Raw genomic sequence first — 288,358 nt, forward strand, 5'->3', positions numbered from 1 at the left:
GTCAAGAAAGCTTTTCGGCCTTGAAAGACTTGGTACGCTCCCCTCGGACTGCCAGTAAGTCTGTTAGCCACCCCCCGTAGGGGTCGGCTCATTATCACGGCGTGTGATGGTTTTCGGCCTTGAAAGACTTGGTACGCTCCGCCTAGGACTGCCAGTAAGTATACTAGCCACCCCCCGCAGGGGTCGGTTCATTATCACGGACCCGCGCAGGGTACCAATCTTGCATTTTGCGAGTCGCAGCATCATTACAAAGCAGGGACCAGTAAGTATACTAGCCACCCCCCGCAGGGGTCGGTTCATTATCACGGACCCGCGCAGGGTACCAATCTTGCATGTTGCGAGTAGCAGCATCATTACAAAGCAGGGACCAGTAAGTATACTAGCCATCCCCCGCAGGGGTCGGCTCATTATCACGGACCCTCGCAGGGTACCAATCATGCATGTTGCGGGTCGTACCATCATTGCAATCTACCCTCGCAGGGTGGCTTTTTGGATCGACTTTCGAAGAGTCGCCATTATAACCTTCCCTCGAAGGGAAATGGTAATCACACTCACGCTGAATGGCGTGTGACGCAAAACTCTAAAAGCTCCCTTGGGATATCACGAGTAAATTACAATAGGAACCATGTCCAACAGAGGAAACAGAAAGCGTCCAGGACCGCAGGCGGACTTTGATGCGTCCAACAAGGCACGTAAGTTATGACTTTCCAGGCGGGTTGCCTAACATTATATCAAGACTTTGACTGCCTCGTTGGTCTAGTTGTCGCAAGTGTGGCTGCTGAGCACGAGGTCTCGGGTTCGATTCCCGAGTCGGGCCGAAATCGCTTTGTGGGTTTTAGAAGACTTTCACAAAGCAGCCCGAAGCCTGGTAGTTGGTGATTGATTCACCCGTGCATCGGAGAGCACGTAAATGTCGGTCCTGCGCCTGATCTCTTTCCGGTCGTGTCGGATTCCCGTCCCATCGGGCTATGAGAGTGAAGGAATAGGGAGTGCACCTGTGTCTGCGCAAATGCTTGTGCACTATAATATGTCCTGCGCAGTTGGCTAATCTCCTTACATGAGAACAGCCGCCGTAGCCGATAATCGGCTAGGAGGACATCATCATCATCATCAAGACCAATGGAAAGAAATGGGAGCTCCGCCTTTCTTGTTAAAATAATAACTGGGTATCGCATACCATTGGCCAAAAGCCACCTTTGATATATAATGCCAGATTTGACCAGAGAGTCCAAAGAGATGGATGTCGTCATATCCCAAATGATAAAACAAAAAGTTCTATTGATAGCTGCAAATTCTGCCAGCTTTCTTTCCAATATGTTTCTTGTGCCCAAAAGGCGACGGAAAGAACCGTCCAATACTCAATCTCAAGGTTCTCAACAAGTTCATAATTACGGAACCCTTCAGTTTAATAAATGTTTTTCGGGTGCTAGAGTTTCTTCAGAAAGACGAATGGCTGTGCAAGTGGATCTCGCCCAGGCTTACTTCTACCTTCCGGTAGCCGAAGGTCACAGATATGTTCTTCGACTAGTATACAGAAGAAGACTGCTTCAGATTACGTGCCTACCATTTGGCTTAAGCACGGCACCCAAGACCTTCGCCACAGTGACCAATTTGGGTGGCTCAAACTTTGAAAACTCAAGGGTTACTTATAATTGTGTATCTCGATTTTCTGGTGGCTCACCAAGATATATTTGCCTACTTTGGGATCATTTGCACCATGTTTTGGATGGCAAGTGAATAAATCGCAAGCATTATCAACAAGATAATGACAAAACGCACTACGTGACAAACAGCACGACAAACTTAGAAGACCTGCATAGTATGATAGGACTTTTAAACTTCGCAAGTTTTCGTTGTTCCATACGGCAGACTGCATTACCGGGCTCTCCTCACTTTCCTCAATGCAGTGTTGAACAGCAATCTATACCTACCCTATTCATGGAACCGTGAGCCAAACGGTGAACAAACCATAAAAAGGGTTCTTATAAGTCACGATTGAAGTAATGATCATATTTTATAAAAATAACTACGAAAGTAATATACTGACAACATTAGAAATGATATTTTAGAACGATGTCTGTGGAACTTATGCAATCTTTTCAAACATAATTGAAATCAAATATGTATAATAAATGCCGTAAATTATTTTCTTAATTTTAATGAAATATGTAGTGAATCGTTTACATGTTAAATGAACCTAGAAGTCTTGACTGTCATACATAGAACCCTACTTAATTGAAGACCACAGATACTAAGAACATTTTACATAAAAATGTGACGTTTTTGTCATCGGTCGGGTTATACCCACCATTTTGAAAAAGTGTCATTCTTTGGTTACATTGTGGGCTCACGGCTCGGTGAATGGAGTATAGCAATGTTGAACCTACCAGCAGATACCTTAGCAGATCTAAAGTGGTGGCTGGTCAGCTGCCACCAAACCTTGGATATTCATTCGCCACTTCCCTGTCACCTTATAACCACGGACGCCTCCGATGTAGGATGGGGGCACAACTGAACGGAACTCCCGTAATGGGTTCATTGAACGAGAGAGAAAAAGGCTTTCACTGCGATCTGAAAGAGATGCTTGCAGTATTAACTGGAAAATCACGGCAAGTTGCTAAAGAGATCAACAGCCATTTTTCAATGCAGAAATGGGACTGTGGTGTCATATCTAAGAAATCAAGGTGGCACCCGATCAAGGAGCCTACCGAACTTAACGTACAGAGTATTCAGTTATCTCGAGCTGTATCAAATCTATCACGTCGTGAATCATATACCAGCCCTATTCAACAGTCAGGCAGACCATCTCTCCCGACACAAACCTCCACCGGAATGGCATCTTGTATCAGCAGTGGACCTATTTGCCTCGAAGCGAGCCCAGGGACACATAGTTGTGTACTACGTGCCCCTAGATCTGAAGGACCCGAAAGCGGGGTTCCACGATGCATTTTTCTCAAGTTTTGACTTACCCGCTAGCATGGGTATTACCGCCACCTTACCTTATATCGTAAGTCCTCAGTCATCTCAATTCAGGAACGGGAGTTAATCTCATAGTAGTTCCTTCGGTGGCACCAGGTATTTTGGCGAGCAGATTTGAAGTCCCGATCATTAGCAGTACCCTACACACTGATGAACCTCGAGCAGAAACCGATAGACACAGCAACGGGGATACCCCCTGCCAAGGTCAAGGAAATTGGGGGGGGGGAGGGACAAGGAGTCTCTCCGACTGAAGTCTTCTTCAATCCACACGCAACACTTATCAATCAGCTTGGAGTCGATGGTTAAATTGGGGCGAAAAGTATGAAATTGGATCCTATGAATCCTTGAATCCCTATTTGGACCTATACTTACCCAATTTTTAGCGGACTTACACATAGTAAATAAACTAGCATACAATACTATTTTATTACACAAGTCAGTTATAGCTACACTATGCAATGCAGAAACCACTCTAGAGCTAGGTTCACACGTTCTAGTCGGACACATTTTAAAATCAATAGCGCTGAGCAAACCTGTTCCCCGGGAAGCCGTCCATCTGGAATATTGACCAATTGGTAACCTACTTAAGTGCAGTAAACGTAGACGAGAATAATCCATTTGCAACTTCCAGGCACACTGCTGCTCTTTCTTTTGCTAGCTTGTTTCGGAAAGGCGAGTCCATGATCTTTCCTTGCTTGCAATAGACCCAGAACATTTCAAAAACAACAAAGATAATTTAATCTTATGGCCAGTCTTTGGCTCTAAGACCGACAGTTCTAGTCATAGGCAGTCGGGTTGTTGTTTGATGGATAATCAGGAAAATATAAATCTAAGTCCAGTGTATTGGGTCAGAAAGACTAAAGCCTTGTTAAAAGATAGACGGACATCGGCTAATTCCTTAAATTTATTTATATCCGTTAGAGGCCAACCAAAGGCAGGCACCCGAACGATGATGCGGGTGGATTAAGACATTGTTAAAAGGGGCAGGAATAACTACAACCCCAGGAAGCTTCCACTCGGCGGTAGCGTCAAAATCTGTGTTGACAATATACCTTTGGACGATATATTAGCAAAGGGTAATTGGCGATCAGGCAATACATTTGCCCATTTTTACAGAAGGGAAAGATACCCACTAAATAGAAGTAGCAAGTTATCTCGATTATTTAATTAATCCAGCTGATTAATGTCTATATTTTTGTTACTATTGTTATTAAGAAGTATCGCAATGTTTTTGTTAATTACTATTAGAAAATGAAATCAATTTTTGCTTTTGTTCTTGCATCTCTCTTTTAATTTTTATTACTCATCCTTCGAGCCCCTTTCCCAACTATGTTGGGGTCGGCTTCCAGTCTAACAGGATGTAGCTGAGTACCAGTACCAGTTAACTTTGATTACATTAGTATTCCAGGACGCAATACACATACTTACATGTGATTACTCGTGTACCTAAGTACCTATTTACATACACAATTTCATTGTGCTTTTGCTCACATTGGCGTCCACTTCCACCAGGCGATAACAAACACGTCTCAAACTAGTAAGCTTCAAATAACGGTCAAGAATTTAATAGCAGCGTTTTACCTGAAATAAAACGCATATTAAATACTTACCTTATTTGAAGCTTACATTTTAATTTCTGCCTGGTGTTTTCGACTCAATGACGAACTGTGGCCGCCGAGAACACTCGTCGCCTCCTGCCTGGTGGGGAGTGAAACTGGTCGGTGTGCGAGAGAGATGCAAGATATGGGGTAGAAAAGGACAGAGATAAAAGCGGAAAACACGTAGGTGCCTATCTCAAACTAGTAAGCTTCAAATAAGGTAAGTATTTAATATGCGTTTTATTTCAGGTAAAACGCTGCTATTACCGAAAAACATTAATTTTGAGAAATCTGATGATAATGACCAATTAAAAGAATGATAATGAACATTTAAAAGAATACTTTAAAAATGTTCAAGCACCTAACAGTGTACAGGAACTATATAATCTATTAAAGCAAAACAAAATTGAAGACACATTTCCTAACGTAGAAATTGCATTGAGAATATTTTTAAGCATGATGATAACTAACTGCAGCGGAGAACGCTCCTTCTCCAAATTGAAACGAATAAAAAATGAATTAAGAAGTAAGTACAATGCTTCAAGAGAGATTAACTAGTTTGTCGCTGATGTCCATAGAATGTGATATTCTCAATACCATAGATTTTGAAGAAGTGATTAACGATTTTGCTCATCTTAAATCTAGAAGGGTACCTTTGCAATCAACATAGAGTTAATCTAAGGATTTTATGCAAAGCTAGTTACTTTTGTAGATTATTTTTTATATCATCATCATCATCATCTCAGCCATAGGACGTCCACTGCTGAACATAGGCCTCCCCCTTTGATCTCCACAGATACCTGTTGGAAGCGACCTGCATCCAGCGTCTTCCGGCGACCTTTATAAGGTCGTCTGTCCACCTCGTTGGTGGACGTCCTACGCTGCGCTTGCTAGTCCGTGGTCTCCACTCCAGCACTTTTCGGCCCCATCTGCCATCTACTCTGCGAGCAATATGGCCTGCCCATTGCCACTTCAACTTGCTAATCCGGTGGGCTATATCGGTGACTTTGGTTCGTCTACGGATCTCCTCGTTTCGGATTCGATCACGTAGAGAAACTCCGAGCATAGCCCTCTCCATAGCTCGTTGAGCGACTTTGAGCTTTGAGATGAGGCCGATAGTGAGAGACCACGTTTCGGTGCCGTAAGTCATCACTGGTAACACACATTGGTTGAAGACTTTCGTCTTGAGGCACTGAGGTATGTCGGACGAAAAGACATTGCGTAGTTTCCCGAACGCTGCCCAGCCGAGTTGGATTCGGCGGTTGACCTCTTTCTCGAAGTTGGACCTACCTAATTGGACTACTTGTCCTAGGTAGATATATGAGTCAACAACTTCGAGTACCGAGCTTCCAACAGAGACTGGGGTGGGCTGAACATGGACATTTGACATAATTTTCGTCTTGTCCATGTTCATTTTCAGGCCCACCCGTTGTGAAACTCGGTCGAGGCCCTCGAGCATCATACTGAGTTCCTCCATCGACTTTGCCATGACTACGATGTCGTCGGCAAACCGAAGGTGAGTGATGTATTCGCCGTTGATGTTGATGCCAAGTCCTTGCCATTCCAGGAGCTTGAAGGCGTCTTCCATTGCGGCAGTAAACAGTTTCGGGGAGATTACGTCCCCCTGTCTTACGCCTCTTCTCAATGGAATCGGCTTCGTGCTATGCTCCTGTACTCGGACCGACATGGTGGCGTTATTATACAAACACTTCAACACCTCGATGTACCGATAGTCAATATGGCATCGTTGGAGTGACTCAAGTACCGCCCATGTTTCCACCGAATCAAAGGCTTTCTCATAGTCCACAAACGCTAAGCATAATGGCAAGTTATACTCCTCGGTCTTCTGTATAACTTGCCGCAGCGTATGGATGTGGTCTATGGTACTAAAGCCTCTTCGGAAACCGGCTTGTTCGGGAGGCTGGAAGTCATCAAGCCTGTGCTCGAGACGGTTCGTGATAACCCTTGAAAACAGCTTATAAACATGGCTTAGAAGTGTGATGGGTCTGTAGTTCTTCAATAGGCTGTTGTCACCTTTTTTGAAGAACAACACCACCACACCCCTGCTCCATGCTTCAGGCGTTTTGCCCTCGGACAGGACGCAGTTAAAGAGCTTCTGGAGGACTTTAAGTGCCGGTGTTCCACCCGCTCTCAGAAGCTCTGAAGTGATTCCGTCCTCACCCGGCGCCTTGTTGTTCTTAAGCTGCTTCAGGGCCATCCTAATCTCGTACAGACTGATGTCCGGGATATCTTCGGTATAATGTCGGGACAGCTTGGCTCTTGGATCTCCTGCCAAGCTGTCAACGGACTTTGCGACCGAAGTGTATAACTGTCCATAGAACCTCTCGATCTCGCCTAAAACCTCTGCCTTGGTCGACGCTATGCTGCCATCCTCCCGTTTCAGCTTAGTCATCTGGCTTTGCCCAATAGACTTGTCCTTTGCGAACACTTTGGAGCCTTGGTTTCGCTGTATGGTCTCTTTAACACGATTCGTATTAAAGAGACGCAGATCGTGTCGCAAGGATTTGGATATTCGTCTATTGAGCTGCCTATATGACTTCGCATCATGGAAAGACTGCAACTGTAGCAAGCGTCGTTCAGCCATGAGGTTTAAGGTTTGCTCGGTTAGTTTTTGAGGCCTATTTTTACGGCAGGGTCTAAAAAACTTAGACCCTACCGTGCGGACAGTTTCCACTAGTCCGTCGTTGATCTCGTCCACTGACACTAAGTTCTCAAGGCAAGCAAAGCGATTAGAGAGCTCGAGTTGAAAGCTTTCCGGGTTTTGAATATGGGACCGAGTAGGTCGGAGCGTAGACTTCATCAGACTGGACCTTTCAAGTTTAACATTGATATTCAGTGAGGCTCTTACGATTCGGTGATCGCTTCCGGTTTTTACCCTGTTGATCACAGAGACATCACTGAATATCCGTCTCTTGTCGGTCATGAAGAAGTCTATCTCGTTTCTCGTGAAACCATCGGGACTCAACCAGGTCCATTTCCTGTGAGGCGGCTTCTGGAAGAAAGAGTTCATCATGAAGAGTTCCTCTTTCTCCAGAAAGTCAGCCAGCCTCTGTCCCCTATGGTTCCGTTGCCCATATCCAAATTGCCCCACTCTCAACTCATCACCGCTTTTCTTGCCCAACCTAGCGTTAAAATCCCCCATAACAACAGTGAAGTGGGTTTTGGAACTATGTATGGCCCTACTTACGTCCTCATACATAGTCTCCACCTCATCATCGGAGTGTGACGAGGTCGGTGCGTATACCTGAATGACCTTCAGCGAATATCTTTCGGATATTCTGAGTATTAGGTATATCACCCTGTTCGACACACTGTCGATGGTTGTTATGTTGCTTACGAGGGACTTGTGAACGAGAAACCCGACACCACCTTGGGACTTTTGGTCTCCCTCCCGGTAGTAGAGCAAGTTACCAGACTTCAGGGTTACGGTGTCCTCTCCCTCTCTACGGACTTCGCATAACCCCATAATGTCCCAATGTAACTTGCTCAACTCCTCTTCCAGCTCGCAGATCTTTTCGTCAGTCCTCAATGTGCGTATGTTGTGTGTTACCAGGGCCAGTCGTCGTGGGGGTGGGTAGCCGGATCTCTTCCGGAGATTCTTAGCACCCCCTGCTCCGCCGTTACCTTGACCGCTACCCGCGCCAGGGATAGCGGAGCTGCCGGGGACTGGGGGCCTGGTTTCTGTGCTTCTCATTGGGGGGTAATTGCCTTTAATCGCCACGCTTGGCAGGCGGGTTGGCGATCGCAGTGAGGGTATGCAGTACGCGGAGGACGCTGCTGCCCGACCTCCGGTTTGTCCCTTAGTCGCCTCTTACGACACCCACGGGATGATTTGGGGAGAGCGCAATTCTAAGCCGGCGTCCCACGGCAAATTTTTTATATATCCTATTTTTTTATAAACTCTTTTGCAAAAAAAGCGGGCACCTATGCGAAATCTTCGTTTTAAGGACTTTACGTGCATTTGAAAGGGTTTTAATGACTGAAGTATGCTACTAGCATCAAAAGGGTCATCCAGGCATGCGTGAGACTGTATTCTAAATTTAAATTTTGGATAAATGCTAAGAAACTGGTTAAACTTTGCTTGGGACAAATTCCTGGTAGAAAGTTCGTACTGATACACTCGTAGTACTGATACACCTCTTAATCATGTTTATTTATTAGGAAGGGATATTTAAAACCACCTGGGTACAATACCTAAACGATCGAAAGCTTTACACAAAAATACCGTAACTCTTAATATTGAAATCAATCATCAGTATGTACCATTTAGAGCAGGTGAAAATTTTATCAAAGATGCATAGTTCTTAAAAAATGTTTTGATGTAAAAGAAAGGTTCATTAATCATTCATTTAAACTACATTATCAGTTTTCTGACAATCAGGTCAAAAACTTTTCAAAACGCCGACGAACTTTCTACCAGGAATGAATCCCAAGCAAGGTTTAACCAGTTTCTTAGCATTTCTCCAAAATTCAAATTTAGAATACACTCTCACGCATGCTTGGCTAACTCTTTTAATGCTAGTAACATCCTTCAGTCATTAAAACCCTTTGAAATACACGTAAAGTCCTTAAAACCAAGATTTCGAGTAGGCGCCCGCTTTTTTTGCAAAAGAGTGTAGTTAGTAACTAAATAAAAATAAATTTAGAACCTTGTTTGTCTATTTTCTTTATATATTATAACTAAATAGTGTTTTCTCAAGGTCACAGGGGCCCCATGATCCTAATGTGCCCAGGGCCTCAAATAGTTTAAAGACGGCCCTAAACATATACCGATGTTTTAACAAAATAAATTATCTTTTATCTAAAACTGATTTATTTATTTATTTATTTATTTATTTAGGCACACCAACAACTTATTTACAAATACTTTCACATATATAAGTAAACTATTGTAATAAGTCCTGCGTAAATATGTTAATTACAGGTGCGCACAACGTTCAAATTAAAAATAACTTAAATTAAACTAAACCAAACTATGCATAACAAAAATAATAATAAAAAAAAAAAGAAGAAGAATCGATAGAGGTAAATGACAAGGTACTATTCAAATTGGTCAATTTTGTGCAAACTAAACTGATCGTCCTTACTCATAAAAGTTCGACTGCGGCGCCATCTATTGGATTCGATGGTATCAAATCATACTGTAAAGGCAGCATCACTCAAAGGGATTTTTTGATCAGTTGGTTGAGTCTTTTAAGAGCGAGGTTACAAATAGAAACTGACTCATGTAGATTCTAGATGAAATTCTAGGCAGCTAGATAGAGAAGAAACTTTTTTAAGGTTGAAAGAGGAATTAAATAGGCAGGCCATATTATACTGAATATGCATGTAGATTGAGAACCTATTACTGTTGAAGAATAAGAACCGCCCTCGTACTTAGACGCTGGTACAATATATAAGATACTTCTATTGTCAGAATAAAACAATAAAAACATTACAAAGTGAATTTATTGAACAACTAGTTACAATGTTCACGCTTAACGTTGCAGCTCAGCAGACATTTAACTAAATATAGTAATATGATATTGTCGTTATAATAATACACTTCATTTGATATACTTTGCTTATAATAGGCCACACAACATTACACATAGCTTCTTAGTTTTTTTAATAAAGCTTGGTGAAAAATGGTAGAAATCGCCCTTTTGATGGCAATACCGCTTTTTAAATGTCATCGTTTAAGAATTTTATTTTTGTTAGTAAAAAAAAGTAATGTTGTTATTTATTTATATTTATGTTACCCAACGATCTACGTATTTATTTACCTTATTCCGAGCAATATTTTAGTAACAATTTTTCTCCAAGCTCTACTGAAGTCCATACAACAATTTAAGACCTAAATAAAATCTCTACGATGTAGAAAACATGAAACAAACACTTTGAGGTTTCGTTAGTTAAAGCTCTCGCTTTCTATATAAAGCAGGACAGGATTATGTACTAGGAAATCATAAAACCAGCCGATTTAAGCACTTTGCCTACTCCATGGAACATGATAGACTCCATGTAGCCCCGTCGGACTCTCGTCTGATTAACCGGACTTAGTCTATGTTATAACGGCGGCACTTTCAAGGTGATGCTGTCAGTTTGTAAGTTGCAACTCGCTTGCACGTTGACCGTCGATCTGTTATGCCTCATATGTGATTTTACAAGATCTGAGTTTACGAGAGCAGCCATTAAACTGAGCTCTCCCGCTAAAACTGTGGCGCAGATCAAGGAAGCTAATCGGGCAGAATTTTCTGCTGGCCGTGCTCCGGCGCCTTTAACCCCTAGAATATCCAAACAGGCACCCTGACCTGTGAGGATAGTCCCCCCACCTACTGTGCCAACTTCCAAAGAAGGCATGGTACAAGTCACATACAAATCTTCTCCATTTTCGCCACAAACCTCCATGTTTGTCGAACAATTCGAGCTGGTGACGTTCTGAGCCGGGTCTTGGCCTGTAGCTATGTATATAGCTGTCACCATATTTGCTGCGTGAGCGTTATTCCCGCCTATGGAACCAGCAAGAGCAGATCCCGAGAGATTCTTTATCTTGTTGCACCTAGCCAGAGTTTTGGCATCAGTTTTAAAGATCGTTCTTAAACTATCGTGGGATATCGTCGTTTCACAAACCACTCGTTTCCCTCTTCCCTTAACCCAGTTAATAGCTGCGGCTTTTTTGTCCGAGCAGTAGTTACCAGACAAGCTTATAACTTCCATGTCTGGGAAGTAGTTTTTGAGGAGTTTGAGAGCATTTTCAGCGCCTTTTGAGACCATGTTCATACCCATAGCGTCCCCTGTGGTAGCCCTGAATCTTAGGTATAGTGTTGCGCCGTCAACTCCTATGTGAATTTCTTGGAGTCGAGCGAAACGCGATGTGGAGTCGAAAGCTTCTTTGATGAGTGCGTAGTTGTCTTTATTGTCTATCCACTGTCGGCATTCGTGAGCTCTGACCACGTTAGGTAATTTTATAGCTGGTGCTCTTGTCATGCCCACATCTTCAACCACGCTTGTAACTCCTCGGGAACCGATGGCCTTAGCTCCTCTGTTTGTCGAAGCTACTAGAGCCCCCTCTGTTGTAGCCATAGGAATCATATACGGCTTACCATCAACGACCAAAGGCCCAGCATACCCGACTGGCACACCAACATAACCGATCACATTTTCGCAGCAGGCGTTCAAAACTTTAGAATAATCATAATTTAAGTAAGGCAGTTGTTTTATAGCTAATTCAGTCTGGAACCTAGACCCGACTACTTTTCTACGCAGTCTTACGCCACGTAAAGGGTCTCCTAAGACCGCTTCGAGTCTGTGTAAAGGAATATGGGATTGTTCAACCAACATTACGACTTCTTCGTCACTCAAAGAGTTGCAGGCTCCCTCAGATCTGTATATTTCGAGGCATTCCGCCATTGGACGCTTTTTGGAGTTTAATTTAGCAGCGGAAGAGCTCGGAGAAAGCGTAGGCCATTCATCTTCCAATACTCCCTCCGTTTGCGTGGAAACCTCAGAATTCGAGTCATCTCCTACTGAGAATTTAGGCTTACTCCGAGCTGGTTCTTGTACTACTTCTTTCACCGTCATATCATTCATGTCAATAACCCAGTTTCGTTGCTCCTCAAAGAATACAAACTTTATAATCAAGGCACAGAGCAGTGTCGCTATGACTATGTAATCCGCAGAAACGGAAAACCATTTGATATACGAATGTAATAAAATATTATCATTTGTGGAAGGAGTTAATATGTCTATGGGACCTTCGATGATCCCGTTGTCATTGCTCCAGGGCCATCTGCTGGTGAGATGAACGCACAGCAGCCCTGCAGCCATTATCATCTTCACTCTCTGAACCACTGGGTTCGGTTTGAGATCGGCTTCAGAAAACGGACTGTCTGGCGACATTTCTTTGCGTCCTGAAGCGAAATCTGCGACTAGAGAGAGGCAGGCTGGGTAGAACGTCACGAAGACCAGATAGTCTACTAATAGAGCTAGACAGGCGAAGGTGCACATGTGTTCTAGTCTGGGAACCCCAGATAGGGCTCCAACTCCCACTAGTAAGACTGCTAGCAGAGTATCGAGGGTCGCTGTTGGCCCAAGCAAAGCCAGCGCCCGTCCAACCCTCTTTCCTTGGTCTTCTCCAGCCGACCATCCTGCCTTCGCCATTCTCGCCCCCCTAGCCACATCAGCGACTAACAGAAACAAGAAGGGGGCATCCTTAATACTCGCCAGTTCGCTCCAAAACAAACTGGCGACAGCTGAAGTGAAAATAAAGCTTGCAAACGTGGAAAACACCCCGGCAATGATGAGAAGATACTTAGAAGCTATTTTGTGAAGATTTGAGATTTGATAATAGGCGTATAAGAGGGCTGCGCAGCGTACGAAGGTCATGATGACGGCGTCAGCGGCTTGGTACTCCGCTTCTAGCCCGGGACAGGCCCTGGCCCAGCCTGCGCAGTGTTCCGACCTGTTCCCAGGGCCATTCCTCTCGACGCTGGCTGCGCAGGCCAGTAGGGCTAATGTGGCCACGATGACCTCCCATTGGTGACGAGCGCAGAACTCCCCGTGAGCTCCCCAGACTTTCATTTCTACTGCTTAGCTGCTGGACAGCTGATATCTGGAAGGAAAGAGAATACTGTGGTTTAGATCAAAGAACATCATCATCTTCAAAGCCTTTTCCCGACTATGTTGGGGTCGGCTTCTAGTCTAACCGGGTCCAGCTGAGTACCAGTGATACAAGGAGCGACTACCCTATCTGACCGCCTCAACCCAGTTACCCGGCCAACCCAATACCAAGAGATGGTACGACTGGTGTCAGACTTACTTTGAGTATGAATTTAAGATAACATAAATAATAGGATGTGTCATATAATGTAACGTCGTAAGTATTACATGCTCAATTCAGATTTTGGTTGTATAGCTCATTTATTTTTTTTCAAAAATGTTTGTTATTCAAAAACCTAGGACAATATACATTTTGCTGAATTTTTAAAGACACTTGACTAGTTAAAATAAATTGCAAAACATTAAAAAATACATTAATTTATCCTTGAAGTATGTCACGAGAAGGTCCAATGATACACCTACAATATAATTTTCATTTCAAATTCAAACCTTGAAATAAATGGAATTTGTAAAAATTATAAGTAGGTTCTAGTAGTTACCAAGTAGGTACACAACTAAAAAAATAGTAGGTAAGTAGTAAAATCTGCTGTAAATGATAAAATATTTGACTAGAAAGACAAGTTTTTGGAAACCGGAAAGTTTTCAATCTAAATATAGAAACTGGGTAACTCAGAACTTGCTAAAATAAGACTTATCTAAACAGTGATTCCGCTAAACAGTTACGTTTGTAAACATCAGTTCTGAGTAAGAATATAAATGCGTGTGAATTTGTTTGTTTACAACGCTTTCACGAAGCTAATGAACCGATTTAGACGAAGTTTGGTGGCAAATTAGACCTTAAAACACTTATCCCACAAGCAACGTTTTTTGGTGTTATATTAGACCCCTTTATCCTAAAGTTATAAGCGTATTTTTTTCGCAAAAGTTTAATTTAAAGAGTATCTGAAGTGACAAGTTTCCGTCAGCAGTTTCACTTGCTGAGGAAACTACTTTTTTACAGTTTACAGTTACAGCCTTTTTATCGTCCCACTGCTGGGCTTTTTTTTTTAACGACGTCAAAAATCATCAAATGGCCCCTCCCGCTGTGGGTTAGCAGCGGTGAGGGAGTGTCAGACTCTTACTGACTAAAAACCGTCGTGTTCCGTTATAGGCCTTTTATGTACCAGGGCCGCGGTATCTCTTTCGAACAACCCGCAGCCCCGGCAGGCCTTGGCCCTGCTGGGCCCCGCTAGGGTTGCTGACATCTCTTTGAGGAGCGCGTGGAACAACGCGCGCCGTTGACACGGGTCTGTCGTCTAAGCAGACAGAGGGACGATGAGCCACCCGAACTCACCGCCCAGAGACCCACGCCTACGGTGGCCGGGAGTCATCACGCGACACCCGGCGCCCATGGTGTCTACCTGGTCCAGCGCGGCGGCCGGGATGAGAGGTGCGTACTCTCTGGCGTTCCGCCTCCTCCTTCTCGAGCATGACCGCTTCGCAGAAGGAGGCAACGGCATCCCATTCCCTCTCGCCCCGGACCATGGCCTGAACCAGGGCCGGACGCGAGAGGTCGCCGCCGCCCAAAGCCTCGACGCCCCACTGCTGGGCGGCCTCCTCTCACACGGAGAAGGATTGAGCGTTAATATAATATAACTACTTTTTTACTATTTTTTATTTATTTATCACAAAATACATCTATTATTACAGGGGAACCTAATGCAATAGTTTCAACCAACTTCCTGCACCCAGGTAAAAAGAAGCCTATATGTCATTCTGATTTACAAGCTACATTATTGGCAAGTTTCATCAACATTCATTTAACCGTTTTTTGCCTGAGAAGACCCAACATATACATACTTTCGCGTTTATAATATTACCTACATAGTAGGATGAATTGATTAGGCTAACTAAACGCAAGAAAATCCGCGATCTAAACCGCATATACAAATAAACAGTTACCCTACGATCCACATACACAGTTTTAAGACCATCCACATACCGAGTGACCCAGTGAAACCGGTTACAACCAACAGCTGACTGGCCGTGACAGCTTTCTACAAACCGATGACATTTTAAAGGTATTTTTATTAAAAAAACAAACGAAAGTTATATTCTGTTTTTAAGGGTTTTTAAAACATCTGTTTTTGATGTTGCTTTTCCGGGATGCGATGAAAATTTCTTTAATCAGTAAATCACATTTTTTTTGATTGTCTGGGGACCGTATTTTTTGAATGTTAAAGGTTGCCAGAAAGACCTATCTACTTTTACTATGTATAAATTCCCAGTTACACTTTTGATTATGTTTTCTAGGTACCAAATTAGGTTTACCAACTGCACTGCAATACGTAATTAAATAGGTATCAAATATTATACAGCTGAAGAATTTGTTTGTTTCAAAAGTTATCTCAAAAACCGATTTGAAAAAAATCTTTCCGTGTCAGATTTTTCACATTTGCCCAATATACCTAAAACCAATTGACGTCAATACAGGAACCCTTTTGAAAATCAACCACTATAAAAATATGCGCAGACGCAAACTATAATACCAAGCAATAAAACATAAAGTACCCTCATTGCATGCGAGTCACGTAGTCTCCGAGACGATGATATTAATCGAATTCAGTGTAGAACTGCGGTCTTACGAATGCTGAATTGGTATTCTGCCCATGTGGATAATAGGAGTACAAGACTGTATGACAATTGTGATGATTTCTGATAAAATATAAGTAGCTTTAGGAAGAAATAGAATAATACAGGTACTAGTAGGTACTACTCATGTCGTTTTATGAGGATCACCGTCTACCCTTTTCCCAAGTATGTTGGGGTCGACTTTTAGTCTTACAGGATGCAAATGAGAACCAGTGTTTGCGTGGAGCGACTACCTATCTGACCTCCTCAGCCCAGTTACTCGGGCAAATCGATACTCCTTGGTAAGATTGGTAGTCAGACTTTCTGGCTTCTGACTAAGTACTCGTAACGACTAAAGATGTTCAAATGGCAGCTGAGATACCCCAATTTAACGTGCCTTTGAAAACATGGAGGAACGAGTCGTGACAAGATGGTCACCCATCCATTGACGGATTGCACCAAGCCTTGTTGAATTTTATGATCGATCTATCCTAGATACTCAGCCATGAGCTACAATGTATAAATCTGGATCACAGACAAAAAAGCAGAACTTAAAAAACGAGTTACACCTTTAAAAACATACGATAGATACATAGTTTCTCTGGAAACCAAATTAGCAATACCATAAAAACTAGACAGTTGATACCCAAATCATTTTCGACTTTACCAACTAAGTTGTAAAGGCGAAAATTGTGTGTACCATTGAATAATGTATGCGCAGTATTTCATAATGGATGTATATGTGACCTTGCTAGACGTTGGTAAAGAAAATTCTGTTTGAATAACCTTAAGACCTATATTTTCTATGATTTTGAGGTTATGGAAATTAATATAGAAGGTATCTTCTGCCTAGCCTTTTCCCAACTATATTGGGGTCGGCTTCATCTAAAAGGATGTAGCTGAGTACCAGTGTGCCACATGGAGCAGCTACGTATTAGACGTGCTCATTTCTCAACTCTTTTAAAAGTTCTGGTTAAAAGAAAAAGTATAGGGGTTCTAAAGTATCCTGAAGTTATCCTGACCAATATAGTTCGTTTTTTGGACAACCATAATTACACATTAATTGCAACCTAACAGCAATGTCAAAGGTTAATGAAAAAGAAAAATATCATATTAAAACTACGTTACTACGTTAGGGGAGGCCCGGCTGCGGGCTTAACATTGTAAATTAAAAAATGAGTTTTTATGTCTTAAACCTAATTGCCACGGAGACAAGTAACCTAAGAGAGAGATATAGGATATTATTTATCCAGATGCAATCGGTAGTTCTTCTCGAAATGCGGTCGAAGTCCAAGTAATGATGATGAAGATTGCTCAAACTAAATCATTACAAAATTTGACTAATGCGCTATATATCTTGTAGCGGTCAGCCAAACGAGAAAATCTGGTCAAACCGGTTTGTATTCAAATAGACCGCTTAACAACAGTTTGTTAATTTTTCTAAGTTGACCTTTATTAAGTATTAGTGGTTTACGGAGACTTAACTCTGGTTTTAAAAGATGTACTTGATTCACCTGCATAATAAATTATCAATATTTTACATACCCTTCCTCGATAAATGAGCCAAAACACATTTTTTTCAAATGGCTGTAAAGAGAAAAACAAATGCCATATTGTGGCCTAGCTCATTCCTAATAATAATATTTAGGTGGTTTCCAGTCTAATCGGATGCACCTGAGTACTAGTGTGCCACATGGAGCGGCTGCTTATCTGGCCTGCTCAACCCAGTTACCTTCGCCAGGATTCAATCTATATTCATAACTTTTATCCAAATCCAATATGTATTTTTTGTATAAAAAGGTAACTTTGCACATTTTCTATTTCAAAAATACATATTTATATCTTTAGCCCAAACATATTCAACTCCCTACTAGATCTCGTTCGCGGTTTTCATCAGATTCCCATAGCAATCATATCGAGGGTACAGTGCTAAAACCCAATATGTGTGAAATTGTTACTTTCGAGATAATCAATGTTAAAATGCTCAAGAACAAAAATACATATTGAATTCAAATAAAAACATTAAAATTACTATTTGTTTTAAAAAGCATACGTAAACATTGCCATAGCTTCTAGCCTGCCCTATCAAGTCCTATGGCGTGTAACGGTGTAAGCGTATGGTGAGGACATACGTGTGTGCCATAGGAGAAAGTTGTCAACATAGTTTAACTGAGTGCGCAGTTATCCTGACTTCGTTTTCGAACTTGGAGAGATAATACATAGTAATATGTAATCCTTTCTGAGTTTTGAGTTTGTAAGGGATGATTGAAAGAATATATGGTTAAAGCAAGCTCTGAAGTATGATTGTGCGGATTCGAGGTCAGGTAATGCAACTTTTTAAGTATATCTTGGACACCAATAACTAAGTAAAGGTGAAGGAATAATATACATCCTGAGAAAACTCGAGATTTTAAGGTCTGATTTCGTCATTTATCTTTTTTCAGTTATATGGTGGTGATTAACGCTCAAACCTTCTCTGTGTGAGAAGAGGCTTGAGCCTAGCAGTGGGACAGTAGAGAGGCTGATGGGAATGAGGCATAGATACAACACTACTCGCTTCATAAATACCGTGATTTGTTTTATGGAAACCCATCTAGCTCTATAAGTACATACTTAGTTTTTGATGACGCTAGCGAATTTACAGCAATAAATCCTCTAACACGATTAAAAGAAGCTATAATTATTTTAAACGTTACACACAATGTAGACTGTATAGTTAGTCTAGCAATATTTCAAACAAAACGCAGTAGAGAATTTCCAAGTAGAGAATCTCCTTATTTTTTAAGTCGGTTGTTGTTGTTACAGCCTTTTTTATCGTCCCACTGCTGGGCACAGGTCTCCTCTCACACGGAGAAGGATTGAGCATTACCTAATCACCACGCTAGCTCAATGCGGGTTGGTAATTTCAGACTTTATAGTCCAGGTTTCCTCAGGATCTTTTCCTTCACCTTTTTATCAGCCATTGGTGTCTAAGATATACTTAGAAAGTACATACAAACTTAGAAAAGTTGCATTGGTAGGTGCCTGGCCTGTGAATCGAACCCACACCCTCATACTCGAGAGGTTGGTTCTTTACCCTCGAGGCCACCACGACTCAGATATCGAAATACAAGGAAATACTTCAAGGTTGAAAGTTAAAAGGGAGTAGCACCTTGACGTTCAAAAATGCTATTTTTAAACTTCACTGTTTGATTAAATCTGTGTTGAAGTTATTTTTAGGTGCAGACAAATAGTTTAATAAGATAAATGTGAGTTCGATAGTGAGATAACTTGCTTTAACGTCAACGGAAACAATAATGTATTGTCATTCAAATTTTTCGGCGGAAGCTGGTTTACGCATACATAGTTGGTATTTCTTTACAGAGCCATTTTCCCGCGGTTTCACCCGCGTTCCGTGGGAACTACTGCCCGTACCGGGATAAAATATAGCCTATGTTAATCGCAGATAATGTAGCTTTCTAATGTTGAAAGGATTTTTAAATCTGTGCATTAGTTTTTGAGTTTATCCATTACAAACAAACGAAGATACCTTTTTCCTCTTTATAATATTAGAATAGATAGATATGTATGTATGCAGTTCCTGACATAAGCACCTTAAAGTAAACAAACAAACCCCAGCGAATCAAAAACTTAACATTTTTATGAAAATTCGTCGCAAACATAAAATAGGAATACACTTTTGGTGATGCGTAACACATAATATTATCAGTGGCCCAATTTTAATATAATATGAATCACGCGCATATGATAAAGTCAATGATAAAATTTGAATATGAGACAAATCTTGTAGCTTAAGTATTTTTAAGATTTGCTGTTTGAGATGTTGCTATTTTTTACATCATCTGCCTAGCCTTTTCCCAACTATGTTGGGGTCGGCTTCCAGTCTAACCGGATTCAGCTGAGTATCAGTGCTTTACAGGGAGCGATTGCCTATCTGACCTCCACTACCCAGTTACCCCGCCAACCCAATACGCCGTGATTAGACTGGTTGTCAGACTTATTTGCTTCTGACTACCCGTAACGACTGCCAAAGATGTTCAATGACAGCAAACTTTTAACCGACTTCCCAAAAAGGAGGAGGTTCGACAGTTTTCACAAAGAAAAAGAAAGCAGCAAGACTATCATCATCTGGCTTGTCGTTAGCCTGTTTTAAAGTCATCAAAGTGAAATTTGGAAAAGTATAATAATAACTCTTATCTATAAAGCCTTAAATGACGAAAGTTTTTGTAACTTCCAAAGTTTTTAATCGGGGCTTCATCTTATATCTGCAACTGTTTAAGATATTCATCCATTTACTTTTTAGCCATTTCATCTTTTATATTTATCTAACTTTTTATTTCTGCGTTCTTATCTTTACGTTCGTACTCAGAACCTTATTTGGCGCTGTTCCTCAAGCATAGGGCTGCCATCCGTCCGGGTTTCCCCGGATTTGTCCTCGTTTGGAGGCCGTCCGGGGGCCGTCCGGGCGGGGTTTCAAGAAGTGTCCGGGGAAAACCCGGACACTTTTCATGTAAGGAAGCACCTCATTGAATTTAAGTATATGTTAATAGTAAAGGGATTACAAATTAGGTTCGGGGGAAAAATGCGATTTACGCCAAATGTCCGGGTTTTTTTAATGTTTGTCCGGGTTTGGCGAAATTCGAGATGGCAGCCCTACTCAAGCATCATATTTTGGACACCAATGGCTGATAAAAAGGTGAAGGAAAACATCTTGAAGAAACCTGGACTATAAAGTCTGAAATCACCAACCCGCATTGAGCAAGCGTGGTGGTGTGAGAGGAGGCCAGCTTCTATCTTCCGTCAGCGATTTCATTTGCGTCCCGTGGGTACTTCTTCGCGTTTTAGCATGAAAGTAGCTATATAGCCCTAGTCGATGAATAGCCTATCTAATACAGAGATCCTTGCCCAAATCGGGCCAGTAAACAAACTTTAAGTACTTTAAGTGTAGTTTTACACAGTTTTTTTTAATGGTTTATCCATAAGTTTTCAGTTGTGAGCGTGGATAAACGTATTTTCTTTTAGGATAGGCATAATAATCCCGAAATTCAAAATTACAGGTTTATTTTGAATATCTTGAACTTTGGTCATTGTTTACAATTCAATAAACGTATCTCCATTCAGTTAGTTTCGAAATGTTAACTCATTAGTAGTCAATTAAGAAATGTTGACCCCGCATTTGCTAAATGAATGAATTAATTACCATTTAATCCGAATAAATATTGTTGTTGTTTATATTTTGAATGTTTGGTAAAAACATACTTTTTAGCCGGCTGCGGGAAGTAGGTCCGGACGCGGATGGCCATCAGGCGGATTTGAGAAAACTATGATAGCGGGCTAGCTAGGTGATTAAATCTGCAGACCACTCAATATGAACGGACGCGGGTGATTTTTTTTTTCTCCAAAAAAAGAAAAAGAAAATTAAGATTTCGCAGAAATTGCTTACTATTTGCTAGGTATATAATTTTAGCAACAACCACATAGGAACGGTTTCGTAAAAAATCACTAAAAGTAAATAAATCATCTACATAAATTAAGTACATTTGCAATTATAAATACTCGGAGCAAAGATCTGATTACAAATTCACGTAGTTTTTTATGGAGACTGTATTTATTGTTGTAAAATGTATAATTTAAACATCACATGTACATACTTGATATTTATTATATGTTCAGATTTCCATGTATGGCGTGACAATGTATTTATTTTGGTTCGGGAAAAACCGCGGGTTTTTGTTTGTATGTACAAAGGTAAATGAAGGTTTTCTAGGTAACTGGGTTGAGGAGGTAAGATAGGCAGTCGCTCCATGTGGCACACTGGTATTCAGCTGCATCCAGTGAGAGTGGAATGCGTACCTCAACATCCCAATTTTATTTGGTTTGGGCAGCATGTCTTCTTCTTTCATAGTCTTCTATCTGCCGTCATCTAACAGGTAACATTCAACCACAAAAGAGTGGGAAAAGGCTAAACAGATTATGGGTAGTGCAGGATGCAGGCCAGTTAAAACCAGTCCTCTTTGGAATCATGTACAGGTGAGAACAGAAATTTTTGAAGTAAAGAACACGACGGTATTTAGTCAGTAAGAGTCTGACACTCCCTCACCGCTGCTAACCCACAGCGGGAGGGGTCATTTGATGATTTTTGGCGTCGTTAAAAAACGAAGGTCGAACAGCGGGAGCCAGCTAGTAATGTATACTTGTATGGCTTGAAACCAAAATAATCCTGACTCAAACTCCTATGTGCTAATCAGTTAAAACGCAATTTTACATCAATTAGAAACTACAGGTAATACTGTGTTAACTACTGAACAGCCAATAAATACTACTATACTAATATAAAAAAGAGGAAATATATATTGTTTGTATGTATGTGAAGAGCTCTGAAACTTTGTTTACAAGTTAAATAGTCTAAATTCTACGGCAACACACAGACATTTCATTCATCATCATGATCTCACCATAGGACGTCCACTGCTGAGCATAGGCCTCCCCCTTAGATCTCCACAGATACCTGTTGGAGGCGACCTGCATCCAGCGTCTACCAGCAACATTTCATTACAAGGTATTAAAATTTCTGCTATTTTATAGAATTCATTTTAAAAATGATTCATATGTTACATGCAAAGATAAGAGCATGATATGATGAAATAACATGCCATAATTTTGATTATATTTTGATATACTATAAAAACTATGAAAAATTATGGCATAAAGACTGTTTGCCGGAAACGGCAGGTGTTCTCATATTATGAGATCAGCCAGCTGTGCAGGACCTATGATAGTGCACAAGCATTTGCGCAGAAGCCAGCTGTGCATTCCCTTGTTTAATATTTTACTATTTAGTATCCTTAAATCATGAGTTCAGACTAGAGAATCATACTTTTTTAGTTATCAGAAAACTTGAAAATGGTAATGTGGGCTAAAATTAAAAATTCCTACTTGTTATTTTAGTAATTAGAATTATTGAACAACATTCTACTTTTGGTATGTTGTATTTCTTAGAAGTTTGCTAAATTCTTATTGGAATCCAATTGAACTAATATTTAATTTTTTGACAAAACCTCATTAATAATTTCCTCTATACTTTCTATTCAAGATTCCTTTGCCATAAGAAAAATAAATAAATAACAAAATTGTCTATGATCTAGAAAGTGTGTCAAGAATCAAGTACTTCCGCACGTTAGTAGGTCACTACAGTTCACTATTTATCAACAACGAAAACCGTATTTTCTGTTAATATTAACTTACGTGATAATATTTGCCGGCGGAACACACTGTTTTTCTGCACGTTAAAACCTTCTCATGTTCACTTCGAACTGATTAACGTACGCACACACGCAATCTTTTATGTAAACCATTGCCATCGAACAATGTAATTTTTCATTCATTTCAGAGTGAAAAAGAACTGAATACTTACATCTACACACTGATAAACGTACGTAAATAGTACCAGAACATATCGCAGTCGAGATCTCTCTTTATTATTCAAATTAATTGAATAAATACACAACCCGTTTCCTCTCAAATTTCACTTTTTTGTAATAATCAAATTAAATATTTTTACTCACCAGTAGAGTATTTTGTTAAGCTGGTAATTATTAAAACTTTGTTCACGATTTTTGGTGTCTGAGCAATTGATTTTCGCTTTGATTTATAGCTCAGATTTATTTAAAAAATAAAAATATTGTCAGCGTAACACACTTCTCGCCATTTTCGGGGTGACTGACGTAAATAGAGATACGCAAGAACTGTCGGTCGATACCTTAACAGTATCGATAATTTTGTCCGAAATCGAGTAGTTCTGGTATCGATACTTTTGTGTAGATGTTAATCAGGGATCGATATTTTACGAAGGTATAGAAACTAACGTTGAATTGCTAAAGTTTTGATAAAATTTAATTCATGTACTATCGCATTTCAACCAATTTATATGTTCCATCGTTAAGACAAACAGTTCTTAAATAAGTCTTAGATATCAGCTTTATGAAAAAAAAGCGTTTGGTTGTTATCACAGTGGCTGATTATCACAAGCAAATAGTACAGCTTAAATAAAATCACGTAGTACTTTGATGTAAACATTTATATTAGAAAGTAATCGATATATATTCAATACTCTTCAGGTATAGATTCTAATGAAACGATACCCGTCTCGAGTAAAATATCGATAATTTGGTAATCCCTCTGGGTGCAACACTTTTTTCTACCATTCCCTTACTGTCAATGTCAAAAGTGGTGAAGGTAATGTTGCTATAGTTTTTAGTAATTTCTACCATTATTACAAAAAAGGTTTGCTTCTTTTTGTTGACAACCTACCTACACATAGACATTATGTCCTACACCACTAATATTATGTGTGCATGGATGTATAAATACTACGGATGTGTGTCCATGGCACACCAACTTCCAAAGCTATGTAAAAAATATTTTTCTTAACTTTTTAGCCTTCTAGAAACCGATAGTTATTACTTTCAGTAGGTAGGATACCTACGCTAAACTACTTAACTTATTAATTATTCTAAATGACATGTATAAAATAAAAGCCTGCTCACAAGATACAAATTGTGTATTACCGAAGAATATCGTTCACAAGAACTTCTATTAACAACGTCATTATTGTAGCAGACCGACTTGGTAAACTCAAAAACGAGCCATCAACAGGAGTATCAAAAATTTCCCCTTTCCTGAAACAGTACTTCCTGAAAGACATTCTCGTTCTATTCTTCGCTGAAGCTTTGTTTGGCATATCTTCTACGAACGCTTCGTAAAACGCGTAAAAATATGGTATGACGACGGTCCTTCCGAACCAATGCCAAAGCAAAATAAAAAATGCAGTTAAAAGAAATACTTGGCAGAAGACATAGAAGTAGTATGGAAATATGATGGGATCCGGCGTGGTTAGGCGAGTAATCTTGCAGACAACCCATTGTATCATCATCCAGTAGACCAGGCACTGGTTTGCTCCCGCGCAGATGGAGCAGCAGCAGTCCCATAGCCGTGCGCATAGTATGTAAGGAAAGCAGAACACTTCCCACCAGTTATATCGGAATACATCGTCCGTCTGCGCGTGGAACGGCTCGCCATGTAATTGAGTTTCATCATCACACCGAAACCTCTCTACACGTTCCCTCGTCTTTGGCGCCATATTAGAATTTTATCCTCGATTTTTCAGTCCTTACAAAGCACTGGTACTCAGCTGCATCCGGTTAGTTAGTTATCCTCGAACTAAAATTTCAGTCCTTGTAAAGCACTGATACTCAGCTACATCCGGTTAGATTGGAAGCCGACCCCAACATAGTTGGGAAAAAGGCTAGGCAAATGATGAAACTTAGACTAAAATTTATCTTCGCTATGAGTACAAACTCATAATTTGGAATGAATAAATTTACATTTATTCATTTGCTCTTGGTATTTAGAACTAAAATATTAAAATTTTAGACTGCAACATAACTTATCCTAACGTCGTACATTATTGACTGACTAACTGACAACATAGTGACATTATCTGCACGTAAATCTCTAAATAGTTGCAAACAAGAAGTTCATAACATAAACTTTATGATACAGGTAATGTAAGTACGGATTTCATCTATGTTCACTGCAAAACAGCTGGCCAATATGAGATAAGGTTTGGAAATGAAAACGGTGCAAAAATTACAGGTGAATAATGTGTTTCCCTCGGCAGGCAAGTGAAACTGCGGAATAATTATATTAGCTTGTAATTTATCTTGGTATGCTTATGGTGAGCGCTCAGAGCACAGATGAAGTTTTTTTTTGAAGAATCAGTGAAGGCAAGCCTGTTTACATCTGAAGAGTCGTAATCTATATAATAAAGAGGGACCATTTCTTGTTTGTACAAAGGCTCTGAAATTACTGGATCAATTTGAAGAATTTTTTCACTGTTAGAAAGCTACTTTTCCTGAGTAGCGTAGGCTCCACGGGCAGTAGTAAATAAATGAGTATATTTCTTTGCACATTTTTATTGAAAAACTTGGTTTAAAAAAACTTCTATTAAAAAAGTTATCACAGATGAACCGGTTGTCAAAGGCGCGGAGTTTTGAGCTATAGGCGTATTGAATACTTCACCTTTCCTAAAACAATACTTTCTAAATGACGCTCTTGTAGTGTTTCTTATCAAGTCTTTCGGTGGGAAGAATGCTTCATAAACCGCTCTTAAAAACGGCAAAAATACACTTTTACCAAAGAAGAACCAGATTAAAAGAAATCCAACGGTTAAGACAATGACTTGACAATACATGTAGAAATAATACGGGAATATGATGGGATCTGGTGTAGTTAGTCGTTGTAGTTTGCAACAACAGTACTGGATGCACATTAGGCAGATCATGCATTGGTTGGCGCCGGCGCAGATGGTCGAACAGAAGTCCCATACCTTCGAGCACATGGAGTAGGGTAAACATAAGATTTCCCATATGCTGTAACTGCCTGCATCGTCAGTCTGCACGTAGAACCTCTCTGCTCCCACGTCTTCGCATTTCATATCTGGCTGTTTTCTTTTCTTCTTTTTATTCTTGTTTTTCTTCATTTTGGAAGCTAATCGTTTCATAAAATTGCAAGATTATTCTTTGGTAAGTGTTGTCACTGTTAAAAACAATAGATGAGTGGTAGTTTTATTAGAAAGAATACTGTATGAAGAACGTAAGAATAGTAAAGAACTGTAAAGAAATATAACACATGTTTAACCATAATTGCCCGGGTAAATTGGTTGAGAAGGTCAGATAAGCAGTCGCTCCTTGTGGCACACTGGTACCCAGCCGCATGTGGTTACACTGGAAGAACATAGTTGGGAAAAGGCTCGGCAGATGATGAAACGATGAACGTAATCAAATGCATCAAATCTGCCAGGATATATGTAGGTTTGTTGATGATAAGGCTTGCCTTTTTCAGTATAGAACTATTTCATTGAAATATTGTAATTTCTTTTTTCAGTTGTTCTTTGAGCAAGTTTACAAGTGCAAAAATCGTTCAGTAAAGAATGCCTAAAGAGAGAATTGAATATATAATTCCTCAAACCAACCTGGATTATGGTATAGTTCTGCGCAGTGAAACTTACTGAAATTAATGGAAATATCACTAAGTACTTAGTATTTTATACAAATTGGCGATATCTCTGGTAATATATAATATAGAGACTAAGTTTTGTGTAAATAAATTAGAAATAAAACTACAATAAACAAGTTCATGTCACGCATTGATTGATTGACATAAAATACAGATTATCGTATTTTGACTTTGAAGCTCCATACGCTCATATACCTTTGTGAATAAAAATGAACTCCTTGTCTTTTGACTCCATGACAGGTCAAGTCAGTTGTCATTACTGTCACGACAAACTGTCACTTATCATTGTCTATGGTTAGTTGCGTGTTTATCATGGTGGGGTGATGTTACGCAGTATTTCTAAGAAAATAATATTACGTTTATTTAACGTAATTGTAATGCTACGGACTTAGAAACTTCACAACTACTGCAAAATTTTGCGTAATCCATGTTGAATCAAGGATTGAGTGCAGGTATTGTGTTTAAAAGTGATTTATTATAAGTGAAAGTTTTGTCATAGTTCGCGAAGTAATTAAAGTTTAGTTTTCAAAGGAATTTGTGATATCTATTGCTAGTAATTGCGCTTAATTGGACAGATATATAGTGTTAATTAATATCTATTCGTTGTAACACTGTATTGTCGCTTAGTATTTTAGTTAAAACTGGTTTTATATGACCTTATAAGTTGTGAACTTTTATGAATAATATAGTATTGTGCCTGTGGTCTTGTTTTGCAGCCTTGAAGCGCGTTTTCTACTCGTCACACTGTCCTTTAATTAGTAACAGGTTATTCTATATTTATTTAATACCGTAGATTCGAGTGTACGCATTTACTACTACTGTAAAGAAGAAATAAATTGTATTTTGGTTTGTGATGTATTAACTCAAAAACTACTGGACCGATTTTGAAAATTCTTTCACTGTTGGGAAGCCACACTCTTTCTGAGAAATACAGGCTATATTTTATCCCAGTACAGGCAGTAGTTTCTACGGGACGCGGGTGAAACCACGGGAAAGCAGGTATTTCAAATATTCTTTTGTTCAAAATTTGCTGATAAAGTTTCCAAAGTTGTGGTGTATGAAATATTTATTTTAATGCAATACTCGTTTTAGTATTTAAAAGTTTATTGTTAATTTATAACTTCAATAATATGCAAGTAGTTCTTGGATGTTTGCAAAACTGTAGGAAATAACCACCATGTATATTTTACTAGCTTCCTGTTGAAACTACTTTGCGCACCCGGATAAAAAGTATCCTATAGTCTTCCTTGATAAATGGGCTATCTATCACTGATATAATTTTTCAAATCCGACCAGTAGTTCCTGAGATTATCACATTAATACAGCAAACGCAGCACTCGACGAGCTAGCTTACTAGTCTTACCGAAAATTAGAACCAACTATGGCAAAAAAAACCTGACTTTTGAAGGAGCACAACTTTACAACAAGATACCGCCTTGTATAAGAAAGCTAAACTCTTTTAGTGCATTCAAAACCCAACTTAGCAAACACATAATTGCAAATCAATCACTTATGGGGAAATGATTGCATTAGATGGGTGAATTTGTTCGTTTATATAGTCTGTACCTGATTGATGATGATGAACTGTATATAAAATTTATTTTCTTAGTATTGTTCTCAAGTAAGTGACATTGTATGTTTTTATTGAGAATAAAGTTTCTTAAACCCGAAACAAATAAATTCTTTCGTTTTATAATATTAATATACCTAGATTGTATTGGCATTGAAAGTCAATAAAAAGTTCAAGATATGTTATCAGCATGTAATTGTTTATTGTTTATAATAAATTAATTACCACTTTTTATGTGACTCACAGTAGAACTTATAAAAAAAACTATTCATAAAAAATAGTTTTGAAAGATTACCACCAGCATTTTGGAAATTTTTCAAATTCTTATCAATTTTTTTTGGAATTTCATGTAACTTTTGAGTGGTTTACATCATGCTGTTAACTATAAATACTTTGTTATATTAATTACTAGCTGTTTCCTGAAGTTTTACCCATGTCCTGTAGATATTACTTCCCTTACCTTGATGAACTGTAGTGAAACAATTTTTCACATATCGGTTCAGTAGTTTTGGAGCCTTATGGCCTTACTACAAAAACTTTAACCCCTGTTTTACTCTTGTCTAATAAAATTTTGGCTGCAAAATGAACCGTATGTCAACGTCATAATTTGACATTTTTTTAGACAAGGCATAAACTGACGTTTAAAAGTTTTTGTGGTAAGACGGTTAGGGGCTAAAACAAAAAAATATTCTTTATAATATTACTAGCTTCTGCCAGCGGTTTCATCTGCATGCCATGGAAATTTTTTCACGAACCCGGATAAAAGTAGCCTATAGCCTTACTCAGTAAATGGATTGTCTAGCATTGAAAGAATTTTTCAGATGGGACTAGTAGTTCTTGAGATTAGTACGGTCGAGCAGGCAAACAAACTCTTCAGTTTTATAACATTAAGTATAGATAGTCTAACATTCCAGAAAACTTAATAAAACTAATAATATTTTCCATATCATTTCAGATAACTCACCCACAAAAATGGTAACAAAAATTATATTCACTCTCGCAACACTGCTGACCTACACAAATGCTGAATACATACCTCCGGGTCCCGTCTACCCTTGTCCCAATGACTCGAAGACCACGTTACTGTACCCGTGTGTCTGTGAGAAGGGGTCGGACACCGGGCTGTATATACGGTGTGAAAATACCGGGTTGGCTGTGTTGAGCGTTGGGTTGGGGAATATAGCTGGGTTGGGGTTACCGGTTGAACGATTGTTGTTGAAGGAGTTAAAGATTTGTGAGTATGGTTTCTTTTGTATAAGTTTAATTGCTTTTTATTTATTATTTTAGTTAACTAACATAGGTGTCAGCCTGTCTAACTGTTAAACAGATTTTAGTCAAATTAACAGATATAAAAAACATAAATTAGCTATTTATCTGCATATAGTATTTTACTTTTAAGTTAACTTTAACTTATTATTTGTTACTTCTTATAATTGGAACAAAGATTCTATTAGAGGTTCCAAAATTGTTAAAAATAGAAGAATGTTTTCCATTGAATTATAGTTCTTAGTTTTGAACGAATATAAATTTTATCTATCTTTGTTACTTGCACGTTGTGTGAACTTGAACTTTGGTGCTCACATTTTTTTTTTATTAAGTCAGAGAGCGTTCACAGTAAGTACCTTAACAATCGATTCTCCACCATAATATTATTATATTCAGATAATTTATTTATTAACCAAATCTACTAATGATTACATTAAAGTTAATTAAAAATAAACCATTGTAGTAAAAAACCTAAAACTTAAAATAACTAGATATTACTATTACGCTTTTCCAGCAAATCTCTTCGGCCCCCTCTTCCACCGGTCCACGATCAGAGTACTCCAGATAGAAGACACCCCCATCAGGACGATAGACCAGTACGCATTCGCGGGAGTCAATAGGACACTCCAAGAGTTGTACATGATTAACACTCAAATTGATGTCTTCCCGAAAGATGCTTTTATGGTAAGATGTCTTTAAAATTATACTCCACTAGACTTTTGATCTGAGTTACCCCGGGAAATAGTTCCGGGGTAACTCGGATCAAAAGTGTTTAGTATTACTGCCAACTTTCTTCAAAACATGTACAGTCATTTGATGAAGTAACAAACATACACGAGCGTATACATAGGTATAGATTAGAAGCTCGTTGGTAAGTAACAGTCGCAGGGGAAGTTCGATCAATTTAGCGCTTGGCGCGGTCGGTCGTGGATGGGTGACCATCTTGGGATGGAGTGTTTAGATGGCACGTTTTTGTAAGTCCCGGCTAATATGCATATTGTGTTTCCCGGGTAACTGGGTTGTAGAGGTCAGTTAGGCAGTCAGATATCAGTGGCAACAGAATAGGAAGCCTTTGTCCAACAGTGGGACAGTCAGGGAAAAAAGCATTCATTTAATATAAAATATTTTTTGTTATTGGAGAAGATTTTAATTACTTTTGTTATTTTTATGTTACTAAATATTTAATTTTAATACCAACAACTTTTTTTTTTATCATCATCATCTCAGCCATAGGACGTCCAATGCTGAACATAGGCCTCCCCCTTAGATCTCCACAGATACCTGTTGGAGGCGACCTGCATCCAGCGTCTTCCGGTGACCTTTATAAGGTCGTCTGTCCACCTTGTTTGTGGAAGTCCTACGTTGTTTTTTTAATATTATGCCTTATTTTTACCCGAAGTAGGCAGTTTTCTTACAAATCTTGTATGTAATATTTTTTCTCCCATTAAACCTACATCTTCCTACAATTTCAGATCCTAGGCAATCTCTCAGTGTTATCTATAGATGGGCACAAAATGACTAAGCTAGCTAAAGACATATTCGCTGGCAGTGAGCTGGTCGGCAAGTTGGAGAGATTGCATCTATCTAATGGGCTCATTGCTGATATACCGCCGGAGGCTTTTCAGGTGAGATTCTGAATTCATTTATAAATCTATCTTTACATTATTAAGAAACATGAAACTACTAAACAGTGTCGAAAAACTGGTCCTCATCGTTGTTTATACAAAACTATACTCTATTTGAGTAGTTTCAGGGGGCACGATAAACTGTAGGTCCCGGCTGTCATTTGAACATCTTTGGCAGTCGTTACGGGTAGCCAGAAGCCAGTAAGTCTGACACCAGTCAAATTAAGGGGTATTGGGTTGCCCGGGTAACTGGGTTGAAGAAGTCAGGTAGGCCGGTGGCTCATTGTAAATAAAACACTGCGTCTCTCAGGCAAATGCGTCTCGATAAATAGAACATTTAACACTGAAATATTTTTTTTTAACTGGTCCAGTAATTTCTGAAATAATCGCGTTCAAACACTCTTCAGATTAATAATATTGGTTCTTATGTATGTAATTATTATAGTCAGGTAGGTAATAGTGTCAATGTGGTCTATTGACGCTCAATAAGAGATTTTTATTTATATATTGTCTTTTATGGGTTTTTTTCTTCGGAAATTGATAATAATTTATTTTTATTTATTTATTTAAGTCAGGCAAAGTCAATAATATTTTTGCTGAACAATTCCAGGTGCTAAAAAAACTAAAAAAGCTAGATCTTCACGGCAACAAACTGGTCACGCTGAAGAGGAATCAGTTCAAAGGATTGAGAGACACTGAGTTATTGGATTTGAGGTAACTTTGTCATTTGATATTTTCATAGGCAGTGACTGTATTAGTATCCTAAAATTTTGACTAGCCTTGAGAAATAAAGAAATATAGTGTGCAAAATATCGAATGGTAAGTATGTATATCGCATTCAGCTTCAAATATACCAAAGCGTATAAAAGAGGCACTACTCTGTCTGTCTGTCCGTCTGTTTGTCCGTCTGTCGCCAGGCTGTGTCTCGAGAACCGCGATAGCAAGATGATGTTATAATGTTGCTGGTATAAAAATAAAAAAATCTGCAAACTATTACAAATATTAAATCGATATAGGTCGATATACATGTGATTTTTTTGCCGATTTTTCGTTTGATGCGTCCATGCATGAGTCCGACTCACACTTGATCGGTTTTTTAATACGTAATTATATCAAGCACAAATATTAGTTCTGTCCTAGTATTAGAATCAAAGTTATTTATATTTTTGACTTCATAAGTGCTTGTAAAGACCTGAGTGAAATAAAATGATTTGACTTTGAATTTGATCCTAGTTCTAACTATAATATTGTTTTTCTAATAATTTCAGTCATAACAGCATAACAAAGTTGGATGGTAGTCATATCGGAGATTTGACTAAACTAGGCTGGTGTAATGCGAGTCATAATCAAATTGGAGAAATACCGAGGTAAGTTCATTTAAAGAAATAAAACTTAGAAAAAGACTTCAATAGTATCCCTACCATAAACCATCTTCTAAATGCTGAAAACTTCATCAAAATCGGTTCAGCCAAACGCGAGATAATCGTACAAACGTACATACATACAAGTCAAACTGAGAACCTCCTTTTTTTGGAGAAAGTTAATTACAAAGTGGTAAACATAAATGGCCTTACTACAAAAACTTTAACGCCTGGTTTACAGTTGTCTAAAAATTTTGTGGCTGCAAAATGAACCATATGTCAACGTCATAATTTGACATTTTTTTAGACAAGGCTTAAACTGACGTTTAAAAGTTTTTGTGGTAAGACGGTTTCTGTTTGTTTGTACCTCTAGGAGGCTCTGAAAGTTTTGAACCGATTTGAAAAGTTATTACACTAACCCCTATGTTTCACAAATAAACACTATTTTATTCTGATTCTGGTTGGAAAGCTACACTATTCCCGGATAAAATAATAAATATAAATTATAACAACAAACACATCTTGGGGTAGAAAGTTTATTGTAATTAGAATAGAGAAATGGTAATTAGTTACATAGGTAGTTCACAATCACACGTCGTACTTAGCTAGATAGCCACGGTCGCGAGAGCTACTACAGCGTCGTGCGCCGGACTGGCGACTCAGCGAGCGTCCCCGCTCGTGAGAGTAGGCCCTCGCTCCCCGCACCCCTCTGCCGGCCGGCCACGTATTGGTCGGCTCGGTGATCATGCGATTGCCTTATATGGCCATGGACTCGACCACGGAAAAGTAGGCGCGCGTTACAAAATATAATAAATAAATAAAAATTACCTGGCGACACAGGTGAAACCGCAAGAACCATCTAGTTTTTTTGTTATATTTTTAATTAATTTATATATCATTTTTATTTCCAGAGGTATGTTCGCAAGGAACACAGTTATAAAAGTAGTACATTTGGATCACAACAAGATAAAGAAATTGGACACCAACAGTTTTAGAGGAATGAGGTTTTTGAGGTAAGCATTTACACAATTTCTTATATATTGTTTTTGAGAAATATTAGGAAAAATGATTGTTTTTGTGGTACAAAAATTAACTAATATAATTGGTGTAATATTCTGCTGTGAAGTTGCATGCTTCTGATAAAATAAATGAATGAATACTCATTTTTTTACTTAAGTTTTTAAGTAAACTATTTGTACTTGTAATGTTAATTTATACATGATGTGACCTATTTTAAAGATATACACAAGCAAGTTGATTAGGCCTTATTTAATTGAAATCTTATAATTATTAAGCATCGAAAAATCGAAAAAAAAAAATAATATTGTATTTATTATATTCTTTATTAGAAATCCAAAAAAAAGACTCATCGAGCGAAACACCATTTCATATCACGGCACATTAAAAAAATATATATTTATACAATGTTTTTTCTAACCCTTTTAGGCGTCTCTACCTCCAAGACAATTTAATATCAGACATAGGCCGAGGCACGTTTTCAGCAGTAACCAGAATAGGTACCGTGGACCTCGCTAGGAATCAAATCAAGAAAGTTGACTTCCAAATGTTCCAGCAAGTGAAATATGCTGAGGTAAGAGTGCTCAAATATTTTGATTATGTGCCTAGCCGCTTCTCTTAAGGTCGGCTTCGGTTTGGATGCAGCTGAGTACCAGTGTGTTATAGAGTGATTGCCTATCTGATCTCTTCAACCCAGTTACCCGGCCAACCCAGTATATAGTCGATAGTAATTCAGTGCATATGTTACAGGCTTTTTATCTGGGTAGGGGAAGTAGTTATTTTAGAAGCATTGGAACTCTGGCGGGACAGCTAATTAATTAATAAAATACTACCGGCAAAAAATCTACAAGAAATAAGCAAGTGGGTTACCCCTTGACAGGGCTCTGGTATAGATTTTTGACCTCTGACTGCGTTACGATTAGTCAGAAGCCAGAAAGTCTGACAACCAGTATTATTACGCGGTTATTGGATTGCCTGGGTAACTGGGTTGAGGAGATCAGATAGACAGTTGCTCCTTGTAAAACACTGGTACTCAGCTGCATCCGGTTAGACTGGAAACCGACCTCAATGTAGTTGGGAAAAGACTAGGCAGATGATGACACTAATTAAACTTTATAATGAATTATGTAATAATTATTTTTTCCAGATAATTAACTTAGCAGAAAACAACATTACTATAATAGAAACGCAAGCATTTACAGACTTATATCAAGCAGTAGTAAATATTTCTCACAACGCTCTCTCGACCATAGAGACAGGAGCGTTTGTGAATTGCAATAATATGACGTTGCTAGACTTTAGCCATAACCAATTGTCTATGATCAGTCCTAGAGCGTTTGATGAAAATAGTTATGCGTATGAATTGCAAGTTTCGCATAATGAGTTTAGGAATTTTTCGCAGGTAAGATTTTTGATGGTTTTACCCCATTTTTGACTTTGATGGTAGTTACCCTTTGGTAATGTTACGCATTTGATAATATAATCTTCCCATTTTGATATTATCAAAACGGTAATGTTAACATGGAATGGGTAAGATTATCCAAATCTAAACATTATTAAAAGGGTAAAATACCCTTTTGATATTGATATTGTTACCCTTTTGATACTTTTTGAAAAAATTACCCTATCCTGTGATGTTGTTACACTTTTGTTAATGTTACCCTTTAATGTTGATTGTGTTACCCTTTTGATAAAAGTTATAATTTGTCTTTCATGTTTATTAATTGATCTTTTGACTAATGTTACCCTATAATATATATTACCATCATGACAATATACTACCTGATGTAATACTCAAGTAATTCAATTATATTTTTGTATTTTTTTAGATACCAATACAAAATATGACAGGAATCCAAAAATTAAATGTATCACACAACAAAATAGAGTCTATACCAAAACTAGCATTTCCGAAATTATACGAACTACATACAGTTGACATGTCTCATAATAATTTGAGCGAAATATTTAACGCTGTCTTCCAAAATCTGTTTTCTATAAGGTATGTTGTTATTTTTGTTAATATCTAGTTGGTACGGCGTTTTGAGGGAACTACTTCCCGAAGGTGGGTAAAAAGTAGCCTATATCCTTTCTCAGTCTTTAGACTTTCTGTGTGTTATTTAAATTGGTTACGTAGTTTTAACGAGAGAGTCAGAGTTATTTTCGTATTTATAATGCTGAAAAGTTTGTTTGTTTTAAAGTACTAATCTCTGGAACTACTAGACCTATTTTTAAAAAATATTTCAGTGTTAGATAGCCCATTTAACAAGAAAGGCTACTTTTTACCCGGCTGCGCGAAGTAAATCCCACGAAACGCATTTGAAATCACTAGCAGAAAACTAACATCAATATGAAATATCATCTTTGTCCATATTTGTGCGATTTTTTCAAATAAAATATTTTAATTTTAAGTTCATTCACTAAAGTCCACCCAAACTTGCATTTTAAGTAAATTGTATTGGTAAACCCGCTCTAAATAAGCGCCCAAGATACAGGCTTTATCTAGGGGCTAACAATAATATAAAATGTAATATTTTCAACTAAAAATATATTATTTTCTTACAGATTCCTTAACCTAAGCTACAATTCACTAGAAACAATTAAGCCAGCGACTTTCGGCACTATTCCCACAGTGTTAGAGTTAAATTTGTCTCACAACAGGCTTAGAGAGATCTCCCGAGGTAGTCTTGCGAAGTTGGTCAGCTGTCGCCTTATAGATATCAGTTATAACGTACTGGAAAAACTGTTTCAAATACCTATTAGTTTGGGGTAAGTAGTTTTTAATATAATCTTTATCCTCCGAGCCTTTTTCCCAACTATGTTGGGGTCGGCTTCCAGTCTAACCGGATGCAGCTGAGTACCAGTGCTTTACAAGAAGCGACTGCCTATCTGACCTCCTCAAACCAGTTACCCGGGCAACCCAATATACTGGTTAGACTGGTGTCAGACTTACTGGCTTCTGACTACCCGTAATGACTGCTAAGGATGTTCAATGACAGCCGGGACCTACAGTTTAACGTGCCATCCGAAACACAGTCATTGGTGTCTAAGATATACTTAGAAAGTAAAGAAAGTAGTTTTTGATATTTTTTTATTTATTGCAAAATTTTCCAAAAGTAAGTAGTAAGTAAAGTTTCAAAAGCTTGTTAGGGTAAAGCAAATTGTATTTGGTTATTTATTTATAACATTATTTTATAAAGAAAAAGCCACATTTTTCGCTGTGCTATAATATCTAAACACACGGCAGTGTGTCCGCCAAGTTCGAGCAAAAAAAAAAAGCGACACACCGGCCGTGGGTTATATTACACGAACCATTTCGGGCCAAATTCGACCCCCCTATAACTCAAAATCTATTTTATTTACGCATATCAAATTTCTAGTATCTGTTGAGACCCCCTCACTTATCTAAAATACAAAATTTCATTAATATACCTATTGTAGGTCTTGAGATATTGACGTCAGAAAATCGCTATTTTTACTATACACTCACTGACTGACTGACTGACTGACTCACTCATCAAAAACCTAGACCACTTCCAATGGTCGTATTGACTTGAAATTTGGCATGGAGGTAGGTCTTTATATCAAGGTAAAGGGAAAAATCTGAAAATGGCCAAGTGTGAGTCAGTTTCAAAATAATGAAGGTGTTTTATACACCTAACCGGGTGGTGTAAATTTATACACCTAAGGAACTAAAACGAACTAAATTTATCTATATTTATATAATATATCTTCGAATGGTCGTACCGATCTGAAATTCGTTACAAAGGTTTGTATTTAGTCAAAGTAAAGTAAAAATCTGAAAACGGCCAAGTGTGAGTCACTTTCGAAAATAACGAATGTGTAACTTTGATCCACGAACATATTATATGATAACATGTCATGTCAGTCAGTTGGTAAATCTAGTGGTCTAGTTAATCTAGTTCATTTCTTTGTAAGAAGCATAGTGCATATTCAAAAATCTGAAAGATAGTATCAATGAGACATTTTCTTAGCTAACTTAATCATAAGAAAAAAATATAATAAACAACCTTACAAAAATAAATGAAATCTCACCCAAAACAAAAATGTGAAAGGCTGCCAAGTTCGATAATATGGGAATGCTTCGCCTATAAAAGAAGTGAGATCTGAATAAGTACCAAGTTCCATACACATACCTCAGTTAAAAATAGTTACTTTTTAATGATGTTACTTGGCACGTTTTAATAGAAAATTTAATAGAAAATTAAATACTTGATTCATTGCGTTTAGTAGGTTTATAACAAGGTGTGTGAAAACGTGCCAAGTAACATCATTAAAAAGTAACTATTTTTACAACAGAAATATTTATATATAATATATAATTACTAAATATGGCATATTTTTTTATTTACCTATTTATTACTCATTTATATCTATTTATTTACTTTATTGCACAATATTTATATCACAAAACGTACATTTCATACATACAATTAGTTACATTATAGTTCGCTAGATGGCGTTGTACGATTGTGGTCGATTCCTGCATCGCGCTATGGTTTCGTTACATGGAAATAGCTAAGATGCACGGTTCATAGATTTGAGCTAACTTAGAAAGTTGAAATTTTCTTATTTTTGGATATCGTTCATAACCGCTCCGGCTGGTTTTTCGAACGATTTAAAATAAATAAAGTAAATGTTAAGAATAAACATATTTTTGTATTGGGTACATTTTATTAATGTAATATGACTTATGTTGTTAGTAGGATTTATAATATTGATAACATTTATAATGTTAGAAGAATAAATTAATACTTTTCAACCTGTTTTTAGGGTTCCGTACCCAATGGGTAAAACGGGACCCTATTGTTTTCGCTCTCTGTCCGTCCGTCCGTGCATCCATCCGTCCATCTGTCACCAGGCTGTATCTCATGAACCGTGTGGTTAGAGAGTTGAAATCTTCACAGATGATGTATTTCTGTTGCCGCTATGACAACAATTTCTGAAAACTAGAGTAAAATAAATATTTTGGGGGCTCCCATACAACAAACGTGATTTTTTTGCTCTGGTACGTAACCCTGCGTGCGCGAGTCCGACTCGCACTTGGCCGGTTTTTTTTACTAGGATAGTTTTTTGGGAAGCCGACCCCATCATAGTTGGGAAAAAGGCTTGGAGGATGATGATAGTTTTTTATCTTTATTGTATTTTTTTGTAAATAAAATTTATAAAAAGATTATTTCTTTTGTATTTATGTGCATAAAAATTTAAAAATATCAATTGTTACAAATGGGTTTTTTCTTGTCTTTAAAAGTTAAATATTTCAAAAGACGTCGGAAATACAAAATTCTCGTTTTAGTTACATTATAGTTCGCTAGATGGCGTTGTAAGATTGTGGTCGATTCCTGCATCGCGCTATGGTTTCGTTACACGGAAATAGTTAAGATGCACAGTTAAATTAAACTAAAAATTTGAAATTTGAAACCTAATGTTATTTTTGGATATCGTTCTAAACCGCTTCGGCTGGTTTTTCGAACGATTTTTTAATTGTATTGTACGACTATTATGTTGTAATTCTTTAGTAGGTATAGTTTATAATATTGGTAACAATTATAATTATAGTTCGGCCATTCAGAGAATGCGTTCCTGACACGTCGCGATTGAACTGACGACGTAACTACATTCATTGATTATTGATATAATAATGTTGTTTTAATGCTCCTCAATTGTTAAAACGGTAAACAACCAGCAAAAATATTTTTATCGTAACTGCAACGCCATTGCAAAGTTACGTCGTCAGTTCAATCGCGACGTGTCAGGAACGCATTCTCTGAATGGCCGAACTATAATACTTTGCACCTTCTAGTTTTAGTTTTTTTTTACTAGGATAGTTTTTATCTTTATTTATTTTTTTTAATTTGTAAAAAAATTATTATCTATACAAGCTGTTGATTTGCATCCGTGCCATATTCAAGGACGTAATTATGCTAATGATTCTCGACATGATTTTTTTCGGAATTCCGTCCTTTACCTAGCCGTATTTAAATTCGGCGCGTGTGTTACTGGTCTTAAAACTGCACGGTGGTCTCACACAAGCGCAAACACAAAGCATACGCAACGATCATTCATAAATTGCATTACTTATGAAATACTACTACAATACAATGACAAAAAAAGCAGTGCATATTAGCTATTTCCCGTCTACTGTAATTCCAATCGATTATTTACGTATTTTATGTCCTCCCCCTGAAATATGGCATAAAAGCAAATCAACACCTTGTATAACCAAAAAGGACAATGCCAGGGTCTGGGCTCATAGTTTGCCCAGCAGTGGGAGTAGTTCCAGAGGGTTCCTTAGTGCACTCTGAACACGTAATGCAAATATTTTTGAAATCGCTCCCTGGGGTCCCGAGGAAAACCAGTTCAAATATTCTCCATGAAGAGTCACTTGACAAGGCCTGAGCCATTTGCCCAGTAGTAGGAGTGTTTGGAATTGGTTCTTTACTTCACTCTTAACACGAAATTATAGTTCGGCCATTCAGAGAATGCGTTCCTGACACGTCGCGATTGAACTGACGACGTAACTTTGCAATGGCGTTGCAGTTACGATAAAAATATTTTTGCTGGTTGTTTACCGTTTTAACAATTGAGGAGCATTAAAACAACATTATTATATCAATAATCAATGAATGTTATAATTTTGTGCCAAACTGAGTGTCAAATAACTTGGTAAACAATATTTTTCTAAATCTATACTGCGCTATTACAAGGTTATGTCAGCGGTTTATATTTTGTAGTGCTGTGCTAAAAATAACAGGCAAGTATCGTAATCTGTTCTTATACAGTTATAATATAAAATAATACGTTTTGATTTTCTTTTTAAGAATTGGAAAATAATGGACTATAAGACTTAATTATAACTTTTATGAAATATAAAAATAAAACTATGACCAAACCGCATTTTTATACTTAGATTAAAAATGGTAACCCCAAATGGCGTTATGGGCCGCCATTTTGTGACGCTAAAACAGTCGTCCGTTGTCGTTTCGTGCGCATAGACCACGTTTTTCAAGTGTTTTCGATCTGTTTTTATTTGATTACCCGGCTTTTGTTAGACCGAGATATCAGGATTGATTCTGTTATTGATAATAATATAATTATACATGTAGGCGAAGATGATGATGAAGACACCACCTCCTCAAGCAAATCGGAGTCTGATTAATATTCTGTTCGCACATTCAATTCAATGTACTTGTAACAAAGAATAAATAAAACAATTTTATTATATGAATATTACCTTTTTTTGGTTTCCACTTAAATAACTAAAATATAAAACAAATGATTCCGCCAATTTAAAACGAAAATAATCTTAAAATAATGCGGCGGTTCATTTTGAAGGAACGGTAACGAACTCAGTGTTATGTTGTGCCCATCACTAGTCGTGACTAACTGATAGGTGTCAGGAACGCATTCTCTGAACGGCCGAAGTATAAAATATTTTTGAAATCGGTCCCAGGGGTCCCGAGAAAAACCGATTCAAATGTTCTCCTTAGATATTCACTTAACAAAGTCTTTGGCATTTGCCCAGTAGTGGGAGTGGTCAAAATAGGTTCTTTACTACACTCTTAATATGAAATCCAAATATTTTTGAAATCGGTCCCTGGGGTCCGGAGAAAAACCGGTTCTAATATTCCACATGAACTGTCGCTTTACAACGCCTATGTCATTTGCCCAGTAGTGGGAGTGATTGAAATAGGTTCCTTACTTCACTCTTAACATGAAATTAAAATATTTTTAAAATCGGTCCCAGGGGTCCTGAGAAAAACCGGTTCAAATGTTCTCCTTAGATAGTCACTTAACAAAGTCTTTGGCATTTGCCCAGTAGTGGGAGTGATTGAAATAGGTTCCTTACTTCACTCTTAACATGAAATTAAAATATTTTTATAATCGGTCCCAGGGGTCCCGAGAAAAACCGGTTCAAATGTTCTCCTTAGATAGTCACTTAACAAAGTCTTTGGCATTTGCCCAGTAGTGGGAGTGATTGAAATAGGTTCCTTACTTCACTCTTAACATGAAATTAAAATATTTTTATAATCGGTCCCAGGGGTCCCGAGAAAAACCGGTTCAAATGTTCTCCTTAGATAGTCACTTAACAAAGTCTTTGGCATTTGCCCAGTAGTGGGAGTGGTTAAAGTAAATTCTTTACTTCACTTTTAACATGAAATTAAAATATTTTTGAAATCGGTCCCTGGGGTCCGGGTGAAAAACCGGTTCTTATATTCCACATGAACAATCGCTTCACAAAGCCTGTGCCATTTGCCCAGTAGTGGGAGTGATTGAAATAGATTCTTTACTTCACTCTAAACATGAAATCAAAATATTTTTGAAATCGGTCCCAGGGGTCCCGAGAGATTAATCTGATAAGACTTTTCTGCCAAATAAGTCTTAGGATCTCGCTGTCAGGATCCAGTGCTGGAAAATGTTGGAATGGGTTTTTTTTACTGTGATTTTCAAATAAATTCTAAAAGCGTTGGATTCTAATAAGAACTGACAATGATTTTCTGAAAAAAAAGGCAATTACCGCAATATTTTTGAATTTACGGTTTAAATCTACAAGGTGCCTGCGCAATAAGCTATCTTCTAGAAAAATCTTATCAAGAGGAATAAAATAAGCTCGAACATGAGGTAGTTAGTAGATACCGTTGAGGAGTTCCCTCGTCTCTCTGTCGTCTCCATTGTCAGGTCAGATCTTAACCTTTACAGTTTTGTGGTGTCTGACACATATACCCGAATGACAAGGTTTTACTCGATATGTGTCTACAATTTTTCGAGAGTCGCTCCCGATTTTTTTAGAGGTTCCATCACCAGACCCTGGGCCGGATGACAAATGAACCATTGAGGAAGTAAGCCCTTACAAACAATAAAATAATTGTTGAAATCGATTGGTAAACGACGGAGTTATGCACGTACAAACGTAAAAAGAATACAAATGAATTAAGAACCTCCTCCATTTTTGGAAGTCGGTTAACAAAAAGTAGTCGTGTACAATACCTCGTATTTGTCAATGAATATAATTCATTTCAATTAAGGTAATAAAAGTGGAATAGTTAAGAGTTTGTAAGCTTATTTTTATGTAATATTGAATAAGAGTCAAACCAGTTTTTCTCAGGACTCCCGGGATAGATTTCGAAATGCTTTGGTCTGGGACCTAATATAAGCCTATGGAACATAATACACTATGCAGTTACTGTGGGCAACACTTGAGCCCAACTTCCATACAAAGATTAGCATTGTCCTTTGTACCTAATATCTGTCCAAAATTATGAAAAGACTATTTCTTTTTTTTTTTATTCACATAAAAAAGCTTTAAAATATTAATTGTTACAAATGGGTTTTACTTGTCTTTAAAAATTGAATATTTCAAAAGACGTCGAAAATATTAAATCCTCGAATTAGTTACATTATAGTTCGCTAGATGGCGTTGTACGATTGTGCTCGATTCCTGCATCGCGCTATGGTTTCGTTACATGGAAATAGTTAAGATGCACAGTTCATAGATTCGAGTTAGGTACACTAAAAATTTGAAACTTTTAGGATTTTTGGAAATCGTTCTAAATCGCTTCGGCTGGTTTTTTGAACGATAATTATTATTAGTTATTTATATTTACAAGGTATGTTTATATCGATCGGGTGTGTCGTACCTAATCACATTCACATAAATATACTTTATGATATTCTAGGGCAGTGGTTCTTAACCTTTTTGACATGAGGGACCATTTTAACTAAAGTTTGTCTTGCCGGGGACCACCCCATCGGTTTACCTAAAGGGAGAGGCTTTTTGATAAATTCGCGAGCGAAGCGAGCGCGAAATTTTTATCGGACTTAAACTAAATATTACGCAAAATTTAGCCCAAACGTACTTAACTTTTTGTTTGTTGACAAATGCAAAAATAAGGCCATATAGTTTCTGAATACGCGAGCGAAGCGAGCGCGAAATTTTAATTATTTTTTAAGACTCAAAACCAAAATTACGTAAAATGTTGCGAAAACCCGCGCGCGCATAGATAAGTCGATAAAAATAAAGTTAGATAACGTACAGCAACGTTGCGAAGCAAAGCTTCGCGGACCACTTGGAATGCCTCCAGGGACCACCAGTGGTCCGCGGACCACCGGTTAAGAACCACTGTTCTAGGGCGAATTGTAAAAAAATAACCTAAGCCATTCGGTGGTTTGGCCACAGGAGTAACTTTTAACCGATTTCCCGAAAAAGCGGAGGTTCTCAATTCGTCGGGAATTTTTTTTATTTATTTTTTATGTATGTTCACCGATTATTCGAAGACCGATTTACAAAATTCTTTTTTAGTTTGATAGGGTATACCTCACAGGTGGTCCCATAATCATCAGGTCAGGATCTGATGATGGAAACCCTTTGAAATCGAGGGCAACTTTCGAAAATTGTAGGCATGCATAAGTTAAACACTTGACAATGAGGTGTACCTACGCCTGATAACACTGACTGACACTGATGGAGACCAGAGAAGGTCGAGGGAACTCGACATCTGAATGTATAAACTACCTCGTGTTTGGGCTTAGATTATTTGTATTGATGAGAACTTTCCAGTTATGCGGATAGTGACAACTATGCTTGTCACTGAAAAACACTTGTTACAGAAAAATAAACCGACTCCCAATAACACTGAAAAGCAAAAAAAAAAAAAACTATTCTTAGGTGCACCGGCCTAGAAGCCGGTGGCGAAATAAACTTAGGTACATCCATTAGATACTGACTTCTAGGCTGGTGCACCTAAGAATAGTTTTTTTTGCTTTTCAGTGTTTTCTGTAAAAAGTATTTTTTTTCTTTTTCATAATTTATAACATCATATTGTGTGTGATGAAGTTTTAGTAGTATATTTTTAACAATATATTTTTCAATTTTCAGCGAATTAAACGTAGCCCACAACAACATAACTTCAATAAAACCGAACACTTGGCCGACAATGAACGCTCTACTTCGGCTGAACCTATCGGCCAACCAGCTGGCTGATTCGCTGCAATCAGACAGCTTCTCCAGTCTACTAACTCTTCAAGCACTGGATTTATCAGCCAATGGGTTAACTAAACCGCCTTGGGAAGCGTTGAGTAGTCTGACTAGTTTGCAATATTTGTATTTACAGGTAAAGGTTATATTACATTTTTATTTTAAACTAGCTTTCGCCCGCGGTTTCACCCGCGTCCCGTAGCCGGATGGTGACAAAACCTATACTAAGACGTCGTCCTAATTGACAGCGATTGTACGATGACACGATGCGTTGTCGTCGTTCGATGAGTTCAAACATACAGATTTCATCAGTGTCCTATTTGAACCTCGCAAGTGAGATAGTGAGATCGTGAGATGAAAAACGCATCGCGCCATCGTGCGATCGCTGCCAATTAGGACGACGCCTAAAACCTTCTCCCGGGTCTAAGTTACGTCCCCTCTGATTTTCAGCTAAATCGGTCAAGCCGTTTTCATGTTATGTCGTGACAACGGAAAGCGGGTTTCATTTTTATATAAATATAGATATAAAATAATAAAAAAAAACATTTGAAAAATATAAAAAATAGATGGCCACCGATATCGGGATAGGGTCCAAGGTACCGGTGGTTAGGGTCCCAGAGACAGAAACCTCCTCACAATACGCGCCGTATCAAGGAGTACTGCCTTCTGAATCAGTTTTTTTTTGTTTTATTATTATCGGCCTAGCCTTTTCTCAACTATGTTGGGGTTGGATTCCAGTCTAACTAAATACAGTTTTTAAAAATTTTGCTTAAAAAAAGGAATATTGTACAAAATTAAATATATTTTTTACTATTTACTAATAAATTAAAAATTAAAAAATATTTAAACTAGAATTAAACCTTACTGAGGTCTTTATGTTTCATGAAGAGGGTTTTTTGGTCAATTATGAAATTAATTTCAAATGCACTTATCAATAAGTAATTTATTTTATTTTTCTTTAATGAAATTTCAATAAATGGATAGTGGATTTGAATATATTACTATTACAATTTATAGTTATTTGGGAAAAAAATCACATTATTTTTTAATTCATTTTGCATGCACACTTTTACAAAAATTGTATTTTGGAAAGCAAGCAATAAAAACTTTTTATTTTTTATCATTTATTATAAACCTATTTAAGTACACTAATACTTTTTTATTAAATTCCAGGAGAACAACATAACGGAGCTAAGCCGCTCTGCGTTCGGCAACCTACCGACAACTTTCAAGATAGACTTGTCGCGCAACCAAATAGCAACCGTTGCTCAGAGGTCGTTCAATGGGCTGCAACAGTTGCTTGATCTGTCGTTAAGCGGGAATAGGCTTGAGAGTGTGCCTAATGAGGCTTTTAAAGGATTAGTTGCTTTAAGGTACGTAGATATTTCTCTAGAAATATTACATAAAAATACTTCTGTTTTTGTAAACACATACCATATTCTTTCTTTCCTGTCGTGTTTCTATGGCGGGTGTGTACAAAAATTCATGAATAATTAAAATAGTATTTAAAGGGTGATATTCAAAATTCATAGTTAACCAGCTAAATTCTTATCATATTCATTTGGTAAAGCAACCATGTTGAGCGTTTTAGTAGATTTTTTATTATTATTTTTATTTAAGTCAGTAAAATAAGTATGCAGCTCTAACTGAAAAATCAGAGATATGTCATAGTTCGCATTTTCATACAAATTATTTAAAAAGGCGCCTTTTTCGACAGTTATTTTAAAGTATTGAATTTGATTTTTTATTTTAGGTCAACTACCATATTTGGAGACTATCAGGAATTTAATCAGTTTTTTTTTTTATTACAGGAAGTTGGATCTGTCACATAATTTCTTAGAAAAGATTGACAATAAAACAAACGGGTTGCTAGACGACTGCTTATCTTTGGAAGAGGTAAGTGTGATAAATTTTATACTTTAATAATTATTTACAATCCATACTGAAAATTTATAATGGGATAGTCGTGGTGGCCTAGTGGGTAAAGGACCAACCTCTCAAGTATAAGGGCGCGGGTTCGATCCCAGGTCAGGCAAGTACCAATGCAACTTTTCTAAGTTTGTATGTACTTTCTAAGTATTTCTTAGACACCATTGACTGTGTTTCGGATGGCACGTTAAACTGTAGGTCCCGGCTGTCATTGAACATCCTTGGCAGTCGTTACGGGTAGTCAGAAGCCAGTAAGTCTGACACCAGTCTAACCAAGGGGTATCGGGTTGCCCGGGTAACTGGGTTGAGGAGGTCAGATAGGCAGTCGCTCCTTGTAAAGCACTGGTACTCAGCTGAATCCGGTTAGACTGGAAGCCGACCCCAACATGATTGGGAAAAAGGCTCGGAGGATGATGATGATGACTGAAAATTTATAATGGGAACCCCAAAGTTGTATCTAATGTAAAGTGTTATAAACAGTTAACATTTTCAATGTTGTATTTCTGTTTGCCACTACAATAACAAATACTGAAAACGAGAATAAAATGAATATTTTATAATCTCCCACTACTACTTACAATAAACGTGATTTTTTTTTTTGCTCGTCTTCTAAATAACGGCCCGATTCGCACTTGACATGTTTTTTTAGTTATTCCTTTTTTTTTCAGGTAAACTTAAGCCACAATAAAATTGGGTTTTTAACAAAGAAAATGTTCCCCTCTAACCCGTGGATACCTTACCGACTGCGGGATATTGACCTCAGCTACAACGAGATACCAGTTGTGACGCACGACTTGACACTCGGGGCGAAGAAAGTTAAAAAGTTGAATTTAGCTGGCAATTATATTAATGATGTTAGGAATAGTAAGTTCATTTTTACAAGCTTTTATTTAACTTGCAAAGTAAAGGTAACGGTCAAATTCGTTTCTTCAAGGTTAAAGTAACAGCAAAACTAATAGATAAAACGAATTTGACCGTAACTTTTACTTCATGACATTACTTTGACTTTTACTTTTGATGAAGAAATTGGCTGTTTGACTCGACTCGACTCTCCATTACCTCGTTGATCTGGTGTTCTCGGGTTCGATTCTCGAGTCGGACTGAAATCGCTTTGTAGGCTTAAGAAACTCACAATATACCCGTGCATCGATCTCTCCGGTGGTGTCGGATTGTCGTCCCATCGCGCTATGAGAGTGAAGGAATAGTGAGTGCACCGCATGTAATGTGCGTGCACTATAATATGTCCTGCGCAGCTGGCTGATCTTCTTATATGAGAACAGCCGCCGTAGCCGATAATCGGCCTTTCTATTTCACTACATGACTTTTTTTTCGTGAATATTTTTTTAGATTGAAACAAGTGCGGATATGTTGTAATCAAATATTAATTTATTTTTTATACGTTTTCAGATGTACTAGGCAATCTGACATCGTTGGAAATACTAGATTTGTCTCATAATAATCTGAAAGATTTGGTTTCGAGAACATGTAAGTATATTAATTTAAGTACCATAACAGTTTTTTAGTTAAGAAGTAATTAAGTTAGGTAAAAAGTGGTAAGTAGTTGATTTAATAAAAATAATTCTGCCTTAAAAAAATCGACGAATTTGAATATTTGAAAGAGTTTAAATTACATTTTCATATTTACAAATATTGATGTCAATTTATCGTTATTTTAAAACACCATAGATTACCTTTCATCTATTTATTATTAAAAATTGAAAGAAAATATTAATTTGAATTAAAAGTGTACCTAACTTGCGTATAAAATGATACAACGCAAAAATAACCGTTATTAATACTTACTTTTTTACATTTTCAGCTGAAATAAAATTCACATTACCAGAGAACATTACAGAACTAATTCTAAAGAACAACTCTCTAGGTTCTCTACCGACACCAAACATTATGTCGTCGAAATACCTGAAACTATTAGATGTAAGAAATAATCAATTAACTAGCTTCGAACCTGAGTTAGTGAGGAAAATCAAACATGAAGGATTAGTGGTGTTATTTCAAGGTAAACTGTTAAAAATTCTTATTTATTCTCAGTTTTAGTAAGCACTTAAAAAAAAGGTAAATAATCTTCATATGACTTTTTACAAAGAAAAGTCGTGGTGGCCTAGTGGGCAAAAAACCAACCTCTCAAGTATGAGGGCGCGGGTTCGATCCCAGGTCAGACAAGTACCAATGCAACTTTTCTAAGTTTGTATGTACTTTCTAAGTATATCTTGGACACCAATGGCTGACAAAAAGGTGAAGGAAAACATCTTGAGGAAACCTGGACTATGTAGTCTGAACTCACCAACCCGCATTGAGCAAGCGTGGTGATTAATGCTCAATCCTTCTCCGTGTGAGAGGAGGCCGCAGCCCAGCAGTGGGACCATAAAAAGGCTCTAACGGTAACAGTTACGGTTTTTTCTCAAATACATATAAAAAAATAAACTTCCGCTTGAAACAATATATAAAAAGTCATATTGAGATTGTTTACTTACCTTTTTTAACTGCTTACTCAAACGCAGTATATGTGCTAACGTTATTTCGGGTGTGTCGTACCTAATCACATTAAAGGAAATACGTTAATGTACTGGTTAGTATAAGTCGATTAGAACAAAGAAAAAAATAAAATACGTAAAAAAAGTAAACAGACTAAAAATGTGCAAAAATTAGAACACCATATAAGAGTCTGTTATTACAAACAACGGAATTTCTCCCTTGAAAACTCACAGCTATCAACTGGTCAAAACATTCGTTACTCCTAACTTTATCTCTGCTTTACGCATGATATTGTAAATTATAAAAACGAAAAATGACTCCTGTGGTTAAACCACTGAATGGATTAGGTTTTTTTATTTACAATTCGCCTTAGAATATCATGAAGTATAATATGTGAATGTGATTAGGTACGACACATCCGATTAGAGATGGGTAACTCAGGAGTGATAGATAAAAAAGATATGTATCTTTCCGTTCTTATCACTCACTCTTTGTATCAGTTCAAATCCGAATGTATCAGTGTATCTTTAACAACTCATTCAATCCGTCGTCCGTTTGTATCTGTGTTGCACTCGCACACACAGCGTTGAGCGGCTGGCGTCACGGTTTCTCATCGGAAAGACCAGACATCTCTTTCGCACTTCCCTACTTAGAATGTTCTGTCTCACTTTCTCGATACCGAGAATAAGTGTTTGACCATTATTTTTATTTATTTATTCGATTTACACGGCTTTAACAGCCAATTACATAAATCGTAAACTTAAATTTAAAATGAAAAATAGAAACTTAAAAATATTATAAACTGATATACGAATCTATCTATCCTAAACGAATCTATCACTCTTAGTTCGTACTGATTTAGTGATACATTGGATTGAATTGAACGAAGCGAGTCACTCTGAGCAACAGTACAATGTCACTCACGGATTAGAAAGGATATAGAGATACAAAAGAGTGATACATATCCCAGTGATCAAAAGATACATATCAATCTTTTCTTTTCAATGATACGTTTTTCCCATGTCTACATCCGATTGATATAAACACATACGTTATATATAATATTAATTATTAAATCGCCCATAAACCAGCCGAAGCGGTTTAGAACGATTTCCAAAAATCATTAAATTACAACTTTTCTAAGTTAACTCAAATCTATGAGCTGTGCATCTTAGCTATTTCCATGTAACGAAACCATAGCGCGATGCAGGAATCGACCACAATCGTACAACGCCATCTAGCGAACTATAATGTAATTAATTGTATGTATGAAATGTACGTTTTGTGATACAAATATTGTGCAACAAAGGAAATAAATAGATATAAATGAGTAATAAATAGATAAATAAATACACAAATACATATTAAAAAAATAAATTCTGCTTAAAACAAAGATTCAATTGATTAAGTGGCAATCATTATTGTTTTAACATTGAATTTTAGTGTCATTTTATTTTTAAGGCGAGTTTTTATATAAAAATTCGTACCAAGATTGTTTACCTCTTTTCAAGTGCCTACTCAAACGGAATATATGTACTTACATTACATATTTAACCAACTTACCATAAAGAAGGTTGTCAATACGGATGTTTGTATTTTTGTTAAACATCTGCCCAGTCTCTATCCACCTATGTTGGGGTCGGCTTCCAGTCTAACCGGATGCAGCTGAGTACCAGTGTTTTACAAGGAGCGACTGCCCTCTCTGACCTCCTCAACCCAGTTACCCGGGCAACCCAGTACCTACAAGGGGTTAGACTGGCGTTAGACTTCCTGGCTTCTGACTTCCCGTAACGTAAGATGTTTAAATAACAGCCGGGAACTACAGTTTAACGTGCTATCCGAAACACAGTCTTTGGTGTCCAAGATATACTTAGAAAGTACATAAAAGATATACTTAGAAAAGTTGCATTGGTACTTGCCTGATCTAGAATCGCACACATACTCATACTTGAGAGGTTGGTTCTTTACCCACTAGGCCACCACGACTATTATATTTTCCATTTATTAACTTTAATTAATATTGATTTATATAATTTTTCAGGTAACAGCCTAAAATGTGATTGCTTCACGCGCCCTCTAAAACACTATTTAAATCATATTCGTCCATCATTATTGAAAACCGACGAAAAATACCAAAATATAACATGTGCGGAACCAGTGACTTTGGTCAACGAGAATATTTTGACCATAGACGAAGATAGATTGTTGTGCAGTGGCAACACTGAAATTGATGCTAAAATTTTAGAGCATAGCAACACTGAGGGGGAGAGTGCTTTTGATTTCACTGCGGAACCCGATTTGGCTTTTAGAGATGTGCAATAGTAAGTATTTTTTGGATAATTCTTATTATCACTAGTATTTTTGCGGTTTTTGTAACATTTCGAGGGAACTATGGGACGTAAAGGGATATAAAATAGCCTGAAATATAAGTTATATTATTACCAAGTTTTATCAAAATTTATTCGGTAGTTTTTGTGTGAAAGAGGAACTAATATTTTGAGATTTAATGTAAGCAATTTGGTCACTATTTTTGCTGTACTAAGCAAGTCTTCGGTAGTATAGTGGTAAGTATCCCCGCCTGTCACGCGGGAGACCGGGGTTCGATTCCCCGCCGGAGAGATAGTTTTTGTAGTTTTTTTTGGCCTATACACAAAAGAAAATTTACTATAACTTAGGTTATTCATAATGATATTTGAATAATTTCGTTCGATAATAATTTTTATCAGACTCCTGCTACCAATATTATAAACGTGAGAGTAAATCTGTCTTGGTGTTGATAAAACATAATTAAATATAAATAAAATATAAGGTTAATTGGCTTGATCGATGGAAATGCAATTTGGCACAAAGTTAGGTGCTAGGTCCTTTCAGACACGGACATAGGCAAAATTTTTTGACGGAAAAAAGTGCAAAAGATTACACAGAAGCAAAATTATTTGAAGACAACATGATTTTATTATAACATGCAATATAAGGTCCTATATTTCGCCTTCGCTATTAAGTCTTCGGTAGTATAGTGGTAAGTATCCCCGCCTGTCACGCGGGAGACCGGGGTTCGATTCCCCGCCGGAGAGATACTTTTTGTCATCAATATATATTTTATATGTCCATCTTATTAATATCTAAGCTAAATGAGTATCCGGGGCTGCGGGTTGTTCGAAAGAGATATCGCGGCCCTGGTACATAAAAGGCCTATGACGGAACACGACGGTTTTTAGTCAGTAAGAGTCTGACACTCCCTCACCGCTGCTAACCCACAGCGGGAGGAGTCATTTGATGATTTTTGACGTCGTTAAAAAAAAAAAAGCTAAATGAGTATGAAAATATTTTATTTAATGTGTAATTTTTTTATAGAAGCTCCATTTTGTTTTGCTTGGCTTATATGGTCTTGTATTTTATAATGTTTGGCCTGAAATAAAAAAAATAATAATATTTCAGTTAAATTCATTCCCACCTTGTAAATTCAACTATCAAATGCAAATATATGGATTCAAACTGGACGTCGTTTACTTATTTATTATTTTAGATCTATTTATTTATTTTAGATTTTTTGATTAGTCAAACTTAATACATTAGCTAAAACCTTAACCACTATTTTATTATTTTTATCACAATTTTATTATTTTTTCAGTTCACAAACATCAATATACGCCCATTGGTTTATAACTACGAACGAGGATGTCGGAGATTTCATACTATACATACGCGATGCTACAAACAAACTATTATATTCATCTGACGTTGCCTATAACTTGCGTTCTTTAACCATACCTATAGACGAAACCTTCAAAATATCACTACAGGATAAAAATACACACGAAATATGTATACAAGCAAAAAATTCTAATAATACGCCGAAAAAATGGCACCCAAATCAGTGTCAAAAGGTTTTGGAAGATTTTAATTCGTGGCCAGTTAAACTGGTTATAGATAAACGCAGGTTAACGAAGAAGAAAGTTAAATATAGTTGGTTCGGTAACAGTGTGTTAGGGCTGGTTAGCGATTCGATTCTGATTACGCTGTGCATATTTTTGAGTGTTTGTTTGAAAATTACTGATGATTTGTGAGATTTTTTGGTAGAAGAATGATCGTATTATTATTTTTTTGACTTTCTTGGATGGTAAATAAATCTTGGTATATTTTTTAAAGAAAAGTTTTTCCTAATTTAAAATCGTACCTATTTCAAAGCGGGATTACATTTAGTTGCTCTCGCAAAAATAGAAATTAATATGCAATGTTGGCAATTTTGAGTTCTATACTTCATTAAAAAAATAATTAAAGAATTTAAATGAAGTTTTTTGAATTTCTCTTTATATTGTTATTTATAAAAATATACCAAGATTGTTTACCATTTAGGAAGACCACTTAGAAGAGTGAAATAAACCTACATTTTTTTAGTGAACTTTTACTAAATGCAAGCTACATAAACTAAAAGTTGTGAGTTATTTAAATTTTATAATCTAGACAATCTAAACTGTTATTCAAAAGAATCTCCTAAATACTAGAGTTCAGACCTTTTGTCGGCTACGGCGGCTGTTCTCATATAGGGCGATCAGCCAGCTGCGAAGGACATATTATAGTGCACCAGCAATTGCGCAGATCTTGAGGTCTTGAGACTCATATTTAACATGAACAATATTTTTAAATTATTATTTGCAATACTCGATTTTTTACTAAAGAAACTTGACAACGAATTTTTGACAACATTTTTTTTATAATTTATGTTAAAAATATATAAATGACAAAGTATTATCACTGCCATGTGTAAATATTTTATATTTTTGAAATTAGTCATAAGTTTTACACAAAAAACTAAAACTGTTTTTTTTCCTTAAAGGGATAAAAAATCGCTTTCTATGTCAGTAAAAATGTGAAGGTAAAATATTTTTTATCAGAAAGTCGGCTTCTTATTATAGATCTATCAGAGTAAGGAAGGCCTTATTTTCTATTTAAATGACTGTAAACTATAATAACAAAAATCGTCCATCACAATTTTATTTAGCTTTAATTATTTTCATAAGTATAATGTGTAAAACGACTCAAACTTGTATTGTAAACAATATACATACCAACTATTACTATGAACTATTATTATTGAGTTGCACCATTTAACTATAACGATAACCATACCATTTGCCAGCAGTCTAACCAAGGGGTATTGGGTTGCCCGGGTAACAGGGTTGTGGAGGTCAGATAGGCAGTTGCTCCTTGTAAAACACTGGTACTCAGCTGCATTCGGTTAGACTGGAAGCGGACCCCAACATAGTTGGGAAAAGACTCGGGAGATGATGGTAACCGAACCATTTTCAGTTGTCAAATCGCCGATGTGACCAATGGGCGGCAAGTATACGGCTGGTTATGGTTTGGTTATCGTTATAGTTAAATGGTATTCACTCTTTAACTAAATGGATTTTTTGAAAAAAGACATCAAAATTAGGCAAAAATAATTTGATGTAACAAAAATAATATTTGTATATGTAAATAAAATTGTAAAATGATCTATAAATGTAACAATAATGTGATGAAATGAGCTCAAAAACTATTTTTTTTTATACAAAAGTTAATGTTTTTTTATAGTTTTTGACAAACTTTTTATCTATATTTTTTTATTTATAAATATGTGTAAATAATATTTTAAGAGACTTAATAATTGTATTTTTGAAAGAATCTCTGTATCCATTCCAAAATGAGCTTTATTTTTGTAAAAATTGAAAATATTTTTGTAAATTTTAAGAAAAAAGAAATGAAAGTCCGTCCTTTTTTGATACTATATGTATTGTACGCTCATTTTATTATGTTAATCGACTCGCCAACGCACCACCACACAGGTCGACAGTCTGACAACGACTGACTCCCCACCGCTCGATCCGGTATTTATAACCGAGTGACGTATGCGCACGAGGCGTCATAATAATGACATAACCTATACAATGATGCACATGTACCTGCATACACTACATCTCTCCCTTGTTGTTTTGATTTTAACCTTGTTTCAAAAAGTCCAACAATCAAACTCATAAATATTTTGGTAATTTCTTAAAGATCTATCAAACACCTGCAGCACAACAAAACCACGCTATCAGATCAGTCCACCGATCACACTGCCATCAAACTGATTTACTTTGTTCCGTTTCCATTTCATTTCCCTTTCCATTTAAGGAGACGACAGATATCGGTGATACTGCAGGACACTACATCCCTTCCCTTGTGAAATAAACATAAATAAAAATCCGTCCCTTTGCAGACGGTAACATACCAGCATCTGCTTCAGGCTCAACAAGACAAATTCGTAGCAGTGATATCAGGCCGGCAAGTTTAACTTCAGGTTTTGTAGCCGCTGTTCCGGCCCTGTATTATATCTACACTAGAGATGATCCGTCCATTTGGCAGACATCCCGCCAATCAGTCCATGTGAAATCAAGCAAGTCTGAAATATTGCTGTGCCTTCAGATAATGAGCACTCATCTTGCTTGGTTCGACTTCACTTAAAACTGATACAGAATGCATTGTTCCAAGGTAAAAGATCGGCATTAGGGTACCTCATCAATGCTTTTCACTCATTCAAAACCGTACGAGCCGTACGAGGAAAGTAATCACATAAGATCGTCCCAATTGAATGGTGACCTAGATGGACTGTTTCCAATTTGATGATGACCATATACTTTGTCACCCATTTAATGGCGACCACATACTTTGTCTCCAATTTAATGGTGACTCCATACTTTGTCACCCATTTAATGGTGACCACATACTTTGTCTCCAATTTAATGGCGACCACATATTTTGTCACCAATTTAATGGTTTAAATTGTAGTTCTATGTACGAGTTAAGTACTTTGTGTGCCTTGTAAGCAAGAGAATGCTAACTCAACTAATTTTGGTAATATGTAGTTTTTAATTTGAGAGTGGAATATCAAAGCCTATCATTATCTCAGCAATGTAACAAACAATCTGGTCTTCAACCCTATTGATCAGCGCTAGTACTTTGCACGTTTCTGCTAGTACACTCGCTGAAATTCTGATATAGGCTTTAAATACCCTACATCAATGTATGTCCAATATCTAGTCAAGAAACTGTAAGCTTCTTAGCATTCAACACCCAACATATGAATACCTTACTGCATATAATAGTTGGAAGCGACCTGCATCCAGCGTCTTCCGGTGACCTTTATAAGGTCGTCTTTATAAGGTATCTGTGGAGATCAAAGGGGGAGGCCTATGTTCAGCAGTGGACGTCCTATGGCTGAGATGATGATGATGATGATGATGATATAATAGTGCGATAGGAATACTTATATTTCGGTTAGGCATCCAAGAACACTATTATCACCGGACATTGCGTTCTGTAATGTTTGTTTGCTTTTATTAATGTGGTTTTCAAAAATTAAAGTAGTCAAAGAATTATTATGCTTTGATGGTAAGCTTTTTAGTGTCATGGTTACATATTTAACTAATTATATTATTAGATTTTAACTAATTAGAACCATATTATGTAACGAACGCACTTTAACAGGTGTCACTAACTTTGCACTATATATTTTGAAGCTGTGACATTCTGCATCACCATAAAATAGAAGAGTCCCTGACCCTCAACTCATGCTCTTCTTCCTTTCAACAAGGTGACAGCAGCTCACAAACAGTTTTCTAGTCGATGCAATTTTCCTTTTGCAAAACAACCGCTAAACTTTCTAAAACATTTGTCTACACATAGATAAATGTGGGATTCTAATTCTATATCTCAATTTCATGAGCAGCTATGCTGCTCTCATGTCATACTTGACCTCATCAATTTGATGATCAGCTTTGTGCTGCTTCCATTTTTAATATTTTACGCTTTTCCAATTTCATGACCGCGTATAGGTAACGTAATATATATTTTTTTTTTATGTAAGTATAGTTGGCTGCATAAGTATGTTTATAGTTTTCGTTCAAAAGCGCTTACCCTTTATTGCAGCTGACTTTATCTACGTTGTTTTAGTTAGACAACCAGAATATAAAAATATTATTATCTTTTATAGGGAGAGCACCCCAGTAAATTTTTAAACGATTTGGTGACTAAGGGCAATTTTACTTCCTATACTTTAAGGAACACTTACTCAGATTATATTTTGCAGTAGGACTTAGGAACTTAATAATATTTTAGTTATTATTAACCAAATGTCGACGCAACTGTGTAGTTTAATTAGCACAAAAGAGTAATAAATGTCGATAAATGTAAATAGTGATAAAGTTCTTTACCTCTCATGCGAGTCCAATTGTCTTACGGTAACCTAAGATTGGTGTTCTAAGATCAATTATTATTAACCCTAACGCTATGGACACAAGACATTATTTTGTTAATAGATATCCATCCCATCACCCATATGGATCTTATCTTATGGGATGGGTTGAGGAAATTACACAACTTTATATTACAAGTAGGTGTGCACTTCAAGAATATATTAATGTGATGATTTATTAACTTGAGATCAATAAATGGATTCTATTTCATATATGTTCATATATGGTTACGTTATTCGCTCCTATGGAAGCATATTCTTCCACAACTCTCAATGTACTTATACTGCTTATTGGTACTGCAATACTGTAAAACATAATTTGCAAATAACAATATTATAATGAGGGCCACTTTGTTAAACTATTTGTAAACACCAATGTAAATCAATAAAAAAGAGGCTAAGATACCAATTAAAATTCATTCAAGCCTGAGTCTTGAAGGTTTTAAAAGCACACGCAATCATCAACTTTTGAGAACTTGATTGCAACAATCATCCATGAGCTAATCATCATTAGACAGTTCCCAGAGTAAGTATCTACATTGGAACTCCTTCCAGGTATCATCCTTAAAAGATTTTTTTGTCACAGATGAGAAGGCCCAGTTGGGTAAATGATGATGATGTCCTCCTAGCCGATTATCGGCTACGGCGGCTGTACTCACGTAAGAGGATTAGCCAACTGCGCAGGACATATTATAGTGCACAAGCATTTGCGCAGACACAGGTGCACTCACTGTTCCTTCACTCTCATAACCCGATGGGACGGCAATCCGACACGACCGGAAAGAGATCAGGCGCAGGACCGACATTTACGTGCTTTCCGATGCACGGGTGTATCAATCACCAACTTCCAGGCCCGACCCGGGAATCGAACCCGAGACCTCGTGCTCAGCAGCCGCGCTTGCGACAGCTAGACCAACGAGGCAGTTGGGTAGATAAAGTAGCATTGTCAAATAAATCACAGATTGCTCCAATGCTTAGTTCCATATTCTTTTGATCTAAGAGTTTTATATCAACCTAAAGTACTGAAATTACAATTGTGAGCTAGCATGTTTACCAAAGATTCTATCTATTGAATACCAAAATTTTGATCCACATTTTCCAGCTAGTATTGCTGCTTGTATGCTGTTCTACTGTTCTGTATCTTCTGGAATATCTCTGTTGTATAACAACCTCTTTAATACAGCAAAATAAAGTAAAAGTATTGAAATTATACCTAGGGTGACTGAGCAACTGTTATAATTAACACTATTATGGGTAGGCAACCCACTAGAGGTGTTGATGGACTTGGATGTTGTGCATAGGTGAATACATACCAGTATACCTGGGCGAGTTCTTCAACATACATGGCCAACCTACTACGGTCCCTCAATGTGCTGTTTGTTTAACTAGATGCCTAGCACATGTTTGTCATTTGTAGAACCGTTGAGTATATAACCCACCAGTTTGTTCTTGTAATATCCTCTATATTGCAAGCACTTGAATTAAGTTAGTTAAGTACCAGAACAATATAGCAGGTATAAGTTGTTGACTAGACTCTGAGAAGTTAAGTTTGGAAGCTTTTTATGATCCAAATCACCGGGCACAGAAAATATAAAAATTATCAAGATTTACTATTTAGTTGTTGCAGTAGTTGACAACTATCGCCAGATAATTTATGCGTGTACAGTCAATTGAATGACCAGTAGACGTTCACTACCGTTAACTGTCAAGCTGTCAATTTAATGACCAGTAGATATAGACTACTGCCAACTGTCAAGCTGTCAATTTAATGACCAGTAGATATAGACTACTGCCAACTGCCAAGCTGTCAATTTAATGACCAGTAGATATACACTACTGCCAACCATCAAGCTGTCAATTCAATGCCCAGTAGATATAGACTACTGCCAACAATCAGGCTGTCAATTTAATGACCAGTAGATACACACTACTGCCAACCATCAAGCTGTCAATTCAATGACCAGTAGATATAGACTACTGCCAACAATCAGGCTGTCAATTTAATGACCAGTAGATACACACTACTGCCAACTGTCAAGCTGTCAATTTAATGACCAGTAGATATAGACTACTGCCAACTGCCAAGCTGTCAATTTAATGACCAGTAGATACACGCTACTGCCAACTGCCAAGCTGTCAATCTAATGACCAGTAGATATACACTACTGCTAACCGTCAAGCTGTCAATTTAATGACCAGCAGATTTTTGGAATAGAATAGGTCTTTATTTGCTTAGAATGCAGGCACTTACAAAATAGGATTGTAAACAACATAATAAGATCCGTGTACATTCCGCCTTGTTGGCATGCAAGCACAACAATTATTAAACACAATTGATTATAAGGCAAATAGGTTATTGTATTATATCCTCTAGGAAATCCCACCACTGCTAAAATCGTCTTGACGACAATTCAACAACCAGCAACTTTATATTGCTTCCAATAAATGCCTATTATTGAATAAGCTTTGATGCAGGTTTAAGAATGAGTAAACTGATCACCAAGTAATGATTTTGTATTATAAATTACTCATTTGATAAATATTAACACCTGCAATAAATATTGCTACTTCCATTAGAATTGTAACAAGGTAAAATTAAACAAAGAATTACGTAAAAAGGTTAAAATTTGTTTGCAATTCGGGTGATACATACATGAACATAAAAGTTATGTATACTTTGTCATTCTACTCTCTTCCCTTCCTTCTTTCCTTTTGCTCTTTTTAATATGATTGAATATTAACATCGGTCAGAGGTTACTTGTTGTCAAAGCTTATTTAGCATACATTAATTTGGTATAGGCATGAATAGGACAAATTATTTAGTATAACCTTGTATATCAAATATTTTTCTGGATCACAGAACTAATAGGTAGTTCAAAATTATAAAAATTAGATAATAGGTAACTGTTGGTCCAAACACTCACGGTTTTATCCTCGTCGCCAATGTATTGTACGCTCATTTTATTATGTTAATCGACTCGCCAACGCACCACCACACAGGTCGACAGTCTGACAACGACTGACTCCCCACCGCTCGATCCGGTATTTATAACCGAGTGACGTATGCGCACGAGGCGTCATAATAATGACATAACCTATACAATGATGCACATGTACCTGCATACACTACACTATATTTTTATTGAAATAAATCAAGTTACCTTATAATTAATAAATCCAGTTTTACTTAATTAACTCCTTACGTAATTTTATGTAAATATTTATATCTACTAAAATAATGATGTTCAATCTAAAGCTATTTTTGTTTATAAATATTTTTTTAGATTGCTTAGGATTCAGCATCATTCTGAATTATCTAGCTATTTTAAACTACACATTATACACTAATAAAGTTCTGAACAGTGAAAAAAAAATAATTATTATATCTATTTACATCAATTAAGTTTTAAGTAGGTGATACTAGATGATATGATATGTAACATCTATGCCGCTTTTGACGTGTTTTCTAATTGAAGGATTTATTTAGACTCACGCCACACATCTAATATTTACCTGTATAAAAATGATTCCCTCCCTACATCCGTTAGTCATGTGAATGGCTTTACTCATTGAGCCAAAAATTATAGGATAGTTTTGGCGCTAACCGGCTACGGGAAGCAGTTATCTGGGGACGCAGGTGAAACCGCGGGCTGGCTCGGTTAAGTAGTCTATTTTAACTTAACTATGGGATTTATCCTCGTTAATATCTTCGTGTTCTATACCGTCACTACTCTTGTACATAGGTATAGTTTTGTATGGCGATGTGTGGCTGAATTCAGGCGAGTACGAACTCCAATCCACGGCGTGATACACTGAAATAAGAAAAAGGTGTAAGTTTTTAGATATTTTTTTAAGTATATTACTGAAAATTACAAGAAAAATCTTCCCCGAGAAAGCTGGGGTGGTATAACATTACTCAATTATCTTGGTTACCATACCACAAGAAAACAAGAAAGTTTCAGGAAAGCATTAAAAGTAGCTGTGAAAAATATGGTAAGTACCTATTTTCGTGATGGTTTTATTGTTTACTAGCTTCTGCCAGCGGTTTCACCCGCATCCCGTGGGAACTACTTCCCGTACCGGGATAAAAAGTAGCCTATAGCTTTCCTCGATGAATGGGCTATCTAACACTGAAAGAAATTTCAAATCGGACCAGTAGTTCCTGAGATTAGCGCGTTCAAACAAACAAACAAACAAACTCTTCAGCTTTATAATCTATACTAATATTATAAAGCTGAAGAGTTTGTTTGTTTGTTTTCATCCGGGTTCGTGCAGAGGTTCCCACGGCATGCGGGTAAAACCGCTGACAGAAGCTAGTATTAGTATAGATTTATGGAATCGACAAAATCTTATTTATTCACCAATATGCTTTCAGCGGTCCATTGGGACGGGTATTACTTATTAAGATCGTTCAAAAAGAATAGAAATAATAATAAAAAATCTTACCGAAATCCGGTAAACTTCTTTCAAACCCTGCAATGAGAAATTATAAATAAGATTTTGATCAATTTTATAAATTTAACTACCTACGTAAAATATAAAGTCGAGATTCTCCAAAGTAACAAATCGCGTGAGAACATGACTTAAATGTCTAAAATTGCAACCCTTTTGCGCGAACGCGGCATTATTCGTTCAAGAACGATTATGATGGAATATCGTCATAAGAATAATAAATAATCAGTTTTGTTAGTATTATTCTCCCCCAACTAACAATGTATTTAGTTAAATTAATGAAAACTTGTATAACCTTACCGTGGTGTTCTGGGGAGTGATCGTGGTGACTATGTTTAGCCTTCAAACTCGTGAAAAACGACGCCACCTGAAAATATAATAATACAAATAGAGTACCTATTGAGTATTTAGCTTGCCACGCCGCAGGTAGCGGGTTTGATTCCCACATATAGTTACAGCCTTTTTATCGGCCCTCTGCTGGCTGGGCACAGGCCTCCTCTCACACGGAGAAGGATAAGCGTTAGTCAATTGATTCCCGCATAAGTCAAATATTTGCATTTAACAAGAGCGTTTGAATTAATTAGAGTGTTCACCGTATTTACAAAAGAATAGTATGAATGGAATCGGCAGTCACCCTTGTGACCACTAGTAGAAGTATATGGTATGTATGACATAGAGGTTCGGTTGGGTACCTAACCATTGCCGGTCGGCACCTTATGTCGTGCGGTGTTCCGCAGGGATCGGTCTTGGGACCCCTCCTGTGGAACATCGGCTACGACTGGGTGCTAAGGGGTGAGCTCACGCCGGGCGCCGACATGACGTGTTATGCGGACGACACGCTTGTCACTGCCCGGGGGAGCTCGCACAGGGAAGCGACGTTGATAGCCACAGCTGCGGTATCACAGGTGGTGAACCGCATCCGGCGCCTGGGCCTGGAGGTGGCCCTAAACAAGTCGGAGGCCATCGTGTTCCATGGTCCCCGACGTGCGCCGCCGCCGGGATCACACATCGTGGTCAGCGGGGCCCGGATCGCTGTCGGCCCCACCATGAAGTACCTGGGCTTGGTGCTCGACAGCCGATGGGGATTCGGGCCTCACTTCCGGCGGCTGACGCCCAAGCTGATGGGCGCTGCGGGCGCGCTATCATCGTTGCTTCCCAACTTGGGGGGACCGAGCACCGCCTGTAGGCGGTTGTACGTGGGAATCGTGCGGTCCATGGCCCTATATGGGGCCCCCGTGTGGGCGATGGACATGACGGTCGGCACGCTCGCCATCCTGCGCAAACCGCAGAGGGCGATGGCCGTCAGAGTCATCCGAGGGTACCGCACGATTTCCTACGAAGCGGCTTGTGTCCTGGCCGGATCCCCGCCCTGGGACCTAGAGGCGAAAGTACTCGCGTCATTATACCGATGGCGCGAGGAAGAGCGGGTACGGAGCTCGAGGCCGGTGCAGCGGGAGATCGAGCTGCGCCGAGAGGAGCTCCGTCGAGTCCTAGTGGCGGAATGGCGGCAAAGGCTGATGCGCCCTACCGCCGGCCTTGCTACCGTCGAGGCGATCCGGCCAGCACTCGACGACTGGCTCGGGAGAAGGCACGGCTCCCTGTCATTCAGGGTGACGCAGGTACTGTCGGGGCATAGGTGCTTCGGCAAGTTCCTGTGTCGCTTAGACAGGGAGCCGGACTCTCGGTGTCACCACTGCGTCCATTGCGGGGAGGACACGGCGCAACACACGCTCGCTGAGTGTGTAGCTTGGGAGGAGCAGCGCCGTGTCGGTATGGTGCGGAGGATGGTCGGCAGTGCGGAGTCGTGGGACGCGGTGGTTTCCTTTTGCGAGGAAGTGATGTCGCAGAAGGAATCTGCGGAACGTGAGAGGTAGATTTTGACTCCCTTCCCCGGTCGCAGAAGGCGTACCGGGCGCAGGAGAAGGGCGGACAACGCCCTCTTCCGTCCTCCATGAATGGGTTCAAGGGACGTGGACCCGAGGCAGTGGCACGCGCGTGTGTCGGCGCGTACCCCTGAGGCGATGCACGGGGTAGGCGAACACCTCACTACCTTGTGCAAGAGACGAGGCCCGTGCGAGGGCCAGCACTAGTGTGGGGCTGCGGAAGAATCTGGATTCCCGCGGCCCCGCGCACACGTGCAAGGAGGACACAAGGGGATTTTAGCCGGTAGGAGTCCGGCATACCCCTCCGCCTCTCCCCAGGCGGAGGAAGTCCATGAAGATTTCCCCCTCCCAAAAAAAAAAAGGGTACCTAACCATCAGTGTACCGTCCGCGCCAAGCGCTGCTTAACCTTATCTATAATCGATCGACTCGTGCGGCTATTTCTGTACAAATATTTATATATAGCAATAGTAAAATAATTAAGGTCAAGTTTTAAGTAGATCACAAAAGCTAAATAAAGTATGTTGATAGAAAAAACTGACAAAAAATATAGTGAATAGACTAGATACTCAAATAACTTTTTAGCAATTTTTAAGGCGTGGTGTGAGTGTTAGCGTATCTTTTTGTTGGGAACAGTTTTCATAATCTAATATTATAATATAATATAATATATTAATATTAATATTATACTATTAGATTATGAAAACTGAAAACTATTAATATATTATATTATAATATTAATATTATAATATTAGATTATGAAAACTATATATATTATATTAATATTGGGTAGGTTTGACCTTCTCGACTTTATGCCGGTTTTAATAGGTATCCCGTTCCGCAGCCCGCGGAAAAAAAGATACCCATGTCCCCCCTAGTCTTTTTATTTAGATTTTATATAAGTATTTTGTATGTATTATTTATTATATAATGTGTATGTATTATGTAGTTGATGTGTTTGTTTGCGTTGTTCTTATCCTTCTTCTTCCTCTTCTAGGCTGTGATGATGACGAATGTTCGGTGTTAGATGGTGGCTGTGTTCTGTTCCTGGATGGCTGGTCCCGCTTGCGTGCTTGGTGATGGATGCGTGTTTTGTGTGTCTGGTGTTTGTGTGTCAGTGTGTGAGTGTTGTTCTTCTGCTGTTCGTACGAATACTGTGTCTCCTAATACTTTGCTGAGTATGATAGATGAATGTATGGCTGCTTGTTTTTGGAGTATGTGAATGTTAATTGATGCGTCTAATTGGTCTATGTATTTTTTTATGCTTTTTGCAACGATTATATATTATATTATATTATAATATATATTATATTATATTATAATATAATATATATAGTTTTATTATAATTATTATATGTATGTCTCTTTCAGACCTCGGGACTACAGAGTCCCGGATTTTTGGGAGGCGAACGTGGGGCCGAAGCCAACACGCTGAAGCCCTTTTGAGACAACTTTAATGAAATGGTGACACAAAACCGACGATTATCCCTGTATACACTATAGAAATGTACCCAAGGACAATCCCCGGTTCTGTGCTAAACTATTGCTAACTATGGATGAAAACTATTTGGGCTATTGTGATGGGATGCTAGTGGACTAGGAATGGGGAAACTACGGGAACTATGGCACCTGCCGATAACAATGTAATAAATACACGTAAAAATGGCAGGTGGAGACTCGCCAACTCACTTACTGGGCCCCCGGGAATCAGTCGCTAAATCGCAACAAGGGGGCAACAGGTACATGAGCGGCTGAAGGGTGAGGATACCTCGGCGGACTTTAAACGCAGATCACGCGCTCCCTGTGGGTCCAGCATCACCGGCCCACTCGCCACTTACCACGAGGCACCTACCTTCCGAGCGGGCTGCTAACCCTACTCTAGCGACTCCACTCTGACCGGCCGGTGAAGGCAAGCCAAGAGGCGGGAAACCTATCCCCCGTCATGCTTCACTCCGGCAAGCCGGAGATGGGGAACAGTATACTCTCCCTGGAGCACTCGAATATATAGCCCCGCGGGGTCGCTACTCCCCGTCATCCGCCTCAGATGTTCTGCGGGGCTTATATGTATTATAATTATGACATATCAAAACTGTTGGAACTGGACATGGACTATAGGAAATAATTAATAATGAAAATCGATTTTCTTAGGAAGAAATGTGTCTTAACAAGGGATAGGTACCCGGCTATACCTAGTTTGTGAAATGGCCGTGAAAATCTTTACAAAGAAAACAAATTTAGTATCAAAAAACATTCTAGATATTATGTAACTATATTCATGTGAAGAAGTCCCGCTGTTTCTAGACATGCACCCGTTTATTGTCACGGACGTATAATTAGCTAGACACATCTTTTATAAAAATACTATTGTAGCAGACCTGCTGATTGAATTCGATTTCACGTATGATGAGAAAAAAGAACAAAAAAACTAGTGTTGTGCCTTTGTAGTGAATCTGTGAATATATGTATCTGTCGATAGTTTGATTCCTTGCTACGAATATTTGTTTCAGTCCGTCGCTCCTTGTTAAACATTGGTAGGTATTCTACTGCATATGGATAGATGTATATTTGATTTAGTAAGGCTTAAAGATGTTTAGATTAGTGATAAATGAACAAAACATTGATGTATAGGGTAACGCAAAAGTCTCAAGAAACATACACTAGGTACTAATGAAGGTTTGTATACTGTATTATGGAAAGTGAACTTATTAAATATCGATATTAAAATTATCGAATACGCCACAAGACTAGATACACGAATTTGATACGAGTAGACAGCCTTCTATCTAGGTCAAATTGAATATATTTTAAAGTCTATTTTTATTTTCAGTCTGGTAAAACTTAGGCCTAAGTATCAAATACCCACGAATTATTTTTAAAAGCTTTTTTGAATGTATGTTTCTCATTTGAATATAAACTTTCGCCTTTCTTTTTCCATTTTTCTTTATTGTTTTTAACGTTTGTAGATTTTTAACAGACTAAAAATCTACCAAGACTGGGTCGGGCAACGCTCAATTTAAGGTTCGGTAGTTTCCCGTAAGGCGTTATAAGTGTCCCTACTTTAACAGTTTGTGCACAAAATGCGGCGTACACTTTTTATTTAACTAAACATTTTTCCAAAAAAGCGGTTTTAACTAGATTATATTTAGGTACTTGTCTCAAAAACGGGACCTTGTGTTTGGTAGTATTTGGCAAAAGTGAAAAGGTTTTTTATTCAAGTATACGCGTACTTTATGAAGGTAGAGTACATTAAAAAAAAATTAGATACGTATCTAAAAAAACTTAACGAAAGTGTGTTATAACAAAATAGAAGAATAGATTTAACATAGGTAGTTGCTATGGAAATAGCAAAAACATAGGTAGGTATCTACATAGACAAAAAGTAACGTTTCGCGCCGCAATTTTTTTTTTGTGAACTTTTTTGGTCATTTTCAAATCGGTAACGTTAGATTGTTTTATTTCTCCGTTGCTAAGCAACGTGATTTTGAAAATTATCGTAAGTGGAACGGGAAAATTGATAATTTTTCCTTATCCTACGTATATTATAAATGTGAAAGTTTGTGAGAATGTATGGATGTATGTTTGTTATTCAATCACGCAAAAACGGCTGGACCGATTTGATTGAAATTTGATACGTAGATAGGTGATACCCTGGATTAACATATCGCACGCTTAATCATATACTGACATAACTAAAAAATAAACCGGCCAAGTGCGAGTCGGACTCGCGCACCGAGGGTTCCGTACAAATGCTGTATAGATAAAAAGTGAGTTTCGCGCCAACCGTTCAGTTTAGAACAATCATAGTTATGGTAATTTCGTGAGAGTCAAAATAGTTAGTAGTTTTTATTTTATAATATAACTAAAATAGTAGGCCAGTACCTTGTAAAAGTTATTTTATTGAAGTTTTTTATATACATACAACATTTTATAGTCATCATTCAGAAATCTGATTGAAAATAACTAATTATGTCTTAAAGGTCATGGGGCATATCTGACCCGCTTTGTAAAAAGTGGCGGACATGAATCAAAGTAGTTTTAAATCGTGGAGAATGGTATGACGTTTCTTTGAATATAAATATTTTATTAAAATTCCATGGAGACGAATGTCCAGGATCGTTTGAAAAATATAAAAGACAAGCAGTTTCAGAGGATTGTACAGGTTGCAATGCTAGTTTTTAATGTTAAAGACATTTCATAAAGAAGGAAGGTGCCAATCCGGATGACCAGGATCTGATGAGGATCTGGAAACCCTGAGAAATCGAGGGCGACTCTTGAATATTGTAGGCACGCATCGAGTCATAACCAGACATGTGAGTGTATTTTTGAGGGTACTGGTAAACAGTGAAGGTTTGGAGCTGATTTGATTATGGAGACTACAGAGAGTCAAGGGAACTCCCGAACGGTATGTTGCAACTACCACGTGTTTGGGCTTATTTTATTCGTATTGGCGAAGACTTTCCACAAAGATAGGTTTGACTGCCATTGTGGGATCGACAGCTAAGATCAGATATAGTTATGGGAACTCCTTTACAATTTATAACGTAACCTTGTGTTGGAGCTTATTTTATTTTAGGTGATGAGAATTCACTACTATAGTTCGGCCATTCAGAGAATGCGTTCCTGACACGTCGCGATTGAACTGACGACGTAACTTTGCAATGGCGTTGCAGTTACGATAAAAATATTTTTGCTGGTTGTTTACCGTTTTAACAATTGAGGAGCATTAAAACAACATTATTATATCAATAATCAATGAATGTTATTACGTCGTCAGTTCAATCGCGACGTGTCAGGAACGCATTCTCTGAATGGCCGAACTTTAACTTGGGTTAAAGCAGCCATTGCAGGAATGGGATCTTTTATTTTTGAGGGATTAATCACCTAAAGAGCCCCAGTTTCAGGTTTTTTTCGAAACCGCCTGACGACTTGTAGCTGTCGAATTGTAACAACGACTTCTAGAGAGTAGGATTCGGGGCTGCTTTATAAAGTTCTTCGTTTATAAAGTCGGCATTATTTTATTTTGTAGCATTTTACAAACAAATCCAACTTCAAACATATAAAAAAGCAACAAGGAAACAAAAGCAAGAAAGAAATTAAAAAGATGTTCGGTGCATCGGTCTAGAAGTCGGAGTCTAGAGGATGCATCTATATTTATTTAACCACCGAGATCTAGACCGATGCATATAAACAGTTTTCTTGTTGTTTTAGAAGTTGTTTTTTTTTTGTAAAAAGTTTTTATTTTTAACTTTTGTGAAAAGTTCTCGTCAATACGAAAAATATAAGCCCAAACACGACGTAACTAAAACATACCGAGTTCTCTCGACTTTCTCACGTCTCCATCATCAGATAAGCTCTAAACCTTCACTGTTTGATAGTATCACCAGACATACATCTGAGAATCAAGTTTTAATCCTATGCATGCCTACAATTTCTGATAGTTGCCCTCGATTTCTCAGGATTTCCATCATCAGATCCCGACCTGATGACGATGGAAATAAACGGCGAGTATACTCTTTCACTACAAAGAAATGATTTCTCAAATCCGTCAAACTTGGTCGTTTAAATTCCCCATTGAAATGAGGAAAATATTTGGGGCCTTACTACAAAAACTTTAAACCCTGTTTTACACTTGTCTAATAAAATTTTGGCTGCAAAATGAACCATATGTCAACGTCATAATTTGACATTTTTTTAGACAAAGCATAAACTGACGTTTAAAAGTTTTTGTGGTAAGACGGTTGATGTTTACACCTGATTTTCTCTAGATTCCCATGGTTCACATTGATGCGACTAATGCCATAGTAAATCAGAGCCTTTATCATCTGTGCTATATTTCGTTCGTATCTGCCGTGGGTATGGTTTTCATACTAAGGTGCCCAATGACCTTTGAATGATTTAAAATTTTTCACAGTTTAGAGGCCATTATATTTAAGAAGTGTTTGATATGAATTTCACTTTTTATTCAAAACTTTAATATCTCTACGCGTTCATGTGAAAAAGGGTAGGTAGTAAGTTTATAATTATTAAAAAAATATTTTATGTCATGTAAGCAAAAATAATATTTTAATATTTTATGTAACTTCAAATTTATCATTTTCGCAATTTTTCCTTTATCTGTACTATATAACGTTGCTTCGTGCCGAATTTTAAGATTCTGAGTTCACGGGAAGTACCTTGTAGGTTTTGATTCCCTAGCGTGTGACGGAAATTCGTCTAAGGTGTCGGTAAAACTGCTGTATCTTTTGATCGCGTTAACTTAGAAGTTTGATTTTTTCATTGCTTAAAGGGACAATAGACCTAGGTATTTGGTATAAATTTCAATTTGGTACCTTTATTCGTTCGTGAGAAATAAGGTAGTAAGTTTCATTTTATTAAAATATTTTTATCATATTATATAACAAAAAAAATGAGATTTTCGCAATTTTTCCTATATTTGCATTATATAACAATGCTTCATGCCAAATTTCAAGATTCTGAGTTCACGGGAAGTACCCTGTAGGTTTTGATTCCTTTGCGAGTGTCGAGAATTTGTTGAAAATATCGACATAATCGGTTGTATCTTTTGATTGGCTTGGCTTAGAAGCTTGATATTTTCACAGCCTAAAGGGACAATAGACCCGAGTATTTCATGTGAATTTCAGCTTGATACGTCCACGCGTTCTTAAGATAAAGGGTCTTGACAGACAGACAGACAGACAGACAGACAGACAGACAGACGGACAACAAAGTGATCCTATAAGGGTTCCGTTTTTTCCTTTCGAGGTACGGAACCCTAAAAAACATCTATAATATACATAGATCGCCAATCACCTGAGTAGTTCTGACGTCAATCGCTATTTCCGTAACAATTATTGTCTGTACGCACCTACTTACTATTTTATCTACTTAAAAAAGTGCAGAAAACAAGAGCATTTTTTATCACACAAATAAGTATATTGAATTTCTAATGTATCGAGACTAGACATATAAAAACGTAAGTGTTGAAACACCACATTTTATGTACATATATCTAATGGTAAGACTAGATATCAGTTGACTTTCTGGCTTCTGACTATCTGTAACGACTGCCAAAGATGTTCAAATGACAGCCGGGACCCACCAAAGCAACATGCCTTCCGAAACACGGAGGAACTCGTCATGACATCGTCACCCATCCACGGATCGACCGCACCAAGCGTTGCTTAACTTTATGATCGATCGAACTGTTAGGTACTTAATTATGAGCTTTTTATAGTGTAACTTTCCCCTTCTATATAAAAATACTAGCTTCTGCCAGCGGCTTCGCCCGCGTGGTGTTTTGATAAAAAGTAGCCTATATCGCACGCTTAATCATATACTGACCGATTAGTGTTTCGGTCAAAGTTTAAATAAGTGTACCAAGAAGTTTATTTTAACGCCTTCTTTCGGCCGATCTCGGAATTTTTTCGATATCTTTTTTCTAGGCGGAGTTAGACCCATATCTGTCCCTTTCGAACTCAATCGTTTCGGCAAACTTTTTTACGAGACAGAGACTGATATCAGATTATGACTCATTATCATAATAATAAGAACATACATTGAACAAAACACGGACTCATTTCAAAATATGTCACCAGTATCAAAATCATACTTCATAGTATAAGGACCCATACCTTAATAATGAATATTCTTTAGTTATGTATTAAATAAAACACGGACTCATTTCAAAATGTGTCACCAGTATTAAATCAATGTAACTATATATTTTATATTAAATTGACGCATCTTGAGGAACAATTTTTTTACAATAACTCACTTTATCAACTATCCCTACAATACATTACTTCATTATATAAAGTTATTTTCTTTGAGTAATAAGCCATTTTGTAAGGTAAGTCAGGTTTGCTAAATCGTTTTTAGCGATTTCTTGAAAAACATATTTTTTAGGGTTCCGTACCTCGAAAGGAAAAAACGGAACCCTTATAGGATCACTTTGTTGTCCGTCTGTCTGTCTGTCTGTCTGTCTGTCTGTCTGTCTGTCTGTCTGTCTGTCAAGACCCTTTATCTTAAGAACGCGTGGACGTATCAAGCTGAAATTCACATGAAATACTCGGGTCTATTGTCCCTTTAGGCTGTGAAAATATCAAGCTTCTAAGCCAAGCCAATCAAAAGATACAACCGATTATGTCGATATTTTCAACAAATTCTCGACACTCGCAAAGGAATCAAAACCTACAGGGTACTTCCCGTGAACTCAGAATCTTGAAATTTGGCATGAAGCATTGTTATATAATGCAAATATAGGAAAAATTGCGAAAATCTCATTTTTTTTGTTATATAATATGATAAAAATATTTTAATAAAATGAAACTTACTACCTTATTTCTCACGAACGAATAAAGGTACCAAATTGAAATTTATACCAAATACCTAGGTCTATTGTCCCTTTAAGCAATGAAAAAATCAAACTTCTAAGTTAACGCGATCAAAAGATACAGCAGTTTTACCGACACCTTAGACGAATTTCCGTCACACGCTAGGGAATCAAAACCTACAAGGTACTTCCCGTGAACTCAGAATCTTAAAATTCGGCACGAAGCAACGTTATATAGTACAGATAAAGGAAAAATTGCGAAAATGATAAATTTGAAGTTACATAAAATATTAAAATATTATTTTTGCTTACATGACATAAAATATTTTTTTAATAATTATAAACTTACTACCTACCCTTTTTCACATGAACGCGTAGAGATATTAAAGTTTTGAATAAAAAGTGAAATTCATATCAAACACTTCTTAAATATAATGGCCTCTAAACTGTGAAAAATTTTAAATCATTCAAAGGTCATTGGGCACCTTAGTATGAAAACCATACCCACGGCAGATACGAACGAAATATAGCACAGATGATAAAGGCTCTGATTTACTATGGCATTAGTCGCATCAATGTGAACCATGGGAATCTAGAGAAAATCAGGTGTAAACATCAAATATTTTCCTCATTTCAATGGGGAATTTAAACGACCAAGTTTGACGGATTTGAGAAATCATTTCTTTGTAGTGAAAGAGTATACTCGCCGTTTATTTCCATCGTCATCAGGTCGGGATCTGATGATGGAAATCCTGAGAAATCGAGGGCAACTATCAGAAATTGTAGGCATGCATAGGATTAAAACTTGATTCTCAGATGTATGTCTGGTGATACTATCAAACAGTGAAGGTTTAGAGCTTATCTGATGATGGAGACGTGAGAAAGTCGAGAGAACTCGGTATGTTTTAGTTACGTCGTGTTTGGGCTTATATTTTTCGTATTGACGAGAACTTTTCACAAAAGTTAAAAATAAAAACTTTTTACAAAAAAAAAACAACTTCTAAAACAACAAGAAAACTGTTTATATGCATCGGTCTAGATCTCGGTGGTTAAATAAATATAGATGCATCCTCTAGACTCCGACTTCTAGACCGATGCACCGAACATCTTTTTAATTTCTTTCTTGCTTTTGTTTCCTTGTTGCTTTTTTATATGTTTGAAGTTGGATTTGTTTGTAAAATGCTACAAAATAAAATAATGCCGACTTTATAAACGAAGAACTTTATAAAGCAGCCCCGAATCCTACTCTCTAGAAGTCGTTGTTACAATTCGACAGCTACAAGTCGTCAGGCGGTTTCGAAAAAAACCTGAAACTGGGGCTCTTTAGGTGATTAATCCCTCAAAAATAAAAGATCCCATTCCTGCAATGGCTGCTTTAACCCAAGTTAGTAGTGAATTCTCATCACCTAAAATAAAATAAGCTCCAACACAAGGTTACGTTATAAATTGTAAAGGAGTTCCCATAACTATATCTGATCTTAGCTGTCGATCCCACAATGGCAGTCAAACCTATCTTTGTGGAAAGTCTTCGCCAATACGAATAAAATAAGCCCAAACACGTGGTAGTTGCAACATACCGTTCGGGAGTTCCCTTGACTCTCTGTAGTCTCCATAATCAAATCAGCTCCAAACCTTCACTGTTTACCAGTACCCTCAAAAATACACTCACATGTCTGGTTATGACTCGATGCGTGCCTACAATATTCAAGAGTCGCCCTCGATTTCTCAGGGTTTCCAGATCCTCATCAGATCCTGGTCATCCGGATTGGCACCTTCCTTCTTTAAGAAATGTCTTTAACATTAAAAACTAGCATTGCAACCTGTACAATCCTCTGAAACTGCTTGTCTTTTATATTTTTCAAACGATCCTGGACATTCGTCTCCATGGAATTTTAATAAAATATTTATATTCAAAGAAACGTCATACCATTCTCCACGATTTAAAACTACTTTGATTCATGTCCGCCACTTTTTACAAAGCGGGTCAGATATGCCCCATGACCTTTAAGACATAATTAGTTATTTTCAATCAGATTTCTGAATGATGACTATAAAATGTTGTATATAAAAAACTTCAATAAAATAACTTTTACAAGGTACTGGCCTACTATTTTAGTTATATTATAAAATAAAAACTACTAACTATTTTGACTCTCACGAAATTACCATAACTATGATTGTTCTAAACTGAACGGTTGGCGCGAAACTCACTTTTTATCTATACAGCATTTGTACGGAACCCTCGGTGCGCGAGTCCGACTCGCACTTGGCCGGTTTATTTCTCATGAAAGCGGTTAAGCCTTACTTGTGTGTGTTAATGTACATGAATAGTGTGTTTATATATGACTCGGCGACTGGACTACTACTGAACGCTCTCAAGCTAACGCATAAAAAGACAATGTCAAAATCGTGTAATCAAACTGGGCTGAAAATCAGCACCAATTGAACTCTAAAAAACCCCAAAATACTTGCTCTTTATAACTTCCTATGTGTTATTGCTTAAGGATTCGAAAGGCACGATAAACTGTAGGTCCCGGCTGTCATTTAACATCCTTGGCAGTCGTTACGGGTAGTCAGAAGCCAGTAAGTATAACAACCTGCCTTACATGGGGGTAGGTACTGGGTTGCCCGGGTAACTGGGTTGAGGAGGTTAGATAGGGCAGTTGCTCCTTGTAACGCACTGGTACTCAGCTGAATCCGGTTAGACTGGAAGCCGACCCCAACATAGTTGGGAAAAGGTTCGGAAGATGATGAAGAATATCTTACCTTAGCAGAACTGACAGCGATCTTAAACACCAGCAGTACCAGGCCGATAATGACAGACTTGACAGCCATGATGCTGGTCAGCAGCATCCAGGTCGAAGTGGCTCCCACGTGGAATACCAGCGGCATCATTGCCATACCCATCTTCTTCATGCTTTTGCCTTCTGTGGGAGAAGTGGGAGTGAGGAGTTGAAGGAAGATAGTTTTCTATGAAGTAATTCAACAAATTATTGTTTTTGTACCTAATCATTGAGAATACCTAAGAAAACTTGCTATGCTATATGGTTTTTGTGTTTTAGTAAGAAAATAACAGGAAAATTGATTTTATTCGAAAACAGAGTAGGGGAAATGTTTTACTGTTTTCAGTAATATAGGTACGTCATCGGCTTATTTTTTCTAAGTAGGTAAAAATTGTCGAATTAATGGGAAAATTAGCAAGGTGTTGTTTTGTCATAGAGATTTAGAAAAAGTGAAGAACGGCTTCTTAACTAGATACTAGGCCACCTCAACATTTAACACCAATTTGAAAAAAAATATAACTTGAATTTACAATGCTATAATAAACTCTCTCAAAAAATCTCACCAGCTTATTTTTTATATCTAGGTTCTTTAAAAAATTATAAAAAGTATTTATATTTACTTAAAAAAACGAAGTGACAACGAAAACAAACTTACTTCTATTAACATCCAAATCAGTCTTAGGTTTCAATTCTTCATAGTGCACCATTCTGCCCATCTCCGTTCCACCCAAATGTCTATCGTTAAAATTTTCCAAAAAACTTACAACAAAATTACTAAATTCACTCAATTTCTCAAAACTTTCTTCTAAAATTATTAATATATTATTTTCTAAACACATATTTGATTTTATATTCCAAAAAAGTATTAAAAAGAAAATTAATTTTGACAGTGACGCCATCTTAATTTTTTCGGAATTGCGCGCGCTCTCGCGATCCGTTAAAGACTGTTTTGTGAATAGATTAAAGTCACATTGAAAGGCGAAAAGGTGAAAAAATGGACGCTTTAAGTTACCTACTATACTTACTTTACATACTACTAAGCATTTGGAAAAGTGTTCGCCCAGCATCTTATAGGCAATAAGTACCTACATACTTTGATTTTTATGCGTGCAATTTTCCCGAAAACGCATTACTTACATTAACCTATACCAATAATATTGGTCTTGTCTTTGTCATAGATTATGCATCATAGATGCCATAATTGTAACTAGATGATGTTTTATTCTGATTAGGTGTTTGATGCTGATACTGATTTGGGAACTACTTCCCTACTAATTAATCAATCAATGAGCTTTCCAACTCTGTTTTTTTTTTTAATCAGGCCATTAGTTCCTTTGATTAGCGTCTTCAAAACAAACTCTTCAGCTTTATAATATTGGTATAGATTGTTTTTTCCTTAATGTGTATTTAATAAATAATAGTCTCACTGCATTCATAACCATTGAAAAAATACAGTTATGTTTGTGTCTTCTTACCTATTGTCCAAAAAAGCAATGAAGTGAAGTTGACAAAAAGCCTAATCAGTTCCCACGGTTCTTTTGATTGTCACGATAACGTGACGAGGCCGACACGATTGCATTTGTTTATAACCAGGAGAAGAGTCTTTATCAGATATCAGACAGTCTTCTTTCAGCACAGAGGAACAGTCAGAAAGTCAAGGGTAACTGGGTTAATGAGGTCAGTCGGATGGTTGCTCTATGTAAAACACAGGTAGGTACTCAGCCGCATGCAGTTAGACTGGAAGCCGACCCCAACATAGTTGGGAAAAGGCTACGTAGATGATGATGTTTTCAGACTTCAATAGAAACTTGAGTAAAGGAGAGGTATGAAAATAAAGAGGAGTAAAAACATTGACTTTGAACTGCAATGCCAATATCATACCGTTCACGTATCGTGAGATATAAAGCATGTACTATTACCTTTTCAAATATTGACGTTTTAAGCTTTTGTATAGTATTCCATTATTTACTTACCTACATAATAAGCTTTCTTTTCACCGCTATTTAATACGATAATTACTTTTTAATTAGTTATTAATGATAGTTCAAGTTCGATTGTCACAAACGATAAGGCAGTTTAAAACGAAGTAAGTTCAAGTATAATTTTCGCAAAAGATGATGGCGATGGCGGTTCTGCACCTGAAAATTTTCTAAAATCTCAAAATTGCATCTTTTACCTAGGTAGACAATTGCTAATGGCATTGTAAGCCATTTGAACCGCAGACAGACATTCTAGTTTTTTGCTTTAAATATTTAACTATATCTAGTTCTCAGGTTACACGGCTATTATTTTACTCATCTAGTCTAGACCGAGTTATAGCCTTTTTATCGTCCCACTGCTGGGCACAGGCCTCCTCTCACACGGAGAAGGATTGAGCATTAATCACCACCCTTGCTCAATGCGGGTTGGTGATTTCAGATTTTATAGTCCAGGTTACCTCAAGATGTTTTCCTTCACCTTTTTATCAGCCATTGGTGTCCAAAATATACTTAGAAAGTACATACAAACTTAGAAAAGTTGCATTGGTACTTGCCTGACCTGGAATCGAACCCTCACCCATATACTCGAGAGGATGGTTCTTTACCCACTAGACCAAGGTATGCCTAGGTAATTCAAAATCGCTCAGAAAGTGACCTTCCTTCATACACTTTCACTTCTTCAAACAAAATAAATAAGTCTTCGAAAGAGTTCAAAATATTTTGGAGATTGTCCACCTAGTCTTTTATTTTCATTTCGACATAATGTGCACATGAATTTTGAATTAATTTCGTTCCACTTATTTTGGCTGTCATTCAAAATGGAGTAGTTAGGTTTTTAACAAAATTATGGCATCTTCCTAGCTTTTTCCAACGTGTGTAATGTAGCTGAGTACCAGTGTGCTACATGGAGCGACTGCCTATGTGACTTCTTCAACCCAGTTACTCGAACAACCTGTAGGTACCTCTTAGTAAGACGGGTTATCAGACTTTCTGACTACTCGTTACGACTGCTAGAGATAGTCAAATGACAGCTGCCAATTTGTCGTGCCTAAAAAATTAACCATTTTTGCTCAAAAGTGAGTTATAAGTTTGTTGCTTCCTGGTGTGTTTATGTAAATAGTAAATAAAATTTGAATAAGTATTATTCAAAATCTGACTTTAAGAAGAGAATTTAAAGCCCATTACACATATTGATTTCTGTCACTTAAGCGATTATTAGACATTTAAAACAAAATTACTTTAACGGATTTTATCGCCGTTATTTTATATTATTTGTCTTAAATTAGTCTGCCCGTGACCATGGATGCTGTAAAGGATCCGAAACGTCAGGATTAAAGAAAACGACACATCCAAAATACAATATATTTCTTAACAACGTTTACACCACAATACAAAGTACACTGATGATCAGTAGATAGGAGCTAGCACTCCCCCCCACTCCCCCTCTCTGGGGAGCGAACAACGCGACGTCGTGGTAGTTAGAACTCCATCCTATGAGGGGCTCGTCTCGATTCTGGACTCGAAGCCAAAGTTCTAAAGGTCGGAAGTATCTGGGAAGAAAATACATTAAAATGTAAAAAATAGCTTGACTCTGGGAATGTAGCTGTGAGCGAACTCTGAATTTTTTTAACCCTATACTTAGTCTTTACTGTACTTCTCTCTTCTGTATTCCCCCTAAGTACACCCTTATGTACTTACTCCCCCCCGAGTTCTCCCTATGTATTCCCCTAAGTTCTCCCTTTCATACTCCCCTAAGTTCTCCCTTATGTACTCCCCCTAATTTCTCCCCTATGAACTTCATTATGAACTACCCCTATGTGCTCCATTATACTACCCCTATGTGCTCCATTATACTACCCCTATGTACTCCATTATACTACCCCTATGTACTCCATTATACTACCCCTATGTACTCCATTATGTACTTCATTATGTACTACCCTTATATACTCTCATTATGTACTACCCCTATGTACTCCATTATGTACTACCCCTACGTACTCCATTATGTACTACCCCTATGTGCTCCATTATACTACCCCTATGTACTCCATTATGTACTACCCCTATGTACCTACTCCATTATGTACTACCCCTATGTACCTACTCCATTATATACTACCCCTATGTACTCCATTATGTACGCCCCCTAAGTTCTCCCTTATGTACTACCCCTATGTACTCCAGTATATAATATATATATATAATCCAGTATATAATGTATATAATATATAAATATACTAAACCTATGTACTTCATTATGTACCACCCCAAAGTTCTCCCTTTCATACTCCACCCTAAGTTCTCCTTTATGTACTCCCCCAAAGTTCTCCCTTATATACTTCCCTAAGGTCTCCCTTATGTACATAATCATCAGATCCCCGGTGGTGTCGGCTTGCCGTCCCATCGCTCTATGAGAGTGAAGGAATAGTGAGTGCACCGCAGTCCAAGCAAATGCTTGTGCACTATAATATGTCCTGCGCAGCTGGCTGATCTCCTTATATGTGAACAGCCGCCGTGGCTGATAATCATCAGTACTTACTTGACGAGAGCTTCAGGTGATATCCTATTGGTTTTGCCTCTGGTCATGGATTTGATGATTTCCGAAGCGGGTTTAGAAGAACCGGCTTGCATTATTTCACTGAAAATGAAAATTACAGATTATTTTCTTATCTACTGTTTTTCAAAATTATGGATAGATAGTTTAAAGAAATCTGGCCGGCGTCCCTGCTCCTATACACGTCGCACTCGTACAAGTGTCCGGTGTGTCCGGACACTGCACCGGACACACACTGTCCGGCTCGCTACACACCTGAGCACGCGGCCGGCGTCCCTGCTCCTATACACGTCGCACTCGTACAAGTGTCCGGTGTGTCCGGACACTGCACCGGACACACACTGTCCGGCTCGCTACACACCTGAGCACGCGGCCGGCGTCCCTGCTCCTATACACGTCGCACTCGTACAAGTGTCCGGTGTGTCCGGACACTGCACCGGACACACACTGTCCGGCTCGCTACACACCTGAGCACGCGGCCGGCGTCCCTGCTCCTATACACGTCGCACTCGTACAAGTGTCCGGTGTGTCCGGACACTGAACATAGTTGCTCGAAGATTTGGAATTCCAGGATTGTGGCTAAGAAGTATTTGATGTATTCCTGAAAAAAAAGAAAAAAAGGAAATTTCAAATATTGATCAAACAAAAAAACTAGCACTAAATTCATTCATTCAAATCCATCAGAGACCACCTGTGAAGTTAATTCGTTTAAAAAAAAAAATTCAGGCCCCAGGCGTCTTTGAGTAATCGGTGAAAATATGTACGTTAAAAAAACATTCCCGCGACGAATTGAAAAGAAAAGGTACCTCCCAGAAAGGATTATGGGAAGTCGGTTCATAGAAATAGGTTCATCCATTTAAGAGCCACAGTGCCACAGACAGACACAAAGTAGTCAAACTTTTGCTTCGGAGGGGTTAAAAAAATAAGTTCATCGGAAGCCACTACAAATCTTACGACTTTTCCCAATATTCTGTCTACATATCTATGATATGCTAACTAAAGATAGAATTTAGACATTAGCCCCCTAAAAGTACATAATGTTAAATTCCTATCTCTTGTAAACAAAGAACGGATAGATTTAATATTGGGAACGATTCTTAAATAATAAATTGGTTTACCTGATCAGAAATGATGTGGTATTTAGAGCCCGGATCAAAGTCACTCTCATGTCTTGGTATTGGTGGAATTACTCCCTGAAAATGGACAAAAGTTTTATCATTTTAAATGCAGGAAAATCCGCAGGGCTAAAGTCTCCTTGAGCCTAAATTCTAAGAAAACATTAACGACCGTTTTACTAACAACAATTATGAAGTTTGGAAATATTTTAACATTAATATTGCAATATTATATAGTACAGATAACTAGCTACAAGTATATACAAACTCCTATTTACACACTATATAAATATTTTTTTTCAAGATATTTTTTTTTTATTATAGGTAATACACATTTTATAATTGTTTTTAGTTGTATACATCGGGTGTGTCGTTCACAATCACATTAAATCCTATCGCATATACTTTATGACATGATATTTATATCTATGGCATGATATTTATGTTATCCTGCATAAAAAGTTTATAACAAATTAAATCTACAGAATTCTTTAGTTTAACATGAAAATTCATAGTTAACAGTTATTTAAGAAAACTGATGTTTATCTTGACGATAAACTTTTGCCTTAAAACAATAATCAGTCATTTGACCGACTTCAGAAAAAGAAAGCTTCAAAAATTTTACCTGATAACGTAACTTCATTTGCCACCATCTCGAATTCATATTTTGGACGCCATCTTCAAAAACTGACCACCTCCACTGTAACACAAATTCACGAAATTTTTTACCGACTTCAAAGAAAGGAAGTTCTGAGTTTGACTAGTATGAACCTCGAGTTAGGGGGAGTACATAAGGGAGTACATAAGAGAGTATATAGGGAGTACATAAGGGAGTATATAAGAGAGTACGTAAGAAAGTACATAAGAGAGTACATAAGAGAGTACATAAGAGAGTATATAAGGGGAGTATATAAGAGAGTAGGTACATTAGGGGAGTAAATAAGGAAGTACATAAGAGAGTACATAAGGGCGTACATAAGAGAGTACATAAGGGAGTACATAAGGGAGTACATAGAGGAGTACATAAGGGAGTACATCGGGGAGTACATAAGGGAGTACATAAGAGAGTATATAGGGGAGTACGTAAGGGAGTATATAAGAGACTACATAGGGGAGTAGATAAGGGAGTACATCGGGGAGTACATAAGGGAGTACATAAGAGAGTATATAGGGGAGTACATAAGGGAGTATATAAGAGAGTACATAGGGGAGTACATAAGGGAGTATATAAGGGAATACATAAAATAGTACATAACTTCACATAAGGGAGTACATAAGGGAGTATATAAGGGGAGTATATAGGAGAGTATTTAAGGGAGTATATAAGGTGAGTACATAAGGGAGTACATAGGGGAGTACATAAGAGAGTACATAGGGGAGTATATAAGGGAATATATAGAGGTAGTACATAGGGGAGTACATAAGGGAGTATATAGGGGAGTATATACTGGTAGTACTTAGGGGAATATGTATGTATAGTGGTAGTATGCATAAGGGAATAATATAGGGGTAGGAAGAGTATATAAAGGAGTACATAATGTAAGTAGTGGACTAAGGAATTACATAAAAAGAATAAATAAGCGTGGCGTCACAAGTACCACTACGGTAGATCCGTAACTTAAGAGAAAAGGTCAGACAGGCAGTCACTCCATGTGACACACTGGTACATCCAGTTAGATATAGCGAGAGCATAGCTGCATCCAGTTAGGCTGGAAGCCGACCCCAACATAGTTGGGAAAAGGCTAGACAAATAATTATTTGTTACCTGATCCACCATGAACGCGAAGGGTAGATAAGCCACCTTCTCCAAAGCCATGGTCATGAGGAAATTCATCCCCACCTCGTAAGGATCGTGACTCCTGAAAGGTTAAGCAGTTTTAAAGTGGATGGGTGACCAAGTGGGAAATAAATGTGAAACTTGTGTACTTGTTATTAATGCTTGTTTCTGGCAAATTACTGAACAGATTTAGATGGAATTTGGTGTGGTGAGTTTTTGTAAATTTTTGACAAAATTCTGAATGTATTTTATCCTATATTATTCCTTAATTTAGTTGTGGAGAAAAAAACTAGGCTGATTTTGATAAAGTCATAAATTTTGGAAAATTAAAAAAAATATGACCGGTTTTACTGAATATCAAGTTTAATATTTATGTATGTGTAGTATTATGTACTATATCATGTACTTACTTATTTTGATAAAGTCCAACTCTCTGCAGGTGGGGAAGATTGTAGACCGACAAAGTGGCGGCGTTCGCAACCGCTTCATGAAAAGCTGAAAAAAAAAAACAATATTTTTAACTTAAATAATGTTATTTATTAACAAAAAAATAAAATAAAAAGTAATTTCTTAAGTATGTTTTGGATGAAAAAATTACAAAAAGTATCTCTCCGGCGGGGAATCGAACCCCGGTCTCCCGCGTGACAGGCGGGGATACTTACCACTATACTACCGAAGACTTGCTGTGATAGCTGAAATTAGTGATTTGTTAGTACAGACGCATTGTATTTTGAGTTAATTCGATGGTAATTAATGTTTAATCAAGTGTGATAAGCTCAATTATTTAGTTGAAATTGAATTTTTTGATTGTTTTATATGTCTGGCTAATGTAAATATGTATGTGTACTTTCCTAACAACTAATTTATAGGTAATATGTATAATATGCGATAGGGTTTGGTTGGCAGTTATTTCTGCATAATATGCTAATACTTACTTGAATACACCAATCTCATTAAGGAACCAAATACTACTGGTACGATTTGCAAAAAAAATATTCCAGTATCAAATAACCGCTGCTATTTATCGAGGACGACTATAAACTACTTTTTTATCCAGTTGCGTGAAGTAGTTCGTACGAGAGACTAGCGTAATATAACTATAGAAATATACTTCTTACTGGATACCAGGTCTGTACCCAAGTCCACCTTTGTCCAGGTTGGAGTACTGTATGTGTGCCGTCTCGTGGTGAGTGGACACCAGGTCCTGCATCTATTCTATAATATAACTATAGATAGACTGGTTACCAGGGTTAGCTCCGTCTCTGAAGAGTTGCGGCTGCTCGGAGTACTGCAGGTAGTACTGTATGTGTGCCATCTCGTGGTGAGTGGACACCAGGTCCTGCATCGTTACTTCTGTGCACTGCTTTATCCTGGAACCAGAAGAAAGTATGTTCTAGAAATTAACAAAAATAGTAAGGCTGACTACAAAAACTTAAACATCTGTTAAACACTTGTCTAAAAAAAAGTGTGGCTGCAAAACGGACCTCATTTCAACCTCATAGGTAATCTGACATATTTTTAGACAAGTGTTCAACAGACGTTTAAAAGTTTTTGTGGTGCGACGGTAAAAGTTTGAGGACTAGTTATCAAGGAGTAGGTAAGCTACTGTTAAGCTTATGTTATGGGAGCTAACATATTAAGTATACTACCATCATGATCTCCCGAGCCTTTTCCTAACTATGTTGGGGTCAGCTTCCAGTCTAACCGGATACATTGTATGTACTTTCTAAGTATATCTTGGACAACAATGACTGTGTTTCGGATGGCACGTTAAAGTGTAGCTCCTGGCTGTCATTGAACATCCTTGGCAGTCATTACGGGTAGTCAGAAGCCAGTAAGTCTGACACCAGTCTTACCTAGGAGTATTAGGTTGCCCGGGTAACTGGGTTGAGGAGGTCAGATAAGCAGTCGCTCCTTGTAAAGCACTAGTACTCAGCTGCATGCGGTTAGACTGGAAGCCGACCCCAACATAGTTGGGAAAAAGGTTCGGGAGATGATGATGATGATGACCTGTAGTTGATCCTATTGCAGAACTCCGGAGGTACTGGCTTCAGACCCATGGACCTCATCAGTACACTCACCTGTACTCGATCCTATTGCAGAGGTCCCAGGCGCTGGCCGTGCACTGCACAGTCCGCTGTGCTGGTCTCACCAGCATGGACCCGCGCCAGAACTCCGGAGGTACTGGCTTCAGACCCATGGACTACAACTCCTCATTAGTACACTTACCTGTAGTCGATCCTATTGCAGAGGTCCCAGGCGCTGGCCGTGCACTGCACGGTCCGCTGTGCTGGCCGCACTAGCATGGACCCGCGCCAGAACTCCGGAGGTACTGGCTTCAGACCCATGGATTACAACTCCTCATTAGTACACTCACCTGTAGTCGATCCTATTGCAGAGGTCCCAGGCGCTGGCCGTGCACTGCACAGTCCGCTGTGCTGGCCGCACTAGCATGGACCCGCGCCAGAACTCTGGAGGTACTGGCTTCAGACCCATGGATGTGTAGAATTCTTCGGCCATTTGGAACATTCTGGAAATTGAAAGGGAATTTTGCGGTAGTAGCTAGTTTTTTTTTTAGCTTTTTGAGACTTAAATTGAGGCAATATTTAATTAAAGTTTTTTTTTTAATAACATCGAAGAAAGCTCGAGCATCCAGTTTTTAAATTGAATGAATTTTTTCAAATATTTTTTCCAGGTCGCTGAGGTGACTGCAATTCTTCACCATATTCCTTAGTTGTTATTTAAAATAAAACATCGGGAAAAACAGCCTTAAATAAATTAAAAATCGTTTCTAAAAATTATTCAACATTGTAATATTGTGACATTAACATTTTTCACCTTAACTAACGTAACGCATTCACTCTTCACCATTTTAACACATCTTCTGAAAAGAAGAAGATCTTACAAAATCATTCAACATCTTCTGAAAACAAGAATTTCTCACAGTCTTACCTGAGCGGCGTGAAGCCTTGCCTCAACATCTCAGCTGTCACATCCACGTTGGGAGACTGAGGAAACGGCATCACCAGATCCATGATCGACTTCCAATTTTGTGCCCACATGTTACCTGAAGATAAGAAGAAGTTTGGATCAAAGACTTAATGGGTTCTCCATCAAAATCTTCGATGACTGACAGTTCTGGATATACTCTCTTGAAAAAAGGCGAGAACAATGGAAAGGCTGTGCTTTCTTCTCATATAGAGAAGGAATGAGCGCTTTTCCAAGGATTGGCGAATAGCATATTTAGGAAGAACATCCGAGCTGAGGACTGGCAATGACGCTTAATGGGCACGATCAATTTTGGATTTCAAAATAGTATACATGCCGTTGCTTGCAAATTCTCCTCCATTAGACCAAATTTTAAAGATCCTGTCTTAATAGCTCTTCCAGGAACCAAGACATCCCCCATTTCCCTGCATTTACCAAGTAAATGAGCAGGAATAGGCCCATCAGACCTTACACTGGTCTCCCCATACCTCTGCACCAGTCTTCTTCTGACATACGTGAAGAGTTGCTTGTAAAATGGCTGTATTTGATGACGATGATGATTATGTCCTCCTAGCCGATTATCGGCCACGGCGGCTGTTCTCATAAAAGAAGATCAGCCAACTGCGCAAGATATATTATAGTGCACAAGCATTTGCTTGGGCACAGGTGCACTCACTATTCCTTCACTCTCATGGTATGATGGGACGACAATCCGACACCACCGGAGAGAGGTCGGGCGCAGGACCGACATTTACGTACTCTCCGATGCACGGGTGCAGGTATCAATCACCAATTTCCAGGCTCCAGGCTGCTTTGTGTAAGTTTTGAACCCGAGACCTCAGGCTCAGCAGCCGCGCTTGCGACAGCTAGACCAACGCGGCAGTTAAAGCGGCTGTATTTAATTACTTACCAAGTAAATGAGCAGGAATAGGCCCATCAGACCTCACGCTGGTCTCCCCATATCTCTGCACCAGTCTTCTCCTGACATAAGTGAATAGTTGCTTGTATAATGGCTGTATTTGGTTGTACATCTCTTCGACGCTCGCCCTGAAAGATGGGTCTTCGTACGCTGCTCGCATTTGGTCTCCGGCGTCTCTGTAGCCTAGAGAAGATTATGAGACCTTAGCCATTATGGAAAGGAGATGGCCAAATTTTCATAGTAAAAAAACCCAGAATCGACAGCAATGAAATGCTTACCAATAGGTTCATTATGATAGACCTTTGATGGTGCCAAAAACTCCAGCCTGAAATCCATGGGGCATAGGAGCTATATCATATTTTCACAAAAATAGGTCGTTGAATTTATATTGATTTTAAAGATCATTTACATCAGGGAATATAAAAAAAAATCTATGTACACTAAGATTATACTTGCCAACAGTAATATCCCCATAGTTACTGAGATTGCCTGGTGATTAAAAGGTCTTATATTTAACCACTCCAAACACGAAAGCACCGACCTTACATACTTGGAGAGGTTTCGCAGTTATATGCAACCTTCACAACTGGCTATGAAACGTCTTTTTAAAAATTGTCTTTGAAAATCGCGCCATGTGACATTGTCAAATGTAACAAATGACTTAGCGATGCAAAACGGTTCAATCATGAGTCTGCATTCAACTTCTAATGAACATGAAACAGTAAAAGTAAACTTTTCTGTGAACTAAAATCATGATCGAAAAAACGTTATAAAAAGAGAACCCCATGGTTTTTAGATAATATGAAATACTTTTTTTAATCCTTACATTATACTGAATCCAATCGTACATATGAAGTTTCTGTCGACTCTGGGTGTTTTTTTGGCCATCTCCTTCGTAAGTTTTATTTTTTATACTTCGTCATCCTCCTGCCCTTATCCCTTTCTATAGATATGAATGGTAGTGGGCATATTACAACGATTGACTAGGTATCCGGTCGATATCAAACCGGCTACAATATTCACGATAACCTTCAAAATCTTGTCAGTCAACCATCGGCCGACACTCGGATGTCAGATTAGTATACAGTGTGATTTTTTTTAACGACGTCAAAAATCATCAAATGATCCCTCCCGCTGTGGGTTAGCAGCTGTGAGGGAGTGTCAGACTCTTACTAACTGAAAACCGTCGTGTTCCGTCGTAGGCTTTTTTTGTACCAGGGCCGCGGTAACTCGCACGAATAATCCCGCAGCCATACGGTGTGCCCTCAATTACAGTATTAATATGATTTTGCTTTCTTTTGTTTCATGATGGATCATTATCATATCATATCGCTTATTGCATTCTATAATGTAAGTACATTAGGTGGAAAATACAAAATGGTAGTCACAATAGGCATGATGACAAATTTTTAAATTCCTTTGTATGATGTAGGTATACGTCTATTTTATATGAAAAATTATTAATTTTAAGAAAATGCGAAGTTTTTTTATCAAATAATTGCATTTTTCTCTGTCCACTTTGAATCCGACGCGAAAACGCTTGTCAGTGACATGTCGTCAATTGTGACGTCACGACTGAAATTACAAGACGCAAGTAAACAACGCTCGTGCAATAATTAAGTTTTTTGTGTTATTAAATATGAATTCGAAAGGGCATAGGTCTTGTGGGGTCCCCCAGTGTAAGAACATATCCAAAACAACTCCTGATAAGTTATTTGTGTACGTTCCTCACAATTAAAAAATACGAAACAAGTGGCTTAAACTTGCAAGGCGAGATTCAAAAGCAATATTGCCCAGGGTACAACTTTATTTTTGTGAAGATCACTTTGATGTAAGTTATTACATAGTTCTCTAGATTCTAGCATAGTTTATAATGTGAATAACTATTTCGAGGTTAGGTTTCATCTCATTGTTTTTTAATTAAACTAGTATACTTACATGGAAGTTTTAACATTTCTATATTCAGTTGAACAAAAATCTTTATTTGATGCCAAAAACTTTCCCAGCATTATGATATCAATTCTAGGCAAATTAGCGCTGTTTGCCTTGATAAATCCGGGCTCCATAACTCGTGTTATAAACAATTAATTAATTAAAAACAAAGATCGCAGTGGAAGTTCACAATAACGAAATGTGACGTTCGCGCGCTTTCGCGCGAGTTGTTTTGAGAGATGACGTCACGAGCTCTGATTGGTGTTCAAGATATCATGGCGGATTGCCTTATTTGGTAATTTTATTTTATAAAAATACATATTAATCACATTATTAATAAAGAAAACAATGCGCGTTTTATATTCCAAGCTTCAAGTTTAATTTAATAAATATATTATTTTAATGATTTTTGATTACTGTCATCATGCCTATTATGGACCCTGATGTGCACAACAAAATAATTAGAAGAGAGGAAGGCGTTTAATTAAAGATGGTAGTAGTATATTATTTACTTAGTTAATAGCTTTCTTTTATAGTGTAACAGTTTCTAGAACATTATTCCTGCAATCTTCAAAATCGACCACAACCGACCAATATTTTCTTACCAGTATTCTCAGCAGCCTGATTAGCCAACTGCACATATCTCATAAACCGATTCTTCAATTTCGGTCCCGTCTGCTCCCGAAAGCTCTTCCAAACATACAGCAGTTCACTCTCAATCCTCGAATGTGCCAAAATCCTCGAAATCTCAGGGTCCAATTGCATATCACAGTAGTTGGATTCCGTAGATTCTGTATAAGGTTGATAGTGCTGGTAAGGCTCATTGGCTAGTTGGTAACCCTGAGGTATGTCCTGGAATTCGTGGCTGTAAGGGACCCTGGGTATGTGAGGATCATAAGGCTTCTGACCGTAAGGACAGATTTTTGCAGAGTTGTAAATTTCTTTCATTTCTGATATTAGTTGTTGGAGCTGGAAGAGATAGGAGGTTGAATAAATTATTTTTGTATACCAATATTATAAGGCTTGAGTTTCGTTTGAATGGGCTTATATCAAGAACACTGCTCCGATTTGGAAAATTCTTTCAATGTTAGATTCTGCTACATAGAGGAAATTCTGATATGTCATCATGTCTATAGGTACTTATATTTTAAAGCTGAAGAGGCATTTCATTGGAAGGCTATTTTTAAGAAATACCGGTCCGATTTGGAAACTTCTTTCAGTCCTCTTTCCATATATTGGGAAAGGCTATAGAATACGTTTATATGGATGCACGACGTAGTACACACAAGCATGTAGAACCTAAGCAGGAGTCAGTGAAAGTATTTTCCTCCTTTCTCTCAATAAATAACATAATTTTCGAAAATTCTTCACTATTTTCACCTCTATCATTAAATCAATCAATCAATCAAGATATTTGTGAAACATGGGCAAAGACAAATCTTAAGTTAATAAAGATACCATTCACCTCAGAATACTTATCATCAGGCAACGCAGCTCTACTAGACTGCACTATCTTCTGCAACTGCCTCCTCCCCTGAGGGTCTGACAGCCTCGAGGAGTCATAAGCAGCAGCCTTCCTCCAGGAGAGCCTCTCGAACTTGGAGCTGAGGGCTAGTTCCTCCATCATCCTCCGTCGATTGTATTCCGTTATGTTCGTCACGAATTTCCATTGGGACATCGTGACCCTGGAATTGAGAGGAATATATTTTTTTACCACTACATAGTATAAAACAAAATCGTTTTCTCTGTCCCTATATCCCTTAAATCTTTAAAACTACGTAACGAATTTTTATGCGGTTTTCATGAATAGACAGAGTGATTGAAGAGAGGAAGGTTTTGTACCTGTGCGAAACCGGGACGGGTCGCTATTATAGAATATGAACTTTTTTATGCAACGTAAACCATCTAATAATGTCATCCATATAAATTGTTGATCGCGCTGTGTAGATACAGGTGCACTCACTATTCCTTCACTCTTATAGCGCGATGGGACGACAATCCGACACCACCGGAGAGAGATCACAAGCAGGAATGTAAGCTTCTAATGGCTTTGTATATAGTTTGCATTTGCCCGTAGGTACTGTTGCCAGTACGAGTCAACAACTAGCATGTGTTCGCGCACAAAGGTTGCAGTTTCGAGGACTTTTTGGAAATGTTCGCACGCAATTTTGTTACTGTTTGCTAGAGCGAGTAGACCAGAAGAAACATTTGTGTGCGTTACAGGGCTTCACATAGGTGGAATTTCATCATAAGGATAAACAAAGAAGGGTCTTACCTATAGCACATTCCCGACGCTTCTCTGTCATACTCGCGGAGGAACTGAGAGGCCTCCGCTGAGTTTGTGTTCACCCCCTGAAAAATAAACATTAATGATTATTTATAGGCATATAGAGGCCCGGGTGTGTCGTGCCTAATCACATTAAATAAAAATGACTCCTGTGGCTAAACCACTCGATTAGGTATTTTTTTTTACAATTCGCCATAGATCACTCCTCTTCCTCTTCTTCTTCTGGAGTGATTTATGGAGTCATTTTTCGTTTTTATAATTTACAACATCATGTGTAAAGCAGAGATAAAGTTAAGAGTATTGAATATTTTGACCAGTGAGAATTTCCGTTGTTTTTAATGACTGACTAGTGCTCTAATTTTCGCACATTTTTATTCTATTTACTTTGAAAAAATCATTTTTTTTTATTTTTACGTATTTTATTTTTTCTTAGTGCTAATCGACATATATTAACCAGTAGGTATATACACGTATTTTATTTAATGTGATTAGTGTACGACACACCCGATATTTTACGCTTTACATGCACGAGTCTATTGAGATACCAACAAAACCTATCTGCGAACAAAATAATTGTACGCGTCCCAGCGCGAATCCAAAGCTAGCATAAGTGTACGCGCACATCATCTGCGTAATTAGTGCAGTCATTGAAGCGAAAAATACGGTCTTACCTCCGAATTTTTTTACTGTGAACCGATTTGCATGAAATTTTGGAATTAGGTTCATCTTACCCTTAACTTCAATAGGGAAAATGATTTGAACTCCGCAACCACCCTGGGGGTGGTTGCCACCCCTTCTCGGGGGTGATTTTTTTTTCGCTAAATGACCTCTGATACCGATAGAAGACCTAACTTTAAGCAAAAGTTGTCTATAAAGTTTTTTGAAAAATCCAATACTTTTCAAGTTATTGGCAATTGAAAATGCGCATTTTTTTCACGTTTTTCATCGGTTTTTTGCAAATATCTCCAAAAATATACGTTTTATCGAAAATGAATAAAGAACAAAATTGTAGCAGGTAAAACAATGAACAATTTGATTTTTAGGGTTCCGTACCTCGAAAGGAAAAAACGGAACCCTTATAGGATCACTTTGTTGTCCGTCTGTCTGTCTGTCTGTCTGTCTGTCAAGACCCTTTATCTTAAGAACGCGTGGACGTATCAAGCTGAAATTCACATGAAATACTCGAGTCTATTGCCCCTTTAAGCTGTGAAAATATCAAACTTCTAAGCCAAGCCAATCAAAAGATACAACCGATTATGTCGATATTTTCAACAAATTTTCGACACTCGCAAAGGAATCAAAACCTACAGGGTACTTCCCGTAAACTCAGAATCTTGAAATTTGGCATGAAGCATTGTCATATAATGCAAATATAGGAAAAATTGCGAAAATCAATTTTTTTTTAGTTATATAATATAATAAAAATATTTTAATAAAATGAAACTTACTACCTTATTTCTTACGAACGAATAAAGGTACCACATTGAAATTTATACCAAATACCTAGGTCTATTGTCCCTTTAAGCAATGAAAAAATCAAACTTCTAAGTTAAAGCGATCAAAAGATACAGCAGTTTTACCGAAACCTTAGACGAATTTCCGTCACACGCTAGGGAATCAAAACCTACAAGGTACTTCCCGTGAACTCAGAATCTTGAAATTCGGCACGAAGCAACGTTATGTAGTACAGATAAAGGAAAAATTGCGAAAATGATAAATTTGAAGTTACATAAAATATAAAAATATTATTTTTGCTTACATGACATAAAATATTTTATTAATTATTATAAACTTACTACCTACCCATTTTCACATGAACGCGTAGAAATATTAAAGTTTTGAATAAAAAGTGAAATTCATATCAAACACTTCTTAAATATAATTGCCTCTAAACTGTGAAAAATTTTAAATCATTCAAAGGTCATTGGGCACCTTAGTATGGAAACCATACCCACGGCGGATACGAACGAAATATAGCACAGTATAATGATAAAGGCTCTGATTTACTATGGCATTAGTCGCATCAATGTGAACCATGGGAATCTAGAGCAAATCAGCATGTCGATTCTATAAAATATCACAACTCACTTCGACATCACTCTCACTTCGACTTCGATCTAAAGGTAGAATTCCGTGGACGCGACAATAGTCAACCTTTGAAAATGTATGGCACCGTTGTCGAGGCCCGTGACAGTCGCGCGCGGCCGACGAATTTCGTAAGCTGCTCGCGGCATTGTCAAAAATTTAATTCTGGTTTTACTAAAATTCTATAGATGTTATTAAGCGCTAGACCATGTTGAGAAGCGTACGGCCGCGAGCGGCTCACGAAATTCGTCGTCCGCGCGCGACTGTCGCAGCCCTCGGCAGCGGTGCCATACATTTTCATAGGTTGACTTTTGTCGCGCGCGGCTGCGACAATCGCGACCCACGGAATTCTACCTTAAAGTTTCGTGATTGACATTGTCAAACTACACTAGCGCTTCACTATCGAGCGTGTTGACAAGTTGAACTAAATCAAAGTCGAGATTTTGACAGATTTGTCAAAATCTGTCTATCTATAGGGGAGGTAGGGGAGAGATGGGCAGTTGGGAGACATGATCAAATCAGAATAAAAGGGGGGTCCTTTTATTCTGATTTCTGATCATAGTTTTGTTTTTTTTTAATTGGGTAGTTTACGTTACCGACTGGTAACGGTGTTCATCCATAGACTATCTGTCATTTCTGTGAGTTGTCAAGAACAAACACTCGTAAAAGTACTTAAATATTTTGTTGCGGTTTCGGATCGTTATAAAGAGAAAACTAATGAAAGGTATGTGTATTTTCTATTATTAATTATTGATTGTCAAAATCTCCAGTTACAATTATAGTAAGTCGATGCAATCCACACCTATTATACCTTTAGAAGAGAGTACTACAGCAATAGTTAATGGGCCCCACGTTTTTATTTTAGTCTAATATGACCGGGACCACCTACGTAGGTTGACAGGTAAGTAACTATTTTTTATTTTCTAGTTTTCAGTGCACATAAGATAAAACCGTTTAACTTAAAAGTTTTTTTACCGATTTTTTTTTCATAAACTAAGTCAAAAGTGTCCAATGCTCTCTATGGTAACATCATATTTAGCTAAAATTCTGTGTCAAAACTGATAAAATTAAAAACTGATTAATCTCGGTTGACATTTTGTCGAGTGGGGAAGTCACTAGCACAGCATTGGTCGATGTCGAGCTCACTTCACTTCGCAAGTGATTAGGTGATGTTTACAGAATGCAAAATCAAGGTCGTTCTGAATCGAATGCGAAGTGAGAGTGAATAGCGAAGTGAAATGCGAGTTGTTGTTCGAATTTTATAGAATCGACGTGCAGGCAGGCCTTGGCCCTGTTGCGCCCCGCTGGGGTTGCTGACAGTATTCTACTTGTGTAGCCCTTTCATTTGATACCCATATTGAGGGGGCTGTGCCATTTTGTGCCGGCGGCCATATTGGATTTAATTAAAGGTGTATACAAAATTTCAGACCAATCGGTTGACAGGAAGAGGGTGAAATTTGAATTACTAAATTTGATCCAAGAATAAATAATAAAACAAACGGGGTGAGCTAAATAAAACCGTTTAAATATCTCGTAATGTTGAAACTGATTGTAATTTTTAGGAAAGCTCTTTCATTATATCTAGCCGAATATAAGAAATGGCAATAAAAGTTGATAATGATCTGTAAAATCTGATTTTTTATGCAATAAATTGTGAAAAAGTGCCCATCCCTCCCCTACCTCCCCTAAAGTATGAAATGACATTACGAATCGAAGTGAAATGCGAGTTGTTGATCGAGTTTTATAGAATCCCAGTACAGGTGTAAACATCAAATATTTTCCTCATTTCAATGGGGAATTTAAACGACCACGTTTGACGGATTTGAGAAATCATTTCTTTGTAGTGAAAGAGTATACTCACCGTTTATTTCCATTGTCATCAGGTCAGGGTCTGATGATGGAAATCCTGAGAAATCGAGGGCAACTATCAGAAATTGTAGGCATGCATAGGATTAATTTAATTATTGATTCTCAGATGTATGTCTGGTGATACTATCAAACGGTGAATGTTTAGAGCTTACCTGATGATGGAGACGTGAGAAAGTCGAGAGAACTCCCTAACGGTATGTTTTAGTTACGTCGTGTTTGGGCTTATATTATTCGTATTGACGAGAACTTTTCACTTCACACTTCTAAAAAATTAAATTATAAATTTAAAAAAACCCCCGACCCAAAAAAGTACGCAATTAGTATGACAAAAGGTTAAAAACGCTAAACCCTATAAAAAGCAAAAAATAACTTTTAACTCTACGTAAGTACCAACAAAAGCATGTCAGACTAAACTAAATTTTGTCGTGTCGGGGGACCGCTCTAATTTATTAGCCTAACGTTAGAAGTAATTAAGTATATACTACTTATAACTGTGTATATAATTTTGTTTTATACGAATGTTGTAATTAGGTAGGTATTATTTGATTTATGTAAGTATTTTTGAAGGTAAAAAGCGGTCCCCCGACACGTCAAAATTTAGTTTAGTCTGACATGCTTTAGTTGGTACTTACGTAGAGTTAAAAGTTATTTTTTGCTTTTTATAGGGTTTAGCGTTTTTAACCTTTTGTCATACTAATTGCGTACTTTTTTGGGTCGGGGGTTTTTTTAAATTTATAATTTAATTTTATTTCATGCTTTTTGAAGGAGCTCCTTAATTTTTCCTTCTTTCAGTTAATTTCTTTTATTTTAAGATGGGGTCGCTCTATGCGATCTCGGCCAAAGGATGCTGTTTAACAATCCTCATAACATACTGGCTCTGGGAGAATTGCACAGATTGAGGAAACATACACATTTGGTCATTCTAGATTTTCAGCGAAGATATAAATCGGTTTATCCGTTTCATTCCGGCATTCCAGGGTTTCATCCGCCACATCCCATTTCCAGTATCAGGTTCTCGTCAATTGAAGAGAACTAGTCAAGACAAATTCAACGAGCCCAAACTCGATGGGTTTACTAAAAGGCAGTTCAGGGTTACGTCTCCTACCTTCGTGCCCTAACAGCAGACCAGCTCAGTGGTTCCAGAAGACATTAGTATTTCAAATTTCAGATCCCACACATGCTTGCAAGTAAACTGAGCGTGTAACATTCCTCTCACACCTAACAAACGAGCTGATGACCTTGAAGACCTGAACCGATTTCCACCAAACATAGCTAAGAACACTCCCGAATGACACTCCTTTTAAACAAAAAAAACCGCATTACAATCGGATCATCCGTTTGGGAGCTACGATGCCACATACACACACACACACACACACACACACACACACACACACACACACACACACAGACACGTCAAACTTATAACACCCCGTCGTTGTTGCGTCGGGGGTTAAAAACAACAAGAAAACTGTTTATATGCATCGGTCTAGATCTCGGTGGTTAAATAAATATAAATGCATCCTCTAGACACCGACTTCTAGACCGATGCACCTAACATCTTTTTAATTTATTTCTTGCTTTTGTTTTCTTGTTGCTTTTTTATATGTTTGAAGTTAGATTTGTGTGCAAAATGCTATAAAATAAAATAAAGCCGATTTTATAAAACCAAGAAAGGGACAGAATTACACTTTTGTCAAGGCTCTAGAAACGTAAAGCCAGCAGACCCGAATCCTACTCTCTAGAAGTCGTTGTTACAATTCGACAGCTACAAGTCGTCAGGCGGTTTCGAAAAAAACCTGAAACTGGGGCTCGTTAGGTGATTAATCCCTCAAAAATAAAAGATCCCATTCCTGCAATGGCTGATTTAACCCAGTTAGTAGTGAATTCTCATCACCTAAAATAAGCTCCAACACAAGGTTACGTTATAAATTGTAAAGGAGTTCCCATAACTATATCTGATCTTTGCTATCAATCCCACAATGGCAGTCAAACCTATCTATGTGGAAAGTCTTCGCCAACACGAATAAAATAAGCCCAAGCACGTGGTAGTTGTAACATACCGTTCAGGAGTTCCCTCGACTCTCTGTAGTCTCCATAATCAAATCAGCTCCAAACCTTCACTGTTTACCAGTACCCTCAAAAATACACTCACATGTCTGGTTATGATTCGATGCGTGCCTACAATATTCAAGAGTTGCCCTCGATTTCTCAGGGTTTCCAGATCCTCATCAGATCCTGGTCATCCGAATTGGCATCTTCCTTCTTTATGAAAAGTCTTTAACAATAAAAACTAGCATTGCCACCTGTACAATCCTCTGAAACTGTTTGTCTTTTATATTTTTCAAACAATCCTGGACATTCGTCTCCATGGAATTTTAATAAAATATTTATATTCAAAGAAACGTCATACCATTCTCCACAATTTAAAACTACTTTGATTCATGTCCGCCACTTTTTACAAAGCGGGTCAGATATGCCCAATGACCTTTAAGACATAATTAGTTATTTTCAATCAAAGGACAATGGGCAGATTGGTATACCCCACCAATAGCAATGTCATATATATCATTGGATAGGCCTTTTTATGTAGAACAATATTTACTATGACAGCTTTGCTGAAATGTTTGTCCGTTCTGAGATATAGATCAAAAACTGTGCAAAAGTTAGAACTAAGTAATCTATTGATAACTCAAGTTTTTAAAGGAAAATCTAAGAACTACTAAGTGTAAGTCTTGTATATGAAAGAAAATCAGATTACAGTATTGATTAGCATCAGTTTTAAGATTGTTTGTTATCTATATCTCAGAACGGACAAACAATAGAACAAAGCTGTCATAGTAAATGTTGTTCCAGTTAAAAAGACCTATCCAATGATATGTATGACTTTCCTATTGGTGCGGTTTCTCACTACGCCCAACATCCAGTTGGTACAATAAAAGGTTGAAATGCTACATAATAGTAACAATTATGGATCCTAACGGGCACAGTAGTACTTACAAGACTTAAAGTTATTAGTACTTAGATTTTCCTTTAAAAACTTGAGGTATCAATAGATTACTTAGTTCTAACTTTAGCACAGTTTTTGATCTATATCTCAGAACGGACAAACATTTCAGCAAAGCTGTCATAGTAAATATTGTTCTACATAAAAAGGCCTATCCAATGATATATATGACATTCCTATTGGTGGGGTATACCAGGTCCCATATATTTGTGCCCATTGTCCTTTCTGAAAGATGACTATAAAATGTTGTATATAAATAATATATAAATAACTTTAATAAAATAACTTTTACAAGGTACTGGCCTACTATTTTAGTTATATTATAAAATAAAAAATATTAACTACTTTGACTCTCACGAAATTACCATAAATAACTATGATTGTTCTTAACTGAACGGTTGGCCCGAGACTCACTTTTTATCTATACAGGATTTGTACGGAACCCTCGGTGCGCGAGTCCGACTCGCACTTGGCCGGTTTATTTATAAAGTGTTCTAAGTGCAATATTAAGCCAGATATTAAAGATCAAAGCCGTTTTTATTTTGTCTGAAAGTTAATCGACGGTCATTAACACCGTCGATTAAATTTGGATTTTTCAAAAAACCCGAGAAGGGGGTGGGCGGAGTTCAAATCATTTTCACTTTTGAAGTAAAGGGTAAGATGAACCTAATTCCAAAATTTCATGCAAATCGGTTCACAGTAAAAAAATTCGGAGCAATAATGCTTCAATGACTGCACTAAATCTTTCCTAAATATATTGGGGTCGGCTTCCAGTCTAACCGTATACAGTTTGACAGTCTTACTAAGGGATATTGGGTTGCCCAGGTAATTGGGTTGAGGCGGTTAGATAGGTAGGACATGTAAAAGACTGATACTCAGCTACATATGGTCGGATTAGAAACCTACCCTAACTACAAAAATTACGAAAAGGCTAGCCAGGTGATGACGATGGACATGTACTTGCAGAAATAATAATTTCATTTAATGTCACAAGGACAGAGTGTCATTCTAAATTACTTACATGAAGACATTGTTATATTCAAGGTTATTTAATACCCCTATTACAGTAACGCACATACATACAAGTTTATAATAATATAAGGATTTCCGCCCATTTGTGACACAACACAATCAAAACGTGTATTGTATATTTTTTTATTTTTCTTAACAAAGTCATATTGTCTTAGTTTTACGAAGGCTGAATCTTGGACCAGAAAATTGGTTTATCGTGACTTCAAAGAATTGCTGTCATTTTATTGTACGATCTTTGTTTTTTTGGAAATAATATAATTCTTCTTCTGCCCCCTGCCCTGTTCCCAATTTTATTTGGGGTCGGCGCAATATGTCACCTCTTTCATTTTCTCCTGTCACTCGTCATACTGACACTCACTCCCTTCCTTTTCATGTCATCTTTCAGCCAATCCATCCACCTCTTCTTAGGTCTTCCACTTCCTCTCCATCCATCTACATTCGTACTTAGCACACACTTTGTTGCATGCGTATCATCCCTCCTCATTACATGCCCACACCATTACCATCCAATGGAAATAATATAATTACGCGCATGTAAATGTCGGTTCTGCGCCTGATCTCTCTTCGGTGGTGTCGGATTGTCGTTCCATCGCGCTATGAGAGTGAAGGATTAGTGAGTGCACCTGTGTTCAAGCAAATGTGCGTGCACTATAATATATCCTGCGCAGTTGGCTAATCTCCTTATAGGAACAGCCGCCTTGGCCGATAAACGGTTAGGAGGACATCATCATCGGCATAGAATAGGTCCATAACCCAATTTTAACTGTTTTACCAGTAAATAAAAGAAGCGAAAGTGTCTCCCCATTGTCAGACATCCGTCTGTCTATCGCATTGAAAACAATGGCCCAATGAAAGTGATTGGTCATACCACGTGGCTTAAATAGTTTGTATCAAGCACTGTTTGGAAAATATTTTGCAAATAAAAATGCAAGTTTTTGATGGGGGTGTTGCAATTGGTAACATATCCATGAGAAATTAATTCAGTTTTGATTCTTCTTCTTCTTTCGTGTCGATGTGCTTACAGTGACACTACATTTTGTCAGCCCAATATGCCAGTCAGTTTTGATAGATACATAAAAGACTTTGTTTGTTCTTGAACCTACCAGACAGAAACTAATACCAGAAATGGATTGACCGATTTGAAAAAATCTTTCAGTGTTAGATAGCCCATTTATCGAGGAAAGCTAGTTTAGGGTACTTTTTATCCAGATCTATCGAGGAGTAGATTCTTAATTATGCGGGTAAAACCGCTCACGGATTCAACTAAACAAACAAACAAGCAAACTCTTCAGATTTATAATATTAGTATAAGTAGATACATTATTAATATTGGTATTTAGCACAGGACCACAGGGCATGACCGAAACTTAATCTCCGATCTCAGATTTTGGGTTAATCTACAGAACAATTGTCCAAAATGACGTTTTTGTACATCTTCCATGCAATTTGTCATTTTGGTCATGCTCCGCAAAGATTTTAAAGGTTACTTAGATCATTGAACGAACCGGAACTACCAAAAGTACAAATTTCTAAGCGTGAACTGTTAAAATCATCATCTGCGTAGCCTTTCCCAACTATGTTGGGATCGGCTTCCAGTCTAACCGGTTGTAGCTGAGTACCAGTGCTTTACAAGGAGCGACTGTTTATCTGACGTCGACAACCCACTTACCTGGGCAAAGCGATACCCCATGGTTAGTTGTTAGACTTTCTTGCTTGTGACTACCTTACCACCAGTCTTACTGACATTTACCATCGTTGGCAGTCGTTACGGGTAGTCAGAAGCCAGTAAGTCTTACCAAGGGTAACTGGGTCGAGGAAGTTAGAGAGGAGCAGTAGCTCTTTGTAAAACACTGGTAATCAGCTGCATCTGGTTAGGCTGGAAGCTGACCCCAACATAGTTGGGAAAAGACTAGGCAGATGATGTAAGTACCAACATAACACACACAGGTGCTCTTGTGCATTTACCAAAAGGTAAGGCGATGTCTATGGAGTTTCTACTTGGAACACTACACTATTTGGAACCGCGCAACTAACTTTACCTTTCATAAGCACCTGTAATAGGTCTATGTGAACTAAAAACCTTTGACTTCGAATGGCTTGTCCAGTTTGTTCTATGCTCTAAGCTTGTAGAACAAAAAATGTCACGTATATAATAACACACAAGTATGTAGGTAAGTTTGTCTGTTCATTTACCGTGACTGAAGACAATGAGGGTATTTGGGTCACGTTTGATACAGTGTATCTTGACTGTTTGTTCGTTTGTTAGTTTTCAATGTTTAAGTTAGCGGCTGTGATAAGTCTGATAAGTTATTGACAGTATAACAATAACTCGAAAGCACTATTTTGTACTTAGGTATACCTATCACAAATTTTATGAAGCTGAAGAATTGGTTTGTTTGGTTGAACGCGCTAATCTTAGGATGCGTCTACACGCTGCAAGTACATGGCGCATATTGAGGCATATGCGCAGGTTATATGCATTTTAAAAAGCATGTGCGGATCTAACAATTCGAGCCACCAAAGTACCAAAGTTCCATGTTCCAGTTACGTGCACCGTGTAGAAGCACCCTTAGGAACTACTAGTCTGTTTAAAAAAATATCCTTCAGTGTTAGCTCATTTATCGAGAATGGCTGATAGACGCGCAACATAGAAATGCGGAAGCTATTTTTCTAATATACACGGGCGACACCAGGGCGGGTCTTAAGTGACAGATAAGATAAATCTGTCTATCGTTGCTTCGTCGTGGCTAAGTTTCGGTTACCGAGTCGGACAATTATATAAGTATGTAAGCCCCTGTACTAAGAAAAGCCAAGTATTAAACCCTTTGCTTGGAAAGCCATTTTAAGCCTATAGCTATAGCTAACTGACACGTTGAATGCAGTCGTTTCAACTTCCACGTCAGAGACTATCGAAGTGGATTTGCAAAAACTGGCCTTAGGGGTTTTAGAAACCTTATTTCAAAGAGGAGGGTAGGCAGAAAATGGTAATTATTTTGACAAATATCTTTCTTTAGATTGGTTTATTTGTCCCTTTCATTTTCAAACGTTTAAAAACGGCTCGTAGTAAAAACAGTGACGTATAATTTTTATGTCGTCATTTCAAATGTGCTAGTTACGTCTAAAAACTGCGTAAGAAACTCAATTTTATCAAAAATACATTCATCAGGAAATCTCATTCACAAAAGATGTCGAAAGATACAACTACAACACAATAGTGCTATTAAAAATAGATATTTAGGGCCTTACTACAAAAACTTTAAACCCTGTTTTACACTTGTCTAATAAAATTTAGGCTGCAAAATGAACCATATGTCAACGTCATAATTTGACATTTTTTTAGACAAGGCATAAACTGACGTTTAAAAGTTTTTGTGGTAAGACGGTTAGTTGCTACAGACTTTTCCTTTAAGAAAAACTGTCGTTTTAATTTTGCGTCACATGAGCATCGAACATTGGACATCACGACTGACAGTCGTGCTCTCATTGTTAAAAACAAGCAGGGGCCCTATTCTCTTGAGTTAATAATGTCAAAATTGAATAGAAATAGAATCGCAATAGCAGTTTTAACCATATCGGGCATTCTGCTACTACTTAATATAAGACCAATCGTAGTCCAACGACATTCGATTGGTTTGCGATTGGTCTGCCATTTTGGTGATTTTGGTCTATACAGTAGTTTGCTGTACAATCATTTTGCAATCGTAAATCATTTGCAGGAAAAAAACGTTTATTTCAAAGAAAAAATAGCGGAATGCCACATACGCTACAATCGTAATTGAGTCGTGATTGGATCTCATTCGAATGTGAATCGTATGTCGCTTAAGTAAAATTAGGAGAATCGGGCCCCAGATCTTATAATACAATAGAATAAGTATGTATGATAATGATACTTTTGCAATTCTTGCAAAATGACTTACGTAAAATATCACAATGCGCTCTTAAGATTTACCGAGATAACCATTGCATAAAATTACCATATAACGAGTGAAAATTTATTTGAAAATGCTTTTAATTAGTGCACTTACCATTCTGAAGTATTCCTGAGATATTGCATGCCGTGTGAAGAAAGCAAAAAATATTAAACGCACTAACGCGCGTCTCAAAACGTCCATCTTTTTAAAAGACGCCAACTGTCAATTATACACAAAACTTTACAAAAAACAACGATTTAAAAACTTCTAACCGATTTGTAAACGCAAAACTAGATTTATAAACATTTTCACGATTAGTACATTTAATTACCAATTTTTATTTTTAAAAAGTATTTCAATTTACATAAATGAGGCGGGAATTTTTGACAGGTTACGTTTTTAAATTATTCTACTATTAGGCAATGATAAGCGAGCACACAGCCGAGGTTTTATTTGAAATATTAAATGTTCGAATAGAAAACTGTCCTGTGGGCTTTCTTGTCGTCGACTGGAGTAATATTTCCGTTGCTTTTGTTTTCTGCATGCTTTGATGAGCACGCCGTCACTTGCGAGGGAGTGGCACGAGCCAAGATTCTGTTTTATTTATCCTGAGATTGTTATTATAAACTACTTTACGGGGTAAAGTACTATTTGTACTGTTATATAGGGCAGCCATTGAGTTAGTTAGTGATAGATAACATTGCTAAGTTATTGGGCATTACAATAAAAACATATTAAAGTATAAGTAAATAAATAACAAATGTACGCGTAATGTATTCCACAAAGTAACGCGTGAATCGATAGTTAATATCCTACATCTTAATATACCCCAAAGCGATAGGTGGCTACTTTAAGACCACCGATATCTACATCTTTAAAGCAGAAAGAAGAGTTTGTTTGTTTACTTGAACGCCCTAATCTCAGCAACTACTAGACTGATTTGAAAAAATCTTTCAGTGTCTTTCAGTCTTTCAGTATTATCGATGTCATAGGCTACTTTTTACCCGGGTTCGTGCACAGATTCTCACGGGGTACGCGTGAAACCGCTGGCAGAAGCTAGTATCATATTTACATATCGAAAAAAACTGCCATTATAAATATAAATCTTATAACTACAATAACATGTATTGTGATTGTCACAAAATCTCCCAACTCCAACAGATATATCTGAAGCTATTTACCCCGTGTGCGCCGGCGCATGCGACGCGCCATCGCGTGCGTTACCACGACATACTTCACTAAGACTAATCAATATCGTAGATAGGACACAAGTATCTGCATCTTACTGCCTCGTTGGTCTGGTGGTCGCAAGCGCAGATGCTGTGTACAAGGTCTCGGGTTAAATTACCGGGTCGGGCCGAAATCGCTTTGCGAGTTTTAGAAACTTCCACTAGCCCGGAGCTTGGAAAAATTATATCTTCACTAGATAGCAAAGTTGCTTTCTCTGTCCCTATATCCCTATATATGCTTAAATCTTTGCAACTACGCAACGAATTTCGATGCGGTTTTTTTTTAATAGAGTGATTAAAGATGAAGGCTTACATGTATGTGTTACAGCCATAGTGATTAAATCGATATTATTCATAATCACTGGTCATTATGTACAATACCCAAATTGACCTGAAAATGTGATGAATTAATCACTTTATCTGGATATTATTCATAATAGCTGGTCAAAGTTAGCCAAAGTAATAAATATGGTATAACCAACTTACTACTGACTAATTTTTAAAAACGGTTTAAGTTATTGTCGACTTTTCTATGATAAATCATCAAATGATTCCTCCCGCTGTGGGTTAGCAGCGTGAAGGAGTGTCAGACTGTTAGTGAATGTCTTCCTGGAGCGCGTGGAACAACGCGCGCTGCCGAGTCGGGCCCGTGTCTTCTAAGAGACGGAAGGACGATGAGCCACCCGAAACTCACCGCCCACAGACCCACGCCTACGATGGCGGGGAGACGTCACTCGACACCCGGGTCGGGGCGCCCCGGTGCCTTCCACGTCCATGGCAGCAGCTGGGATGAGAGGTGTTAACTTCTCTAGCGTCTGCATGAGACGAGGCATCCTATTACCTCTCACCCCGGACCATGGCTTGAATCAGGGCCGGGCACGAGAGGTCGCCGCTGCTTATTGCCTCGACGAGGACACGGCGGTGCCCTTCCCAGGCAGGGCACACCAGGACTGTGAGGATCACCGTGTCCTCCGGGCCGTCCGTATATGGGCCCGAGCCACACCTCAAAGAGGGGACTTTCCGCTACTATTATGGCGTACCCTGCACTGGGCTAAATGGCCTTTTTCGAATTATATTAAGGTCAGCTACCAGACACGTAGTTAACATGAAATAATAATGTTTACCTACTTGTTTTATTACATTATCCAAGTCTATGGAGATATTATATAAAATTGCTAGTTAATGTGATTAATTCTGTGTCAATTATCACTTTATCCAAATTGAGTGGATATTACAAATAATAGTTAGATAATATATATAATATTCAGACTTATTACTTTGGCTGTAACATATGCATAACATCCATTAAATAGCATTGCACCCTTGCGAAGTCGGGGCGGGTCGCTAGTTACTATATAATAAAGCTGAAGAGTTTAGCCCGATTTGGAAAAAAATCTTTCCATATTAGTTAGCACCATTTGTCGAGGAAGGCTATTTATCCGGGTTATCCCAGGACGCAGGTGAAACTGTTGGCGGAAGCAGTTTTCTCTTTAAAAATGTCCTTTTTACCCCGCTGCGGGTTAGCAGCATGAGGGATGTCAGACTCTACTGACTAAAACCAAGCATGTTCCTTCTTAAGCCCTTTATGTGCCAGGGCCGCGGTAACTCTTTCAAAAATCCCGCAGCACGTCCAAAATGTCCTAACTATATCGGCCATTCAGAGAATGCGTTCCTGACACGTCGCGATTGAACTGACGACGTAACTACATTCATTGATTATTGATATAATAATGTTGTTTTAATGCTCCTCAATTGTTAAAACGGTAAACAACCAGCAAAAATATTTTTATCGTAACTGCAACGCCATTGCAAAGTTACGTCGTCAGTTCAATCGCGACGTGTCAGGAACGCATTCTCTGAATGGCCGAACTATACCACCTAAATAATCTATGCTACTAATTTATGTAGGTCCGTCACTAGAGAGAGCTTAATGACGTGATCTATGCTAGCATATAATAGCTCAACTTGTATGATTAATTTGCTAAAACACGCGATCTTGATTTGACAAGCGCAACGACACTGAGTTAAAGTGCCTACAATTCTTTTACACGCAATATATCATCGTAAAAATGAATGTTTAAGTGCTTACACATCGTTAAAGTGGGTATTGATTGACTTAAATTCGTCATTTGCCTAGCCAGTGTGTAATATATATAAAAAAAACAATATATGTTAAAGTAAATATAAATATAATGCTAAAACAATAATATAGGTATACATCATCATCTCTCCCGAGCCTTTTCCCGACAATGTTGGGGTCGGCTTCCAGTCTAACCGGATGTGGCTGAGTACCAATGTTTTACAAGGAGCGATTGCCTATCTGAACTCCTCAACCCAGTACCCCTTGGTAAGTCAGGTGTCAGACTTACTGGCTTCTGACTACCCGTAACGACTGCCAAGGATGTTCAATGACAGCCGGGACCCACAGTTTAACGTGCCCTCCGAAACAGTCATTGGTGTCCAAGATATACTTAGAAAGTACATACAAACTTAGAAAAGTTGCATTGGTACTTTCCTGGCTTGCAATCGAACCTGCACACTCATCCTTAGAGGTTCTTTATCCAGGCCATAACAAACTCTGAAAAAAAAAAAACCATTATGACTGCTATCATTAATTTGAATTATATCCACTAAAACATAACACTCGTTTTCGTGGATACATCGAGAACAAAAGACGGTGACAACAATACAGACAGACAGACCGTATCTTGTATAATGTTACTCATTGTTTATATTGAGCTACTGTTTAATTGGAGCGCGATATAACTGGTAGGTAATGTAAAGTTCACTTGCTTTATGACTTGGTTACTGGTAAAGTCGCTGATAGTCTATTAGGAACTTATCTGGGAGATATGCTATAACATGTGGTTTTACAGGTCTCGGATAGCAATATCTGGCGGAAATTATGCTTGTAATTTGCCTTTATCTGGCAGATAGCAATAACTTCTAGATAACTAACTGACACTTTATCAGTAACACTACAGCCATCTTGTCATACAGAGAAGGTGTGAGCGTTAACGAGAAGTTTTTTTCAGCTATGTTACTATATATCATGTCAGAAGTATATAAAAACATTTTTCATCCCACCATCTCGGAAAGAGTAGTTTTACCCTTTGATATCTGAGCGCAAAAGCCGTTTTTATCCTCTAGAGCGGCAAAGTGATTTGAATTTAGAACATCGCGTGCAATACTCCATTTGTGACAATCTTGATAAGACTTCTCAAACAAATACATATTAAACAAATAAAATAGTGCTTAAAATAATTATTCAATTAATTAATTAATTTTTATTATTGTTTTTACATAGATTTTTAACCTCGTTTCATTTTTAAACTGAGTTTTCAAATAAATGAACTTTAATAGGCTCTTCTTTTTAATTTGATACTCGCGCGCCATTTTGTTTTTTTGCATTTAGTAATTTCCTCGATGAGGTGGGATGAAAAGTTACGTGTTGCACTTGAGTGCAAAGATTTTTCACCTTGTGCTCTTTTGATTCCCTCGCTATCGCTCAGGATTCTAATTATTGAAACACTCGCTACGCTCGTGTTTCAATTTTAGAATCCTTCGCTTGCTCGGTCATCAAAATTGAGCCCGCGGTTAAAAAGCAACTTTGCACTCTTGTATAACAAATAACTAATGTCTAACCAATTCATTAGTGGACCCTGGATCCGCCCTTGACGAACCTGCACACTCGTACTTGAGAAGCAAGTGCACTAACCCATGGCCTATTTCATGTAAGTATAAACTTAAAGTAAATATTGGGGTTATTCCCGCTCGGTAACACCCTTTCGTCAACACTGTTGACGATCGGGAAAAAAAAGTTTCGTTCGTTCACAGTGTCCATGAATGCTGGTTTTTATTTTTAAAATATGGAAATAAAATGTCATGGATTTTTTAAATGTTTTAATGGATTATGTTAGATCTTTTAAAACACAATTAACTAGAAAATAAAAGTGGCCTTATCATGTGCATAATAACCATTTTACACTAAAATAATAAGTAGCGTTCGTCAACTGTGAACGAACGAAACTTTTTTTTTCCCGATCGTCAACAGTGTTGACGAAAGGGTGTTACCGAGCGGGAATAACCCAAATATTGAATACCTACCTATCTATCTATATACACTAATGTAAAAAAGAGGATTTTTATTTTGTTTCTTTGCACTGTAAAGGCTCCGAAACTGCTGAGGCGATTTGAAAAAACCTTTCACTGTTGGGAAGCTACTATAACAAAGGCTATATTTTATCAGGAAACAGGCAGTAGTTCCCACGGGACGCGGATGAAACCGCAGGAAAACGGCTTGTTTGATATTTTATAGGTTTACAAAATGAAAACACCAACAAATAAATAAAATATTGCTTTATTTACTTACTAAGTACTGTATATGGGTTTTAATTAAAATAATTAATACTATTAACAGAAATGGTACAAATATAGCTAACAATCTTTTAAATTAAAACTGAGTTCTACTGGCAGTCTAATTGTCTATTTGTTTGTAGCTGAAAAAGGCTGAACCACTTTAGATGAAACTTGGCATGAAGATAAATCTTGTTGGTATATTATATCCAGATGAGTATAGTAGCTAGTTCTCTCAAATGCCGGTCAATTTTAAAAATGCCAACACCCCTTTTTTGGTTTATATTGTTTAATATTTAAACTGATGATTTATGGTAATTTATTATATTTATGGTTTTCAGTATTTGTCATTAAAGCTGCAACAGAAATACATTAACTGTGATAATTTCAACTGTCTAGCTATCACGGTTTATGAGATACAGCATGGTGACATATGATTTGCGGACCCAAATTACCATTGCCCGGGTAACTGGGTTGAGGAGGTCAGATAGGCAGTCACTCCATGTGGCACACTGGTTCTCAGCTGCATCCTTTTAGACTGGAAGCCGACCCCAACATAGTTGAGAAAAGGCTCAGGAGATGACAAGGATCCCGTGTTACTTTGGGTACTCTGAAAAAACTTTATAACAATATTTATGTTTGATTAGCCTCTGCGTCACTAGCTTCAATACTTCTATCATTTTCAACAATAATATTAACCCGTCTTCTAGAAGTATCAATATTATGTCTACGTTTCATATGCTTCTTAAAATTAGACCCATTCGTGAAATCTCGCTGACAATAAATACATTTATACGGTTTCGCACCCGTGTGCTGTCTCAAATGTAAATTCAAACGTGTTTTAAACCTAAACGTTTTATTACAATATTCACAAACGTAAGGCATTAAGTCCGTGTGTACTATAGAGTGGGATTTTAAGTGTCTTTTTACTCGGAAGCTTTTTCCGCATTGTTCGCAGACAAATGGTTTCGCACCAGAGTGTAAACTGATGTGGGATTGTAGATTTCCTCGAGCACGGAACGTCATTTGACAGAATTCACATTTGAAAGGTTTCGTGTCTTCATGAGTCATCATATGCGTACTCAAAGTTCCTTTAGTGAAGAACATCTTACCGCATATGTGACAGGAGAAATCACGGCTACGTTCCGTGTGTACCAATTTATGCTGTTGTAAGTTACTCCGGGATTTGAATTCCTTATTGCAATGTTCGCATTTCAATTCGTACTCCTTTTCACATTTTACAGCCCGTTTTCTGAATGGTTTTGCGTATAATATTATGTGATCTTGCAATAGTTCTTCATTTTCGAAGACAGAACCACAGTTTTGACATGTCAGTCTGTATGCGTTTGAATGCGACGTGTTTCTATGCTTTTTTAAATAAGCTGCCATAGTAAATAACTTGTTGCAAAATTCACAGCAGTATCTAAGTAGTTTTTTATGTGTACGAACATGGTTAACAAAAGATTTGTAGTTATTTACCACTTTACCGCAATCGGAACACTTGAATGTGCAACAACGGGAATGTATGTGTAACGCATGTAACCGTAGAGACATTATGTTCTTACATTGAGCATCGCAGTCAGCACATCGGCACATGTACTCGTCCCAAGTGAGAGACGCACCCTGTTCTATCTCATTTGCATTGTTTTCAGTATCCAAATCAGAGTTGTACCTTAACTTCTTTTTCTTTTTAAGCTTTTTCTTCTTAACAGACATGTATAAAGGCGCGTCAGAGTCAGTACTGTGAAAACCATCGGAGTTTTGGAGTATATTTTCAGCACTTATTCTCTCCACTTTAACAGAAGCTAATTCTAACAACGAATTAGGGTCTACAATCTGCAATTCCTCACAAATTTCAGGTTTAACATCTCTTTTGACGTCCTGAAAGTCTTCCCAGTCCACATTCACGGGTTTTCCCTCATTATTTTGTAACTTTTTCACCTCGGAACACAAATTTTCTTTATCATCTTTATTTAAGAAAATCTCGTTCAATTTTGTTTGTGCGGTCCTCACGTTGTGTAAGAAGGACCAAGTACGTTCTAATAAGTCGAAACATGAGAAACAAATGCTTTTTGGAAGAGTATCTGTAGTTGAAACATCGATATTTATCCAGGATAGTTTCGAAGCTATTTTGGAATTGATTCCGACATCGTCGTCTGGGGAAATTAACGTTTCTTTGTTCGTTGGTTCGGCGCACAGTCGGCAGAAGGCTTCGTCTTCGTCACACATTGTTATTTATGAACTAAATTTACTTCATTCGATTGTAAAATGTATATTTTTCGGAAAAAATGTGAATGACTTCAATGATAAACAACCATTTTGACAATAGACGCGTTAGTGTTGCCAAGAATGTGTTGAGAGAAAATCTTCTACGAGATCACTTAACGCTTGACTTATTTAATATTTTTACTTTGCCCTTTATTTAACATAAGCGTTAAGCTGTAGCGTTTTTAATATGAATGCAAAAAAACGTCACACATCAATAGTGCAGACTAAAAAAAGAACGAAGTGACTTGAAGTTACTCAGTTAATACTTAAAAGTTATCGTGATACTACGATCAGTTCAAACGATATTAATGTGTAACTAAATTAGTTTGTTAATCGGATTTTTAATATATTTAGTAATGATAACAAGCTATTACAGTTTACCAATATGTAATTTCCCGATGTTTCATTTTGAATTAACATTTAGAAAGTATGCTTCAAAACTAGCAACACTGAATCAGCATTTACAAGCGCCATCTATTGTATTTTCTTTGCAACAAGTGTTTTTATTTTGACCAGTTGTTTTCTTTCATGGATACTAGATGGCGGTATTTTAAGAATGATAGATGGCGGTATTTTAAGCGTGAAAATAAGCAAGCGATTGTTTAATTTAGTTTAGGTTTTTTTATTTCTTTTCCCATAACAGGCACATTTTTTTCTTAAATAAAATATTATTACAAGAACTATAATATATTATGATCGGATGATGATGTAGGCATTTAATTTACAAAACATTCGTAAGTTATAAACTGCCCTTCGATACATACCTATTTACCTAGGTACTTATAGTATAAATAGTTTTTTTATACCTACCTAGTGCTTTCTTAAACTTTTATACAAGAAAATAGGGCCGAATGCCAGTAGAATAAGTTCTGCGTATCACACAAAATGATACTATCAAATAACATAGTATCAATTTATTTAGATTCACAGTGGTCTGCGAATAACAATATGAACGACTATGGAATACTGAATAAAGCCTTCATGCCAATGACCTTAGCGATCTTTTACATAACATTTAGCATCATGTATAAAAATATCTATGGAGGTAGGTATAGGCATATATTTAAATCTTCTACTAAGCACATACAATATTTCATACTCAGATTTGTTTAAGTATATTTTGCCTTAACTGTCTTTAGTTGAACCTTTTGTACAATCATGAATGCTAGTTAAAATGTAAAAAAAAGTCGGGAAGGCAAGTGGCTATTTCATTACTAAGTCATAATTGTGAGACAGTAAGTAATATTAATCACTTTTCACGCCCACCTTTACCTACGCTGAAAAATATAATTAGTAGGTATTAAGTACTTACCTACTTCTGCAATAATTTTGAATATTTACCATTAAGCAATAGATAAGTATCCATGCTATATAAGGGGTCAAGATTCTCATATTTTCAGACTTTACATAATATCAACTCAATGATAAATGTCTATAATTTTGAAACTAAAAATAGTAAAATTATGCACACGGATTAAAATCTGTAATTTAAAAAGTTATTTTTAATGTGATTGCAAAATGGATGGGTCGGCTTCCAATCTAACAGCATGAAGCTGTGTACCAGTGTTTTATAAGGAGCGACTGCCTATCTGACCTCCTCAACCCAGTTACCCGGGCAACCCAATACCCCTCGATAAGACTGGTTGTCAGACTTACTGGCTTCTACCCGTAACGGCTGCCAAAGATATTCAATGACAGCAGGGACCTAACTATGAGATTTTAAATTAAAGTTATTTTCAAGTTATTCCGATGATAATATAGGTAATGATTTTATAAATCAAGTCACGGCTCAGAAAAATACCTACATAGGTAGGTACATCTGACCCTGTTTTAAAATTAAAATACATCGTGCCATTTATAAAATGAACACTATTTATGTGATTTTTAAAAAGAATTATGTATTAAATCCACATAATTATCTTTGCATTGTAACTTCTCAGCCTGTTGTGGTTTCAAAATTGCTCAACCGTTTAAGGCGCGTTCCCGTGCAAAACGCAGCGGCAGTCGTTTTTTGTGCAGTTTTTCGAAGTCAACTTCTCTTTATTCAATAGCAATACCTTCTAATAAAAAACACATTAAATTTCTATATAATCTTGACTCCAAAATGGTAGTTTTCTTTTTTTTTCTAAGTATCGTAATGTTTAATTAGAGGGTCACAACGAAACCACAGAAATGAGAAATAATCACTAATAAGATGCATCTCTTCGTAAAGTATTATTTTTATTTGCTACCTAAACTAATAGATAGGTAATTTAATAACGAACATTATGGTAATTTTATTTTTTTCAAAACACGAACATTTTATTTTATAAAAATTTTAAATAATGAGCGTTCTCGCTACGTATTTCTTGCGCCGACTTTGTATGGCGCAGAGGCTCAAGGTCATTTGCTCGGGGTACCGTCTTAAGATGAAATTACGTTTGCAGTATCGAAATACCTGTGAGGAGCTTAGGATAGCTTACGGGGTGGCGGAAGTGGTTTTGCAAATCGTAATTTGGAAAGTCCGTCATAAACTATTTAGGTTCCTATAGTCTTTGCAGTCCGTGAATGGGTGACCATCTTGTCGTGATTATTACCTCCGAGTTTCGAAAAGCACGATAAAGAACAATATCAGGTTTCGGCCCAATCAACTTTTAAAACTAAATTCTCACGGACAAAAAGTTCTTTACTACAACAATTTCAATATAAAATACTAACTTCTTATAAAATATTTAATTGTTATCTAGAACTTTTCGAAAAAAATATCATTTTATCATTTTTCGAAATAAACTCCAATTTACAATGTCTGAATAATTTGGTTTTGAGAAGTTCAATGCAAAAGTGGAAAACATAGAAAAGCTTCTGACATTAAACTACACAAAAAACTGTAAAAATTTTCACTGTCCATGAAATATTTTTATTGAGCCTAAGTTACTATGGACGTCTGACATTGTTCTTTGGTAATCGTTACTGGTAGTGAGAAGTTGGAAAGTCTGGAAATCAAACAGTTCATCTTGCAAGGGATGTCCAGATAACTGGGTTGAGGAGATCAGATATGCAGTCGCTCCTTGTAAAACACTGGTGCTCAGCTGCATCCAGTAAGACTGGAAGCCGACCCCAACATAGTTGGGAAAAAGTTAGGCAGATAAGATAAGTAAGTACAGTATCTTAGAAATAACGGTACTTTTGGTAGGTATTTTGTACGTAAATTGTCGAAGTCTCAACGTGCTGGCATTTTTATTACATTGATGACGTAGAATAAGTATACAATATATCTATAGGTATCTATATTATGAGAATCAATCAATCAATAGTTCGTTTGTTAAATTCTTTCAGCGTTAAGATAGTCTTTTTATCGAGTTAGACTTATCTGTGTATATGTGTACAATACTAATATTATAAAACTGAAGAGTTTGTTTGTTTAAACGCTCTAATCCCAGGAACTACTGGTCCGATTTGTAAAATTGGTTAAGTTTCAATTGCTTTAGATACCTAGCCCATTTATCGAGGTAGGCTATAGGCTAGGTACTTATTATCCGGGTTCGTGCAGAGGTTCCCCCGGGATGCGGGTGAAACCGCTGGCAGAAGCTAGTAGGCTAAGGCTTTATAATTTTTATGTATGTGCGGGAAGTTCCCTCATTTGGCACCTTTCTTAACGTTCTTGAAGTGATTTGCAAACCAACTTCGTCTTTTAGCCGACTGCGACGTACGAGGCAGCAGTCCAGCAGTGAACGTTTTTCAGCTTTGACGACGATGGCACCTTCTTCTTCCTCCTGCCCTGTTTCCTGCACCTACTTAACTTATAAAAACGTATTCTTCTTTTCAATTGAATTCCAAAAATCATTTCCATAAAGTAAACTTTAATATTTAATATACCTTAAACCTCTAAGTCTGATACATACTATGCTGAAAATCCCATCAAAATAAGTTCGACCTGCGAACCAGATCAAAATGAGAAACTCCTCTTTTAACCAATATAAAAATCTTGATTCCAATCAGTTTTCAGTCGGTCTGATACCGGCTAAATATCCGATCTTTGTAATGTGCGCACTACCATACATCTTCATACTGATTTATGAGCCCAAACAAACTATCGGAAGACTAAAAGCTTTCAGTTTGCGAGAGGTTTTACTCTTCTGTAAAAAGTAGATATATATTTTACAGTTCAAAATAACGGGTTTTTCACGTGATCATTGCAATGCAACTTAATGCAGATAAATTGGGCTATTACTATAATTGCATTATTAGTATTTATTATATTCTAAACACGATTAAATGTAGAGTTATTGTGTATCTGTGTGTATTTATATTCGCACGGGGTCACTGATCTTTTGGCTAGACTTGTAGACGAAAATGAGTAGCGTTTGTAATATATTTTTTTGTGAGTAAAATATTTTTAGGTAGTGGTCTTGTGGTTATATAGCTTTTGAAGAAAGAGTGTGGGTTCGAAACTCAGCAAATAAATACCAATATCACTAATGTTTATTAGTGTATTTTTGACAACATTGACATCGTACAACCGTATCGTTTTTTTATGTTTTTAATTACACATAAGTTGTGAAAAGTTCAGCGGTCTAGCTATCACTCTTTAAGAGATACAACCTGGTTACAGACGGACAGACGAACACCGGAGTCTTAAGCTATACCTTTCCATTTTTATCCCTAGGGCGTAGAACAGTGACTATTAAGGTAATCTGTGGTAGAACTTTAAAAATTGAAATTTATGAAAATACATTCTCATCTCAATAGGTATAAACGTAAGTTAATTAACCAACTTTCAGAACAGGAGGAGGTTCTCAGTTCTTTTAGTACTTATCTTATTTTTTTTGTAGGATAAGTTTTCCAAACCAAAAAAAAAACAAAAGGCGACTCCACTAATCCGCCTAGATTACAACAGTCAAGATGACTCACTTTAGGGGTCTAAACGCTAAGATCTAGACTCCAGATTATTTCCGAAACATACCTAACTTTTAGAAAAAACGGTAAAATAAAAGTTCAAGTGCATCTCAAGTCGTTTTATCAAGATTTCTTTGTACATCTCGTGTTTTTTTTATGTCATTTGTCTAGATTTTTTTAGTGTGTTTTAAAACTAGAAAGACGTGATTCAAATAATATTTTTTACCATGTCTTTTATTCATCATTTTTGGGGGTCATGAAATTTGAAAGGCGACATGGTAAGAAAGAATGTTGCTTGTGAGATGACGGCAGATAGAAGAGTGTGGAAGAAGAAAACATGCTGCGCCGACCACAAATAAAATTGGGAGAAGGGCAGGAGGATGATAATGATAAATAAATAAAGTTTTTAAAATCTATCCTTTTAAATATTGCGCATTTGCCCTCTTCTCAACTGATTCGATTTAATTAATTCTTTCAGTATTCGTTGGCCTATTTATCGAGGGAGAATAGGCCAACGAATATATATACTACATAGGCTTCATTTTATCTAAAGAAGTTTCCCCAGAATTTCCCCAAATTACAGAATGCGGTCGAAAACGCTTTTTGATTTAGAAACATGTACTAAATCACGTAGTCACGCTACCTTACGTCGTCATATCACATTAAAAATCTCAATCGTCCTAAAAAAAATCCTGAATCACTTCGAAAAAGATTACCCAAAGAAATTATTCTTAACACGAATAAAGGCAAAAAACCTACAGACCCCATTACAGTTGGAACAATAAAAAAAATCCCGTAAATTTTACTAAAATATCTCATTTAGTCATTCTGAGCGCGTCGTCGCGCGAATTTTCGACGCGACTGTGTAGGTATATAACAGTTTTTCTAACTGTTCAAGTTATTTATCACCCTTGGATATCTGGATTAAGGTTTTTTTTCTTTATATGTACCTACTTAGAATTTTAAAAAGGATATTTTTTTCTATCATCTGCCTAGACTTTGCTAACCACTAATCTGTCTAACCCCTTGTATTGGGTTGCCCGGGTAACTGGGTTGAGGAGGTCAGATAGGGCAGTCGCTCCTTGTAAAGCACTGGCACTTAGCTGCATCCAGTTAAACTGGAAGCCGACCCCAACATAGTTGGGAAAAAGGCTCAGAAGATGATCTGCCTAGACTCTGCTCAACTATGTTGGGGTCGGCTTCCATTGTAATTGGATGCAGCTGAGTACCAGTGTGTCACATGGAGCGATTGCCTATATGGCCTCAAATTCAAAGTCAAAGGACAATGCTATTCTTTGTATGGAAGTTGGGCTCAAGTGTTGCCCACAGTAACTGCATAGTGTATTATGTTCCATAGGCTTATATTAGGTCCCAGACCAAAGCATTTCGAAATCTATCCCGGGAGTCCTGAGAAAAACTGGTTTGACTCTTATTCAATATTACATAAAAATAAGCTTACGAACTCTTAACTATTCCACTTTTATTACCTTAATTGAAATGAATTATATTCATTGACAAATACGAGGTATTGTACACGACAACTTTTTGTTAACCGACTTCCAAAAATGGAGGAGGTTCTTAATTCATTTGTATTCTTTTTACGTTTGTACGTGCATAACTCCGTCGTTTACCAATTGATTTCAACAATTATTTTATTGTTTGTAAGGGCTTACTTCCTCAATGGTTCATTTGTCATCCGGCCCAGGGTCTGGTGATGGAACCTCTAAAAAAATCGGGAGCGACTCTGGAAAAATTGTAGACACAAATCGAGTAAAACCTTGTCATTCGGGTATATGTGTCAGACACCACAAAACTGTAAAGGTTAAGATCTGACCTGACAATGGAGACGACAGAGAGACGAGGGAACTCCTCAATGGTATCTACTAACTACCTCATGTTCGAGCTTATTTTATTCCTCTTGATAAGATTTTTCTAGAAGATAGCTTATTGCGCAGGCACCTTGTAGATTTAAACCGTAAATTCAAAAATATTGCGGTAATTGCCTTTTTTTTCAGAAAATCATTGTCAGTTCTTATTAGAATCCAACGCTTTTAGAATTTATTTGAAAATCACAGTAAAAAAAACCCATTCCAACATTTTCCAGCACTGGATCCTGACAGCGAGATCCTAAGACTTATTTGGCAGAAAAGTCTTATCAGATTAATTTCTCGGGACCCCTGGGACCGATTTCAAAAATATTTTGATTTCATGTTTAGAGTGAAGTAAAGAATCTATTTCAATCACTCCCACTACTGGGCAAATGGCACAGGCTTTGTGAAGCGATTGTTCATGTGGAATATAAGAACCGGTTTTTCACCCGGACCCCAGGGACCGATTTCAAAAATATTTTAATTTCATGTTAAAAGTGAAGTAAAGAATTTACTTTAACCACTCCCACTACTGGGCAAATGCCAAAGACTTTGTTAAGTGACTATCTAAGGAGAACATTTGAACCGGTTTTTCTCGGGACCCCTGGGACCGATTATAAAAATATTTTAATTTCATGTTAAGAGTGAAGTAAGGAACCTATTTCAATCACTCCCACTACTGGGCAAATGCCAAAGACTTTGTTAAGTGACTATCTAAGGAGAACATTTGAACCGGTTTTTCTCGGGACCCCTGGGACCGATTATAAAAATATTTTAATTTCATGTTAAGAGTGAAGTAAGGAACCTATTTCAATCACTCCCACTACTGGGCAAATGCCAAAGACTTTGTTAAGTGACTATCTAAGGAGAACATTTGAACCGGTTTTTCTCAGGACCCCTGGGACCGATTTTAAAAATATTTTAATTTCATGTTAAGAGTGAAGTAAGGAACCTATTTCAATCACTCCCACTACTGGGCAAATGACATAGGCGTTGTAAACCGACAGTTCATGTGGAATATTAGAACCGGTTTTTCTCCGGACCCCAGGGACCGATTTCAAAAATATTTGGATTTCATGTTAAGAGTGTAGTAAAGAACTTATTTTGACCACTCCCACTACTGGGCAAATGCCAAAGACTTTGTTAAGTGAATATCTAAGGAGAACATTTGAACCGGTTTTTCTCGGGACCCCTGGGACCGATTTCAAAAATATTTTAATTTCGTGTTAAGTGTGAAGTAAAGAACCAATTCCAAACACTCCTACTACTGGGCAAATGGCTCAGGCCTTGTCAAGTGACTCTTCATGGAGAATATTTGAACTGGTTTTCCTCGGGACCCCAGGGAGCGATTTCAAAAATATTTGCATTACGTGTTCAGAGTGCACTAAGGAACCCTCTGGAACTACTCCCACTGCTGGGCAAACTATGAGCCCAGACCCTGGCATTGTCCTTTATTTATTTTTGTATATAAAATAAGCCTATGAGAACTCTTACGAAACGTCAAGGTTCCACGAAGTTTGTATCATGAAGAAGAACCGGCAAGAAACTCCATAGACACTCTTTTCAAACTCTTAACCCAGTTCCCTTTAACAGATGTTTTATAAATAAAATGTTTTAGTATGTCATAGCATCTGTGTATATAGTTTAAGCCGACCCCAAAATAGTTGGGAAAAGGCTCGGGAGATGATGTAGCACCTGTATAATGAGTAGCGTCAATAAACGCTTGACGCGGTCGATCCGTGGATGGGTGAACCTGTCAAAACGAGTTCTTCCGTGTTACTGAAGGCACGTTAAACTGGTGGGTCCCGGTTGTCATTTGAACATCTTTGACAGTCGTTACGGGTAGTCAGAAGCCAGAAAGTCTGTCAACCAGTTTTACCAAGGGGTATTGGGTTGCCCGGGTAACTGGGTTGAGGAGATCAGATAGGCAATCGCTCCTTGTGGCACACTGGTACTCAGCTGCATCCTGTTAGACTGGAAGCCGACCCCAACATAGTTTAAAAAAGGCTAGACAGGATGACGATGGCACCCAAAATCCAGAAAATTTCACTACCGAGGGGAAGCAGAATGGACATGAGTACATAGGAAATGGCTAGCCAAATAGTAAAAAGTCCTTGATGAGCTAATAAAGCAAACGTGCAGGATTCTATAGAATGTGGTATCAATGGGTAATGTACTGGTGTTTTTGTTAAGGCATTTAGTTTTCACGTCACATCGCTATGAGACTGCCCAAGCCAAGATCAATGTATGGTTAGCAGAATAAGTAGTATTTAATTTTTGTAAAGTTCTTTTTTTTTTTTTAAAGGTATGCAACTTATTATCTGTTGAGGAGAGTTGAGGAGATGTGAAGAGTACGAAATTAATATTATAAAGTAATAAATATACTCATGTGTATTTTTATGATTATAAAGACTTTGTTTCTTCGTACGCGCTAATCTCAGAAACCATTGGCTCGATAAGATTTTTTTCTTGTAGTGAAGTCAATAGTAGTCGACTTCGGAATTTTTAGCACAGCTCTTCGGCAATAAATATACGAAACGAATAAAACAAGGATGCCAATAAGTAGCCAATATTGTAATTGCCAATTTGTTTGCTTTATAAGGTTCATATTGTGTCTAGACTCTAAAATGTACCACCTGTATAACATATGGAATGCTAATGAAATATCGAGTATTTTGTGCGAACTCCTTATAATTTGACATAAATCTATTTGCAGGTATTTACAATATTTATAATATATACCTATATATTATTTCTCAAAAATACTGCACATGTTAATTCATAAACCTTCTATGCTATTACACCAGCGAAAAAAAAAACCTATACAAAAAAATAAAAAAACAAAAAAAAAAAACACACATTTTTCTGCTAACCCTACAAAAATCATTGCGAATTCCTCAACTGAAGTACAGCCCGGACATTTATAAAAGACGTCCACTTCACCCGCAGTGCCCATAGAGACATATGCGCCAACCCCGGTGTCACCACTAGTATACAGTGCTTCATACATTATATACAGTGACTTGTGTTTGTGAAAAAAAAAACAAAAAAAATAAATAATTGGTGAGTCATTTTCTTTGCAATCAAGTGTAGTCTGACACCAGTCTAACCAAGGGGTATCGGGTTGTCCGGGTAACTGGGTTGAGGAGGTCAGATAGGCAGTCGCTTCTTGTGGCACACTGGTACTCAGCTGCATCCGGTTAGACTGGAAGCCGACCCCAACATAGTTGGGAAAAAGGCTCGGAGGATGTGAAGTGTCTTTGTGTAACTAGCCGTTTTCACCCGCGTCCCGTGGGAACTACTGTCCATACCGGGATAAAATATAGCCTAACTAACTTTAACTTAACTTTATTATTTTTTTTCTTGTATGAGAAGAGACAGCATTCCTTGGGTCAATAAAATACCTACTCACCATAGTTTTTAAATTTCATATTATATACATAGATATGTATATAAAACAGATCTAACCAGTTTATTGTAGAAAAGTTGGTTGTGGTATGTTTATAAGGAATTCTTTTGTTTTCCCATAATATACTTCTTAATGGAAAATATTATGGAATGAAAATGATTATAAAAGAATACTTCAGCTATAATGGCTAGTGACCTGCGAATATCAGGATCTACATACTAGTGGATTGTGGTGCTCCTATTAAGAACGCAGTCTTTTTAGCCGGCCGACTGAAGGCCCGTTTTTTTTTGTTGAAAATTGAGCATTCAATCAAAGTTTTTAGTCGGTCTGATAATGGACAAATACCTCATAGTTGTTACGTGTGTGTTGTCATCTTCATACTGATTTATGAGCCCAAAACAACTACTATCGGCCGACTAAAAGTTTCAAGTGCGCGCGCTCTAAGTGTCAAAAAATTTTAATTATATTATGTGAATTTGTAAATCACTTATTTGTGGGTGTCAAGTATTTCAATACAGTGTATCGTAAATGTACCTCTTCTGAGCAATCGGTTAAAAAAAAAACAAAAAATATATAGGTTTGCTGCTTTGCGTTTTGCTGTGTCAAATACTTCGCTGAATAAGTTTTTAAATTATTACTTAGGTAGTAGTTTGTAGACAATTTTTTTTAATGAAAATCTTCATTCCTATTAAATCATTTTTGCGTTTAAGGTATCTGCAGGTTCTATCGACAAATTATCCAAATTCTTATTTGTATACAAAATGAAATAAAGTTGATTTATTTATTTATCTAAATAACTCCTTACCATTTTACCAGGGGATCCAAGATGGCGTCTCTTCGAGTCAGACATTTCGTCATATTGCTTATGATGATGCACATCAATGCTCAGCTCGTGAGGAAGGTGGAAAAAGATGATGAGGTCGTCATCACTGCATTAAGGGTATGTTGATTTTTATATCTTTGACTAGTTCGTTTTGGTAAGCGGTTTCACCTGCGTCTCTTGTAAAATTTTATTTACTAATAACTCAGCAATATTTTTGAATATAACTTCCAAAAATATAAATAATATAATATTATAAAATAATATTTTTACATTTTGTTTTTTAACAAAGCATATTAGCTTCACTTGTCTATGTATGTAAGAAAATCTTGGAATCTTAATTTGACCCACTTCCCGGCCTTCGATTAAGATGAAATTTTGCACACGCCCTGAGTTCTAATGACAATACATGACTGTTTTTTAGTTTTTTAAACTATTTTTAAATATACGTTTAGACTGGAAGTCGACACCAACATATTTATTTTGCCAAAATGGCATAGCGACCTGCGAACTTACTTAGTACTAGTTGGCTCACAAGAAATACATTTTTGTTTTTGTGAGATGAACTTAGAATTTAATATATTTTTCCAGGAAGCGACAAATCAAACGAAAGCGGACACCTTGAACTTACCAGCAAATGCTTCTTCTATCCGGGAAAATATCACTGACACTTTCAGGTGAGTATTTTACTTTTATCTCCAAAACTGATGGACTGATTTCATTATTATCTTTCTGTTATTTCCCCTTTTTATTTATGGTCTGCGTAGCATGTCTTCTTCTTCAATACAGACTGACGGTCAAATCGGTCTGGCAACTTTTTTTAACCGACCTCCCAAAAAAGAGGATTTCAATTAGGATATTTATACATAACATTATGTTACCATAAACATAACATATTGTAACATTCAGGTATACATATGTTCTTTTCTTTTGTCACCAATTTTTCGGTCGTTTACAGACTTATTTTTTTTTAAACATTATATTGAAATAAACGCAGTCTTACCAAGAGGTATTGGGTAGCCCGAGTAACTGGGTTGAGGAGGTCAGATAGGCAGTCGCTCCTTATGGGACATTGGTGCTCAGCTGCATCCGGTGAGACTGGAAGTCGACCCCAACATAGTTGGGAAAAGGCTCGGGAGATTATGATGTTTATACAAATAGTTCTTTTATTTTGTCATATCTCGGTCGTTTACTTGAACAATACTCGAACAATTTTCTTTTTAACATAATATTGAAATTAACCCCTTTTTTAACGACGTTAAAAATCATCAAATGACCCCTCCCGTTGTGGGTTAGCAGCGGCGAGGGAGTGTCAGACTAAAAACCGTCGTGTTCTGTCGTAGGCCTTTTAGGTACCAGGGCCGCGGTAACTCGCGCGAACAATTCCGCAGCCCCGGCGGGCCTTGGCCCTGCTGGGCCCCGCTGGGGTTGCTGACATCTCTAAAATTAACCCCTTATTTTCTCCAACAGTTGTGAAAACCGCACATACGGCTATTACGCAGACGTGGACAACGATTGTCAAGTGTTCCACGTGTGCCTCCCCTCGCAGACTCCCTCCGGACGCAACGTGACATACCGCTGGAGTTTCATCTGTCCCAGCGAGACTGTGTTTAATCAGGTAAGAAAAAGAGGCGTTTTGCATACAATTAAGGCTAATTATACAGTTACATTGATCGCGTGCTGACTATCAGTGCTGACGGCCAAAAAAGTATGGATTCTACGCTGCGTTTTTGAATAACGCGTAGCCATCAGCGCAGACTATATATGTTTAGACAAATGGCTCGCGTAGCTGTCAGCACCGATGGTTTGGGTGACTGCAAAACGCACCTAAGCGATTTAAAAAAGGAAATAGGCACAGATGTTTCAGGCTCAGTTAATTCGTTAATGCGTGAAAAATCAATCAATTTCATATATGATTCTTCTTAAGCAAATTCTTGTAGAGAGACAATCAAATACCATATAAGGGTCCAGATTTGGAATGCACTGTAAAGGAGTTAAGCTTTGTTGTTTTGAAGGTTTCAGACGATTTTTAGACAAAGTGGGTCTTACATATCACGGAGATTGCATTAATTACCGTACACAAACAATTATATTTCACCCGCTTTCGTGAAATGAGACATCTATAGATAATTCATATTAAATACCTTCAGTGTTCTGAACTTGGATCAGTACTATTAAGTATAATTAAAGGAATCTTTTAACCATCAAAAATAAACCAATGACCATTTGCTAAACTTCACAATCATTTCAAACTCACAGGAAGCCCTAACTTGCACGCGACCGGCAGATTCAATCGATTGCAAAGACTCTCCCGATTTCTACCATCTCAACATGGAAATAGGCAAGGAAACAAACAAGACAGAAGAAGTAGCAAACAAGAGAAAAATCCAAAAAAGGAAGCAAGACAAGAGAAGAGAAAACTTAGTCATGGACAATATGATTATGGGTAATTTAGGTAAAGATATGAACGAAGAAGTAAAAGACCATTTAAAAGGTGTTGGGTTTGCAAAAAGTGATGAAAGTAGTCCAGTGCTGATAGAAGCAGTTATAGAGACAATGGATCCTGATGTGGAAGATGCAGAGTTAGAACAGAGAAGAGAGGAAGAAATGGATAGACTGATTATGGAGAGAAATATGAGAAATGCGAGAAATATGAAGAGAGGTTCGTTAAGGTTTAATGGTGATGTCTGATTTTTGATTTTCTTTTGTCATTGATTACTGTTATTGATCGGTAATGACAAAATGATTGTATTCTTCGGTGTATTTTTTGGACTTTATTTTGTAATTCTGAGAGATTAATGGGCATATAACTTAAAATTACTTTCGAATAACTTCTGCCAGTGGTTTTTAGCGATTTCTGTGGAAACATCCCTTAACCTGATAAAAAGTATATGTTATTCTTTTCACCAAAATCCATCTAGTTGTTTTTGCGTGAAAGAGGAACAAAGATCCTTTCAACTTTCGCATTTATATAATACTAGCTACCGCCCGCGGCTTCGCTCGCGTAGAGTTCGGTTATATCGCGATTCCGAGAGAATTCTTCAAAACTCCGGGATAAAAACTCTCCTATGTTCTTTCTCAAGGTCAATTCTATCTCCGTACCAAATTTTATTAAAATCATTTCAGTGATTTAGACGTGAAAGCGTAACAGACAGACAGACCGACAGAGTTATAATATTAGTAGGGATAAGTAGGATTTAAATCAAAATTCTAGTTCTATGAAAGTCCAATCAATGAAAATAGTCTACATCATGCCTTAGCCTAAGTTTTGAGTGGCCAAGTGTAAACTAAGTTATAATAAGTTAGTTCTAAGTTAATGTAAATAGAGAAATTGAAGATTAAATAAATGATATTGTTCATTTGTGACGAGGGCGTTTTTATTTTGTTTGTAAGTTCCCACATCACTGTTAGGCATAGTTTCACTGTGGGCTTCGGCCTCCTATCACTCAGAGAAGGTTAATAATTGATCCGCCACATAGGATATACGAATTAAGCAAGACAATCATAGTTTTAGGAAGTCGTGGTGGCCTAGTGGGTAAAGGACCAACCTCTCAAGTATGAGGGCGCGGGTTCGATCCCAGGTCAGGCAATTACCAATGCAACTTTTCTAAGTTTGTATGTACTTTCTATGTATATCTTGGACACCATGGACTGTGTTTCGGATGGCACGTTTACTGTAGGTCCCGGCTGTCATTGAACATCCTTGGCAGTCGTTACGGGTAGTCAGAAGCCAGTAAGTCTGACACCAGTCTAACCAAGGGGTATCGGGTTGCCCGGGTAACTGAGTTGAGGAGGTCAGAGAGGCAGTCGCTTCTTGTAAAGCACTGGTACTCAGCTGAATACGGTTAGACTGGAAGCCGACCCCAACATGATTGGGAAAAGGCTCGGAGGATGAATCATAGTTTTAGTAAATTGCAAAACATATCATAGTTTTATAACTCACAATTAGGCTCAAACCTTTTTATATTTATGACTATAGCTAGAATGAAACCTATAATTTTTGACGTTCATAAATGCTTGTAGAGGTCTAAATGAAATAAATAACTTTCACTTTATTTACTTGCACCTTGCAATATGAACCTATACTCCATTATTGAGTTAGCACTTAACAAGATACACAATCTTGACAAGACTTTTTATTTAAACCTAAAATTAAGCTAAAAAAACAATTTAAAATCAATGTAAATACGATAACAACAGTAAAATGTAATCTGCTGCTCAAAATATTTCGGCATGTTTTTATACCTAATATGGCTCTGTGTAAAAAGACCTATCAAGATGGTTTTTTTACCTTGGTGGATTGGTGGATAGTTTCAGTTTAGTGCCGTCTCAAATGGAATATAGAAGAATTCTCTTGTTACTTTCGCAGATAACCGCCCGTTCCATAAACTAGCCATAAGAATATAGCTCATTGGAAAAATCTAATTAATCCTTATCTCTCAATTACAATTTCTACGGTCGGTTTCAATCAAATAACTGACTTTCTAATCTGAAATTAGTATCCAATAGAACTAACCGCCATTTAAAACATAAAAAAAAATGTCATGAACTAAGATGTTGGTGATATTACTAATTTTATTCACAAATGTTCTCGCTGATAGTGACGAAGATAAATACGTGGACCTTTTACCAGATGATGAAAAGAGGGAGTTCTTAGAAAGAGTAGCGAGGAGGATACTTAAAGATGTGCAGAGTCAAGAGGATAAACAAAACGCTAAAAGTGGAGAACAGCAAGATGAAGATCTGGAGAAACACAATGAATACATCAAAAATATTCTTAAAGAAGAAACCGATAAAATCAGAAGAAGTAAGGCTGAAGATTTAAAAGATAAATCCAATGAGAAAGAACTAGGCGTCAAACCTTTGGGAACTGAAAAAATGGCAACTCTTGAAGAGCCTGATCAAGATGCAGTTGATCTGACATTACGCAATGATAGAAGAGATATCGGTTTAGAAGACGAACATTCTATTCATGTAGAAATTATAAATGATGAAGCTCCTATAATAAAAAGATCTATACCAAATGATGCTATTAATAAGAACGATGAGAATACGGCTGAAATTTTGGAAAGAGTACAACCGGGAAACAATTTAAATAGTCCTAAAGTACCAGAAAGACGAAGTAATTCTGCTGAATCTGATGGAGAAGCTATGTCAGTCAAAGGTTTAGACGATCCTTTTGCACGCAGGTCTAACGATGAACCTAGTCCACCAGAAACAACAACGAGTACTGTTGAAACTACTTCTTTATTCGACATGGAATCAATAAGTAATAAGTCTGAATTACTCAATGTCACGATAGATAATGTAGAGGCTACAACTGCTGTTAGTAACGTAACAGAGAATGAAGCAACAGAAAGTATACCAACAACAACAGAAAGTACAACTACAACAGCAGAAAGTACCACAGCAGCAGAAAGTACAACTGAAACACCAGAAACTACAACTACAACAGCAGAAAGTACCACAACAACAGAAAGTACCACAACAGCACAAAGTACCACAACAACAGCAGAAAGTACAACAGCAGAAAGTACCACAACAGCACAAAGTACCACAACAACAGCACAAAGTACTACAACCGTACCAGTAAAGAGCACTACAACAGTAACAACAAGTGAAGCATCAACAACCAGCGCTGAAATTGAAATTACAGAAGATGAAATAGTTACAACAGCAGAATTAAATACAGAAAGCACTTTAACATCAACTATGACAGACGAAGAAACTACAGCGGCAATTAAAACCACTGTTAAACCTAAAAAAGCTAAAAAAAATAAAACAAAAACTACGACTACTACTACAGAACCTACAGAAACTTCAGAATCTACAGAAACTTCAGAATCTACAGAATCAACAGAAACTACGAAAACTACAGAAAGTACTACAGTTACTGATAGTCCTGAAGAGACAACACATAGTATTTTCATACCCCTCAACGATGGTATTGTTGTAAAAGATTTTACATCAGCTCCTAGAAGAAAACCAATACTAATAAAGAATCTTTATAAAAAGAAGACAGTAAATATTAAAGATCGCCCTAAGGATACTAAAAAGAAAACTCCAAAACCATTCAGGTTTGCAAAAGCTAAAACTGCTAAACCCAAATTCGTATATCATAAAGTGGAAAAATATATTGTTGGACCTAAAGGACAGAAGATAAAAGAAGAATTAGAAAAAGAAGCTTCTAATAAAAATTTCATTGAACTACAGAAAGCGTATTACGACAATAACTACAAAGTTAAAAAAGGGAAGGAGTATCAAGTTTATGAAATTCGTAAGTTCATTTATTCTAATACTACATAGCTTCCGCCCGCGGCTTCGACCGCGTAGAATTCGGTTATATCGCGTTTCCAAGAGAATTCTTCAAAAGTCCGGGATAAAAACTATCCTATGTTCTTCCTCAAGGTCAACTCTATCTCTGTACCAAATTTTATTAAAATCAGTTCTGTGGGTCAGACGTGAAAGCGTAACAGACAGATAGACAGACAGAGAGAGACAGAGAGACTTTCGCATATATAATATAAAGTAGGGATGTAGATTATAAATATAATCCGGTTAGAATGGAAGTCGACCCCAACATACTTGGGAAAAAGGCTCGGGAGATCATGATGATAACTGTGTAAATAATTTCGCTGTCGTTCTTTCATATCAAAACTGAAGACCCGATTTAAATAAAAACCGGCACGTACGTAGATAGTCAAAATTGGTATAAAGATAACTGCTGTGTACGAGGTCTCGGGTTCGATTCCTGGGTCAGGCCGAAATGGTTTTGTGGGTTTTAGAAACTTTCACAAAGCAGCCCGTAGTCTGGAAGTTGGTGAGTTGACACTCGTGCAACGGAGAGCACGCAAATGTCGGTCCTGCGCCTGATATCTCTCCGATCGATTCGGATTGCCGTCTCATCGGGCTATGAGAGTGAAAGAATAGTGAGTGCACTTGTGTCTGCGCAAATGTTCGTGCACTGTAATATGTATGTCCTGCGAAGCTGGCTGATCTCCTTACATGAGAGCAGACGCCGTAGCCGAAATCGGCCTTGGACGCCATTATACATCATTCTAATATTTCCACAGCGGCTGGCAAATCACCCTTCGTCCATGAAGAAGACACAGCCTCAGAACAACCTTACTATGTACCAGTATACACTTATTCTGCTTCTAACGCTTACTTCAATCCTCAAAACCGTCGAGGACCAAACGAGAATGATGCAAGTCCAGAAATCGCAAGCCCATTCGGTTTACTAGACAGTGACAACATACCACAACAGAATTTTGTATCAAATCCAGTAGATATGCAATACACAGACACAGCATTTGATGACCTAAGAAAGAAATTTGGTAGCCAACAGAAAACTTCTCAGAGTATACACAAACAACCACAGTTAAATAGAGTACAAACAATTAAAAAGCGCATTAAAGTAAATCAAGATGATTATTTAGATTCAGATTATTATTACGGAAGAGTTAGCATAGATGAACAGAAAACGAATAAAGGAGAATTCCCAAATACCAATGAAAAGGTTCATCCAGTTCATAGCCTTTCAGAAGGGAATTTAAAAGACCACGTTAGAGCGGTCAGGAATATACTGTTTCATCAAAAATCTTTTGGACTCCTAGACAAAGAGACGAAAGAATCAGATTCAACTCAACCAGAGAAAAAACATGTTTTACGTATTGATTACGAGGACGAATATCCAACACACGAAAAAACAAAAAGCAAAAACCAACTTCCAGAACAGAACATAGCCATAGACTATTATTTTGGCAGAGAAAACAAGCAAAACGAACAGAAAGGAGGTAATTCAAAAGATGTGAACGTTCCTAAAGAATTATTTATAATGGACGAAGATTTTAAAACAAACGTATTGAAATATATAGATGAAAAAGCGAAGAAGGAAAACGCAGAATTACAATTACAGCCTGCCACCCCACTCCCGCCGGCTGCCAAAATGATTGACATTACAGAATCAAAAATTTCCGAAATATTGGCTTCTACAGAACTAGACAAGATAAGGACTGCTAATATGATGATAAACTCAGCAACAGAACCGAATAAGCAAGGTTTGAGACAAGTAGAAGTGTCTCCAATTCCTTTAGCTCAAATAAATAATGTCGAAATGATAAAAGATGAGACCAAAGTTGAGAAAGCAGAAAATATTGATCTGCAAAAAAATGATCACGTGGAGATGAAATTGATTAACAGAAGGAATGATGATGAGAGAGTCAGCGTGTATTTGAAAGTTTTAAAAGATATGATATCGATGGATAACAATGCGTTAACACAATATGATTGGTTGGGAACGACAGTGGACGTTCAGTCGGGGTTGCAGAAAATGTTTGAATTAACGTAAGTGAAATGGTTCTTGTATTGCCTTGTTATTTTGATTGTAATAAGCCTCCAGTCAAAGTCAAAGGTTTGAAGTTCATAAAGTTAGTGTTGTAATGAAACTGTAGGTCCCGGATGTCATTTGTACATCTATGGAAGACATCAAAAATTACTCTATGATAAGATCACGCCCCATATTATGGTGTTAACCTCGGTAAAGCATCAAAACTTACTTAGTTCCTCCTGCCCTGTTCCCAATTTTATTTGGGGTCGGCGCAATATGTCATCCTCTTCCATTTTTCCCTGTCACTCATAATACTGACACTCACTCCCTTCCTATTCATGTCATCTTTCAGGCAATCCATCCATCTTTTCTTAGGTATTCCTCTTCCTCTCCATCTATCTACATTCATACATACTTAGCACACACTTTGCCATCATGGTGTAAGTTGGGTTTACCCAAGTTAACACCAAGTTTGATTTATCATCAAAATTCAGGTTGGAAAAAAGTTGATAAATACTACCTTATTTTCAGTTCTCTCGTAACAAACAACGAAAAAGTCCACCCAGCGGACTTAGAAATCTTAAAATACATGCTCTTCTTACACAAACTATCTTCCGAAGTGCTCCAAGCGAACGATTTTGACTCTCAACTGCGTAAGAAACTTCTGCCAAAGAATAAGAATAAGAAGAAGAAGAAACGACTGTTAAAGCAAAAAGGCCTGATGAATAGAGTCTGGTTGTATTTGAGAAGAGAGGTACCTGATGTCAATGAAGATGGGGCTTTGAAGAGTTTAAATAAGTTTCTGATGAATATCGAAGATGCTGTGTTTGATGTAAGTAGTGTAAATCACGAGGCTTTTTTTTAAAGACGTCAAAAATCATCAAATGATCTACCCGCTGTGGGTTAGCAGCGGTGAGGGAGTGTCAGACTCTTACTGTGTAAAAACCGTCGTGTTCCGTCGTAGGCCTTTTATGTACCAGGGCCGCGGTAACTCGCGCGAACAACCCCGCAGGCCCCGCCGAATCCCGGGGCTTGATTCTGCTAATTTTACTTAGTCGACTTACGATTGATATCTTACTGAAATTCAATCAAGACTCAATTACGCTCGAAGCATACCTATGTGGCATTCCCCAATTTTTTGTTTTAAATAAACGTTCTTATCCTTTTCTGTGATTCAATAAATGATTTACGATTGCAACACTTTTGTAGAGCAGACTACCCTATAGGCTTTTGACAGACCAAGCCATTGGAAATCGATTGGTCTTATATTAGTAGCAGAATTCCCGGTAAGGTTGAAACTGCTATAGAGATACAGATTATTAAATTAGCAGAATTGAGCCTCAGGTAGTCGGTCATATGGCTCATTGGTGCTCAGCTGCATCCAGTTAGACTGGAAGCCGACCCCAACATAGTTAGGGAAAAGGCTCGTCAGATATAACAAGTCACAATTTTTTTTCAGTTACACGACGCGATAAGAAACATAGCTAAAATAACTAAATACAAAAAACAGCATTGGTTTAAGAATTTGAAAGAATTGTACATAAGTACAGATGACAAGGAAATTCTAGAGATATTACTCCATATGACAGTACTAAGGTTTTTCACTTTGATCGAAGAAAGTACTAAGAATGGCTTGGAACGCGACTATATTGAGTATATGAAGAAAAATAAGAAAGATTCGAAAAAAACTTTGGAAGAAATGATGTTTATTATGCAAATATTGGCCGATTATAATAAATTTGTTAAATAGATTTGCGTTTTATTTCGATGGGGTTCGATCCCAGGTCAGGCAAGTACCAATGCCTTTTCTAAGTTTGTATGTACTTTCTAAGTATATCTAAGACACCGATGACTGTGTTTCGGATGGCACGTTAAACTGTAGGTCCCGGCTGTCATTGAACATCCTTGGCAGTCGTTACGGGTAGTCTGAAGCCAGTAAGTCTGACACCAGCCTTACAACAGGGTATTGGGTTGCCCGAGTAACTGGATTGAGGAGGTCAGATAGGCTGTCTCTCCTTGTAAACACTGGTACTCAGCTACATCCGGTTAGACTGGAAGCCGACCCCAACATAGTTGGGAAAAGGCTCGGAAGATGATGATGATGATAAAAGGTTGCTTTTATCCGGGTGTGCGGATTAGTTCCCACAGGACGCAGGTAAGTACAGCTGGTGAAAAGTAGTGAAAAATATAAGTAAACCAACAAATTCACAACAAACTTTATTATAAACAATTATAATTATTAACTTAAAGATAATTATGAAACAATCTATTTAATTCTAAAATCACATAAATTATTATTTTGGTATACAAAACTTTAAACTAGTCACTATTTATCAAAAATCTTGAGGTAACATTACAAATTATTAAATAATATACTTTTATTCGGACTGAAATTAGTTGAAAATAAAAAGCCAAAAGCAGAATTATTCGAAGTACCAGCGGTTTTTTGGTGCAGTTGACAGTCTCTGTCAAACTGACAGCTGTCAATTGCACAAAACATTCGAAACCGTTGAGAATTCTGATTTCAACTACATATTTTGAACTGAAAAAAAATCTTAGATAGGTAGTTCATCTATACGGTTCTCTCTCTATGGTCATCCCCTATAGTTCTACATTTTTTTGAAAAAATATAAACAAAAACATTTTGAAACAACAATGAATATTTTTCAATATTCTTACAAAAATAGTTTTTGGCTCGGATTTAGATAATAATATCTTAATACCTAATACCGTATTTTTTACTTAAGTCAAGATTTCGCCAGGAATGTCGATTTTGGTTCTTATTTATTACATAAGCAAATACTTAATAAGCTTATTTACATTCTAAATAACAATTATTTTAGCTGTGGGCAGCGAGAGACATTTTCAAAATTTTTAAATTACTTTATTCAACTTATATTTATTCAAAAATAAAGAATTTCCAAAAAAGACCCATTTTATTCCGTAGCCACACATCATATTTTCGTTGCCCCCAGAAAAAATATTCGCTAAAAACTAAACAGGTATTTAGCCTCTTGTGCAAAATATATATAGTGTAAATACTTAATTTGATAACTATTCAATCAATATATTAAGTAATTCTATTCAATACTTTTTCTATATTCTATTGGAATGTTACATTTTTTCACGAGCAAAGCATAAAATATTAAAATAAAGTGACGTTTAATGCCATCTAGTGAGTAAAAACGTAACTACGATGACAGTTTCAAAACATACATAATAGATGGCGCTACTAGTATGTTGCTGTAAGTAATTTTACAGCCAGTGTATTTTCTTAAATTAATTATTGTGCGCAAAAAATCATGACGATTAAATGATATTTAGGACAAAAATAAACAACAATACCATTGATATGATTAGATATACATAACTATTTTACGTGATAGATATCTATACAAAATATAGCCTTATTTTTTACATGATACAGTCAGCAACAAGAGTAGAGCGTACTAAAACAATCAATTTTACAAAACAATGATATGCACTCAGTTGCATCCGGTTAGACTGGAAGCCGACTCCAACATAGTTGGGAAAAGGCTAGGCTAAGATGATGATTGAGTTAACCAACTATTGTTGCTAATTCTACTTAGGGTGCGTCTACACGGTGCAAGTAGCTTGCGCATGTTGAGGCACATGCGCAGGTTACATGCATTAAAAACGTGCGGGTCCAGCGACTTGCGCAAGTACCAAAGCAAATACACACCCGCGTGCTCTTGTCACTTGTCACTTGCGCATGTTAACTTGCTCCAGCTACAGGCACCGTGTAGACGCACTTAAGTAAGCTAAGAGCTCTGCTTCATTAAGACGCCATGGTGACGTCGCCAACGGCGTAGGCCTGGCTACTTTTGGCATCCAAAAGACGCTAAGTCGAGTGGCCATGGCGTCTCGATAGTCCATTGTTTATGTTGTCACTGAAGAAATCGCCGTGTACATTATAGTGGCAACCGTGGCATCGTCGCCAAGCTGCCAGAGTATCCAAAAGCCGTGTAGAGAAGTGTAGCTCGTGGCCACGCTTCCAATTTGGTGACGTTGCCAAACCGTCGCCAAGTGAGTTAGGTACCATACATTTCAATATTAATTGCTTGGATACGTAGCCGGCGACGTCGCCATTGGCGTCCTAATGACGCAGAGCTCTCAGTCTTAAAAAATATACCTATCACGCCTCCGTTTCCAGTTCAGCCTCAATCTCTTCGGGGGTTCGAAGGTCGATAGCAAACTTCTTTTTAGGACTCGGCGCTTTGCTCTCATCGTACTCTGAAATTAAGGAAAAAAATATTTATTAGTACTATGAAATTGGTATGGATATTTGTGGATATGCTTGCTTGAGATCTCATTATCATCTGCCTAGTCTTTTCCCAAATTATGTTGGGTTAAGCTTCCAGTTTTAACTGGTACCAGTTGACTACTAGTGTGCCACATGGAGCGACTGCCTATCTGACTCAGACCTCCTCGACTCAGTTATGCAGGCAACTTGTTACCACTCGTTACGACTGGTTGTCAGACTTTCTGACCTCTGGCTACCCATAACGAGAAGATGTTCAAACGACAGCTAGGGTCCCCGTGCCTTCCGAAATATGGAGGAATTCATCATAATAATATCGTCACATCCAAGGACCGATCACCAAAACCTTGGTAGTCTATTAAAAAGTGCTTCTTATGTAAGAGACTAGAGAGACAGAAAGTTAAGCCAAATAAACATCAAGAAATCGAATAATAGGAGACACAAATAGTTTCAGAAGACCAAATATACCATTCATTGACCGACACGAATACAACAGAAGAAGAATATTAAGTGAAGACCATTACAGAACAACAACGCATACATCAAAAGAAGATTCTGACGAATTGAGAACCACCTCCTTTTTGGGAAGTTGGTTAAAAATAACATCGACGATACAATTTGAAGACCAAAAGACCAAAGAAACGTCAAAAGTCATGACTTAGAAGAATATTGTAACCCAATCACGGTTTACTTGATAGGTTCCGGGTAGGAGAGTCACCCTGTCACCTTCCGCTGTAGGATATGCCAGGGTGACGGCCAGTTTTCACCTGTGGAGCATTTTAGTAGCATTAAGAGGACAAAACAGATAATAGGTGACAAAAATATAAGTGTTATATTGCATGAAATACATTACATAGTACCTAAATAGTACGTTACAAATGGTCCAAAAATACAGACAGACAGCTTAGTAATAGAAAGTGTAGAAGTTAAATTCCATCAATGTATAATAAGCCAGTGTCCAGCCTACTCGTTCTTGCAAACAGTAACACATTGCGTGCGAACATTTCCAAAATGTGCGAACACAATCATACTTCTGTTCTATATTCTTTCCTGTTCATCTGTTGGCAATATACACTTCTCCCGAGTAAAATAGGCTATATTTGATCTAGTTCTGGGGAGTAGTCCCACGGGACGCGGGTGATACCGCGGGGCAACAGAATCAGTGCTCAATAATCCTCTTGGAAACCAGGGGTGCCAGTGTTTTACAAGAAGCGACTGCCTATCTGACCTCCTCAACCCACTCCTCAACTCACTTGGGTAACCTCATACCCTTGGTCTAAGACTCGTCAAAAATCACAGATTCATCACTTTCATCATGGAAGCTGGATAAGAAATAGTAATACTAGTAATCTCACCTGCATTGGCTTGCATTTCTTTCACCCTTCTAGAATAATCTTGGAATGCAGCCGCTAATGAGTACGTGAGGCGTCTTGCAGCATTTCTGAAAAATTGGAATATAAAATTAAATATTATATAAATATAATTTAAGGTGTAATTTCCATCTGTTTAGCTTTTTCCCAAATACTTTTGGGTCAGCTTTCATTATAACTGCATCTGCATCTGAGATGATGCAACTGCAGTACCAATGTGCCTAGAGAATGTTGCTAGACTGCCGAAGATATTCAAATGATAGACGGGACCAACGTGCTTTCCGAAACACTGGGAAAATCGTTATGATTGTACGCATGGTCTGACAACCAGTCTTACCGAGGGGTACCTAAGTATCGAGTTTCCCAGGTAACTGGGTTGAGGAGATCAGATAGGCAGTCGCTCTTTGTGGCACGCTGGTACTCAGCTGCATCCAGTTAGACTGGAAGCCGACCCCAACTTAGTTGAGAAATGGGTCCGCAGATGACATTTTAAATAGCCTTGAATCTTGTGGGAAAATACGAAATTCCTTAGATTTATCTATCAATCTATCTGAATCTTATCATTCTTATCTGAACCAAGTATTACAAGTCAACAAAAACTGTTTATTCTCTAGAACCGATATAATATTCTTTGACCTCAATATTTAAAGATATATAAACTATATCGATATTATGAAATTCCTACCAGATGAGACTTAAAGTATCGCATACTGCAAACTGAAAAGTCGGCCGATAGTTGACCAGATTTTTATAATACAGTGTGTCGTATCTAATCACATCAAATTAAATACGCAGCACATAGAAAAAAATAAAATAAGTAATAAATAAAAATAAAAAAATATTTTTTCAAACAAAGTTCTCCCTTGAAAACTGACTGCTGTCAACTGGTCAAAACATTCTCAAATATTGATACTCCCAACTTTATCTCTGCTTTGCACATGATGTTATAAATTATAAAAACGAAAAATGACTCCTGTGGCCAAACGGTGAATGGATTAGGTATTTTTTAGGATTTAATGTGATTGAGTACGACACATCCGATATATTAAGATATATTTTTTAAAGAAAATCTTGATTCCAATCAAAGTTTTCTTCCAGTCTGATACCGGCTAAATACCTGATCTTTATACTGATTTATGAGCCCAAACAAACTATCGGCCGACTAAAAGTTTTCAGTGTGTGGGTGCTTTAATATTATGAAATTCCTAATAGATGATACATGGAAGATATTTTGTAACATTTTGACATATGTTTATCTTGACATTTTAGAATCACTATTGGTCAATTCAAGTGTGTAATCTTAACTTTTTTTCACTTAATTTAATTCGCTACGAATTTTGTTACGTCGTTCATACGGAAATGGCATAACAATATGTTTTATAAGTTTATAAATACTAACGTTGTAATTAAAATCGACTATTATATAACTTAGCATAAGAAATAAACAAAGTGATGTTTATTATATTAGCCGTTTTTTTGAAATGGCTGAACCGACTTTGATGTAATTTCATCGCAGACCGGGAGGCCATTTCTGTTTATTTTAGTGTTTCAATTGCTCTGGAACTACTAAACTGATTTGAAAAATTCTTTCAGTGTTAGATAGCCCAGTTATGAAAGTCAATACTCAATTCTTTATAAGCATGCCATATGTTAGACCACGGACTGGCAAGCGCAGCGTAGGACGTCCACCAACAAGGTGGACAGACGACCTTATAAAGGTCGCCGGAGACGCTTGATGCAGGTCGCCTCCAACAGGTATCTGTGGAGATCTAAGGGGGAGGCCTATGTTCAGCAGTGGACGTCCTATGGCTGAGATGATGATGATGATTCCATTTGTTATACAGGTAGGTTTATAGTTTAGAAAAAACAATATGGACCCTATAGGGCACAGCCTAATACTATACTTACTAAAAAAAAGTAAAAAAAATCTTACCTCGACTCACAAACGAACGCATGACACTCAAACGGATTCAATCCTTTAACATCAGCATTATCCTTAACAATTATCATGGAAAACACCCTCGTATATACCAAGTCTTGGACCCCATAGGATATAGACTCTATGTTGAAGAATACTGTCATATGCTCAAACTCATCACGGCTGGCTCCGTGGTTGATAGTTTCCAAGTGAACGCCGTCGACTGTGATTGTGAGTTTCACTATAGGGAGGATTTGGCCTGGAAATAAATTAAAAACCAGTTAAAAATAATTTATTGGATTCTATTCTAATGTTAAATGAATTTCGTAAGATGGGATGCGATATTTATGTATGTTTGTTACTGTTTCACGTAAAAACTATTATAGTGGGGGGAGGGATTTTCATGGACTTTGATAGTAATACATATTATTATACATATGTAGTTTTTGTAGTTTGTAGTTTGAAGTCGTGGTGGCCTAGTGGGCAAAGAACCAACCTCTCGAGTATGAGGGCGCGGGTTCGATTCCAGGTCAGGCAAGTACCAATGCAACTTTTCTAAGTTTGTATGTACTTTCTAAGTATATCTTAGACACCAATGACTGTGTTTCGGATGGCACGTTAAACTGTAGGTCCCGGCTGTCATAGAACATCCTTGGCAGTCGTTACGGGTAGTCAGAAGCCAGTAAGTCTGACACCAGTCTAACCAAGGGGTATTGGGTTGCCCGGGTAACTGGGTTGAGGAGGTCAGGCAGGGCAGTCGCTCCTTGTAAAGCACTAGTACTCAGCTACATCCGTTTAGACTGGAAGCCGACCCCAACATAGTTTGGGAAAAAGGCTCGGAGGATGCTGATGTAGTTTTTGTATCAGAAGTACATATAAGTTACTATTGAACTGGTGAGGATAAATATAAATTGTTTGTTTGTTTGTGCCCTAAAGGACCCGAAGCGTGAGCCCCCTCCGAAACGAGACTCTAGTTTCGGAGTCTTTAGAGTTTGAAAATTCTCTCACTGCTGGAAAGCTACACTGTCTCCCAGTAATATAGGCTATATTTTGTCCGGGTACGAGAGTCCTTCTCCATGTGAGAGGAGGTCTGAGCCCAGCAGTGGGACGTTAAAAAGGCTGTAACAGTAACAATAACGAGAAGAAATATCCTCAGGACGCGGAAAACAGCTAATGCTGAATAAAGATAAAAGAAATCTTGAGGAAACCTGGACTTTAGACCAGATAGATAATCAAAATATTACACAGATTTTGAATATAGAAATTGTTACCAACCTGGTGGAAGTGCCTTGGCAACTGCAACCATCTGATCCACAGGTTTCCTCGTATGCTTGATACCCCAAAGTCCTCGTGCATCACTCTGGCCTAAGTATTTCACCTGGAAATTCAGAAACATAGATTTTATTACATACTGCATCATCATCTCCCGAGTCTTTACCCAACTATGTTGGGGTCGGCTTCCAGTCTAACAGGATGCAGCTGAGTACCAGTGTGCCACAAGGAGCGACTGCCCTATCTGAGCTCCTCAACCCAGTTACTCAGTCAACCCAGTACCCTTTAAGACTGGTTGTCAGACTTACTGGCTTCTGACTACCCGTAACGACTGTCAATGATGTTGAATGATTTGTGTTCTGTGGTCTTGAATGCGTTTGTCGATAGCCAAGCGTTTTCACTTTCATTTTATTTTATTGTATAAACGTGAGTTATTTATTAATTACTAATTAACTTTAGTATTGGCACGTAGTTTGTCAGCGATTTCACTAAATCACTGTTAGTTATTGCTAGACATTATTACTTTACTTATCTATACTAATATTAAAAAGCTGAAGAGTTTGTTTGTTTGTTTGTATGTTTGTTTGTTTGAACGCGCTAATCTCAGGAACTACTAGTCCGATTTGAAAAATTCTTTCAGTGTTAGATAGCCCATTTATCGAGGAAGGCTATAGGCTACTTTTTATCCCGGTACGGGAAGTAGTTCCCACGGGATGCGGGTGAAACCGCTGGCAGAAGCTAGTATATAATAATAATGCCCTGTTTGTTTAGTAGCTGCTAGTACGACTGATGTACATGCATGTTGATTTCAGGTTAGACCGAAATAGGTCAGTGGTTTTAAGAAATTTGAAAGCAGCCTGGAAGTTGGTGATTGATACACCACTGTGTTAATATCGGTCCTGCTTGTGATCTCTCTCCGGTGGTGTCGGATTGTCGTCGCATCGCGCTATGAGAGTGAAGGAACAGTGAGTGCACCGCAGTCCAAGCAAATGCTTGTGCACTCACACGAAATCAGATCGTGATTATAACAAAACATAGCTTGATCTGTTCGTAAGATTACACATTTTCAATTATATTTGTATTTTGGAAATTATTTGGATCCAATTTTGGAATTCTCTCTTCTTCAATCTGATAATTTTAGCTGGCCCAAAAGTTTACTACACTATCAGAGTACATAATACATTATCACAAACACCAAATCTATTCCACACAGCCGGACTCATTTGAAACGTACGCCATATTGTAACAAGCGGATGTGACGTCACTCGCAGCATATGCATAATGATTAACGGTGAATTAGAGTACAAACAGACTACAGACTAAGTAGTCGGCCGATTACTGACCTGATGGTTGTCAATTTTTTTAAAATAAAATCTTGAACATTCATTTATTTTTTTATGCAAATTGCTTCATCGTTTATGTTAAATTCCTATTAATACAAATACATGCCTATTCAATATATTACGAACTAGCTTCCGCACACGGCTTCGCCCGCGTGGTGTGTTGATAAAAAGTAGCCTATGTGTTTATCCAGGGTATCACCTATCTACATACCAAATTTCAACTAAATCGGTGCGGTCCAGTCGTTTTTGCGTGAAAGAATAACAAAGATAGGTACATCCATACAATCTCACAAACTCTCACATTTATAAAATCAGTAGGAAGTAGGATAGTAGGATATTTTATTTATTTACATCATCTCATAATATCGTTATAGGTTTTACCCTAATGCGACATCTAAGAACTTAAACTAATTCTATTAAAAAAACTACATTATTTACAAACATAAATAAGAACAAGAACGAACGAAATTCAATCTTGATTCCAATCAAAGTCTTCAGCCACTCTGATACCAGCTAAACACCAGATCTTTGTAATGTGCGTACTACCATTCATCTTCATACTGATTTATGAGCCCAAACAAACTATCGGCCGACTAAAAGTTTGCAGTGTGTTAACTCTTAGTGTGTCTGAATGTATGTCACGGGTAGTTGGGTTTAGGATGTTTGCTCATCATCCGTTTAGCATTTTACTCGAATGGGTGGCAAAAATATGAGGATACTTTGATTTTGTAAATCTTTTTCTGTTGGTTTCACCCGCGTCCTGAGGGAACTACTTTCCTTTGGCTGGATACAAACAATTAAAGAATGGAACAAAAAATCAGGTTTGATATGCTTAGGTGAAAAAAACTGAAGTGAAAACTGACTGATTGAGGGTTAATTTATGTTCATATAATTATGTGAAGTAAGTCTGACACCAGTCTAACCAAGGGGTATCGGGTTGCCCGGGTAACTGGGTTGAGGAGGTCAGATAGGCAGTCGCTTCTTGTAAAGCACTGGTACTCAGCTGAATCCGGTTAGACTGGAAGCCGACCCCAACATGATTGGGAAAAAGGCTCGGAGGATGGATGGAATTATGTGAAGTAACATATTAAAGAGTCAGCTACGGTCAAATATATTGACACAATTAGCTTTATTACTTGCAATTTGTACGTAGACACGTCATGCCAAACCATGTTTATAAATTGGTCACTATCCTTGGATAGGATTGAGGTCCAGTTGAAAAATAATTCAGTGTAAGATAGCCCATTTATCGAGGAAGGCTATTGGCTACTTCTTATCCGGATTCGTTCAGAAGCTCCTATGGGATGCGGGTGAAAATGCTGGCGGAAGCTTATCTATATAAATAAAAATGAATTGTTGTTCGTTAGTCTGATAAAAACTCGAGAACGGCTGGGCCGATTAAGCTGATTTTGGTTTTAAAATGTTTGTAGGTCCAGGGAAGGTTTGAACGACACGAAGTTCAGGATCAGCTGGTATTAATTAAAAATAAAAAACGATTTATTTAAAGTCGGCTGAAAATTTGTATTTTTCTCAATTTTACAAATAAAAACCCCAAAGACGCTTATTTTTCACTGCAGGAAATGCAACTAAAAATCATAGAAGCAAAAATGTATAATACCATTTACTTACTTGAAATGACATAGGCAGATCTTCAACGGTTACTGGTCCTTCTTTTTCAGACATTGTGCTGGATTTTCACATCACTTTTCAGTCTAGATTTTTTCATAACATTTTGTACCTGAAACAAATAAAACAAAAATGTAATAAAATACGATCTTTATAAATAAAGAAGCTACATTATACCCGAGTAACAAGGCTATATATTTTGTACGAAGTAGTTTTCACGGGATGCAGGTAAAGCCGTGGTAAATAGGAGCTATTTTTTTTTTCAATTAATGTAAATATTTTGTGAATAAAAAGTTTTTATTTTTCAAATATACAAACAAATAGCTAGTCAATCATAGATTAAAATCCTCCCCTAAACCTGCTATCTATCAAACAACTAGTAAATTATATAGTAAAATCTTCTCCCCCAATCCTACTATCTACTGATGAAAACTACAGCATCTATGCAGTACCTTTCGAGTTCATTACGATCAAACAGACGCTAAGATTCCTTTTTATATAATTATGTTGCCATGAAAACAGACAGACGAGTAAGATGTGTTTAGGGTTCCGTACCCAAAGGATAAAACGGGACCCTATTGTTTTCGCTCCTCTGTCCGTCCGTTAGTCCGTCAACAGGCTCTCATGAACCGTGATAGTTAGAGAGCTGAAATTTTCACAGATGATGTATTTTTGTTGCCGCTTTAACAAAAAATACTGAAAACTAGAATTAAATAACAACAAACGTGATTGTTTTGCCCGTTTTATGATTAATGGTACGGAACCCTTCGTGCGCGAGTCCGACTCGCACTTGGCCGCTTTTTTTATTTTAATGAGTTAGTGATGTAAAATTGGATTTTAAAACGGTGTGTTTTAGTTACAACGATGCATTAATAAACGTTTGAACACGTCGTCACTGATAAAAGCTGATAACATTACCTTGAATATTTGAGTGAAATGTTTGTCATACAATATTTACTTACTTACTTCAGTATACATCATATATAATTATTTTTATGTTAAACTTGTCTGCGAGCAAAAAGAGTAGCAATTTGCCTTTAAAATTAATTATTATCATCATCTGTAGATATGGATTTCTTACAACTATGTTGGGGCGGCTTCCAGTCTAACCGGATGCAGCTGAGTACCAGTGTGCTACAAGGAGCGACTGCCCACTTGACCTCCTCAAGTCAGTTACCCGGGCAACAAAATACCCATAGGTAAGACTGGTGTCAGACTTACTGCGGTTGGCTTCTGACTACCCGTAACGACTGCCAAGGATGTTAAATGACAGTCGGGACCTACAGTTAACGTGCCCTCCGAAATAGATAGATAGATAGGAATCTAAAGATATTATGTACCTAGTTTCCAAAGAAAATAATTCGAAAATAACAACAAAACATGCGTCTACGCACTTTGTTAACACCTGTCTTATTTCGTAACGGCCGAAACAGCTGTTTCCTCTAAACTGAGACCCCTTGTTACAAAATAACATAACAGGTGCATGAACGCATCAAGATTTGATTAAGTATTTCTGTTTTTTTTAACTGCCTCGTTGGTCTAGCCGTCGCAAGCGCGGCTGATAAGCACGAGGTCTTGGGTTCGATTCCCGGGACGGACGAAATCACTTTGTGGGTTTTAGAAACTTTCACAAAGTAGCCCGGGGCCTGGAAGTTGGTGATTAATACACCCGTGCATCGGAGGTAAATGTCGGTCCTGCTTGTGATCTCTCTCCAGATAGGTTGGATTGCCGTCCCATCGCGCTATGCGAGTGAAAAAATAGAGAGTGAACCTGTGTCTGTGCAAATGCTTGTGCACTACCTATATTGTCCTGCGCAACTGGCTGATCTCCTTATATCAGAACAGCCGCCGTGGCCGAAATCGGCCTTTTACTTTTGTTTTATTTTGCTTAATTTTGAAAACTAAGAGTGAGGTTGCACACTGCAAGTCTTTGTAGACCAGAAGATGAATGGCAGCACGCACATTACAAAGATCAGGTATTTGGCCGGTATAGTCTGACTGAAAACTTTGATTGGAATCAAGATTTCCTTAATACAATTTTTGCCACCCATTGGGTCAACTGTTGGCCGACTGTTTAGTGTACATTGTGTGGGTACAGTCAACTTCAGGTCAGTGGTAACAGTTTTATAGGAAAATCGTACTTATTACTATTGAGTTAAGGTGCATGACAGTTACCACTGATGCGCAGTCTACTGTACTTCGCATTATTTTCATTTTCGTTTTGAAGACAGTGGACAAATAAAAAACACTTGTGTAAATTACAATGTGACTGTATAGACTGCAATAATTGTTATGGTGTGGTGTAACCTTGAATGAAATGTGCTGAATTTTTAACAGCATTTGAACAACTATAAAGATGAAAGAGAGAAAGAGTTTGTTCGTTTGTTAGCTATTAAAAAAATTGTGATAGAAAGACGCCCCTAGTCTTCAATACTAATCTACCTATCTATACTAATATCCTGATATTAGAATGGTTGTCACCTTCAGATGCTAAATATCTACAAAACCACGCGGGTAGCAATTGGTTGGCAAATAATGGTAGCTGGTAGCAATTAGGTTGCAATTTTCTATATGTATTTCGAGAGAATCGGTGTGGAGTGACAGCGATCCTGACGTTAACTCTAAATATTATCCTTTAGGATGCAAACAAACAAAGTTTTCCTCTACAAACACAAAAATAAAGTTTTCAAACTATACGTAGAACCGATATGAAAAATTCTTTCACTCTTGGAAAGTTACACTTTTCCCGAGTAACACGGGATATATTTTACCCGGGTATGGGCAGAAGTTCCGTTGAAACACGGGTGAAAATGCTGGCAAACAGCCAGTATCATCATCATCATCTCAGCCATAGGACGTCCACTGCTGAACATAGGCCTCCCCCTTAGATCTCCACAGATACCTGTTGGAAGCTACCTGCGTCCAGCGTCGTTCAGCCAGTATATCTATTGATCCTCCGAGCCTTTTTCCCAACTATGTTGGGGTCGGCTTCAGTCTAACCGGATGTAGCTGAGTACCAGTGCTTTACAAGGAGCGACTGCCCTATTTGACCTCCTCAACCCAGTTACCCAGGCAACCCAATACCCCTTGGTTAGACTGGTGTCAGACTTATTGGATTCTGGCTACCTGTAACGACTGTCAAGGATGTTCAATGACAGCCGGGACCTACAGTTTAACGGTCCATCCGAAACACAGTCATTGGTGTCTAAGATATACTTAGATAGTACATACCAAACTTAGAAAAGTTGCATTGATACTTGGCTGACTGGAATCGAACCCGCGCCCTCGTACTTGAGAGGTTGGTTCTTTGCCCACTAGGCCACCACGACTTTTTTTTGGCCAATATATTATAACACTGAAATTTTTTTTTTTGTACCAGTAGTTTCAATATAAGTGTAGATAAACGTTATTTTATAGCTCATCAACAGTTTATAGTTTTCATCGAGTATTACTCTCTCAGCGGAAATGAAAGCGTAACATAACAATTCCGAAATAAAATGGATTGAATGCAGTGTGGTCACCCATCCGGAACTCATGTGGGCTTTACATGGCAAGGTCACTTTGTACTGTGGTATAGTTAGTACTATAGTTTGTTTGGTCTGATGAAGCTGCGTATTAATATTATAATACCTACGTGAAGCTATTATATATATTATAGTGCACAAGCATTTGTTTGGCCTGCGGTGCACTCACTATTGCTTCACTCTCATAGCGCGAGGGACGACAATCCGACACCACCGAAGAGAGATCAGGAATAATATTAATATAACCGCGATAAAGTCCGATGTTCTTTGTCAAGATTGGTTATGTAGACTTTCTGGCTTCTGACTAAACGTAACGAACGTGCCTTCCGAAACACAGATTAACTCATTATGACAGAGATGGTCATCCACGGCTTTACATCAATACAGTACAGTTACAGCCATTTTATCGTCCCACTGCTGGGCACAGGCCTCCTCTCACACGGAGAAGGATTGAGCATTAATCACCACACTTGCTCAATGCGGGTTGGTGATTCCAGACTTTATAGTGCAGGTTACCAGGCCACCATGACTACGTCACAGCGTTTCCAGCTAAAACTATGATCGATCATTTGTTCGAATGTTACGAAGTTAGTCAAGAATGCATATCTAAATATTGAAGTTATGCAATATGCAACTGCATTAATATATAATTTTATCTTAACCTTGATTCGTGAACGATCGATTATGCTTATCGTATTATAATAAATAAATATATTATATTTATAATCTTTTTTACCTTTTATGTAAAGCGGTAGCTTCTGTATGTGACATACCAAAATATATTTGCGTAAAAGATTGAGAGATAGATTTTTTTTATACTATCTTTCAAAAAGATCTTTTGCGTTGTATCAAGATTTTAATCAAATTAGTAAAAAACTATTTTAGATAAAAAACATGTATTGATCGTAATATCTGAGACTATGCAGGTGCATGCTCTAGTCTTCCTAGCAAAAGCACATAGGGTCGGTTCACACAGACCGGCTCGGAGAGGAGAGCAAATTCTTAACACGTTAAAAACCGAGCTCTTGAGTAATTTGATTTAATGCTTTATAACACTGATGTCATAATAATTATTCTCATAGATTTCGTAATCTAAAAAAAAAGCTATGAAAGTATGTATGATGTTTCGTAGAGATAAATAATTTCATTTGTTAATTTATCATTATCAATTAAATTATTAACATACTTTTTTTTTTGCAAAGATAACCAATATTATTGCTGTTCATTGTATTTCCCAGAAATCTTTTGATAAAAATCTATATTGATACCTAAGTAGATGAGTGGGTAATATTAATTTGTTCGCGTGGAGCTAATTTGAAGATATTAAGAAAGACCGCCATTGGTCGCTCGGGTTGTGGAGGTCAGGTAGGTAGTGGCTCCCTGTGAAACTTTGTTAGACTGGAAGCCGACCCCAACCTAGTTAAGAAAAGGCTAAGCAGATGATGAATTGAGCTGCCATTGACCTTTGCAAAGAGAGTCAGCAAACCCCAAGAGGGAAAACCATTGATAAAGAAAGCCTGTCGGGGCTGCGGGATTTTTCGCGCGATTTACTGCGGCGCTGGTACATAAAGGGCTTAAGAGGGAACATGGTGGGGTTTAGTGAGTAAGAGTCTGACACTCCCGAGCGCTGCACCGGAGCCGTCATTTGATGATTTTCCATCAAAGAAAGGCCACTGACATTTGAGTAAACTGTTTATGTATGTATCTGGATCCCCTGAAGTGAGTTTGTTAATTACTAAAAGAAAGCTAGTTGTTCCTATTGTCTTAGGCTATATTTTTTATCCAAGTGCGGAAAGTAGATCACTCAGGATGCGGATGGCACCGCAGGGATGAGCTACTGTGTTACCTATATGTCATAAAAAAAAGATTTTAATAAAGCAAGTATTTATCGAATATAAAGTATAATGAAATAACTCCACGTTGGACAATGATATTCTATTGCTATCTACTATCTTACAAAGATAACATTATCGTCAATGATAAGAGATAAGATAGGAAAAACGGCAAAAACTGTATTTATAACATTCACTTTTTTTTACTATATTTAACTTTGTAACCTTCAGAATTCCATCATCGTCATCTTTCGAGCCTTTTCCCAACTATGTTGGGGTCGGCTTCCAGTCTCACCGGATGCAGCTGAGTACCAGTGTTTTACAAGGAGTGATTGCCTATCTGACCTCTTCAACCCAGTTACCCGGGCAACCCAATACCCCTTGGCTAGACTGGTGTCAGACTTACTGGGGAAGCCGACCCCAACATAGTTGGGAAAAGGCTCGGCAGATGATGCGATTGAATGATAACTCCTATTATGTCTAAGGTCACTATGCCTAACCTATGATATAATCATCCATTGAAATCTCATTGACAAGGACTGAATAACACCATTATTAGTTTACTAACATTATTTACTAAGCATTACCTCATATTTTGAAATTCTAGGCACTATTATTCAAGCATTTATTTACGTATTGCATTTGAAAAGGCGTAAGATTCATTCAATATGTTATTTTAGTCAATATCGGTGACGAATTCACTTTTCTGCAGTTTTATATAATTTCTTCTTAAAAGGTCAAACACTGAAGTATTAGTGTGAGGGTTCGATTCCAGGCCAGGCAAGTACCAATGCAACTTTTCTAAGTTTGTATGTCCTTTCCAAGTATAATATCTTGGACCCAATGACTGTTTCGGAGGGCACGTTAAACTGTAGGTCCCGGCTGTCATTTAACATCCTTTGCAGTCGTTACGGGTAGTCAGAAGCCAGTAACTTTGACACCAGTCTCACCAAGGGGTCATGGGCTGCCCGGGTTACTGGGTTGAGGAGGTCAGATAGGGTAGTCGCTTCTTGTAAAGCACTAGTACTCAGCTGCATCCGGTTAGACTGGAAGCCGACCCCAACATGGTTTGGGAAAAGGGCTCGGAGGATGGATGTTGGGATCGGCTTCCAGTCTAACTGGATGCAGCTGAGTACTACATAATGATAGACATGACTATCATGAACTAGCTTTTCATCCTCGTTCCGTAGGAACTTCTCTGCGCACCCGGATCAAGGGTAATCTATCACCATCATCATCATCATCTCAGCCATAGGACGTCCACTGCTGAACATAGGCCTCCCCCTTAGATCTCCACAGATACCTGTTGGAGGCGACCTGCATCCAGCGTCGACGGCGACCTTTATGACAGATGACCTTATAATCTATAGTATTCCTCTATAAATGTGCTATATAACACTGAAATACTTTTTCTAATTGGACCAGTAGTCTATATCCTTGCGCGATGATTAGGCTACGTAACTCTCAAAGAATTTTCCAGATCGGTCCAGTGGTTCCTATATTAGTGAGTTTAAAATAACAGACTTTTCAGCTTTATAATTATATTTATACATTTACCCCCTTACTTATAAAATCTCTAATCACCTTCTAAGCAACATTTTAACTAATCACTACTTAAAGTCTTAAGTAGTGATTAAATGTTAGTTAAGACATGCTTAAGCAACGTTTATAAGTAAGAATTTTCTTAAACAGCCCTTAAGTATTACTTATAATTAATTAATTCACGTTTATAAGTAAGGCTGTAAGTAAATAGCTCTACCTACTTATAGTTCCTTTTAAAAATTATACAAATGTTAAATTAGTATACTCATTCATGTTTTATTTTTGGCCAAAGTCACTTTTGAAAGAGCTAGTCGAGGTAATTTATAGGTCTCAATTAACATATGACCATGTAACCAATATATCGTATGTATGTTTGTTTCTCTTTCACGCATAGTTACCGAATCGATTTTGATAAAACTGGACAGTTATCTATGCTAATATTATAAAGAGGAAACATTGTTTTGTTTGTTTGTGCCTTAAAAGGTCCGAAACTACTGAACCGATTTGCAAAATCTTGTCACTGTTAGTAAAAAAAAGCTACACTCTTCCTGAGTAACATAAGCTATATCATATCCCAGTACTAACAGATGTTCAAAAGGGACACGGGTGAAACCGCGGGGAAACAGATATTAACTTATACAGGCTACTCTTTATCCGGGCGCAGGAAGAAGTAACTTCGGAAAGCGGATGAAACCGCTATCAGAAGCTAGCATGAAATAAAGGTACGATATACCTACCTGTTTTTCACGCTTTCCCATTAAAACGTATGAACCGAGTTTGATTTTGTACGTTTGTATCGGTTCTCTTCGAGATTCTCCGAAACGGCTGAACCGATAGAGATGGAGTATTGTGTAGAGATAGGTGAGACTCTTGTAACGGTAAAGAGCTATTTTTTAACCGAGTGCGGAGAAAAGGAGGTAGACAAACTCGCGGGAAACAACTTCTCTATATTAATCCATAGTTTATAACCATGATTATTCAAGATAGGATAATATGATACTGTACTATTAAGTAACAACCTATCTATGTAATATATACCTACATTTATGTGTTTTTCCATGACTCACAAACTATGTACCTGTACCTATTTAAGTTTATTACAAACCACTAAGAAACATTTACTTAGTTACATAGGTATTTAAAAAGATGACGTCTTATGTAATTAACTTTAAAACGTGATAAAAACACTATTAATGTGTTTTTAATATGTTTAATTAAAACAAAAAGAACCTTTTGAACTGTACATCATTCTCTCTCGAGCCTTTTCCCATGTATTTTGGGGTCGGCTTCCAGTCTAACTGGATGCAGCTGAGTACCAGTGTGCCACGAATGACTGCCTATCTGACCTCCTCAACCCAGTTACCCGGACAACCCAATACCCCTTGATTTGACTGGTTGTTAGACTTACTGGCTTCTGACTACCCGTAACGACTGCCAAAGATGTTCAAATGACAGCTGCAGTTGGCAATTATGAACATAGCTACCTATATATTGAGCGATTTTTGGTGCAGTTGACAATTCTGTTACTCAATACAAAAAATGCTCCATTTTCCCTTGGAAATTGATATCTGTCAACTGCACAAGAATTTGGTACCCCTGTAGGTACATAGTTGTGACTAAACGGTTGACAGATTATAAAATCGATAAAAAATAATATCGTAAGTGAAAAACTCTTATCAAATAAGTAACATTAATACATATTATCTAAACTTCTTATAGCTAAAATAATAAATAAAATCTCACTTACGTATTTAGACGTAAATATAACACTTCAAAACACTATTTTTTCGACCAAAATCCATATAAAACACACGAAAAAACTATTTTGCCACCAAAAACGAAACACACAATATTTAAAAAAATAGAACGTCAAAATAAAAATGGCCGATGCGAACGACGTCCACTTCGCGAGTGAATAACAAATTCAGTTTTCAAAATCGGAACGCGATGTGACCAGTTTTGGTTGACCTCTGCACTTCTATGCGATTCACCTTTGCCCGTTCAAATTAGTATGGGAGTGGGGGACGAGAGAGGTCAGCTTACGTTGGCCGTGATGCATGCGCCTACAAACTTTTTATACAGCTGTATTATGGCTTAGTGGACTTTATGGCTTTTTGATAGAGTTGGTTTTAGTTTAGTTTGAGTGCAAATGTTAGTTGGTAGATTACTCATTGGTAAGGTAAAGTAGTGATAAGATGTACAGGCTGATTGGAAAATGATTTCAAATTTTTATATAATATTTTTTTGCGATTTATTTTGATTTTTCCAAAATATTCATTTAGATGCATGTATTTTTTCTCCAAAATTTCTAACTACCAAGACATGGTTATCCAAGTTTTTTTCACTAATTGCTCAATTAAAAATACACTTCTATCGTAAATTAAGTAGGTAATCAAGAAATTCGAAGAAAAGTTAATTATTAGATAAGGTAAAAAATAAATTCGCTGTCCTCTGAATATTCATCCCCTGTAATCTAATTTGTTTTCTTCAAAGGAATTCTCCAAATTCCGATCCTAATTGAATTTAAAGAGGAATACGTGTAATCTTATTTAGAACTAGCTTCTGCCCGCGACTTCGTACGCGGATCCTGTCCCTTATGCCAGCGACTATGGGGTCAGCAAAATCAAAGATCTGAATAGTCGCAATAGACGTGACCATAGGGATAAAAGTAGTGATTCTAATTAGACCGCATTTAAGTTGTGTGTGGCAAAAATATTACACGTAGGTATTATTTCGTAAAAAAACATTAAATAGATGACAAAGTCGTGGTGACTTAGTGGAATTCGTGGTGGTTTAGTGGGTAGAGAACCAATCTCTCAAGTATGAGCGTGCGTCTTTGATTCCAGGTCTGGCAAGTGCCTGCCAATGCAACTTTTCTAAGTTCGTATGTACTTTCTACGTATATTTTGGATACCAATGACCGTTATTTGGAGGGGATGTTAAACTGTAGGTTCCGACTGTCATTGAACATTCTTGGCAGTCGTTATGGGTAGTCAGAAGCCAGTAAGTCTTACCAAGGGGTAACCGGGTTGTGGAGGTCAGATAGGCAGTCGCTCCTTGTAAAACACTGGTACTCAGTTGCATCGTGACTGGAAGTCGACCCTAACATAATTGGGACAAAGGCTCTTGAGATAATAACGACAATAATAATGAGATATATGCACCGCAAGACATCTGAGGCTGATGACGGGGAGTAGCGACCCCGCGGGGCTATATATACTGAGTTCTCCAGGGAGAGTATACTGTCCCCCATCTCCGGCCGGTCGGAGTGAACCATGACGGGGGTAGGTCTCACGCCTCTGGCTTGGCTTGGCCGTCCAGAGTGGAGTCGCTAGAGCAGGATTAGTGGCCCTGCTCGGAGGGTAGGTGCCTCATGGTAAGCACAGGGAGCGCGTAATCCGCGTTTAAAGTCCGCCGAGGTATCCTCACCCTTCAGCCGCTCATGTCCCTATTGCCCTCTTGTTGCTATTCAGTGACTGGTTACAGTAAGTGAGGTGGCGAGTCTCCACCTGCCGTTTTTACATGTACCTAATACATTGTCATCCACTAACATCCCATCAAAATAGCCCAAGTAGTTTTCCTCCATAGTTAGCAATAGTTTAGCACAGAACCGGGGATTGTCTTTTTTTTAACGACGTCCACCGGGGATTGTCCTTGGGTTCATTTCTATAGTGTATAAAGGGATAATCGTCGGTTTTGTGTCACCATTTCATTAAAGTTGTCTCAAAAGGGCTTCAGCGTGTTGGCTTCGACCCCACGTTTGCCTCCCAAAAATTTGGAACTCTGTAGTCCCGAGGTCTGGAAGAGATATACAAAATAATAATGAAGATAAAACGCAACAAAGTTAGAGAGTGGAGGCTCGTGACGCCACGTCTAGGTATGTAAAATTTGTACTAAGCAGTGACTTAACACGAAATTCAAGCGTTGTTGTATCTTCGTTATTATTTGTTTGTGAGAGAGAGAAAAGAAAAATGCGTGTCCATTATTTTAGGGTTATCTAAAAGACGGACTAATTACTTATTTTGATTCACTATACCTATTTCATAACATTCATTTCTATACATTTCAAGTGTAGTATTGCTCTTGAAGTTCCACATCAGGTGTTCCAGATCTTCGATGTTTACACGTCAATAGAGAGTGCTTATCAGATTGAACCACTTTTGCTAAAACGTCATATCTTTATAAGCTATAGTCTAGCTGGGCTCCTGGGTTTCCACATTAGGTGTTTTACATCTTCAATTTTTATAAGTCAACAGAGAGTGCTTATCAGATTGAACAACTTTTGTTAAAACGTCATACCTCTATATGCTATAGTCTAGCTGGGCCCCTGGAGTTCCACATCAGGTGTTTTAGATCTTCAATTTGTATAAGTCAATAGAAAGTGCTTATCAAATTGAACAACTTTTGCTAAAACGGCATACCTGTATATGGTACAGAGAAGCTGGGCTCTTGGGGTTCCACATCAGGTGTTCCAGATCTTAAAATTTATAATCTCAGCTGAAAATGCTCATCAAATGAAACAATTTTTGCCACGGCACCATATTTGTATCTCTTATAGTTTTATTGGTCTGTTGGAGTTCTGCATCAGGTCTTCAAGTTTCGAAGATAAATTATAGCCTATATGTTGACCAGGCCTAATACTGATACAACAAAGAAAAAATCATTGAAATCCGTTCAGTAGTTCGGAAGATTAGCGTGTACAAACAAACAGACATACAGACATACAGACATACAGACAAACAGACAGAATTTTTTTTTTGGATTTGTGCTCCATTACTGTTTCTAAACCCCACCCAATTATTATTTTTTTAATATATTCAATGTACAGACACAGTTTTTTTACAGATTTATTATATGTATAGATGTCTGGAGAGAGTGTTACCAATGTTTATTTAAAGAGAAAAGGTACTTGAAAAAGGCTTTTTTAAACAGTTTTATTTAGCTCACCCCGTTTTTATCCTGCTATATTTACTAAAAAAACAGAATAATAAAAATAATTCTCGTATTTTTCTAATTATTTTTTTATTCAACTATAGGCTCTTTTGATATGTTTCACAGCAAAATAACAATAATTACCCTCGCCTAGTAAATATATACAAACTTAAAATCCCTTCTTACTACAACTCGGCTAAACCCAAAAAACAACACACTATACATGCACACTAACATATGTTCACCTGTTGAAGAGTCACACATAGGTATGTATACATGAATAACATGTTATGTATGTGTGTGTAACATGAGTAACACTTTATGCATGTGTGTGTAAAATGAGTAACATGTTATGCATGTGTGTGTTACATGAGTAACAAGTTATGCATGTGTGAGTGTTACGTGTGTAACATACGGATATTGTATGGAAGAGGTGATGCGTGGGTATGAGTGAAAAGTTGCTCTGTTTCTATTTTTGGCAATGATTTTTTAAAGTTTTTTTCTATTTAATTGACTTAAAAAAAAAAAAATATGTACATATTTATAGTATTTTCTTTGGGCCCAAGATGCCTGATTTAAATAAGGAAATAAAAGATATGTTTGTTTCGACTATCGCACTTTTAGCTAAAGCTAGTTTTCTGTGGTTTTTGGTATAGTATTTGTCAGGCTTAGGAGGAAGTTAAAGGTACCTAAGGTATATTAAAGCTTACCTAAAAGAATCGCAGAACTGATTTAACTAGTTTTGTGTCTTTTTTTTTTAATATATTGTAACGTATTCCTGAATAAGAAGACATAAAGGTTTATCAATAAGTCCAATAAGGTAAAAAATGTGGGAAGAGAAAAAAAAAATTCCCATGTGAAATTCCCTGTAGATACATTTCGTTGTGTTTTTCGTATCAGAAAATGTCAAAGTTGATCGGCCAACATTGTAACAGCGTAACCTTCGCAATAACCTAATTCCCATAGCCTAGTCGAGTGGACTGGATTATTATTATATTGCATTGTTTTTTGGATAGATTTTACTTAAGATATGTATTTTTTTGGTAATATTCTAACGTGGATTCTGATTACTCTACTCCGGTGTTATTTATTGTTCTTGTAAATAAAAAAAAAAAAAACTGTAATTTATATTTTTGTATTCATTTATGAATCAATTGTGTAAAAATCTGTAATTTATACAAATATTCTGCAGTGGTTTTTATAGGCATGAAACTACAAATATATTATTATAGTTCGGCCGTTCAGAGAATGCGTTCCTGACACATCGCGATTGAACTGACGACGTAACTTTGTAATGGCGTTGCAGTTACGATAAAAATTTTTTGCTGATTGTTTACCGTTTTAACAATTGATGAAATAAATTTAAAACAACATTATTATATCAATAATCAATGAATGTTATAATTTTGGTCCAAACTGAGTGTCAAATAACTTGGTAAACAATATTTTTCTAAATCTATACTGCGCAATTACAAGGTTATGTCAGCGGTTTATATTTTGTAGTGCTGTGCTAAAAATAACAGGCAAGTATCGTAATCTGTTCTTATACAGTTATAATATAAAATAATACGTTTTGATTTTCTTTTTAAGAATTGGAAAATAATGGACTATAAGACTTAATTATAACGTTTATGAAATATAAAAATAAAACTATGACCAAACCGCATTTTTATACTTAGATTAAAAATGGTAACCCCAAATGGCGTTATGGGCCGCCATTTTGTGACGCTAAAACAGTCGTCCGTTGTCGTTTCGTGCGCATAGACCACGTTTTTCAAGTGTTTTCGATCTGTTTTTATTTGATTACCCGGCTTTTGTTAGACCGAGATATCAGGATTGATTCTGTTATTGATAATAATATAATTATACATGTAGGCGAAGATGATGATGAAGACACCACCTCCTCAAGCAAATCGGAGTCTGATTAATATTCTGTTCGCACATTCAATTCAATGTACTTGTAACAAAGAATAAATAAAACAATTTTATTATATGAATATTACCTTTTTTTGGTTTCCACTTAAATAACTAAAATATAAAACAAATGATTCCGCCAATTTAAAACGAAAATAATCTTAAAATAATGCGGCGGTTCATTTTGAAGGAACGGTAACGAACTCAGTGTTATGTTGTGCCCATCACTAGTCGTGACTAACTGATAGGTGTCAGGAACGCATTCTCTGAACGGCCGAAGTATAGTATTTCCCCAATTTTTCAATAAGAAGAATATTGGGTGATTTTTTTTATTGTAATTTAAAAAAATGACAAATTGTATGCCTACCTATATAAAAAATCTAAATTTTAAAGTTATCTTCGAAAATAGATCGACTTTGTCGATTTGATCGAAAATCTGAAAAAAAAAAAACAATTTAACCAAGTAAAGCTACTTACTGCCCACACACTCACACATACACGCGCTCCACGCATGACGACACACAGGTGCACGGTTCACGTAGCACTATGGTTCAGTGGGTAGTCCGTCTGACACGGGTTCGATGCCCGACTCTTGCAAGTTAAGGGGTTGCATTTTGAGGTGATTTTGGTTTTTGGGCAATGGTTAAAAAAAAACAAGTGAATCTTTCATTCTCTAAAAAACAGTATTAATACAGTTTTTTAAGTGTATGTTTCAGACTAATAAAGGACTGAATAAAGGTGAAGGAAAACATTTTGAGTAAACCTGAAACCTCTGAAATCGTCAATCTGCCAAGAGTGGTGATTAATGCTCGTTCCTTCTGTCGTCACGGTATGAGAAGAGGCATAAAAGTAAAGTAAACTTAAAAAAGTTGGTGATGCAGCTAATATTACGTACCCAAAAACTTCTTTGAAATCTTTTTCTCGAATTTCATCGCACACAAACTGCTCGAAATTTCATCAAAAATGGTAACTTTACAGCCCTTTCAAAGTTGAAACAGAAAAGATAACTTTTTGCATTCATTATACAAGCAACAGTAAGGTTTAACAGTTTGCCTGCCGGGGCTGCGGGATTGTTCGCGCGAGTTACCGCGGCGCTGGTACATAAAAGGCTTAAGAAGGAACATGGTGGGTTTTAGTCAGTAAGAGTCTGACACTCCTTCACGCTGTACCCACAGCGGGAGCCGTCATTTGATGATAAAAAAAATGTATAACAGTCTATCACAGGGTTCGATGCTCGCTTGCTCAATAAAATTCACGGGAGGGTGAGTTTAAAAGGTTAGTACTTTCCCATGAAGGGTGGAAAATGTAGGGGTTGCTATAAGTCATGGTTCGTGGTTTTACTCATCTTTTTGATGAGCCTTTTCCCAACTATGTTGGGGTCGGCTTCCAGTCTAACTAGATGCAGCTGAGTACCAGTGTGCCACATGGAGCGACTGCCTATCTGATCTCTTCAACCTAGTTACCCGGGAAACTGAATACCGCTTGGTAAAACTGGTGGTCAGACTAGCAGGCTTCTGATTACCTGTAACGACTGCCAAGGATGTTCAAATGACAGCTGGGACCCACCAATTTTAAGTGCCTTCCGAAACACGGAAGAACTCTTCATGACAAGATGGTCACCCATCCACGAACCGTCCGCGTCAACCGTTGCTTGGCCGGCTGTTCCGGGGGTAGCTAACAAATACTTATAAAGACGTTACTGTTACCGTTAGAGCCTTTTTATCGTCCCACTGCTGGGCACAGGCCTCCTCTCACACGGAGAAGGATTGAGCATTAATCACCACGCTTGCTCAATGCGGGTTGCTGATTTCAGACTATATAGTCCAGGTTTCCTCAAGATGTTTTCCTTCACCTTTTTATCAGCCATTGGTGTCCAAGATATACTCAGAAAGAACATACAAACTTAGAAAAGTTGCATTGGTATTTGCCTGGTAATAATTGGTAAATACTAATTAATTCATTAGTAACATGACTATATCGTGAACAAATTGACTTGTCGTCAATAAAATCTATGATGGGTTACCGGAAATCCGGCAGTAAAAACGTGCTACTTATCGTGTTTCGTATGAATTATTGGTTAATTTTGACAAAGATATATTGGAAAATTAGGCCAAAGTGTAGTATAACACTTTTTTAAACGCAAGTAAAAATTGAATTTTTAGTCAGTGGTACCTACCTACATTTTTCGTGTTACATGTTTCGTGAAACTTGGATTAAATAATGTGAAATTACTAAGCGCCTGCTAGATTGGTTTCTTTGTATCTCCTTTATAGGCACTAATTTGCTACAACTTTTATAGTAGTGTTATTTAGCGCTTTATATTGCGAATTAAGCATAGCTTGACTTAATTTGATTGATTGAGAAGTCTGACAACCAGTTTTACCAAGGAGTTTTGGATTGTTCGTGTAACTTCGTTAAGGAGGTCAGAAAGGCAGTCGCTACTAGAAAAACACTGATAGTCAGCTGCATCCGGTTAGACTGGAAGCCGACCCCAACATAATTGGGAAAAGGCTCACGTTGATGATGATGAATACTCAAAAAGAAAATTCATTAGAGTAATCTTAAAATATTAAAAAAAAAGTAAGTAGGCACCTTCAAACCAGCAGAACCATTTAGGATATAAAACTTCCTTTTTTATTAACCTTCTGCATAAAAAAATACGCCTTCCCATAGACAAGACAGTGGACAGCTCAAAGACAATACAATCCAATTAATAATTATATTATTTTTAATTGCATTCATCAAGCATGAGTAGATAATGTAGATTAATTAGTTATAATTATGGGAATGTAGTTTTTAATATACTTAATCAGTTATGTGGAATTTCCATGACGTTATGTTATGTATCAGGTACAAAGAAAAACAGATTTTGAAATTCTTGAAAATAATCCATGTCAGAAAAAATTTCAGACCCCAGATTCCCCTACGAGTTGTTGCTATATATAATACAAGCGGTTGATTTACATCCGTGCAATATAAAAACCAACAAAAAAATTGGTACGTATTTTTTTTTCCGAAATCCGTTAATGTCACCTAGCCATGTTTAAAATTGGCGCGTGTGTTACTGGTCTTAAAACCGTGCTGCGCCCTCACACAAACACAAAGCATACGCAACGAACATTCATAAATTTCATTCATAAAATTGGGTTACTTCTGAAATACTACGACATTACAATGAAAAAAAAGCAGCGCATATTAGCTATTTACCGTCTACTGTAATTCTAATCGATGATAATTTACGTATTTTATGTCCACCTCCTGAAATATTGCACAAATGCAAATCAACACCTTGTATAATATAATCTACTAACATTGATAACAACTGCCTCGGTGGTCTAGTTGTCGCAAGCGCGGCTGCTATGCACGAGGTCTCGGGTTTGATTCCCGGGTCTGGCAGCTCGCGGAGTCAGAAAGTTGGTGATTGATACACCCGCGCATCTGAGAGCACGTAGGTAAATGTCGGTCCTGCGCGTCGTCTCTCTCCAGTGGTGTCGGATTGCCGTCCCATCGAGCTATAAGAGTGAAGGAATAGCGAGTGCACCTGTGTCCAAGCAAATGCTCGTGCACTATAATATGTCCTGCGCAGCTGGCTGATCTCCTTATATTAGTGTCTAAACACACTATGCCGAGAATACGCGACGGAAGTTCGGCATGATTACGCCTGCAATGCTATTTGAATTACTGGCGACACATTATGCCGAAATTACGTTGCGTTATAGCGTACAGCCGAACTTCAGTCGGGCGTAAGTTCAGCGGAAATTCGGCGGCAACGTATTCTGTAGAACACACATTGTACGCGACCGAAGTCGAACACAGAATATACACACAAAATTGCGCAACTGAACTTCTGCCGCGTAAGTTCGGCACTTATGGTGAGTCATATCAGGCGATTACGTTGGAACGTAAAATCAGTGTTTACACACTTAGAACAGCCGCCGTGGCCGAAATCTGCCTTGTACGTATTATTATCATTGCAACTTTGTGCGCACATATTTTCGCTCACGAACAAATGTACGCGAATTTTGATGGTATCTCGCAAAATTCCCGGATCCCGGAGTTTCTTACATTTCCTAAGGAACCCTAATCAAGTCACACGTCAATCCATTTACCCACGTGGACAGCTAATAAACAGAAAAACTTCGACAGTGCACGCTCAATATAATTTCATTATGTACTTAGATATTGTCAACAATTGCTATCACGCGATGCATTAATTATTTGTCGAGATAGTTTATTTAATTGGTTATTAGTAAACACGTGATTTTATCATCTGCCTAGCCATTTCTTTATGTTCCAGTCTAACAGGGGCCCGATTCTGCTAAGATAATAATGTCAAAATTGAACAGAAATTGAATAGCAATAGCAGTTTTAACCTTAGTGGGCATTCTGCTACTAACTGCAAGGATGTTCAATGACAGTCGGGACCTACAGTTTAACGTGCCATCCGAAACACAGTCATAGTCACAAAGAAAGTACATACAAACTTAGAAAAGTTGCATTGGTACTTGCCTGACCTGGAATCGAACCCGCGCCCTCATACTTGAGAGGTTGGTTCCACTAGGCCACCACGACTTTATTATATAGTTGATAATGATTAGCGTAAAGTTTGCCATGCTTTATAGAAAAATAGCCTCAAAATAGCCACTGTTGCACTCATTGTGACAAGAATAGCCATTACATTTGCTGACAGTGGCTACACTCGAGTGGTTATTACCGAGTCGGCTGAAGCAAGAGCGCGGGAAAACGAATGGGCGTAAGAGCACCTATTAAAGCTACCTTCAGTGGTTTGTGTTTTTGATACTTTACAAAGAAACATTTAAACAAATATTGTATTTTTTTTCCTTTTTGTGTTTTTTTTGGTTTTGCCTTGCAATGTTAGTCATGAACTGTGTTTTTATGACAGCAAAATTAGTATATTTTTTAATCTTGATGCCCGGTCAATACCAGTCGTTAGAAGTTTTAATAAATCCTACCAATATTATTAATGCGATTTGTGTATAAATGATGATTTCTCCTCTTTCACTCAGAAACTAAAAGATTTTGATGAAATATCTTTTCAAAATAGCCACTAATAAATGAGTGTGACAAGAATAGCCATTGCATTTGCTGACAGTGGCTATAGTCAAGTGGTTATTACCGGGTCGGCTGTAGCAAGAGCGCGGGAAAACGATGGGCGTAAGCGCACAGATTAGGTGAACCTTCAGTGAACAATAGTTTTGATACTTTTGGATAAAAAATTTAGACCAGAATTCAATCGGAGTCGGAGATTTTTTCGTTTGGATTTTAGACGTTTTTATGTCAAAAATGAGAGTACCTACATTTTATAATTTAATGCTCGCTTGATACCTAACGGAGGCTGGAAGTTTTATAAATGCGAAACTTCGTGTCTATGGATGGATGTATTGTTAAAAATGTTTGTTTCTCTTTCACGCATAAATAATGAGATGAATTTTGATAAAACTTGGAAATGATATATCATAGTTCCCTGAGGAAGAGGGTTCTTCTTCTTCTTCTTCGCTTAAGATAAATAAAAATGACTCAATTACTAAACACGTGAGCACCAAATAACCTAAAGATTATCTCATCCTCCGAGCCTTTTTCCCAATAATGTTGGGGTCGGCTTCCAGTCTAACCGGATTCAGCTGAGTACCAGAGCTTTACAAGAAGCGACTGCCTATCTGACCTCCTCAACCCAGTTACCCGGGCAACTCGATACCCCTTGGTTAGACTGGTGTCAGACTTACTGGCTTCTGACTACCCGTAACGACTGTCAAGGATGTTCAATGACAACCGGAACCTACAGTTTAACGTGCCATCCGAAACACAGCCAATGGTGTCGAAGATAAACCTAGAAAGTACATACAAACTCAGAAAAGTTACATTGGTACTTGCCTGACCTGGGATCGAACCCGCGCCCTCATACTTGAGAGGTTGGTCCTTTATCCACCAGGCCACTTTTGACTTTTGTGACACTATAACCTAAAGATTATAGTGAATCACAAAAGTCACTGAAAATTGTTTTTTTTTTAATTATTAACCTTTACTGTATTGTTAATTACTTTAAAATAATACCAAAAACACAACCCACCTTTCAATACACATCTGTTAATCCGACTCTGGAACATCCAAATGGGAAAAAGGCTCGGAGGATGCTGCCAATAAAAACTTAAAAAAATATTATAAAGTATCAAGACCATACCGTCGCTCTAGCCCACAGTTAGTTTTGCAAACAAATAGTTATGGGAACGATGATAGCTCTCGGAACGACCTTGTGAGCCTTCACGCTGTAGTTTAGAAAAGAGTGTAGGCAGAGAAAGAGGTCATACTGTTGTTTACTTACTTTAAAGAAATCTTGATGTCTTTTTTATAAATCTATTTTCTATAGGTACTTAACTAGGATATTTTTATCGTTGTACCGTTCTGTGGTGAAGCGATTTGTAAACTTCTTTCACTGTTGGAAAGCGAGATTATTCTTGAGCAACATATTGTAGATTATATTATGTCCGGGTACAGGAAGTAGTTTACACGGGACACGAGTGAAGCTGAGGAGTGTGTTTACCTATCTCAGGATTTGGCTATTTATCCAGGTGTCCAAAGTTGTTACCTTTGGAGGCGGGCGAACAAAAATAGAAAAATCATTCAAGTAGTATCGAGATGAGTGGGATCCTTTTTTTCAGCGGAAGAGAGGTGGGATCCCATTGACTGATCTTTTTATCCGGCAGCGTGTAGTAGTTCCCAATACAGTAACTGTTACAGCCTTTTTATCGTCCCACTGCTGGGCTGCGGCCTCCTCTCACACGGAGACAAGATTGAGCGCTAATCACCACGCTTGCTCAATGCGGGTTGCTGATTTCAGACTCAGTCCAGGTTTCCTCAAGATGTTTTTCCTTCCCCGTTTTCTCAACCTTTGGTGTCCAAGATATACTTAGAAAAGTTGCATTAGTACTTGCCTGCCCTGGAATCGATCCCACACCCGCATACTCGAGAGGTTGGTTCTTTACCCACTAGGCCACCACGTCTTACTTAGTTCCCAATGAATGCCATTAATACCGCCGTAAACAGAGTAGCAAGTATGTCATTCACAAAAGCAACATCTTTAGGTGTAGTGGTTGAGCAATCATCTGCCAAAGTGCGTGTCGCAGGTTTGAATCTCGCACGAAGCTATTACAATTATTTCGAATTATTTACAAGAACAATTGTGTGTAATATAATAATTATTACAAAATGATGTTTGTTTGTCTGTTATTTTACTTAGACTCTGTTTTCTTTCGACTTGAGGAGCAAAAAGGTCGTTGTGGCCCAGTGGGTAAAGAACCAACCTCGCAAGTATGAGTGTGGGTTCGATTGCAGGTCGGGCAAGTACTAATGCAACTCTTCTAAGTTTTCTAGTAAGTTAGAAAATTACTCCTGTGAAGGTACATACGAGTAAAAACTTAGAAAAGTTTGTCAACTTTTGCACCAATGATGACGAAACAATAACTATGTTTCGGATTGCACCTTAAACAGTAGGTCCGGGCTGTCAATGAATAGCTTCGGTAGTCGTTACGGGTAGTCAGAAGCCAGAAAGTCTGACAACCACTCTTGTCGATGAGTATAGGATTGCCCGGGTAACTGGGTTGAGGAGGTCAGATAGGCAACCTGGGTAAGGCTACCTCTTTCCAAATCCAAATGTAGTAGCCAGATTTTAACGAACCTAGATATTGACCTACTGTTAAAAGGATTTAAAGCTAAATGTCAGTGAATGTACTAAAATTCAAGACGTTCTCTTTAAAGGACAAAGCTCGAAATGACCGGAGAATGTACGCAATGCACCCGAAATGCAACTATGTATGTGCATCAATTGCATTTGTTCAGTTTATTGGCCTTGAGTAAATACTTATGATATTTTAAATTGTATAGGAGATATTTCAAGAATAAGGTATACTATCATAGGTTGTTTATAAAATCGTCACCCGTCCATGGAACGACCGCGCCAATCTTATGATCGTTGACCATATTATTTATCAAGCGTGTTTATTAGACGGAGCGACTGCCTATCTGACCTCCTCAACCCAGTTACCTGGACAACACAATACTCCTAAGACTGGTAGTCAGACTTACTGGCTTCTGACTACACGTAACGACTGCCAAGGATGTTCAATGACAGCCGGGACCTACAGTTTAACGTGCCATCCGAAACACAGTCATTGATGTCCAAGATATACTTAGAAATGTTTGCAATGGTACTTACCTGAAATGGAATTGAACCCACGCACTCATGCTTGCGAGGTTGGTTCTTTACTCACTAGGCCACCACTTCTACGGTACCATCCCTTTCATTAATAATTGTTATATTAACATCAATATCGTGATCTTCAAATGGTCTACCATTAGAACTATCATTACAAATTGTTTCAAAAGGTCGGAACGTCATAATTATATGGTTGAACTTAAAAATATCGATACTTATCGTATTGTGGGAATCTGCTGGCCTGATTCTGAAATGATTTGTTTGTGGGCCTAGTTGTCGCAAATGTTTGTTAGTAGCTTTGTCGGTTTTAATTTTAATAATAGTAAGGAATGAAGTCTGGTAGATAGTATTATAAGAGTACCGGAACACTTAAACTTTAACTCGGCCGATAGTTTGTTTGGGTTCATAGGTTAGTATGCATATTACTTAGTTGTACGCACATTTTCAACAATCTGTTTTTAGTATACCGACTGAAAGCTTTGATTTGATTGAGGAGGTCAGATAGGCAGTCACTCCATGTGGCACACTGGTTATCAGCTGCATCCGATAAGTTTGGCAGCAAATACCAACATATTTTGGAAAAGACTAGGCAGGTAGAAACTTATATGTTTGAAGACGGTTGAATTGTTGCTTTCCACACGGCTGAGTCTCTCTATGTATAACATAGAGTAAGATGGTTAGTAACTGTCACATGTCAAAGAACGAACCTGGATTAACATTTTAAAATTAAATCTACAAGGAAAGACTATTGAGCCCTCAAACAAAACAAAGAGCTCATCATCTCCCGAGCCTTTTCCCAACTACGTTGGGGTCGGCTTCCAGTCTAATCGGATGCAGCTGAGTACCAGTGCTTTACAAGGAGCGACTGCCTATCTGACCTCCTCAACCCAGTTACCTGGGCAACCCAATACCCCTTGGTTGTACTGTTGTCAGACTTACTGGCTTCTGACTACACGTAACGACAGCCAAGGATGTTACATGACAGCAAACAAAACAAAAACCGTATAAGTAAGTAGTTAATAAATATAATTAAGATTTGCAATAATTAATTATTACGCATTCCCATAAGTGTGGTAATACAACCATACACAATTTGATAATGTTTTTATAAAGTTGCACAGGCCCCGGTGACCGGCGCGAGCGCACGTGGGAAATATACTAGAATAGTATGGATATTACTGGTCTTTATATTTTATTATTTTTGCAGTGTTTTTTTTTTCATCCCTGACCGTGAGATAAGGCCTAGTGCCCACCAGCACTTTTTGTTACCGGCAAGGTGGCCGACCAACCATCTGAATAGCATTCCCAAGGAGGGTTAACGTCAGGCAGGCGGCCGGATGTAAAACTTATGCCAAAACAAATTGCAGTATGTTAAGGTCTGAATATATTAAAGGTTAATCTGGTTAAGCTCGCCATTGTACATAAACTGTCTGTATTATTTTTATATATTTAATGTTAAGTGTGTAATAAAGAATAAGAATAGAATATTATGACAAGAAAAGGAGAAAACATGCTGTGCCAACCCCAAATACATTTGATAAGGGCAGGAGGATGATGATAACTTTGCAGTGTTTTGAAAATAGAGTAGAATATGATTTATTTGCTTGAAATATGGTTACAATTATAGGTCTTATAATACAATTACGTTTCTTTCTATTTCGCCAACATTACTGGACAATTTTTAATAGTGTGTGTAGGTAAATATAAATGTCAGTTTTCAAAGTTACTTATATTTTGATATTTATTTGCAAGAACATATAAAACTACTTTCTCACATATTTTTTTTTTCTAAGCTAAGACTGAATGGTGAAAGACATCTTTAGAAAACCTGGATTTTAAAGTCCGAAATTGCTATACCGCTTTGAGCAATCGTGGTGATTAACGCTCATTCATTCTCTGCAATCAATAAAAAGGCTGATGATGTTTATTAATTTTTATGTAATTTCATTCTTACTAAATAGTCTTAAAACTGCAGAATTTTATATTTTCAAACAAAAGAAATACGTTAAACTATTGCAATAACATCTAAAACTTATCTATTAAATTTTAAGACCCAAAAAACAATATATTTCTGCAAACTCATATAATTGTAATACGTGAAAGTTACGTCTTCAATGAATGACTTGTTCTTAGTTTAGTTAATACGTAATAATATTAAACATTATGTCAGTCATATTTGTGTGTTTGGAAGTAACAGATGGCTGCTAAAACGTGTGTTCTTAAAATTGAGGAAACTAATTTACATATGTTCAAAATGAGGCCTATTTACTGACCCTTTGCTAGAGAAAAGTAAATAGTAAACATTAGATAGACCGAGTTTTTCCAAATGCGTTTTATATGATAAATATTTATTGTTATTAAAAAATAATATCGACTCTTGTGTCTTTTATAACACATAGTACGTAATGAAATGCTTACTTAAGTATTATAGGGCTGAAGAGTTGGTTTGTTTGATTGAAATCGTGCTAATCTTCTGAATTCTTGGATTGATTTAAAACATAATTCAGTGTTAAGTAGCTCATTTATCGAAAAAGGCTATAAGCTACTTCTTATTCGGCAGCGCTGAGTAGCCGAAGCTAGTTAATAAAAATTAAATTGAAATGAAATATCGACCCAATAACTATCTATGTACTTTTGGAAACCCCAAAATTAACCTATTATTAAAGTGCAGTCTATGGATCAACTTCACGCGGCGGGCTTACAACGCTCTTCGTATCCAGTACAATGATGCTCTGAGGATACTGCTAAGAAAACCTAGGTGCTGTAGCGCATCGGCAATGTTTGCGGATGCCGGTATTGACGATTTCTTTGCCATTATACGCAAGAGAACTGCTTCTATGATGACTCGGTTGTGCGGTAGTACCAACAGTATTCTCAGTATATTAGCAGACAAGATTGACAGCCCTTTCCGTATACACTGGGCAAGTGTACACATAAGTAGGAATAAAAAATAGACTGTTGTTAGATGAGATTTCATTATTCTTTTTCATTTTTCTTTTTTTTTTCTTCTACTAACCAATTACTAACACTTTGGTACTCAGAATGTGCTTTTTACTTGCGGTTTTACTAACATGATTTGTGATTTGTAATTGTGTTTGTGTTATGTAAAGAATTCTATGGACGAACTTGGTCTGAAATAAAGATTTATTATTATATATTATTAAACATTATAATTAAAATAGCATAAACATTTCCAAATTATCAACAGAAAAAAAATAGATTTCAATATTTGATCCTAGTAGTATCCACACAAATCGAACGTCGCATTTATAAGCGCTGTGCGCGGGCGCTCACATTTCAGTGCAGTGCAGTGATCTGTGTTGTGTTACTGTGTATACCGGTATGTAGTGGATCATTGTTAATTATTTATTTATTTATATAAAAATAACAATAAATGAAAAAATGTGGTAATTGTGAAATAGGTTAAAAATTTGCATTTTCGAAAAAAGTAAAAAAAAAATTTTTATGAAAAATTATGCAAAATGTAAAATAGAAAAAAAAATCAGAAAAAAAATGTATGAGGTCAGATCGGCTGTCGCTCTTTGCAAAACACGGGTAGGTACTCAGCTGCATCCGGGTAGACTTGGGAAAAAGTCTCGGGGGATGATGATAAAAAAAATATATTAAAAAAATAGATAGACAGGTATATAAAGCTTCATGAGGTATATGTACATCTGAAAGTTAAGTAAGTAAAGTTTAATAAAACAACACTTAAATTGCAATTTGAAAAAAAAAAGAACTTAAGACTATTTTTTCCTCCTGAAAGTAACGACTATATGAAGCCTTGGACTTTTCTCAGTGAAACAATATCCAGCAGAAATCAAAATCTTAAAACAATAGAGAGTCCATACCAATATTAGAAAGCCGAACTGTTTGTTTGAGCGCTCCAATTTCAGGAACTATTGAACCAATTTCAGTATTTAATAACCCACTCACATAGACTTTATCTGGGTGCGCGAATTAGCCACGTGAAACCGCTGGCTAATTACTAGTCAACTAGTCATCTCTAAAAGTTTTGGGAAAAATAAAACTTTCTTTAACACCTCTACATAATTATTCTAACAATAGACGGAGAAATTGAAATTAAGTTACACAGTTTTGTTGCAAGATTAGTGCAAATTATTTGTAGCTACTAGTGGCCTTACTACAAAAACTTTAACCACTGTTTTACACTTGTCTAAAAAAAATGTGGCTCCAAAATGAACCATATGTCAACGTCATAATTTGACATTTTTTTAGACAAGTCTCAAATTGACGTTAAAAAGTTTTTGTGGTAAAACGGTCTTTGTTTCGGATGGCACGTTAAACTGAAGGTCCCGGCTGTCATTGAACATCCTTTGTAGTCGTTACTGGTATTCAGAAGCCAATAAGTCTGACACCAGTCTAATCAAGGGGTATTGGGTTGCCCGGGTAACTGGGTCGAGGGAGTCAGATAGGCAGTCGCTCCTTGTAAAGCACTGGTACTCAGCTACATCCGGTTAGACTGGAAGCCGACCCCAACATAGTTGGGAGAAAGGCTCGGAGGATGAAGTAAACATACTATTCTTTCAAAAATGTATGTTTACGCATAAAAGACATAGTAGCCTTGTGGTTAAAGCAGAGAGTGTGAGTGTGCGGGTTCAATCCCTGGTCAGGCAAGTACTAATGTAACTTTTTAAAGTAATATGTACTTTTTAAGTATATCTTAGATACAATGACTAAGTAAAGGTGAAGGAAAACGTCTTGAGGAAACTTGGACTGTGATTAACGCTCATTCCTTCTCTGTATAAGAAGAGGCCGCCAAGCCTTTTCCCAACTAGTTGACGTCTACTGCCAGTCTAACCGCATGCAGCTGAGTACCAGTGTTTTACAAGGAGCGACTGTCTATCTGACCTCCTCAACCCAGTTACGCGGACATATTGGGTTGTCCGCGTAACTGGTAATAGAGAGAAAACAGTCAACCAACAGATGACCCTATAGTTAAAAAAAATGTCTAATCGTTGTTAAGTATGTACCATTAATTTAAATACTGATTTATGAGCCAAGTTTGCAGTATGGGGGAATTTTAAAAGGCTGGTTTTACCGGCAGTTATTTTTGAAAAACCACTAATACAGACGTATAAAACATGCAATTCACAGTTCAATAGTTAAGCAAACAACTGATTCGCGTAATATAGGAATTAGAAAGTGCAAGGAACTAAGCATCACGCTAGTTTGTTCAGCATTGTGTTTGTAGATGCATGATAGGTTAATTTGTGCGTTAAGTGAAATATTTCAGTTCCTAAATAGAAATAACTCTGAAGTTTCCTCTGAAAATGTTCTAGAATTATGTAATGATCAAGCGAAATAGTAATTTAGTGGGTCATCATATGACTAGCCTTTTCTCAACTATGTTGGGGACGGCTTCCAGTCTGACCGAATGCAGCTGAGTACCAGTTTAACATGAAGAGAATGATGCCTATCAGATCTCCACAACCCAGTTATCTGGACACCCTGATACTCCTTTGGAAGATTGGTTATCAGACTGTTTGGCCTCTGACTATCCGTAACGACTGTAAAAAACTGTTCAAACGACACTGGGACACTCCAATTTACTTAACGAGCCTTCATAAAACCCTTTCATGAAAAGTTAGTCACCCATCCAGTTACATTTACTTATAACATAAACTTTAATTCTACATTTTTTTTACACCCTAATAAGCTTTATCTACTATCCTAATAAGACCTAGCAGAGTTATTGGTACATTTTTTAAATTAAAATTATACTAAACATTAACCCTGTTTATCCCTACTTTTCACCACATTTCATAATAAGATACCACAGATAACTCATTTATATCTCGAATCTTTCCCAGGACATTGCGACATCTAACAAATACGATAAGTGGCCAGCCCTCATCTCATCTGGCTATTTATTCTCATCATTAGAAAGGACTGCAGGAAATATACTGAAATGAGGACATTTAACATGTCACAATGTGTTTTAACTTCAACATTACTTAATTAAATGTAGTGGCCTAGTGGGTAAAGAACCAACCTCTCAAGTGCGAGTGTGGGTTCGAAGTACCAATGCCACTTTACTAAGTTTGTATGTACTTTGTAACTATGGCCTAGACACCAATGACTACGTTTCGGATGGCACGTTAAACTGTAGGTCCCGGCTGTCATTGAACATCTTTGACAGTCGCTATGGGTAGTCAGAAGCCAGTAAGTCTGACACCAGTCTAACCAAGGGGTATTGGGTTGTCAGGGTAACTATGTTGAGAAGGTCAGATAGTCAGTCGCTCCATATGGCACACTGGTACTCAGCTGCATCCAGTTAGACTGTAAGCCGACCCCAACATAGTTGGGAAAAGACTAGCCAGATGATGAGAGTGATAAATCAGTTATATAGGTACTTATTTGCCGCCTGTTGCCCTAATCGGAGATTTGGTTACTGAAAATGAATCGATTATCGTTAGGTACCTATAGTTAAATGGTGACCAATTTAAATACCAACCAAACCAAGAATTAATTTAAACAAAATCACACTAAAAAAAAGATAGCTTTGCAGATAAAATAACAATGTTAAACATTTCAAAACATTCTCACAGAAATATTGCAGTCATCTTGTTTGTAGAAACAATTCGTACATAATTGTGTGTATTTGAAGATTTTCGCATGATGTTACAATATTCTTTTAATGGTTATGATCACGGGATTTTTAGTTTAAAACTGTTTCTTGTGAAGCCCTTGAAATGTGTGATTATTTTGTATTACAACATGTGAAACTGTGTACATTGAAATTAGCCTTGAAAAAATACGAAGAAATTCGTGGTGACCTCTTAGTTACGAGTGTGAGTTCGATTCGGTCGGGAAACTACCAATGTAACCTTTCTAAGTTACATATTCCTTCCAAGTTTAACTAAGACTGAAGAAAAACATTTTGAAGAATCCTTCAATTTTATGTATCTGAAGTTTCCGAACCGCCTTGTGTAATCGCGGCGATTTACCTATCATTCCTTCTCTGTATGAGAAGACATCAGAAACTAGATAGGCAGCTGATGACATTCCATGACATTGACATTTGTTCAGATGGCATTTTGATATAAAGTTATGAAGGACTACCTGTTTCACTTGCGTCCCGGGGAAAATTCTTTCCGTACCCGGACAAAATATGGCGTTTCAACCGTTTTTTTTTTAAATTGGTTGATTATTTTCGTTACTTTAAGATGTTTCCTATTATATTAGAATACCTAGATATTCGGCATGGTAACCATTGCCCGGATAAGGTCTTCAATATCCACTTAGATTACTTTAATCTTTTAGATCTAAACAGCATCTTATACCACATAACACAAGTAAGTCTGTTACATGATATATCGCATTGGCTAACTGTGGTCGCGGGTTCGTTTCCTGCGTTGGGCAATTGTACATAGTTCATTATTGTTTCTTGTACGTGTTGGTAAGAGTCATTTTTTTATGTTATTTAGTAATTTTTTTATTACAGTATTTTATTATTTTTATATTTCTTAAGCTTAAGTTTTTTTCACACGGTTTCTTATTTATATATTACCTCATCATCATCCTCCGAGCCTTTTCCCAACTGTGTCGGGGTCGGCTTCCAGTCTAACCGGATTCAGCTGAGTACCAGTGCTTTACAAGAAGCGACTGCCTATCTGACCTCCTCAACCCAGTTACCCAGGCAACCCGATACCCCTTGATTAGACTGGTGTCAGACTTCCTGTCTTCTGACTACCCGTAACGACTGCCAAGGATGTTCAATGACAGCCGGGACCTACAGTTTAACGTGCCATCCGAAACACAGTCATTTGGTGTCTAAGCTATACTTAGAAAGTGCATACAAGCTTAGAAAAGTTGCATTGGTACTTGCCTGACTTGGAATCGAACCCGCGCCCTCATACTCGAGAGGTTGGTTCTTTGCCCACTAGGCCACCACGACTTTGTTTATATATTACCTATATATGTATTTATGTATTTTGTCGTATTATAGTGTATCGGTACTGAAAATATAAAGAGGAAAGATTATTGTGTATTTTGTTGGTACTCCAAAGGCTTCGTAATTCCTGAACCGACTTCTCTAAATTCTTTTACCATTAGAAAACTACATTTTATATAGGCTATATTTTATCCCGGTACGGCTAGTAATTCCCACGGGATGCGGGTGAAACCTTGGTGAACAGCTGGTAACTCATGCTTTATAGAATTAAACTTACGTTATTGAATCCTTTGGACATCCGCATCGCATAAGAAGTAGCCTATATTCTGTTAGGTATAATATAAGCCTATACCTACATAAAGTATGTATGTATAATCCTACTAATATTATAAACGCGAAAGTTTGTATGTATGGATGTATGGATGTTTGTTACTCTTTCACGCAAAAACTACTGAATGGATTTTAATGAAACTTTACAATAATATAGCTTATACATCAGAATAACACATAGGCTACAATTTGTAAACATATTGTTCGAAATACTAAACCTGCGCAGACGAAGTCGCGGGCACCAGCTAGTATTATTATAAACTATGACTTAAACCAGTTTCATCCGCATCCCATGAGATCTAATTACCACTCTTAGATAAAAATTACCTTCTTCAGTAAATGGGCTAACTAACAATGAAATGATGTATCTAGTCGGACTAGTAATTCCTGAGATAAGATAATAAATAAACTCTTCAGCTTTTAAATTTTTGTAGTGATAGATTAGCCCTAGCTTCATAAATATATAAAGATTGACCCACCCAATCTTCCAGCTTTATAGTGTAATAAAATTTTTGCTCAAACCAGGAATCAAAGAGCATACCTTACAACTGCACATATTTTCCCACGTGAATAAAAAACCTCAATATCATTACAATTACATATACCTAATAAGCAATATGTTTTTGTACCTATGCCTGTCCATGTGATTTGTCGAATTCATTGTTCCGAACAATAATTGGCTGTGTGTGTCAGTCATATTTCTATTACATTACATCAATATGTATGTGAGAAAAGGGCGCAGTATAATGAGGTTTGGTCAAGGTTAAGTTACACTTTTTGAGGTCAATTTTTGGATGGGTAACTAACATTAATAATTTGACGACCTCGATGGCGCTATGATCACCATGCCGGACTGCCGAACTTGAGGTCCCGGGTTCGGTCGACATTTGTGTGATGAGCATGTTTGTTGGCCGTGGTCTGGGTGTTACAATATGTATTTATCAATATGTAACACAAGTTAATTAATAACTTACGTTAGTCCCATGCTAACCGACCGTGTGTGAAAAGGTGTCCCGACATTATTTATTTATTATGAATGCGAAAATAATAAATTCTGTCTACCATAATGTGCGCGTATGTTATTATGTATTGCGCGCTTGAACGCCAAAACTCATCTCCCGAGCCTTTTCCCAACTATGTTGGGGTCGGCTTCCAGTCTAACCGGATTCAGCTGAGTACCAGTGCTTTATAAGGAGAGACTGCCCCTCTGACCTCCTCAACCCAGTTACCCGGGCAACCCAATACCCCTTGATTAGACTGGCGTCGGACTTACTGGCTTCTGACTACCCGTTACGACTGTCAAGGATGTTCAATGACAGCCGGGACCTACAGTTTAACGTGCCAAACCTACAGTTTGATGCCAAAATTACCGATTTAAATTAAAGGTTTGATGGTTGCCCGGGTAACTGGGTTGAGGAGGTCTGATAGGCAGTCACTCCATGTGGCACACTAGTACCTACTCAGCTGCATCTGTTTAGACTGGAAGCCTGCGGGTTGTTCGAAAGAGATATCGCGGCCCTGGTACATAAAAGGCCTACGACGGAACACGACGGTTTTTAGTCAGTAAGAGTCTGACACTCCCTCACCGCTGCTAACCCACAGCGGGAGGGGTCTTTTGATGATTTTTGACGTCGTTAAAAAAAAAAAACCGACCCCAACATAGTTGGGAAAAGGCTCGGGAGATGATGACAGATATATACATAGAGAAATACATACCTACTAGGTATGTAATAATCTAATTTTAGCAAGGATTTCTTAATAAGAACACGCACCCATTATTACCTCATTTTCCTTGCGAAAAACGTAGCTTAAATCCCACACAATTTTAACAAAAATTATGTCTTAAAATACTAATTGTATTGCGTAATTAAATTGTCTTGGTTCACGAAAATAATTACGTTTATAAACACAATTATATTCATTAATATTGCAAAAGTTCGTTTGTGAAGATAGGTTTAATTTTGAAATGATTTTAAAGTACTTTCTGAAGGACTTTTGAGAGAATGTGTGGTTAAAAGCTTGGTGAAGATTTTCAAAAACGATGATAGTTATGAAGATTCCATAATAAGACCTTTTGAAATGGACTCCGAAATAAATTTTTATTTGAGGAACTTTATGTTATTTCAACTAGCATGGGAACTACCTACTACACGAGATATGGTTTTTGTTAACCCACATCTCGGCGAATAAATATTTTCATTTTCCCGATATATGGGTTACATATTTGACAATTAATTCAATAGATCCACTAGTTCTTGAGATGAGCGAAGGGGGTGCAAGAATTTTAAGTTCAACCAAATTGGTTCAGTGTATCCGGAGATTATCTCTTACAACGTCACAAACTCACACCTCTTTATAATAATATATTAGTAATATTATATAAGCTAAGATAAAATTTGTAAAAGCCAATATGGCTAGAAAGAATGTTACTGGTGAGATGACGGCAGATAGAAGAGTATGGAAAGAGAAAACATGCTGCGCCGACCCTAAATAAAATTGGGATGAAGGCAGGAGGATGATCATATTATCAATTAGGATGTGATGGCCATTGACCTGCTTTCAGCCAAATGTACACGCTTTTGACCTTACTTTTCAAAATCAGTAGGTACCATCATGGAATTATCAAAAAGTGTGTCAAGCCCTAGGTCAAAATAACCTTGTTTCTGCAATCATATTGTTATTTTTATAGTGAGATTCATATCTCCCTCACATTGTTTCAAATACAAGTTAAACAAGTTATTTATTAATTGATTATTATCTTTGCATTTTAATTGTTACATGTTTTTAGGTTAAAAGTTCATAGGTCTTTAAAATAAAATAGGTATTAATCTATTTCAGTTGAGTTTGTGAGATTGTAAAGGGGAAACCTCTGGATTTACTGAACCGATTTTGATCATTCTTTATTACCTAGAGAGAGTTACGTTATTGGTGATTGTCACAGGCATTTAATATAATACTTATAGGTATGTTATCAGGACGGGATGCGAAATCGACTATTTCATACTACATAATCTTATTTTAAACCACTTGAAGCAACTTCTGCCACCCTAGGTAATGCTATATAATATAATTAAAGAGGAAACATTTTTTGTTTGTTAGTACCTTAAAATGCTCCGAAACTACTAAAAATATTTCACTGTTCGAAAGGTACCTACACTATCCCCGGGTTACATAGCGAACACGGCTAAAACTGTAGAAATTAACTAGATATCTATAACTTACATACATACCCATATTCCTACCCACCCAAATCAACAACAAGCTTGAAATTTTACAACGAAAACCCACAGAAATACCAGTAAATAATTACCTCTGTGAATTAAAACGAAAAACTTAGACAATGTAGTTACAATGCAGACAAACTATTCGGTTACAATTGTCATAGTAATTGATTGAATATTACCACAGCCGTTATGCAAAATGAGATATGAGAATGTATATAGATATACTATGGGATCGTTGCATGAAACTTAATAAGTTAAGCAACGTTTATCGCGGTCGGTACTTGGATGGGTGACCGTCCGTTGTTATGAAAATGTCCTCTGTGTTTCGGGAAAAAAGTCGTGGTGGCCTAGTGGGTGAAGGACCAACCTCTCAAGTATGAGGGCGCGGGGTCGATCCCAGGTCAGGCAAGTACCAATGCAACTTTTCTAAGTTTGTATGTACTTTCTAAGTACCTACGTCATACCTACGTATATCTTAGACACCATGGCTGTGTTTCGAATGGCACGTTAAACTGTAGGTCCCGGCTGTCATTGAACATCCTTGGCAGTCGTTACGGGTAATCATAAACCAGAAAGTTTGACAACTGGTCTTACCAAGGTGTATCGGGTTGTCAAAGTAACTGGGTTGAGGAGATCAGATAGGTATTTGCTCCATGTGGCACACTGGAACTCAGCTGCATCCAGTAAGACTGGAAGCCGACCCCAACATAGTTAGGAAAAGGCTTTTTAAACTAAAGGACTACTTTAGTCTTTACAACATTAAAGTTACGGTATAATTTAGCTGCCTGCCGGGGCTGCGGGATTGTTCGCGCTCATTATCGCGGCGCTGGTACATAAAGGGCTTAAGAAGGAACATGGTGGGGAGGACTCCACTTCTGACTCTCGTCGTGTACGGACGTGTCGCTCTGCGCTCGCCCGTTTACGACTTTTGTCTTTGTTACGCCCGACGTAACGCTCACCGTAGTCGCTCTGCCGACTACAAATATATCAATCTAAAGCTGCTTTTTTCAAAGCGGCGGACGATTATCCTGTTTCTAAAACGTTTGTGTCAAGTAAATTCAGTTGACCCCTTCTGGGTAAAAGCCACAGTTTCGTGGTTCTCGGTTGAAACCATACGGTGCCAACGAAGCCGAGAGGGTGTTGACCCAATCACACCCGCCGAACCCCTTCAGGGCAAGGCAGTCAATTGGACGGGAGCTCGGATTTCGGCCTTGGGGGATCTCCTAGTCGTGCCTTGCATCTGGTTTGCTTTCACAGCTACACACCTGGTGTCGGTTGGGTATCTCTATACCCTTCGCACTAGACTGGCTAGGGCCCGTTCGCACAATAAGACTGGCGAACGGTTTACAAGCTTAGGGCTCACCAATAGGTACTCACCTCCCTGCCTATACCCGGCAGGGAGGGTTACACATCCCCGGGCCCATCCACCCGGGGAGATAGGAAATAGGTCTTAGGTTTTTATAATTAGGCCCCCATCTCTTTTAGCTCGGTAGCCCTCTTCCCTCACGGGAAAATGACTACCGAAGTCTATAAATTCTTCTTCGAGGTCCTCCTCAAGGACCAAGACATTGTCGCCAAATATGGCGACATGATCAACAACCTTGATATCAAGGACCCGCGCCTAGCGCGCTATTGTATTATCACCGATAACGGCTCAACAAAGGAGGCCGGCGCAGCTGTGTCGCGCCCCATTGTTGAGCCTATAATCGTCTCTTCGGGGAAAACCGCCGCATTAGCGGAAACGGTAATCCCCAATACAATGGTCGATGCCCAGCTGCACTCGACCATTGTTCCTAATCCCATTGTCTCACAGACAATGGAAATAACTCAGGCGAGTGCACCTGCGTCAAACGTCGACGCCGAATGCATGGACACCTCGTCCTCCCGCTCTGCCTCACCCGTCCCAGAGGATGCTCAACCCTCCGAGCCCTCTGACTCCTCTTCCTCCGACGACGACTTCACCGTCGTACAGGGAGGTAAGAGGAAAAAGAACAAAAACAACGACAAGGCGCGCAAGACCATCGCCCTTGTCGCATCTCCTCTCCCTAGCCCGCCCGCTGTGTCTACAGCATCCCCCGCCCCGTCACCCTCGACCTCGCAGGTCGCTTCCTCCCAAGGTGCCGCTAAGCCCAAAAGCGCACCAAAAAACAAACCTCCGCCGCCTGTATACTTACAGGACAAGGCAAAATGGACCGAAGTGTCCAAGCTGTGTGTTGATCGTAAGATCAACTACAGATCGGCCTCCAATACCGGCAACGGTATAAAAATCGTCCTCCCTACGTCAGACGACTATAGGGAGATAACTAAAGCGCTAAGAGCGAGGAACATTTCGTTCCACACATACTCCCTCCCCGAGGAAAAACCTCTCCGGGTCGTCATTACCCGTATTCCGAAGGAAATCCCTTCGGATGACATTTTAAGTGACCTTAAGTCACAAAACATCCCTGCGACGCAAGTCCATAGGATGCACCGCGCCCGCAGCGGCCACGCCTTCGACATGGTGCTCGTAGTATGCGAGCCGTGTCCTTCTAAAATCCACCCGATTTTTAACATCAAATCGGTGTGTAATTTAACCGGCATCTCAATCGAGAAGCCAAATAGATCTGGCATTGTATCCCAATGCCACCGTTGCCAACTGTGGGGTCACTCACAGCGCAACTGTTTCGCCCAGCCTAGGTGCGTGAAATGCCTAGGCCAACACGGCACCTCCGACTGCCCGCGACCCAAGGACCGCACTCTGTGCACCGAGCCTCCGAGCTGTGTACTCTGCGGCGCCTCAGGTCATCCCGCCAACTACCGCGGCTGCCCAAAGGCCCCAAAAACGTCTCCCAAGCTGGCCAAGCGTGCAAACGCCCGCCAGCTAAGGGAAAGCCCATCAGCGAGGCTACCTACCGCTCAACTTCCCGAGCGTCTCAGCCCACAACGGCCCTCCCCATGGAACCCTCTCAACCATCAGAGAGCCTTTCCAACCCCGAGGTCAACTCAGCACCAGCCAACTCCCGCCCCGGTGAATAATCCCACCGCGGCGCCCGCGAGCTTACCTCGCGTCCCTCCCGTCCTTCCCTCCGCGCCCTCCGCGCCCTCCGCGGCTCCTATAGCCGCCAAGCCCGCGCAAGCGCAAGCGATCGCGCCCTCTTCTAGCCCAGTATCAGCGCTCAGTTCTATGAACGTTATACTGAGCACGTTCAGTGTATTCACGAGCGACAGAGCTCAACAACTTTCGAGGGAGATAGTCGCCAGCAATGGCGACCTTATCAAACTCTACTCCGTTATGCAGGAGTATTCAGACGTCGCCCAGGCAGTTCAAAACCTGCCTCACTTTAGGAAATAGAAATGGATAATACATCCAAAATTAAACCCCATTCCCTTAGGCTTGGCTATTATAATGCCAACGGTATTCTCGGCCAACGCGACGAGATTTCCGCCTTCCTACAATCCCATAAGATAGACATTCTTCTCGTACAAGAGACCTTCCTAAAGCCGCGTGTACGCGGCCCTAATATAGCTAACTATAAGTTAATTAGAAATGACAGGATCACACGCCACAAAGGCGGCACGCTTATCTATTATAAAAGATCGCTACATTGTGTAGAGATCACTCCCCCCGACTTAAGCTGCATTGAAGCCTCAATCTGTCGACTAGCCATGTCCCAGCACCAGTCGATCACTCTCGTATCGGCCTACTGCCCTCCCACGTCCTCATCCTTTCAGTCCTACGACCCGATCCTTTTCACGAACGATCTCAGAGCCTTACTAGGCCTGAGCGACTCTGTAATAATAGCAGGCGATCTAAACGCCAAACATCCCGCCTGGAATAGCAACACTACTTCTCCAAGAGGCAGGTTGCTATTCAATCAGTGTGAATCCCTCAACTTCGATGTCATCGCTCCGATGCATCCCACTCACTTTCCTAATATAGTCGACCACCTTCCCGACGTTCTCGATGTAGCGCTCCTCAAGAACGTAAACTTACGTTTACATTCGATCGAGGTACTACACGAGCTCACCTCCGACCACAGACCGGTTCTTGTGGAACTAGCCTCGCGCTCAGGCCCACTCGACCCGGATCGCCCTCCTCCCACCCAGATTGTCACGGACTGGAGAATGCTAAGCGAAAGCTTAAAATCCTCCTCCGCCCAGTTAGAATCAATTCCCGATGAAATCAACTCAGTCGCTGACATGACGGGCGCGATTGGCTCGTTCACCGAGCACGTACAATCCACCGTGGACAAATGTTCACGTAGAGTTGAAGCGACGAGCTTTCATCGCTTCAAGCTCCCGGATGACGTGCGTGCTCTGGTGACCGAGAAGAACGCGGCTGTCCGTGCCTACAGTACTTTTCCCTGCGACGCTAACAAGTCTCACATGCGTAACTTACAGCGTGCTGTAAAGGAACGCCTTGCTGAGATGCGTCAAACGCGCTGGGACAAGACGCTGAGCGAACTCGAGCCGACTCATCAAGCCTTCTGGCAGCTTCAAAGGAAACTCAAATCCGATGAAGTAGCTTCCACCCCGCCGATCAAACGCCCCGACAATTCCCTCGCCTTCGAGGACGATGAAAAAGCGGAATGTCTGGCCGACAGCCTCGAGGCTCAATGCTCGCCTAGTACCCAACCGGTCGACCCGGCTCACCTACTAAAGGTCGAAGCCGAGGTCGAGCGCAGATCCTCCCTACCACCGCAAGAAGACCCCGACGATCCCTTGCCTCCCGTCACTCCAGACGAAGTGGCAGAGATCATCAAACGTCTCAAACCCCGTAAAGCTCCGGGCCCAGATAGAATAAGCAATAAAGTTTTCAAAATCCTACCCGCTTCCCTCGTAATGCTCATGACCGCGATCTTCAATTGCGCCATGACCCATAACCTGTTCCCACAGGCATGGAAAGAGGCAACCGTAATCGGTATTCCCAAACCGGGTAAACCAAAATCAGACCCGTCCAGCTATCGCCCTATCAGTTTACTCAATGTGTTCGGCAAGATCTACGAGATACTTATCTATAAGCGTCTCAAAGATTACGTCGAAGCAAAGAGTCTTATTCCATTAGAACAGTTTGGTTTTCGAACCCATCACTCTTGTGTCCAACAAGTCCACCGCATCGTGGAAGGTGTGAGCCACGGATTCCAACGTGGCCAACTCACCGGTACGATTCTCTTCGATATAGCAAAGGCATTCGACAAAGTCTGGCACAAAGGCTTGATTTACAAGCTTTACCAACTCGGTGTCCCAGACCGTCTCGTCGTCATCTTACGAGACTTTTTGTCGAATCGCACCTTTCGCTATCGCATTGACGGCACTCTTTCTTCGGCCCACCCTATAAAAGCTGGCGTCCCACAAGGCTCGGTACTCTCCCCCATCCTCTTCACGCTATACACTAGCGATATTCCTAAGAACAAGCATGTTCAATTAGCCCTATTCGCCGACGACACGGCAATCTACTGCTCAGGCCGCAGCCCAGCCGCCATAGTGAGACATCTCCAAGCCTATTGCAACACCCTAGGTGTCTGGACTAGGCTATGGAGAATCGAACTCCACCCCGACAAAAGCCAGGCCATACTCTTTTCGAGCCCTCGCCGTAGGCTTCCTCCCGCGCCCCCGTCAGTCACCATGTTTGGTAGGCCGATTCCTTGGAAGGAACATGCCAAATATCTAGGTGTAATCTTAGACCAGCGCCTCTCATTCGCCGAGCACATACGTAAGGTGCGCTCTAGAGCAGCCTTTGTGTACGGCAGATTGCACTTCTTGCTCAATTCAAAGAGCAAATTATCTCTTAAATGCAAGTTACGCCTCTACGTATCGTGCATACGCCCCGTCATGACGTATGCTTGCCCTGTGTTCGCACAGGCAAGCCATCGCCGCCTTCACAGAATGCAGGCCCTTCAAAACCGTGCTTTACGGAAAATCACAGGAGCTCCCTATTATGTTCGAAATGAGATTCTTCATCTCGACTTAAAAATCCCTACCATCCGCCAGTATATGAAGCGTGCCGCCATACGGTACTTCGAACGCGCTGAGAAACACGATAACTCACTTATCGTGTCAGCCAGTAATTACACTCCCTCCCGCATCAGTAGGATTCGCCGCCCTAGGCATGCCCTTTTAGAACCTGACGATGAGATAACTGTCCTCCAAGAGAGTAGTAAACTCACTAGCACCCTACACAAATACAAACCGCGTTCGTACAAACCTCGCCGCCGAGGTCCGCCGCGACGTCCCGATCTCTGTCCTCCCGACCCTTGCTCATCGAGCCAGCCCGCGAGCTGAGCCAGTAGCTTTAAATTCCCCATTTAATAATAATGATCATATGATCCAGCCCGTCCCTTTGCTGCCTCCCCAGCGACGCCCTAAGCCGAGGTCCGACCCCACAGGGGGTACCCTTAGCGCAGTCGCTTAGTTTATAAGTTGTTTTACGCCCCTGGCTGGAGGCCTTAAAATCTAGGCATCCACAGGGAAAAGTCCGGTTAAGCAGTACACGGCCTCCTAGGCTGAACTGCGAGATGCCATACCAAAAAAAAAAAAAAAAAAAAAAAAAAAAAAAACATGGTGGGGTTTAGTCAGTAAGAGTCTGACACTCCCTCACGCTGCACCCACAGCGGGAGCCGTCATTTGATAATTTCCCGTAAAAAAGGTGTTTTATAAGCTTTATGTAATTTAATGTTTTTTTTTTGTTACAGGTTTCAGCTGAGCCCTTTTAAATTAGGGTACCGCAGCGAAAATGCCACAACAAAAACAAATTTGCGGGATCAGCCTGGGTTCTGTAGGAGTTCTGACTGTATTATTCTATCTTATCGATCGATCATTAGCTGTAAGTATGAGTTTTTAATACTAACTTTTTTTGCAGTTTTACCCGCGTTTTGAGGGATCTGATTCATGTATCTGGATAAAATATAGAGTACATACGAGTAGTGTGTTGATTTATTGGCTAAAAATATCGCATTATAATCTTCACGAACACAATAAAGAGGAAACATTTTTTTCTTTATTTTATTTGTTTGTAGCTTAAAAGCTCCGAAACTACTAAACTAATTTGTAAAATTCTGTCATTATTCGAAAGCTAAAAACTTTCCCAGTAACATAGGCTATACAATATCCCGACTCGGGTAGTATAATAATTTTTCAGTGAAGCTGGTGAAAGTAACTACTTATTATGTTTAAAAAATAAATTAAACGTACCGATTACCTATATAATTTTACTCTTTTAACCTACTTCCCTAATAACATAGAAATTATAACAGACATAAAAAATGAAAATAAACGTTCAATTAATAATGAAATACTACTAGGAACAGTAAGTCGTTTTTACTATCTTTACAATTCATTAATTTCTTTATATTGATTATTAGCTTCCGCCCGCGGCTTCGCCCGCGTATAGTTCGGTTATATCGCGTTCCCAAGAGAATTCTTCAAAAGTGCGGGATAAAAACTATCCTATGTTCTTTCTCAAGGTCAACTCTATCTCTGTACCAAATTTTATTAAAATCAGTTCAGTGGTTTAGACGTGAAAGCGTAACAGACAGACAGACAGACAGACAGACAGAGTTACTTTAGAATTTATAATATTAGTAGGGATGTAAACACGATTATAAAGTAAAAATATTACGTTTATACTTTAGACGGGTAACCCATTTCCTTGGTTTAGCATTAAGAGTTCAGTAAAGTAATAAGACTAGCAAGCGCAGCGTAGGACGTCCACCAACGAGGTGGACAGACGACCTTATAAAGGTCGCCGGAAGACGCTGGATGCAGGTCGCTTCCAACAGGTATCTGTGGAGATCAAAGGGGGAGGCCTATGTTCAGCAGTGGACGTCCTATGGCTGAGATGATGATGATGATGATGATGATGAAAGTAATAAATTTCGTTGCAAAAAAACCGGCCAAAGTATGAGTTTGGCTTGCGTATGAAGGGTTCCGTACAATTATCTATAAGACGAGCAAAACACAATCACGTTTGTTGATGTTGTTGAGTTTTTTATAAAAAAAATAAATATTGCATTTCTGTGAACATGTCAACTGTCTAGCTATAAAGATTCATGAATGTAATTCATAATCCTCCTTCGAGCCTTCTTCCCAACTATATTGGTGTCGGCTTTCAGTCTAACCAGATGTAGCTGAGTATCAGTGTTTTAAAAGGAGCGACTGCCTATCTGACCTCCTCAACCCAGTTACCCGGCCAACCCAATACCCCTTGATTAGACTGGTCTGTCAGACTTACTGACTTCTGAATACCTGCAACGACTGCCAAGAATGTTCAATGACCGCTGGGACCTATAGTTTAACGTACCATCAGAAACACAGTCATAAATTATATAATTATTTATATTACAATATACCTAATACAATTGATAACTGGAAAGCGAAGTCTTACCAATAAAGTCTCGCTCTACCCTTCCGATATAAGGAACTCTAAAAAACGATTACGACATACTTTTCCCATTCTATACAAAACTACGTGGAAATGTATAAAACGGTTTTTCTAAGTAGATACACATATCGCATGACACACGACAAGACTAAATGCGACAAAATGCGGTCGCATGAATTCGAGTAGTTATTAAACAGGGTATAATTGAAAACTAATTAACTTCATCTACTATTAACAATTATAACTTTATTGAAGACATTATCTAGAAGGAAAATCGGGTTATTAAGTTTTTGCCTCATTGAAGGCACATGCAAACTTGGGTGAAAAAGTGTAATTATTTGGCTAGGCTTTTCCCAAGTTATGGCCTAGTGGGTAAAGAACCAACCTCTCATTTATGAGTGTGGGTTCAATTCAAGGCAAGTGCCAATGCCATCTGCCGGCCAATTGTTCGCGCGAGTTACCGCGACTCTGGTACATAAAAGGCCTACGACGGAACACGACGGTTTTTAGTCAGTAAGAATCTGAGACTCCCTCGCCGCTGCTAACCCACAGCGGGAGGAGTCATTTGATGATTTTTGACGTCGTTAAAAAAAAGTGCCAATGCAACTTTTCTATATTTGTATGTACTTTCTAAGTATATCGTGGATACCAATGACTGCGTTTCGTAGGGTACGTTAAACTGTAGGTCCCGGCTGTCATAGAATAGTATCTTTGGAATTTGCTCTACGTATGATGCTAATGTCGTGAGTGTAAGAGTCGTGGTGGCCTAGTGGGTAAAGAACCAACCTTTCGAGTATGAGGGTGTGGGTTCGATTCCAGGGTCAGGCAAGTACCAATGCAACTTTTCTACGTTTGTATGTACTTTCTAAGTATACTTAGACACCAATGGCTGATAAAAAGGTGAAGGAAAACATCTTGAGGAAACCTGGACTATAAAAAGTCTGAAATCACCAACCCGCATTGAGCAAGCGTGGTGATTAATGCTCAATCCTTCTCCGTGTGAGAGGAGGCCTGTGCCCAGCAGTGGGACGATAAAAAGGCTGTAACAGTAACAGTAATGCTAATGTAATCATCATCCTCCGAGCCTTTTTCCCAACTATGTTGGGGTCGGCTTCCAGTCTAAACGGATGTAGCTGAGTCCCAGTGCTTTACAAGGAGCTACTGCCTTATCTGAGCTCCTCAACCCAGTTACCCGGGCAACCCAATACCCCTTGGTTAAACTGGTGTCAGACTTAGTGACTTCTGACTAACAATGATGCTAAAATAATAAAGAAGAAAAATTTTGTTTGATTTTTCCTATCCGGCTCCGAAAATACTGGACCAATTCGAAAAACTTTTTCACAGTTTTCATACATTCGTGTTAATATTGTAATTATTGTAATGTGCATCACTGCTCTGATTGCACTTTCTTTCCTTGCAATGTGAAGTCAAGCGGTGCAACATGCATTCGTTATCGGTTTTGGCATAGATTTGATTCCCGTTAGTAACTAATATATGTGAATATGAATATATTCTTTGTTTAGAATATCTAAAAATAAGCGCCTGGTTGACACTTCCCGGGACCTAAAGGCTGGCTTTTATTTCGCACAAGGGTTGAGCATTGCCATCCAACGTGGCAATGCTGCCAGCCTTTTGGGTACATTACCGAGTGAGAACGATGAAGACGAATTAGGCTAGAAGCTGTATATTTAAATAAGACCATTTTTAGGTTTACGTAAATATGTGTACCTACATTTATTTATGTTCAAAATAAATACATAAGATACGTGTTTTAAAAAGAAAAACTTAATAATTATTGAAAAACTGGTTCAAATAACACGAAATGGTAATATACAATGATAGATGGGACATGCAACCAAATACATATTTTAATTGCACTGTAAACTGACATATAAAGGAGAAAGATTGTGTGTACCTGTGTGTGTGTATGTTCGTTATTTCTTCGCGAACTTCAAGACTTACAGCTATATTAAAACTAACAATAGAAATAAGTCATAGACAACAGAGAACCAATTAGAACTCCTTGCTTATTAAAAATCGCTTAAAAAAATCACAGATCATGCGATATTTCCTTGACTGGTAACCACCAGTTTTAATTACAGGCCCTGTTATAATGGTATATGATATTAACAAAGTTAACTTTATATTATTTTCAGTCATTAGACGGATATATACCCGGGGAAGATTACCCGGTCTTCACAGAGGTGCCAAAAGGCTTATCGTTTACCTGTGACGATAAGATTCCCGGATACTATGCTGATCCTGAAACTATGTGTCAAGTGAGTACTTCTAATTTTTAAGACGAAGAAAGAACCATTTTTTTCAGAATGCAAAATTGGATTTGTTAAAGCGCCTGTCAAAATGATTAAAGCAATATGGTGTTTTTTAAAATGTTGCTATGTAGAAACTGGAAGTTTTTATTGTTTCTCAAGTTCATTCAACACCTATCTGGGAAAAAAATCTTGATTAGAATTACAATTGGAAAGAGGTTGACAGACTTTCTTTCTACTTATAAACTAATAAAAACAAAAGGATGAAATACCCTTTCTTAGTTAGTTACATAAAAACTGGCGCACTGTCATGTACCAAGCCAGTCAGGAACTACAGTTCAGATTTGTAATTCTTTCACACTTGGGAAGCTAGGTAGACTATCCCCGAGTAATATGGGCTTTATTTTATCCCGGTACTTACGAGACGAAGTTCATCCAAGACGCGGGTGAGACTGTGGAAAAAGAGCCAGAGTTATGTTAATAAATTACAAACGCCTGTACAAAAACTAAGAGCAACATGTAACCCACAGGTGTGGCATTGGTGCGTGCCCAGCATTGGCGGCAACCTCATGTACTCGTTCGTGTGCGGCCCCGGGACTGTCTTCAACCAGAGGACCAGGGTCTGTGACTGGTTCTTCAAGGTAAGGAAGAAATTTTCTATGAGAGTCAGCAATCCCCAGTGGGGTCCACCAGGGCCAAGGCCTGCTGGGGCTGCAGGATTGTTCGCGCGAGTTACCGCAGCGCTGGTACATAAAGGGCTTAAGAAGGAACATGGTGGGTTTAGTCAGTAAGAGTCTGACACTCCTTCACGCTCCACCTACGGCGGGAGGGATCATTTGATGATATCTCATAATAAAAGACAGTTATTGATAGATCTTGATAAAAGCCAGTTTTTGGCAGACGTTTTCTAACGTCGCAATTTATCGAAGATTTTTGTGAGTTTTCTTTATAATGTCCTTATGGATAGATGTATTATACTTGACCTATAACCAAAAAAATCATAGGCATATCTATCGTATCCAACGGTTTTGATCAGCCGGGGCATATACCTCCCACCTGGGTAAAAAGTAGACCATATCTTTTCTCAGGATCTTCTAGACTCTTGACTATTTATGTATCTTCGTTTAAATCGGAATAATCGTTTTTTTTTTTTTTTTCTAATGATAGCCGGCCAGATAGACATACAGCCAGTTTAGCATTTACATCCTAGCTATTCCATTTAGACTTTGAAACGTCGATTTTGAAAGAGCCCTTACAAATTCCTATTTGTGATGTCATACATTTGGACACAATTTCTTTTAAAGATGTTTTAATGATTATAATTAATAAATTTCTCTTTTTACTTTTTCCAGGTGGATTGTCCAAACGCTCCAGCTTACTACGGGATCAACGAAGACCTGTACAAGGATGAAGCCGGAAACTTTATAAACGGGAAAAAGTAGATCTTAAACCCTTATGGAGATGTGCCCACTATTGACTTAATTCATCGACTATTTACGAACTTATATCGACCAGAAATGTTATGTCAAAATTGTTAGAGTTCTTTAGAGAGCTGAAGTATTTTTTATCTATTTTTTACTACAAATCTCTTGGATATAATTTTCAAGTTCTGCTTCTTCTTTCTAAATTCAGACGTAAAATGGCAGAAAAACAAAAAAAAAACGCAGAGGTGATGCAACCGCAAAAAAAATACCAAACATTATCAATACTCCTTTTATGGGAAATCGGTAAAAAAGTTTACAACAATGTCACGATAGTCGGCACATCTCTAGGTACCTAGTTTATAAAAAACTAAAACATAACAAATTAGAGATTATTCTCTCTTATAAGTACAAGTAAATACATATAAGTGCAAAAAACGTCATAAGTACAATAATTTAATACCTAGATATATTTTTATAAGATTTTTTTACTAATTAACTCTGAATTCCAATTGAAATAATAATAAAATAAATGAATAATTAAAATATTAGTGCAATTTATAACAACAAATTATGTGATTTTAAAATTAGTGATGTGATACACCTTTTTTATTTTACCTATTTTAGTTATATTTAGAAAATACGAGATTGTCCCATTATTTTTTTTTTATTTTCTAAATAATAGTTATCAATATGAAACAGAAGTTACCAATAGTTGTGATACCACTTAAAAATACACATTTGTATATTGATATATCTATTTATATACGAAAACAATATGACCACCAAAAAAAACTGAAGTACAGTAAAATCTCACTTTTACCGTCATACCACAAAAACTTATAAACGTCAGTTGAACACTTGTCTAAAAAATATCTGATTATAACGTTGAAATAAGGTCCGTTTTGCAGCCACATTTTTTTGACAACTGTTCAACAGATGTTTAAGTTTTTGTAGTAAGGCCATTAATCACTGACAATACTTTTTGGAAGATTAACCACACATTTTGATGAATTCTGACGTATTTTTTTCCTAAAATTGAACGACTGAATGGATATTTTTCAACCTAACTTTATTTACAGGGGAAATTCATACAGCAACGAGTATGACCGACGCCGACTGACGGCCCGACGGAAAAGACACGAACATGCCCGACAGTCTAGAATGACGGACACTCACGATATCCAGGCTAGAAGTAACAGAACCGCGAGACTTACAAAATCCAGCTAGATTTTGACAACTTGACTGACATTCTTTGACAAAGAAAAAATTGGGTATCTGTCAGACTGACTATATCAAAGAGGCATGACAAAGTCAAAAAAATAGTGATTCTAATTAGTCCGCATTTTAGATTGGCGAAAAACTTTGACACGTATTTTTTGTTTTTTATAAAACATTCAATATTAACTAAGATATAACGCAACAAAGATTGAGAGCGACTTGTGACGTCACGTCTATGTCAAATTTTGTACTTAAAAGTGACTTAACACAAAATTCTATCGTGTTGTATCTTCATTGTTATTAGTTTTTGAGAGAAAATAAAAAAAAATTATTACATTTATTTATTAAATTTATTTACATTGGCCCATATATAAATATATAGGTACCAAGTTGACAAAATATAATCTCTTTAAAAAGTAAGAGATCTATAAATGACAGTTTTATTGGCGCGAAAATGACAAATATTATTCTGTAGCTGTCAATTTGACTTTGACAGATATAGAATGACGTTTCTTTTTGTATAAATTGGTTTAAGACTTAAAATTCTGACATAAGAAGTCTATTGCAATTTATAAAGTAGTTAAAATTATATTTCTGATTATACAAGAAACAAAATATGACTGACAAAATATATGCAGATAAAAATACTTTACGAATAGTGACTAACGAACAAGATTTTTCGACTCAATAGAATATAGAAGCAATTTAGTAAAAAAAACACACAAAAATATATATTTTTACTTTTAAAGTAAAAACATCTGACAACGACTGACGAAGTACATTATTTTGAAAATATTTTTCAGAAACTCTACTTTAAACTTTTTTAGATTTCATCCATTTTTTTTTTTCTAAACAAAATGAACAAACTTACATATATAGTGTTTGTGTACATACCACTTCATTAATAATAGTTGTAAAAAAATAAACAAAATGTTATTGGCACAAACCATGATAATGTTTGCCATAAAACTAGATTTTGTTTTATGTAAATATAAATTTTATTTTTGTACCTAATATTAAAGTTAATTAATGACAGTAAATTGTTTCTTTTCCTTAACCCTATTTTAATACGAAATCATCCTTGTTTTTTCTTCTGTTTTTTTTTTACCTTACCCGTAAGTATACATATATAAAGACGGATTTTGAAAAAAAAAACCGCGAAGAACAGTTTTATACTGAACCCATAAAAAAAACATAATTGTTATATGCTCCATTATTTCCTATTAACGTTAACGGTATTATTTTGACTATGACTGCCTCGTTGGTCTAGTTGTCCCAAAATGCGACTGCTGCACACGAGGTACCGGATTCGATTCCCTTGTCGGTCCAAAATTTCTTTCGCGGTCTTACAAACTCAACGCAAATCGGCTTTGACGTCATAATCATAATCCATTTTTTCCATGTAGTTATTGAATAACATATTTTTTACATTTCTAAATATTATTTCCAAAAAATATAAAAAAATGGCCACCCATATCGGGCACAGGGTAGAACGCCGTAATAATAATCATGATATCCAACCACGGAAAATAGCGAGTGAAACCACAAGAACCATCTAGTATATTAACACTAAAAATAGACATTATACAAGACGCGACATTTAAATATATCGATAAACCAAAGATTTAGCTAAAAGCCTTGGCAGGACTCAGAGAGCGGCGCGCGCGCAGTGTCTCTTTAATATTTATATTGCATTCTAGTCACACACAGACACAGGTACTGTTATACTGCATTTGTTTGTTAGTGTGCGTGTGTAAGGCTGTGTTCAGAATAATAAGTATTTTTATTAAGGTAAAAGTCTGAGTGAATGTTTTGGTGGTTTCTTATTAGATATGTTTTTTTATTTCGATAAATCGTTTACAATATATACTGTGCTGATCACATCAAAATCGGTTCTGCCAAACAAGTCAAACTGCAAACGCTATTTTTTGAAGTCGGTAAATAAATTCAACCTAACCCTAATTAATATAAATCGGATAAAACAAAATAGAGATACTGTGGAGAGACTCCAAGCAAGAGCATTTGTTGTGGGTACTAAGTCAAATGACAAACTTTTTAAATACTTTTTGTGTATGTATAATTGTATATATATATAAAACCCATACCACATCCAATAAATAATATGCATATCAATCCGATTTAATCATAGGTTATTTCTATTTCTTTACTGCTTGATAAAAAAATCATTGTTTTTTGTTTTGTATACCTTAAAATTGTCATTTTTTTTTTCACTTTTAAATGCTACACTATTGCACCAAGAGTGAGGAAGAGGAGGAGGAGTGAGGGCAGGAGTAGTTCCCATAGGACATATGAATTAGTTGAACAAAACAGATGCTCACCGTGGCCCCAAGACAAAAATATCTCAACTCTAAGAAAAATCGCTGCCTTTAAAATCATCATTATAAACCCACCTTTGAGACTGTCACTTTACCAACTTTGGAGGGGCGAACTACCAGTAGACATAACACCTTAGCCACGAACAGACGTGGCTAACTCAAAATCCAAAAAAATATATTCAAAAAAAGTGTTTTTCAAAGTCAAAAACAAAAGTGCTAGTGCTGTGACAGTGTGAACCAGAGTAACGGTTTGTTTAAAATAACGTTATTAAGTAACATGTTATTGTAACGTATGTAGTTATTTTGTAACGTAATCGGAAACTAGTTTGGAAATGAGAACGTTTTGAGTAACTTATTATGTGAGCTTATGGGTATATGTTTCTGTTGTATTTATGTTTTTTTTTCTGATTTTTAAATGTTGGGTAACTTGTCGTTACTTATTGGTTTCTTAAAATAGAAATATAAATTAGCAAAATATACCATTCGTTTTTAAAAAGGCTAAAATAATTAGAAGGTACTGTTACTGTTACAGCCTTTTTATCGTCCCACTGCTGGGCACAGGCCTCCTCTCACATGGAGAAGGATTGAGCATTAATCAGAAGAAGAATAAATTAATTAGAAGGTAAAATACACTTCAAAAGATAACTATTTTCAAGATTTCGTATAGATACGAGTATGTAAGGGTAGGTAACTAAAAAACCATCTACGTGTCAATTTGAACTTCAAAAAGGCTTGATATTAAAATCTAGAAAACAATAACACCACTTCTTCCCATATGTGTCGCGGTTTTTATTTTACTATATTATTCTGCAGAAACTCTTACACGTAAACATATATTTTCCGCTGTATTACCAATTAAGCCAAACAAACCAAGTCACAGTTAATAACACTAGTTTACAGTACATTTGTTGCCGGGATTTTTTAAGCTGTTGTTGACTACTCATATTTAACCATATTTGAAACTATTAGTAGTTTTTTTTTATCAGCTCTAGTTTTTGAGATACAGCTAAGTGCGGTTTAAAGAGAAAAAACGTGTATTTACCTTAAAGAATATTTGTTTAAAAATTATATTAATTGTTAAGTTCCAAAAAACTTGACTTTAAAGCTCTTCTCTTATGTGTAGACTTTGGGAAATGGCGTATCAGAGACCAGCAATAGTCAGACATCATTTAAATCCCAGAAACCCTGATAACGTTCTTCCATGACACGTTAATCTTGATGCATAGGTACGTTCTCCCTGCTCTTCGCTCATATCTCCTAAATTTTCCGGAAATCTGTCCAGATGACTGAAGAGGAAGTGAGTTTATGCTCAAATTGCATCCCATATCTCTTAATTGTAAGAGCAGGTCTTCGACAAGTTCAACATAATTTTCATTATAATTTTTCAAAATTCAATATAATTTTTATTCTCTGAAAGTTCAGGTGAATGCTGCACTGGAAGCTGAACACATGTACTACTTCGGTTTTGCCATTTAGCTCGATTTTTGGTGTTTAAGCTGTTTATGTTCACGCTACAAAAGTAAGAGTCGTCGAGATGATTTTTCGATTATTTCCAAATAGTTCGTGTTTTAAGTTTAAAAGTACTTCTTTTACCACTTTTCCATAATCTTAAGTATTCAACGCACGATTTACAAACACGATCAGGAGCCCAAGATTTGTCATTTTTATCCAACAACATTCCAAAATATAAAAAATAAGTATTTTTAAGCGTCTCTGATGACATTTCTACTCTTCTCAAACACATATTTTCCACATAAGTAACAAACATGGTTTGGATTGTTCAAACAACGCCTCCTTGAACTACTCATGTTGTAAAAACTTCACATATTTGTATAATTACACTAAAATACGTACTTTAGCGACTGAAAAAGGTTCAGAAAAGAGAAAGTCAATAACAAGTAAAGTCGAGCTACAAAAAAATTTTTGCGGGTGTAATTAATAAAAACTAAACATAAGTGAATGTTACCAACCATTAAATCCACGGCAACAGGCAAAAAGTTTGATTTTGTAAACTAGTGTAATAAATCAAATTATAACCTATTATTATCCTTTCAAATACACAAAAAATTGACAAAAAAATATATCGATAAGTCCCATCACTATAAATAATCGCATTTTAACCTTTTAAATTAAACAAAAAAGAAACTACAAAAATATATCGATAATTTTCCCATCACTACAAAAAAAATTGTCGATATACCTAATTTCTTATAGTTTTCTAAATGCTAACGTTACTAGTTACATCAGACTCTTATTCGGAGGGTAGGCAGAAAGCATACTAATGTGGTACTATTGGTAACTAAGCATACGCGCATACTACAGACTTAACAGTCGGGCGACTGTTGCCACGGTGGTTGCAAAAAATAATAATTAAAAAATCGTACCGGAAAAATACCAAATACCCGGGTGGTTAAACGACATACTGCGATTGATATACAACTGTGTTTCGATCACGACTCAATTATGATTAAAGCATATGTGGCATTTCACAAGCTTTTTGTTATAAATAAACGTTTTTATTTTTTCCTGTGATTCCGTAATGAATCATATTGTCTGCAAATTATTTATTGATACAATAATACGACTGTAGAACAGACTGCCCTATAGATAATGGCAAACCAATGGAAAACTATTGATCTCATATTAGTATCAGAATTCCCGCTAAGGCTAAAACTGCTATTGAGATTCAATTGATATCCAACTAACAAATTATTAAATTATCAGAATTGAGCCCCTGATCACTGTAGCGTGTGTAATTCCATTCATCTTCATACTGATATATGAGCCCAAAGCAACAATCGGCCGACTTAAAGTTGGTAGTTTGCGCGTACTCTTAGGCCGTCACTCACTGGTAGAGAATTTTGTAACGCAACCTGTTTGAGTTACCCAATGTTCAGTGTTCGATATTGACATACTTTATTATCTTTGTGTGGCTTTTGATTGGGTAAAAAATGTTTTTTATTAATAGTTTATTAATAATAGATACAATACCTGATAGTTTAACAATGTAATACTTGATATCAGTACATTTTTTGATAACTATTTAAATTTTTAAAGAAACCTTTTTAAATAAAAACTTGATTAAAATTCATCAATTTTCTAATAAAAACATAGGTATATTTTTTTAACTTAATCTAAAAATAAGTAATATTCTTTACTATAGTTAAAAAAATTGCAAATCAGCTTTGTTTGTCTACGCCTGTCACGATAAAATACAAAAACCGAATTTAAAGTGAAACTTCCCACACGAAATAAGATGAGCGAACCAATTTAGGTAAAATCTGGTATAGACTTAGTTCCAAATATGAGATAAAACATAACACTTTAATTCAGGTATTAAAAAAAAAAGAATTTTCTCCCACCTATTTTTTTTACAAACATTTTTTCCTCAAAACCATTCATTAATTCAACAAAACTTTTTCAAAGACAGATGTAACCAATTCTATTTAAAAATATTGTGTAACATTACAACATATTGTCATTTGTCTACCAGTGAGCACAAATCTTTACTCGTCATGTCACCTTGATATCTCTAGGAAGTTACCACGTGAGGCTGTCACCTTCAGAGTAAAATATCGCCTTATATTTAATGTGTTCAGCTTTTATAAACAGATGGTTTTTTGTCGTATTTTCACTAGTGTTCTGAGGGAACTACTTTATAAAAAATATTCTATTAGTAGACTGCGTGATAGCAAAGTTATTTGGAACTACTAACTCTGAGTTTGGTGTTAAATACTGAAATTATATTTATTTAGTAAATTAATTATGAGATCTATAGTATAAACTGAAAAATCATATTGAAACAATTTAAAATGATAAAACAATTTCAGTAAGAATACTTTATTTTTCCACGGAATAACTTAACAAAATATCCACCGACCTTTTTATGTAGAGATTTTATATGGAGAAAAAAATATCAATATACACTAAGCTATCTTCATATACAATTTTATCTAAATAACTTCAATAATTTTACTATAAAAGTGAAATGAGACTGGCTTTCGTTTTTATAGTATTATTAAGTCACTAAGGATACTCGTATTATGTTTTTACGATACACGCTTCCTTTTGCAGCCGGTAAAATATGTATGATATTATTTAATACAAGCTGTTTCTTGTGGTTTCACCCGCATCCTAGGAGAACTTCTTATAGTACCGGGATAAAATATAGCCTATGTTCCAACATACCAACAGTGACATGTGTTGCATTCAAATAGTGACAGAATTTTACAAATCTGTTTAGCAGTTTTGGAGCCTTTAGGGTACAAATAAACATACACAGAAACAAACAAATGTTTGCTTTTTATTATATTAGTATAGAAGTATTGACTAGCTGTTTCTCTCGATTCCCGTGGGAGCTACTGTCCGTACCCAGATAAAATATAGCCTATGTTACACGGGAAGAGCGAAGCTTTGCAACAGTGAAGTAATTTTTCAATTCAGTCCAATAGTTTCTGAGCCTACAGGTACAGTACAAATATTCGAAAAAATAATCTCTATAATCTTTGTCAGGTTTCTGAGCGTGTCTATAAATAAATGATTTTTCTCCCACTTTAGACACACTGAAACCTTTAGATATAAGCCTGATAATATCATTGGTATAGGTTGCTCAACCAAGCTATTGAATAACCGAGTGTTGACATCGGTTGACGACAACCGTTCACTATAAGACATACTGTGTATGTATGCCTAGTGAGAAGTCGTGGTGGCCTAGTGGGTAAAGAACCAACCTCTCAAGTATGAGGGCGTGGGTTTCATTCCAGGTCAGGCAAGTTCTAATGCAATTTTTCTAAGTTTGTATGTACTTTCTCAATATATCTTAGACACCAATGACTGTGTTTCGGATAGCACGATAAAGTGTGGGTCCCGGCTATCATTGAACATCCTTGGCAGTCGTTACGGGAAGTCAGAAGCCAGTAAGTCTGGCACCAGTCTAACCAAGGGGTATCGGGTTGCCCGAGTAACTGGGTTGAGGAGGTCAGATAGGCAGTCGCTTCTTGTAAAGCACTGGTACTCAGCTGAATCCGGTTAGACTGGAAGCCGACCCCAACATAGTTTGGGAAAAAGGCTCGGAGGATGAAGATACATATATATAAATAGTCAAATACCGACAAAATGCCCATGAAAAATTACACAAGAATTTTCTAACTACTTCAAGAAATATGTAGGTACATAGTTTCGCAACATAATTCATTACATTTTTACTAAACTTATGTATATCGTCAGAGTCGGTGTCTAGAGACCAAATAAATGTTTCTTACTCCACTTCTTAGATAGATTGGAGATCTTAGTAGGTGTTATTAATTCACAGGTAGCGGCTCCAGTCTATTGGATTGCCCGGGTAACTGGGTTGTGGAGGTCAGACAGTAGTCGCTCCTTGTAAAACACTGGTACTCAGCTGCATCCAGTTAGACTGAAAGCCGACCCCAACATGATTGGGAAAAGGCTCGGAGGAGGAGGAGTTTGAAATGCAGACTTTGTACTTGGAAAATTAATTGTTAAAAAATCTAATTTCGTAAAGTTTTTAAATAGTTTGTCAAATTGCACGTCTAGGCTTAGCTTTGGCAATATCTTATTTACTTGTTACAAAACTTCTTGCTCACTCCACTGTTGTTACCAAAGACAACTTTATAATAGAGATAGGACTCTTTTAAAATAAACCTCTGGTTGCAAAAAAAATGGCAGCAGTGAAAATAATATTTTTTGGCATACCTATGTGTTTCAAAAGGAGTTATATCATTGGTTACAATATTACTAGTAGGTAAAGGGTTTTCTTTCTGTTTAGATTTTTTGAATTGATAAATACCTGAAGCTGAATTGAAAATTATCCTTATCAAATTTCACGTCAGTCGATTCAGTTATTTCATTGCTACCTACACACACTTACTTTTGCAATTCTGATAAAAATTAAAACATTCCATTCAATATTGAAATAAAATACCGGTATAGTCACCTTCAAAAGTGTGCTTTGGTAAGTAAGTATAATAAACGGCTCATATACAGGACATCCTGGTATATCATAGTATATACGTATTTAGTACGGTAGCATACAAGCTGTTGATTTGCATCCGTGCCATAGTCAAGGACGTAATTATGCTAATGATTCTCGACCCAAATCAACAAAAAAATTGGTACGTAATATTTTTTTTACTTTAATTTTCCGAATTCGGAAAACTGTCATCTAGCCGTATTTAAACTTGGCGCGTCTAGTACTACTGGCCTTAAAACCGTGCTGCACACTCACACAAACGCAAACACAAAGAATACGCAACGATTATTCATAAATTTCATTCATAAAATTGGATTACTTCTGAAATACTACGACATTACAATGACAAAAAAAGCAGTGCATATTAGGTATTTCCCGTCTACTGTAATTCCAATCGATTATTTACGTATTGTATGTCCTCCTCCTGAACTATGGCACAAATGCAAATCAACACCTTGTATATTGTTCTGTCTGTAAAGGTACAGTTATTTCATCCGTAAATTATTGTGGATCTCGAGCCTAAATAAATAACTAGCTTCTATCAGCGAGTGGGTAGCATTTCTGCACGTAGGTAAAAAGTAGCCTAGAACATTAATTTTATGGAATATCTAACGCTGAAAGAATTTTCCTAAATCGGTAAATATTGTGGATTCTGAGATTAACGGGCAAACAAACAATCTCTTAAGCTTTATAATATTAGCATAGAGAGATATCAGAATAACCTTAGTACCTAAAGTCGACAATTTTTAAATGCAAACAATTTTGATAGGACTTATACACCAATATGAAACAAAGAAAGAAACATTTATTTGTCGGAATATGGGTACAAATCAGTTGTTAGGTGTAGTTATAAGTTCTAACCATACTCTGCCATGATCAGGCGTACAAATTTTTATTGTTAACACAAAGTGTTTAACTTAAATCTACTCTAACAAGGTGCATAACTATACTCGCTGCTTATACAATTATTATATCACAGTTTTGCAATCATTTCATAAATAAAGTTATTATTATTATATTTACAGTGATTATTAGACGTCATTTCTTTACACAGAGTTCAGTAAGTCAAATGTCCTATCAATCATCCTCCGAGCCTTTTTCCCAACTATGTTGGGGTCAGCTTCCAGTCTCACCGGATTCAGCTGAGTACCAGTGCTTTACAAGAAGCGACTGCCTATCTGACCTCCTCAACCCACTTACCCGGGCAACCCGATGACAGCCGGGACCTACAGTTTAACGTGCCATCCGGAACACAGTCATTGGTGTCTAAGATATACTTAGAAAGTACATACAAACTTAGAAAAGTTGCATTGGTACTTGCCTGACCTGGAATCGAACCCACGCCCTCATACTCGAGAGGTTGGTTCTTTGCCCACTAGGCCACCATGACATTTCAAATGTCCAATCAATATTGTTTACCTATACTCAAGTGCCTACTTTTATAGAGTATGTATCCATATATTTTATAATAAAGTTTTGCAACGCAATACGCACATAACTATTACAGTTAAATATATAAATCTTACACTTATTGGTAAACAGCAAAGTAATAGTCCGGTAGATAGTCGTAAGTGGATATATAAAGATATAATATATATTAGTACAGCCGCTCTAATTTATAAACTGCTTCCTAGTTGCTATAGTGAGGGGAAGTGCGTTTATCGATAAGTTGTAGCTGTGTTTAACATCGATAGTTAACTACAATTTTTCATGTGTGTGTGTAACATAAAAACATACCAATTGTAGACGCCCTCCTTTTCGGGAAGTCGGTTAAAGGTATACTTACTTTTTAAAGTTTTATTTAAAATCATTGCTTTTGCTTGAAAAACTCACAAATTGTCATACTTTTACAGACCATTTGTAGTATATTTTTGACTATTTTTTTAGTAAAAATATTAAAAACCAGTACCCAAACTATGATATGTGATCTTCAATACAACTTACATACGGAAACATCACTACTTACTTAATCATTATTTAAAATCCCAAAAAAATATTTAATACCCCGCAAAATTACAAACAAAAATTCAACAATATAAAGTCTTAAACAATAGTTAACTCTGCTTTCACCGCAACTGAACGATTGAACCGTGAAGTTGTAACTAATTTATCAATCAATAATTTATTGATTTTCTCAAATCGATTAGCTATCACAATATCCTTATTACTAGGTTCCGCCAGCGGTTTCACCCGCATGTTGAAAGAACTACTTCCTGCACCTGGATAAAAGTAGCCTATATGTAATGTTGATGTATGAACTATATAACTGTTAAGTACAAACATTCATAAATACACGAATACATAAACATATACGTACAAACTTTCGTATTTATAATATAAGAAGTATAGAGTCAATCTAAGTAAAACTACTTTGCTACCGGGAACCCAAGCATTAAATACTCAAGTAACTCTTCTGTCTAAAACTACTGAACAAATTGAAATACAACATGGGACACAGATAGTCTAGCTAGAGCCTGAGAAAAGTTAGAAAACATAGGATATTGTTATCCGAGTGCGAGAAGAATTTATTTAAAGAGGAATAACTTCAAGAGTTATTATAATTAAGATTTTTACAATAAACCTTAAAAATAAGCTGACACTCAATATTACTTTATTTTCAGTAAACTATCCGAAATTTAAAATATCTATCGACAACTTTCCCCTCCCTAGCAAGGACTTAGCTAACACTAGTGTTGCGACATTACGCAACCTAAATATTATATTATCGATAACTAGTTCTACCTCTTTTTTGTCTGTCTATCTGTCACTATCCTAACACTTAGGCAGGGGGCACTCGGGTAACTGAGTGTACGGGCACGCGATCCCGCCTTCCCTGAGCTACCTTAGTCCACATTCTGATTATCCGTGGCTATGGTATCCCACCTCTCCTATTCCTGAATTCCTTCCTCATAAATCAAAATCCTTTCCTTGTGGTTCCCTCCCGCTCAAACCACAAAGTCTGGCTCGGTGAGGAAGGCAACACAACGCAGATATGCAATGTGATTTGGCGGACTCGGCGGGTCAGCAAGGCAAGGTGGATGGCCTAGGGCGACAGTGGAGGGTGTATAGTCACTGTCGGCCAGACACAGCATCCGACCCCTCCTTCAGTCGTAGCGGTTTCCGTTCCACTGATCCAAGGAGGGTAAGGACGAGTGTGTGCGCCTGCGTATGCGCGAACGTTTGCGCACCTTAATATATCCTGCGTATTTGACCGCTTCCGTTAATGGACTCCGATTCAGTTAAGTCCTGTGGCGATAGGTAGAAGTAGAGAGGTTTAGACAGATGCATCTAGGCTTTGTCTGATACCTGCACATAGGCGGTCTCGGGGGTGTGAGTACATGCCGTGGTCGCTTCTGCGCTGCACTCTGGGACGACAGCGTGGATTCGGCAGCACCCGAGATGACAAAGCAGCCCTATTTAGGGAGACACTGCTTTCCCTGCTCAGCCAGAGAGGGGGCTAGAAAAGGTGCCCTAAAAAAATGTTCGTCCCGTTTCGATAGGTGGTAGTAACCGCGGCTGCCATCGCATCACTTTGAATCGTGGTCGAAAGTACAGAACTTTTAACGACAATAAAGTAACACCGGTTATGACATTCGGAGCGTGGAACGTGAGAACTCTACTTGATCGAGATGGTAATGCCTGTCCTGAACGCAAGACCGCCATCGTAGCTCGGGAACTTCATCGCTATAACGTGGATGTGGCTGCTCTCAGCGAAACACATCTTGCCGATGAAGGAGAGATGGTAGAAGCAGGTGGTGGATACACTTTCTTTTGGAAAGGTACTGCTGCCTCCGAAACTCGGCGATCAGGTGTAGGATTTGCCATCAAGAATCACTTAGCAAAGCGACTGAGCGAGTGCCCTGTTCACATTTCCGACCGCGTAACCACGCTGCGCCTTCATTTGGACAAAGACAATTACCTTAATGTCATCAGTGTCTATGCGCCTACGTTAGACAAATCTGATGACATCAAGGACAAATTTTACGAGGAAGTGTCTCTTTGTCTTGATCGCATAAACGCCAGAGAGCAGGTACTTTTGCTGGGCGATTTCAATGCCAGGGTTGGCCGGGACTATGAAGCCTGGCCTGGAGTTTTGGGTAGACACGGTGTTGGCAACATGAACAGCAATGGTCAACTTTTGCTTAGTCTTTGTGCTCAGTACGGCTTGGCAATTACGAACACCATGTTTAGACTTGCCGCCAAGTACAAGACGACATGGATGCACCCAAGATCCAAGCACTGGCATTTGATCGACTATGCTATTGTGAGGCAAAGAGATTACAGCCAAGTGCAGATAACCCGCGCTATGCGAGGTGCGCACTGTTGGTCCGACCACCGACTTATTGTCACTAAGCTGCGAATCCGCCTCCTTCGCCCGCGTCGGTCTCAGATAAGAAAGCTTGCGTACTTAAACGTGGAAAAGCTGAAAGATCGCGAGGCGAGGGAGAAATATGCTGATTCGTTGTCAAGAAAGCTGTCATCCGCTACCGAAGTAGATAATGTTGATGTTGCCTGGGGAACTTTAGCATCTCATATCTTAGAAACCGCTTCAACTGCACTGGGCAATAAATGCTGTCGCAATGAAGACTGGTTTGATGAGAATGATGAAGTTCTGCGGGCGGCACTTGACAAACATCGGGACCTTCTACGACAGCATACAAGGCGAAGAGGAAGCGTTGCGGACGTCAAAGCTAGTGACCAAGAAGTGTGTAAGCTGTCTCGACAAATTAAAGATAAGTGGTGGCGGGACAAGGCTTGTCACATGCAATGGCTCAATGACACAAACCAGCTAGGGGAGTTTTACAGTGAGGTGCGTAAGCTGATTGGCACATCCTACCATACGAAGGTTCCTTTAAGGTCTCTTGATGGTAGGCACCTATTGACAAGCAGGGAGGATGTGTTAAAACGCTGGGCGGAGCACTTTAATACCTTGCTTAATGTGGATCGATCAGCTGATCTGCAAAGTATTAGTTTGATGCCCCAACTCTCTTCTGCCATTGAACTGGATGAGCCCCTGCTGCGTGACGAGGTTATTTCTGCCATCAGACAGCAACAAAACAACCGGGCGGCTGGCATTGATCTTATACCGGGAGAGCTGATTAAGTACGGCGGAGAGGAGTTGCACACGTCAATATGGAGATTCTTTGAACGTATGTGGGAGGAAGAGCGCGTTCCTGATACTTTTAAAGTGTCGCGAATTTGTGCTCTGTATAAGAACAAGGGCAACCGGTCTGACTGCAACTCTTACCGTGGTATTTCACTCCTTTCGGCCCCTGGGAAGGTCTTTGCCAGAATTCTTCTGAATCGCCTAAAGGCCTTATCGGAAAAGATTTTGCCAGAAACTCAATTTGGCTTCCGACCTGACCGAGGTACATGTGAAGCAATTTTCGCGGTACGGCAAGTACAGGAAAAGAGCAGAGAACAAGGTCGTCAACTGTACCTCTGCTTCGTTGACCTGGAGAAAGCTTTCGACAGTGTGCCTCGTGAAGCGCTTTGGGTGGTGTTGGGAAGGCTCGGGTGCACGGAAAAGTTTGTAAGACTTCTTAGACTACTGCATGATGACATGCAATGTTGTGTCGCCGTAGACGGTGAACAGACAGAATTCTTCCCCGTTACCTGTGGAGTGAAGCAAGGATGTGTGTTAGCACCTACTCTGTTTGCTTTATACTTTGCGGTGGTGGTTAGAGAAGTCTTACAAACAATTCCCCAGGGAGTTCGCATTCGATTCCGCACGGACGGCAATCTTTTCAACTTGGCTAGACTTAAGGCTCGTACCAAGGTTTCGCATGCACTGATCTCCGAGATAATGTATGCTGATGATCTGTGCTTTTTGGCTGAATCCCCAGATGGCCTGCAGCAGCTGATGTCCGGTTTCCATCAAGCTTGCCGTAAGTTCGGCCTAAAGATCAGTGTCAATAAGACAGAAGTGATGTCTGTAGACATTCACGGTCGTGAGTCACTGACCATAAAGCTTGGCCAGGATGTGCTGAAGCAGGTAGATAAATTTCGCTACTTGGGGAGCACTGTAACATCCAAGTGTGACCTTGATTCTGAAATTAACAGCAGGATCGGTGCTGCAGCTGCAGCATTCGGTAAGTTGCGTTCCAAGGTCTTCAGTACACATGACCTTAAGTTGGCCACCAAGGTTTCTGTTTATATGGCAATTGTGCTGCCAAACCTTTTATACTCTTCCGAGACGTGGTGTCTATATCGTTGCCACATACGTGCTCTAGATCGGTTCCACCTAAAATGTCTCCGTTCCATCATGAAGATCAGATGGTCTGATAGAGTACGAAATACCGAAGTCTTGCGGAGAGCCAATGTTGGTGGCATTGAGGCCTACTTAATGCGCCGGCAACTTCGGTGGTGCGGTCACGTATCGCGGATGTCGGATGAGAGAGTGGCGAAGCGCATCTTTTATTCTGAACTGGAGGAGGGCAAGCGTAAGCAGGGCGGACAACTCCTCCGGTACAAAGATGTCCTAAAGCGGCATATGAAGAGATGCAACATAGAGCCTTCACAGTGGGAGCATTTGGCAGCACAGAGGTCAGAATGGCGCAGAGTGGTTACCAACCATGTACGGGATTTCGAGGACCAACGTAAAGTTGACCTTGACGCTAAACGCGATCGGGTAAAGGCCCGTCCACCTGCTGCTATTTCGTATCACTATCAAGACGGCAAACTCACCTGCCCTCAATGTGCTCGGACTTTCCTCGCAAAGATAGGGTACATTAGCCATCTTCGGGCGCATGAGCGCCAAAATACCAATTAGGAGTTTAAGCGGTCGCCATGGCCGAAATCGGTCGGATATATATATCCTAACACTACACACTGCAAACTTTTAGTCGGCCGATAGTTTGTTTGAGCTAATAAATCAGTATGAAGATGAATGGTAGTACACACAATACCAAGATCAGGTATTTAGCCGGTATCAGACAAAATGAAAACTTTTATTGGAATCAAGATTTAAAAAAAAAGTGTTTTTTAAACACAGAAAAACGGAACCCTATTGATTTCGCTCCTTTGTCCGTCCGTCCGTCCGTCTGTCACCAGGCTGTATCTCATGAACCGTGATAGTCAGAAAGTTAAAATTTTCACAGATGATGTATTTCTGTTGCTGATATAACAACAAATAACTGATTACAATAAAAACTGGATTATAATAAATATTTTGGGGGGTTCCCATACAACAAACGTGATTATTTCGATCATTTTTGCTCGATATCGATAACGGCAATAGGTAGACGCTTGAAATATTCACAGAATATGGAATGTATTGTGATTATGGAACGTTTTATAAATAATAGTACGGAACCCTTCGTGCTCGAGTCCGACTCGCACTAGGCCGTTTTTTTATAGTAAATATCTTGGAACCTTTTCTTTTAACGACGTCAAAAATCATCAAATGATCCCTCCCGCTGTGGGTTAGCAGCGGTGAGGGAGTATCAGACTCTTACTGACTAAAAACCGTCGTGTTCCGTCGTAGGCCTTTTATGTACCAGGGCCGCGGTAACTCGCGCGAACAATCCCGCTTGGAACCTAAAATATTGTTGCTAGCCATCGTGGCAACTATCGGTCAACTGTTTAGTCTTCAGTGTGCGGTTACACTAACTATTCAGGTTATATTTCAACTATTGCTTCAAATTTCGTGAGGTTAGGTCACGATTGAATCAGTTTTTTTGATAAGGCTCCTGGCTCTGTTAAAGTTGAAAGTTGTGTTTTAAATTAAATTAAAATAGTAAAAAAAAGTTTAAAGCTAAGTACAGCCACACTGATAGATAATAAGGTTAAGCAACGCTTGAAGCGGACAGATCTTGGATAGGTGACCATCTTGTAATGACGAGTTCCTCCGTGTTTCGGAAGGCACGTTTTTGACTGTCATTTGAACATCTTTGGCAGTCGTTACGGGTCAGAAGCTAGGCAGTCGCTCCATGTGGCAAAGTGGTATTCAGCCGCAGCCGACTCGAAGCCGACCCCATCATAGTTGGGAAAAGACTCGGAAGAGGATATGTTTTGTATGGAACAAAACACAAATCTTCAAGAATATTTATTTCAATACAAAAGACATCAACGAGTGCTTGCAACTTAAAGTAAGCTTACATTAATTTTACGCTCAGTTTTACTGGAATTTAAGGAGATATACATTAAGTATGTAAATTTTGAATATCTCATGTTCTGATTCAGTGTTTTATCTATAATTATACCAATTTTCAATTAAATTGATTAAGTAACTTAACCGTAAAAGCAGTATAAAGACAGGATAACTTTCTTAATACAACAGTATTGAATTCTAAACTCATGTTAGTTTAAGTAAGGTATTAACCATTGCAGTGAATTTTAACCACAGATGAAGGAAATATAGCAGAGATGCCATAAGGCAGGTAGGTCAGGCGCCTTCTTGTAGGTCAAGCAACGTGCAGTAGGCGTGATCAGTTACTAGAACTAACAAGACGTTCGGGTTCCTTGACAAATCAAAACCAATCTATCAAAGATTGGTCTTGATTGTTTAGAGATTTTATTTTGAAAATAATGGCCATGTTCTAAAAAAGACGTGTAAGGGTGGAGCTAGTAACGTTCCTCGTCCCCCTTGGTCCGCAAGTTGTCGCGCTACTTTCTTAGGAGATTTTGCGTTATGACATCTCCGCTACTCATTTTGTTCTCCGTGGTATTAACTTTTAACTGTAAGAGAGAATAGTTAAGTTTAGTTTATAAACTCTATTTATACATAACAAGATAATTGGACGATAAACAAACAGATTTCTAACCGAACAACCTTAATTGACGATGCAATTAAAATGAATTGAATGTATTTAAATAATACTAGTTGTGTGCTTCGGTTTTGCTTGCAATTGGCTTTATTTGTCACTCAACGATATATTATTTATATAGTATGAATGAATATGATCTTATGTGATATATATAATGAAATATAGTGCATGACGTAAACAGAATTCAATTTAATATTTAAAACTTCCATTTAATACGAGTAGTTGAAGAGTTTGTTTGTTTGAACGTTCTAATGTCAAAAACTACTGGACAGATGCAAAGCGTCTTTTAATGTTGCATAGCCCATTTAACGAAGAAGGCTACAAGTTTCTTACTTTTCATCCTTATGCCCAAAGTAGATTTTTTCCGAAGTAATTCCCATGAAACGTAAGTAAAGCCACTGGCAGAAATTAGTTTAAAATAAATACACCTACAGAACTTACCATTTCAAGCGTCAAAATAATTTAAAACAGAAACAACTAAATTAAAAGACCTTTTTAAATAACAAAGTGACTTTTAGAAACTTTAAGATGAACTAATTTATTTAAATTCAATCTTGTATTAGGTAATAAAGCCTTGTAGGGTATTTGATGCGTTATATATTAAAATTAGTAATATCCTTATATAGTTGTTACTAAATAAAGTAAATTCTAGATCGAAACTTGGTAATAAATATGACTTTGGTCAAAGTCAATCGTTTTTTTCCAAAATGATTAGAATTATAAAGCTTAAGAGTTTGTTTACTTGAACGTGCTTATCTCAAGAACTACTGGTCCGATTTGAAAAATATTTTCAGTTTTAGATAGAACATTTATCGAGAAAGTCTAAAGGCTTTTTATCTGGTTTCATGCAAAAGTCCTCACGAGGTGCGGGAAAAACCGCTGGCAGAAGCTAGTTGATAATATTTAAAATCAGACTAGATGTTCCAATATGCGAATGTAAAAAAAGAAAGATTAATAAAATTTCTATAAAAGATGAAGATTTTAGTTTGTAGTAAATAAAATTGATTTACATGGGCAATGTCCTACTTGCGTACAACAGAGAAGGAATGAGGAATGAATCTTTAAACTTAAGGTGGATTTGCGATTCCAGTCAAACTTCTTAAGTCGAAGTTTTCTCTAGATGTTTTCTTTCATTGTTAGTCAGTATTGTCCAAGTATCATACCATTATAAGTTATCCATATGATAAAGAATTGCATTAAAGTGTTATGAATATGAGGTCAGTGGCCGGTCGTTGAACTCTAAGTGCAGCCGATGAAACAGCTGATTTCTTGCTGTCTCGCTCTAAAATTCATAACTGCATTACTTTGTATTCCTTATTGATAGTTTTTATTTGTATTGTTGAAGTTTAATGACAAAAAAAAAATACAGATTTAAGTAGTGAATATAGAATTATAATTGTAAATAGCCATGCATCCCGGTTGCGTTCGGTATATGTATATGCACCTATAACTGCCTCATGAATCACTCTATCTAATATTAGAAATCGCATGAAAATCCGAGCAATAGTTTTTGAGTTTATCATGAGCAGACAGACGCGTTAGCTCACCCTCAAACTCTCTCTAAATAACAGTGGGAAAACCCTTTTTTCCAACAACAGTTTGTACTCATTATATACTGTAAACTTAACAGCTTGCTTAAAACCAAAAAAACCGCATTGAAAACAGTTAATTCATTTAAGCACATTACAACAGACAGACACACTTGTTCTTGGACACAAATGGTAAAATATTAAAAAGCCTAGAACCTAATTATTATGTATAAGATACCACAGCATTGCATATTTCCTTAGGGAGTAAAACTGAATGAAATAACCAACTTATGCAATAATAGCGCTGTCACTATCATTACAATTAGAACTATTAATTACCGTTGCCACATAACTATTAGTTAATCTGACCTTCAGTTGAAATGGTAACATACCGGTTGCAGTTACAACGTGTTTATTTCGCAAATATAAAGCTAATTATAATTAATTTAACAAGCAATGGGCATAGTTTTACTGTGGCCGAAAAAGTGTAGTTTAAAACTATCTCCAGGGAGGGAAAAAAATATTTATTTTATTTATCCACTTAATTCAGGCATTAACATACACAATACTATAAAACGCCCAAAGTGTTAAGTCTGCTTTTGTACAAAATGTGCAAAAAGTATTTAATAAATAAGTAAATCCCTACTAATATCATAAATGCGAAAGTAACTCGGTCTGTCTGTCTGTCTATTACGCTTTCACGTCTAAACCACTGAACTGATTCTAATAAAATTTGGTACAGAGATAGAGCCTTGACCTTGAGAAAGAACAGGATAATTTTTATCCCGGACTTTGAAGAATTCTCTTGAAAACGCGATATAACCGAACGCTACGTGGGCGAAGCCGCGGGCGGAAGCTTCTCTAACGATACAAGTTAATCCCAAACCAATTTTTTCACCCACAAAAAACTAATAACAAACATTAATTCTACAATTCGCTATGAAAACTGTACCATTGCACCGAAGTGATTTAACCAAAATTTGCCGTTCAGACTTTCTCTTCTTACGCAAAAGTATAGCTCGCGCTTCTAGCATAACAATGCCGCCTCGCGTTGCTTGCATACAAGATCAAATTGGATCACCTTGTGACGACAGTAGAAATAATTTTGCAAGTATTTAGTTGGGAATAGGTGTGTGTATGTGGTTAGTTCCGTTTTTTAATGGGGGAAATGGGATTTCTTGTTGTGATTGTTTTTGTTGTATTTTGAGCTATTTATCTTCAGCAGTTAGTGAGGAAAAAAAAGTCGTGGTGGCCTAGTGGGTAAAGAACCTCTCGAGTATGAGGGCGTGGGTTCGATTCCAGGTCAGGCAAGTACCAATGCAACTGTTCTAAGTTTGTATGTACTTTCTAAGTATATCTTAGACACCAATAGCTGATATAAAGGTGAAGGAAAACATCTTGAGGAAACCTGGACTATAAAGTCTGTAATCACCAACCCGCATTGAGCAAGCGTGGTGATTAATGCTCAATCCTTCTCCGTGTGAGAGGAGGCCTGTGCCCAGCAGTGGGACGATAAAAAGGCTGTAACAGTAACAGTTAGTGAGGATAGTAGATAAATAGAAAAGTGATAGTCTTTTTTGGCAATTACCATAACAGCTGTGGTATGTCGTGAATTTGCTTGAATCTATTATGGGCCAACACGAAAGTCAAAATGTGTGGAATGCTACTACCAAAAAATAATAATATAACACAATTTTGTAGCTATTTAAATTACTAGCTAAATAAAACTAAATCTCAATAACATAAAAGGAAACATCAACATCAACATCAACACATTAACATCAATTTTAAATGTGGCCTTGGACGACCGAGCCTGGATTCAGGCTACTCTTCCCGTTCGCATGGGAGGGCTTGGCGTCCGCAAAATTTCAAGTATTAGCCTACCGGCCTTTATATCCTCCGTCCATGGTACTGAGCAATTGACCAGGAAAATTCTTCCTATCACACTGGCCAATTGCGAGGTACCATGTCTGACTGAGGCTGTAGAGGCTTGGAAAATCACCTGCCCGAATACTGATCCACCCGTCAACCCGTCCTCCCAGAGACAGTGGGATGAGCCGCTCTGCAGAGTTATACGGAATAATCTGCTAAATACGTCAATTTCTTCTGCAGAGCGAGCGCGCCTTCTGGCTGTGGGCGAATGGGAGTCGGGTCTATGGCTTCTGGCACTTCCGTCGTCAAACATAGGCACATTGTTTGACGACACCACTTTCCGGCTTGCTGTTTGCTTGCGTTTGGGTGCTCCGTGCTGCTCTCCTCACCGCTGCCACTGTGGCGAAGCTGTCAGCAGCCTTGGACACCACGGCTTGTCGTGCAGCCGCAGCGCGGGACGATTTGCACGGCATGCGAATATCAATGACATAATCCGTCGCGCTCTTGTTGCCGTAGGCGTTCCAGCCATATTAGAACCCAGTGGTCTGGCACGCGACGATGGCAAGAGACCAGACGGTATGTCGTTGTTCCCGTGGAAGATGGGTAGGTCTTTAGTATGGGACGCGACTTGTGTCGATACTCTTGCACCATCTCACCTTCCTAGCTCGGCGCGATGTGCTGGTTCCGCTGCTGCGGCTGCAGAGAACCTCAAACGGCGCAAATATAGCACCCTGGTTGGTAACTATACCTTTGAGCCGTTTGGGGTTGAAACCCTCGGGCCGTGGGGTCCAAGTGCTCATCTGCTTTTTAAAGATCTGGCAAAGCGACTTGCTGACACTTCAAGTGACCCAAAGGCTGGTTTTTATTTTGGTCAAAAATTAAGCATTGCCATCCAACGTGGCAATGCTGCCAGCCTCTTGGGTACACTCCCGGTGGGCAGCGATGAGGAGTTTTTTGATGCCATTTTTTAGTTGTATATATGTATAAATAAGGCTTTTTTTTACGTCATGTAAATATGTACATAAACTGAACCCAACAATAAAATAAATAATACCCAAAGGAAACTAAAGATAAAATGTATCAAACTGAACATGACATTAATAGAAGGTTTGTTTTTTTCTATAAATGAAGTAAAAGAACCTCCAATACCTCAAATTATAATTATCATTGCAAAATAAAAGGAGTATTTAAGTAAACTCGGTTTATTTACTTTTACAAAGGTCAATATTATTCTTTGGCAATGAAGTTTTTTTCTGCAAACGAATAAAATACAACACATTTTTATTTGGAAAATACTTCGATTGTCCTCGAATCAAAATGGCTACCATACACTAAAGCTCGTAAAACCATTGAAACTGAATTACATGTTATTTTAGACATTTTTACACAAAAAAAAACATAAACATACTTTTATTTTACATAGAGTTTTCTATCTTACCCTTTTTAGAAACAAAAGCGTGATAGTACAGTATATTTGAATCTAGTTTCACATAGCGACTCTTGTTTTTACGTTTAAAATCGAAGCCAATGATTGCATTATAGTGAAGTATACCTACTATTGTTTTTGTATTGTGAACCTAATTTTCTAGGTAAGTAGGTATGTTTTGCAATGTGTCAAAGTTGGTATAGTTTGTGATAAATGGAGGTTAATCACGATAGGTTTAAAGTAAGATTGGTTCAGATGAATATAATCTACATCTAGGTACATTAATAATATATTATAAAGATGAAGAGTTGGTTTGTTTATTTGAATTTAGGAACTGTGGGATCTAAGTCTGTATGTACTTTCTAAGTATATCTTAGACACCATTGGCTGTGTTTCGGATGGCACGTTAAACTGTAGGTCCCGGTTGTCATTGAACATCCTTGGCAGTCGTTACGGGTAGTCAGAAGCCAGTAAGTCTGACACCAGTCTAACCAAGGGGTATCGGGTTGCCCGGGTAACTGGGTTGGGGAGGTCAGATAGGCAGTCGCTTCTTGTAAAGCACTGGTACTCAGCTGAATCCGGTTAGACTGGAAGCCGACCCCAACATGATTGGGAAAAAGGCTCGGAGGATGATGAACTGTGGGATCAATTTGAAAAAATATTTTAGTGTAGATAGCCCATTTATAGGTACTTAAGTGTTTATCCGAATGTGCCGAGTAATTCCTACGAGTTGTGAATGAAATCACTTATGGATACTAGTAATATTGAGTTGTGTCTGTTGCCTTCTGAGTTAAGTAATGTATTTATCGGTTTTCTCAGTTTACGATTAAAATTTCAGAACTTTACTGACTTAAACCCACCTTTTCGACTGGTTATTTAACCCTACATCATCCTCCTACCCTTATCCTAATTTTATTTGTGGTCGGCGCAGCATGTTTTCTCCTTCCATACTCTTTTCTCTGCTGTCATCTAACAATTAGCATTCTTGTTAACCAAGAATTCAAGGTTATTTCCCTTACCACATCAAATTGCTTCTTTAAGGAACTAGCAAATTAGTAATTAACCTAGTCAATTTATATAATCTACTATGTTTCTTATAACCAGTGTGTGGTAATTAGACAAATTCACGTCCATTGTGCATTGTATGAAAACGAAAGTGCAATATGCTCACGATATCTTTTCATTCAGGTTATTGACGTTAATCACTCAATTAGTGATGATTTATCTATGAACTAACTAACTGTTACTGAAAAGTCGTGCTGGCCTACTGGGTAAAGAACCAACCTCTCGAGTTTGAGGGTGTGGGTTCGATTCCGGGTATGGCAAGTACCAATGCAACTTTTGGCCTCACCAATGGCTGATAAAAAGGTGAAGGAAAACATCTTGAGGAAACCTGGACCGTATAGTCTGAAATCACAGACCCGCATAGAGCAAGCGTGGTGATTAATGCTCAAGCCTTAAGTGCCCAGCAGTGGGACGATAAAAAGGCAGCAACAGTAACAATAACTGTTACTGATGGGCCACTCGTGACCTGAAGGAAGTATTTCCCGCAGCTGGTTGAAAAGTAGCCTATGTCCATTTTCTGGCTCCAGGCTAAAGATTCACCCGTCCGAGAAAGTATATAGGCTACTTTTATCCAGATGCCGGCAGTAGTTCCTTCGGGATATAGAGACAACTGCGTGGAATAGGTTCTCAAATACTCCATATGTCGAACAAGTAGGTATATATTATAATCCAGAAACAATATGGGCGGTGTTTAAAGAAGTTGGAGAGATTTCATACACTTAAAGTCTGTAACATGGCTATTTTTTTGAATTCTTAACTTTGAACACGATGTCTTAAAGTCGGGTACATTATCTTAAGGCGACGAATTGGTCAACAATAATTCCATAACCGGCACGCGCATCTAAGGCGCCAAAAGGGGTCGGAGCGTCTGAGCGGGGCGAGAAAATGGTGGAGTAAGCGACAAAATGGTTTTGTAATTTTATTATTTAGAAATGATAATTTGATAAAAATTCCTTCCACAATTTTAAAGAGTATGTATATACTCAACTACTAAAAAAGTTAAGAGGCTTAAATCGGTCCCGTTTGCCCATAATATGTGAATCTCTTTTTAAAAAGAGGTATGTTTGATATATTTTTCTCTGTTATAAAAGTTACCTAATCATGTTTTGAAGTCTAACAAAATAAGGTTTATATCATGAACTTTCAGGTAACCAAGTTGTATTTTGATCCGTTTTGTATTTACTGAGAAAAATTGAGATCCTTGGCGCCAAAGTTTCCAATTCGTCCTAGCTTTATAAAGCCATAGTTATATAACCTAGTCCTACTATATTTAACTGCCACAAAATCTATTGAATACTAGACATTTTCCTGTGTTTTCACCAGGTACCGGGATAAAATATACTCTTTGTTACTCGGGATATAGTGTAGCTGCCCAACAGCGAAAGAATTTTTCAAAACTATTCAATACTTTCGGAGCCTTAAGGCGCGTACGCACGTACGAACACGAACATAGCGAACACAAACACCAGACCCGAACATTTGGTTCGTACGTATGGACGGCATATTCGAACACGAACGCAAACATAGTTCGAGTCGAGTTCGTGAACAACAGTCGTGAACTCTATCTTAGTAGCCATGACGGCCCCGTTGAAAATTTTCTTCGTCGGCCATGACTGGAAAACTTAGGGATGTTTTTAATAATAAACATAGCACGCGAATAACCTTGACGGCTACTCGTCGAGAACTGAGGTACGGGTAGGCCCTCTGCCGCGCCCGCACCCCGCCCAGATCTAGGTATACGAACAGTTTTGTTGCGTAACATTTATTAAAGCTCTTCGAACACCGTCCATATAGAACACACTACAAGGATCGCCGCGAACATGTTTGACGAACAGAGTGTTCGATGTTCGATAGTGGTACGCACGTGCGAACCAAGTTGTTGCATATCATGTAACGCAACAAATTTGTTCGTACGTGCGTACGCGGCTTTATGGGTACAGACAAACCAACCAAAAAATCCTCTTTATAATATTACTATAGTATAAGTATCTATAGTTATCCTTCCCACCATCTATCCATGTAACTTAACAATACCTACCAAGATATAGACTTTCAATAGATATAATAATTACACAAGTGATATGTAGAAAGGCGTTCTGTTCGCTGCACAGGAGTTCAATGCCTATATTAACTGTCATAACGCGAACAATTAAGCGGGTAATTTGAAAATGGAATGGCGGATATCTTTTGTTTTGTTTGTATGTGTGTTTTTAGATATATTGATAGAGAGGGATTATTCTTGTTTACTGGCTGATACAATGTTACTTATGTTTCCTTGTACACGCTGATCTCGGGAACCGCTAAACTAATTTGAAAAAAATATTTCAGTCTTAAAAAGCCCATGTTTATTTCGAGCAAGGATATTCTTTCTCCTGTAATTTCATCCTATCCTTAGGACTGTTCTTTCTGCAAATGGACAAGAAGTGGCCAATATATTATTCCGATATTAAGTTACATTACTGCTAAGTTTCACCAAAATCCATACAACCTTTCAAACTATCGCATTCATGATATTATTTCAGCATTTGAAGTAAGTAGGTCAGAACTAGGTCATAACTTTTAACCTTACCACTTTCCTTAACAACAAACCAAAATACCTAAAAATAAGCATCGTTTTTTACTTCAAAGTTTCGCAATTAACTTAGCAAATGCTATTTGTAAGCTATTGCCTAAAACCTACCAATAAGGATGCCCTGTTGTAATGTTAAATCAATTTAATTTACTAACTATACCTATAATAACTTCTAGAAGAAGGTAGAAGTCGTGATGGCCTAGTAGGCAAAAAACCAACCTCTCAAGTGTGAGGGCGCGGGTTCGATTTCAGGCAAGTACCAATGCAACTTTTCTAAGTTTGTACGTACTTTCTGAGTATATTTTAGACACCATTGACTGTGTTCCGGATGGCACGTTAAACTGTAGGTCCCGACTGTCATTGAACATCCTTGGCAGTCGTTACGGGTAGTCAGAAGCTAGTAAGTCTGACGCCAGTCTAACTAAGGGGTATTGGGTTGCTCGGGTAACTAGGTTGAGGAAGTCAGTAGGCAGTCGCTCCGCTCAAATTGCCTGATCAAGAAGTCGGTCCGAAGGGGTATCGGGTTGCCCGGGTAACTGGATTGAGGAAGTAAAGTCAGTAAACAGTCGGTCCGCTCAAATTGTCTGATCGGTCTGAAAATACACATATTAAAGGAATTCGCATATTTATAGTATTGTAAGATGCACACTTTCCTGTTTAAATTAAATGAGGATGAACGTATTGTGGAAAACAATACAATTATTTACATTACATTACGTGATCGAATCCGAAATGAGGAGATCCGTAGACGAACTAAAGTCACCGATATAGCCCACCGGATTAGCAAGTTGAAGTGGCAATGGGCTGGCCATATTGCTCGCAGAGCAGATGGCCGATGGGGTCGAAAAGTGCTGGAGTGGAGACCACGGACTAGCAAGCGCAGCGTAGGACGTCCACCAACAAGGTGGACGCACGACCTTATAAATGTCGCCTGAAGACGCTGGATGCAGGTCGCTTCCAACCGGTATCCGTGGAGATCGAAGGGGGAGGCCTATGCTCAGCAGTGGACGTCCTATGGCTGAGATGATGATAATGATGATGATTTACATTAAGTTGTCAAATAACTAGAAAATGTCGGCCACTAACTGTAAACCTACTCCTACGAATATAGAAACTCCTGCTTTTTGAGAAGTCGGTTAAAGAAAACATAGCTCGGAAAACAGCTGTACGTACTCAAAAGTCGTAACGACCACCAAAAATATTCTAATGACAGCCGAAATTGATGATAGCTACTTACTAAGAAATTCACTGTTATTATCAAAAAAATATGAACATTTCTTGCTGCATGCAATTAATCTAGTTTAAACGTATTATTTGCATACACAAACACATATTTAAATATCATAAAGTCTATTTCTTGTCATTACATAACTTTATTGATATAATCTTTCATTTTAATTGTACAAAATTGCCTTTCTCTGTTCATGTAACAGTTTTTATATTTTATTTTCATGATACATAGTTCAGTCGGTTTACTTGAAATGACTGCCTATCTGACTTCCTCAACCCAGTTACCCGGGCAACCCAATACCCCTTGGTAAGACTGGTGTCAGACAGTCTGGCTTCTGACTACCCGTTACGACTGCCAAGGATGTTCAATGACAGCCGGGACCTACAGTTTAACATGCCTTCCGAAACACGGAGGAACTCAAATAACAGCCAGGAGCCACAATGTAACGGGACTTCTGAAACACTCATTATGTCATTAATGGTCACCCATCCAAATATAGTTGCTTAACCTTGATCAATTTCAGTTACTAGTCCACTAGCCCCTTAAAAGTTAATGCCTGTAAAAAACGCATTAAAATTGCTAAACCATTTCCGATGGAAATTAGAAAAAATAAACTTCGAAGCGTGAAGGAAACACAATTAATTTTGAGGAAGGAAATACAGTTAATTGCTTACGAATGGAATCAGTTCGATTGTAGGAAGTTTATATTATTCACGCAATATTGGCCGTTCAAATATTAGTGAAAAATGTTATATACAATGTGCATCGAAGAGCACGTTAATGTCGGTCCTGCGCCTGATCTCTCTCCGGTGGTGTCGGATTGTCGTCCCATCGCGCTATGAGAGTGAAGGAATAGTGAGTGCACCTGTGTCTGCGCAAATGCTCGTGCACTAATATGTCCTGCGCAGCTGGCTGATCTCCTTAAATGAGACCGTGGACGCCATTACAATACTAGCTTCTGCCAGCGATTTCAGCCGCATCCCGTGGAAACTTCTGCACGAACCCGGATAAAAAGCCTAATATAACCTTCCTCGATAAATGGGCAATCTAGCACTGAAATAATTTTAAAACCAGATTTGTATCTACTGAGATTAGAGCGTTCAAACAAAGAAATAAACTCCTCAGCTTTATTATATAATTATTATACAGATTAAGAAATAAAATAAAACTTGTTGAAAATAGATTAATCCATACAACATAAACGAACATTATTTTCTTAAAAAATCGTTATTAAAACAAAACATATATTTTGAACTTAGCCTTATAGTCTTCATTTCAGCCTTCATTTAAACCAAAATGTAATAAAATGTAATATAAACTTTTCCTATACCAAAGAGGAAAAAATATCTATACATATAATGTATCTCTAAAAATATAACACGATACAATGGTAGACAGATTTATTTACAAACTTGTGTCAGTTTGTAAATCTGCATTTATTTAAAAAACTGTCAAATATATATACAAATGACAGCCGAACTTACTGTATTTTCATTACGTAACTTTACCCATGTAGATTCTAAGTGAATTTGCTTACAAATTGTTAACTAAACTACTAAACTAGAATAGTTTTTAAAATGTTGTAATTTGCTTATTCCGCGGCCGTGCGATCAATATATGTTACAAATGCTGGTTCGATTTCACGCGCCTTCGCAACCAGTGGGGTTACCATGACAACGTGAAATGTGTTATTTTTTCGTTTTCTTTTTTTTTGTCATGACTTTAAGAGGTAGTATGTTTTTTTGACACTGAGTGTAGCTGTAGTATTGAATGTAGGTAATTGATATTAACTTGATCATTTATAAGAAAGTATACTGCCTAGGAGTATAGTTATCGGCTCGAATCTTGAGCTCTGACCTTCACCTGCGCAGAAGTAATTTATTGGGTCCCTTTTGTGGTATGAAGTGAGGCGCGGGGGCGGGCTAAAGCGGTGATTGGCCCGCAGTGCATCGCGTCATAGCCGACACTCGGGATTGGTTCTTTGCTAATATGTAGGTCAGAGCTCAAGATTCGTGCCGATAACTATATACGTACCTATATACTGCCTTAGAGAAAGGATAAGCTTTGCCATTCAACGTGGCAATGCTGCTAGCCTTTTGGGCACGCTCCCAGTCGACAGCGATGAGGAAGAATTTTCGACGTGTTTTAGTTATAGTGTAAATACATACCTCTTTTATATATTTTTTTTAAACTTGTAAATAACATGAAGTGATTCAATTTGCAGAGTTGTTCGCATTTTTTTATATTGCTTTGGACTTTTACTTAGTACTTATGGGTACTAAGTTCAGTCCATAATTTCATACGAGTCGATTAAATTATATTTTCTGGTAGGAGAGGGAGGTTACACAAACTCCTTCCGGCACAAGGGTAAAAAGTAGCCTATGTTCTTTTTCAGGCTCTAAACAGTGTGTACCAAATATTTAAATCAGTTCAGTTGTTTTGGTGTAAAAGTCCGAAAGATAGACAGCCTTTGCATTTACCTATAAAATATTAAATACCCAAGTCTAAACTGGATAAATAATAATACTTAAGTTTATATCATATTGAATGCACACCACGCATGCCCACAAATAAGTAGGTCATCATACCTATAAAAACAGCACTTTATGGATCATTAACCATATAGGTGAATATCGTTATATATATGACATAATGGGCTGTTTCCTATAATTTAATATAACTATATTAATTACCCTTTACATACAATTTCATAAAACTAGCTATTTTCCATATGTTTTACTCGTGTCCCGAGACGATTACTTCATGCACTCAAAAATATGCATTTTTACTATTTAAAAGCCTATATTTGCTGGAAAAACTGTCAAAAATATTAAATATTTTTAATGCTGTATATTATTACTTGTTTTAGTCAGTTTTTTTGCTTGCAAGGGAACTACATCCCGCACAAGGACAAAAAGTAGCTTAATATAAACTAATATACCTTTATGCTGCTAAGTTTCATAAAAAAACACTAGTTTTTTCGTAACAAAGAATAACAAACATACGTACATACATTCTTACAAATTTTTGCTTTTACAGTAATTTTAAGAATAAGGATACCTTCTAACTTCTAGGCTACACACGCTTTCGAATTACCTACGGAAAAAGTCCTTCCCAATATAATATTGAAGTTTACTACATACGCTTCAATTTTTTTTTTTTTTTTTTTTTTTATCGATATTTATTTATTCACAAAATATTTACATTAATTGAAAATAAAATAAACTTATATATATATACAACTTAAAACTAATATAGGGCATCAAAAAATTGCTCCTCATCGCTCTCACTGGGTAATGTACCCAAAAGACTGGCAGCATTGCCACGTTGGATGGCAATGCTCAACCTCTGTGCGAAATAAAAGCCAGCCTTTGGGTCCCGGGAAGTGTCAACCAGGCGCTGGGAGATATCCCTGGCAAGAAGGTGGGCGCTCGGACCCCACGGCCCTAGAGTTTCAACCCCAAACGGCTCAAACATGTAATTGCCTATAAGGTTACTATATTTGCGCCGCTTGAGGTTCTCTGCTTGTGCAGCGGCGGAGCCAGCACGACATGCAGTTCCGGGAAGGTGAGATGGCGCAAGAGTGTCGACGCATGTCGCGTCCCACACTAAAGTCCTACCCACCTTCCACGGAAATAGCGACATGCCGTCTGGTCTCTTGCCATCGTCGCGTGCCAAGCCATTTGGTTCGAGTACGGCTGGCACGCCGACGGCAACAAGAGCGCGACGGATCACGTCGTTTATGTTTGCATGTCGTGGTATGCGGCCGGCACTCCGGCTGCACGACAGGCCGTGGTGACCGAGGCTGTTGACAGCTTCCCCGCAGTGGCAGCGATGAGGAGAGCAGCATGGAGCACCTAGTCGGAGGCAAACGGCGAGTCTGAAGGTGGTGTCATCAAACATGGTGCCTGTGTTTGAAGACGGAAGTGCAAGAAGCCATAGACCCGACTCCCATTCACCCACAGCCAGTAGGCGCGCTCGCTCTGCAGAAGTCATTGACGTATCGATTAAACTTTTCCGTATTACTCTGCAGAGCGGCTCATCCCACTGTCTCTGAGAGGACAGGTTGGCGGGTAAGTCGGTGTTCGGGCATGCGACTTTCCAAGCGTTTAAAGCCTCAGTCAGGCTTGGCACCTCAAAATTGACCAGTGTGGTGGGTAATATTTTCCTGATCAATTTCTCAGTGCCATGGACCGAGGAAATAAAGGCTGGTAAACTTACACTGGAAATTTTACGGACGCCAAGTCCTCCCATACGGATGGGAAGAGTCGCTTGAGACCAAGCTCTGTCGTCCAAGGCCACATTTAAAATGGATGATAGTGTATGTCTTATAATTTCGTCGATTTTGTTTGAAGTTTACTTAATATACCTTTCGACATTAAAACCTTGACTGTCCCCAACTTGCTTAACGCATAGTCACCGTCCCCCCCACTCCCCTCCTATATGCGCAAGCGACTGCCAACAGTCAACTTTGCGCGCGCGCCGTTTACAGACACGATTTTATCCATTTTTCTCTTGCATATACAAACTTTTTCTTGTATTTTTTGTACTGTGTGTTAAAATAGAGTTTTTTTTAAGTGTCAAGTGAGTTTTTCATATATTTAAGTTTTCGTTTTTTTGAATTTTGGTTTATTTGTGTTCGTGTGTAGTATTGTGTTGTTTGTCTGTGTGTGTGAGGTTTTCAATGTAAATCTTGGGTTGTATGTTTTTTCATTACATAATTGAGAATTATGCGATAGGTTATATGTTGTTGTGTTATTACTTTTTTATACTTTAAATTAGTATTTATGTAGAAGTTAATTGTGTAATATTGCTATTTGTGGAAGAAAGCGTTCATCTGTTTCGAAGAATATAATAAAAATAGTGTCCTAGTACTTGTAACAGAATGAAATTAAATACTTTAAAACTAGACGCTCCCGAGTAGCGATGAAGCAACTTCCTGCAGCCGGATAAAATGTGGCCCATGTCCTTTCTCTATTTCTGGATTATCTGTGTACGAAATTTCATTTAAATTGGTGCAGTAGTTTTGACCTGATAGAGCAACATACAGATATACTTTACTTACCTATATATTCAGTTAGTAAGGCTAAATCTCTTCTTCTAAGGTCGTGAATTCGATTCCCAGATTGACCAATATTTTTTAGCACCACTTTAATTTAGTTTCATCGCTTATAAATTGCCTGTATATTAGCTAGACGAAATTGCTTTTGCGAAATGACTTAACTTTAAAACTAGACTGTAAAAATTGTTACGAAATATTATAACAAACCAGTTTGGAAGGTGTCAACACGAAATCTTAACTAATATTATAAATGCGAATGTCATGTTCGTTTGTTACGCTTTCTCGGCGAAACGGCTGAGCTGATGCAGGTGTAATTTGGTAGGGAGATTTATAGGAATATTGTGAGATATGAGTTTTAGGTAGGTCCCGGCTGTCATTAAACATCGTTGGCAGTCGTTACGGGTTGTCAGAAGCCAGTAAGTCTGACACCAGTCTAACCAAGGGGTATCGGGTTGCCCGGGTAACTGGGTTGAGGAGGTCAGATAGGCAGTCGCTTCTTGTAAAGCACTGGTACTCAGCTGAATCCGGTTAGACTGGAAGCCGACCGCAATATAGTTTGGGAAAAAGGCTCGGAGGATGATGTGAGATATGAGTTTTGTTGGTACGTATTTTTTGAAGATATGGATGAAACTGAAAAAAATACATAGTTTTTGTAATCTATTAATCATATTATAGAGTTTGTAAAGTTATAGGTAGTAATCTCTGGATCTATTGAACCGATTTCAAAAATTCTTTCACTGTTGGGGCGCTACACTCTCCCCGAGTAACATAGGCTATATTATATCCCAGTACGGGCAGTAGTTCCCACGGGACGCGGGTGAAACCGCGGGTTGTTGGCTTGTAGATTACCTATAATATGTTATACGCGTGCGTGAGATGATGCCCTCCTAGACGATTATCGGCTACGGCGGCTGTTCTCATGTAAGGAGATCAGCCAGCTGTGCAGGACATATTATAGTGCACAAGCATTTGCTTGGACACAGGTGCACTCACTATTCCTTCACTCTCATAGCGCGATGGCACGGCAACACTTACAGGACACGGGTGAAACCGGTGTATATTGCTAGTTTTATAGTCGTTATTATAAGAACTTTTACTTCAAGCTAATAGTTATTTACAATCATTAGGTGTTAACTTACAGCCATAGTTTCCAGTGGTTAATTTAAAAGATACCTATTAATTTTTTTTTTGTTCGTGTAGTTTATTTCTTGCTTGTAGGTAGTTTTTATATTACGATAGGATATTATAAACGAAGTTCAACACTTTTGAAATTAATATGAATACCTATAACCTAGTTCAGAAACTAAGTTGGTATTTGTATGAATTTATATATTTCTTCCTCAATCCTTCTCCCTGTGAGAGAAGGCCTGTACCCAGCAGTGGGACGATAAAAAGGCAGTAATAGTATACTTTAATGACATTTTTGAAAAATTTTAAACCAGTATTTTGGTCTCAGCTGAATTCAGGATATTTTAACAACTAAACTTACTTCAAGAATTACTCTACATAGGTACCTATTTGTTAGTGAAAAACGTAACATCCTTAAAGTAGGTAGTTATTCATTTCGTCACGAACAAATAGAAAAACAGACATTGTTTTATCATCTAGACTGTAAAGTACCTAGTTAGAAACTAAACCAATAACGACAAGTTACGTTAAAATAACAAAAATATGCATTTTAATAATAATTATCCTTATACATGTAATAATTTTAAAGTTACTTTAAACTATAATTTAACGCACATACTACAGAGTTTCTAATCTGATATTTAATGTGAATTCTCAGCAGTTTATCTTTGTAATGCATTGTATTTTATCTCCCAGCTTTGTATGAGAACACGACTTAGAGTATACAACCAACTGGAGCTGCCAACAGCACTAATCTCTTAGCGAAACATAAAACCAACGAGAATAATATAGGTATTTTTATCTACACCTTCCTGTAACTCTGAGAAATACTATGCTGAAAATGTCATCAAACGTACACACAAACATAACAGGTCAAAGTGAGAACCTCCTCTTTTTTTATGTCGGTTAAAAAGTCTGCCAATTTAACTGAGGAAACGCAACAAATAGTGATAGCTCATGCACTAGCTTCTGCCAGCAGTTTGTCGCTTTTCAGAATTCCTTCCCTAACATGAATGAAAAGTAGCTTATGTGTTTTTCTGATAAATAAGCTAAAAAATCCATTGGGTAGTTATTGCGTGAAAGAGGACCAAACATCCGTACATACATACAAACCGTCGCGTTTATAATATTAGGTAATTAGGCTCTCGTGACTGGAAGCCGACTCCAACATAGTTGGGAAAAGGCTAGGCAGATGATGATAGGCTCTCGTATCTTTAGCAGAAAGAAGGTAATTATGGCGTATCCAGTTGGTTCACTTCTCTAAGCAACGCACACACAACAAACAGACATGCAAACAATTATAATTACAGGGAAAACATGTTAATTTAATTTTAAATGCATAATAATATAAATGAAAACCCAAGGGGGGTTATTCAAAAAGTAAAATTTTACATAAAAGACATTTTTTACCTATATTTCAAATTCGCGTTTTATGCAGTTGTCATATATATAGTATTTTATTTCTACGACTATTACTTTGGTTAGTAAATAAACTGTTTTTTGTTTTGTACAGAAATGTGAAGTGAGTGAGTGACTAGTGACAAATGTTATAAAAAAAACTGTGACTTTTTGGTGTATTTTTGCAACTGATTAAGGAGAATTTGGTAAGTTTTTTCATGTAGTTTTTAAGTCTAAATATAAGAGTTTTTCTTTTACAGCCAAAGACCTGAAAACAGATATTGACTACAAAATTGGATAAAAATACCCATGCATAACACTATTCTTCAAATATGTTTCAAAATACTTTATACCAATTTTTTTGAGTTTTTTTTTAAATAAAATGACTGTTTTCAGGTTTTTGAACAAAAGAATACATAACCCAGTCTCCGGCAGTCTAACTAAAATACCATTCAATGACAGCCATACCTTTTTTTTTTTTTTTTTTTTTGTTGTCGCTGGGCTAAAAATGCTATTACGCATCCCCTTCCCGTCGGGGGACGGGAGAGGGGTATGTGGGACTCCCCGGTAAAAACGTTCCCGGTATACCCACTAAAAAGGCCCAGCGGCACTCCGACCTCGCCTGAGTGGAGGGGGTCTGGGAATCTATGGCATCCAGTCCCCCACCGGCGAATGACAGCCATACCTACAAAAAAAAACTATCTTAAAGTCCATAGATAAAACTCTTTTTTTTTCAAAATACTTTATTTATACAGTATTTCTTAGGCATTTGTCCATGTTTTTTTTTATTGATTGTGTTTAACCCATCAAAGGGAGGATAACATATTTTTTAATTTTGTTATTTACTTCTTATTATTTTACCAACTTCTCTACATTGAATGCTTGCCTATCTAACAAAGCCTATTTATCCGCCATTATTATATAATATTCAATACTATTCCAACTTAAAGTAAATCGTGTCCTACATTAACAGCGAACACGAAATACAGACAGACATATAAAATTAAACTATTACATACTACTATGAGTGCAGACTTTGCCTGCGGGCTGATTGTAATAATAGATGAAGCCAATTTTTATTTAATTGCATAATCATCTTCAGTTTTTAATGAGATCAAAATATGTGTACATGGTGATCTATTTTTTTTATTTATTTCTACTAGTGTTAGGTAGGATCATGGGTAAGTTTATTATACTGAGCACATTTTATATTAAATTCACGATGTAAGTATATCGTTAGCGCGGCCCTGGTCCATAAAAGGCCTACGAAGTAACATGATGGATTTTTAGTCAGTAAAAGTCTGACAATCCCTCACCGCTGCTAACCCACAGAGGGAGGGGTCATTTGATGATTATTGCCATCGATAGAAAAAAGTTCACGATATACATAGAACTTTCCTAATATACCATCGAAACCATGAGTGGAAAGGGTTAAAGGTAAAATTAAATTTTTTAATGACAATTTCATTTTATAGAAAACTCTTGTTAACATTTAAAGCCAGCTGTTTCACGTAATTTCACCCGCTCAGGGAACTCAGAAAAACTTCTTCCCGTACCTGGATAAAATACAGAAAACAAACAAACGATCAAATCTTTCCTTCTTTAATATATTGAAGTATATAAAATAATGGAACAGCCTATGTATATGACTCGTAGCTCGGAAGTCATTTTTATCGAGGTCAACGGGTTACATAGGTGAATGTAAGAATAAAAGTGGTTTAACCCTTTATATAGTGAATTGATTAATGTACTTAAACATCAATCAAATCAAAAGTCGTTTATTCAAACTTGGTTACAAAACAGCACTTTTCTTACGTTAGAAATTTCCAAATACAGCCTCCAAAACGCCCACCCTTCACCACTTCCTCCATGTGTTTTGCTGGGAAGAAGAAGTGGCGCAACAAACTCCCCAGCAAAATTATAAAAGCATCATCATCATAAAAAATACAAGACATATGTCCTTGATTTTATCTTTTTCAAACTATGACTTCCACACCATTTTAAGAGACCCACATAAAGTAAATAACCACTAGAGAGCGCACTCGACAATTTCTTCTAAGAACACAACTCACCACTGCGGGCCGGGGGACGCAGCATAATCCGCGGCTACTATTGGTCAGTTCAAGGTCGAGTTGCATGAGTACGCTCAGCAAGGGATTGCTCTCTTTCAATTGAAAAATATCGATAAAATGTATTTCATCGTAGTAATAAATACTCAATAAAAATCAGTCTATTACAAAAAAAAGACCTCCGTACAAGAAAATTATTGATTCTTAAAATGTATTAATTTAGTATAAGTTTTTCGAATTAATGTTTTAGGGTCCTGATGGTTTTTGGTAAAAAAACGATAATCGAACGTCTACATATTTCTTGATATATTTTAAATAGGTACACGATGTAATTATTTCAAAATTATGGGGTTTATAAAAACTTACTAAGATATGCAAAAACAATGTTGGAATTGCTGAACTAAATAAACGTCGGCATTGATTTAAATATTCAAAACAATTGGGAGTGAAGTGCCTCGAGCAAACAACACTGTATTTTGTTGGGGACCAATTTTCCATATTTCTGGAATCTTAAAAAATCTAAAATGAAAATATTTTTTTGTATTTAAGTAATTTGTTGAGGCACCAGGAACAGCTGTCTCTAACGTAACTATGGTCAGTTAATTAACTCATTAGCCGAAATAAAACATATTTTATAATTAATGTAAATTTACTATTATCGATATCCACTTCATCCTTAAAGGTAACAGCTCGAATTTCATCGATAGGAATACAAAGGGCAAGAAAGAGATGGACGTATTAGAATTTCTTAACGAAAGAAAGGGACTTTTCCAAAAGACATCAACGAGCTTGAGCGCGGTTCACCAACCACCAATTTAAATAGACCCCTGTGGTATTTCGTAATATAATTAAATCAAAGCCAAATATTGGTATTGATACTTGCCGATGCCATCCTTTTTGTCCTAGGTGTCCTGGATTGTTTCCCGCACCATTTCATCGCGCATGTAGGCATTTTTTTTATTTTTTACTAAATAAAATCCTCAATAATTTAGCGTGTTCGCAGGTCATAGACTTGGTCGCTACTAAAGGATCGTACTGATCGTAGCCTTATAATACGCGCAAAATCGCTAACGTTTGGCGAGCGTCGGGGCACTGTATGCGCAGTCAAGTGGTTTTATAGTCTTTGGAGACCCATAACAAAACTTTCACCCCATACTAATTTGACCTCTAACTATAACTATCAGGTTAATTATAACTGTAACTTCCTTGTAACTTATTCAAGTCACCTCCATCAAAACTGTATAAGGATTGAGTAAGACATTACCTCCCTTTTGCGAAGTAGGTTACACAGTGACCTCGGGTTTATGGGGTCAGTAGCCTCATAGCCTTGGAATAAAATTGGGGTATGAAAGAACCTTAATTTTGTCATGCCTGACAAAAGTCTTATTTTAGTTAACTGAAAATAACACAAAGGAAAATGTTTATTCTTTATTTGTGCAATAAAAGATAAAAGTCATTAATTTGCATAAAAACAAATCAAAATCTTGCAGCGAAAATTAATTCTATAATTACATACTAATGAAAGATTATAAAACAATGTGCAAACTTAAATGATGAAACTAGATGTCAAAATATTACGAAACTGCAGAAGCGATTGTTATAATCGATCAGAATCGATTAGACAGGGTCTAATCGACAGCTTTCAAACGATTTATAATAGACAACCACTGCGAAACCAATCTGTGTGGTTTGCACGGAGGAAGGAAAAATAGTGGAGATGCCATAAGGCCGGTATTCAGGCGGCTTCTTGTAGGTCAAGCGACTTAGGTATAGGCGTGATCAGTTAGTAGAACTAACGAGACGTTTGGGTTCCTTGTCATATCAAAACTAATCTGTCAAAGATTGGTCTTGATTGTTTAGTGATTTTATTTTGAAAACCAGATTCTGCCAGCGGTTTCACCCGCGTCCCGTTAGAAGCTTCTACCACAGACTCGGATAAAAAGTAGCGTATGTATATATGTCGATAAATAAATGGGCTATCTGACACTGAAATAATTTTTCAAATCGGATTTTCAACAGTAGCGCGTTTAAACAAACAAAATCTTCAGCTGTATTAGTATAGATAATCGGCTGATTTCGTAGAAGGCCTGTAAGGGCGGAGCTAGTAACGTTCCTCGTCCCCCTGACTTACATCGCATGTTGTCGCGCTACTTTCTTAGGAGATTTTGCGTTATGACATCTCCGCTACTCATTTTGTTCTCCATGCTTTCAAATGATTTATAAACGACAGACACTGCGTAATCGATTTGCAGTGTTTGACTTATAGAATCGACTTTTCGCTGTGAAAGCTCATTTTAAGTACAAAGTGTTTTTTGAAATGACTTTTCTATTTTCTATTGGATAAAGGGTTTTTAATATCTCATTGGACTAAAGGGCTGTCTTTGAAAATGTATGTTATTTTGCTTTACTCGAGGCTCGTGGCTAAATAACAGCCACAAGATTAAGTTTGGCTTGCTTAGCCTTTTCCGAACTATGTTGGGGTCGGCTTCCAGTCTAACGGGATGCAGTTGAGTATCAGTGTTTTAATAAGTAGCGACTGCCTATCTGACCTCCTTAACACAGTTACCCAGGCAAGACAGACCTCTGGGTAAGACTGGTTATCAGATTAACTGGCTGCCGACTACACGTAACGACTGCCAAAGATGTTCAATAACAGTTAATTTTTGTATTAGAGCTATGCCTCATTAGGACGCCAATGGCGACGTCGCTGGCTACGTATCCAAGTAGTTAATATTGAAACGTATGGTGCCTAACTCACATGGCGACGGTATGGCAACATCGCCAAATTGGAAGCGTGGCCACGAGCGACAGTTCCCTACGTGGCTTCTGGCTACTCTGGCAGCTTGGCGACGATGCCACGGTTGCTACTATATTGTATACGGTGCAGTGTATTTCCCTCACTCAGTCGCCAGTGTGGTCGCCAGTCAGCGTGCGATTTCTTCAGCGACGACGTAAACAATTGACAGTCGAGACGCCATGGCCACTCGACTTAGCGACATTTGGATGCCAGAAGTAGCCAGACTTGAGCCGCTGGCGACGTCGCCATGGCGTCCTAATGAGGCATAGCTCTTAAGGAAAATTTAATCAAACTATCGGCCGACTAAAAGTTTGCAGTGTGGTACGCTAAGTGTACTTTCTGCTTATATTCTCAAAAATACATAGGTATGAAGATATCCAACTAACTTATTAGATATTCAAGTCTTATTCCAAGTTTTTTGACCTTCGAAGCCTTTTGTGATTCTAGCGAATTCCAGATATTTATGTATTGATAAACCCATAACTTGTGGGGTGAATGCACCAATGACTGTTTGTGGTTTTCATTTATTTATTGTTTATAGAATTTCAAGTGTGTGACAGAATTCTAATGGGCTGTAGTTGTTATTTATTTTAGTTTATCGATGGTATATTGAAAATAGTTTTTTATTGTGCAGTCTTTTGGAATGAAGAAATAATTTATTATTTTCAAATTGACATTTTGAATAACAAATAAATGTTAATTGCAGAAGAGTTATTGTATTTATATCGTTTTATTATATTCTTAGAATCGGAAATATTAAGCTATTTTAACTAAAACTTAATATGTAAAACACCAACATAGTCTTCGTGAGCGCAAGAACGAATGATAATGAATGAGTGAATGAAATGTACGTAGCTGAAGGAAAGTGGTAAGTTACGCTCCGATGCTTCAATACGATGCATTACAAACGCAAGGAAAACTAAGCAAAAAAGAAATCTTTAACTTGAAGTTATGGTTGTAAAACATGGAAATAGAACATCTTTGAAGATTTTTAAAAATTATTTAGTGCTGAGCATTTAAAGATATTAACAATAGTTGTGTCAAAAATAGAATTCTACACTTTCTTATTTCGTTAGTAACATTATAAATATAGCTTGATATTAAAAAAAAACTACTTGGTGGCGAAATAAACATATTTATTTGCATCCTTTCTAGACTTTACACCGACTCACTTACCAACCCGCATCAAAATCGGATGCACCAAAAGCGAGGTCATCGCGCACAAATGTACATACGGGTCAAGCTGGGAAACCCTTTTTTTTGAAGCTGGTTAATAAAATAAACAAACACAGTTATTACGCTTATCTTATTTACAAAACATATGGAACTATTGTGCAATAATAATAGGATACGATGCAGCAAATTAATATTTTTAAGTCATATTCAACTCTTTAAATATTTTGTCTTGTCATGTTTTATACATAGCCTTCACGTAAATCAACTTATAATCATATAAAATTAGTTTTTTGACATTGAAAGAACCAAACTTAGATTTATATTTTTTTTTATAAAAATATGAAGTGATTAAGTGAAGACCTCAACTTGAAATTGTTAAAAAAATATGCAAAATTAATATCGATATTAAATAACTGGTTTAACTTTAAATATATGCACATACATGTTTTATCTAATTTTAAGCTGAATTAATTATTTCCTTATTACTGACGTGCCAAAAAATATGTAAAAACTATTCCTAATGCAAAAGAGTAATCTTTTAAATATTCCGATATATCTTAAATGCGTATTGTTTTATTTTTAAAAAATCTTGAAAAAAAAACGACTTTAATCTAAAACCTTTTTCTAAGTTTGACTATTTGCCAGAAGAAACATAAAAAAGTCTAGTTATATCAATATTACAAACAATACTTATATTTAAAAATATTTTTGTTTGTATGTAATCGATAAGCTCAAAAACCCCTGGACCGATTTTAATATTTTTTCAACATGAGAAACCTACATTATCTGCGAGTAACATAGGCTATATTTTTTCTTGTTACGGACAGCAATTCCCTCTGGACGCGAGTGAAACAGCGGGAAAACGGCTGGTTTATAAAACATATAAATAGTACTCAAACTTTTCAAATAAATACCAATTAACTTTAAGCTGACAACTGTATATCTCACCCTATTAACGTTATAAAACATTTCATTGTTTATTTCTGTCTCCAACGCGCTCAGAATACAAATTAGATAACATTAACTATTGCCCAAGCTTTTGTGTTTGTTGTATTTGTATTGTATTCTATAGTTATTCTTGTAACAATAGATATTAACTGAGACTTATGTAAGTAACAAATATTATTAGCTAACGATTCCCCGCGGTTTCACACGGAAATTCTTCCCGTACGTGGACAAAATATAGCCTATGTTACTCGGGAAGAGTGTAGCTTTCAACAGTGAAAGAATTTTACAAATTGGTTCAGTAATTTCGAAGCCTTTAGGGTACAAACAAACAAAAATGTTTCCTCTTTTTTACATTAGTATAAATAGTATAGACGAGCTGTTTTTTTTTCTGGATTGGATGTTGAAAAAAATTTTTTTTGAATACTGAACTGAACATATGTGCCAACCTCATCGGTTCGAGTCACGGAGGAAGGAAGATAGCGGAGATGTTATACAGGAGATTTTGCGTTATGACATCTCCGCTAGTCATATTGTTCTCCATGGTTCGAGTCCTTGGCAGTCGTTACGGGTGTCAGAAGCCAGTAAGTCTGACACCAGTCTAACCCAGGGGTATCAAGTTGCCCGGGTAACTGGGTTGAGGAGGTCAGATAGGACAGTCGCTCCTTGTAAAACACTGGTAATCAGCTGCGTCCGGTTAGCCTGGAAGCCGACCCCAACATAGTTGGGTAAAGGCTCGGAGGATGATGGTTCGAGTACAAACAAACTTACAAAATCTACTGATCGTAATATGAGATAAGTAATTGCATAGTTACCAGTATAAATTAATACCAGTTTAGCAAGTCTAGTACTTCTGGATATTACGCAATTAAATAATTGGTAATTAATACTCATATACGCTAATCATTGTGACTAAATATACAAAATATTTGATGCTAGTCAATTAGCAAAGATCAACTTTACGTGTAGTGGTAAAATGTGTGTCATTATGAAGTCCCAAGTTCGATTCCTGAGACGGAAAAATGGTGAGAAAAGCGAATGTCAGTTTGTTGAACGGCTAAATCAATTTTGATAGGTGGAACTTGGACATCATCATCAGCCGCAATTTTGATACTGAATCGGATGGCAGGTTAAACTGTAGGTCCCGGCTGTCATTAAATATCCTTGGTAGTCGTTACAGGTAGTCAGAAGCCAGTAAGTCTGACACCAGTCTGACCAAGAGGTATTGGGTTGCTGGGGTAACTAGGTTGAGGAGATCAGATAGGCAGTCGCTCCTTGTAAAACGCTGGTACTCAGCTGCGTCCGGTTAGACTGGAAGCCTACTTAATATATGTTGGGAAAAGACTGGGGATATGTGATGATCCACGGAGTAAAACTGTTAGCAGAAGCTAGATATACGACAAAGTTTATGTTCTCGTTCATGTAAGGGAAATTAGTTTTCTCAGAAAGAAATTGAAACCGTGTTCAGTTTATCATCGAATTCTTGCCCATAAAAGGTAAAAGATTCTTTCCCGTAACACTATCTTCAGTTAAATTATTTAGGCCTATCACCAAATAAACTTAGCTCAACCTAGCTTTTCGTAAGCATCATCCTCCGAGCCTTTTTCCCCAATCATGTTGGGGTCGGCTTCCAGTCTAACCGGATTCAGCTGAGTACCAGTGCTTTACAAGAAGCGACTGCCTATCTGACCTCCTCAACCCAGTTACCCGGGCAACCCGATACCCCTTGGTTAGACTGGTGTCAGACTTACTGACTTCTGACTACCCGTAACGACTGCCAAGGATGTTCAATGACAGCCGGGACCTACAGTTTAACGTGCCATCCGAAACACAGCCAATGGTGTCTAAGATATACTTAGAAAGTACATACAGACTTAGAAAAGTTGCATTGGTACTTGCCTGACCTGGGATCGAACCCGCGCCCTCATACTTGAGAGATTGGTCCTTTACCCACTAGGCCACCACGACTAGTACCAGCGTTTTACAAGGAGCGACTGCCTATCTGATCTCCTCAACCTAGCTTTTCGTAAGCGATCTAAGGTTATCCGCGCACCGCAAACTTAAAGTCGGCCGATAGTTTGTTTGGGCTCATAAATCAGTATGAAGATGAATGGTAGTGCGCACATTACAATGATCAGGTATTTAGCCGGTATCAGACAGACTTGAGAACTTTGATTGGATGCAAGATTTCGTTAAAAATTATTTTGCTAACTATTGGGTCAACTGTTTTGTCTGCAGGGTGCGGGGAGGCTAAGGATTACAAAATAGGTATATATATATATACCTTTATACTTAATCGGAGAGTCAGTCTATGCGTATGCATTTTGCAATAGATCATGTAATAATAAACTGTTCGTAAGTAGTTGTTTGTTATCGTGAAAACAATCCAAGTTTCCAGTAGGTCTTTATCCTTCCTCCGAGCCATTTTCCCAACTTCATTGGGGTCGGCTTCCAGTCTAGCCGCATGTAGCTGAGTACCAGTGCTTTACAAGGAGCGACTGCCCTGCCTGACCTCCTCAACCCAGTTACCCGGGCAACCTACCTAACCCTTTGGTTAGACTGGTGTCAGACTTACAGCCAGTTTCTTCATCAAAAGTTAAAGCCAAGGTAAAAGTCAAAGTAATGTCTAAAGTAAAAGTAACGGTCAAATTAAATTTTTCTATTTCTATTGGCTTCTGACTACCCGGTGTACCACTACCACTGTTTTCATTAGGTCTGAAACCTAAATACCTGATCATTGTTATGTGCATACTACTAATCTTCATACTGATTTATTATCCCCAAACAAACTATCGGCCGACTAAAAGTTTGCAGTATACTTTTACGGAAAGTGTTGGCCTATTGCGTATACATTTTGCAATACCTAGATCATGTAATATGACAGTGTTGCTTGGCAGTTTATTTTATTGAATTGCTAGACCTGTTATGAGTGAATAGCCTATTGCACTAGGTGCTAATTTGAGCTACTGGTGACACAATTTAACTATCTCACAGTCACGTTGTTATGTGTGCTCTTCCACTCGCCTCCATACTAATTAATGAGCCTAATCAAACTATTCTAAAAACACATTCATATATTGGGTCGTTATAGGAGCTTCGAGTTTCCAAAATATCGTTTAAAAATGTGCTGATTAGCACGCTTTTACTATTTTTAGCTTCACTTGTAACTACGTAAGGTATGTAAGAAAATCTTGGAATCTTAATTTGACCCACTTCCCGGTCTTCGATTAGGATGAAATTTTGCACACGTGATGACAATACATGACTAGCTAAGAAACGTTACAAAAAGCGTGTTTTTTTAGTTTATAAACTATTTCTTTTTTTACCAACTATGCAGATGTGTATCAGTGTTCTATACCTTAGTATAATTTATCTGTCAAAGACTATAGATATGACCAAATGCAAGATTTTTGAGGCATAGGTATATTTCAATGATGAATGTAAATAAGAAATAAATAGGTATGTAGGTCAGGTCGCCGGCTGAGGTAATAATTATCGACTCACGCAATGTGACATGTCAATAATTTTAGCATGTATTGTGTTGTCTAGATTTTTTATTGTCCTTTAGCAATTTTATTTGACTGCCTTCTTGGCCGAGTTTTAGGATAAGAGGTTGTGTATTCGTAATGGTAGGTATTATTGATATTGAAAAAAATACAAAGATTCCGAATTGAGAATCTCCTTTTTGGGAGAATGGATATATTTATAAGAATATACGTATTAAAAGTTTTTTGAGAGACTTTTTCCTATCCAAAAGTGCTCTTACTTTTGAGTTCCTGTATTTATTATATAAAAATAAGACTGAATAGATTAAAATTAAGATTTTTTAAACAAAAATATCCAAGTACCTAACGTCTAACTCAACTACCTATTCGCCGCTGAAAATCCCATTAAAATCAGTATAACATCTTCCAAAATTAGCAGAGACAGACATACTGACATACAAAAAATTGTGTGTATCCGTATATTAGCATCATAATATAAACATTCACATAAGTAGGTAAGGTAGACCGCACATCAGTGGTAACTGTCATGCACCTTAACTCAATAGTAATAAGAACGATTTTCCTATAAAACTGTTACCACTGACCTGAAGTTGACTGTACATTCACAAAAACCTGCTAATTTGCTAAAACAAACAGACCAACAAAACAATAGTATTTATTTATATACTTAGAGATAAATATCTTAACAAGCTTACAAAACAGAACACGCCGGAAATATCTATGACGTGTATTACATAACCTCTTACAGATAAAGTCGGTCAAGAAACTAAAAGTATTACTTACCGTTAGTTCGTAATGAAGTATTGTTAGGTTCTAACTTTTCTATACTAATATTATGAAGTTTGTGAGTTTGAACTTTGAAGTTTGAAGTTTTACTGAACCATTTTAGATATTTTTATCAATACAAAAACTTATGTAGAAAAAAAGTGAGCTTCAAATGTTTTTAACCATTTTCAGTTTCAGTTTTATAGTCAGTTTCAGCCAATTCGACGATAGACCTATTTATAATAATTTAGTGTCTAAAAAGGGATATCACTGTATGTCGTTTCTAACTTCTTCTCACTTAAACATAATCTCCCTAGCCTTTTCCAAACTATGTTGGGGTCGGCTTGCAGTCTAACCGGATGCAGCTGAGTACCAGTGCTTTACAAGGAGCGACTGCCTATCTGACCTCCTCAACCCAGTTACCCGGGCAACCCGATACCCCTTGGTAAGACTGATTGTCAGACTATCTGGCTTTTGACTCCATGTAACGACTGCCAAAGATGTTCAATGATAGCCGGGACCTATAACAGTATGTTCTAAAAATAACTACGTCAATATAGATCATTGACCAAACAGTATGTTCCATAGATATACACATATATAATATATGTATATTTAACTTTTTTTTTTTTTTAATTTCAATTCTTATATTCAATTATCTATAATTTAATTTTACGGCTAATTAGTTACTAATAAATATATATACAACATACAACTAACTTATTACCTAATATATACACTTACTATAAATAAAAATATTTAAAAAATTGCATCAAAAAACTTTTCCTCATCGCTGCCCACCGGGAGTGCACCCAAGAGGCTGGCAGCATTGCCACGTTGGATGGCAATGCTTACTTTTTGGCCAAAATAAAAACCAGCCCTTGGGTCACCTGAAGTGTCAGCAAGTCGCTTAGCGATATCCTTATATAGGAGATGAGCACTTGGACCCCACGGCCCGAGGGTTTCAACCCCAAACGGCTCAAAGGTATAGTTACCCACCAGGGTACTATATTTGCGCCGTTTGAGGTCCTCTGCAGCCGCAGCAGCGGAACCAGCACATCGCGCCGAGCTAGGAAGGTGAGATGGTGCAAGAGTATATTTAACTACATATACGTACGAATGACCTTGCTAACTTGCTCAGATGCGCGAAGGTTGTTGAGTGTCCTGTTTGGCAATTACAGATGTTATAATGTTTAGACAGGTTGCTGAATTCTTTTGTGTTTGGACAAGTTTATTAATAGGTAGGTACTTGTCTTATTACAGACTTCAACCAAGTTCCGCCTGCAGGGGAACGGGTTCTACCCAGGAATAACAAAAAATAGCCTATGTATTGTCTCAGATATTAGAGTAGGTACCTGTATTTAAAATTGTGTTTTCCCATTCACAATAAAATTTAGAAAGGAAAGATGTTACTGAAAAAGTCGTGGTGGATTGCCTCAATCCAATGCATCAAAACCTTAAGAAGGGAGAAGAACTTAAGAAGTCCGAGGCTTCCATCCAGGATATGTAGCTAATTACCACAGGCACACAAAGATATCAAAAGCATAACTCACTTTTAATTAAACCGGTAAAGTCCTATTCAATATCTTGTTAACTCTATGACCATTGATGACCAAACACAAATGACATTTGACCTGACATTTAACTCAAAATGGTATTTAATTTACAATGCTAAAGGATAATTAATTAGATTCATCAATTACAAGATTATTTAAGGTTAAGTTGCTTACCACAGCTAGATCCTGGAATGGTAACCACTATTTTTAAGCCAAGAATCCAAAAACTTTCAGGTTTCTACTCAATTAATAGTTTTGCAGTCATCAGTGGCCCAATTTCGAAGCGGCAAAGATATTTGACAAGAACAGTAGTCAAAATCTACTGAACAGACCTTGATAACACTTTACAGTGATTTCTTTAGGTACTGAAATTATTAAGTAAAAGAGTTTTTTTCTTTGAACGAGCTAATATGAGGAACAATTAGTGACTGGTCCAATTTGAAAAACATTTCAGTGTTACATAGCCCATTTATCGAAGAAGGCTGTAGGCTTCTTTTTATCTGAGTGCGCGTAGTAGTCCCAACTTTGCACAGTGAATCTTCTGATGGAAGCTAGTAGTTTACACATCAGAATAACATATTGGATCATTTTTATCCTCGTAAGGGAAGTACTTCCCTCGGACAGAACACGGGTGAAATCAAGGTAAACTTCTATTCTGGCTATCAAGATGCAAGTATACCCATAGGAAGTACTTAGTACATGTTATGTAGAAACATTATTATTACACAATGTACTAACAATTTCCCACGATAGCATTATGTTTGTCTGTGTGTGTGTGTGTTTATATGTGTTTTGTCAAACAATTAGGTACGGACATAGTTAAAAGTTTATATGGGTATTAGTAGTTACTTGTAGTTTTACTTGTAGTTTTACTCGTTCCTATACTAAAATAATAAAACTACATTATAAATAAAACTACTTTTACGGATTTGCAGTGAGCTCGTTTTGCGTGAATCGGATTGTCAATAATAATCAACAAAATGTAGGGTAGCTGTTTGTAACTAATATATCAAGACGACCAACACCTTAGTCTGCCCGTGACCATGGATGCTGTAAAGGATCCGAAACGTCGGGATTAAATAATATTAATATAACGCGATAAAATCCGTAAAAGTAGTTTTATTTAAATGTCTAATATTCGCGTAAGTGTCAGAAATCAATAAAACTACATTATTTTATTTAGCTGCTTTATGTTGAACTTTTATGTCTAGCCATTTCCCTTCTATGTTGGGGTCGGTTTCTAGTTAAATCAAATGCAGCTGAGTACATGACCATATCTGACCTCCTTTACCACGTAACCTGGGTGATAACACTGGTTGTTAGACATTCTGGCTGAAAAAGCAAATCTTAAAATAGAAAAAGTCAGTCTAACTTTTTGAAATCAGATATTTTTATTCATCGATTCTTTTCTGTAACTAATCGGTTTGTTAACGCTAAAAATAGCGTTAAAGGTTACTATTTAAATATTTCTTAGATGTATTCGCATGAGTATTTTTAAAAAGAATATAAACGTATATTGAAATGACGAGATTCTACGAAATTGATCGCGAACAGTAGGTGGTAACCTACATAAATGTCGAATGTGTTTGCGCACAATAGTTTCAGTTTTGCAGACATTTTAGTTAAGAGGACGAATTGGAATTTTTGGCGCCAAGGATCTCAATTTTTCTCAGTAAATACAAAACGGATCAAAATACAACTTGGTTACCTGAAAGTTCATGATATAAACCTTATTTTGTTAGACGTCAAAACATGATTAGGTAACTGTTATAACAGAGAAAAATATATCAAACGTACCTCTTTTTAAAAAGAGATTCACATATTATGGGCAAACGGGACCGATTTAAGCCTCTTAACTTTTTTAGTAGTTGAGTATATACATACTCTTTAAAATTGTAGAAGGAATTTTTATCAAATTATCATTTCTAAATAATAAAATTACAAAACCATTTTGTCGCTTACGACTTTAGTTATAAGCTAGCGCGCGTATTGTTATCCTCGCCCCGCTCAGACGCTCCGACCCCTTTTGGCGCCTTAGATGCGCGTGCCGGTTATGGAATTATTGTTGACCAATTCCTCGCCTTAAGTTGTATAAATTATCTATATCTTGTAACTACTAGTAAGACCCGGGAGTCGAAGTGTCTACGATGGATATATTTCAACGAACGAATGAATGAACCGATACCAAGTCAAATCATTCAAAATGCCGTCCCCATAAGTTCTACCCCCAAAGGTAATACAAAATTTGCACATCACACATTTGAATACAATAAATAATTTCAGATCACGTAACGTTTACCGTTATGTAAGTGACAGACGGACAGACAGACGTGACCAAGGTGACCTACATAGCGATATTAATATAAAAACAAGGTGAAATTTTATTGGTAAAAGAAAGAATAGTAATGATTTGTTGTTACGTTACTTTAAGTCTTACCAAGGGGTATCGGGTTGCCCGGGTAACTGGGTTGAGGAGGTAAGATAGGCAGTCGCTTCTTGTAAAGCACTGGTACTCAGCTGCATCCGGTTAGACTGGAAGCCGACCCCAACATAGTTGGGGATCATGATGACTAATTATTTATTGTTGAAAACCGGTCAAGTTTGTGTGTTGTAACGTTTCGTGGAGTGCGGTTCTGTAGTAAGTTGGCAGAGAATTAAAATATTTTTGACAAAAATAAATGGCATTTGGACACGATTTCCCCCGTGTGCAGCATTGTGACGCACACAAAATGTATTTTCTGATCTACTCGCTCTAGCAAACAGTAACATTTCTAAACATTCATTGCGAGCGAACATTTCTAAAATGTCCGCAAAATTGCAACCTTTGTGTGCGAATATGATATACCTACTTACCTTCGAAAGATGTAAATACAGTTGATGCATTAGATTAAATTATAAACTAATTCGATCTGATGTTGTAGAATGATATAACAATATTTAATTATTATTTATAAGTTGTTATATACGTATTTAGCGTAATGGAACTAGCCTCACTTAAAATTTTTTGCTGAATCATTGCTTAAAAATAAATCTAAACTCAAGGTTTTTTAACCAAAAAATAACGAAAGCGTAAACATATTTCACCCAATTTACATAGCCTTAACAAGGTGATAAAAAGGTTTAAAAATTACGTAATAATACTGGAATATAATCGTAATATATAACGTTATATAAGCGTTATTTAAAACAATAGTGCTTCACAATGAACGGGGAGAAAGTTTGTGTGCATTCGACCGCGGTGGGTGCGTGACGCGGTTCGACCTTCGAGATAGACCGTTCTATATAGTGGACTGTGATAACCACATTAATATTGTTTCTTGGTATGAGAAAAACTATATACCTACATGTTTATGGATGGCATGTTTTAACGTTTATAACAACACTATCCAAATCCCGCGGTTTCACTTGCGTTTTTCGAAAATTTTTGAACTGTTCAATAGTAAAACAGTATTTTGAATCTTTACTAACAAAGAAACAAAAAGATACTTCCACTAAGATAAGATAAAAAAATCATTTAGGCCTTTACAAATACTTATGAACGTCAAAAATTATAAATAAGTTTGATTATAATTCCCCATTCCAAAAGTATCTTCCTATGGAGAAGAACGGGCAAGAAACTTCATGGTTACTCTTTTTAAAAATTTTCAAAGTAGGCTGTATATCAGCACTTTTTAAGGTCAAAACAAAACGCCCGCCCTTCATTTACTTTATTTTAATTGTGGATTAGTTAGATGAGGAGTCGATTGATCAAAAAATTAAGCAATTGTCAGTCTATGAATGGGTGATTGGTCACCCATTCATAGACCATCTTATCAGGACGAGGTCCTCTGTGTTTCGGAAGGTACATTAAATTGGTTTTCCCCGCTTCTCATTTGACAGTTATGGGTAATCAGAAGTCAGAAAGTCTGACAACCAGTGTTACTACGTCTCGTGTTGATCGCGTAACTGGGTTGAGTAGGTCAGATAGGCAGTCGCTCCATGTGGCACACTGGTACTCAGCTGCAGCCGGTTAGACTGGTACTCAAAGGGTTATCATGCTAGTAAGTTACCTGGTAACTGAGTTGTGAAGGTCAAATGTTAAGTTAGCTTCTTATACAATACTTGGAAGTTAAGCTGTATGTAGTTAGACTGGAAGCTGACCCTAACATAGTTGGGTAAGACTAGTGAGAAAGAAAGAAAGTAACATTTATTTTTATAGAACACAGGTAATACAGATATTGAAACAAACATTTCAGAGACTGTTTTTGAGCTTGTATAAACGACTTCCAAATAGGAAGATGATGTTTTAGGCAGAAATTATTTATAATACTCTTAGCTAACTGTACTCTAGGCTTAAAAAACTTGAAGTTAAGCTACTTACTAGCTAATATAAATTAAATCACTTGTGTTTGCTACTCTCTTGTGGCAAAACTACTCAACCAATTTATACAAAAACTGGCATTTACGTAGATCAAAACCTAGACAATAACAGAGGCTAGTTTTTACCATAATACATGGCGCAATATCTTCAGGATTTCAGTGAAACTTGCAGTTACTTTTATTTTTACATAAACTTATAGGTAACTTAAATATATTCCGTTGTATACTCGAGTGCAGGTAAAAGTGTACTCGGCAAGGACGGTGCAAGGTGAACGTCCTACGATTGCATTCTCTACATACAGACAGTTTATATACTTCTGTATACGTATAATATAGTATATATGTAGTACTTTACTTTGTATTATAATGGGAGCAAAATATATCCGGGCTAGGTTGAAAACTGGTCATACGCGAGTCCATGAGTATTCTTCATGAATCTGTCTTTGCTAGTACTTTATTTATCTCTACATATTATGTAGATATTTACAGAAGTATAAATATTTACAACAAGAATTAAAACTATGCTATAAAAAAGCGTCAAAAAATCCTCCCTTTTTAGTGGGAAAACGATTGCTATAGATTTTGGTGCTTGTCAGTGAAATATACCGATCTTTCCTTATAAAGAAATTATTTCATTTTTAACTTGTACATAGGTCGTGAATAAGTAACAGCCGCAAGGGTTAATCAGTCAAAGGTTTTCATTTTTAACTTGTGTATACTTAGCTCGTGACTAAATAACAGCCGCACGGCTCAGTGAATTAAAGATTAAATAACTCTTGGTGCGGTCATTCCTTGGATAGGTAACCATACCTATATGTCATGACGAGTTTGGAAGCCACGTTACATTGGCAGGTCCCGGCTGTCATTTGAACATCTTTAGCAGTCGTTACGGTTAGTCAGAAGCCAGAAAGTCTGTCAACCAGTAATGCCAAGGGGTATCGTGTTGCCCGGGTAACTGGGTTGAGGAGGTAAGATAGGCAGTCGCTCCTTGTAAAACAGTGGTACTCAGCTGCATCCAGTTAGACTGGAAGCTGACTCAAACTAGGGAAATGGCCAGGCAGATTATTGTGCAATCTATTAATAGTTCTTCCTGTAGATTTAACGTTAGATTTAATTATCTAATTTGTACATATAGTGATCACAATGATAGGAAGTACCACCGTATCGTATATCTCGACTATTGTCTTATGTAGGCACTAGTGATGCACGAGTGTCGATAGAAATATGTCGATAGTTTTTTTTCGATAGATGATTATTTTTACTTCTTAAAATTATTTTTTTTTTACAAAAAACACCTACCAACCTATACTTTGAAACAAAAAAAGTGATGTTTTGAGCAAGTTAAACAAATTCTCTACACGTAAAAAAACCAACTTGTTTTCCTCTTTGGTAAAAACATTTCTTGTAGTAACTTACCCAAGGTTATGCTACAGAACAGAAATACTTAAGTAATGACAGCTAAGAGGTTAGCCTTCCATTTGCATTGTTGGTATTTAAAATATTTACCATACTGTCCATAATTGTCCTGCTTGTATTCTCTCTCCGGTGGTGTCGGATTGTCGTCCCATCGCGCTTTGAGGGTGAAAGAATAACGAGTGCGCCTGTGTCTGCGCAAATGCTTGTGCACTATAATATGTCCTACTCAGCTGGCTGATCCCCTTACGTGAGAACAGCCGCCGTGGTTGAATTTGACCTCGGATGCCTTTAATGACTTTGATTTGCCTTCCACTTGCATTGATGGTATTTAAAATATGTACCATAATCTACTATATCATTCATAGTTAAATGTTATGATTTATATCCTGGACGGTAATTAAGTAGATATGTTTTATGAACAAGCTTTTATGTTTCATTTCTATAAAAAACTATTCCATCTTGGAAACAAATGATAGGGTATGACTGCAGATACGAGTTTGCTTGAAGTATTTACTATGCTAACACTGACTTTCGGCCCTTGAATTTGGGAACTGCTTTGTGCACCCGGGTAAAAATTGCCTTCGTTGATAAGTGTTTTTACACTGAAAGAATTTATCATCTTTGACAGTCCTGTATAGACATTAAATCTACTCAACTAAACAGCTTTAAATCTTGCATCCTACTGCTAAATTAAAAATAACATATTGTCTATTTTAAGACCAAAAGCTAATTAGCATTAATTTAAATATCCAAAACAAACAATAATGCTTAAGAAATATGATGTTCTTGTCCTCAAACTGACCTCTAGACACGCCATGACATACATAACGACATCTAGGTGTTTTGTATGTAGTATTTAGGAAGGTATATGTTCGTTGTTTTAATGGTTATTTTACAGCCTTACTGCTAATGATCACTAAATATATAATGAGTTACTTGAAGTTACTACCTACATTTAGTAAGATTTAATGATCATTTTCAATTATAAGTTAAATTTTATCTTAGGAATAATTATAAATATTTTTATACAAAAGCTGACAAAACGTCAAACATATTCTTATAGATATGTACTTATCTGGCACTTGAAAAATGGGCCTTTAGTGTAAGTAGTAATGCCCACCGATGCGCCAGCGTGCAGAGTGTAGGCAAATCCACCAGGTCTAGTCTAGCAGTGAACGTTTTTAAACTGTTATGGGGATGGTAGTACCTATCTTTGGTTTTAAGGACGTAGTAAATCATCAGGTGACCCCCTCGGTATATAGTGCAGTAGGAGGGCAGTGTCGCACTTCTTATAACTAAAACCCACCTTTGTTATTTTTTCTACAAAGAACATCTTGCTGATTTGTATTTACCTGTTTAAAAGCACATACAGTCCTTGTTCAGTTATTTTACTTGTCCGAAGTTGACTACTGACTTGACGACAGCCAAAATGTATACAGAAAATAATTCTACAAATATGCGAGGCATCTAATTAAGGATTTGCAAAGTACTAACAAGAACCGTATACATATGTATTCATGTCAATTTATACGTCACACCTCAACTTTGCCTTATTACGAAATTAGGTCACCTTTTGTCACTTATTCATACAATTTTAATTTTAAATATCCTATGTTTCACCAACCTCTTTAAAACAGTTTTACTATTTCAACATAAAAACACTAAAACCTATGTAGCCTCGAACCTCGATAACCTCGAAGATTCTACATTCAAACATTAACATTATCGACCATTTTTTCGTTTTAGCACACTATTTTTATAAATAAAAATAAATGTCCCAGTTTCAATGTAATTTTATAACACAAGAACGGTCTCATCTATCCCAACCAAATGTTTAGGCTTTGTTCGGACTAATTAATAGATGTTATATATGAAGTTTGCACAAACTCGGTCGAGCGGTTCTTCATTTAAATCTCATTTTTTGTCAACAGACACTAGCAGTAAGTAATAATATTTATTTAGAAGCAAAACTTTCCAACTAAATATGTGTCATAAAAAAATCTTAACATACACATTACATATAAAATTTTTCAATCAAGTAAAGCATCTTACCGCACATCGAGCGTACCAGGCCATTAAGAGGACAAATTGGAAACTTTGGCGCCAAGGATCTCAATTTTCAAACTCAGTAAATACAAAACGGATCAAAATACAACTTGGTTACCTGAAAGTTCATTATATAAACCTTATTTTGTTAGATTTCAAAACATGATTAGGTAACTTTTATAACAGAGAAAAATATATCAAACATACCTCTTCTTAAAAAGATATTCACATATTATGGGCAAACGGGACCGATTTAAGCCTCTTAACTTTTTTAGTAGTTGAGTATATACATACTCTTTAAAATTGTGGAAGGAATTTTTATCAAATTATCATTTCTAAATAATAAAATTACAAAACCATTTTGTCGCTTACGACTTTTAGTTATAAGCTAGCGCGCCTATTGTAATCCTCGCCCCGCTCAGACGCTCCGTCCCCTTTTGGCGCCTTAGATGCGCGTGCCGGGTATGAAATTATTGTTTACCAATTCGTCGCCTTAATTATCGATAAAAATCGAGCATACTAGGCCGGTAATTATCGATAAAAATATCGATAGTAATGTCCCATCACTAGGCATAACAACGCAAGGTCTTACATTTCACTTCGCTCCGTATGAAGTAAAGGGAGTGCTTGTTTATATGTCTGTTTAAGGCTGTTGTCGTGTGATTTGCCTTTATATAGCTTGTATATTGATCAATGAAGTTTATTTTACATAATCACTTTTAAATTATCTTATCTAGGGAATAACAAGCTTAATTTCCATTCTCATCAGGGATAGCCTACTTGTATTCTGATTCCCCTATCAGAAAGGGCCCCCCTATAAAGAGGTCAGATCCTCCTTAAAATCACTATATATAGATCGCTCCTTGTAAAGCACTGGTAATCAGCTACATCCGGATAGACTGCAAGCCGAGCCCAACATAGTTGGGAAAAAGCTCGGAGGATGATTCGGATTCCCCTACTTTCTAAATGAATTTCATCCAGATATTTAAATGGTTTTTTTTTATCATGTTGGATGTAGGCGACACGATTCATATGTAAAGAACATTAAGATTTTTATACGTAAATGATAAAAAAAATAGACTTGCTCTTTGGCGTAACTAAAACAGTGTTTTTCCTTGTCCACAGGTGGAAGTGACAAAATGAAGCGATCTAGACACAGATGGGTTGGATTTAGTTTATTTTGTAAGTATTTTATTTAATATTTTCTTGTACATAAGCGGCACTGGTCGATCGATTAGTTAAGGTGTTTAAGAAACGTCGAACTAGTTCCACGATTCCAAAGAGTGGGTCTTATGGAGAAGAACCGGCAAGAAACTCCATGGACACTCTTTGTTTACTCTTTCCATGTTATCGATGCGAGACTTTCTTTGTCATACCGATATCCTCCTCCGTCATTTGAACATCTTTGGCAGTCGTAACGGGTAGTCAGAAGCCAGTAAGTTGGACAACCAGTCTTAGTCTAGTCTGTGTTAGTCTTGAACCTGAGAAAGGACGTAGGCTACTTTTTACCTAGCTGCAGGAAGTGGTCATCCCGGGTCGTGTGAGAAACCATAAGTGTCTTCACGAATGGCTAAATGATAAAGATTAAAACATCAAGTATACATTTTTAACACCAAAAAAATCAAACCGGATTCACATCTTACAAATTCAAATGATTACATAACACATTTATAAGCTCTTACATACATAAATACCATGGAGAACGAAATGACTATCGGAGGTGCCATAACGGAAAATCTCCTAAGAAATTAACCCGCCAACATGCGAGTGTACGGGGGACGAGGAACGTTACTGTCGCCGCCCTTATACGCCGTCTTTAGCCCCAATCATTTTTAGGATTCCGTACCCAAAGGGTAAAACGGGACCCTATTGTTTTCGCTCCTCTGTCCGTCCGTCTGTCACCAGGCTGTCTCTCATGAACCGTGATAGTTAGAGAGTTGAAATTTTCACAGACGTATTTCTGTTGCCGCTATAACAACAAATACTGAAAACTAGGATTAAATACATATTTTGGGGGGCTCCCATACAACAAATGTTATTTTTTTGCTCATTTTTGCTCTGGTACGGAACCCTCCGTGCGCGAACTCGAACTGCACTTGGCCAGTTTTTTTAATACTAAAAATCGTTGACAGATGTCCCAAAGAACCCGAACGCCTCGTTAATTCACTAGTATCTCATAGTTTTGGTCATACCCAACGTACGTATTGGAGCCAGAAGAAGGCGCCTGACCTACCTGTGTTACGGCCTCTCCGCTCATCATTCCGTACTCCGTGATACATACATACATAATAATATGTATTTAAAACTAGTATGCCAATTCTTAGTAGGCAAATTAAAAATGTCATTTTTGGGTATTTTTATTGTTTCTACGCATGATAAGACCTTGGAAAGATCTAGAATATTAAAATTCCGAGATTTTAAAGCTACCTTTTTAGTCTAGCTTAGTGGTTGCAAAACATGACAGCTGTTGTCAGGGTCTACCTATGTAAGTTCTGGCAGAAATCAAATTAAAAAAAAGAACTACAAAATCTGGCCAGCCTTTTCCCAACTATGTTGGGGTCGGCTTCCAGTCTAACCGTATGCAGCTGAGTAGCAGTGTGTCACATGGAGCGATTGCCTATCTGACATTCTCAACCTAGTAATCTGGGCATACCGATACGCCTTGCTAAGACTGGTTGTCAGACTTTGTGGCTTCTGAATCCTCGCAATGACTGCCAAGGATGTTCAATGACAGCCGGGACCTACAGTTTAACGTGCCATCCGAAACACAGTCATTGATATCCAAGATATACTGAGAAAGTACATACAAACTTCAAAAAATTGCATTGGTACTGCAGGCATTTGTTGAGACCTTGAACTACAATATTAAATAAAGTAAAAGGCACATTTTATTGTTCTTAGAAATATAAAATTATTCAACACTAACAAAATTTTATGGAAATATGACTTGTAATGTGATCCTACTAAAATTTATTGTGCAACTTATTTTTTTCTAGTGATCAGTATTTCACACTTAGGTATCAAAATGGGTGAATAGTATTATTATGGTAAAAAGTGCACAAAGGTATAGTGCTTTGTTAAAACCAAAATTAATATTTGTACAATATAACATTTCTTATCTGTACAAGAAAGTAGGCAGAAAAGGCCAATTAGTTAGCTTTATTTTAGGCCTTAATAATTAACAAATAAATACTCATATTTATAGAGGTACTAGCTTTTGGCCGCGACTTCGAGTGGAATAGTGACTTCCGGCAGATTTTTGGTTTGACCAATAGATGGCGCTATATGTCTGGAATAAATTTTATTTTATATTTTTTTGTAATAAAAACAGTTTTATGTCCTTTCTCAAGTTCCAACCTATGTCTGTACCAAATTTCATACAAATCGGTTCAGTAGTTTAGGCGTGAAGAAAAGACAGACAGACAGACAGAGTTACTTTCACATTTATAAAAAAAATAAAATAATGTCGCGACACCTTTTCACACACGGTCGGTTAGCCCCATGGTAAGTTATTTATTAACTTGTGTTATGGGTGCTAACACAACTGATAAACTACATATAGCTACATATATACATATGTATAAATACATATAGTAACACCCAGACCACGGCCAACAAGCAAGCTCATCACACAAATATCGACCGAACCGGGAATCGAACCCGGGACCTCAGGTTCGGCAGTCCGGCTTGGTGACCTTTGCGCCACAGAGGTCGTCATAACTAATAAGTTAGGATAATTAAAAGTAAATAAATAACAAGATATTCACTGTGCATTGTGCAATGCCCTCTATCAATATTTTAACTCATTTGCTTGAAGGGCATTTTGCCACACGAACTATCGATAAAGACATAACATTTTATCGACACTTCAACACCACTATAACCCATAATACTAATTGACATATACGATGATCATTTAACATAAGTTGCATCATGAAAAGTCAAGGACTTGCAAATGGTGAAACTGCAGCACAAATGTCAAAATTTGCATTACATAAAATGGCTACTTATATGAAGAATTATGTAAGACAAAAACTAGCTGTTTCCCTTGGTTTTACCCGTTTTCCTGAGGGAAATACTTCCCGTACATAGATAAGGAGTAGCCGAATAAATAAGCCATATTTCTTTCAAAATCTGTTCAGTAGTTTTAGCAGTATCATCATCTCCCGAGCCTTTTCCCAACTATGTTGGGGTCGGCTTCCAGTCTAACCGGATTCAGCTGAGTACCAGTGCTTTACAAGGAGCGACTGCCCTATCTGACCTCCTCAACCCAGTTATCCGGGCAACCCGATACCCCTTGGTTAGACTGGAGTCAGACTTACTAGCTTCTTTATTCTGACTACCCGTAACGTAGTTTAACAAGTAAAGAGTAACAATCACACAGACACGCATAAATATATCCTTTTGTAGGATTTATTAAATTCTTGACCGTTATTTGAAGCTTACTAGTTTGAGATAGGCACCTACGTGTTTTCCGCTTTTATCTCTGTCCTTTTCTACCCCATATCTTGCATCTCTCTCGCACACCGACCAGTTTCACTCCCCACCAGGCAGGAGGCGACGAGTGTTCTCGGCGGCCACAGTTCGTCATTGGCGTCTTGTTTTCCGCCCGAGAAGGTTGGTCTAACCAACCGCTGTAGTATTTCGTTGAAAAATAAACTCAGTGCTCTCGCAGAACACAGGTGAGTTTATAATATTTTATACAATTTGTTAACGGTTTTACCGTTCGATATTCGATTTTGCGAAATCAAGTGTTAATATTTTGTACATCTACCCCTTTTTTGTCACGAGTTTCTTCCGTGTACTTTTTTTTTTTCAGTAATTTGTTTTCAGAATGAGTGACTTATAAAGCAAATACGGATGCGGTAAATAATAAAGCTACCACAGCCCGTGCACGTGACTATGGAAAAGAAAGCAAGCCCGAAGTTCCTAAGGCACCTGTGGCCCTAGTTCAATCCTGCAAGGCGTTCAACTTTTTGACAAAAAAGAATGGTGTGAGGTGCGGTCCAACCAGCATCTCCTTAGTTCGGACTGGTCACTACCGCACTTGAAGAGGGCTGGTGGTGTCAAGAAAGCTTTTCGGCCTTGAAAGACTTGGTACGCTCCCCTCGGACTGCCAGTAAGTCTGTTAGCCACCCCCCATGGGGGTCGGCTCATTATTACGGCGTGTGATGGTTTTCGGCCTTGAAAGACTTGGTACGCTCCCCTCGGACTGCCAGTAAGTCTGTTAGCCACCCCCCATGGGGGTCGGCTCATTATCACGGCGTGTGATGGTTTTCGGCCTTGAAAGACTTGGTACGCTCCCCTCGGACTGCCAGTAAGTCTGTTAGCCACCCCCCGTAGGGGTCGGCTCATTATCACGGCGTGTGATGGTTTTCGGCCTTTGAAAGACTTGGTACGCTCCGCCTAGGACTGCCAGTAAGTATACTAGCCACCCCCCGCAGGGGTCGGTTCATTATCACGGACCCGCGCAGGGTACCAATCTTGCATTTTGCGAGTCGCAGCATCATTACAAAGCAGGGACCAGTAAGTATACTAGCCACCCCCCGCAGGGGGCGGTTCATTATCACGGACCCGCGCAGGGTACCAATCTTGCATGTTGCGAGTAGCAGCATCATTACAAAGCAGGGACCAGTAAGTATACTAGCCATCCCCCGCAGGGGTCGGCTCATTATCACGGACCCTCGCAGGGTACCAATCATGCATGTTGCGGGTCGTACCATCATTGCAATCTACCCTCGCAGGGTGGCTTTTTGGATCGACTTTCGAAGAGTCGCCATTATAACCTTCCCTCGAAGGGAAATGGTAATCACACTCACGCTGAATGGCGTGTGACGCAAAACTCTAAAAGCTCCCTTGGGATATCACGAGTAAATTACAATAGGAACCATGTCCAACAGAGGAAACAGAAAGCGTCCAGGACCGCAGGCGGACTTTGATGCGTCCAACAAGGCACGTAAGTTATGACTTTCCAGGCGGGTTGCCTAACATTATATCAAGACCAATGGAAAGAAATGGGAGCTCCGCCTTTCTTGTTAAAAATAATAACTGGGTATCGCATACCATTGGCCAAAAGCCACCTTTGATAGATAATGCCAGATTTGACCAGAGAGTCCAAAGAGATGGATGTCGTCATATCCCAAATGATAAAACAAAAAGTTCTATTGATAGCTGCAAATTCTGCCAGCTTTCTTTCCAATATGTTTCTTGTGCCCAAAAGGCGACGGAAAGAACCGTCCAATACTCAATCTCAAGGTTCTCAACAAGTTCATAATTACGGAACCCTTCAGTTTAATAAATGTTTTTCGGGTGCTAGAGTTTCTTCAGAAAGACGAATGGCTGTGCAAGTGGATCTCGCCCAGGCTTACTTCTACCTTCCGGTAGCCGAAGGTCACAGATATGTTCTTCGACTAGTATACAGAAGACGACTGCTTCAGATTACGTGCCTACCATTTGGCTTAAGCACGGCACCCAAGACCTTCGCCACAGTGACCAATTTGGGTGGCTCAAACTTTGAAAACTCAAGGGATACTTATAATTGTGTATCTCGATTTTCTGGTGGCTCGCCAAGATATATTTGCCTACTTTGGGATCATTTGCACCATGTTTTGGATGGCAAGTGAATAAATCGCAAGCATTATCAACAAGATAATGACAAAACGCACTACGTGACAAACAGCACGACAAACTTAGAAGACCTGCATAGCTTGATAGGACTTTTAAACTTCGCAAGTTTTCGTTGTTCCATACGGCAGACTGCATTACCGGGCTCTCCTCACTATCCTCAATGCAGTGTTGAACAGCAATCTATACCTACCCTATTCATGGAACCGTGAGCCAAACGGTGAACAAACCATAAAAAGGGTTCTTATAAGTCACGATTGAAGTAATGATCATATTTTATAAAAATAACTACGAAAGTAATATACTGACAACATTAGAAATGATATTTTAGAACGATGTCTGTGGAACTTATGCAATCTTTTCAAACTTAATTGAAATCAAATATGTATAATAAATGCCGTAAATTATTTTCTTAATTTTAATGAAATATGTAGTAAATCGTTTACATGTAAAATGAACCTAGAAGTCTTGACTGTCATACATAGAACCCTACTTAATTGAAGACCACAGATACTAAGAACATTTTACATAAAAATGTGACGTTTTTGTCATCGGTCGGGTTATACCCACCATTTTGAAAAAGTGTCATTCTTTGGTTACATTATGGGCTCACGGCTCGGTGAATGGAGTATAGCAATGTTGAACCTACCAGCAGATACCTTAGCAGATCTAAAGTGGTGGCTGGTCAGCTGCCACCAAACCTTGGATATTCATTCGCCACTTCCCTGTCACCTTATAACCACGGACGCCTCCGATGTAGGATGGGGGCACAACTGAACGGAACTCCCGTAATGGGTTCATGGAACGAGAGAGAAAAAGGCTTTCACTGCGATCTGAAAGAGATGCTTGCAGTATTAACTGGAAAATCACGGCAAGTTGCTAAAGAGATCAACAGCCATTTTTCAATGCAGAAATGGGACTGTGGTGTCATATCTAAGAAATCAAGGTGGCACCCGATCAAGGAGCCTACCGAACTTGACGTACAGAGTATTCAGTTATCTTGAGCTGTATCAAATCTATCACGTCGTGAATCATATACCAGCCCTATTCAACAGTCAGGCAGACCATCTCTCCCGACACAAACCTCCACCGGAGTGGCATCTTGTATCAGCAGTGGACCTATTTGCCTCGAAGCGAGCCCAGGGACACATAGTTGTGTACTACGTGCCCCTAGATCTGAAGGACCCGAAAGCGGGGTTCCACGATGCATTTTTCTCAAGTTTTTGACTTACCCGCTAGCATGGGTATTACCGCCACCTTACCTTATACCGTAGGTCCTCAGTCATCTCAATTCAGGAACGGGAGTTAATCTCATAGTAGTTCCTTCGGTGGCACCAGGTATTTTGGCGAGCAGATTTGAAGTCCCGATCATTAGCAGTACCCTACACATTGATGAACCTCGAGCAGAAACCGATAGACACAGCAACGGGGATACCCCCTGCCAAGGTCAAGGAAATGGGGGGGGGGAGGGACAAGGAGTCTCTCCGACTGAAGTCTTCTTCAATCCACACGCGACACTTATCAATCAGCTTGGAGTCGATGGTTAAATTGGGGCGAAAAGTATGAAATTGGATCCTATGAATCCTTGAATCCCTATTTGGACCTATACTTACCCAATTTTTAGCGGACTTACACATAGTAAATAAACTAGCATACAATACTATTTTATTACACAAGTCAGTTATAGCTACACTATGCAATGCAGAAACCACTCTAGAGCTAGGTTCACACGTTCTAGTCGGACACATTTTAAAATCAATAGCGCTGAGCAAACCTGTTCCCCGGGAAGCCGTCCATCTGGAATATTGACCAATTGGTAACCTACTTAAGTGCAGTAAACGTAGACGAGAATAATCCATTTGCAACTTCCAGGCACACTGCTGCTCTTTCTTTTGCTAGCTTGTTTCGGAAAGGCGAGTCCATGATCTTTCCTTGCTTGCAATAGACCCAGAACATTTCAAAAACAACAAAGATAATTTAATCTTATGGCCAGTCTTTGGCTCTAAGACCGACAGTTCTAGTCATAGGCAGTCGGGTTGTTGTTTGATGGATAATCAGGAAAATATAAATCTAAGTCCAGTGTATTGGGTCAGAAAGACTAAAGCCTTGTTAGAAGATAGACGGACATCGGCTAATTCCTTAAATTTATTTATATCCGTTAGAGGCCAACCAAAGGCAGGCACCCGAACGATGATGCGGGTGGATTAAGACATTGTTAAAAGAGGCAGGAATAACTACAACCCCAGGAAGCTTCCACTCGGCGGTAGCGTCAAAATCTGTGTTGACAATATACCTTTGGACGATATATTAGCAAAGGGTAATTGGCGATCAGGCAATACATTTGCCCATTTTTACAGAAGGGAAAGATACCCACTAAATAGAAGTAGCAAGTTATCTCGATTATTTAATTAATCCAGCTGATTAATGTCTATATTTTTGTTACTATTGTTATTAAGAAGTATCGCAATGTTTTTGTTAATTACTATTAGAAAATGAAATCAATTTTTGCTTTTGTTCTTGCATCTCTCTTTTAATTTTTATTACTCATCCTTCGAGCCCCTTTCCCAACTATGTTGGGGTCGGCTTCCAGTCTAACAGGATGTAGCTGAGTACCAGTACCAGTTAACTTTGATTACATTAGTATTCCAGGATGCAATACACATACTTACATGTGATTACTCGTGTACCTAAGTACCTATTTACATACACAATTTCATTGTGCTTTTGCTCACATTGGCGTCCACTTCCACCAGGCGATAACAAACACGTCTCAAACTAGTAAGCTTCAAATAACGGTCAAGAATTTAATAGCAGCGTTTTACCTGAAATAAAACGCATATTAAATACTTACCTTATTTGAAGCTTACATTTTAATTTCTGCCTGGTGTTTTCGACTCAATGACGAACTGTGGCCGCCGAGAACACTCGTCGCCTCCTGCCTGGTGGGGAGTGAAACTGGTCGGTGTGCGAGAGAGATGCAAGATATGGGGTAGAAAAGGACAGAGATAAAAGCGGAAAACACGTAGGTGCCTATCTCAAACTAGTAAGCTTCAAATAAGGTAAGTATTTAATATGCGTTTTATTTCAGGTAAAACGCTGCTATTATGTACGAACTGTTTTCTCGCGGTTTCACCCGCGTCCCGTGGAAACTACTGTCCGTACCGGGATAAAATATAGCCTATGTTACTCGGGAAGAGTGTAGCGCCCCAACAGCGAAAGAATGTTTCAAAATTGACGACCTCCCTCTATGGCGCAATGGTCACCATGCTGGACTGCCGAACCTGAGTTCCCGGGTTCGATTCCTGCTTCGACATTTATGTGATGAGCATGCTTTTTGTATATTTAGCTATTATATGTAGTTTATCAGTTGTGTTAGCACCCATAACACAAGTTAATTATTAACTTACCATAGGGCTAACCGACCGTGTGTGAAAAGGTGTCCGGACGTTATTATTATTATTAATCGGTTCAATAGTTTCGGAGCCCTTTGGGCACAAACAAACAAAAAAAAAACATTTGTTACGTGATGAATGATAAACATTAAAATACCTTTCAACAGAAGAGTCCTTGATAAATGTTTTTATTAGAATTATCCTTAAAGTTCAATAACATATTTCTGAGAACATGCGTTTTGTGTTTTTCCGTTATGTAAGCTTGCGGTTTATGGTTGAAAGAATTGGTAATAATGTATGTTTAGTCTAGGTTTTTAAGTAGTTTGTCCTTGACTTGTAATGAGTTAACTATTTCATTGTATCTGATGGAATATTTCTATTGTTTACTATCTTCAGTTTGGTCCAGGTTTTAATCTATGGTATACTTATTCTACTTTATACGGTTCAACTTTGCAATTCTGAAGTTAGCGACCTGACTCCTGCCTGAGTCGATTCGTATAGATGATATCCAGCACCTTTGCTTGTTGGCTTAACAAATAACAACAAACTTCTTTGTCGAATAAAAAAATATATATTATAAACAGCCGTATTGTGTACCCCTTTTTGGGAATTTGTCTAAAAACGTATCTGTAGTTCATAGGGCCTATGATCTTACAAGATTAATGCGTTAGACACAATTTAATCTTCTATCTTCACCTAATTTATTTTATTTTCTTTAAATATTTTACATACATTCAATACAAACTATCCACTAGATCAGAACCAACAGTTTTTTAACATGTATCCCCTCACAATTGCAGGTATTTCCCTGACACTCCTGGCGATCGACGTGCCCACCACGACAGCTGTGAAGGCCACTTCTCTCATCTTCTCCAAGTCCTCGACCACTGCAGCACCGGAGGAGGCGCCTGAAGATGGCGCTGAGGTCAGTATTTATTGATACCTACTACGAGTACTAATATTATGAAATACTAGCCTTTTTCGCGCGGTTTCACCCGCATCGCATAGGAACCTGTTCACGAACCGGGATATAATATAGCCTATCTATGGCATTCAGAAACATTGTATCTATCTATTAGTGAAAGAATTTTGGAAATCTGAAACTTATACGTACTTCGTACACAAAAGAAGCCAAGAAAGATGTTTAGGAGCACCGTGCTGCTCCCCTCATCGCTGCCACTGTGGTGAGGCTGTCACCAGCCTCGGACACCACGGCCTGTCGTGCAGCCGTAGTGCGGGCCGTATTGCGCGGCACGCAAATATCAACGACATTATACGTCGGGCTCTTGTTGCCGTCGGGGTGCCAGCTGTACTGGAACCAAATGGCCTGGCACGCGACGACGGTAAGAGACCAGACGGCATGTCTTTATTCCCTTGGAAGATGGGTAGGCCTTTAGTATGGGACGCAACCTGCGTCGATACTCTTGCGCCATCCCATCTTCCAAGTTCTGCGTGCTGTGCTGCTGCTGCCGCTGCGGCTGCGGAGAACCTCAAGCGGCGGAAATATAGTGGCCTTGTCGGCAACTATATTTTCGAACCGTTTGGGGTTGAAACCCTCGGGTCGTGGGGTCCGAATGCGCACACCCTATTTAAAGACCTGTCTAGGCGGCTGGTTGACGCTTCTCGTGACCAAAAGGCTGGCTATTACCTCGGACAAAGGATCAGCATGGCCATCCAACGAGGTAATGCTGCCAGCCTCTTGGGTACGCTCCCAATTGACAGCGATGGGGATGAATTTTTTGACGCCTTTTAGATATAGTGTATACATATTACATATATATATTTTTTTTTGTTCTACTAGGAAAGTTTTTTTTTGTGTTGTAAATATGTATATAAATTTGATTAACTATATTGTCAAGTTTTATTTTATTGTATATTTTAAACTGTTCTTAATAATATAAAATAGTCTTCTCGTTAAGTAGGCTATCTAACACGAAATATTTTTTTCAAATCCGATCAGTGCCTAGATCCTATTATTAGCAGCTTCAAACAAACTCTTCAGCTTTATATTTTTTTGTTTAAATTGTATTTCACTTGTATCCTAGTTAATTGACATTTAAATTGCACCTACAGTATTTCACCTCAGAAAAAGCTATTACATAATTATATTAGAAAATTCCAAACATCATCCAAATTATGTTTTTTTTTTTCTGATTTAAAAACTTGGTTAATGGAATTTTATCAGCTTAAAGCTTTGGTAAAATGATTTCCTTCGATAAGACTACCTTCATTGATTCGTCCAATTAAGATCAAACACATTCTATGTTTTAAATTAAATATTTGAAATTACTACTTAATTGAAAACCACATTATAACTTAGTGCCGCAGGCAGAATCCAGTTAACCAAAAAAATAGGGGACAGGACAATCCGGTTTCTTTTTAATATAATTTAAAATTAAATAAAACCAGCTTCATAACGACCAGTAGAAAATATATGTATTCAAGGCTGTTGACTAATCTATACTGGCTTATAGTTATGAAATATTTATACATAGGAAGACATAATAACTATGACGCTTAGAGGGAAAGTTATGCTAGATCACGTCGGTTTAATATTATACGAATATACATAAATATATTAGTGTGTATATCTTATCTATCGTATGTATACGATACGATACGACATACACACTTATATATAATATTCACATTAATTTTAAAAAGTTAAAATAAACATATACAACATGTAACTTAATTAACGCACATCCTGAAATTAGTTTGTTCAGAATCGTTTACTGAATCGATTTATATCATTTTTAATATAGGTAATTTTTTATCCCAAAAATAATTAAAACTACGGAAATTATTGTCATATTAACCCTGTACAGTCAAAACAAATTCAAATAGACCGTAACTCAAAGTAATAAGACTTCGTGTATTGTCGGCTTTTTCCGTAGTTTCGTTATGTTGTGTCGAGTCGAGCGCGATATTTGCGTGCGCAGCAGTGGCGAAGGGTGGTTTAATGAAATAGGGAAGCCGCAGCAAAAAAAAAAACTGGGGGGGGGAGTACTCAGGGATGGGGGGGGAGAGGTAATGGAGGTAATTTCTCAGTCCACCTTTTAGCACTGACTGAGAGACTGATAGTTTGAACATGTTTTCTCGAGGAATTCGGCAGATTATTAATATCTATAAAACTTTATTATCTTTAGTTAGGTATATTAACTAGGTACTAGAATCTGAGAAAACTTGGCACTAGAAACAATACATTTTAAGTATTTAATTTACAACGGCCTGTTAGCCATTGATATTTATCGTAGGTATTTATCCGTCAGGACGTTAGTAATTTTAATATAGACGTAATATTGGTAGGTAATTCATCCGAGCGGCGTGCCCGAGTTTTATAACACGTTTTTATACTCAAAACTTAACCTTGAAAAATAAGTTCCTTCCTAAAGTAAACAATCTGTCGGATCGGAAAACAGTCTAATGCGATAAATGCTATAGGTACATTAAAAAGAAACCTGATGCCAACTGTCTACGTATCAAAATACATCATTTCAACGTAGATATCTCTATTTTTACTTACCGACTGACAGTTGTGACGTCTATCGGTGTAGATCTGTGTCCATACTTTTAATTCTTAAAAAATAATAAACACTTGTTTCGGCTCAGTGACTTTATTTATAGTGAACACAGTGAAACATACAGTGACATATATTAAAGTGGTTAATAAAAACAGTGCTTAAGGTTCTAAACTATACAAAACAATACTTACAGTGACTTTGCGAATTGAGTTCTACCCTCTATTTTTAATAAGTGTCGGATATTCTCGTCTCTCTCGATTTGACAGACCGACGGCATAGACAGAGGGCTGATATTCTCGTTATCTGTCAACGATCGACATCGAGTTAACAGCGCCATCTAGCGTGTGAACGGCGAATCACCTCAGACGCAAGTTACCTATTTGCCTACCATCATGCCTGGTGTCAATTGCCACGGTTGCGGTCGCTTTATGGTACCGGCAGAGGGCGCTAAATGTGGTAAATGCAAAATGGCGTACCACAGAGGGTGCGTAGGAGTTGTAGCAAAAGGCGTTGTCCCTGCAGGCTGGCGCTGCCCAGAGTGTAAGAAGAACCTGTTAAGGGACAATAGGGCGGATACTCCAGTCAGAGGTCTTGCGGAAAGCCCTCCCTGTTCTAGCACCAGCCCTGTAGAACATACAAGCGTGGTGCCGAGTTCACCCAACACCAGGACTGTTAGTTGTTCCAGCCCTTTACCTGAGACCGTCGGGCAACAATCTGCGAGTCTATCGTCTGTTCCTCCTGCGCCGCAAGCTGGCTCCGACTTGACTCTAGTGGAGGAGTTGAGGGCGATGCGTGCTGACCTTCTGGAGTTCCGCAGCAAGATGCTGGAGGAGATGATGGATCTTAAATTATCCATGCAGAGCTGCAATACCCGTATTGACGGCCTGGAGGCCAGAATTAATGCACTGGAACAGCGGCGGGAGACCTCCCCTTCCACACATTCATCCGTGGAGGGGATTGTGGAAGAATTAAGGAGGGAACTGAACGACAGGGATCAAGACCTTCTCAGTAATGACATCGAAATCTCAAATATTCCCGAGAGCACAGCTGACAACCCGGTTCACATTGCCAAGGTAATAGGCCTCAAGTTGGGGGTCACGCTGGAGGAACGTGACATCGTCAGTGCGGAGCGGGTGGGCGGTAGGCAGCTCAACGCCACAAGCTCTGCCGGTCCGGCGGTGCCGCGGCCGCGCGCCATAGTGGTACGCCTGGCGCGGCGCGATGTGCGCGACCAGCTGCTGGCGAGTGCGCGCGTGCGCCGGGGCGCGACGACTGCTGACCTGGACATGTCTGGCCCGCCGCAGCGTTTCTTCCTTAACGAGCGCCTCACTAAAACTAATCGCCGGTTGTTTCGGAAGGCGCGAGACGCTGCTAGCCTCTTCAGCTGGAGGTTTGTTTGGACGAAGCGAGGTCGCATACTGGCTAGGAAGGGCCCGGGTGACTCCACCCAAAGAATCCGCACCGACGAGGACATTGCTGCGATTATTGGATCTGTCAATGAAACAACTTGATTACTGTCTGTTTTTATTATTTTTGTCATTGTGTGTGTCTAGCATTCATGAGTGGGGGAATATGCGTCACACTCTTTTCTATCAGGGGGTTATCATATTTTGCTTATATGGTGAGTCAAAATTGTTTCAAATCTATATAACTATATTATATAAACACGTTAAATCTTACACTAACATTTCACAAAAATTATTATTATATACATTATATATAGAAGCTATACACATTATATATCAAAGCTATATACACAAACAATATCTACAAAAACTATATATATTTTATACAATAGCTATATACATTATACACAAAAAACTATATACAGTACAAACAAAATCTATATACATAATTAAATTTACAGTACATAACAAATGCAAATGACTCCAGCTAAATACATCAAGTTTGGTTTGTTAAACGCAGGTTCACTGGGGACTAATCAAGATCAATTTCTGATAGCCATGGGCAACTATTCCGTGGATATAATGGCTATCAACGAAACTTGGTTGCGCAAGGGTGAGGATGGCCGCGCGCCTAGTGTGCCTGGGTATAGACTTAAACACATACCGCGTCCCACGACTGTCCGTGGTGGGCGAGGCGGAGGGGTCGCATTTTACCTTAAAAATGGAATCACTGCGCGCATCAGACCTCATCCTGAGCACAGCAATGTGGAACAGCTCTGGCTGAACCTCAATGTCAATAAAAAAAAACTACTTATTGGCACTGCTTATCGTCCACCATGGCTAGAGTTACATACTTTTCTGGACGCCTTGACTGACAGCATTAGTGGGTTGGCACCTTATGATCATCTGATTCTGTTGGGAGACTTTAACGTTAATATGTTAGATGTTGACAGCACAAAAACGAAAGAACTTACGGAGTTTCTCAATCACTTGAATATTCAACAGCTAGTGCAAACACCCACACACTATGTGGGAGACAGTAGTTCGCTAATTGATGTTGTCTGCACAGATGCTCCTACTCGTAACGTCATTGTGAATCATATTAGTGAGCTTGGCCATCACTCGTTTATCACATGCGAGACAATTTTTAAAAAGCCTACGTTCAAACCCAGGTCGGTTGTATTTCGTCCGCTCAAAAACATACTGGAGGACTACTTCATAATGGATTTGGGGAATATACCATGGTCATCGGTTGGTGACATGAGTAATGTTAATGATATGGTGCAAACATTTAACTTCTTTTTGAATCAGCTTTTTGATCTCCATGCTCCTCTCAAAAGCATGACCTTTAAAACCCGTCCCACTCCGTGGATAACTGATAATGTTAGGCTAATATCGAAGATGAGAGATGAGGCAAGGGCACGGTTTCGCAAAACTAAGTTACCAGGACATAAGCAATATTATCTTCAACTCAAGCATCAAGCTATTACGGCCCTGGCTAGCGAGAAGAAATCATATTTCACAAAGAGCATCAATGACCATATTAAGGACCCTAAACTGTTATGGCGCAACCTAAAGTCTGATGTGCTGCCAGATCACACGCAAAGATTACTACCAGGACATTTCAACAACCCTGATGAAATTAATGCTGCGTTCCTGGATGTGCCGGGCAACTGTCATCTAAATGTGTCACAGCAGTCCTACTTTGAGACACATAGCTTTGGTGATGCCACATTCAGTCTTACAACGACCAACGCCGAGGCTGTTCTTAAGATAATTAAGAGCCTGGGATCTAATGCACAAGGTATCGACTGTATCAGCCTTGATATGATATCCCTTGCTTTGCCTAATGCCTTGCAAGCCATTACTGATATAATTAACTGCTCTATTACCACGAGTACATTCCCTGAACTATGGCGATGCGCTATCGTCCGACCCATATCCAAAAATAATAATCCAGTCAGTACAAAGGACTTGAGACCTATCAGTATTCTGCCTTGCCTCTCCAAGATTCTAGAACGGGTAGTCTACTCCCAAGTAGTAAATTTTCTGGAGGTAAATAAAATTCTTCCAGATCTGCAATCAGGGTTTAGACAGGGTAGGGGTACTGCAACGGCTTTGGCTGATGTTGTAGGGAATATTCTTGAAGCGCGCGATAGGGGGGAGGGTACAATCCTGGCATTGCTAGATTTTTCCCGCGCTTTTGACGCAATCAACACCACTCTATTGTTGTCCAAATTGGCTTTCTACGGCTTTGACCCTGATGCAGTAGAGTGGTTTAGAAGCTACCTTTCCGATCGATCTCAGTTAGTGGAATTGCACACAGAAGATGGGTCAAGGGTGTCATCCGCCCCCCTCCGCGTGTCGAGGGGCGTTCCTCAAGGCTCGATTTTGGGGCCCCTGTTGTACATACTGTACAGTGCAGATATCACAAAGTCATTCATTCACTGTAATTACCATATGCACGCCGATGATATACAATTGTACATCTCTTTCAAGGCTGATGAAACATCTGTGGCTGTGCAGAAAATCAACGAAGATTTGCAGAGAGTGGTTGAATGGTCTGAAGTGAACTCTCTGGTACTTAACCCCCTTAAATCGAAGTTTATAGTTCTGGGTTCTAGGAACCAAGTGCGTACAATCTTGACCACTAATCCTGCGTTGACAGTCATGGGCGAGAGCATTGAGAGAGTTGAGCTAGTATGCAATCTGGGTTTAACTATGGATCCCGAATTAAGGTTTGAGGCCCATATCAATAATGTTCTGCGTAACTGTTTTTATAGACTGAAGGTTCTGTATGGAATACGAAAGTACCTGTCCATCCCATTGCGCAAACAACTCGTTGACAGTCTTATTCTATCTAGGCTAAACTATTGTGATATAGTGTATGGACCATGCCTTCTTTCTAGGACAGAACACGTTATACAGCGTATTCAAAATGCCTGTGTTCGGTTCTGCACAAACATTCCTCGAAGAAGCCACGTGACTCCGTACATAAATAATCTGGATATATTAAAGATGGCAGCCAGGAGGAGGCTGCACTTGGCCAATTTGCTTTTTGGAGTTATTGATTCAAAAAAACCAGAATACCTATATAGCAAGTTGACCTGGAAACCCATCCGTTCAGATCATGGTCTCCGGTCCGTGGTATGCCCTCTGGTGGTACCAATGCATCGTACCATAGCATTCCGAGGTTGTTTCAAGTTTGCAGCCACACGCTGTTGGAATGATATCCCTCCACCATTGCGACGCCTGAAATCAAAGTTACCATTCAAATACCTACTTAAAAAACATTTATTAAGGGAACAAACTGGCTGATACGCATGGTAACTGTTTGTATTGTCACTTACCTACGGGGTCATGGCGTACATGCGCTGGTGTAGGGATTTCCTGAGGCGTGGGATGCATTGGAGGCACACTTGTAGCAGAAGCGTGGCTCCTGATCGTTGAGCAATCTTGGAGGAGGGGCTGTGTCGGCTCATATTGCTCCAAATATCCTTCATCTGTGTTCTTTGTTATGTCCTCATATATTTTTATGTACCTGTGATATCAATTCATTACGATTTTAATGTTAATTCTAAATTTAATTAAATCATTATTATTCCTTACTTTTTATATTCCCTAATTTAACTAAAATGTTGTTTTTTAATTAAAGTTGAATGCTGCTTACTACGTACTATTCGCAATCCACGTGTAACTTCTACTCACCCACCGTCATGACAAAGCATATTTTATAACACCTCGCACGATCCCAAACTGGGATAAGATAAAACTTAGTCACTCGTTGCTCAAGATACTTATCTCGTATGATACATACACACTATACAATATTTTGTAAAGCATATTACCCTCTTATAATAAAGTACGAAAGCGTCGGTCGCCATTAAAAATACATTTTTATTTTCAGTAGCTGAAATAGTTTTTGACAGTTGTTTAAGTTACAGCACTGACCTCTATGGTTTACAGGCATAGATAATTAATGGCGCGACCACATGTATTTTGATCATATGGAGTAAACTAATTATATTCTATTATATTCTTCAAAGAAACACTATTTATTTAATATATATTTAAACACAATTTATTTAACACATATTCGCATAATCACCCGTTGGACGCCATAACGTTAGTTTCGGCTGTCGCTGAAAATCAGCGCTGGGACTTTGTCTCGCACGGGGTCGCAGCATCATGCTGAGCGAGGGCCGTATTGCGTGGTTGTGACGCATACTACCCCCTCATGTTTGTTTTCTTTCTATTTTAGCCCTTTTTTGTTTTATTTATTATATTGATTGTTTATGTAGGTACTTATGTATGCGTCCTCAATTACGTAATTAAATGTATTTTCTTTCTTTCTTTCTTTCTTTCATTTTCACTATAATAGGTACACACACTGTAGTACTGTACTTGTACTTGTACTGAGTACCAGAGTGCTTAGTGCGAGTTTTCGTGAATTTTTTTACGGACTCACATGAGAGCGCGTATACTAAGATTTGTATGGAACAAAAACAGCTCCACCTAGTGTCAAAAATTGGAACCTGTTTTTGTTCCATACAAACAGTGTTGCCAACAGTTGTAGAAGCTTACCACCAGAGTCAACTTTTAAAACCACCAGAAAACCACTAACAAAAATTTATCCCACACTTAAAATCACCAAATTCACCACTAAAAAAATATTGTTTATATTTTATTGTAACCTAAAACAATTTAATCATCCAAAGATGTAACTCGGCAACGATAGAAAATTAAAACAGACAAAGCATTACATCTGTTTAGCAATTCATCCGACCCGATCCGAATCCTTCACAAATTATAATCGGCGTAGTAGTTTCACAAATTGTTTAGTTACGCATTTGACCAATGAATGAGTACTTAATATAATTATATAGTAGTCGTTCACCTTTTTGTTTTGTAGATGCTTTTTTGACATTCCGTGAGACTTCAAATCTCCATAGTAACTCCTTAAAGTTGTACCACAAAACTTACATTTCGCTACTTGACCCGCAGTACTTTCAACATTTCGCCACTAAATAGGGGACTTAAACCACCAGTATTAGTGGAAAATCCACTAAGTTGGCAACACTGCATACAAATCTTAGTATACGCGCTCTCATGTGAGTCCGTAAAAAAATTCACGAAAACTCGCACTAAGCACTCAGGTCACACAGTGCGATCGCGGGAATTAGTAGGGAGTAATGATACTGCCAACTATTTACTCAAAATTATATACTTGGTGAATTCATAAAATTAAATAAATTCCCAACTAGGGTCATTAAATCGCGGAGAATCTTAACACCGCGATTCAGGATTTGCATAAAAATGCACAACGCCATCTATGTTGACATAATGTAACTAAAACACACACACGAACTATGTTATTTCCAAATGATACACACACTAATAAATTCAATTAAGTAATACAAAGAACAAATTGTTAATGGTATTATCTAAAACAAAATAAGAACAATGAGAGTGAATTTGTCTGATTTGTTTGTTTACATATTTGAGAAAGCGCTGTCACTCGCGCGTAGACAGATATAGCTACTCTACTCTTGACGCGTTCTTTCTCGTTCACTCGCGAGTTTTGATTGGTGGAAGCCGCTCCGTGAGCCGGCTTACCGCTCGCCCTTATTTTGCGAACATCGCGCGGCGCGGCGTGGATGACGTCACGCAAGCGTATTTTTGTATGGAGGAGGAAGCCGCGGCTTATTTAGTAGGAGCAAAATGTTTCAAGTAATTTATAGACAATTTTTTTTACGGTGGTAGGTGTTTTGTTATACCTACATATTTAAATTGTGTGGTTTAAATGATTATATTAATTATACCTATACCTATATTATAACTTATACCTATGCTTCTTTCTTGAAATTCGAAAGGGAAGCCGATGGGAATCGGCTTATAAGGACGCCTCGCCACTGGTGCGTAGTAGTATGACCAAAAAGTTCTCCAAGAATTGGTATAACTAATTTAGTAAATTACAATGCATATACATGTTAAATTAAAAATTCAGTGTATGTATTATGATTATAACATAATATTCTAATAGGCTAGTTTCCTAAAAAATAATAATTAGTCCGTCTTGTAGATTGTCCAAAATTAAGCGATACGTATTTTTTCTTTTTTAAATTGGATCAGAACTTGTTAAGATATAGCGTGTTAAAGTTGCGTGTGACGTCACAAGTTGCTACAATTTTCAGGACACTGTGACGTAAAAGGCCCCCACTCCTAATTTTTGAAGTGTATTATCTTTGTCATTTTATGTTTAATTAAAAAAAGAAAAAATACGTATCCAATATTTTTTGATTATCTAAAAAGCGGACTAAATATTATTTCATTATTTCGACCCTGGACACTACCCTATTGGGGTGTTTGAGGGTGTGCGTTAATTACGTTACATGTTGTATATATACAACTTCATCTAAATACTTCAATTAAATAATAATATTATATATATAATATTAAAAATATTTATGAAAAAAAAAAACTTATATATACTACATATATGTACATGTTTAGTTCCTCCGTGTTTCAGAAGGCATGTTTTGTTCGTAGGTGCCGGCTGTCATTTGAATATCTTGGCACTGATAGTCATGACGTAAAAAAGTCTAATAACTAGTCTTACAAGTAACTATTAAGTAATCTGTGGTCTTACCATGGGGTTCGTGTTGCTTAAGTAAATAAATAATAAGTTTATTTCACACAAAGTTTACAATGTTGAACTATGACTGTGAAACATAAAGGTTTATTTTGGTCAGCAATATGAGGTACCCTGACTCCTAAACTAGGTGTCGGCCTGTAACTTAGAAGTCAGTGATTCTCCGTAAAAAATAAGTCATGTTGCTCAAATAACTGGGTTGAGGAGGTCTGATAGGTAGTCGCTGCATGTGGCACACTGGTACTCAGCTACATCAGTTTGATGGGCAGCCGACCCTAACACAAGAAAAGGCTAGGCGTATCTATGCTGAATAAAATACAGAACATGCTGTTCCCCAATCTAATTCTGCACCTTGGAGAATATTTTCGTTCGCTGATATAATAAATATCTATGTTGAAAAATTGCTTGCTGTTCGGTGAAAACTTCTACCAGTTACCGGAGCAAAAGTAGCCTGTTCTTTCCCTTTCTTAGATTCTAGACTATATTTGTACTCAAATAAATCGATGCAGTAGTTTTGACGACAAAGCGTGACAGACAGACAAAGTTAATTTCACATTTACAACAAAACAAATATTGCATTTACGTTAACTAAAGATCTAGGATTGTTACATCTTCCTAAACAGACTTAAATACAGCCTTAACCTACATAACAAAACGCTTAAAATGATGGGTGAGCAACTATCCGATGTAGACAAAGAGTAATGATAATAAATCTATTTCTAACTATAGTTTGTTTCGACCTATCACGCCATGACTAAGTTAGAAGCCTAAAGATGTTTACAAATTAAAGTCCAAGGATGTTACTAAGTTACTGTTGCGGCCGGTTCACACATGTCTCCGTTTTACTGTTCCGTTTTATCGTGTACGTTTTTTTTTCGTCGATGGCGTTTTTACTGCATACAGAATACTGTGCCATGTGTGAAGTCACTCATACAACTACATACGCCATCGACGAAAAAAAACGTACACGATAAAACGGAACAGTAAAACGGAGACATGTGTGAACCGGCCGTTACTAAAACTTATTTCACTTAATACTAGGTGTATCCTGAAGTTTTGAAACAGTCTCTAACACTTTAAATCCAATTTTTAGTCTAATCTATTAGATCAGATAAGCATAGCTGGGCATTAACTCGTTAATCCGTTAATCGTTAATTAACGAAGTTAACATTTTGATTAACGGATTAACTTTTAAGTTAACTTAAACAAATGTTAACGGACATGTTAACTTCCGTTAATTATGCAGATTTCCGTTAATCGTTAATCCAATGCCTACTATTTACCGCACGGCTCCGCGGGACGAGGCACGAAAAACAGGTTCAGACAAGTGCCGGGCGCGGCGAGCGCGGCGCGTTGCAGCGAATGAAACACCAAATTTCTGACCAGATTTCAAATGAGTCAAAGGCCTTCTCATAGTCCGCAAATTCTAGACACAGGGGTTGATTATACTCTTCGGTCTTCTGTATAATCTGCTGCACTGTGTGGATGTGGTATATGGTGCCGTATCCGCTCCGAAACCCAGCCTGCTCCGGTGGTTGGAATTCGTCGAGTCTTCGCGCAAGTCGGGTCGTGATCACTCTTGAGAACAGCTTATATACATACTTTTTGAAGAACAGGACGACAACACTCCTACTCCACGCCTCTGGAGTTCTCCCTTCAAACAGAACGGCATTAAAAAGCTTCTGGAGCTCCCCCAGTACAGGCTTACCTCCTGCTTTTAAAAGCTCTGTTGTAATGCCATCCTCGCCAGGAGCTTTTCCATTTTTGAGCTGTCTCAGAGCGATCTCGATTTCGCCACTGCTGAGTTCTGGCAGGTCTTCGGTGAAATGGCGTGTTAATGTGGCTCTAGAATCCTCATTTCCGGGATCAGGTCTAGATGCATGCGATGCGTATAACCGGCCATAGCAATTTTCCACTTCCGAAAGGACGAAACGACTTCTCCACTTGTTGTGGTCAGCTTCGTCAAGTGGCTTCTTCCAAGAGATTGTACGAACACCTTTGACCCCCGATTCAGCTCAATTGCTCTTTCAATGTCAAGAGTATTGGAGCACCGGAGGTCGCGTCGTACGTGCTTGTTGATCTCTTGTGAGACGAAGACGAAGTGACAGGCGGGTTTTCATGTCGTTTCTTCATAAGCCCTAATGTCTCTTCCGAAAGCTTTGATTTCTTGCGCTGCATGTTACAGAATCTCGAACCTTCCTCCCTGAAGATCCGAACCACATATTCGTGGTTCTGGTTAACGTCTGTTGTGGTTTCCACGGCGGCAAATCGGTTCTCCAAATTTGACTGGAACGTTTCAGTTCCTGTCATGGTTTGGAGCAGTGTTGGTCGGAGCCTGGCCTTCATCAGATGGAAACGTTCGCCCTTGAAGTTGATATTCAGAGAGCCTCGGACAAGTCGGTGATCGCTACCGGTATTAAACCTATTGATCACGGAGAGTCTCCGCACATATTCAGAGACGTCTCCGTCGGACGTCTCTGAATATGTGCTTCTTGTTCGTCATGATGAAGTCAATCTCATTTTTAGTTATAGTGTCGGGGCTTTGCCACGTCCACTTCCTTTGGGGTTGCTTTTTGAAAAAGGAGTTCATCAAAAAGAGCCCCTCGCGTTCGAGGAAGTTGACGAGCACTTGCCCCCTATGATTCCTGCTTCCAAATCCATGGGATCCTACCATAGCCAGCAGTAGGAACGAACTCTAAAATTACACATTTATTTAGCATGTTTTTATTCTTATCTATTAATATATTCCTCGAGCAAATTATGTCTTATGTCTTACAGGCAACATTCAAACCCAGATGAAACCAAAAACTGAAATAATATAAAAATATGAAATAGAAACAAAAGTAGCTACTTATGCACTATCTTACTTACTTAACTCATAATAGTGTAAATTATAAAAAAAAAAAACTATATACATTGGCAATTTTTCTCCATTACCCCTTTAGAATAAACAGACACCTTCACCATCTCACCCATTACCCAAAAATGCCAACATCTAAAAATCTAAAAAATCTTCTTCCAGACTGAAACAACAGCCGAAGGCGGAGAAGCGACGAACACCACCACCACCAGCAAACTGTCTGGGATCCCCCAGATAGACTACATCTACGACCCCAACCTGCCCAGAGAGTTGAATGGGTACAATCTGTCTGACTACCCGTTCTATGAAGCCGTGCCGAAGCCTGAGACCATAGATTTTAAATGTGATGGATTGCATGATGGGTTTTACGCGTCTGTACCGCATAAGTGTCAGGTAAGTTTCTAACTTTTTACTTAAAAACTGCATACAAAATTAGTGAGTCGTGCATACAAAACTAGATGTACGAATTTAAGTTAACTCCGAACGCGTTACTTACTGATTTTAATAGATTCGTATATTTGTTTTTGAAAGTAAATTGATTGAAACTCTTCCTCATTTTTTTTGCCAGAAAACACTTTGGTAGTGATTGGGTTTTCATGGTCTGTCTTTTGTAAAATTGACAGTCAAGAATGCTGATTTTGATAAGTCAGAAAGTCTGACAACTATCTATTATTATTGTTTTGGCCTGGTAACACTGGGTTGAAGAGGTCAGATAGCCAGTTCCACCGTATTAAACACTGGTATTTACCTGCATCTGATTGGACTGGAAGCCAACCCCTCTATAGTTGGGAAAAGACAAGGCATACGAATATTAAAATCAGTAAGTTTTGCCAAAATTTTATCGAAAGAACAGTAGATTCACCACTCCAAGTAACACTTCTGCTGCTACTGCTCTTCAAATCATCATATCCACCTTCTCATCTTCCAGGTGTACCACCACTGCCTCTTCGGCACGAGGTACGACTTCCTCTGCGCGAACTACACAGCCTTCGACCAGAAGACTTTCATCTGCCACTTCGTATCTGAAGTCGATTGCAAGAACTCGCCCAATTATTGGAGTCGGTAAGTCTAACATCAGATTTCGAGAAAAGAAAATTAATGTTGAACAAAACAGAATATTTGACCAACTTCAAAAAAAGGAGGTTCTCAGTTGGACCTGTATGTAGTATTTCTTAGAATTTAGGTATATTATTGAAGTAGTCTAATTTAAAAATATATATATTTTGTGGTGCCATTTTGAGGTCCATTTTACAAACTTTTACTCTTTGCCATCTATATCGGGTGTGTCGTTCACAATCACATTAAATTCTATCACATATACTTTATGATATTCTATGGCGAATTGTAAAAAAAATAACCTAATCCATTCAGTGGTTTAGCCACAGGAGTCATTTTTCGTTTTTATAATTCACAACATCATGTGTAAAGCAGAGATAAAGTTAGGAGTATCGAATGTTTTGATCAGTTGACAGCTGTCAGTTTTCAAGGGAGAATTACAGTTGTTTGTAATGACTGACTTTTATATGGTGTTCTAATTTTCTCACATTTTTATTCTCGTTATCGTTTGAAAAATTCATTTTTTTATTTTTACGTATTTTTCTTTTTTCTTTGTGTTAATGGACATATATTAACCAGTATATTAAAGCATTTCATTTAATGTGATTATGAACGACACACCCGATATATCTCATTATACGGTCTGCTTTAAAGAAATTGAGTATTCAGTGCCATATAAAGCGTGTTCAAGCATAGGTTAGGGCTAATAAATTCAAATCGATAAAACAATCTGTATATGACGAAAACTAAAGAACCAATTTAAATGAAAAATACACAGACAGCCGAGGGCCTAAGAAAGGGCATGGACTACTTTTTATCCAGATTCAAGAAGTAACTACCTTAAGAAACAGGTGGAATTGCAGGGAACAGCTAGTATTATAAAATGCACATAAATAACAAAAGCTTAGCACATCAAAGTCACGATGCAACTGCATTGAATGCACCATTCCCTTCTGAATGAAGGTTACTCATTGTGCATACCATTATCTGATAAATACCCACTATGCTATGGTATGTATAGTGTTTCTTAGTAGAGTATATATATATGTAGTTCGCAGCTTCGTTCGTGTTTGAGGTGTAAAATTAATTATGACTTTTAAGTCAAAACTATTCCTTTTTGCTGCGTGCGGGAAGTAGCTCCCTCGAGATGCTGATAGAACTGCAGACTGCAGGATATAGCAGCTAATCACGCTAATATTAGATTGCCAAAAATATGCGCCTGAAGGAATTTCTATGAAACTTGTCTGTAACATAGCTGATACATTAGAACAACATATAGGCATTTTTTTTCCATTAGCGGCCATAGTTTCCTCAGAACACAAGAAGAACCGTAGGGACAGGTAATCACTGCATAGTATAAAACTAAGACGCTTTTTCTGTCCATAAATCCCTATGTCACTTTGTACGCTTAAATTTTTAAAACAACGCAATCGATTTTCATGCGGTTTTTTATCACATAGTGTTTCAAGAGAAAGGTTTACGTCTGTAATGCATGCATAATATATGTAGTAGAGAGTGTAATTTTAGAGGTTACTGAAGCGAAACGAGGGCGGGTCACTAGTTTACTATAAAAAAACTCTATCTACAATATTCTTTTACCTATTCCACAGAAACGACGCCCTCTACCAGGCGGCCACCACAACGACCCCAGCGCCACCGCCCACCACCACCACTACCACCACCACCACGACTCCTCGCCCCCAGCGCCCGGGGCGAAGGCGTCCAGCCTACAGATACAACTATGATGACGACGACTATTATTACTCGAGAGATGATGATTATGATTATGAAGATAGGTTAGTATTTCTTTCTTCTGTTAGACTGGAAGCCGACCCCAACATAGTTGGGAAAAAAGCTCGGAAGATGGCAGATGATGGGTAGAGGTAATGCATACTCTATCATGGTATGGTAATTGAAGAATGCTTGATCATTTTGAAAATAATAATGGTGTCCGCTGCACAGGACATACTATAGTGCTCGAGCATTTGCGCAGACTCAGGTGCACTCCCTATTCCTTCACTCTCATAGCTCCCGCAGCGCCCGGGGCGAAGGCGCCCAGCCTACAGATACAACTATGATGACGACGACTATTATTACTCGAGAGATGATGATTATGAAGATAGGTTTGTATTTCTTTCTTCTTTGGTAAAGGTTATGCCGGTTAGACTGGAAGCCGACCCCAACATAGTTGGGAAAAAAGCTCGGAAGATGGCAGATGATGTGTAGAAGTAATGCATACTCTATCATGGTATGGTAATTGAAGATTATTTGTAGCATAATGACGAAAATAATAATGACGTCCAAGCTGTTCTTGAAGGAGATCAGCAAGCTGCGCAGGACATATTACAGTGCAGGCACATTTGCTTGGCCTGCGGTGCACTCACTATTCCTTCAATCTCATAGCGCGATGGAACGACAATCCGCCACCACCGGAGAGAGATCACAAGCAAGACCGACATCTATGTGTTCTTCAATGTATCACAACCAATCCCCAGGCTCCGGGTTGCTTTCTGAAGGTTTAAAATTTTTTATTAAAAATCCCAAAGCAATTTTGACCATGGAGTTGAGCCCGAGACTTCGTGCACAGTAATCGTGCCATGCAACTTCTAGACCAACGATGCAGGAAATAATAAAAGACAAGAATATTGGTCTAACCAGTAAAATTCTGTCCTAAAAATCGCAAAAATAGTAGTAGCTCTCTTTTAATCTCCTTACCAACTTAACATTAATTTGGTGTATTTTCAGGAGGCGACCCAGGCCACGCAGACCTGGCAAGAAGAAGCGACCTCCAGTTGACGATTATGAAGATGATAGGTATGTATCAATACCGGAAATAAAAGCATACTATCATTGGATCATTACTCTATATATAAGTAATATAAGTCTGATTATCTTGAAAAACATTATCAGATTAACCAATATAGTATTCGTATATCTTACGCTTCTTGCTTATAATATAAAATGCGGACTTAACGCCTTGGGCGCTCTCTACCAGGCTTCCTTTGGGTGGCAGAGAATTTGGGCTTAAATCTTATTGTATTAAGGATTGCAACTTTTCACCATGACCAATTTACTTCAATCGAAAGTAATATTAAATTGGAGATTCCTAAATCTATCAAATAAAAACTAGTAAACATTTAGAAACAACAATTCTAATATAACTATTAACACATTACAGATACGAACGCCGACCGAGACCAAGGGATGAAGATCCAATAGATGATTACGAAGACCGAAGACCATACGACAGAAGACCTGCCAAAAGACCAGCCTATCCCGACAGAAGACCGTACGACGATGAAGAGGATAGACGGCCTGCAGCAAGAAGGCCTAGGCCACGCCCCAGGGACGATGATGAAGAGAGATATAGGCCTGATGATGAAGAAAGACCCAGAGTAGGTCAAAGAGATCAGAGCAGGGAAGACAGGCCTAAACGACCGAGACCTAGAGATGAGTACAGGCCCAGAGACGAGGTTGTTAGAGCTAGAGATGAAGTTATAAGACCCAGAGATGAGATAATTAGGCCTAGAGATGAACCAAGAGTTCAAGATGAGATAAGGCCTCGTGATGAAATTAAACCTCGTGATGAGGTCAGAGCTAGGGAACCTATTAGGCCTAGGGATGAAATCAGACCACGTGACGAGATCAGACCACGTGATGAAATCAGACCCCGTGATGAGATCAGACCTCGCGACGAGATAAGACCAAGGGATGAAATTAGGCCACGAGACGAAATAAGACCGAGAGATGAAGTTCGTGAAAGACCAGAAAGACGACCAATCAGAGACGATGTTGAAAAACCCAGACCATCAAGACCTAGAGAAGACAGGTTCTCTGAAGGTCGAAGATACAGAGGTGAAACCCCTTTTAAATCCAGGGAAGATAGACCATATACCAGAACCGACCTTACACAAAGACCCTACGATGATAGAAATGATGATAAGAGAGAAGCCCCCACAGCACCTGAAACTCCAGCAACGACGCTCGTAAAACCAAATGGCCATGGAATTTTCAGTCAACCTCGAATGCCTCCAAAAATCAAAAGGCCAGTTCCGATAAACGAAAGAGATAAATATGATTACGTTCCCATAGCAACCACAAAGGCACCTCCTAAAGTAGACGATGATGAGTATTACGATTATGAAGAAGATGATACCAGTAGACCTTCGTCTTCTGGAAAGACCAGCACGGTACAGCAAAGACCGAAGCCAGAGCCTGTAGAAAAAGAAAAGTTTAAGCCTACAAGACCTCATTATCCAAGCAAAGGAAGAAAGACGAAAAGACCAATTGATTACGAAGAAGAATATGATGAGCCAGTGAAATCTCAGAAATACACGTATAGTCAGAGAGCTAAAGAAGAGAGAGTTAAACCAAAACCTCCCCCAGCAGATGATGAATACTATGATTATGAGGAAGAGAAGATAAGTATAAAAGAGAGAGTGAGACCAGGAGAAGATATTACCAGCAAGATAAAAGACTTGCGACCAAACGTGAAGGTAGTTAAACGTCCTTTTTTACCCTCTAGGGGTGGAAGCCCGTACCTTCCCCGCGGACTACAACCCGTCGCGGGAAGGGATGTCTCAGCACCACTAAATACCACCCCGAAACCTACCACCACTTCTCCTAAACCCACAACTTCGCCTATCCCCACTACCACCACCACTACCACCACTACGACTACAACTACACCTAGCACCACTATTACTACAACAACAACTACAGAAAAGCCAACAACAACGATAACAACACAAAAAACAACAACAGACAGAGAAGAATATGAAGAAGACGAGGAATATTACGACGAAGAAGATGTAGATTACGACAAAAACAAGAAAGAAACTACTACAGTTGTTATAACAACAGCTAAACCAACTACTGAAGAACCGACTACTAAAGAACCAGCACCTGATCAAAAAGCTAAAAACTTAGCTTCGAAAGTTCTAAAAGTTTACAATGATAACTATGAAGCTATACGAGGGAAATTAGAATCGACATTGTCACCCGGTGATTATATTAAACCATATCTAGCCACAGCTATCCCTGCAGTAGAAAACTACAGACAAGACGCTTACAAAAAAGAAATAAAACCAAAACCAGAAATATCTAAACCATACACGGCTACAGGAAAACCTTTGATACCAGAAAATATATCTATAAAACAGAATTTAGCCGACAGCATAGAGAATGATTATGATGTAAGGCTAAACGAAGCTCTGACTCCGAACTTACCAGTAAGTAGGGTCCCATCAGGGTTCGTCATACCCTCAGATAGGGATTATACTTTCTCTAGATTTAGAAGCAATTTGCAACCTGCAGACCCTCAATTTGCAGCATCAGATATTTCAAATTTCCAAGTGAGGAAAAGACCACAGGTGTCAGGAGTCAGTATACGGACCCCGTCTTCTTATTACTTGCAACCACAAAGGTTGGTCTACCAGGAAGACGCCCATAGATTCCCGAGACAACTTTTCTATAGGCCCGTAGACTTTTATTAGAGGTTTTTTTGTAATATGAAAACTTGTAGGGTTGTTTTGTCTGAGGTTAAGCAACATTTTTTAGGATGGGTGCTCGAAAAGTTTTAATTGTTGAGTCAAGCATAAAATTGTGTTTGATGTTAGCCAAAATTGAAATTTTATATAAAAACGAGAGGTTTTTTTCGTAAAAATGTTGTATGTAGACAATTTTGTTATTTTAACAAATTATTTCAACACCCTACACGTTTTCGTATGAAGAAGTACATTAAAAAATATTAAAAATTTAAGTCAAATGTGTAATTAAATTATGCAAAAAAGAAATTCTCAAAAATTCTCGGAACAACACCACTGCCAATTTTTTATTTATAGAAATTAAAAGAAAAAAAAACATATTGTGTAATAAATAATAAAAAATACTCTTAGTTACCTGTATTTTTAAGAAAAAGAATTTACAGTGTATTTTTTACAGTCGAGAAAAACAGGTTTTCTTTTTCAAATAATCTCGGGTTTTTAAGATTACAATTTTTTTTTTTTCTCGACTCTAAAAAAATCACTCAAAATATTTGTACATTTTATAAATACGAACAACAATCTATTTTTAATTTTGTACGCAATATAGATTTAAGGAAAATTTCCTATAATAAAAAATGTGTAAAATACTTTGTTTATTTTATTCCCACTTTTTTAGTTAAAATCATCATATGACCCCTCCCGCTGTGGGTGCAGCGTGAGGGAGTGTCAGACTCTTACTGACTAAAACCCATCATGTTCCTTCTTAAGCCCTTTATGTACCAGCTCCGCGGTAACTCGCGCGAACAATCACGCAGCCTCGGTAGGCTTTGGCCCTGGCTCCACTGGAGTTTACTTTTAAGACTGCTATTAAAAAGTGCAGTTCGAGAAATACCTCTATAACAGGACAAAGAAATTAAAACAACCATAATAAAATTAAAATTGTTCTATATTTTAACTTAATAACAAATCGTACATTGTAAAATATTAACTAATATTACGCTGAACATTTTGAAAAACGATTGTAATAGATAAAAGGTGCATTTTGCATTTCCATTTCATTTCAAACATTGATTTAATTTATAGTTTTTAGACCATTCATTAATAAAATTTACTTTGGTTACAACTTATATATGATAAAAAATCGCCTTACAGAATATCCAGCCTAGTTTTCTATACTTATATCTTGTCTAGAACATATTATTTGATTCTTATTCAGACAAACTGTATGGCAAGCTTGTCGGCCAGTGGCACCGAAATTTTTGCGCAAGTGAAAAGATGTGCTATTTGCATATTTTGTACTAACTGACAGCACTTTTAACTGCACCAAAAAAAAACATACATTCATTGGCGCCTTTTTTATAACTTTGAGCCCGATTTCGGTTTTGAACATTAATTTTGAAAAAATAATAGTATAAGTATTGGAATTATTATTTAAAAATTATAGTTGACACATTCAGAATATAAAAATAATATTGCATTTCACTTAACATTATAAACTAACTTATAATCAATAATAACTAAGACAATTTTGCTATTAAAATGAATAACCTATTTAAAACCAGACATTATCACAATCTGGATCTAAAAATAATATATTTATAACATTTTATTTTCACAAAAGTCGAATGATATATTGTCAAAAAATTTCACCATTTCTTAGGCTATTAGGGCTTAATTTTGTTGAAGAAATCACAGCCATATTAGGGCTCTAAAAAGGCAAGATTTATTGAATAGCCCATTGGTTAAAATACCCGCTTTCATTTCTCATATAGCAGGTTTGAATCATGATTGTGACTTATTCAATGTCATTATTAAAATCTAAGCTATACCACCCTGTTATATGATAATATTCTCTGGAAAAACCTGGATTTCATGATCTGGAGAAACACACAAAAATGAGCAAACCAGGTGTTCAATCTCGCAAGACTCCATAAATGTATCTCGTGGTGTACTCGCTGCAGCAAACAGTAACACATTGCGTGCGAACATTACTAACATGTCTGCGACACTGCAACCGCCGCGCGAACACATGCTAGCTGTGGACTCGCGTTGACCCGAAGATATTTTCTGTCCGCGAACAATTTTGGTGGAATCTCGCTATTATATGTTCTTTGTTTGAAAAGCTCAATTGTCCCATGATATGTAAAATTCTTGTCTTATCAACTTGCCCAACATTGTTCCAAAACCTGACCTAAAAAACTAATGGTGGGCCAACCATCTTCATAACATATACCAAATAAACACCAAAACCAATCAGAAACTCGAACTTTCAATTTGATTCTTCGACCGATGTTTTAAGACACTATCATTTGTTTGTTCCGTGAATCCGCCATTTTGAATTCCGGATTTTTGTTCCTGGGTTACTTGTTTCTGGTCTTCTACATCTTCTCTGTGGAAGATCCGGTTGATCGGGAACTGGATGTAGTAGAACACGAAGGTGGAAGTCCAGATGAGGATCTGGTAAAGACAGACCTGCCACCAAGTCATGATGCCGAAGACAGCGTAAAGCCAGCGGTGCGCGAAGAAGAAGATTGAGTAGTACCTGGAAAGAAAATGTTTTTGTTAGTAAACTTGCAGATTTAGATAGGTTTTTTATTTAGGTGCAAGATATGTCTAATCATAATGGCGTTACAACTGATTGTTGGCCACGGCAACTGTTGTCATATAAGGGGATCAGCCAGCTGCGCAGGACATATTACAGTTGCGCAGACACAACTCACTATTCCTTCACTCTCATAGCCCGATGGGACGGGAATCCGACACGAACGGAGAGAGACCAGGTGCGAGACCGACAGTAACGTGCTATCCGATGCACGGAAGTATCTATCACCAAATTCCAGACTCCAAGCTGCTTTTGTCAAAATTTTCTCAGACTCACAAAGCAATTACTGAAGACCCGGGCATCGAATCCGAGACCTCAAGCGCAGCAATCGCGTTTGCAAACTAGACCCACGAGGCAGTCACGGGAAGTAGTAAAAGCTAGTACCTAATAAATCACTTTAACTTCATTTGTTAGAAATCAGCTCGTTCAAAAGTATATCGACACTGATAAGACCTCACTATGTATACAGTTCCCATTGTCACTACAATAGTTTTTCACCACAATACTTAATACGGGCTACTTTTATGAAAGTTTTTCAAATCCACAAACCTATTTCGGCCCGACTCTAAGAGTCGAATAAACCCTGTGCACAGCAGTCATGCTATATGTCTACTAGACCAACGCCGACATGTCTAGTCTAGATTCAATAGATTCAGCTAGATTGTCTAGATCAGTGGTTCTTAACCGGTGGTCCGCGGACCACTGGTGGTCCCTGGAGGCATTCCAAGTGGTCCGCGAAGCTTATCTTCGTGACGTTGCTATACGTTATCTAACTTAATTTTTATCGACTTATCTATGCGAGCGGGGGTTTTCGTATGGACGTATATCGGGTGTGTTGTACCTAGTCCCCCCATTCATGAAAATGTATGTTTGAGCTACATTTTACGTAATTTTGGTTTTGAGTCTTAAAAAATTATTAAAATATCGCGCTCGCCTCGCTCACGTATTCAGAAACTGTATGCCCTTATTGTTGCATTTGTCAACAAACAAAAAGTTAAGTACGTTTGGGCTAAATTTTACGTAATATTTGGTTGAAGTCCGATAAAAATTTCGCGCTCGCTTCGCTCGCGTATTCAGAAGCTATATGCCCTTATTTTTGCAATTGTCAATAAACAAAAAGTTAAGCACGTTTGGGCTAAATTTTACGTAATATTTGGTTGAAGTCCGTTGAAAATTTCGCGCTCGTTTCGCTCGCGCATTTGGAAACTACATAGGCAAGTTTTTCTTCATTTGCATTTGCTTACCTACACAACTGCCGACATGCGTTTAGCTTTGACTAGAAGTGACCCAAAAATTCACTTTTTTTATATAAATAATAAAGAAATGAGTGCTAATTTAGGTAAACCGATGAGGTGGTCCCCGGCAAGACAAACTTTAGTTAAAGTGGTCCCTCATGTCAAAAAGGTTAAGAACCACTGGTCTAGATTCAGCCATGTATTATTATCACCTACACATGTTTTTGCAAATAAATCTATCTTTATCTTTATCTTTATCTTTAAAAATAGACTGTCTTGTAAACAGATGTGACGGTCTGTTCTAACGTTTGCAACAATGTCCCTCACACACGCATGTGCTTGATGCACGACACTCAGTATAGACAGCACCGAGAGAAGAACATAAAAGTTCGTCGATACACATGCGTGTGTGAGTGTCATATTTACGAACATTAGTAGGTACCTTCACAACACTTCTTTATTCTAGTATCTTCTTAGGATATCTTATCGGTTTGCCCGGGTAACTGGGTTGAGGAGGTCAGATAGGCAGTCGCTTCTTGTAAAGCACTGGTACTCAGCTGTACCCGGTTAGACTGGAAGCCGACCCCAACATGATTGGGAAAAGGCTCGGGAGATGATGATGATGAATAGGTAAGTTTGCCAAAACTATCGGCTCGGCTGCCTTCTTACCTCTTCGTAATCGATTGAGAATATATGGTATTCTTAAAATAAGTTTTTCATACTTACACGATAGCATAAAGCACTCCAGCGCCACCAGTCAGCCATAACTCCAGTTTATAATGCGTGGGATGTCTCCTAGCCTGCAGTACAGTCTCGATCAGTAGCACTATAGCAATATTGGTGTGAACGCAATGGTTGAACCACCACGGCACCAGTTGGTCGTAGACTACTGGGAAGACCAGCTCCCGGTCGATCCAGAAGAGTGTCCAGAACATTGTGGAGATGAACTGGAAAGGAGAATGAGACATTTTAAATTATAGGTTTATAGAAGGGGTTCGTTTGGAAATTTGTTTATTCGTATTGTATTTCTATGGGCCTTAGTTGTCTGAAATAAAGGAATAAATAAATAAAAAATAAGGCTATGTTATATTTACAATAGTTTGAGTGACTGTCGTGGTCTCTAAGGCGACCTCTCTAGCCCTACATACAATGTAATTGTTGAAAGATACATCGAATGAAAACGATTTATTGCACAATAATATGAACTAAGTAGCATAGTAATATTCAATTGAATAACAATATAGTGGATTTCTGAAGAAATCGCTGATTATCTAGTGTTAGTAAATGTTTTATCCCGATTTCATCAACCGTAGTTACTTGAAGGACCTTCCTTCCTGCTACCCACAAATATTTTACAATTAAAATTAAAATCGCTCAAATATCATTCGATCATTTATGCAATAAAATTACACAGTACCTAGAGACCATATGTACACATAAGTATACACTCGGTTTTTCTACTTCCTATAAAAAAAAACCGGCCAAGTGCGAGTCGGACTCGTGCACGAAGGGTTCCGTAAATTACAGTTAAATCAACCTATCTCAAAAACTATAAGAGATACTTTGATCAAACCAAAAATCGTTGAAAGAGTTAATTAGCATGCATCACCTCTATTTTTTTTAGAATTTTATACCCCGTAGTTATAAAAATAGAGGGGGGGGACATACTTTTTACGACTTTGAGAGCTGATATCTCAAAAACCGTTCACTTTAAGAAAAATGTTTTTTAGAAAACTTTATATAATTTTAAAAGACCTTTCCATTGATACCCCACACGGGTATGTACATCGAAAAAAAAAATTTCATCCCTCAGTTACATGTATGGGGGGCCCCACCCCCAATTCTTTTTTTTACTATTTAGTGTCATATTTTTGTAGCGGTTCATACAACACATATTCCCATCAAATTTCATCACTGTAGTACTTATAGTTTCCGAGTAAATCGGCTGTGACAGACGGACAGACGGACAGACGGACAGACGGACATGACGAAACTATAAGGGTTCCGTTTTTGCCATTTTGGCTACGGAACCCTAAAAACACCATTATATTCCAAAGTCAAGGTTTACTCACCAGCGTCAGCGGCACCACAAGCCCTGAGAACATGACATCTCGACAGAACCTCAGCTTCTTCCCCAGGCTGGTCTCGTGGCGGTCGAACCACTCCATCAGGTCGTACACCAGAGACATCGTGAGGAAGATCGTTTGGAACAGCTGTGGGAAAGAGATGGCAGATCGTTAATGTGAGCGGGAGATAAGGACAAAAATATAGTAACACATTGCTGATGAGGGCGTCCAAGGCCGATTTCGGCCACGGCGGCTGTTCTCACATAAGGAGATCAGCCAGCTGCGAAGGACATATTATAGTGCACAAGTATTTGCGCAGATACAAGTGCACTCACTATTCCTTCACTCTCATAGACTGATATAATTTCGGCGTGACCCGGAAATCGTGCCTGCCGGGGCTGATTGTTCGCGCGAGTGACCGCGGCGCTGGTACATAAAAGGCTTCACAAGGAACATGGTGAGGTTTAGTCAGTAAGAGTCTGACACTCCCTCACGCTGCTAACTCACAGCGGGAGGGATCATTTGATGGGAAATCACCCATAAAAAAATAATGGTTAAAATACAACTAAAGGACAATGCCAGGGTCTGGGCCCAAAGTTTGCCCAGCAGTGGGAGTAGTTCCAGCTGGTTCCATAGTGCACTCTGAACACGAAATCCAAATATTTTTGAAATCGGTCCCAGAGGTCCCGAGAAAAACCGGTTCTAATGTTAAACTTGAACAGTCACTTTATAAAGCCCAAGCCATTTGCCCAGTAGTGGGAATGGTTAGAATAGGTTCCTTACTTCACTCTTAACGCGGAATCCAAATGTTTTTGAAATCGGTCCCAGAGGTCCCGAGAAAAACCGGTTCAAATGTTCTCCATAGATAGTCTCTTAACAAAGCCTAAGCCTTTTGCCCAGTAGTGAAAGTGGTCGAAATAGGTTCTTTACTGCACTGTTAACACGAAATCCAAATATTTTGGAAATCGGTCCCAGAGGTCCCGAGAAAAACCGGTTCTAATGTTAAACTTGATCAGTCAATTTATAAAGCCCAAGCCGTTTGCCCAGTAGTGGGAATAGTTAGAATAGGTTCTTTACTTCACTGTTAATACGAAATCAAAATATTTTAGAAATCGGTCCCAGAGGTCCCGAGAAAAACCGGTTCTAATGTTAAACTTGAACAGTCAATTTATAAAGCCCAAGCCATTTGCCCAGTAGTGGGAATGGTTAGAATAGGTTCTTTACTTCACTGTTAATACGAAATCAAAATATTTTAGAAATCGGTCCCAGAGGTCCCGAGAAAAACCGGTTCTAATGTTAAACTTGAACAGTCACTTTATAAAGCCCAAGCCATTTGCCCAGTAGTGGGAATGGTTAGAATAGGTTCTTTACTTCACTGTTAATACGAAATCCAAATATTTTAGAAATCGATCCCAGAGGTCCCGAGAAAAAACCGGTTCTAATGTTAGCCAGCCATTGTTAGCAAGCCGTTTTAAGCAGCAACAAACCTAACAACCTCTTTTCTTGAAATAACATTCAGGTAGTTAGTGGTTTCACTGTTAACAGGATAAAAAAACAGAAATAGACGTTTAAAGGTAATTGTTGTTTCTCTTGCTTTTCATTCTCTATCTACCACAATCAGTCCTAAATTCGTGTAGCGTCATGCAATTAATATTCGTAATGGCAATGGAAAAATCTTATCAAGACGAATAAAATAAGCTCGAACACGAGGTAGTAAATAGATACCGTTGAGGAGTTCCCTCGTCTCACTGTCGTCTCCATCGTCAGGTCCTCCACAGTTTTGTGGTGTCGGAAATATATACCCGAATGACAAGTTTTTATTCAATGTGTGCTTACAATTTCCGACAGTTCCCTATTGTTTTAAGGTTTCTATCACCAGACCCTGGACCCAATAACAAAGGAACCATTTGGAAAATAAATCTTTTCAAACAATAAAATGATTGTTTAAATCGGTTGGTAAACGACAGAGTTATGCACGTACAAACGTAAAAAGAATACAAACGAACTGAAAAACTCCTCCATTTTTTGAAGTCGGTAAAAAAAAATATCTCGTTCAACACCTCGTATTTGTCGATTAATATTATAATGCATTTCAATTAAGGTAATAAAAGTGGAATAGTTAAGAGTTCGTAAGCATATTTTTCGTAATATTGAATAAGAGTCAAACCAGTTTTTCTCAGGACTCCTGGGATAGATTTCGAAATATTTCGGTCTGGGACCTATTATAAGCCTATGGAACATAATACACTATGCAGTTACTGTGGGCAACTCTTGAGCCCAACTTCCATACAAAGAATAGCATTGTCCTTTGTTATGGAGAAAGCTTCTAGCTCAATTAGGTACGTACGGTAGGCATAACCAAAACGCTCTGTTACTTTTAAACTAACGAACCGTTCGAGTTCGAGAAAAACAAAAGATTGGTCTTGACTAATTGGTAATTTGACTTTTTTTTTTAATTTGTGGGTTCCTCGCACCCGCTCATTGGCATTTTGGCGACGCTAATTCCTTAGGCGAATTTCCATTATGACACATCTGCTAGTCATTTTCTTCTCCATGAAACAATAATTTCTATCCAATGTTACAATAAGCAATAGTTAATACGCAACATTTTCAGTCCTACTGAAATTAACTCGAACCTTATCAGCTAACATTCCAACAAATTACAAATAAACAAATAAACGTAATTAATATAATAATCAGTTGATCAGAGGTGACGACGAGGTCGTTTCGCGTCTGACTGCTATCAGCTATCGGGAGACAAAGTTCAGCCAATCAGACATAGCGAGTAGACATGATAGGGTGAGGTGTCACTGTTAGCGGGCTTGGAAACGTCTTTACTACAATCATTAAGCCAAAACATAAGCAAAAAAATAAAAAACTAAACACTCAAACTTAATGTAAATTTATTTATTATTATTTCATTTATTTATTTATTTATTGCTTATTAGAAGGTACATTTTATATTCTAAAAAATATAAAACGTCCAACAAAACTGTCTTGTTCCCAAATTATCTTTTTATTGTAAAATTAAATTTAATAAAATGTTCACAGATTTTTATCCGGGTGCGCAGATTAGACCCTACGGATCCCGAGTGATACCGTTGGCAGAAGTTAGTAATATTGGTGTAGTTAAAAAAAGTTGGTTTATTTGAACTCGGCATTCTCAGAAACTACGGCACCGATTTGATAAATTATTTTAAATTATTTACATGGAAGAAGAATAGCTTATTTTTATCTTGGTTGCTGGCAAAAGCTACTAATATTAGTGGGTTGGTTTGAACGCGCTAATTTCAGGACTGGTGGCGCTTTGAAAAAATGTTTCTAAAACTAAATAAGTACTTTTTAAACAGGTGCTCAAAGTAGCTAGGTACCAAAGGACGTGGATGAAACTGCGATAAACAAACAAAGTGGTATTTTGAAAGTGCACCTACTTATTTACCTAAACAACGAGATATAAGTTTTCTCTATTCTAATATAAACAATGCAAGTTATGTAAAATCAATGGTTATTTTCCCATGAATTAAAAATGTAACTACATACAGGTAGATGTGGGTATTTCAAATACTTAGAAGAAAGTATGTATGTATAAAAAGTGGTCCAGTAACGTTATTTTGACTCAAGGATTTCAACCTACCACCTGCTTTTAGTAAACAATACATAATTGCCATGGACTCGATAACTATTGGATGTGAAATATGATACTTTACTAGTGAATTTATTTTACTGTGTTTGAATATCTATAAATATTTTGAGGTATGAGTATTACCCTTAGATAAGTACTGGGTGTCCCATAAGTCCTTTGAAATCTAAATTTCGAATAAAATTTAAATGGCGCGCGGAAATGGCATGCGGGGTGCGGGGATAGCATCAACGGTCTTTGGGAATTCATTCGCCATTGAAAGTTTTACCGAAGCGGACCGTGGTTCCATGGCGAATGAATTCCGAAAGACTGTTGATGCTATCCCCGCACCCCGCATGCCATTCCCGCGCGCCATTTAAATTTTATTCGAAATTTAGATTTCAAAGGACTTATGGGACACCCAGTATATAAAAATAGTTCGAAGCTAAGTAACAGCCAGCTAGCTGATCAATCTTAAGGTTAAGCAACGATTGGCTTTGTCGACTCGTAGCGTAGATGGGAAACATTTTGTCATGACGAGTACCTGCGTGTTTCGAAAGGCACGATAAACTGTACATTCCGGCTGTTATTTGAACATCTTTGGCAATCGCTACGGGTTAGCCAGAAGCCAGAAAATTTGACAACCAGTCTTACCAGAGAGTAACTGTAACTGGGTCGAGGAGATCAGTAAGGCAGTCGCTCCATGTGGCACACTGGTACTCAGCTACATCAAGTTAGACTGAAAGCCGACCCCAACACAGTTAGGAAAAGGCTAGACACCCCTACATTGTTTCCTATCCTGTGTGCAACTTATCCAAGTAAATACCACGCCCACATGGTAACTCTCACAGTATTGTCACAGGTCATCCCTTTCTACGCACAAGGTTAAGCGCATGCGCAGTAGAATAGCTAGTGCCGAGTGTAAGCCTTTCTCTGTTCACTTTCGATTTGTCTGTTTATGTTGGTAGAATATTGTTAGCCTAGTATTAAGTCGAGAAATCGTTTAAGTAATAATTAGGCAACAAGTTTTAACGTTGTTTTGATATTACTGCCAAGTTTCATCAAAATCTATCCATTAGTTTTAGCGTAAAAGGGTTACAAACTTTCGAATATTACTTAGTAGGATTCAAAGGCACAATTGCACCAACAACATATAAATATGAACGTGAAAATTCATAGTAAACCGGTTTTTTTTAAACTGACTTGGGCCTTAATTATTGATGAACAACCGTTTTATTTTGTTTAATTTTTATATACTCCATGCAAGTAAAGCCCATCAATTTCTATAAAAAAAAATATATTTAGTATTTTTTTATTTAAGATTTTTTTTAATCTGTATTTTCTACTGCTGTATTTTCTAACTATATTCTCAAAAACTGACCTAATTTTATCAAACACACGCTACACTCAAACCCGCTCCGCTTATCGCTCCGCCTATCGCCCCGCTAACACTCGCACCTTATCACTACCCTGTCCTAGATATCGTGCAATTGTATCCGGTGGCCCGATAGTTATTAGGGCAGGCACGTGACCAACCTTTGGACGCCATTGATAGGGGTTTTGGTGTCCGGTTGATGCAATTGTTTCCCGTGGTTATGGGAATAGTGCAGTGGGTGCAAGATAAATGCATTTTTTTGTAATAATATCATATTTTGAGGTAATTTTTGTAGTAAAACTAGTTCCTTTTATTATGATTTTGCTGTCTGTTTGAGCGTTTATCATCATTTATATATATTGTAATATATATAAATGCTGAAAACTTAATAAAAGTTAAATAAATATGTACCGCTATATTAGGTTGCGTTCATAGAAAAAGAAGCTAATGGCAAGGAGTCGACTCGCACTTGGCCAGTTTTTCTTAGTCACAATACCTAACAGAACCTTAATTACCCGCATTTTTACTTTTATCAACTTCTGCCTAACTTCCAACTATGTTCGGGTCGGCTTCCAATCTAACAGGATGCAGCTGAGTACCAGTGTGCCACATGGAGGGACTGCCTATCTGACCTCCTCAACCCAGTTAATCGGGTAACCCAATACCCCTTGGTTAGACTGGCAGACTTACTGGCTTCTGACTACCCGTAACGACTGCTAAGGATGTTCAATGACAGCCGGGATCTACAGTTTAACGTGCCATCCGACTGCCTATCTGACCTCCTCAAGACCCATTGGTAAGACTTTCTAGCTTCTGACTACCCGTAATAACCCGAAAACAGTCACACAATACCTTACAGTGTGGTATTATCCAAATACAAACTAACATTACAAATGCGAAAGTAACTCTGTCCGTCTGTCTTTCTGTCTGTCTGTCTCTCTTTTCTTCACGCCTAAACTACTGAACCGATTTGTGTGAAATTTGGTACAGATATAAATAAATAATGTCGGGACACCTTTTTCACACACGGTCGGTTAGCCCCATGGTAAGTTATTTATTAACTTGTGTTATGGGTGCTAACACAACTGATAAACTACATATATAGCTACATATATACATATTTATAAATACGTATCATAACACCCTGACCACGATCAACAAGCATGCCCATCACACAAATGTCGACCGAACCGGGAATCGAACCCGGGACCTCAGGTTCGGCGGTCCGGCATGATGACCATTGCGCCATCGAGGTCGTCAGAGATATAGTTTGGTACTTAAGAAAGGACCTAGGATAGTTTTCATTACAAAAAATAAAATTTATGCCGGACATACAGGGCCATCTATTGTTCAAACTAAAAATCTGCCGGAAGCCACTATTCCACGCGAACGAAGTCGCGGGCAAAAGCTAGTACATTATAAGACAATCTTAATTAACCATACTTCAAGCATTATATTGCCTCATTTATTAATGATAAATAATATAATGTTATCTACAGTTTTGTAACAAGTATAGAATCAACTAATTACAATCGTATGATTTTCTTAATTATTATATATTGACCTTTACTTGAACGGGGATATATAATATATCACGTGGTAATTAGTGTACACTCGCGTGCATTGAAATTGGGTCAGCTTTCAAAATAAGTAATACTGTCTTTGAAAACCGTGCTTATGTTATGAGGCTGAAGAGCTTGGTAAGTTAGAAGGTGCTAGGTCTGGAATGACCGGTCCGATTTAAAAGATTTTGATAGCAAAATTGATTAAGTAAGGCTAAGAGGTATCTTTATATCCGGACCCGTGAAGTAATTTTCACGGGATGCAATTGAAAATGCTCGTGGAGGCTAATATTTTGCTACAACTAAGAAAATAATTCAACTATCTTGTATGCTTTCAGTTTTTCCATCATCAGATCCTGACTTGACTACAATGGGATTAAACTGCAGGCATAGCCTTTCATAATTAAAAAGAATTTTCCAATTCAGTCGAAGTCAGTCCGTTATTATTTTTTTTCAATTCGAAAAACAAAGACATTTTTGTCTTTGTTGTTTGATGTCTTTTGACATCCGAATTGAAACAACCCTTCTCTTTTTTGGGAAAGTCTGTTGATAAATAGACATAACTACATACATACTTCTTTTACATGAAGCTGAGCTGTCAAAATTCAATTTCTTATCTCAAAAAACGGTTGGATCGGTTATTGGAATCCGCAGTTTTTTAGTGCCCTGGAGATGGTCATAGGCTACTTTCTATTTAACTATTGGGATTAATTCCTAAAGGGGGTCAATTCTGCTAATTTTACTTAAGCGATATACGATTGATATCTAAATGAGATTCAATCACAACTCAATTACGATTGAAGCATATGGAACATTCCGCATACTTGAGTCGTAAGACTTGTACGAATCCTCGAGAAACTGCTGGAAAACGCAGTCACTCAAAATCACATTTATAGTTAAACATTATCCATGTAACTGATTGACTATGATAACTACATAGTGATATAATGATACGCTATTACATGATACATCACACATGACACCCGTGTGATGCGTGCTCGTAGCGTGCATAACGTGCGCCTAGTATCTAGTATAACTCATGTGCAATCTTGATATCGAAAGAGATGATTGTAAAGGTAAAAATTTTGATGAAGCAGCTTTAATAAGTAACATGAATATAAGAATATAAGTAAGTATCACTACATAGTACAAAACAAAGTCGCTTTTTATGTTCCTTTGTACGCTTAAATCTTCAAATTTTTGATGCGTTTTTTTTATAGATTGAGTGATTGGAGAAGAAGGTTTATAATTTGTATAATAACATCCATTAAATAGTGAAGAAAAACTGTTATTGTTAATTTGCGAAGCCGGGATAGGTCGCTAGTAATATTATAAGTAAGTATAGATAACGAACAAAGAATCTATAGACAGTACACTAATAAATTAACATTATTGAAATATAATTACGATTGAAAGTCCTACACATAAACTCAGTACTAAAAAATAATGTCTGATTTCAACGAAAGATGCATTCATGACGTTATCAATATTTTACTTACTTATCGAGAAAGTTATGACCTTAACTATGGCGTGAGAGTATAATCGATATATTGATACTTTACTCTGGATTGCAAATAATTTGACTCAGCTGCAATATCATCTGCCGAGCCTTTTCTACAACTATGTTGGGGTCGGCTTCCAGTCTAACTGTATGCAGCTGAGTACCAGTGTGCCACAAGGAGCGACTGCCTATCTGACCTCCTCAACCCAGTTACCTGACCCCTTGGTACGAAAAGCAATAGGTGACCAAAAAACTAAACATGAATAAAACTGGGACATATTTAAATGGTAAATGGTTGAGACGATTCTTTAGAGAAAGAGAAATTTTTGAGAACTCGGTTAGTAAAAATATCAATTCAGATATTCCTCCTTTTTGGAAA

At 37.9% G+C, this 288,358-nt stretch overlaps 12 protein-coding genes, 1 long non-coding RNA gene and 3 other non-coding genes across 22 annotated transcripts in view; 8 read left to right on the forward strand and 8 right to left on the reverse strand.

The window, feature by feature from the left end:
- Positions 1–10,028: 10,028 nt before the first annotated feature.
- Positions 10,029–23,533, reverse strand: LOC124643356 (3-hydroxy-3-methylglutaryl-coenzyme A reductase). The gene is made up of 2 exons (XM_047182318.1): positions 23,375–23,533; positions 10,029–13,191 (listed from the first exon to the last, which is right to left on the reverse strand). Exon 2 carries the CDS (start codon positions 13,158–13,160, stop codon positions 10,647–10,649), a length of 2,514 nt encoding a protein of 837 aa, XP_047038274.1. The 5' UTR covers positions 13,161–13,191; positions 23,375–23,533; the 3' UTR covers positions 10,029–10,646.
- A 2,234-nt stretch (positions 23,534–25,767) lies between these two features.
- On the reverse strand, positions 25,768–26,983 carry LOC124643430. Its single transcript, XR_006985944.1, has 2 exons — positions 26,842–26,983; positions 25,768–26,405 (listed from the first exon to the last, which is right to left on the reverse strand). It is a non-coding gene; the product is annotated as an uncharacterized LOC124643430 (long non-coding RNA).
- Positions 26,984–27,195: 212 nt separating this feature from the next.
- LOC124643438 (toll-like receptor Tollo) lies at positions 27,196–54,220 on the forward strand. Its single transcript, XM_047182426.1, has 19 exons — positions 27,196–27,337; positions 29,411–29,689; positions 30,236–30,405; positions 31,194–31,346; positions 31,957–32,060; positions 32,615–32,713; positions 33,619–33,720; positions 34,154–34,298; positions 34,872–35,126; positions 35,554–35,726; positions 36,290–36,493; positions 44,622–44,856; positions 45,894–46,093; positions 46,532–46,616; positions 47,318–47,513; positions 48,057–48,134; positions 48,469–48,666; positions 51,184–51,463; positions 52,774–54,220. Exons 1-19 carry the CDS (start codon positions 27,313–27,315, stop codon positions 53,207–53,209), a joined length of 3,417 nt encoding a protein of 1,138 aa, XP_047038382.1. The 5' UTR covers positions 27,196–27,312; the 3' UTR covers positions 53,210–54,220.
- Positions 51,690–51,761, forward strand: Trnad-guc. Its single transcript has one exon. It is a non-coding gene; the product is annotated as a tRNA-Asp (tRNA).
- Positions 52,145–52,216, forward strand: Trnad-guc. Its single transcript has one exon. It is a non-coding gene; the product is annotated as a tRNA-Asp (tRNA).
- A 6,386-nt stretch (positions 54,221–60,606) lies between the features above and the next one.
- LOC124643220 lies at positions 60,607–77,428 on the reverse strand. Its single transcript, XM_047182097.1, has 6 exons — positions 77,425–77,428; positions 75,524–75,673; positions 74,852–75,012; positions 62,173–62,239; positions 61,867–61,893; positions 60,607–61,232 (listed from the first exon to the last, which is right to left on the reverse strand). The coding sequence occupies exons 1-6, from the start codon at positions 77,426–77,428 to the stop codon at positions 61,099–61,101; spliced, it is 543 nt and encodes a 180-aa protein (XP_047038053.1). The 3' UTR covers positions 60,607–61,098.
- Positions 77,429–78,192: 764 nt separating this feature from the next.
- On the reverse strand, positions 78,193–102,830 carry LOC124643347 (angiotensin-converting enzyme-like). Of its 2 annotated transcripts, none has more exons than XM_047182298.1 (15): positions 102,441–102,830; positions 90,411–90,487; positions 89,601–89,820; positions 88,741–89,104; positions 86,195–86,386; positions 85,249–85,363; positions 84,674–84,826; positions 83,542–83,666; positions 82,707–82,791; positions 82,285–82,378; positions 81,145–81,219; positions 80,523–80,597; positions 79,872–80,005; positions 79,390–79,488; positions 78,193–78,397 (listed from the first exon to the last, which is right to left on the reverse strand). In XM_047182298.1, exons 1-15 carry the CDS (start codon positions 102,525–102,527, stop codon positions 78,226–78,228), a joined length of 2,067 nt encoding a protein of 688 aa, XP_047038254.1. In that variant the 5' UTR covers positions 102,528–102,830; the 3' UTR covers positions 78,193–78,225. The 2 variants fall into 2 exon arrangements, 1 of the variants encoding a protein (XP_047038254.1); XR_006985916.1 differs by having other exon boundaries at positions 78,378–78,397; positions 79,660–80,005.
- Trnad-guc lies at positions 82,904–82,975 on the reverse strand. Its single transcript has one exon. It is a non-coding gene; the product is annotated as a tRNA-Asp (tRNA).
- A 3,464-nt stretch (positions 102,831–106,294) lies between the features above and the next one.
- Positions 106,295–124,199, forward strand: LOC124643435. 2 transcript variants are annotated; one of them, XM_047182422.1, is made up of 6 exons: positions 106,295–106,324; positions 107,212–107,289; positions 121,148–121,271; positions 121,743–121,828; positions 122,622–122,769; positions 123,411–124,199. In XM_047182422.1, the coding sequence occupies exons 2-6, from the start codon at positions 107,276–107,278 to the stop codon at positions 123,840–123,842; spliced, it is 804 nt and encodes a 267-aa protein (XP_047038378.1). In that variant the 5' UTR covers positions 106,295–106,324; positions 107,212–107,275; the 3' UTR covers positions 123,843–124,199. The 2 variants fall into 2 exon arrangements, with proteins under 2 accessions (XP_047038378.1, XP_047038379.1); XM_047182423.1 differs by lacking the exons at positions 106,295–106,324; positions 107,212–107,289 and adding an exon at positions 119,841–119,985.
- Positions 107,900–110,245, reverse strand: LOC124643434 (zinc finger protein 493-like). The gene has a single exon (XM_047182421.1). It carries the CDS (start codon positions 110,138–110,140, stop codon positions 108,545–108,547), a length of 1,596 nt encoding a protein of 531 aa, XP_047038377.1. The 5' UTR covers positions 110,141–110,245; the 3' UTR covers positions 107,900–108,544.
- Positions 124,200–130,019: 5,820 nt separating the features above from the next.
- On the forward strand, positions 130,020–131,230 carry LOC124643473. The gene is made up of 2 exons (XM_047182464.1): positions 130,020–130,312; positions 130,940–131,230. The coding sequence occupies exons 1-2, from the start codon at positions 130,070–130,072 to the stop codon at positions 131,228–131,230; spliced, it is 534 nt and encodes a 177-aa protein (XP_047038420.1). The 5' UTR covers positions 130,020–130,069.
- A 454-nt stretch (positions 131,231–131,684) lies between these two features.
- On the reverse strand, positions 131,685–150,100 carry LOC124643401. Its single transcript, XM_047182387.1, has 6 exons — positions 149,937–150,100; positions 141,295–141,403; positions 138,326–138,428; positions 137,066–137,309; positions 135,118–135,203; positions 131,685–133,734 (listed from the first exon to the last, which is right to left on the reverse strand). Exons 2-6 carry the CDS (start codon positions 141,346–141,348, stop codon positions 133,637–133,639), a joined length of 585 nt encoding a protein of 194 aa, XP_047038343.1. The 5' UTR covers positions 141,349–141,403; positions 149,937–150,100; the 3' UTR covers positions 131,685–133,636.
- A 16,459-nt stretch (positions 150,101–166,559) lies between these two features.
- On the forward strand, positions 166,560–187,093 carry LOC124643524 (U-scoloptoxin(01)-Cw1a-like). The gene is made up of 5 exons (XM_047182531.1): positions 166,560–166,605; positions 181,409–181,539; positions 185,253–185,375; positions 185,897–186,007; positions 186,719–187,093. Exons 2-5 carry the CDS (start codon positions 181,450–181,452, stop codon positions 186,806–186,808), a joined length of 414 nt encoding a protein of 137 aa, XP_047038487.1. The 5' UTR covers positions 166,560–166,605; positions 181,409–181,449; the 3' UTR covers positions 186,809–187,093.
- A 3,369-nt stretch (positions 187,094–190,462) lies between these two features.
- LOC124643564 (proteoglycan 4-like) lies at positions 190,463–274,666 on the forward strand. Of its 4 annotated transcripts, none has more exons than XM_047182576.1 (9): positions 190,463–190,592; positions 222,500–222,590; positions 244,145–244,201; positions 253,836–253,960; positions 267,640–267,870; positions 268,406–268,539; positions 270,144–270,329; positions 271,279–271,347; positions 271,712–274,666. In XM_047182576.1, exons 3-9 carry the CDS (start codon positions 244,159–244,161, stop codon positions 274,026–274,028), a joined length of 3,105 nt encoding a protein of 1,034 aa, XP_047038532.1. In that variant the 5' UTR covers positions 190,463–190,592; positions 222,500–222,590; positions 244,145–244,158; the 3' UTR covers positions 274,029–274,666. The 4 variants fall into 4 exon arrangements, with proteins under 4 accessions (XP_047038532.1, XP_047038535.1, XP_047038533.1 ...); XM_047182579.1 differs by lacking the exon at positions 190,463–190,592 and adding an exon at positions 190,619–190,634; XM_047182577.1 differs by lacking the exon at positions 190,463–190,592 and adding an exon at positions 219,330–219,380.
- LOC124643565 lies at positions 256,570–258,248 on the forward strand. The gene has a single exon (XM_047182580.1). The coding sequence runs from the start codon at positions 256,952–256,954 to the stop codon at positions 258,068–258,070; it is 1,119 nt and encodes a 372-aa protein (XP_047038536.1). The 5' UTR covers positions 256,570–256,951; the 3' UTR covers positions 258,071–258,248.
- A 281-nt stretch (positions 274,667–274,947) lies between the features above and the next one.
- Positions 274,948–288,358, reverse strand: part of LOC124643517 (androgen-dependent TFPI-regulating protein-like) — a 27,956-nt gene continuing 14,545 nt past the window's right edge. For both annotated transcript variants that reach the window (XM_047182520.1, XM_047182519.1), the window contains exons 2-4: positions 279,929–280,069; positions 278,583–278,803; positions 274,948–276,561 (exon numbers count right to left, since the gene is read on the reverse strand). In XM_047182520.1, the coding sequence (XP_047038476.1) occupies positions 276,273–276,561; positions 278,583–278,803; positions 279,929–280,069 (651 nt within the window). In that variant the 3' untranslated portion in view covers positions 274,948–276,272. The remainder of the gene's footprint in view (positions 276,562–278,582; positions 278,804–279,928; positions 280,070–288,358) is intronic.

The sequence above is a fragment of the Helicoverpa zea genome, chromosome 27, assembly GCF_022581195.2.
Source record: "Helicoverpa zea isolate HzStark_Cry1AcR chromosome 27, ilHelZeax1.1, whole genome shotgun sequence".
NCBI lineage: Eukaryota > Metazoa > Arthropoda > Insecta > Lepidoptera > Noctuidae > Helicoverpa > Helicoverpa zea.

Coding starts and splice junctions, on each gene's coding strand:
- LOC124643435 (XM_047182422.1), top strand. Junction 121,272..121,742: donor TCGTCATCACTGCATTAAGG/GTATGTTGATTT, acceptor ATATTTTTCCAG/GAAGCGACAAATCAAACGAA. Junction 121,829..122,621: donor AATATCACTGACACTTTCAG/GTGAGTATTTTA, acceptor TTTCTCCAACAG/TTGTGAAAACCGCACATACG.
- LOC124643401 (XM_047182387.1), bottom strand. CDS start 141,348: ATGTCTGAAAAAGAAGGACCAGTAACCGTTGAAGATCTGCCTATGTCA. Junction 137,310..138,325: donor TGCCAAGGCACTTCCACCAG/GTTGGTAACAAT, acceptor ATTTATTTCCAG/GCCAAATCCTCCCTATAGTG. Junction 135,204..137,065: donor GCGTTCGTTTGTGAGTCGAG/GTAAGATTTTTT, acceptor CCAATTTTTCAG/AAATGCTGCAAGACGCCTCA.
- LOC124643220 (XM_047182097.1), bottom strand. Junction 75,013..75,523: donor TGATTTGGATGTTAATAGAA/GTAAGTTTGTTT, acceptor CTTCTCCCACAG/AAGGCAAAAGCATGAAGAAG. Junction 62,240..74,851: donor TCGCTGTCAGTTCTGCTAAG/GTAAGATATTCT, acceptor TTATATTTTCAG/GTGGCGTCGTTTTTCACGAG.
- LOC124643565 (XM_047182580.1), top strand. CDS start 256,952: ATGCCTGGTGTCAATTGCCACGGTTGCGGTCGCTTTATGGTACCGGCA.
- LOC124643564 (XM_047182576.1), top strand. CDS start 244,159: ATGAAGCGATCTAGACACAGATGGGTTGGATTTAGTTTATTTT. Junction 244,202..253,835: donor GGTTGGATTTAGTTTATTTT/GTAAGTATTTTA, acceptor TCACAATTGCAG/GTATTTCCCTGACACTCCTG. Junction 271,348..271,711: donor GACGATTATGAAGATGATAG/GTATGTATCAAT, acceptor AACACATTACAG/ATACGAACGCCGACCGAGAC.
- LOC124643473 (XM_047182464.1), top strand. CDS start 130,070: ATGCTCTTCTTACACAAACTATCTTCCGAAGTGCTCCAAGCGAACGAT. Junction 130,313..130,939: donor TCGAAGATGCTGTGTTTGAT/GTAAGTAGTGTA, acceptor ATTTTTTTTCAG/TTACACGACGCGATAAGAAA.
- LOC124643356 (XM_047182318.1), bottom strand. CDS start 13,160: ATGAAAGTCTGGGGAGCTCACGGGGAGTTCTGCGCTCGTCACCAATGG.
- LOC124643438 (XM_047182426.1), top strand. CDS start 27,313: ATGTTGAATCAAGGATTGAGTGCAG. Junction 32,714..33,618: donor CAAATTGGAGAAATACCGAG/GTAAGTTCATTT, acceptor TTTTATTTCCAG/AGGTATGTTCGCAAGGAACA. Junction 44,857..45,893: donor TGCAATATTTGTATTTACAG/GTAAAGGTTATA, acceptor ATTAAATTCCAG/GAGAACAACATAACGGAGCT.
- LOC124643434 (XM_047182421.1), bottom strand. CDS start 110,140: ATGTGTGACGAAGACGAAGCCTTCTGCCGACTGTGCGCCGAACCAACG.
- LOC124643524 (XM_047182531.1), top strand. CDS start 181,450: ATGCCACAACAAAAACAAATTTGCGGGATCAGCCTGGGTTCTGTAGGA. Junction 181,540..185,252: donor TTATCGATCGATCATTAGCT/GTAAGTATGAGT, acceptor TATTATTTTCAG/TCATTAGACGGATATATACC. Junction 186,008..186,718: donor TCTGTGACTGGTTCTTCAAG/GTAAGGAAGAAA, acceptor TACTTTTTCCAG/GTGGATTGTCCAAACGCTCC.
- LOC124643347 (XM_047182298.1), bottom strand. CDS start 102,527: ATGGACGTTTTGAGACGCGCGTTAGTGCGTTTAATATTTTTTGCTTTC. Junction 85,364..86,194: donor TATTCCTGCTCATTTACTTG/GTAAGTAATTAA, acceptor TCTTATCTTCAG/GTAACATGTGGGCACAAAAT. Junction 82,792..83,541: donor CAGAGACGGAGCTAACCCTG/GTAACCAGTCTA, acceptor TTTTTTTTTCAG/CTTTTCATGAAGCGGTTGCG.